Source organism: Manis pentadactyla, chromosome 1 (assembly GCF_030020395.1).
Source record: "Manis pentadactyla isolate mManPen7 chromosome 1, mManPen7.hap1, whole genome shotgun sequence".
Classification (NCBI taxonomy): domain Eukaryota; kingdom Metazoa; phylum Chordata; class Mammalia; order Pholidota; family Manidae; genus Manis; species Manis pentadactyla.
The window spans coordinates 112,906,573-113,194,930 of NC_080019.1; the positions used below are offsets into that span (position 1 = coordinate 112,906,573).

General features: G+C 36.2%; 2 protein-coding genes across 9 annotated transcripts; one reads left to right on the top strand and one right to left on the bottom strand.

The window, feature by feature from the left end:
* Positions 1-71,236: 71,236 nt before the first annotated feature.
* On the top strand, positions 71,237-236,173 carry ATP11B (ATPase phospholipid transporting 11B (putative)). 7 transcript variants are annotated; one of them, XM_057500354.1, is made up of 31 exons: positions 71,237-71,520; positions 104,453-104,569; positions 115,372-115,461; positions 117,025-117,105; positions 120,587-120,694; positions 120,883-121,011; positions 121,616-121,719; positions 127,697-127,744; positions 129,803-129,867; positions 141,601-141,682; positions 143,700-143,850; positions 144,951-145,148; positions 150,504-150,746; positions 151,325-151,500; positions 151,918-151,986; positions 153,274-153,347; positions 153,423-153,526; positions 155,729-155,910; positions 157,110-157,313; positions 170,056-170,209; positions 171,444-171,546; positions 174,520-174,665; positions 176,000-176,059; positions 186,834-186,961; positions 187,958-188,096; positions 197,452-197,517; positions 198,045-198,148; positions 199,426-199,591; positions 202,201-202,286; positions 211,432-211,565; positions 235,946-235,963. In XM_057500354.1, the coding sequence occupies exons 1-30, from the start codon at positions 71,494-71,496 to the stop codon at positions 211,532-211,534; spliced, it is 3,507 nt and encodes a 1,168-aa protein (XP_057356337.1). In that variant the 5' UTR covers positions 71,237-71,493; the 3' UTR covers positions 211,535-211,565; positions 235,946-235,963. The 7 variants fall into 7 exon arrangements, with proteins under 7 accessions (XP_057356337.1, XP_036782583.2, XP_036782584.2 ...); XM_036926688.2 differs by lacking the exon at positions 235,946-235,963 and adding an exon at positions 215,703-219,281; XM_036926689.2 differs by lacking the exon at positions 235,946-235,963 and adding an exon at positions 205,065-205,190 and having other exon boundaries at positions 211,432-211,568.
* Positions 236,174-251,491: 15,318 nt separating this feature from the next.
* On the bottom strand, positions 251,492-279,162 carry DCUN1D1 (defective in cullin neddylation 1 domain containing 1). Of its 2 annotated transcripts, XM_036926723.2 has the most exons (8): positions 279,020-279,162; positions 267,648-267,864; positions 266,268-266,436; positions 263,742-263,872; positions 257,955-258,035; positions 254,942-255,024; positions 254,600-254,696; positions 251,492-253,283 (listed from the first exon to the last, which is right to left on the bottom strand). In XM_036926723.2, the coding sequence occupies exons 1-8, from the start codon at positions 279,020-279,022 to the stop codon at positions 253,204-253,206; spliced, it is 861 nt and encodes a 286-aa protein (XP_036782618.2). In that variant the 5' UTR covers positions 279,023-279,162; the 3' UTR covers positions 251,492-253,203. The 2 variants fall into 2 exon arrangements, with proteins under 2 accessions (XP_036782618.2, XP_036782619.2); XM_036926724.2 differs by lacking the exon at positions 257,955-258,035 and having other exon boundaries at positions 279,020-279,157.
* Positions 279,163-288,358: the final 9,196 nt, after the last annotated feature.

Below are 288,358 nucleotides of genomic sequence, written 5' to 3' on the forward strand. Positions count from 1 at the left end.
TCTGAATAATATTCCATTCTGTATATGTACCACTTTTCTTTATCCATCTACTGATGGACACTAGGTTGCTTCCATATCTTGGCTATTACAAGTACTGCAGCAATAAACATAGAGCTGCATATGTCTTTTTAAATCAGGGACTTTGTTTTATTTGGATAAATTCTTAGGAGTGGAATTACTGAGTCAAATAGTATTTCTAATTTTAGTATTTTGAGGAACCTCCATATTGCTTTCCACAGTGGTTGCACCAATTTACATTCCCACCAACAGTGTAGGAGGGTTCCCATTTCTCCACATCCTCACCAACATTTGTTATTTCTTGTCTTTTGGATGTTCGCCATCCTAACTACTGTGAGGTGATATCTCACTGTGGTTTTAATTTGCATTTCCCTGATGGCTAGCAATGTGGAGCATCTTTTCATGTGCCTATTGGTCATTTGTACTTCTTCTTTAGAGAAGTGTCTGCTCAGGTCCTCCGCCCATTTTTTAATCAGGTTCTTTTTTGGGTGTTGAAGCACATGAGTTATTTATATATTTTGGATATTAACCCCTTATCAGTTGAGTCATTTATGAATACATTCTCCCATAGTGTAGGATCCTTTTTGTTTTTATGGTTTTATGACTTATGTTCAGGTCTTTGATCCATTTCGAGTTTACTTTTGTATATGGGGTTAAACAATAATCCAGTTTCATTCTCTTACATGTAGTTGTCCAGTTTAGCCAACACCAGTTATTGAAGAGACTATCATTTCCCCATTGTATGTCCATAGCTCCTTTATCATATCTTAATTGACCATATATGCTTGGGTTTATATCTGGGCTCTCTAGTCTGTTCTATTGATCTATAGGTCTGTTCTTGCACCAGTACCAAATGGTTTTGATTACTGTGGCTTTGTAATAGAGCTTTAAGTCAAGGAGCATAATCCCCCAGCTTTGCTCTTTTTCAGGATTGTTTTGGCTATTCAGAGTCTTTTATGGTTCCATGTGAATTTTAGAACTACTTATTTTAGTTCATTAAAAAATGCTGTTGGTATTTTGACAGGGGTTGCATTGAATTTGTAAATTGCTTTGCACAGGGTGGCCATTTTGACAATATTAATTCTTCCTATCCATGAGCATGGGATAGATTCCTATTTTTTGGTGACTTCTTTATTTCTCTCATGAGAGTTTTGTAGTTTTCAGAGTATAGTTCTTTCACATCCTTGGTTAGGTTTATTCCTAGGTATTTTATTCTTTTTGATGTGATTGTAATTGGAGTTGTTCTCCTGATTTCTCTATGCTAGATCATTGTTAGTATACAGGAATGTGACAGACTTCTGTGTATTAATTTTGTATCCTGCAACTTTGCTGAATTCAGTTATTAGTTCTAGTAGTTTTGGGGTGGATTCTTTAGGATTTTCTGTGTATAATATCATGTCATCTGCAAACAGTGAGAGTTTAACTTCTTCCTTACCAATTTGGATGCCTTTTATCTCTTTGTGTTGTCTGATTGTTGTGGCTAGGACCTCCATAGATGGTGGATTTTATCAGATATTTTTCTGAATCAATTGAGATGATTATATGATCTTCTTCATATAATCTGTCAGTATGAATACCTACATTTATTGAACTATCAATGTTAAACTACGTTTTTATTTCCCAGAACAAATCCAATTTGGCCATGATGCGCTCTTTTTTTTAATGTATTGATGGATTTAGTTTGTTAACATCTTACTAGAATATTTGCAACTACATTCATAAGTGCAGTTGGTCTGCATTTTTCTGTGTGTGCAGTCTCTATTGGATAGTAGTATAAGATTATGCTAGACTCTTGAAATTAGCTGAAAAGTGTACCTTTTTATTCTATACCAAGAAACAATCCATAGAATGTTGGACATGTTTTCCCCATTTGGCAGAACACTCCAGTTAAGCCAGTCAGGTCTACAATCTTCTTTGCAAGATGAGCTTTAAATAGAGACTTTATCTCCTTAAAAGCTATAGACATATTTAGGTTTTCTGTTTTCTCATGTCAGTTTTGGTAAATTGGTAAGCTGTGTCTTGGTAAATTTGCTATTTTTCTAGAAAATTGAACATGTTGCCTAAATTTTCAATTTTTTGACAGAAGGTTATTCATATTATTCTCTTATGATCTTTTTATTTATTATTTGTTCCTTTGTTTTTTCTTGATAAGTCCCACCAGAAGGTAATAGATTTTGTTGGTATTTCAAACTACATTTTGGCTTTATTAACTTTTTCTATTGAATGTTTACTTCATTAGTTCATGTTCTTATCTGTTTTATTTCTTGCCTTCTAATTTCTATGAACACTTTTCTGTTATTTTCTAACTGCTTGAGACTGATGTAAAGCTAAGTAGTTGTCAGCCTTTTTTTTCCTTCTTAAAATATACATTTAAAGCAACATATTTCTAATACTGGTCTAACCCTATCTTAAGAGACTTAATTTGTAGCACTTCCACTATTATTCAAACAAAAATATTTTCTAATCTCCATTGTAATTTCTTCTTAGACCACTGAATTGTTTAGACATATAATGATTAAATTTTGAATATATGGTGATTTTTGTCTTTTTGTTATTGATTTCTAGCATGAATATACTGTATTAGAACATATTCTGTATGATTTCAGTTCTTTTAAATTTGTTAAGACTTTCTTTGCTGCTCAGTGTAGTGTCAATGTTTGTAAATATTCTGTATGACTTTGAAAAGTGTGTACTATGCAGCTTTTAGTGCAGTACTCTATATATTTGATCAAATGTGTTAACTATATTGTTCAAATCATTTATATCCCTCCTAATTTTTTTATCTCCTTGCTTTATCAGTGAGTGTAAAAGATGTGTTGAACTCTTTGCTATGAAGGTGAATTTGTTTCTCCTTGTAATTCTATCTTGGTTTTCTCTTTATGTGTCCATGTTGTCATACTAAAAGCATGCAAAGATACACTTGCCATATCTTCCTGGTGAGTTTAACCTTTTATCATTATGAAGTAAAGCCCTTTAACTCTAGTACTGCTCTTTCCCTAAACTCTATTTGTTTGGTATTAACATAACTGCTCCAGTTTTAAAACAAATTGGGCAGAGAGGCTAATATTTTGCTTTCTGTCTTTCTGTATGTTTATCTTTATCACTGAGTTACATTGCTTGAAAAAAAATGTATATATAAATTATATATTTATATATACAACTTTTTAACCAGAGAATTCAGTTGATTTATATTTAATTACTGCTGTCTTTGAAGTTATATTTACCTTCTTACTGTATGCTTTCTACCTGTCTACCAAGTCCATGTCCTGTTTTCTTTCTTTCCTTTCTTGCTTTCTTGGGTCATGATTTTTGTGTGTGCCATTTTCTCTTGAAATATACACACTATTTCTATATTTGTTTTTTTGTGATTGCCCTAGAACTTACAAAACTTTTAACATCTAATGTAAATTGAAAAATTATTTGTAGAAATAATTCAAGCCCAAGAGTAGGATTATAATATTCTAGGTGTATTTTTATTTGCTTCATTCAGGCATCTGGAAGTAGTAACGGTTAGGATCACCATGCTTGGGATTTTCTCATCTGCCCATATGACTGGAAAGTATAGGCCATATAAGATCTGACTTACTTCCATTTCATTTTTATTGCTCTTTTTCCAGTCCAAGGAGTAGGGATAGGATATTATTTATCAGGTCATGCCCTGGATTCCAGTTTTGACACCTCACGCTCAGTGAGGCCTCAGGTCAGCCTCATGACTCCCTCTTCTGAACCAGCAGCAAAAGTAATCAAGTGATATATTAACATTTTGAGCCCCCATTCTTTGCCAGATCTCAGTCTAATAATAGTTCACTATGTTGTTTGCTCTTAGATACTTTTTATTTATATTTCAAGTTAAATGTTTGGGGGCTTTTTAATTTTTTTATATTGAGGTACATATAATAAATGCACAAACTTTAGTGTACAGCTTGATGAATTTTGACACGTGTATACACTCATGTAACCATCACCCAGATCAATATAAACATTCTTACTAGTCATTTCCCCCTGCACCTATTTCACCCACCCCCCATCCCCCACACCTATGGCAGCCACCAGTCTTCTGTTCTCTATGTTTATGAGTCTATTTCATTTTTGTTTGTTTTGTTTTTTAAATTTCACATATAAGTGAAATGTTCTCGTGTTTGTCCTCTGACTTATTTCACTTAGTGTAATACCCTCTAGGTCCTTCCATGTTGTTGCAAATGACAAGATTCCATTCTTTTTTATGGCTGAGTAATATTCCATTGTATATATGTGCCACATCTTTTTTATCCATTCATCTGTCTATGGACATTTAAGTCATTTCCATATTCTGGCTATTGTAAATAATGCTGCAATAAACATAGAAATGCATGTATCTTTTTGGATTGGTGATTTTTTTTCTGTGATGGTTTTTAGAAAAAAAAATCATATAGTTCATTCAGCTTTTTAATTCCAGTTCCTTAGAGATTACCCCTCAGTTTTTGCCACTGAGGTTGCTGGGAATTTCTTATAACCTTGATGCCCATTTAGCCAGTACATATTGAGAGACTATTATGTGCCTGGCCCTGTTCTAGGCTCTGGAAATTCAGCAGTAATGCCGTGCCTGCATACAGTAGACCCTGTAGTTGGGGAATGATATGATAAACAAGTAAACATATCTGAATAGAATGAAGGAGTGAACTATATAAAAGTCTGGGGAAAAGTTTCTTTGGCAGGTGAAACAAGTTCAAAGGCCCTGGGGCAGGAGAGTGCTTGTTGCTTAGACTAACAACAGGGAAGGCAGACTTATATGACCAGACTAAAAGGAGGGTAGCATAGATGGGATCAGGGTAGTCAAAACGAAATCACATAGGACCTGGTAGGGTGTTATTCTAGGTGTAATGAAAAGTTCTTGGTGTATTTTGGGCAAGGCAGAGATTTGCAATGACTTGTATTTGTATTAAGTTTCTCTAGCAGCTTTATGGAAAATAGCCTGTAGATCTTCTTTCTGATTCTGATTTAACACACTCCAATAAATTCCTTTTCCCTCCAAAATTTGTTACAGTCATAACCCCATCCACCCACCCACTCAAAAAAAAATCCAAGTAATTATAAAGGGGACTACAGAGAAATGTGAGATATTTTATTAGACTTGGTAAAAGACAGTGAAAACCCCTATTTTCCTTCCAGGTTGGGAAACTAGCAGCCCTTGATTATGTAGGACTCAAGCCCTGATATCCTGGGTCTGGCGTCCCAAGGTGGCTGCTCCCTGATACAGCCACACCTACAGCAAGAGACTGAGCAAAGTGCTGTAGCCTGGGACCCAGGCTGTTCTAACCAGCCACTCCCCTCAATCAATCAGGTCCTGTTTCCAGCCTAGATCACCAGTACTGATTTCTCTCCCCTTCATCCCCAGAGGGATATTTGGTGTTCTCTGCTTTCAGCTGAGGTGAACCTCTGTCACCTGAGATGTTCTCAAAATGGAAAGAGGTCAGGCAGGGACAGAACAGTCACAGATTGCACAAAACAGGAAACCACTGAGTAGTGGCAGGACACCCCATCAATTTCACTCCTGCAGACATGGAGCATTAATAGATGGGCACAAAATGTCACAGAGCAGTTTTTTGACCATTCTGGAAAAATAAAGTAGGAATAAAGTAGTTAGGGCATAAGAAAGAGAGCAAATCCTCATGGTAAAATCTCTAAAGTAAATGGTTTCCCATGCCTAGATTATGTGTGTGAACAGATGTTAAATATGACATATGCCAAGATGGGCCACGAAGTCAAAATAGCCATTTTAGTCCCATGCACGGTAACATTTCGTCTCTTCAGAATCCAGCCATCTAGCTATTTCAGCTGTCCAGAATGCAGGTAAGAAACTATTAAACAAAAACTAGCTGAAGAACGCAAATAGATGTTACAAAGTTTGTTCACTAAGGCCCATATCTTTTACTCAAAGGGGAACCGTTTTCACACTTTTAGTGTTTCTTTCCTCCTAGTTTATTCACATTTCTCTCAGTTCTCTTTTGTCTTGGCTCTTTTTTCTCTTAGTTATACACAACATATTGATATCAGAGGTGAGAGATGGGCTACCATCTGACATACAGAGGAAGCAACCAGAAATAATAATTCAACATGACGAAGTAACAGTCCACCAGAGTAAAAATTCAAAATTATGATGCACATCTCCAAAAACATTTTTGAGGCTGGTTTCATTTTGTTTATGGGTAAATGGCACCACAGTTTTCAACTACAGCATTATAGCATCACACGACAGCTGAAGCGCACAATGATTTCCCTTAAAGATCAAGAAAAAGTTGATTGTTTTCTTGAAAACGGCGAGAAATGTGTATTGCACTATGAAAAGAGTCCCTCGAAAACAGAGTCAAGATTCATTTTGAATAATGAGTGTATATGGGAGGGTAACTCACCTATTCCAAACTACTCTTTACTACAGTAATTTCTCTCCTCACATGGTGGTTAGGTAACACTCTTAAGAAGCCATGTAATTGTGTGGTTAGGAACTGGGGCTCTAAAATCAGATAGATATGGAGTCAGATATTTAACAGCTGCATAACTTTGGACAATTTCCTTACTTCCCTAAGCCTAGGTTCCTGATTTCTAAAATGAAATCATTAGAAACTCACAGGATTAGTGTGAGGATAAAATTAAACTAAGCACATGAGGCCCTTAGTCCACACAGCAACTGCTCAATAAATGGGAGCTATTACATTTACTATCTCAGTGCTGGAGGCATTATTGCCTAATGCTATGGACGCTACAGCCAAAATGCATAGGTTCAAAGTACAAATCTTGGTTTGACTACTTACTTAACCAAGTGAGCTTGGGTTACTTACTAATCTCTCCATGCCTCCACTTCTTGGTCTTTAAAATAGAAATAGTGATTGTACCTACTTCATAGCGTTGTTGGGAGAATTGAGTTACTGCATAAAAAGTGCTTAGATCAAGGCCGGACACATAGTAAGTAAGCACATGTAAGTGTTGCCTGTCATTGCTATTAATGACTGACCATACCATTATTACAAAGCACTTTCCTCCTTCAATTTAGCCATGACTCCCTAGTTCTGTCCTCTCCTGGCAATCATGTCATATATAAAGTGCTCTTATGTGCATTATCCCAAGCAAGTTTTAGGACATCCTGTGACACAAACAGAAGGAGAACCTTTATACCTATAAATTTCACACAAAATTATTTGTCCAAACAAGTGTTTAAATGAATCATGAACCTAGTATCAAACAATTCAAGTATCACATGACATAAAGGTAAACTTTGACCAAGAAAAGAAATTAACAGTGCCTTGTTACAAAACAGATTTCCTTATCTCTCTAATTCATGGAGAATTATATAGATACTGAGTCTAGTACAGTGAAACACATCTAAATAGGTACAGTTCGTTCAATTCAGCATAAGGTGGCGCCAAAGTATGTTTTGCCACGCACTGGACAAGGCGTTCATCCAGCTTAGTCAGAAAGTCTAGGAAGGCAGCAAGATCTTCCACGCTAACTTGGGCACTCCCGCCTCACCTGTCAGCAACTTCCTTGAATATCCTGTGCCCAAACTTCTGAAGTTGCTTCATCTTGGGTAAGACCAAGAAAGTTCTACAAAAGTGCCTAAAAGTAACCTTCGGTTCTACTGATGTTATTAAACTCGGACAAACATGTTTGACACCGTATCAGGAAGCTGTGTTTTCCCTTTGTTTCTTTAGTTTCATTTCTGATAAACAAAAGTAACATAAACACAGTAGGAAATCCATTAGATTTTACTACAAGATACTACGAGATAATGATGTGTACTACCACAACCCAGAGATAACCATTAACCTCTCCCCAATATTTCAGCCTCCCAAATTCACTATTTCTGTCAAAAGTACCAATATTCTCCCTGACTAAATTCACAGCATTTGAGTTATTTTATTCTTCCCTAACAGAAACTATAATATCCACATAGAACTTTATTGCTGTAACTACTAGAAATCTGTTGCACAGCAATGTGATTGTATTTACTATTGAACTACATACTTAAAAATGGTTAAGATGGCAAATTTTGTGTTGTTTTTTTACCACAATTCAATTTTTTTAACTTGCAAAATGAGAAGAAAAATAAACCAATAAAGTATTTAACCATTAACATTTTGATGCTTTTAGTTCAAATTTATTTAAGCAGTTGTGTCCATAGTACAGAGAGGCAGTGGGAAATGGGCCAATAAGCAAGCTCATGTTAAGAAAATAAATCACCTTGTGACTTTGGGACTCACTGAGCATGTGTTCCAAGGAACACATACCATGCCTAGTGCTATGGGTGACAAGAGGGCAAGATAGACGTGGAGGTCAAAAGCAGACCTTCAGCTTCAATGTCAACTTCTCCAATGGCTTGGCCCTGTGGTCCAAGCTACCTGAGCACTTTAAGGAGGTTAGACGGTGAGCAAAAACTGGAAGAGTCCTGGATTTGACTTTGGCACCCATAAGAATTATTGCATGTTTAAGATACAGGGAAGTAATGAGAGAAAAACTAAACTGGTTGCTTTTTGAGATTCCATCCAGATTTCAGGTTGGGGTGGAGGAAGGAGGTTTTGTATGATCTACTTTAACAGTTAGAAGTCACATTGAAGTGAGATTTTGGAACCTGCAAAGCTCCAGAGGCAGACCAGACTGTACAAGTCCAAACCCTGGTTCTGCCACTCACTCGATGCATGGCTACCTTTGCAAGTTACTTTATCTTTATGTTCCCCTCTGCCCATTTTGTAAAGTAGGCATAACACTGATCATTGTAGTATGTATAGAATCGTTAAGTAAATTAAATGAGTTAATATATACAAAGCTCTTAATATGGCACTTGATATAAAAAACACAACTGATAAATAGTAGTGTTTGTACAGAATTTGGAGGGCCCTAAATCAGTCTGAAAAGTTTGAGTGGTAAGCAGCTACAAGACACACTCAGGAAGGTAGGATGAAGGCAAAAGCACAATAGAAGATCAACATGTTGACCGGGGAAAATGGGAGAAACAGACTCAGTAAATTGGGCTTGAGGTTTCAAGAGCCTGTCCTGAAGTGGTACAGTAGGGAGCAGTGTGTGTGAGAGATTAGTTGGTTATCATGAAGAACACATGTTACAGGGCTTAGAAGTGGAAAGAGCATGCTGCTAAGAGCTTGGTGACTGGTTTCTTTAGCTAAGGGGTCTTAGGTGAGTCACAGTCACCCCTCCCAACCTCCAGTTATTCCTCATTAGTTTGAGGAATATCTTCACTGCCTCCCTTACAGGTTGGATTTTTCACATAAATTTTCGTACTGGTATGAAAATACTTGTAAAACAATGAAAGTAGTTTATGTTTTCTGCACTGGAAGGAACAGCAGTACCATAGTCATGAGGGCAGTTACATACTCAACAGAGACTATGTTTTCTGCTGGTAATAAGTACCCCTGGGTTTGTCTTTGGGATGTCTAAAGCCCTCTTCCCTGAGTGAGGAGGCTCTCTGTGAAGTCTCTGTAAGTTACCCTTTCTCCTGGGCTCTCCTGAGCTGAGGAGAGAAGCTCTCCTGGCAGGGTGGTCCCTCTTTCTCCTGGACCACGGAGGGTCAGATCATGTAACAACCAAGAAAATTACAGACTTGAAAACAAAGCACTCAATTGATAATAAACACTGTTGTAAAACAAAAGATAATGGTGAATTCAATCTAGAAATGTGGATTTACTGATGTGAAGGCTTCATTTCTAGTGCAGTGACCCCCAGTAATGAAGACACACATCAGAACTAAGCCTGGTGTTTGATGAGCATTAAGTAGAAGTTTTCATAGGTTCTAAGGATGAAGAGTAAATGTCCACCCCATGTTTCTGCTCACTGTTGTGCGGATATGATATTAACTGCAATGCCAGTTTCTGTTGGAATTTAGTTTCCTTTCTTTTTTCTTTGTGTTTACAAACATTATGGGGACTATTTAACTGCCCTCATGCTGTGGTTCTGGCGTTCCTTCCGATGCGATATTTTGCTCCTATACTTGATGCTAGTTTTTACTGAAATATTTGTTAGGTTACAGATATTGTCGACTCCCTGTATAAAAATTCATTCAAATATATGTTTGTTGCTGCTTGCTTTGTGGCCATTTTTACTGATATATTTCTGTAGGTTGTACAGAAATGTACTCTCATGTGTTTTCTACTATAACTCACTTTTTAGTGACTCAACATGGAGTGACAGAGCCCCTAAGTGGGCTTTGGGGTGGGGCGCTAGCGCTCCTGAGGCCTTGCCCCTATCTAGTATTTAACAAAATAAAGTTTCAGTATTTGCTTTTACAATATGACATGTAGGACAGAGGACTTAATTTACCAGTCAGTTTGTGATGTTTTATTCTCTTCTAGGCACCAACATTCAATGGTAATCAATATATTTCTTTAGAATTACTATTTTATTTTTTATATTTTATAGTACTTTGTGTTTTTTCAAAGTTAGTAGGATATTGTAAACCATATATTATATGAAAAACTGTATTTTCCACACAAAAGCCAGTTTAAAATCACTTTTAATACAAATTTAGAAATAGATTTATTCATGAACATTTCCTACGTTGCACTCAATTTTTTATGTTGTTTTATTTAATCCTCAGGACAACCCTAAGAGGCAGGTACTACTTTCACCCCTATTTTGGAGATGGTGGAACTAAGACTCAAGATGGAGTGACAGAGGCCCTAAGTGGGCTTTGGGGCGGGGCGCTAGCGCTCCTGAGGCCTTGCCCCTATCTGTGCAGTTTCATCTTTCCTAAAGGGCCCCTCCTGGCTCTGGGGTTTGCTTGGGCCAAGAAGAGGAGAATATGGAAATCTGAGATTTCTGTGCCTTGTGAAGTCAACAGTGAATAGAAGGAGTCACAAATAGGAGTCAGTCCATGTCAGTTCCATTTCCGTCTCCAATCCCACCACTGCTGGCCATGGGCATGCAGACAAGTGACCACTTTCACTGGTCTTGAGTTTTCTCAAAGCACAAAATGGGAACTTGTCTGGGTGATTGAGAGCTTTTCAGTTCTAAGTGCTACAACTGAGTTTCCCTTCCATGTCTGTAAGTGGAGGAAAGGTGTTGGAAGTTAAACTTCTTGTGGGCCTGTACAGTCATATGTCGTTAACATTTTGATGCCTACCTTTATTCAGCACTCACTGTACACCAAACATCAGACATTCTCTCATTTAATCCCCCAAAGAACCTTAAAGGTCAGTGATATAAGTCCCACTTTGACAAGAAAGGAGATTGAGCCTTAGAACAGATAACTAACTTGTCTAAAGAGACAGCCGGTGTTTTTTTTACACAGCAATAGTAGTGATGCCGGGGTTCTTGTTTGCAGAGTTGAAGAATGAACTTAGCAAACACCCAAGGTAGGAGAGCCAGGGAGAGGCTTTCATTGAAAGATACAGTGAGAGGACAGAGCTCCTGGCTCACACCAGGAGGGGACAAGAGAGCCCGTAGTGGTGCATTGTCTAGGGGTTTTATAGGCAGTTGAGGATTTGGGGGAATGTGAAAAAAGTCTTAGGGGTGTGGACTTATTAAGTGGTCCCAGAATATTTAGAATTAACTTAAACTTCCTGCTCTGATTTCTCTCAGAGATACTGGTGACTTGGTCTGGAGCATATCAAACAAGGCAGCCTGCCCAGCCCCCAAGGTGGGCTGAATTGTTGTCTGTTTGCTGAAGAGTAAGTTAAGCATCTTACTTAACTTCCTGGGTGCTAAAATGCAATTTTATCTTTAAGGTGGAATCCTTCCTGCCTTTTACTCTGTTGTTTATGGCTGGGCCTGCATGCTAAATTAGTTGCCCAGTTTGCAAATCACCTCATCAGGTCTGAAGGAGGAAAGATGGCACATAGGCCTGGGCCTTTTAGCATACTGAAGTGAATCTTACACATGACCACAAATTATTAGCATAATAAAACATGTGCTACTCTTCTTTATCTGGGGAATATTAACTGATCTCACTGAAGAATGACTCTAGAGCTTAATGTTTAACACAGAGTTTTGGTAGGGGGTTTCCTTGCATGTAGTTATATTGCTCTGACTGTAAATATCCTGCCTTGCTTTTTCCAGAGGCCCTCACCCTGCTCTGACTACACCCCACGGTCCCGGTCTATACACACAGGAGTGTTAGGTAGAAAGACAGACATAAGCAGTCAGAAAAGGGGAAGATAAGGCTCAGAGAAGAAGCTGCCCAAACTCTGCCCAGATGGGGGGCCCCATGTGGAGACAACAAAGGCTTTGCAGGGAGGTAACTTCCTCGCCAACCACATCACAATCTAACCGAACTAAGAACTGCTCAGATCACACCTCAGCACAGGGAAAGGACATGCTCACTGAGAGGGATAGCTATATACATGGCCCTGTCAATCAAATAGCCCCACCCTGTCAGTCAAAGAGGTGCCCCCTAACCAGAATGCAATATACAGGCCTCCTGCCTAACAGGTCAAGGCTTTGTCTACCTTAACTCTGGCGGCTCCTCCATTGGAGTTTATTCAAACAAACTTTAGGGCTGCTTCACTATTGTGTCTCTGCCTGTCAATTCTTTGTTGCGGCAGGGACAATGACCAAGGAGAATGAACTCAGCCAGTAACAGTAGTTCTAATCCTTTCAGGTTCCTGGACCCACTTTCAATGCATATGGTGGGGGAAGGGGATCTTCCTACACAAAACACCAAGCAATTCTCAAACACCAGCAGGGTTCCAAGAACTCAACTCAATTCTGATGCTATCTGCCCAGACGCAGCTCCAGATTTCCAAGTTAAGGGCTCCATACTACAAGGCTGCCCTCCACCGCCCACTCCAGACACCTGTTGCAAGCCCCCAGCAGTTCCCTGTGCTTCTGACCTATTGTCTACAGATTGGAGGTTCCCACCACCTCCCTCTTAGGTTCAATTAATTTGCTAGAGCAGCTCACAGAACTCAGGAAAACACTTTCAGTTTGCCAGTTTAATAAAGGATACAAGTTAACAGCCAGATGAAGAGACACATAGGGCAAGATCCCAAATAAAGGAGCTTCTATCTTTGTGGAGGAGCTTGGGGCCTGGCTCAGTGGCACTTGGATGCGTTCTGGTTCCCCAAGCATAAAAGTTCTCCCTCAGAAGCAGAATCTGAACAGTGATAAGCAGTTCTCAGGGGTTTTGTGAGGGCTTCATTGCATAGGCATAATTGACTAAATTATTGGCATTGGCTGATCAACCTCCAGCCCCCACCCTTGGGTGGAGATCCAAAAGTCTCATTAACATGACCAGCAGTTCACCTTTAAGGCTCTCAAGTGTTTTCAGGAACTGTGGATGAAGACCAAGCATACATGGGGAATATATATTTATTGGTCATCCAAATGACTAAATATGTATTTCTTACTAACTCATTATATTGCAGCCAGTAAGCAGTAGAATTTGGAGTGGAACCCAGGTTTGTCTCCCTGCTGTGAACCACTGTCCTGCCTCCTCCAGCTTTGTTAGGCATGGGTTCAATATAGAGATGGGAGAGATGGATTATGCTGGCAGGAACCCTCCCACTTTTCAGAGTGTGGCACCAATTTTGTGAATATGAATGTGTATATGATATGACTTGTAATCTCTCCAAGTGTCTACTTCCTTGTTTTTCCATCCTGTAAGATGGTGCAGGTAAAATTGCAGTATTTCCAGAATCTCTTGCCTAGCTTTAATGCATCTCCACACAATGGGTGTTTCCAGCGGGTGGAGAGGAGTAGCCATCTCCATATCAATAAGTAATTACAAGGGCAAGGCTTGTCTGGACCTGAGAGGTTGAGTGGGAGGCCCTTCTTCTGCAGCCTCTGGTTGCGAGAGACACGGGGGAGCACAAGTGGACGACTGCTTGTAAGAAATAAACTATTTCTCCTTTGACTGGTTTCAGTCTCAAAAGTATTTGCCCGACAGTATAGCACAGAGAAGACAAGTAGTGACTCTATAGCATCTTACTATGCTGATGGACAGTAACTGTAATGGGGTAAGTGGTGGGGACTTGATAATGGGGGAAATCTAGTAACCACAATGTTGCTTATGTGATTGTATATTAATGATACCAAAATTAAAAAATTAAAAAAAAACTATTTGCCCAAGATTTCCCTCCCTGAGTTAAAGATGGTTAAGATTTAAGTATTAAAAACAATGCAGCATAGGGGAATTAGGACCTGGGTTCTGCCCTAGCTCCCTGACTTACATACTTTTACAAGTACAGATACTCTGTAAAATAAGATTGAGAATATTTCCTCTACTAGCTCACAGGACTATTATAAAAATCAAATCTATTCATTCATTTATTCATCCATTGAATAAATACTTGTTGAGTGCCTACTATGTAAAAAGTACTGTTCTGGATGCTGGTAAGAAAATGGTGAATGAAATAGGTAAGACTCTACCCTCATGACACTTACATTTTAATAAAGGAAAATAAGCAATAACAACGTGAACAAATAAACAGGATAGTTTCAGACTGAGATAAGTATTGTAACTGCAGGAAGGAGACTGATCAGGCAGAGGGGGCTATTTTAGTTGAGGATGGGGTGGAGGGGAGCACCAGGAAGGTATCTGAAATCAAATACCTGAAGTTTGAGAAAGAGCCAGTCATTTTAAAGAGCCTTCCAGGCAGAGGGAACAGCAAATGCAAAGGTCCCAAGGTAGGAATGAGCTGAGTATGTCTGAGGAAGAGAAGAAAGGCCAGTGTGGCTGGAGCACAGTGAGCAAGGGGCAAGAGGTGGAAAAGAGGAAGGAGATAGGCATGTAAGGAGGTTGGTTTTATTGCAAGTGCAAAGGAGGCAAGTAGTAGACAGTATAAAACTGAGGAGTGACATGATCTGAGTAACTGTTAGAAGAGATCTTTATGGCTGGTGTGTAGTTGGGGTGGAGGGAAGAGGCAGTGAGAACTCAGGAGACAAAGCTGAAGGCTATTGTTGAAGTCCAGCAGAGAGACCTGCATGGCTTGGGCCTGTGTGAGGCTGGACGGTGGTGGAGAGGTACATCACGAGGGAAAGGGACGCGCCAAAGATGACAGAGGTAACACCCAAAGTACCAAGGATTGCTCACGTGGAATGCGCTGTACCAAGCTAAGGAGTTATTAGATTATAGCTTTCTGGAGAGCTGGCAGGGAAGATTCCTCCTGGGAAAGAAGTAGAGGTAAAAAAAAGGCTGATGCTCAGGACCCTCAGTACAAGCTTCTACGCCATAATTTACCTGCATCTGACCCCGCTACAGGGGAATTGTGTTTGAAATTCTAAGGAGCCTGTTCAATTCCCAAGCCATTTATGTCTATTTTTACTTCATTACTTCACTGATGCTCTTTTTTATGGTAAAAAGAATAACATTACATTTACCATCTTAACCATTTTACATGTACAGCTCAGTAGAGGTAAGTATATTCACATTGTTATGCTACAGATCTCTAGAACTCTTTCATCTTGCAAAACTGAAATTCTACACCCATTAAACGCTAATCCCCATCCTTCCTCCCATTTCTATCTTATTTTGAATGTAGATCCAACTATTCATTCTCCACAGACTCAGTGTCCATCCCTGGGTACTTGTCCTTCATATGTGAAAATATCGTTGAAATTAATCAATGTCTAAAACATCCAATTTAATCAGGTTCTGTTTTCAAGGAATTTGACTCAATTTGAATTAAAAGCCATCAAGTCCATCGTCACAAGGGAGCTTTCTGTGGTGTCCATGGCCCCTGTTTCCACGGTGATACAAGCCTGCTCAGTGGTACCGTTCTTCCTTGCGCTGCACCGCCCGTGCGGTCTGTGCCAGACATTCCAGCTTCCTTGGCCCCACCCCAATCACTGTGACAACCGAAACACACCCTCACATTTCCAAACACCTTGGGGGAGTCTTGACCCATCCCAGCAGAGATGCACAAGCTGTATATTATTAGGACCCTTCAACTCTGGGGAATATTGTCTATCATAGTCATATGATCTAGATCAATTATATGATCCCTCATATATGGCACTGACATGGTTCCAGCTACTTATTTTGCAAGAAATAATTATGTTTTCCCACACTCTTTTCCCCTACAAGCATCAGTGTGGACGTTTTGGCCAATTTCCTTCGGCTTACACTTCTTTGAAGTAACTATCATTAAGAAAGTCCTTAATAAAAGACTCCTGCCTGCTCTGCTTCGCTCACCTGCTCTCCCAGTCTGCCACCACTTCTGCTTTTTATTTTCTTACACAGACCCAAGGAGGGTGTGTCCAAGAGCACAGAGAGTGCCAGGAAGGGACACAGTTAGAGGAAATGGGGCAATTGTCTGTCTTGTCAGGACAAGAAGTAGATAATATAATCTTTTAATTTAATTCCTGACATTTAATTCTACATTTTAATTACCTCATAGTATTTCCACTTGGTTTTCCTATCCTTGCATGCCAATGAATGGTTCAAAAAGGGAGAAACTGGGTGGCTATCTCCACCATCACACCATTGGTGTGGCCACTTTTTCTGTGCAAAGGCATTACCTTGAAGAATAGTCTGATTTTGTGAGAGAGAATGGAAGTGAGAGAATGCAGCAACTTTTATCAGACAAGACACAATGACTTGCTCCTTCCCAGCAGGTTCCACCAGTTCTTCTGACATTGGGTAGTTTGATCTGATGGTAAAAACCAAGGATAAAATACTTCCTGGCTCTGCCTCTGATTCATAGCAAGTCTTTATTCTTCTTGTGATGAAATATTACTCACCAAAGTAAGCCACAGCCACCAAACTTGATAATTGGCTTCTCTGGAATCCTCCCAGAGAAAGAAGTACATATTCCAAAGCGCACAGTTATGAAATTACTCCAATTACATCTGTACTTTTACTTCATGTAAGTGATGACAAGTTGTATAAATCATGCCATGACAAGATTGTATTATCTACTTCTTAACAATTGCCCAACTTCCTCTGAGAGCTATAAAGCTAGGGTGTGCAGCAGACTGTATCCTTTTCTTTGTTTTTTTTTCCCAGCTCACACATCAGTTTACAGTAACATAATCTTCTGTGAAGTCTCATGGGAAGAAAAGTAATTTGGACACTCCCCACTGTAACTTGATTCGCAGACTCTTGAATGCAGCAGACACCTCATGTTACTATGTTACCCATCCTAGAAACACATGATTGATGCCTCATTTTCTCTCCATTCTGCCTCCCACCATCTCTCTTTACACCCTTTCTTTCATCCTCCCCACCAGTCTCAGACAGGGGATGTATTGCTTACTTCCATTTGCTCTCTCCAGCACTGTCTGTCTTACCTCCTTCCTTATTCACTTGACTCCTCTTTCGCATCTTCACTCCCTTCTAATTCACTGGCCCTTCCCTTCTGTCTGCCCTCTGAAACAAGCCTCTTCTGTCCTAGTAACAAAACAAAGCAAACAAAAAACCCAAGGCTAAGCCACTCCATTAGTAAACTATCCTGCTCCTCTCCTTCCCTCTCTGCCAAGCTCCTGGTCTCCACCCACTGCTTCTATTCTTGTATGATCCATTCACTTCAATCTATTTCTACCCCGAAAGTTCCAGTGAGTCTACACTCCAGAGATGTTCACCTCATCTCTGCAAGTTTCCCACCATTGACTATCCCCTTGAGAAGTTCTCAGACCCTTTGAATTTCAAGAGAGTTTTTCAGTCAATCCTCCCATCTGTTTTTCTTTGTTCTTCATCATTTTCTTCTCTGCAACCACTTCCTCAGAAATGTCACCCACACTTGGATCTTCAACTGTTCAAATCTAGCCTGTCAGGACACTTTGCAATTTAAGCAGCTGTGCCTACCCAAGCATCATGTCCCCATTTCACAAACTTTGTTTCTCAACTGCAACAGGTGGTGACTAGTGGCTGGCAGGGGGAAAGGCCTGACTTATTCCTAGCCTTGTTCCCCTTGACACTCATTACTCAATCTGCTGTCACAAACTTACTTCTCCCCTCAGATCATCACATTCTCCCATTTGGGGAGCACATTTATTTCATAGATGTTGGATCCTGAATTTTCTCCTGACATTTAATTCTACATTTTAACTACCTCATAAGTACTTCCACTTGATTTTCCTATCATTACCTCAAACGGAAAGCCTAAGAATAAATGTATTTGCCTCTGAGGTAGTGTGGGGAACATGGTATTCTTTATGGCTCACAAATTTCTGTCAATGGTACCATCATTAACCTAATCAGTCAATCTTAAATTACCAACCACTTTGCTTCCTTCCTGTTCTAGTTACTAAGCTATCTTAATTCTTCCCCCATACTTCTCTTTCCTTTCTACTTCCAACACTAGCATCTTGATTTCTCTACCCTGTCTGCTACCAGATTAATCTTTATAACACCCCATTCACAAACATTTGTTACCTATAATCAAAATTCATTCAGTTGCAAGTTAAAAAGCCCAATTCATTTGGCCATTTTTAAAAAGAAATATATTGGCACACAACTAACTGAAAAGGCCAAGGGTCTCTGTCCTTAAGCATGGTTGGATCTAGGTTTCCAAACAGTGTCATCTTTATCCCTCTGTCTCTTGGTTGTGGGTTGGCTTCATTCTCAGGCACACTTCCCAAATGTGACAAAATCACCACCACCACCTGGAGACTTCACTGTACTACTGAAGAAAGGTAGCATCATTAGCTGAAAGAGTACTTTCTCAATTCACTAGCTGAAGTCCTAACACCGACTCCAAACTGCAAGACTAGGGTCATGAACCCATCCCTAGAGCCTGGAGAGGCGTCAACCCACCCAACCTACATAGATTAAGAATGAGAAAAGCATGGTTCCCACAAAAAATAAGGGTGCTATTACAAGATGAGGGGATGGGTTCTGGGTAGGCAAAAGTAACAGATGTCCAATACCCTCTCCCATGATTATATAGTACTACATAGTCAAATTCCTTTTGTCTGACATTCTAGAGCTTTGTTTCTTAATGTGACCTAAAACTTATTTTCCTATCTTCTCACTTCTTATTCAACAGAAGCTTTTCTCTAGAGCCAATTTTTTCCAGTTTTATTGAGATATAATTGAAATATAACTGTGTAAATTTAAGGCATACAATGTAGTGATTTTATATATGTATATATTGTAAAATGATCACCCCAGTAAGGCTAATTAACATACTTATCACATTACATAGTTACAATTGTTTTTGTGCCAATCTTTACTATTTCTTATCCTCTCATCTTGCCATGGTCTTCCTATCTCTACATTTTTGCTAATGCCACTACCTCTCCAAATTCACCCATCCTCCAAATCCAGAATTAGTGCACCCACTTTTTGGTCTACCTAACCATCCAGATAGCAACGATTTAAGCTTTTCTTCACTCAAGTTAGGATTTATTGACTATGAGTGGGACCAAACCGATTATCACTCAAAAATCAGAAGAGGAACAACTGTCACCACAAAAATACAAAGTATCATAAGAGAAACAGGTGAAAGAAAAATGTGTCAAAAAGGTGAAGGAGATTAAGTGGTATAAACTTCCAGTTATACAATAAATAAGTCATGGAATGTGAAGTACAACATAGGGAATATAGTCTATGGTACTGTAATGACTTGGTATGGTGACAGATGGTAACTACTTATGGTGAACATTTCAAAATATACAAATTTTGAATCACTATGTTAAACATCTGAAACTAATATAATATTGTATGTCAACTATACTTCATCTCTTAAAAAGAAGGAAAGAAAAGGAAGTTAAAACCATAAATATTTATATCTACTCCTTAGTAAGCTGATTTATGAAAACCAAGAATTCACCAATTCTGAAATTCCCACTCCCATTATATAGTTACAATGTTCAGACAAGCCCCTTAATAGTTGAAGAAAAATATCTCTTCTACCCAAGAGGAAATTAGTAAACAAACATAGTAAACAAATAACATGGAAAAAAAGTTTATCCTTGACAGTAATCAACTGAATATACATGAAAGCAACCTTAGAATAGCATTTTATATCTACTAAATAGTAAAAAAGTATAGCTTTTAATTATAACAATTGTCAGTTCTGAATGTACTCTTTCTTAATGGCACTTAAATTAATACAATCCTTTTGGAAGGGAATATGGCAATATTAACAATAGACATAAATATAATCAGGTCTTTTGTTACATTATTTCTACTTGGAAGAATTTATCCCAAAAAAATAATTCAAAAAAATGAAAATATGTATATGGATATATTCATTACCTCTTTACCTACAATAATAAGACATTGGTATAAAATAAATAATCAGTAGTCAGGATGTAGATTTAAATTTTGACATTTTTGGAAAATAGGTACCACATTTCTTTATCAACCTTCATTGAAAATTAGCATCTATTTTATGATATAAATGTGTAGTAAAGAGACTACAGACACAATCCAGCAGCTGACAGTAGTGAGAAATCATTGATTCTGCAATATAATGTAAAACTTATAAAATTTAATTACTAAACTTTTAATAAAAATATACTTTCAGGAGCCAAGATGGCGGCGTGAGTAGAGCAGTGGAAATCTCCTCCCAAAATCACATATATCTATGAAAATATAACAAAGACAACTCTTCCTAGAATAAAGACCAGAGGATGCAGGACAACATCCAGACCACATCCACACCTGAGAGAACCCAGCGCCTCGCGAAGGGAGTAAGATACAAGCCGCGGCCCGGCGGGAGCCGAGCGCCCCTCCCCCCAGCTCCCGGCAGGAGAAGAATAGGCAGAGCAGGAGGGAGACGGAGCACAGGACTGCTGAACACCCAGCTCCAGCCATTCGGACCAGAGCGCAGACACACTGCATGCGCGAGGCCCTGGATTCTAGGGAAACAGGGCAGCAAGAACGGTGAGCGGGTACCGGAGGCCTGGCGCCGGAAGACATAAGAAAAGCGAGCGGCCTTTTTTGTTTTGTTTTGTTTTGGCGAGTGCGTTTTGGAAGTCTTAAAGGGATAGGGACCCCAATACTAGGGAAACAGGGCAGCAAGACCGGTGAGCAGATGCCTGAGGCCGGCGCCGGAGAATAAAGAAAAACGAGCAGACATTTTTTATTTATTTTATTACTTTTTTTTAAATTTTTTTTTTTTTTTTCTGGTCATTGTTTTGTTTTGGCGAGTACTTTTTGGAAGTCTTAAAGGGGCAGGGCGGGACACTTAATCCAGAGGTAGGGAATCCGGGGATCTCTGGGCAACCTAATCCCCTGGGCTGCAGGGAGCACGGAGACCCCTTACAGAGCTAAATAGCCTCCCGGCCGCTCCCCCCCCAATGCAACTCCACCACGTTGGAGCAGCAGCCCGAGCCAGGCCACACCCACAGCAACAGCGGAGATAAACTCCATAGCAGCCGGGCACGAAGCAGAAGCCCTGTCTGCACACAGCTGCCCAGCACAAGCCACTAGAGGTCGCTGTTCTCCAAGGAGAGTAGGGCCACAAACCAACAAGAAGGGAATTTCTTCCAGCCGTCACTTGTCCCAGCTCTGCAAACTATTCCTCTCACCATGGAAAGACAAAATTACAGGCAAACCAAGATAACAGAGACTCCAGAGAAGGAGACAGACCTAACCAGTCTTCCTGACAAAGAATTCAAAATAAAAATCATAAACATGCAGACAGAGATAAAGAGAAATACGCAAGAGATATGGGATGAAGTCCAGAGGGAGATCACAGATGCCAGAAAGGAGAATACAGAAATGAAACAAACTCTGGAAGGGTTTATAAGCAGAATGGATAAGATGCAAGAGGCCATTGATGGAACTGAAACCAGAGAACAGGAACGCATAGAAGCTGACATAGAGAGAGATAAAAGGATCTCCAGGAATGAAACAATATTAAGAGAACTATGTGACCAATCCAAAAGGAACAATATCCATATTATAGGGGTACCAGAAGAAGAAGAGAGGAATGGGGATGGAAAGTATCTTGGAAGAAATAATTGCTGAAAACTTCCCCAAACTGGTGGAGGAAATAATCAAACAGATCACGGAAATACACAGAACCCCCAACAGAAAGGATCCAAGGAGGACAACACCAAGGCACATAATAATTAAAATGGCAAAGATCAAGGACAAGGAAAGAGTTTTAAAGGCAGCTAGAGAGAAAAAGGTCACCTATAAAGGAAAACCCATCAGGCTAACATCAGATTTCTCGACAGAAACCCTACAGGCCAGAAGAGAATGGCATGATATATTTAATGCAATGAAACAGAAGGGCCTTGAACCAAGGATACTGTATCCAGCACGACTATCATTTAAATATGATGGCGGGATTAAACAATTCCCAGACAAGCAAAAGCTGAGGGAATTTGCTTCCCACAAACCACCTCTACAGAACATCTTACAGGGACTGCTCTAGATGGGAGCACTCCTAGAAAGAGCACAGCACAAAACACCCAACATATGAAGAATGGAGGAGGAGGAATAAGAAGGGAGAGAAGAAAAGAATCTCCAAACAGTGTATATAGCAGCTCAATGAGCGAGCTAAGTTAGGCAGTAAGATACTAAAGAGGCTAACCTTGAACCTTTGGTAAAAACGAATTTAAAGCCTGCAATGGCAATAAGTACATATCTTTCAATAGTCACCCTAAATGTTAATGGTCTGAAAGCACCAATCAAAAGACACAGAGTAATAGAATGGATAAAAAAGCAAGACCCATCTATATGCTGCTTACAAGACACTCACCTCAAACCCAAAGACATGTACAGACTAAAAGTCAAGGGGCGGAAAAAGATATTTCAGGCAAACAACAGTGAGAAGAAAGCAGGGGTTGCAGTACTAATATCAGACAAAATAGACTTCAAAGAAAGTAACAAGAGATAAAGAAGGACACTACATAATGATAAAGGGCTTAGTCCAACAAGAGGATATAACCATTCTAAATATATATGCACCCAACACAGGAGCCCCAGCATATGTGAAACAAATACTAACAGAACTAAAGGGGGATATAGACTGCAATGCATTCATTCTAGGAGACTTCAACACATCACTCACCCCAAAGGATAGATCCACTGGGCAGAAAATAAGTAAGGACACAGAAGCACTGAACAACACAGTAGAGCAGATGGACCTAATAGACATCTATAGAACTCTACATCCAAAAGCAACAGGATATACATTCTTCTCAAGTGCACATGGAACATTCTCCAGAATAGACCACATACTAGCCCACAAAAAGAGCCTCAGAAAAATCCAAAATACTGAAATTCTACCAACCAACTTTTCAGACCACAAAGGTATAAAACTAGAAATAAATTCTACAAAGAAAACAAAAAGGCTCACAAACACATGGAGGCTTAACAACATGCTCCTAAATAATCAATGGATCAATGAACAAATTAAAATAGAGATCAGGGAATATATAGAAATAAATGACAACAATAACACAAAGCCCCAACTTCTGTGGGACGCAGCGAAAGCAGTCTTAAGAGGAAAGTATATAGCGATCCAGGCACACTTGAAGAAGCAAGAACAATCCCAAATGAATAGTCTAACATCACAATTATCGAAATTGGAAAAAGAACAAATGAGGCCTAAAGTCAGCAGAAGGAGGGACATAATAAAGATCAGAGAAGAAATAAATAAAATTGAAAAGAATAAAACAATAGCAAAAATCAATGAAACCAAGAGCTGGTTCTTCGAGAAAATAAACAAGGCTATATAAGCCTCTAGCCAAACTTATTAAGAGAAAAAGAGAATCAACACAAATCAACAGAATCACAAATGAGAACGGAAAAATCACGACAGACTCCACAGAAATACAAAGAATTATTAAAGACTACTATGAAAACCTATATGCCAACAAGCTGGAAAACCTAGAAGAAATGGACAACTTCCTAGAAAAATACAACCTTCCAAGACTGACCAAGGAAGAAACACTTAAGTGAAACAAACCAATTACGAGCAAAGAAGTTGAAACGGTAATCAAAAAACTACCCAAGAACAAAACCCCCGGGCCAGATGGATTTACCTCAAAATTTTATCAGACACACAGAGAAGGCATAATACCCATTCACCTTAAAGTTTTCCAAAAAATAGAAGAGGAGAGAATACTCCCAAACTCATTCTATGAAGCCAACATCACCCTAATACCAAAACCAGGCAAAGACCCCACCAAAAAAGAAAACTACAGACCAATATCCCTGATGAATGTAGATGCAAAAATACTTAATAAAATATAAGCAAACCGAATGCAAAAGTATATCAAAAGGATCATACACCATGACCAAGTGGGATTCATCCCAGGGATGCAAGGATGGTACAACATTCGAAAATCCATCAACATCATCCACCACATCAACAAAAAGAAAGACAAAAACCACATGATTATCTCCATAGATGCTGAAAAAGCATTTGACAAAATTCAACATCCATTCATGATAAAAACTCTCAGCAAAATGGGAATAGAGGGCAAGTACCTCAACATAATAAAGGCCATATATCATAAACCCACAGCCAACATTATACTGAACAGTGAGAAGCTGAAAGCTTTTCCTCTGAGATCGGGAACTAGACAGGGATGCCCACTCTCCCCACTGCTATTTAACATAGTACTGGAGGTCCTAGCCACAGCAATCAGACAAAACAAAAAAATACAAGGAATCCAGATTGTTAAAGAAGAAGTTAAACTGTCACTATTTGCAGATGACATGATATTGTACATAAAAAACCCTAAAGACTCCACCCCAAAACTACTAGAACTGATATTGGAATACAGCAAAGTTGCAGGATACAAAATTAACATACAGAAATCTGTAGCTTTCCTATACACTAACAATGAACCAACAGAAAGAGAAATCAGGAAAACAATTCCATTCACAATTGCATCAAAAAGAATAAAATACCTAGGAATAAATCTAACCAAAGAAGTGAATGACCTATACTCTGAAAACTACAAGTCACTCTTAAGAGAAATTAAAGGGGACACTAACAAATGGAAACTCATCCCTTGCTCATGGCTAGGAAGAATTAATATTGTCAAAATGGCCATCCTACCCAAAGCAATATACAGATTTGATGCAATCCCTATCAAATTACCAGCAACATTCTTCAATGAACAGGAACAAATAATTCAAAAATTCATATGGAAACACCAAAGACCCCCAAATAGCCAAAGCAATCCTGAGAAAGAAGAATAAAGTAGGGGGGATCTCACTCCCCAATTTCAAGCTCTACTATAAAGCCATAGTAATCAAGACAGTTTGTTACTGGCACAAGAACAGAGCCACAGACCAGTGGAACAGACTAGAGACTCCAGACATTAACCCAGACATATATGGTCAATTAATATTTGATAAAGGAGCCATGGACATACAATGGCAAAATGAGAGTCTCTTCAACAGATGGTGCTGGCAAAACTGGACAGCTACATGTAGGAGAATGAAACTGGACCATTGTCTAACCCCATATACAAAAGTAAATTCAAAATGGATCAAAGACCTGAATGTAAGCCATGAAACCATTAAACTTGTGGAAAAAAACATAGGCGAAAACCTCCTAGACATAAACATGAGCGACCTCTTCTTGAACATATCTCCCCGGGCAAGGAAAACAACAGCAAAAATGAACAAGTGGGACTATATTAAGCTGAAAAGCTTCTGTACAGCAAAAGACACCATCAATAGAACAAAAAGGAACCCTACAGTATGGGAGAATATATTTGAAAATGACAGATCCGATAAAGGCTTGACGTCCAAAATATATAAAGAGCTCACACGCCTCAACAAACAAAAGTCAAATAATCCAATTAAAAAATGGGCAGAGGAACTGAACAGACAGTTCTCCAAAAAAGAAATACAGATGGCCAACAGACACATGAAAAGATGCTCCACATCGCTAATCATCAGAGAAATGCAAATTAAAACTACAATGAGGTATCACCTCACACCAGTAAGGATGGCTGCCATCCAAAAGACAAACAACAACAAATGTTGGCGAGGCTGTGAAGAAAGGGGAACCCTCCTTCACTGCTGGTGGGAATGTAAACTAGTTCAACCACTGTGGAAAGCAGTATGGAGGTTCATCAAAATGCTCAAAACAGACTTACCATTTGACCCAGGAATTGCACTCCTAGGAATTTACCCTAAGAACGCAGCAATCAAGTTTGAGAAAGACCAATGTACCCCTATGTTTATCACAGCACTATTTACAATAGCGAAGAATTGGAAACAACCTAAATGTCCATCGGTAGATGAATGGATAAAGAAGATGTGGTACATATACACAATGGAATACTACTCAGCCATAAGAAGAGGGCAAATCCTACCATTTGCAGCAATATGGATGGAGCTGGAGGGTATTATGCTTAGTGAAATAATCCAAGCAGAGAAAGAGAAATACCAAATGATTTCACTCATCTGTGGAGTATAAGAACAAAGGGAAAACTGAAGGAACAAAACAGCAGCGGAATCACAGAACCCAAGAATGGACTAACAGGTACCAAAGGGAAAGGGACCGGGGAGGATGGATGGGTAGGGAGGGATAAGGGGGGGTAGGAATAAGGGGGGTATTAAGATCAGCATGCATAGGGGGGTGGGAGAAAGGGGAGGGCTGTACAACACAGAGAGGACAAGTACTGATTCTACAGCATTTAGCTATGCTGATGGACAGTGACTCTAAAGGGGTTTATAGCAGGGACTTGGTATAGGGGAGAGCCTAGTACACATAATATTCTTCATGTAAGTGTAGATTAAAGATAACAAAAAAAAAAGAAAGAAAGAAAGAAAAGGGGGATTACTCCATGATAGGATAAAAGTAACTGTAAATCAACGATTAATGCATGCTTTAAATATCTTTAACTTTGATCACTTAAAGGGTGTCAGATGATCGGCTATGGAGGTACACTTTTATGATAATATTTCTTTCTCTTAAAAAAAAAATCAGTTACTGTGTGGTGACCTCCAATGATTTCTACACAATGGTATAAAGGGCAGATCAAAGTGTGGGCAAAGGGTCTGTTTGTGTTTATACAGAGGATAAAAGCCTAATTTGGCTACCCAGAAAATGAACTAAGATGTGATATGAAGAAGAACTTCCAACATCAACATTCTCTGGAAGAGTTATACCAGAAGATGATCATCAAAAAACCTCAACAAAGATCCAGGCGATGCTGCAGTTGTAGCCGCATTCATTCCCACCAGTTCCTGGACTTGCCATTGGAATGAAGAAGGAGATATCTAAGCTGGCCTGTGCATACAGTAAAACAACAAATTTGACTGGATCTACACTGTTGGAACTCAACCAAGAATTAGGAGAAGTGCAAGTTGTAGCGCTCCAAAATCTTACAACTACAGACTATCTACTGCTAAAAGAACATATGGGATGTGAACAGTTCCCAGGAATGGGCTGTTTTAATTTGTCTGATTTCTCTCAGATTGTTCAAGTACATTTGGACAATATCCATCATATCACAGACAAATTTTCATAAATGCCTAGGGTGCCTAACTGGTTTTCTTGGCCTCACTGGAGATGGCTGGTAATTATAGATCTGCTTTGGTTATGTAACTGTATTCCTATTATGTTAATGTGTGTGTGCAATTTAATTAGTAGTTTAAAACCTATACATGCTTAAATTACTCTACAAGAAGATACATCAAAGAAATAATCAATCTTCCCATGTTTTCTTCCATCTGCTACCTCTATAGCTTTTCTTCTTCCTTCCTAATTACAACCCTTAAGTAGAATTCGTGCCTCATATCGAATTTACTGAGTATCATAAGTCCTCCAAGTGCTAAAGATACCTCAAGACAAATGCTGGGCATAGAAGCCACAGGGCATAAATATGCAAAGAAGTAAAAAGCTAACCATTTCAAACAATATGGCTTCTCTCTCACTTACCAACTTTACATCTCCCTGTATGGCCCCGGAAGATGACTGGTTAGCCAGAGACGGGTAAGATTCCTCAAGGGAGGAACAACCTAAGACAGGCACAGTCGCAGGGGGGCCATCAGGTGAGAAATTGGGGATCAACAGAGGTGAGGGTTAGAACCTCACCCCCCTGTTCTGAGAGAAATCTTCTGCATCCGTGGATGTTTTATTGCCCTTGTCTAGCTTGGATTAACACATAGTCTACAGGCACACACCTGATCATCTACATTTGCTCTCTTACAACACTAAACTAAGTTTTCTACCTTTATCTTTCATATACCTACCACTTCAGCATTTTATTAAAAATAATAATAATAATAAAGGTAGAAATGTGGGTTCCACATATAAATCAAGTATAAAAATCAAACGAATATTCATATTTGACCTGATTGTTTATAGTTCATAATGCGTGATCAAAACCGAAAGTTTCTGTGATGACTGCCCTTGTACTGTTCACCATGTAAGAACTTATTCACTATGTAAGAATTTGTTCACCATGTAAGAACTTGTTCGTTATACTTTAGAAGATTGGAGACTGTTGAGAATTAGGCTTGGGGTTGATTAATGATTGTGCATTGAGTCCCCTATACAGAATTTTATTGTTGTTAACAACCATTTGATCAATAAATATAAGATATGCCCTCTCAAAAAAAAAAAACAAAAAAAACCCCACAAAAAAAATATATATATACTTTTCAGTAGTTGATGGTCCTACTATAAGGGCCTGTACCTCAGACTAACCTAATAGTGATGAGGGAAAGTTTCTTTTTTAGAGTAATACAGCCAGTAAATGAGGAAGAAATAATGGAATTAGAAAATCACTATATAGGTATTACCCAATAATGGCTGCTTGCACCCCAAAGAGACAACTAGACATGCACCTTCTAATACAAGTATATAATCACCTATGAGGTAGTTTTATCCTCCACCAAAAAAAGTCTAAAAATTTAAATATTACCAGGCCTCAGGTTTCAGTGTAAAGAAAATACCCAGGCTAGAGGAATACGTTTGATGAGACCATAGATACTCAGCAAAATCTAAACAGTGAGCACTTCTGCAGGACTATGACTTTTTTTTTCGCTATAATATTGCAAGAAAAAAAAAAGGAGATCCAGAGGGAAAGTTTAAAGAAAAAAAGTCCTCAAGATACAGATCATCGATAACAACTACATGGACCTTGTTTGTATCTAATTTTGAACAAATGTTTTTAAAAATGGTTTTATAATTATGGTAAAGAAAATGGGAGCCCTGGGTATTAAGGCAACTTTTCCTGAATTTTGGGGAAGTGATAGTACTGTGGCTATTTGAAAAGGGAAGTCCTTTTCATTTTAAAGATGCATATTGAAATATATGGAAAAAATGATACAATATCTTGGATTTGCTTCACAATAATCTGGAGTTTCTTCAAATAGAATTCACATCAATCTTGTTATGCAGCTGAAGCCTGTAGAATGTTGCACATGTGCTCCAGACCTTTACATTTATAAATGTATTTATTCCTTTGAAGGACCTTATCTTTTCTCACCAGAGCCTATTTAAAGCTTACTTCTGCTTCAAGGATTTTGTCTAGCTTCTCTTACTACTTCAGTAGCATATGAACTATTTCCCACATTTGCTTCTTTAAAAAACATGAACACAAATTCTGATATTAAAATATAATGCCCCTGGCATTCTCATCATATAACTAAAGCCACAGAATCTGAGACAAATTAAACCCATTTTATTACATTTGTTAATGTAATTTTATTTGAAAGTGGTCTTTCCTTCAGATGTGCAAGATGGATTAAGCATGGAATGTGACTGAAAGGTTAAAAATAAATTCTTTCTTAAGGAATTGCTCATTCACCTAGGGGAGAAGACCATGGGGAAAAAATTAACTTCTTACTGTGTGTCGAATATGAACAAAGTACTTTATATGAATTTAATTTCAATCCTCATAATGACTCCTTGAGGTAGGTTGTTGTCCCTCATCACTATTAGGTTAGTCTGAGGTACAGGTCCTTATAGTAGGACCATCAACTACTGAAAGTATATTGTTACTACTTCTAAAATACCAATGAAGAAACTGAAGTGTGCAAACTTGAAATAGCTTGCTCAGTGTTTCACAAATCGTAGATCAGCATGAAATAGCCTGGAACCCAGGTTTCTTGAAGCAAAAGCCTATGCTATGCACAGTTGCGCCAAACTAGCAGTTGTCTATTCAATCAAGATTTGCTCTGAACCTTCACTATGAATATCAATATACAGTGAACAGTGCCTATACAGACGCCATATGAATGTTCTGGTGGTTCATGTTATGTGTCAACTTGACTGGGCCACAGATGACCAAATATTTGGTCAAACATTATTCTGGCTGTTTCTGTGAGGGAGTTTTGGGATGAGATTAATATTTTAATTGGCAAAGCAGATTGCTTTCCATAATTGGGGGGGCCTTATTTTGTCAGTTGAAGGCCAGAACAGAGCAAAAAGACCAATGTTCCCCACAATAGGAGGAATTCTCGAGCAGACCACTTTGGGACTTCATCTGCATAATCAGCTTTTCTGTGTCTCCACCTGCCAGCCCACACTGCAGATTTGGATTTGCCAGTCCCCATAATCCCATTAGCCAATTCCTTATAATACATTCTCTCACTATATATGCACACACACACATACATACTATGTATACACACACACACAGTTATATATACATATGACTGAGGCATATATTGTGGCGTAATTATATATTTATTTAACTCGAGAGGTTAGGTAAGGTATTTCTCATTATCACAAAAAGTTTTCTGCCCCTTGTTCACAAAATGACATTTTTTGAACAATAACACTAAGAAAGGAGGAAACATTTTGAGCAGAGACAGAATTTGTGACTTACTGGCTAGTGACGTACTGACTGAGATGTACCTGTGGGGTCATGTAAACCCAATCTATATGTATATATAGCAAGTTAGTTAGTTACTTAGTTCTGTTTCTCTGGAGAAGCCTGACCAATACAAATGTATTTCAAGAAACCCAAATATAAAGAAACAGTGTTTAAATTACCACTATGTTTTGTAACACTGCTGCTGTAATTTTATATGAAAGTGGTCTTTCCTTACATATGCACCCCTATGTTTATCGCAGCACTATTTACAATAGCCAAGATATGGAAGCAACCTAAGTGTCCATCAGTAGATGAATGGATAAAGAAGATGTGGTGTATATATACAATGGAATACTATTCAGCCATAAGAAAGAAACAAATCCTACCATTTGCAACAACATGGATGGAGCTGGAGGATATTATGCTCAGTGAAATAAGCCAGGTGGAGAAAGATAAGTACCAAAAGATTTCCCTCATTTGTGGACTATAACAATGAAGCAAAACAAGGAACAAAATAGCAACAGACTCACAGACTCCAAGAAATGACTAACAGTTACCAAAGGGGAGGGGTCGGGGGGAGCCGGGGGAGAGGGAAGGAGAAGGAGATTGAGGGGTATTATGATTAGTACACATGGTGTGGGGGGATCATGGGGAAGACAGTGTAGCACAGAGAAGGCAAATAGTGACTCTGTGACATCTTACTACACTGATGAACACTGACTGCAATGGGGTATGAGGGGTACTCAATAATATGGGTGAATGTAGTAACCACATTGTTTTTTCATGTGAAACCTTCATAAGAGTGTATATCAATACCACCTTAATAAAAATAACATTTAAATTAAAAAAAGAATTTGGTCTTTCCTTACAATGAATCATATTCCCAAAAAAATGTCTGCTTAAAGTCATGAGCAGAGGATTCCACCTGCTATATTTGGTTTCATTTTAGAGCCTTAGTTCAGTCATCACCAATTGTTTCCCAAATCACTCCATTGGTAGCAACACTGACCTTATAGTGGTCTTATACTACTACTTTATGTAATAAAATTATTAGTTAATTCACTACATACTGGCTGGCCCCATGCCAGGCACATAAATCCACAGAGAAAATAGTCCCTGGCCCCAAGTAGCTTATAATCTTAGTTAGGAGTCAGGGAAGCTAAAATCACTACAATATAATGATACCAGCTATATTGGAGGCGTGTCCCAACTGTAACTGGTAAAGCCGTTGGCAAAGAAGCAGTGCCTAAATCTACTAAGAGTCCGGAAGACATCCCAGAATAAAAGTTTTAATAATTTAAAAAATATGTTCTGTTAGGTGATCAGACTGATCTTCCTTTCAGACCTTCACTTAGGGCAAGCTCCGTATTGCACAACATGGAAGGAATCCTGGTCCACCTTTCTGTCCTGCGGCCTTCTGCATGCAGTTCTGCAGCTAACGAGTCTACCTTGATACCACAGGGAGCTCATTTTTTCCTAGAGAACTCCCTTTTTTCCCTTTCTCTCTTTTAGAGAATCCCGGAAGATGGCTTTCAGAGCAGCAGTATGCTGAATGATGTCATGCATGCCCACAGTGGTGTTGCATCCCCTTTTTCTGTTGTACACTTCAGATCAGTAATGTCAGTCTCTGATGCCAGTTGCAGACCTGCAGAAAGAATGATTTATTTCCCCATTGGTTTTCCACACTCAAATTCAATTAAAGGGTTTGAAATTGTTTAAGACAATTAATAATAAGGTCTCTTACTTTTCTCTCCTTCCTGGATTAGTTTTCCTTGTGAGCCATCCCTGAGAGCTCATATGTAAGAGCTTGATCTTCATTGACATTAATGACCCTAATGTTACCTTACAAGCAGCCCCTTTATGCCTATTTGCTCAATCAAAAATAAATTTAATCACTGTATTGCACGCTGTGACTTAGATAATGCTCTCAAATTAGACTCTTTGCCAACATTCTCCTAGTAACTTTCTTAATCTAATTAGGATCTTTACATTAGAATACTGCTTCATATCTACTGACTAAAGAGTATAAAATAAAGTTCAGATTTTAGGTACACTATATGATTTTAAACTGACCTAATTACATATATTTTTTTAATCAAAAGAGACTAGGTAAGGTACTTTTCATTACTGTAGCAAGTTTCTACCCTTGCTCTCCCTCCTTCCCTCACAAAATGGCATTCTGAACAATAACATTAAGAAGAGAGGAAACTCGGAGCTGAGACAGATTTGCAACTTACTGGCTAGTGATATACTGAGTGGGTGTACCTGTGACATTTGCTCACTGGAAGGTAGAACAGCTTGATACTATCTTATCGAGGGTGGAGAGGTGGCATGTGATAAAGTTCCATTTGTTTCACGCAGGTGTCGGTGGGTATCTGATTGGAAGGGCCAGAGCAGGCAGCATTAGTTCTGGAGACTCTGGGACCTAAGCGTACAAAGCAGAGAGGTGTGTTTGTGGTGAGATGAGGTGTGCCATGGGCCAGCCCTGGAATCCAGCAGCAGCCAAGAGACAGCTAGCACCCCAGCAAGCTTGCTGCGCTCCAGACTAAAAGAGGTGTAACCAGGCACGAAGGACCAGCTGTGAACTCTGGTCAATTTTAATAAAACTAGTTATGAACAGTGGTTCCTTGGTAGTCATGTGGCATCTGGGATTTGCTTTCCATCATGGGGAGCTCAGAGGGGCAGTCAAGCATCATCCCCAGGGGAGGAGCAGGTAGAAATTAAGCTGGGGCTGGGGAAGGGTAAAGGATTCAGGCGATTGTGATGCAGTTCATAGCTAGAGCCCAGTGCTACTGTCCTGTTGAGAGTGACCTGAAAATTAAGAACCAGGGATTCAGAAGGAAGGCCAATGCAGCAGGTTGACCACACACAGGAGAGGTTGCTGTTAGTACTTCCTCAAGTTCAATGTAACATTTCACTTAGACCTCATGTCCAGAATTTAGACACATGGTTGCAGCTAGCTGCAAAAGGCTAGAAAACATGGTCTTTTATTCCAAGTGACTGCACTGCCAGATTTAAGTTGGATTCTGTTAAGGAAGAAGAGAAGAACTGATCTAGGGAGGAAATTACCACTTTCTACCACAATCCCCACATTGCCTTTTTCTTTTTAAACCTTGACTCTGCCTCTTGTCAGTAGTATGACCAAGTGCAAGCTAATGAATTATCTGAATCTCAGTCCTAGCATCTATAAAATGGGCATATCACTACCTAGTCCACAGGTTTGTGTAGATGAAATAAAATTAACATTTGTAGATGGTAATAAACAAATGTTTATTGTCCTAAAGCTGGTTTTGCTTGTCTATTTACCTTTTTCCTTTACCACTTTCCTGATACTGTTTTGATTCCTCGAGCAAGATTGCCCTGGGGTGTCATCTTGGCCAGATATTACCCATGAAGACAAGGAAGGGATTCATCCAGTGAAATTCCTCTCAGGTCAAGGGAGGGAGTTGGTAGTGTAATAAAACACATTGAATGAATTCTTGGCATTTGACAATTACAGGTTTTGAGAAAACTTTTGAAGAAATTTATTAATTTGGGTCCAAACTGTATTCTCCTGAATGACACCTTAAAAAGAGTTAAGTGTGTCATTTTGAAAACAGAAGTAAAGACAGAGTTTATTAAAAATAGTTACATTTTTTGTGACTGCCCTACATGAAGTCCACAGTTTATGGAACCTAAACACTGCAATACTCAGTGCCTGGAGTAAGATATTTATGGCAGTATGTTTTCTTGTCATATGACTGTCACCTGTTAGATTTCATTGTAATTGTGGCCTCATTCCTATGGCTCCAGCTCCTGTTTGCTACGACAATGTTGAACTTAGATTAGATAGGAACTCTTTGCTAAAGTCAGTGGTTGAAAAGTCCCTTCAAGTGTGCAGTACTTGATTGTTCTCCTTTTGACCTTCTCTTTGCATTTTCTTTTGTATCTCGGTAACAATAGAAATAACAAGGAGAGGTACACTTGGTCCAGATCCAGTCCTTCATTGCGTGGAAGGTGACAGCTGCACTAGTGCTTTGACAGAAAAGATGAAAGGTTGAACGTTGAAGAGCAGCTATTTTGGCCTCAGGGAGTATGCTACAAAGAGGGAGGCCATAGGGATTACTACCCTGCAACTCTTATCTCTTGCTGTCACCATTAAATGCACTCCCAGGAGCCCCTGAGTTTTCCCTCTAAGGTCACTGATGCCCACCCTGCTTGCTCTTTCCCACTTACACTCATTTGTCTTTACCTCCCTCTGTTGATCTGACTGTGTGACTTTCTGAAGGTACACAGTGAGTGTGAGCTTTGGAATTACAAAGATCTCCTATGAACTAGTGCACCTGATCCTCAATTTCCTGCTCTGTAAAATGTTAATAAAACCTACTTCTCAGCAACATTGGAAATACCCAATCTCAAGCCCCACCTCATACCTACTGAATCGGAATGAGCATTTTCACAGCATCCCCCACCAGATGTTTCACGTGCATGTTATAGGTTGAAAAGCACTGCTCTAAAACAAAAATTCCTTCTCTTTCCATCCTTTTTCCAGGGGGGACAGAATAATGGGTGCCACTCACCATGTGCCTACTCTGTCAGCTGCCGCTTTCCTAACTGCCTTCTCCTCATCCTCACATCGTGAGGTTTGCACTATCATCTCCCTTTGCCACTGAAGAAATGGAGACAAAAGGCCTTTGTCTACTGGCCTTTGTTGCTGGAGAAGAAGACAGAAGTGAAAGAAATAAGTTAGAAAATGAAAATAAGAAAGAAAAAAAGGAATACATTTAAACATCACAGGTAACCTTGAATTTCGGTGAAATCAGTAGACTCCCACTTCCTTCATGATTGAGTCCAGCTGTCCTCAATTCTTTTTCAAGTTCCTTTTGCTTTATTTAATATGGCCATACGTTTTGGCACCTGATAAGCCAAGACAAACTATTCCACAAACATTAAATGATTATTTAATTTTCAGCCTGTTTAGTAAAATGATGTATCAGCTGATTGTGGGACCTAACCCAGCATGTGAGTGCATGACTTTGTGAGTTTCTTTCAGGTGCATTTTTTCTCTTAACTACATTGCAAGATTGATAGGGGAAAGCAGCTCCTTCCTTCCTCCCTACTTCCCCCTCCCTCCCTTCCTTCCTCCCTCCTTCCCTTCCTTCTTTTCTTCTTTCCTTCCTGACTGCAAGGGAAAAAAAACATCGTAATTTTGTTTCTGGAGTGGGAAATGTAATTTACCATCAGATAACTTAATAATCTTAGTTCATCTGCAATTAACCAATTATGTTTTATTATTAATGCTTCTCCTGATTTGAGCAAGGAATCCACGCCGATCAATTTCGTTTTAGATCAAGAGATAGTATCCTTTCTTGTCTTTTGCACTTATTTGGATGTCTTAAATTTCTGGCTATGTTAACAGCTTCTAACTATGACTTTTGAAATTAAAAAGGCATGAAAACATCATCTGAAATATTTGAGATTTCAATGGGAATTTTAATAATAATAACAATGATTACATATGGATCAAAATAAATATAATCTAAAAATTGGCTCAGGTAGAATATACCCTACATTCCTCTATAATGTTGTTAAGCAAGAAGAGGCATGCCAGAACCACATACTGATTTTTAATCTTTTGGAAGGATCTTTCTTGGAGGCAAACATTTTTCTTTTATAATACTCTTTTTTTTTATAGATAATTATTTTTTTATTGAAGGGTAGTTGACACACAGTATTATATTACATTAGTTTCAGGTGTACAACATAGTGATTCAACATTTATATACATGACAATTCTAGGTACCAGCTATCACCATACCAAGCTGTTACAATATCTTGACTATATTCCTTATCTATACATTACATCCCGGTTACTTATTTATTTTACCATTGGAAGTGTGTACTTTTTTTTTTTTTTTGTGAGGGCATCTCTCATATTTATTGATCAAATGGTTGTTAACAACAATAAAATTCTGTATAGGGGAGTCAATGCTCAATGCACAATCATTAATCTACCCCAAGCCTAATTTTCATCAGTCTCCAATCTTCTGAGGCATAACAAACAAGTTCTTACATGGAGAACAAATTCTTACATAGTGAATAAGTTCTTACATGGTGAACAGTACAAGGGCAGCCATCACAGAAACCTTCGGTTTTGCTCATGCATTATGAACTATAAACAGTCAGTTCAAATATGAATACTCATTTGAATTTTTTTTTTTAATAATTATTTTTTATTGAAGGGTAGTTGACGCACAGTATTACATTGCATTAGTTTCAAGTGTACAACACAGTGGTAGAACATTTATATACATAATTCTAGGTTCCAGCTATCACCCTACCAAGCTGTTACAATATCTTGACTATATTCCTTATGCTATACATTACATCCCGGTTACTTATTTATTTTACCATTGGAAGTCTGTCCTTTTTTTTTTTTTTTTGTGAGGGCATCTCTCATATTTATTGATCAAATGGTTGTTAACGACAATAAAATTCTGTATAGGGGAGTCAATGCTCAATGCACAATCATTAATCCACCCCAAGCCTAATTTTCGTCAGTCTCCAATCTTCTGAGGCATAACAAACAAGTTCTTACATGGAGAACAAATTCTTACATAATGAATAAGTTACATAGTGAACAGTACAAGGGCAGTCATCACAGAAACTTTCGGTTCTGCTCATGCATTATGAACTCTAAACAGTCAGTTCAAATATGAATACTCATTTGGTTTTTATACTTGATTTATATGTGGATACCACATTTCTCTCTTTTTTATTATTATTTTTAATAAAATGCTGAAGTGGTAGGTAGATACAAGATAAAGGTAGAAAACATAGTTTAGTGTTGTAAGAGAGCACATGTAGATGATCAGGTGTGTGCCTGTAGACTATGTGTTAATCCAAGCTAGACCAGGGCAATAAAACATCCACGTATGCAGAAGATTTCTCTCAGAATAGGGGGGGTGAGGTTCTAAGCCTCACCTCTGTTGATCCCCAATTTCTCACCTGATGGCCCCCCTGCAACTGTGCCTGTGTTAGGTTGTTCCTCCCTTGAGGAATCTTACCCGTCTCTGGCTAACCAGTCATCTTCCGGGGCCATACAGGGAAATGTGAAGTTGGTAAGTGAGAGGGAAGCCTTATTGTTTGAAAAGGTTAGCTTTTTACTTCTTTGCATATTTATGCCCTGTGGCTTCTATGCCCAGCATTTGTCTTGAGGTATCTTTACCACTTGGAGGAGTTATGATACTCGGTAAATTTGATATGAGGCACGAATTCTATTTAAGGGTTGTAATTAGGAAGGAAGAAGAAAAGCTATAGAAGTAGCAGGCGGAAGAAAACATGGAAGATTTATTATTTCTTTGACATATCTTCTTGTAGAGTAACTTCAGCATATATAGGTTTTAAGCTACTACTTAAATTGCGCACACACATTAACATAATAGGACTATAGTTACATAACCAAAGCATATCTGTAATTACCAGCCATCTCCAGTGAAACCAAGAAAACCATTAAGGCACCTTAGGCATTTGTGAAAACTTATCTATGATATTGTGGATATTGTCCAACTGAACTTGAACAGTCTGAGATAAATCAGACAAATTAAAACAACCCATTCCTGGGGACTGTTCACATGCCATATGTTCTTTTAACAGTAAATAGTCTGTAGTTGTAAGAGTTTGGAGCGCTACAATTTGCACTTCTCCAAATTCTTGGTTGAGTTCCAACAGTATAGATCCAGTCAAATTTGTTGTTTTACTGTATGCACAGGCCAGCTTAGATATCTCCTTCCTCATTCCCATGGCAAGTCCAGGAACTGGTGGGATGAGCGCATCTACAGCTGTAGCAGTGCGTGGATCTTTGTTGGGGTTTTTTGATGATCATCTTCTGGCATGAGTCTTCCAGAGAGTGCAGATGTTGGAAGTTCTTTTTCATATCGTATCTTAGTTCATTTTCGGGGTAGCCCAATTAGGCTTTGATCCTCTGTATAAACACAAACAGACCCTTTGTCTACACTTTTATATGCCCTTTATACCCTTGTGCCCTTGTGTAGAACTCGTTGGAGGTTACCACACAGGAACTGCCCTTTTTTTTTTTTTGCTTTGTTTTTGGTATCACTAATCTACACTTACATGACGAATATTATGTTTACTAGGCTCTCCCCTATACCAGGTCTCCCCTATAAACCCCTTTACAGTCACTGTCCTTCAGCATAGCAAAATGTTGTAGAATCACTACTTGCCTTCTGTGTTGTACAGCCCTCCCTTTTCTCCTACCCCCCCATGTATGTTAATCTTAATACCCCCCTACTTCTCCCCCCCTTATCCCTCCCTACCCACCCATCCTCCCCAGTCCCTTTCCCTTTGGTACCTGTTAGTCCATTCTTGAGTTCTGTGATTCTGCTGCTGTTTTGTTCCTTCAGTTTTTCCTTTGTTCTTATATTCCACAGATAAGTGAAATCATTTGGTATTTCTCTTTCTCCGCTTGGCTTGTTTCACTGAGCATAATACCCTCCAGCTCCATCCATGTTGCTGCAAATGATTGGATTTGCCCTTTTCTTATGGCTGAGTAGTATTCCATTGTGTATATGTACCACATCTTCTTTATCCATTCATCTATCGATGGACATTTAGGTTGTTTCCAATTCTTGGCTATTGTAAATAGTGCTGCAATAAACATAGGGGTGCATCTGTCTTTCTCAAACTTGATTGCTGCGTTCTTAGGGTAAATTCCTAGGAGTGCAATTCCTGGGTCAAATGGTAAGTCTGTTTTGAGCATTTTGATATACCTCCATACTGCTTTCCACAATGGTTGAACTAGTTTACATTCCCACCAGCAGTGTAGGAGGGTTCCTCTTTCTCCACAGCCTCGCCAACATTTGTTGTTGTTTGTCTTTTGGATGGCAGCCATCCTTACTGGTGTGAGGTGATACCTCATTGTAGTTTTAATTTGCATTTCTCTGATAATTAGCGATGTGGAGCATCTTTTCATGTGTCTGTTGGCCATCTGTATTTCTTTTTTGGAGAACTGTCTGTTCAGTTCCTCTGCCCATTTTTTAATTGGGTTATTTGTTTTTTGTTTGTTGAGGCGTGTGAGCTCCTTATATATTCTGGATGTCAAGCCTTTATCGGATGTGTCATTTTGAAATATATTCTCCCATACTGTAGGGATCCTTCTTGTTCTATTGATGGTGTCTTTTGCTGTACAGAAGCTTTTCAGCTTAATATAGTCCCACTTACTCATTTTTGCTGTTGTTTTCCTTGCCCGGGGAGATATGTTCAAGAAGAGGTCACTCGTGTTTATGTCTAAGAGGTTTTCGCCTATGTTTTCTTCCAAGAGTTTAATGGTTTCATGGCTTACATTCAGGTCTTTGATCCATTTTGAGTTTACTTTTGTATATGAGGTTAGACAATGGTCCAGTTTCATTCTCCTACATGTAGCTGTCCAGTTTTGCCAGCACCACCTGTTGAAGAGACTGTCATTTCGCCATTGTATGTCCATGGCTCCTTTATCAAATATTAATTGACCATATATGTCTGGGTTAATGTCTGGATTCTCTAGTCTGTTCCATTGGTCTGTGGCTCTGCTCTTGTGCCAGTACCAAATTGTCTTGATTACTATGGCTTTATAGTAGAGCTTGAAGTTGGGGAGTGAGATCCCCCCTACTTTATTCTTCTTTCTCAGGATTGCTTTGGCTATTCGGGGTCTTTTGTGTTTCCATATGAATTTTTGACTTATTTGTTCCAGTTCATTGAAGAATGTTGCTGGTAGTTTCATAGGGATTGCATCAAATCTGTATATTGCTTTGGGCAGGATGGCCATTTTGACGATATTAATTCTTCCTAGCCACGAGCATGGGATAAGTTTCCATCTGTTAGTGTCCCCTTTAATTTCTCTTAAGAGTGACTTGTAGTTTTCAGAGTATAAGTCTTTCACTTCTTTGGTTAGGTTTATTCCTAGGTATTTTATTTTTTTTGATGCAATTGTGAATGGAGTTGTTTTCCTGATTTCTCTTTCTGTTGGTTCATTGTTAGTATATAGGAAAGCCACAGATTTCTGTGTGTTGATTTTGTATCCTGCAACTTTGCTGTATTCCGATATCAGTTCTAGTAGTTTTGGGGTGGAGTCTTTAGGGTTTTTTATGTACAGTATCATGTCATCTGCAAATAGTGACAGTTTAACTTCTTCTTTACCAATCTGGATTCCTTGTATTTCTTTGCTTTATCTGATTGCCGTGGCTAGGACCTCCAGTACTATGTTAAATAACAGTGGAGAGAGTGGGCATTCCTGTCTAGTTCCCGATCTCAGAGGAAATGCTTTCAGCTTCTCGCTGTTCAATATAATGTTGGCTGTGGGTTTATCATAGATGGCCTTTATTATGTTGAGGTTCTTGCCCGCTATTCCCATTTTGCTGAGAGTTTTTAACATGAATGGATGTTGAATTTTGTCAAATGCTTTTTCAGCATCTATGGAGATGATCATGTGGTTTTTGTCTTTCTTTTTGTTGATGTGGTGGATGATGTTGATGGACTTTCAAATGTTGTACCATCCTTGTATCCCTGGGATGAATCCCACTTGTTCATGGTGTATGATCCTTTTGATGTATTTTTGAATTCGGTTTGCTAATATTTTGTTGAGTATTTTTGCATCTACGTTCATCAGTGATATTGGTCTGTAGTTTTCTTTTTTGGTGGGGTCTTTGCCTGGTTTTGGTATTAGGGTGATGTTAGCTTCGTAGAATGAGTTTGGGAGTATCCCCTCCTCCTCTATTTTTTGGAAAACTTTAAGGAGAATGGGTATTATGTCTTCCCTGTATGTCCGAGGTAAATCCATCTGGCCCAGGGGTTTTGTTCTTTGGTAGTTTTTTGATTACCGCTTCAATTTCGTTGCTGGTAATTGGTCTGTTTAGATTTTCTGTTTCTTCCTGGGTCAATCTGGGAAGGTTGTATTTTTCTAGGAAGTTGTCCATTTCTCCTAGGTTTCCCAGCTTGTTAGCATATAGGTTTTCATAGTATTCTCCAATAATTCTTTGCATTTCCGTGGGGTCCGTCGTGATTTTTCCTTTCTCGTTTCTGATACTGTTGATTTGTGTTGACTCTCTTTTCTTCTTAATAAGTCTGGCTAGAGGCTTATCTATTTTGTTTATTTTCTCGAAGAACCAGCTCTTGGTTTCATTGATTTTTGCTATTGTTTTATTCTTCTCAATTTTATTTATTTCTTCTCTGATCTTTATTATGTCCCTCCTTCTGCTGACCTTAGGCCTCATCTGTTCTTCTTTTTCCAATTTCGATAATTGTGACATTAGACCATTCATTTGGGATTGCTCTTCCTTTTTTAAATATGCTTGGATTGCTATATACTTTCCTCTTAAGACTGCTTTTGCTGTGTCCCACAGAAGTTGGGGCTTAGTGTTGTTGTTGTCATTTGTTTCCATATATTGCTGGATCTCCATTTTGATTTGGTCATTTATCCATTGATTATTTAAGAGTGTGTTGTTAAGCCTCCATGTGTTTGTGAGCCTCTTTGCTTTCTTTGTACAGTTTATTTCTAGTTTTATGCCTCTGTGGTCTGAAAAGTTGGTTGGTAGGATTTCAATCTTTTGGAATTTTCTGAGGCTCTTTTTGTGGCCTAGTATGTGGTCTATTCTGGAGAATGTTCCATGTGCACTTGAGAAGAATGTATATCCCGCTGCTTTTGGATGTAGAGTTCTATAGATGTCTATTAGGTCCATCTGCTCTACTGTGTTGTTCAGTGCTTCCGTGTCCTTACTTATTTTCTGCCCAGTGGATCTATCCTTTGGGGTGAGTGGTGTGTTGAAGTCTCCTAGAATGAATGCATTGCAGTCTATATCCCCCTTTAGTTCTGTTAGTATTTGTTTCACATATGCTGGTGCTCCTGTGTTGGGTGCATATATATTTAGAATGGTTATATCCTCTTGTTGGACTGAGCCCTTTATCATTATGTAGTGTCCTTCTTTATCCCTTGTTACTTTCTTTGTTTTGAAGTCTATTTTGTCTGATATTATTACTGCAACCCCTGCTTTCTTCTCACTGTTGTTTGCTTGAAATATGTTTTTCCATCCCTTGACTTTTAGTCTGTACATGTCTTTGGGTTTGAGGTGAGTTTCTTGTAAGCAGCATATAGATGGGTCTTGCTTTTTTATCCATTCTGTTACTCTGTGTCTTTTGATTGGTGCATTCAACCCATTAACATTTAGGGTGACTATTGAAAGATATGTACTTATTGTCATTGCAGGCTTTCAATTCGTGGTTACCAAAGGTTCAAGGTTAGCCTCTTTAGTATCTTACTGCCTAACTTAGCTCACTTATTGAGCTGTTATATACACTATCTGGAGATTCTTTTCTTCTCTCCCTTCTTGTTCCTCCTCCTCGATTCTTCATATGTTGGGTGTTTTGTGCTGTGCTCTTTCTAGGAGTGCTCCCATCTAGAGCAGTCCCTGTAAGATGTTCTGTAGAGGTGGTTTGTGGAAAGCAAATTCCCTCAGCTTTTGTTTGTCTGGGAATTGTTTAATCCCACCGTCATATTTGAATGATAGTCGTGCTGGATACAGTATCCTTGGTTCAAGGCCCTTCTGTTTCATTGCATTAAATATATCATGCCATTCTCTTCTGGCCTGTAGGGTTTCTGTTGAGAAATCTGACGTTAGCCTGATGGGTTTCCCTTTATAGGTGACCTTTTTCTCTCTAGCTGCCTTTAACACTCTTTCCTTGTCCTTGATCTTTGCCATTTTAATTATTATGTGTCTTGGTGTTGCCCTTCTTGGATCCTTTCTGTTGGGGGTTCTGTGTATTTCCGTGGTCTGTTCGATTACTTCCTCCCCCAGTGTGGGGAAGTTTTCAGCAATTATTTCTTCTAAGATACTTTCCATCTCTTTTCCTCTCTCTTCTTCTTCTGGGACCCCTATAATACGGATATTGTTCCTTTTGGATTGGTCACACAGTTCTCTTAATATTGTTTCATTCCTGGAGATCCTTTTGTCTCTCTCTATGTCAGCTTCTATGCGTTCCTGTTCTCTGATTTCAATTCCATCAATGGCCTCTTGCATCTTATCCATTCTGCTTATAAACCCTTCCAGAGTTTGTTTCATTTCTGCGATCTCCTTTCTGGCATCTGTGATCTCTTTCCGGACTTCATCCCATTTTTCTTGCGTATTTCTCTGCATCTCTGTCAGCATGTTTATGATTCTTATTTTGAATTCTTTGTCAGGAAGACTGGTTAGGTCTGTCTCCTTCTCTGGTGTTGTCTCTGTGATCTTTGTCTGCCTGTAGCTTTGCCTTTTCATGGTGATAGGAATAGTCTGCAGAACTGGGACGAGTGACGGCTGGAAGGACTTCCTTTCTTGTTGGTTTGTGGCCCTCCTCTCCTGGGAGAACAGCGGCCTCTAGTGGCTTGTGCTGCGCAGCTGCGTGCAGACAGGGTTTCTGCTTCCTGCTGGGCTGCTATGGAGTTAATCTCCGCTGTTGCTGTGGGCGTGGCCTAGCTCGGGCAGCTACTCCAAAATGGTGGAGTCGCGTTGGAGCAGGAGCTGCTGGGAGGCTATTTATCTCCGTAAGGGGCCTCCCTGCTCCCTGCAGCCCAGGGGTTAGGGTGCCCAGAGATCCCGGATTCCCTACCTCTGGATTAGGTGACCCGCCCTGCCCCTTTAAGACTTCCAAAAAGCACTCGCCAAAACAAAACAACGCCCACCAAAAAAAAAAAAGAAAAAAAATTTTTTTTAATTAAAAAAAAAAAAAAAGTTTTTAATTAAAAAAAAAAAAAAAAGGTGGTCGTTCGTTTTTCTTTATTCTGCGGTGCCAGCCTCAGGACTCTGCTCACCAGTCTTTCTGCCCTGTTTCCCTAGTATTGGGGTCCCTATCCCTTTAAGACTTCCAAAAAGCGCTCGCCAAAACAAAACAGCAAAAAAGCAAAAAAAAAAAATGGTCGCGCGCTTTTCTTATGTCCTCTGTCGCCCAGCCTCCAGTGCCTGCTCACTGTTCTTGCTGCCCTGTTTTCCTAGTATCGAGCGCCCTACACTCTGGCCCGGATGGCGGGGGCTGGTTGCTCGGCTGTCCTGGGCTCCGTCTCCCTCCCGCTCTGCCTGCTCTTCTCCCGCCAGGAGCTGGGGGGAGGGGCGCTCGGCTCCCGCGGGGCCGGGGCTTGTATCTTACCCCCTTCGTGAGGCGCTGGGTTCTCTCAGGTGCGGATGTGGTCTGGATATTGTCCTGTGTCCTCTGGTCTTTATTCTAGGAAGGGTTGTCTTTGTTATATTTTCATAGATATATGTTGTTTTGGGAGGAGATTTCCGCTGCTCTACTCACGCCGCCATCTTCTGCCCCTTCCTCATTTGATTTTTATACTTGATTTATATGTGGATAACACATTTCTCTATTTATTATTATTATTTTTAATAAAATGCTTAAGTGGTAGGTAGATACAAGATAAAGGTAGAAAACATAGTTTAGTGTTGTAAGAGAGCAAATGTAGATGATCAGGTGTGTGCCTGTAGACTATGTGTTAATCCAAGCTAGACAAGGGCAATAAAACATCCACCTATGCATAAGATTTCTCTCAGAACAGGGGGGGTGAGGTTCTAAGCCTCACCTCTGTTGATCCCCAATTTCTCACCTGATGGCCCCCCTGCGACTGTGCCTGTCTTAGGTTGTTCCTCCCTTGAGGAATCTTACCCGTCTCTGGCTAACCAGTCATCTTCCGGGGCCATACAGGGAGATGTAAAGTTGGTAAGTGAGAGAGAAGCCTTATTGTTTGAAATGGTTAGCTTTTTATTTCTTTGCATATTTATGCCCTGTAACTTCTATGCCCAGCATATAATACTCTTAAGTAAGTATTTTGAAGAGTCCATGCATATACTATATTCCATATATATCCCAGGTGTATTCTATATTCAAACTATCAAAGTAAATGAACTATACCAATTCACCAATTTGCAAATTTTCCTTTATGACCAATTTTTCCATATTTGAAGTTTAATCACTGGACAACCTTCTCTGACCAGTCAGAAATGAGATAACTACTCCCAATAAGTAACTTTTTAGAACTTCTCCACTCCACTTATTCATTTAAACTTTAAGACATATTTCTTTAAGAGGAAATGATTATCTGAATTTGTCCTGTCTGGACATCAAAACCATAAATGTTAGGTGGTAGTTTCCATGACAGATTCCTATCTGTTGTGGGAAAGAATTTCAGTTCACAAACAGCTGTGCAGGGCATATAACATTTCTTTATTCTCCCTACATCAACTGAAATCTGACTTTGAGCCCTTATACTGCAGAAAAGGCAGATAATTCACTGTCTTGATAGGCTCTGGCCATAGGACTGTGCTAAGATCCTAGGGAGATACTGATCAATCTAGCATATCCTGGTTTCTGCCAGCATCTTTATATCTCATCAGCAGGGTCTGAGGGCTTAGCTGCTTCTGGACCATCCTTGGGGAAGGAAAATCTTAGGGGAAATTTTGGTTCCCTGTACCTAGAGTCTGTCTTCCTCAGGCGCACTGTGAGCCTTCCCCTCAGAGGCCTTGCCTTGTCCAGTGGACACTGCATTGAGCAATGCAGCAGGTCTCTGGAACTCCACAGAACCCACTGACTTCTGTCCCCTGCCCAGTCTCCCACATCTCTCATCTTTCTCTTTTCTGATTTTAAAAATGTCTTCCTCTCTCTTCTTCCCTTCCCTCCCCAGGTTGTCTTCTATAGACTTAGGTTTCTCCAAAACCAGAAGAAGCTATGACTTCATATGTATGTTTTCAGCTCTGTAAAAATTGCTAAGGTAAGAAGTTACAAAAGACTTTCCTTCTTACTTGAGACTAGAGAAGGAGAAAAACAGGAAAACTGGGTAAATTAGAATTTTAAAAATAAAACCAGTCCCTCAAAGAGGTTTTTATCTTGGGTTTTATGAAGACAATAAAGGTAGTTATGTTTAATTAAATCTACTATAGAATGAAAATGGTGTTTTATTTTTTTTCTTTGAAGGTGCTAATCACAGTATTTTTGAAATCTGCGTCGTGCCCTGCAGTATTCTCTAGCACAGGAAACTGAGTTTTATATATATGCATCTCCAAACAGATATTCATACTTTTAGATCTATGCATTTCAGGTTTGTATTTCAGGTATATTAAATATATATCCATATATAGATTGATTTAAAGGCATTTAACTAGATGTCTTGAGGCCTTTGTCTACCTTGACTCTGGCCCCTCCTCCCTTGGAGTGTTTTCAGGTAAAACTTTCACTCTGCTTTGAAAAAAAAATGAAAAACACAAAAAACTAGATGACTTAAAGATGAAAGTCATTTTAAAAGGAGAATAATATGCCACTTTTCCAGAATAAACAAATAAAAAACAATTTTATGCAAATTACGTGCTACTGAGGCATGTGTGATATAGTATATCATATTTTTAAAGTATTAGGATATGCTGAAAAGATGCTTTTTGGAAACCCTTTTTGGAAAGTGAAGAGTTGACCTTGACCAATAATGTATCTCTTTGCAGCATGAAGAGATGGATAATAACGTGGCTTTAGAATTCAGAATGCATGGTTTTAAATGCTGTCTCACAACTTGTGTGATTTTAAACAAATTAATCTCTCAGAACCTCCATAAAATGAGGATAATAATAATTACTTCACAGACTTGTGGGGATAGAATGAAAAAAATACATGTAAACCACTTAGAATTATGCCTGACACACATTTAGGACTTATGTTAACTATTATTAAAAAATTTGTATAGAATGAAGCACCAGTGTAAATGATCATGGTATGTTATCCATCCCATCAATTATTTATGGTAGCTATTACTTATTCTTTTGTTTAAAAGTATTGTATATGATATATCTGACATATTTGCTTCTTATAATAGTGAAGCTTCAGAAAATTCACTATGTTATCAAATGTGAATGCCTTGAAAAGCTATTGAGCGTGCGTGATCAGTCATCAGAGTGGAAAAACCTTACTCTAGAATCACGTGGAATTCCACCTCTAGACTCACTGATACACACCACCCCCTAAACAACACCTACACATTCACAAATAGATAAGAAAGGGTGCCATTTGCCTCAATGTTTGCATGCAAGCACAAATAAGAAATCTATGTCTCCGAAATAAAATGTTAACTTTTCATGCCAATTGTTTGGAGGAAGATCATTTAGCAAACAGGCACTAGAATTTCACAGCTAAGGTACTGTTTTAATTCAGAATCAGTCTATCTTTCTGAAATCTGATGTATTTTCTTCCTTCTTTAATATGTGTGCTAGTAATAATGGTACCTAACATTCATTGACCAATACTACATGCTTGTGCTTTCTTTGTATTAAGTTGCAACAACTCTTTAGGCTGGGTGCTCATTATTTCCATTTCAGAAGTGAGGCACAAAAGTTTGAGTGACTTACATAAGGTTAACAGATAGTGGGCGATGGAACCAGGATTTGAACCAGGCAGTTGGCTCTAGTCCCAACTCACTTTACCACTACACTGTACTGTACACTAAGCTGTGTATTCGTGAGTTAAATGTATAATGTTCCACCAAATGCTTGAGTATGGTTTGCATTTGCCCTAGGGTTGATTTTACATCAAGTGAAAATCAGAATTGTAACTCTTAGACTATGTTACAATAAACATTTATAACATTTTAAAAATATTTTATATAGAAATATACCTTATCCAGTTGACATAGATTTTGTTTTTTAAGCTCTAAGTTGGATCTTTAAAATGAAAAAAAATTTTGCTATAATGAAGCTCACTTTGTCAAGGAATGTATTGAATGAGACTGAAAATAATAAAAATGGCTCCTTCTGTTTGTCTAGTGTTTTATTTTTTAAATGTTTACTGATGTTGAATTCACTACAGAGGAGTAATTCTTTACAAAAATGAGCCAGCATTTTCCAAGAATTTCCTTATCACATTCATTTAACTAATGAAGTCCCTAAAGTTTCACATATATTATCTACTGTCCTCTAGTAGTAGAAAGGAAAAAATCTGTGACTGCTAATCTGGGATGTTCACATTTGGGAAAGGAGGTGCTCTGGAATGAAGAATGCCCAGTTAAATTTAAGGAATATGGGAAGAAGCCCTCAGGAAGAAAACCTCGGATTTGATTCCTGGGTACTACACTCAATCTCAGGTGATGCCAGGAGCTTTCTTGCCCTGAATATGACTGAATCCATTTACCAACTTTTTTTTTTTCTCCTGGCTTCCACCTTATAACTTCAGCCTGACATAGAGAGGGTTACGCTGCCTTCCAAAGTACACAAATTCACAAAACACCAGGGCTGGAAAGTAAAACAGGAAATATATTTAGTGATTTTAGTAAAATACAGTTACATGGTTTACTGTCACTTCCATGGGTAAAGTTATTGCTAGCCATTCCAGTGCAGGAAATGAAATAGCTTCTAAGGATATTACTACCAACCTGAGTACTGGCTTATATACAAATCTGTCCTCCCAAAAGTGCAGAGCCAGATTCTCATCATGAAATGTATGTTCCACAGAGGCCTCTACTAGAGGCAGTGTTTTGTGGAGGAAAATAAGGTTTAAAATATTAGGAGCAAGAAGCTCGTCTGTGAAACCATTTTCCAACTCTTATAGATCATAAATAGAAAAACATGACAGAGCTTTTCCCAAATGCAAATGTAACAGCATCTAAATATTAACATGATATTGCCAAGTATGAGTTATGAAGCTGAAATAAGCTTGGACATATATATCAATAAAAAAAAATCAAAAGCCTCAATGAAGCTAGAGGAAATACTGAATTATATTTCTATTTTTTCTAGGAAATTTTACAAAATAATTGTCAAATGAAGAGCTGATTAGAGAATTTACAGCCAAAAATGTACCGAGCAAGTATTATACAGGCATGCCAGATAGTTCATTAATAAAAATATTGCTGCTTCTTAGATCTTGTGATTTTGTGATATCAACTGTTCAAAATTTTTAATTAGTTGTCATTTAATTCTCATCATAAGTAAATACTTCTTTGCATACCAACTTTTCTGTCTTTACCAATCTTTTGGTTAAATGTCCATAATCTGACAACAGACACAATCTCCTACTTCCAAATTTTTAGAATTGAAGTATAGCATACAATATCCTAATAGTTTCAGGTGCACATCATAGCGATTTATACACTACAAAATGATCCCCACAATAAGTCTACCTACCTTCTGTCACCATACAAAGTTGTTACAACATTATTGACTATATTATCTATTCTGCACATTATATCTCTACGACATTATTTTATAACTGGAAGTTTGTACCTCTTAATCCCTTTCATCTATCTGCTCCTCCCTTCCCCTCTGGCAACAACCAGTTTGCTCTCTGTATTTTTGAGTCTGTTTCTGTTTTGTTGTTTGTTCATTTGTTCTGTTTCTTAGATTCCACATATAAGTTAAATCATATGGTATTTGTCTCTGTCTGACCTATTTCACTTAGCATAATATCTCCTAGGTCCATCTATGTTGTCACAAATGACAAGAATTCATTCCTTTTCATGGCTGAGTAATATTCCATTGTGTATATACATACCACATCTTTATCCATTCATCTATCAAAGGACACTTAGCTTGCTTTCACATCTTAGTTATTGTAAGTATTACAGCTATTAACATAGGAGTGCATATGTATTTCCAAATTAGTGGTTTTGTTTTCTTTGGGTAAATACCCAAAAGTTGAATGGCTGGATCATATGATAGTTCTATTTTAAATTTTTTGAGAAATCACCGTATGTTTCCATAGTGGCTGCACCAATTTACATTCCCATGAATAGTGTCCAAGGGTTCCTTTTTCTCCACATCCTCACCAGCACTTGTTATTTCTTGTCTTTTTTATACTAGGCATTCAGACAGGTGTAATGTGATATCTCATTGTGGTTTTGACTTGCAGTTCTCTAATATTTAGAAATGTGGAGCATCATTTCATATTTTGTTCATCATCTGTATGAATTCTTTGGAAAAATGTTTTTTCAGGTCCATTTTTAGTCAGATTTTTTTTTGTTATTGAGTTTTGTGAGTTCTTTGCATATTTTGGATATTAACCCCTTATCAGATATATCATTTGCAAATATCCTCTCCCATTCATACATTAACTTTTTGTTTTGCTATTGGTTTCCTTCACTGTGCAAAAGCTTTTTAATTTAATGTAGTCTCACTTGTTTATTTTTGTTGCTGTTGCTCTTGTCTGAGGAGAAGAAGTATTTTTAAGACCATTGTCCAAAAGTTTACTGCCTGTGTTTTCTCTTAGGAGCTTTAGGGCTTCAGATCTTACATTTAGGTCTTTATTCCATTCTGAATTTACTTTTATATGGTGGAAAGTGATCCAGTTTCATTCTTTTGCATGTAGCTGTCCAGTTTTCCCAAAACTATCTACTGAAGAGATTGTCTTTTCCCCATTGTATTTTCTTGCTTCCTTTGTAATAGATTAATTGACCACAAAAGTGTGGTTTGAGTTTTTGGCTCTTTATACTGTTCCATTGATCTATGTGCTTATTTTTGTGCCAGTACCATACTGTTTTTATTACTATAGATGTGTAGTATAGTTTGAAATCAGGAAGTGTGATGCCTCCAGTTTTGTTCTTTCTCAAGATTTCTTTAGCTCTTCAGTCTTTTGGATTCCATACAAATTTTGTATTATTTATTCTAGTTATGTGAAAAAAACCATTGAAATTTTGGTAGGGATTGCACTGAATCTATTACTTTCTTTGGGTAGAATGGACAATATTAATTCTTCTAATCCATAAGTATAGTATATCTTTTCATTTATTTGGGTCATCTTCAATTACTTTCATCAGCGTCTTACAGTTTTCAGAGAACAGGTCTTTCACCTCCTTGGTTAAATTTATTCCTAGGTATCTTTTTCTTTTTGATACAATTGTAAATGAGATTGTTTTCTTAACTTCTCTTTCTCGAAGTTCATTATTAGTGTATAGATACACAACATATTTCTGTGTATTCCTTTTGTATTAGATTATTTATTTGAGATATTTGTTTGTTTCTTGAGGTAGACCTGTATGGCTATGAATTTCCCTTTTAGAGCTGCTTTTGCTGCATCCCAAAGATGTTGGAATGTTGTGTTTCCATTTTCATTTGTCAGTAGGCATTTTTTATTTCCTCTTTTATTTCCTCATTGACCCATTAGTTGTTTAGTAATGTATTGTTTAGCCTCCATGTGATTGTGTTTTTTCCAGTTTTTTTCTTGTTATTGATTTCCATTTCCATACCATTGTGATCAGAAAAGATGATTCATTTTCTTAAATTTATTGAGACTTGTTTTGTGGCTTAATATGTGATCTATCCTGGAGAATGTTCCATGGGCACTTAAAAATAATGTGTATTCTGAACCCAAGAATGGACTAACAGGTACCAAAGGGAAAGGGACTGGGGAGGATGGGTGGGTAGGGAAGGATAAGGGGGGGAAGAAAAAAGGGGGTATTATGATTAGCATGCATAATGGGGGCGGTGGGAGAAAGGGGAGGGCTGTACAACACAGAGAAGACAAGTAGTGATTATACAACATTTTGCTATGCTGATGGACAGTGACTGTAAGGGGGTTTGTGAGGGGGGCCTGGTATAGGGGAGAGCCTAGTAAACATAATATTCTTCATGTAATTGTAGATTAATGATAACAAAATAAAATAAAGAAAAGGGGGATTACTCCCTGATAGGATAAAACTAACTGCAAATCACCAATTAATGCATGTTTTAAATATCCTTAATTTTGATCATTTAAAGGGTGTCAGATGATCAGCTATGGAAGTACATTTTTCTGATAATATTCCTTTCTCTTAAAAAAAAAAAAGCAGTTCCTGTGTGGTGATCTCCAATAAGTTCTTCACAATGGTATAAAGGGCATATCAAAGTGTGGGCAAAGAGTTTGTTTGTGTTTTATACAGAGGATCAAAGCCTAATTTGGCTACCCAGAAAATGAATTAAGATACAATATGAAGAAGAACTTCAAACATCAACATTCTCTGGAAGAGTCATTCCAGAAGATGATCATCAAAAAACTTCAACAAAGATCCTGGTGCTGTTGCAGTTGTAGCTGCATTCATCCCACCTGTTCCTGGACTTGCCATTGGAATGAAGAAGGAGATATCTAAGCTGGCCTGTGCATACAGTAAAACAACAAATTTGACTGGATCTATACTGTCAGAACTCAACCAAGAATTAGGAGAAGTGCAAGTTGCAGTGCTCCAAAATCTTGCAACTATAGACTATCTACTGTTAAAAGAACATATGGGATGTGAACAGTTCCCAGGAATGTGTTGTTTTAATTTCTCTGATTTTTCTCAAAATATTCAAATTCAGTTAGACAATATCCATCATATCATTGATAAGTTTTCACAAATGCCTAGGGTGCCTAACTGGTTTTCTTGGTTTCACTGGATATGGCTGGTAATTGTAGGTATGCTTTGGTTATGTAGCTGTATTCCTATTATGTTAATGTGTGCACACAATTTAATTAGTAATTTAAAACCTATACACACTTATGTTACACTACAAGAAGATATGTCAAAGAAATAATAAATCTTCCCATGTTTTCTTCCATCTGCTACTTCTATAGCTTCTCTTCTTTCATAATTACAACCCTTAAATAGAATTCGTGCCTCATATCGAAATTACTGAGTAGCATAATTCCTCCAAGTGGTAAAGATACCTCAAGACAAATGCTGGGCATAGAAGCCACAGGCATAAATCTGCAAAGAAGTAAAAAGCTAACCTTTTCAAACAATACTGCTTCTCTTTCACTTACCAACTTTACATTTCCCTGTATGGCCCCGGAAGATGACTGGTTAGCCAGAGACGGGTAAGATTCCTCAAGGGAGGAACAACCTAAGACAGGCACAGTCGCAGGGGGGCCATCAGGTGAGAAATTGGGGATCAACAGAGGTGAGGCTTAGAACCTCACCCCCCCTGTTTTGAGAGAAATCTTCTGCATCCGTGGATGTTTTGTTGCCCTTGTCTAGCTTGGATTAATACTTAGTCTATAGGCACACACCTGATCATCTACATTTGCCCTCTTACAGCACTAAACTATGTTTTCTACCTTTATCTTGCATCTACCTACCACTTCAGCATTTTATTAAAAATAATAATAATAAGGGAGAAATGTGGGATTCACATATAAATCAAGTATAAAAATCAAACGAATAATCATAATTGACCTGATTGTTTATAGTTCATGATGCGTGATCAAAACCGAAAGTTTCTGTGATGACTGCCCTTGCACTGTTCACCATGTAAGAACTTATTCACTATGTAAGAATTTGTTCACCATGTAAGAACTTATTCGCTATGTAAGAACTTGTTCACCATGTAAAAACTTGTTCGTTATGCTTCATAAGATTGGAGACTGTTGAGAATTAGGCTTGAGGTTGATTAATGATTGTGCATTGAGTCCCCTATACAGAATTTTATTGTTGTTAATGACCATATGATCAATAAATATGAGAGATGCCCTCTCAAAAAAAAAAATAATGTGTGTTCTGCTTGTTTTGGATATGATTTCTAGGTACATCTGTTAAGCGCACCTGATCTAATGTGTCATCCAAAGTCACTGTTCCCTTATTGATTTTTTATTTGGATAATCTATCCTTTGATGTAAGTAGAGTGTTACAGTCCCCTACTATTATTGTATTACTGTCAGTTTCTCCCTTTATGTCTGTTAATGTTTGCTTGATATATTTAGGTTTTCCTATGTTATTCCACAAATATTTACAATTATTATATCCCCTTGACATTATGTAATGTCCTTCTTTGTCTCTTGTTACAGTCTTTGTTTTAAGGTCTATTTTGTCTAATATAAGTATCACTACCCCTCCTTGTTTTTTTCATTTGCATGTTATAGGTTTTTCCATCCCTTATGTCTTTATCTGAAGTGAGTCTCTTGTAGGCAGCATATGGGTCTTATTTCTTATCCATTCAGTCACTTGATGTCTTTTGATTGGAGCATTTAGTCCATTTACATTTAAAGTAGTTAATCCACTATCAATATAGGGATGTATTATTATATATATATATATGTATATATGCCATTTTGTTCGTATTTTCTGGTTGCTTTTGTAGTTCTTAGTTCCTCTCTTCTCTTGCTCTCTTCCCTTGTGATTTGATGACTCTTTAATGTTATGTTTAAATTCCTTTCTCTTTACTTCTTGTGTGGATATATTATAGGTTTTTGATTCGTGGTTATCATGAAGTTCATATATAACATCCCATTTATATAGCAGTCTATTTTAAGTTGATGGTCACTTAAGTTCAAACACCTTCTCAAAGCACTACATTTTTATTCTCCTTCCCCTCATCTTATGTATGTGATGTCATATTTTATATCCTTTTCTTTTGTTTATCCCTTAACAAATTATTATAAATAGAGTTTATTTGACTATTTTTGTCTTTTAACCTACATATTAGCTTCTAAGTGTTGAATCACTACCTTTACTATACACTCATTTTTTTACCAATGACATTTTTTTCTTTCATAATTTTCTTACTTCTAGTAATGGCTTATTTCTTTTCTGTTTAAAAAGTCATTTTTAACATATCTTGCAAGGCCAAGGTAGTGGCAGTGGACTCCTTTATATTTCTTTTCTGTTTAAAAAGTCCTTTTTAACATTTCTTCTAAGGCCAGGGTAGTGGCAATGGACTCCTTTAACTTTTGTCTGGAAAACTCTTTTATTTCTCCTTCAATTCTCAATAACATGGCAGGACAGAGTATCCTTGTTGTAGGCTTTTTCCTTTCAGCACTTTGAAGACATCACACCACTCCTTTCTGGACTGAAAAATTTCTGTTGAAAAATCATTTGATTTTTTTATGAGTTTTCCCATCTATGTGACTAGTTGCTTTTAATAGTCCCTCTTTCTTTAAGTTTTGACATTTTAATTATTATGTCTATGCATGAACCTCTTTGGGTTCATTTTGTTTGGATCGATTTGTGATTCCTAGACCTGGATGTCTGCTTCCTTCCCAGGTTAGGGAAGTTTTCAGCTACCATTTCTTCAAATAAATTTTCTGCCTCTTTCTCTCTTCTTCTAGGACTCCTATAATGTGAATGTTAGTATGTTGATTCTATCTAGTGTGGTTTTTTAAAATATATTTTCTACCCATTTGTTGAAGTTCTCACTGTGTTCACCCATTCTCCCAAATTTAGTGAGCATCTTTATGACCATTACTTTAGACTCCTCATCAGGTAAATTGCTTATCGCTGTTTCATTTAGCTCTTTTTGTGAGGTTTTGTCTTTTTCTTTCTTTTGGAACATATTCTTCTACTTCTTCATTTTGCCTAATTGTCTGTGTTTGTTTGTATGTATGCAGTAGGTCAGTTAAGTCTCCTGGTCCTAAAAGTAGTGGCCTTATGTAGAAGCATCCTGTGCGATCCAGAAGTATGACTTTAAAATATGAGCTTAGCATTGCAAAAAAAATGTTTTAATTCAAGATTAGCCCTGAATCTCCTTGCATTCAATTATATCCCTGAACTTGGGATTAGGAATTTACTTTGAACAACCAAACCATTTGCCTCTCTACAGTCTTACTTAATAAAAAAAATGTGAAGTAGACATCAAGTAAAAAGTTTTTTTTTAAGTTGTTCTAAGAAAATGCAATATATTTAGTAAATATTCATTTGGATGGATACAGAAGGTATTGTTTTGAGAGGGAAAACTTTTTTTGTTTCCATTTGGAAAACTTGGTGAATTTACCAACCAATCCTGTGGCCATCCAGATACAAGTCAGTGTACTACCTGCTCCCTTTGGAAGGTGACTTTTCAAGCCAGACCATGGCTCTGCCCCAACCCAGAAAAGCAAGAAAGAAGAGGAGTAGGGCCTGAAGAAAGCATTCACAGAATAGCTAGTGGACTTGGCTGTAGCTTATATGTTGTGTACAAGCCAGGAGTCTCAGGGTCGAGTAATCAAATTGACTTAAGCTGATTTAAAACTGACAGGATTTTTACTTATGTTTTGAAGTTTACCAGCTTAGCAATTTTCTTGACCCATAGAGACATAACTGCAATGAGAAAATGCTCAGATAACAATGATTTTACAGAACATTTTATGTCTTGCATGGATTTTACTTCTAGGAAATTTAATCAATTGTTTTCTTTGTGTATAATAGACTTTTTCTTGTTTTAATTGGCACCCAATTAAATAATAAGCATGGTAATTAAAATAGCAATAACAGCATATAATTAACTTTTGAAACTAGTGAATTCATAAAAGGGTTAGTTAGACATTAGGAAACCCCAATTTTAAACCTAGCTCATTAATTTTGCACTCTATTTTCATGCTATTTCTTCCATTTCTGAAATTAATGTAAAACTAGAAATGATGTCAAAATAATTAATAGCTAAGAGTTCAGTAATCACTCATAAGTAGAGTATGGGATAAGGATATACTCTCAAATAATGGAAAATAAGATTGCCTTCTGAGTTTTAAACCCAAAATCAACACTGAAATTCACCTAAAGGACAGAAATTAGCCTGCCAGCTAATTAACATAGTGAATGAAGGTAAGAATGGTAGTGAGACCTGGTCTGACACAAAAGTATAGGAATAGGAGACTCACAGTGTAAACATTGGCAGAGCCCAGTTATACTCTGTCTTGATGAAAGGGAATTTCCTTAGAGGAAGGTAATTTTTTAGAGGAGAAATGCAAGCATTGGGCTCTCATAACATAATGCCATTAAATATAAGCCTCTCATAAACACCTCCTCTTCTAAGCCTGAGCTCCACAAAGTATCTGTTAATAGTTTGGCTTCTTATGGGGTTTCAGTTGAGAACATGAGAGGAAGAAATATTGAAGAATGAGATCTGCAATCCCTGAAGGTTTTATTTCTCATTGTGAATTAATAAAATGCCTTTATGGTTTCATATGTCAGTCTTAGGGGAGGTTTACTAAATTGAGTATCTCTAGTCTGTTCAGCTACAAAATACTGATGAAATATTTTCTAATCTGCAATGTTTGGAGTAGACACTATGGAACAGTGAGTTCTCCAGTTCTTGTTCAGGTGATTCCTTCTGCTTTGATGAGTGTCAGGCAAACCTTTTCCATTCCAAAATGTCTACACCCTTACTAATGAGTGTGGTGTGCTCCATCTCACACTCCAGCTGCAGAATGTAAACATAATGGCAGATGCACAGGGATGACATCCGGAAGTTATTTTCTTCCTCTGTTCCTTTCAGGTGAAGCTGACCTCACTTGCTCCATCTCCCTTGAACTATATAGTAGCAAATACAGCTCAGTAATACATGTTGAAATGATGGCTGCTCTTGGGCATGTTTGATGGCATCTCACAGAAGTAAGGTAGCAGCTAATCATTCTGGGAGTATTTTCATAACCACGTTTAACTAGACCATTTTGTCTCAGAGTCTCAGAGTGTGGCCCTAAAGACCACAGAATTTCCCACGATTTGGGAAACTTTCTAAAACAGATACTCCTCCGGTTCCCAGGGGGAAAAAACAATGCAAAGAAATGAGGCTAACATAATCATCACCAGCTCAGGCCCTCTCCAGGGTACTCACTAGAGATTCACCCTCCCCTTCCAGGTCCCTCTGGCTTCCATCAGGGCCCCAGGGGATACCCACACGTGCGGCCGCTCCAGTCCTCAGCAACCACAAGAGCTCCTATCTTGGCTGCTCCCCACCAGTTCTGATCTTGCTGGGTGGAATGATGAGGAACTTCAGCTTCAGGTATGTTCTACGAGTCTCTGAGCTCTGATACCACCTGCAGCCACCTTGAACCTGTGGGTAGGTGACTCTAGAGCAGGTTGAATCCTTTCCTAAACGCAACTGAAAGCCCAGCATGAGCCATCACTAGATTCCTGTGTGGCCTCAGCCTTAGAGCCTCAGGTGTTGCTGCGGACCCAGGAGATTTCACAGGCAAGGATGTCATCCTTGCCGCTTTGGGGTGAGATCACTTGGTGCTGTTACAGGCTAACCCCTCCACTGATCCCAGGGATTTCAGATTGAGCCAAAAGGCCCACTGTGAACTTGAATGGGTCAGCGAGAAATAGGCACAGGGTGCTATCCCAGAAAAAGGGCCAGACGGGGCCTCCAGCAAGAAACCTTGCTGGCCCTGCCCCTGATGCCAAACATATCTTCCAAAGTTCTTCCAGCTTATTATTTCCCCACATGCTACATATGGATAAAATGCTCTCTCGACACTTCCAGAATATTTTTGCCTTTCCCCTAATCAGATTTCCCTGCTGTGGGGCACGGGTGTGGCATATCCAGTTCAGGGAGGCTATTATCTAACTGCATTTCGTTAAATAAATGTGAACTTTCTAGTTGGCAGATTTGTTGATTCACATGTCCATGCTAAGTAACTGCCTTTAAAAGATACACAGCATGTAATAGTAGCATTTGAATTTCCTTTACTACTAAGGATGGGTTGTATAAGTGACCTGGATGTTTATGTATGCTAAATTGGAGGCTAGCTTTTTATCAGGAATGGAGAGAAAGACATGATAGATGAGCCACATAAATAGAGAAGCAATATATAATGCCAAGGGTTTTCAGCCTTTGATATTTGGATTTTGGACATTAAAATCACACACAGTTTGAAAGTATACAAAAATGTACTTTTGTAACTTACAATTCTTGGTAGGCTGAATACCAAAATTGCTATATTGGGGGCCCAGTCATAAAATGAATAAGGTAATTTCTACCTATATAGAGATTATCACAAAATACAATATTGGCTAAATCAGTGAATATAGGCTTGTTGGCAGAATAGTACAAAGTAATACCCATCATCTTAGTACTTACATGCTCATTAGTATGGTTGAGAACTAGTTAGAGAACAATACTCTCACAGCTTTATAGTATATTAAAAACAATATATAATTTAAAATTTATTGTATGAGTAATCAGACGCAGTGAAAGTATTTGTGTTGAACCTGGGAAATTAACATCAAAATTAATCTGGCTTTCTCCATTTTTTGGTACATGGTAGTAATTAAGAACAGGAATTTTAACCTGAGAGGTACCTGGGTTTGAATCCTGACTCTGATACTTCCTAGGTGGGTAATCTTGGGCAAATTGTTTAACTTTTATGGATTTATGTGAATTTCCCCACCTGTGAATGGGAATGATGATACCTACATGACTGCTACCAGTCAAAATACTGATCAACTGGTACGGCTCAGGCAGCAATCATTCAGAGAAGATAGGCCTTGCCCTGGGGTGGGGTCCTGGAGGGCTCCTACAACGCCAACTCTTACTGCTTTAGTTCCTAGATTTGAGGAAGACAAGGGTAAGGGGTTCTGCAGGAGAAGAGCTTGGCAACCAGAGAAACAAAGGTGGGGAGGGCACTTGAGGAATTTAGGACAGAACTCTTCATTGCCCACTATGGAGTATTTCAGTGTTTTAACAATCAGTTTGGCTATATGGCTGTGTAACCACATTATGCAGAGTTGATGTGAGGATTAAATGATACAATATAGGTAAAGCACTCAGCACATTTTAAGCTCAATAAATGGTAGCTATAATAATAATAATAATAGTGTCATGATAGGAATAAAATAATGCCAACCTCAGGACTCCAGTAAGGAGTAAGAAAATATGTTATTCGGTTCAGGCTTTGGCTCCCCATAAATGCTGAATGCACAATAGGCATTGTTATTGATGTGATTGTTGTCATTGCTGTCATCATCATTATTATTATTGTTATATAATGCCTGACATGTGCATTAAATTGTATGCAGTGGATTAAAAAACCAATCAGGGCCAAGTAAATATTGCATTTTCTAGCTACTTTCTAACTACTAAATGATTACTGCAGTCATGTTTTTTGGGAAATAATAGGAAAAACTAGGAAATAATTTTGAGAAAAATAAAGAATAAGTTCTACAAAACATCTCATAATCTGGGAATATACCTAGGTTGTCAAACAGTGCAAAGGAAATTTAAATTCATAAATATAATTGCATCTGGCAAACCCAGAGATGGCAGTAATATAAGGGAAGTGACAAAATGATCAAATCAATTCTAAAATCCTTGAAGCAACATGAATCCTGATTGTTATTGAGAATTTAAAATTCAATGGCATATTTTTTTTCATTCCTGGGAGTCTATATGAGAGATAAATCATATTTTTGGCTAAATCAGCAAGCAAGTAATGATTTTTTTCTTAATGAAACACATCAGCACAAATCTTGAGAGTCTTCTGAAAGCTTTTTCAGACTCCACAATTTAACAGTTTTTCAGACTGTGGTTCTGCAAACTGAAGTAGCTATTTTAAGGTCTTCTGCTTATTTTTCTTAAAGTAGACATTCAAAACACAATAATTTAATGGATTTGGGGGTTGTGGGTTTTCAGCCTCAATTGTGTCAATATAAAATTAATGAATTACCAAATTGTTATCTCATTTCACTAAGACCTTAAAGTCTCCAGTGAACAGGTAATGGTCTAGTATTTGGAGAGAACATGGGTGAGATGAAATGAAACTCTATTGCACTTACTTACAAATAAAATTAACAGCATTTTCTTCTTGCAGGATTTATTTCAGGTATGATAGCAAAAGTCATCAGATTATTTTTTTACACTATGTGTGAGGGCATCGATCACTTAAGGAAGCCCAGAGCCAGAACTGAGGGTCTTACATTCAATTTCAATTCATTTTTTTCCACATTTTGATAAGTTCAAAGCTAATTTGCATTACCCCAATTAATCAGTATTATACTACAAGTTCTTTTATAGCCTTAAAGGTATATTTTTTCCACTCAAGTAATCCTGAGAGAATGGAGATTGCTATCACATAAACTCTGCTTAAACAGAAAAATGTTTTAATTTTACTTACTGTAATAGGATTATTAAACATACAATGTGTATATATAATTTTCTGTCATCTGTTGATTCACTAGCTTTCAAAAGTCCCACTCGATCTGAATGATGAAATAAAGACAACTGCTTGCAGAGAAGAAAGCTGAAACCAATTGGGGATATAGAGAAGACAGATAGTAAGAACAAGATGTTGAAGTTCCACTGTTATCTACAGAGATGATATTGATGCAGAGAGAAATACAAACAGGTAACACAGACTTTTGAGTCCCCCAGTACTGTATATTCACAAAAAATGTCTTTCATTCCACAATTATTCTAAGCAGCATAGTGTGGAGATTTATTAATTTACTAATAATTAAATTTGTTATGAAGTAAACTTCTGTATTAGTTACAGGAATGTATAGTATTTGATAGTTACATCACCAGATTCACCTCACTATAAGTAGCCAAATTTAGTTTAATTAAGCAGACTTTTACTCTCAGTCTAACATTTAATCAATAGAAATTTGGGCCACATAAATAAAGAGGAATTAAAGAGCAGGCTGTATTTGCTCATCCCTGCTAATTACTATTAATTATTAATAATGTAAATAAGCTATTATTAGTATTGAAGTTAATAAAGCACCAAAGTTACATTAAAACAGGTGTTCAATAGTAGCAAATGCCCCACTTTGAACAATGCAAGTACTTTCTGTCATTTTCCCAGATTGGATTCAGTGATGCACCACCTCAGACTCTGACTCAAGGATCAAGGAGAGGCTGGGAACCAGGATTCTGAGGAAAGGCAGAGGGGGCAAAAGGAAGAAGGGAAATCGAGGGAGGAGACACTGTCAGGTTTTAACTGGAGAAAAATTCCATCTGTACATGATACAAAGAGGCCCAATGAGAACTTTAAGACCCTCGTGTGTCCATGGTCTGGCCTCAAATAAGAATAGGTCCTTTCTGGTACTGGGCTAGCATACCCACCCTAATGCTGAGGAGTGTAAGAGCATGTTTAGGAGTTAGTAACAGAAGCTAATGGGGACAATATGCAAAGTACAAACGATATGCTGTTTTGGAGTTTAAATAGCACTTGATGAAACACAGCAGATGGAGCTAAAACTGATGGATGCAACCTAAAAACTGGCATCACTCCCAATACACTGTTCAATTAATTAACACAGGAAAAAAGTTGCATTTTCTTGTCTGACATATCAAAACAACTCAATAAAGTAAAAACAAGATGCCATTCAGAATTCTAATGCAACCTTGTGGAGCTCTCACATTCACTGTCATTATTAAGTTGGACTGAGGTCTATTAATTAGAATTCACACACGTTTTTATATTATTCAAAGTTAAATTATATTTATATCTTTCTGTACAGGTACCTAAATTAAAACAACAGATATAAAATAATATAGAGGAAATGCACACATGCATGTGTTTGAAAAGTTGTTTAGCTTTCCTATTGTGATTATAAGGATTTTTTTCCCTCTTTTCCACAGCACCGTGGAAAGCCACAGAGTGATACATCTAACAGCAATCACCACCCCAGTTATTTACTATGGATAATATTGATCCACCATTATATGATCAAATTATTTTTCTGGTTATGCTGGTGGTTCTACTGAGTTACCTGCTCTCTCTCATTCTATTTTGGGACTGGTAGTACAAGCTATGGTCATGTAACACAGTTTTCCTCTGTGTAAAGGTAACAACCACTTCTGAGGGTTGAGCCTACTATTTTATGCTCATTAATAACTGTGGATATAAATCTAGTGAGCTAAGAAAACATGCATATATCACCTCCCCATATCTTCCCCTCTTAGCACATGCATACTCATATACATGCATAAACACAAACCCCCTGACAACACTGTCACCCATGCTTTGTGTAAATGAAGTGCAGTCTCCTTTTCTGAAGACAGGATGTTTCTTCATGCAAGGTCACTGAGTGTGTATATGCTGATTGGCAACAAACATTGCCCCATCTAGAAAAGCTACCGTGTCTCGGTTGAAACATTGAAGATCTGGTGAGTGAACAGCAGGCCTTAATTTGGAGATGACAGAACTAAGAAATTCTAAACTTTATCTTCTAATGGATTTTCTTTACTCTATGTACGTATAATTTCCTACATAGCTACAGTTTATACATTTCTGAATACTTCCACATATTACACTTTTAATATATTCAAGATGACTGACATAACACTGTGCTGCTGTTAATTAACTTAATTCCATGTCTAAAACAATGAACTCCTTGAGGGCAAGATCTGTGCAACTGCTAGCCCAGACTGTTACCCCAGGCTGAACGCTCAAATAAAGGAAAGAGGTGAGGGTGAAAGAAGAAAGCTATAATCCAGTATCTGGACCAGAATGGGAAAGCCCTTAGAATAACTTTATAAATAGGTCTTAGAAAACTGTCAAACAACAGAAACTGATTGTAATGACAGATTTTAATGTATTTGACTAGGAATTATCTAAAGGAAATCAATTTCCTCAGCAAGAGGCAACATTAAGAACTCTGTGAAGTCTTATTAAGTCACTAGTATGTAGGACAATGCCTCTGAATTCTTTTGTCCTTCTCATTTAGCAAGTCACCTTCTTTTATCCCCTTTTTATTCATATAAATCCAATTAACCACTCTAGTAGATTCCCTGATTTCTTCACTGGCTGCTTAAAAGTTGTTTGCACTTTACAGAACAGCTGGTCAAGCAAACAAATAGTTGAGCTCTTGAATTCACAAACTGAATCCGACCCTACAGAAGAATACAGTGTCAGAGGGAAAACAGACAATAAGCAAATTGCAGCAAACAATTCCACAATTGCCAGTGTGCCAAGTACTTGGAGAGGTATGGGACACTGTGGGAATGCCTAACGGGGAGAGTGCAGAACTGCCTGCACAGCGGACTCCGAACTTGCTGGGGTGCCAGTAGAGGCTCCAGAAAAAAAGAGAGAGAGTGCTTAAGGCAGCATGTGTGAGAGACAAAGAGAGACAGAAGGAGATCATTTGAAACTGAAAACAATCTAGAAAGAAGTTATTCAGGATATATATACATTTTGTTGTGTCATTTCAAAATAAAAGTAAACATTTGTTTTACACTTTTGTGTTTGAATCCGTATTTAGGTGGGAGAGGGAACCAACAGAACCTTTTAAATGCTTAGGGTTTATAAATGTCTTAACCCAGTTCTGCAAGAGGACCTAATCTTCTTTGACGGGTAATTTGTAAGCTGAAATTTAAGTGATGAAGCAGAATTAGCCAAGTAAGAAAAAGGTGAGGGATATCAGAAGATATTTCCAAACAGAGGGTAGATGCAGCATGTGAGAAGATCCAAAGGTAGCTGGGCCCACGGTCTTGGTACCATCTATCTACTTCCTCTTCTCTGTAGGGAGTCATTTCCGAAGGCCGACTCATCCAGGTCCTGTCGTGCATGCACGGGAAAGGCTGTTTTGCCGTGAGAGCCATGTTAGGACATGAACCACAGGCAAGTGGACAATCCCAATAAGATAGATACAGAGTTTAATTTAGTCCAGCTTTATTTACACAGCAACAAAATTTTGACCATATATTATATGCCAGGCCTTAGATCAAGTGCTGGAGATGCCCACGTATTTCTCATATTCTGGGTTCTTATAGATCATCACCAGATCTCAGCTCTCCCCAGCTGAGGTCTTCCTCTTGCCTTACTCTCCGAGAAGCGTGGCTTCTCTTCCTAGTTCCATTCTGTCTCTGCCCACCATGCTATCTCCCCTAATCCCAAACCAACCCAGCCACTGTCTTCAGTCCATCCCAGAGCCCCTCTACTCAGCCAACCTGAGCGCTGAGAAAGCAACTGCCACTCAGCCAGGATTACACAGGATTCTGCCTGACCACACCTCCCTTGCTCTCTGATATCCCCTTGTTATTACTGTGACTCTCCCACACCCTTCTTGAGTGGTAAACTATTACAAAATCAGATGCTCAGGCTAATCCCTTGAACAAGTAGCCACTTTCTTCATGTTTCCCATACAGAAGCTTCTCTGAGCTAGTATTTCTCAGTACTCAACTTTCAACCCATTCTACATCTTGCGGTCTTAACAATCTTGATTTCATTCCTCCGGCTCAGCATGTTTTCTTCTTGCTCAAATTTCCTCCTTTCACATACTCCCTTACCTGGCTTCAGCCTTTATTCATTGTTTTGTTTCCTTTCAATCAATCTCTTACTCATACAAATTAACATTTATAGTCATTGTAAAGTAGTGAAGATACATAAGTGATTTTGGTGGAGGTAGAAGAAATCCCATCATCTTCAGATTAGATTATTTGGGGTTCACTGTTATCTCATCTTTAAACTAATCTTTATGACCTATAATAATGAATGGTTATGTCATATTTTCATTTCTTCTATTCAAAAAAGATTGAAGGTGGCTTACAAAATACATAGAGCTTAATAAGATGTTAACTGGAGTAACCAACCAACCAAAGGGAAACTAAGAGTAGACAAAATAGGAAGTTAGGGTAAAAGTGACTCACAAAATATACACTGCAGTGCTGGGCACTTGCTGTAAGCAGTCTCTGCATTTTTAAACTACTACACACAGCAGGAGGAAGCACATCCAATTACATGCTTCAAAATGCTCAGAAGATTATAAAACGAACTAGTTGCTCAAGAGCAGCACAGTCCCTTGTGGGAAGTGAATTTCTGCATGCTCTTGTTAAGAGAGAAGTGTGAAGTGTGAGCAGTGTTCTCAGCGGCACCTCCATAGTAAGAGTAGTCGTGGGGTTCCTGAGACTGCTTCTCCTATCATCCCTACACTCCAGCTCTTCATATGATCCTAAATTGCAGTTCAGTAAAAGTAATCATAGGAGCCAAAACAGGACCATCCAAGACAGATTTCTGATCATTTTTCTTTGAAGATAAAATGTAGATCACCCACAGTGCATAGTCTTGAGGTAAATCCTCCATTAACATTATTTCTCATGGCTGAGCATTTCTGACAGCTGCAAAATAGACAGGCATGTTGGCAATTTAGGATGTATTCATTCCTATTAATACTCACCAAAATTGGGGATAGGGTTAATTTTGTTTCATAAAAGTAAAGAAACAGAGGGGCTTGAGGAAATGTTTGTGGACTAAGCCTAAATTTTCCTCAGAAAACAATTTTGGATCCATTCTAATACAGATAAAAGGACAAATGCCAAGATTTTGCCAGTGAACACACTGATGGTTTAGCCTAGAAAATACATGAAGTGGCTGTTAGCAAACACCTACCTAGCCAGTCATTTTTCCCCATTTTCTTACTGCAGTAAAATATACATATAAAGTATACCATCTTAACCATTTTAAGTGTACAGTTCAGTAGTATTAAATACACTTGTAATGTTGTGCAACCATCACCAACATCCACCTCCATAGCTCTTTTCATCTTGTAAAACTGAAACTCTATAACCATTAAACAAAAACTCCCAATTCCCACCTTTTCCCAGCCCCTGGAAACCACCATTCTACTTTCTGTCCATGATTGTGACCTAATGCAGTCATTTTAACCAGAAAAAAAAAAACCTCATAAAATATCTAACCTCAAGCAATGAAACTTCCTCATCATGCCCATCAGATAAAGCATTACAGAACTGACACATCCAAATGGCTAAGTAATTTGACCTATTGTGTAACACAAATAACCAAAAATTGGTCAAGTATTTGACACTGTCTATGAACAAGTGCAGCTTTGGTTTTACTGCAGCTGATCTGAGGCCATCAGTCTTTCTGTCAGTCTGAGGTGTTTGTCCTTTTAAACTCCTCCTCTCTTGTGACAAGTAAAACTTGAGTCAAAAATGTATACAGAAAGTTCATTTTCTGTTTCTTACAGTAGAAGTGATAGAACACCACATCTGGTTCATGCAAAAGTAGTATTGAGTTATTAAAGAGCAACTTAAAAATAAGGAAGGAGGAAGGCGCAGAACATATTTCTGCTTTGTATACTTTGACTTTTCGGGAGATTATTATTATGGATCCTAACTCTCACAGTGGTTTTGAGTTTCAGTTCTGTGTAAGCATAAACAGCCAAAACCTAAAACTGCATTCATATAACTTAGTACACAACTGGCATCTGTTTGAGAAAATTTCAAAAAAAGTTGTGAATATATAATGTGGTATTGTTCCTAATGAATTTCTTCACAAGATGATAAGTCTATAATCCTGGTCAGTACTGGAAAAGCTTGCCTGATGTCTGTGTTTTTTCTTTCCCTGAAGTCTGGTCTGGAAATTCCGGAATGACAAACAGAAAGAAAACTACTTTTTAAGTGTAAAAATTTGTAATCTACTAGATCTGTGATCTTGAGAAAGTGGAAAGTTGCCCTTTTAAAAACTGAGATAGAGCAGATTCTAGATCCCATCTCATGACTTTTACCACTATAGAAATAATTAAGGCAACAGACTGGCAAGGATTAGTGTCCTCCAGTCAAACCAACCCTTGAAGAGTTCAGAGAGACACTGAACAGAGTGTGCCCAGAGTCTAAATGATGGCGACCGCTGGTCTTACTGCATAGCTTTGGATCTATTGAAATCATCCAGTATGCTTTGCTTTATACTATTTTGATATTCCTAAACTAGATATTTCCCCACTAACTACTCAGATATTGACATTAACTTATTCATTTAACAAACACTTACTGAGTGCCCTTTAACCATTATGGGCACCAAAATGAGCAAGCCAGGAATCTTGACCTTAACAAGCTCACAGTCTGTGCTTTCTTTTGATGGCCAAGAGGTTGTAATCAAGAAAAATATCCCTCTTTTTTAGTCTTTGTTATAACTGAGAATCTCTATTACATAAAACCAGGAGATTTTTTTCCCCCCAGGGAATGAACACACCTCACAAGTATAACTAGCACAGAGTTATATTAATGAGCTCACTCAAGAACAAGAACCATATTTACCATTAATGCATGGCTGTTACTTGATGATGGTAAACTTACTCTCTTGAGAGGTCTGTCACCTCACGTGGAATGACTAAAGTTTCAGGTTTCCCTATCTGTAACCAGAGCATGACTTCCTGTATCATGCTTTACTCTGGCTCTTTGCCAGTCCAGCACTTTGAACTCAGTGCTTCAGTCTAGCAATAATTTCCTATCTGACCTTTCTTCTCACTCCACCCTGTTATATATAATGTCTATAGAATAACACTCTGATTCCATTCTGTTATTTCTGTGTTCAGAAAATTCCAGGGATTGATCATTTCCTGTAAACTTTTATTTTAGCAAGGAACTTACCACTAGTATGCCTCCCTTTACGCATCCAACCCTTCTTCTTATTACTGTGTATTACTCTTATTAGTTGTACCTCTAACATCTTGAGGTTTCCTCACTCTTAAGTATTTGCTCCTGTAGTTCTTCCTGCTGGAAAGTCTTTTCCTTCCACCATTACTCCCCCCATTTCAAGTTCAGTTTAAATTCAGCTCCTTTCTTCTGAAGACTCCCCAGTTACTACTGCCCACATCAATTTTCTGAAATTGGTGCATATTATCAGTATAGTTCTTCAGGACTTAATACCATACTGACTTGGATTGTTATTTAACTGATTTCTCTCTGTAGCTTGTCTTTCCAACTGCAAGCTCCTCCCAGAAAAAGGCCTCACTTTAAAAGTTGCATTGTGTTTCCAAGTTTTAGGAGGTTGTTAGGCATACATTTGGTGCTCAATACATTTAAGAGATAGCTGTGGAATGAATGAATTGCCCCTGACTCCAAATACACTTTCTTTTCTTTTCTTCCTGTCTGCCTTAAGTCTTGTGTACTTCCATGTCAATACTTTTTCAAATCTCTCCAACCACAACCAATAGGAAGAGATTCTTTTTTAAATTGTGATCTGATGTACACGCATGTGTGAAATAAAAGATTCACAAAATAATACATATTACTTACACTGTGCAATATATTCTCATGTTTTCTATTCTATTGTTTAAAATACTGATCATGACATACTAAATTGATTTCATCACCACTGAAGGGTTATAATCTACAGTATAATAATATTCTATTTTATGCTCTTTAATGTAAGGTGCATATTGCTCTTAAAAAATGCATCGTACAAAACACTGTTCTGAGTGCTCAATCTGTGTCTGACGGCCTGAGCTACAATTATAAACTTTACACAGTTATCTTGAGAGCACATCTTACCCTATTCCACCATAGCATTTAGAATCAAATCCTCCTCCTCCCAGCTCTACCTTTTGAAATTCAGGACACAGTTAAATGATAATGCACAAAGTGTCCTCTAGATTTCTATTTCTAATGGTGTCTTGACAAATTATAGTGGCATATAAATAAAAATTTCTAGGCCTTATTTTAATCAGACCCTTTGCAGATGAATAAAAGTACATTTGGTCGTATTTTTGTTTCTTTATATATCTTAACAACATGAGCTTTGTTGCCTGACCATCCAGAATTTGAGTTCCAGCTTTGCCAAGTTACTTGACCTGAGCAAGTTACTTAACCTGAGCCTCCATTTCTGCATCCATTCAATGGGAATAATATCAAAGGATTGGTAGGGGTTAAATTAGACCATAGAGGGCCTGCTCTATAAATGGTATTAATGTTTTATCACTGTAACAAATAAATAGATGTATCTCAAACATCCTTTTCGGGTCATAAAGCAGCGTTTTCATAAGAACAAAAGAATACTTTCTCTCTTTAAATACCTCGCTAATTTTTGTAGTCAGATTATTTATAATACAAAATTCCCCTGCTGGTTTTATAGATCATAAATATCCCTAAGGACAGTTTTTATTTGTGGTGCTGGATCATCATCATATAGTAAGAAATGTCTACTGAAACTAAGACTGTATGTATATAAATACACATGTATATACACATATGTAAATAAAAATATTTATGTATATACATATATATGTATGCAGTAGCTTGCCTGGTCACTTAGTCTAATTTAGATTTGTCTTTGTTTAAAAAAAGTTTTTTTTAAAACCACAAACTTCTGTGTGTTGAATAGTGAAATGTGCTCTAATCCAGCAAAAATTTTTGCACGCAATACACATATATAATAATCAAAATATATATGCGGCTGCTTTTGAACCAAGTCAAGCCTTGCTCCAGTTGCTTTCATACTCCGTTTACCTCTATCCACACTCTTCTCTCAACTAGGTCTCCCTACCTCTAGGTGTTTCTGATTGCAAGAGTTTGGCAGTTAACAATAACAACGATCTTTCATTTACAGTATTCCTCCGCTCACCTGTTTAGTTTAGCACGGCAAGACAGAGTATCTCATCCATTGTCCCAGAAACACTAGTCCAGAGTGGACCGAGTCCAAAGGGAGTTGCAACCTCTTTTAAAATTACTTAAAGGGAGTGATCAAGATTCCCTTATCCCTAGCCCAGTCTTTTGCTAAAGTGAAGGGCTGCGTTGTGTTGAGATGAAGACTTTGATAATTTAATAGAACTGGAAACTCAAACTGGAGACCTCTGGAGATTAACCTTCCGTCACTGCGTGCGTATGCATGTTAGGGGACTGGGGGACCAAAGAAGGCAGAGAGCCAGAGACCGACCTGCAACAGGAGGTAAAAACAGGAGTCTACCAGACGGTGCAGGCTCCGGAGGCGGACAAACACATAGTCGATTTTGCCCTCTGGCTGACAAACGCGGGGCCTGGAGTGGGGAGTGGGACGTGCTAGGGTAGAAACCGTGTTCGAGAACCCCGCCCCTTTCCACGGCCGCAGTCGGGCCAGCCCACGTGGGTCATCCGGCCCCGGACAGCGGCTTGGCGCGCCGGGCTCCTCGGTCCGCGCAGCCCCTTTCGTCACGTCCGGGGACGGGCCGGGGCGCCGGGGGCGGGCCCGGGTGGGGCCGGGGAGCCGGGGTTGGGGTTGTGCTAGTGCTTTGGGTGACAACGGTCAGTAATGAAGGTGGCTGCGGCGCGGCAGCAGTCTCAGCCACGCCGGGCGGGGGCGGCGCCGGGGCCGCGCCTGTAGGACCGCGGGGCCGGTGCGGCGAGATGGGGACCTGGCGCGGGGAGTGAGGTGGCGGCGGCGGCGAGCGCTTCCCTCCTCTGGCTCGTCGGCCTCCGCCTGCAGCCCCTCGGCCCCCGCGTCCCGCGGGACCGGGACGGCGACGGCGGGGGCATGTGGCGCTGGGTCCGGCAGCAGCTGGTAGGTGCCTCCGTCCCTCCACTTCTAGGACGTTCGGCCCCGCGCGGCCTCCGGGGCCCGGGAGGCGGGCTAGGCCTCACGGAGGCGGACACGGGGCCCGGGGTCGGCGAAGCCTGGCGCAGCCCCGGCGCGCGTCTCGCCTCCGAGCCTGGGCCACCCCCCGCCTGCGCTCGTCGGTTCCCTCCCGCCTCCTCGCCGCCCCTGGGTGGCTGCGGTCAGAGGCGGAGATCCAGAGCCGGGTCGGCGTCCTGTCTGTGGAAATAGGACGAGGGAACGGAAAGAGAGTAGGTCTTAGGAAGAGAAAAGAGGCTTCTGTTTCTTGCGTCTAACAATTCGGGACACATTTGAGTGAATGGGAGGGAGAGGACTTGTCTTCAGCCCCCTCGTCGCTGTTCTCTGGGTGGTAATTCGGTGTTGCGTTGATTGTCAAGGAGGAGGGGTACATTATCTGGTCTAACCTTTCTCAGCGAAAGAAATTTTATCTCAGGCCTGGGCGAGGGAAAGAAAATATTCTAACACCCTGTTTAGTTTTGGAAAAGCTACGTACGAAAGTTAGGAAGGACTATGTTTGCCTTCCTACCTTGTCCTCACTCCATCCCACGTGAAACTTTTGGAATGTGAACCTTACTTGTTTTCATTCTCCTCAAGTCACTTTAACAAGATGGAACCAATGGTTAACTTTTCAGTTTTACTGAAACATCTGGAGAAAAAAGAAATAAAAAAGGGTGACTTAAGAAATATGAAGAGCGCCACTTTTCTCAGAATTAATTCAAAGAGAAAAATCTTTCCTGCCTCCTGGCAGCCACAGCCGAAATACAGCACTAACGCAACGGTGACAATGAGGACAGAAAGGGCTCCTGGGTGAAACCTAACTTTATCTCTTTGATAGTTTAATTTCTAAAACGCATTAATGAAATGCTTCTACAGTGCAGTGTTGCCATTTACTAATTCAAAAGGTAGTGAAATAGTGAAACAAACGATTTTTGTGGGACTGTAGAGGTTTTGTGGAACTAAAGTATTGATACATCTTTTCCACTGCTCTAGAACAGCATTTTAATGTTAAGATTAAGAAGTATGCCGTTTCAGAGCCAGCCTTCTGTTAATTCATTTTGCAGTGGGCATCGTTCTCAAAAAAAAGTCTTTTAAATAAAACTAGAACTGCCTGCCACTCTCGCAAACAAGTGTTGGCGCTCTATTTTTAGCTAATTGGAGATTCAGCTACCCCAGATATATGCCTTATTAAGAAACCAAGCTGATGATGTCATTGTAGTGCCATATTGCTGTAATACTTTAGCTTTGTTGCAGTAAGCCGTAGCTCGGTAACTTGACTTTGGTAGTTAATTATTACAGGTCTGGTCTCATTTGATTTCCCAATGTTTTCGTAGGAAGATCATTCTAAAGTGGTTCTCAGAAAGCTTTTCTTAGTAGTCGAAGACAAAATGCTTCAGTGTTAGATATTTTTGTTAACCTGAGTAAAATCCTGGTTGTATAATCACTCTCATCTTCAAGACAGATAACCTGGTAATGTTTTTTAAAATGGCTTCAAATGAACACAACTGAAAGGAAGGGCAGGAAGTTGTGTGGTTAATTTACAAGACAACTACCTTGGGGTGGTTAACAAGTTGAACAAGTTGCAGTGCATAAAAAATGCTCTTTGACATTTAGTTGTTCACCCACTGTTTTAATTTTAAGTTAGATCTGATCTTACAAATATGTGATCAGACCTGTGCCAATGTAGGAATTTGTATCTCTGATTAAGTTTGTACAGTCACTTAAATTGTACATTAAGGAGAGTGGATACTTTCAGGGTAATGAAAGTATATTTTACTATCCAAGTCATAAACAGCTATTCTAGTTAGTATACCAGGAATTATTCAACTCAAATGCTAGGTTAGGTTATACTTCATTTGCTCAGTGGATTGAGTCACCATGTCTTTTAGCAATAGGGTCATTTTTAAAATTCAGATAATAGGAAAGTTCTGAGGAAATTAATAACCAAATCACAAAGACAGACGTTTTGGAGTTTTTAAGCACACTTTATTCATTATACGAATCCTGATTTTCAACTATTTGTTTTGTCTCCCAAAAAAGTGTGCCATTCTTTTTAGAGAAACAGCTCCTATATCCTAGTAATTTCTCTCTAATTAAAAAACTGACTCCTTATCTCCACCAAGTATTGTCACTGCTTGACAGAAAAATCAGGAGATTTTCAGGTTGATGTTTTCCCTTGAAGTAGAGTGAAAAGAAAAGATTGGAATATCCTTTCCTTTTCCTTTTTCCTTTTTCCTTTCTCTTTCTTTTTTGACTCACGGTGCTAAAGTTATTTTACACTAAGAAAATTGTAAGAAAATTTTCTTATGATGTCTTTCTCATACAGTTAGTATTATTCATAGTGTACTCATTTCTAGCAGCATGTTACATGTATTTAACTCATTAGAGATGACAGCATCTTGATTTATTGGTGGAAATGCCATTAGCTAGTTACTGTATTCTAATATTTATATTTGTATGATAGTCATTAACCACATTAGCTATTGAAATTAAAAATCCCAGTTAATTAAATTAAAAATTAATGTGACTGTTACCTACCATGTTGGACAATTCAGAGAAGAACGTTTTCATCGTCAGAGAGAATTCTATTGGACAGCATTGCTTACAGGCTCTTAGATGAAAGTCTTTGTCAGTATATATTTTAGTTGACATGTAACATTTATTTACAGGGCAATGTAATGCAATTTTTTAAGAGCACTTACTGTGTGCATACATTATATAGTGTGTTAAATACTGTGGATACAAATATAGGTCAGTGAGAGTCTTATTCATCTGTATGCTCAGTGTCTCACACAGTTGTTAACAGAGAGAGATATAGGGTACATGTTTGCTGAATAAATAAGTAAGTGAGGAAAGGAAGAACGAATCTGTACAATTGCTTCTGTGTTTAGAGATAAAGTGACAAAACTCAAGATTGACCAATTCAGAAGAAAGCTAGAAAATTACCATAGTTTTACAAAAATACCACTTAATATTGCCACACTAGGATAGTGTTTCTTAAATTGTTCCATAAATGTAGTCCCTTCAGATTTGTATTGGCAATGACAGTAAGATTATGTTCTGATTTCTAAAAAATAAACTATCTCAGTTTTTTTATATTGGTTACATATTGAAATAATATTTTGGACATATTGGATAAAGTAAAATATTATAGATAATTTTTGTGTTTCTTTTTTAAAAATGTGGTTCCTAGAAATTCTAAAATTATGTTTGTGGCTCATGTCATATTTCTGTTAGTGCTGCTGTGTAACATTACAAGTGAGCTCATGTTTCTATATCTAAATCTGGATGCCTCACCCATTAGACTAGACCATGAATGTCTTAGGGCAGGGGGCATATTTTGTCTTTATAGTCCTTGCACTCGAGATAGCAACTGGCCCATTGTACTTATTCACTCACCAATTGTTGAGTAAGTGAATATCAGATTTATTTCAGCATCAGTTGAGGAAGTACCTGCGTTTTTGCCTTTCTCTTGAGAAATGAATGAGGAGTAGGAAAGAAACACAGGCCTTTGGTGGTATCATTTTGGTGTGGCTGAGTAACTTTTAACTTAGGAATTAATGTTTAAGAACCTAGATCTTTCATCTATATGTTCAGACATCCATTCTCATATAGCTGGTTTTTCATTTAGTTAGAGGGAGGGTCAGCCATTAGAGGAATTAGAGCCATTAGAGGAATCCCAATATCCCAGCAACCCTGAAGTAGGGACCTTGCCCTGATCCTCCAAAGAATCTTATGGTTGCCATTGTCATTAAATATCCCTTCTGTCTATCCCTGCAGTCTGTTTTCAACAGCAGCCAGAGTGATTGCGTTAAAACACAAGTTATGTCTTACAATTCCTCTGTTTAAAACCTTCTAAGGACTTGCCTTCTTGCTCAGGGTAAAAGCCAAGTTTATACTTAAGCTGTATTCCCCTCTTTCCCAAACCACTTCTCATCTCCCCTCACGCTTCATTCGCTTTGTTTTATCCACACTGGCTCTCTTGCAGTTTATCAGAAGTGTCCAGTGTCATACATACTTCAGTCTCAGAATCTTTGCCCTGGCTGTTACCTCTTGCCTGGAATGTTCTTCCCATAGTTACCTGCTGGCTCCTTCACTCCCTTCAAGTTTTCATCCATTTCTTAGGGTGAGGCCTTTTCTGGACATTAAATAAAACTATAACCTTCCCTAATATTTGCCTATCCCCGTTCCCTGCTTTTTATTTCTCTTAACACTTAATCACTAACATACTCTATAATTTACTTATTTGTCTCATTTATCTCATGAGGGCAGGAGTTTTTGTCTATTATGCTTTAGTTCTCCATGTAACAAAAGCTCTTTCTCAACTTTGCATCTGCTTTTAGGTAACACCATTTCTTATTTATTTATTCAAACAATTTCTAAACACCTAATCTGAGGTAGCATGTTGTTCTGCTATGTACCCAGTGAATCAACTCCTGCCCTAGCTAGTCTTCTAGGAGTCTGTTCCCTGATGGATTGCTGTCATTTTTTTCCTATTATAAAAAATGTTGCAGTAACTATTCTTATTTATGTTTATATTGTTTTTTTTAATTGTCATACTTAGAAGTGGAATCGCTAGATCATGGAGTATGCACATTATGACTATTAACTAGATGTTGCCAAATTATCTTCCAAAATGTGAGAGTTCCTCTTCTCCTACATCTTGGTTAACACTTTGTGCTGTCACACTTGAAAAAATTTACCAATCTAGGGTGTGAATTGTCTCTCATTTTGCTCTAATTTGCATATTCCTGCTTGCTAGTGAGATTGAGGTGTCCTGTATTTGGTTTATATGAATAAATTACCCACTTTTCTACTGGGTAGTGTGTTTATCCCTTCAAATTTCCTCCTGTAGCCTGGATGTTAATTCTTTGTTGCATATATTGTAAATATATTTTTCCACTCTGTGTTTTGTATTTAACTTTGCTGATGGTATCTTTTTTGAAAAAATTTTCAAAGTAAATTTACTAGGCAAATGATTTCTGCTTTATGTTGCTTTTTTAGAAATTCCTTTCCTGTACCAGATCATAAAGCAATTTTTCCAATGTTTTCTACAAATTATCTTAAAATTTAGCTTTTCAACATTTAGATCTTTAATGTACCTGGAACTGATTTTTGTGTGTAGAATAAAAAACTAAGGAATTTATTCTTTCCGTATGGAACAGTGTTTGTCCAAATGCTGTTTATTGAATGAGCCATTTTTTCCTCTCTTCTGTGGTGTTTGCCTTTTCTGACATATACCAACATTCTCTTTCCCATTTCTAGTTCTCTTATTAGGCTCTTCCTTCTTTCTTACTCATCTGTTGATCTACTGGTGCATCAATAATGCACTGTCTTAATTATAGCATTATAGTATTTTTATGGTAAGTTTTAATATCTGATAGCTGGGTAGAACCCCCAATCCTTTTTCCTTCTTTTTCAGAACTTCATTGGATCTTTTTATTCTTCCATGTGCTATTTATGATGTTTGTCTAATTCTGTGGAAAATCTTTCTATGATTTTGATTGGTATTGCATTGAATTTGTTAAGCTTCTTCTATTCACATTTTTCCCTTTGATGATGTGGAAGCTAAGGATTGTATTTTCATTCTATCTTCTGTAGCTTTGCCTGTATATTGAGTATCTTTATCTGCCAAAATACAGGGATTTAGAAGTTTTAACTACAATATTTTCTCTCTCACCTTCCACATTAGTATTACATAATAGTTTAGTTTTCCTTTTGTTTCTTTTACTAGCTTTATTGAGATAAAACTCACATACCATACAATTAACCAATTTAAAGTATACAATTCTAATAGTATATATATGGAGCTCTGCAACCATTACCATACTCTGATTGTTTTTGTTTCTTTTTTTTTTGGTGTCATTAATATACACTTACATGGACAACATTGTGATTACTAGATTCCCCCCATTATCAAGTCCCCACCACATACGCCATTACAGTCACTGTCCATCAGAGTAGTAAGATGCTATAGAATCACTACTTGTCTTTTCTGTGCCATACTGCTTTCCCCAGCCCCACCCCTACATTATGTGTGCTAATTGTAATGCCCCTATTTCCCCTTATCCCTCCCTTCCCACCCATCCTCCCCAGTTCCTTTCCCTTTGGTAACTGTTAGTCCATTCTTGGGTTCTGTGAGTCTGCTGCTGTTTTGTTCCTTCAGTTTTTTCTTTGTTCTTATACTCCACAAATGAGTGAAATCATTTGATACTTGTCTTTCTCCGCCTGGCTTATTTCACTGAGCATAATACCCTCTAGCTCCATCCATGTTGTAAATGGTAGGATTTGTTTTCTTCTTATGGCTGAATAATATTCCATTGTGTATATGTACCCCATCTTCTTTACCCATTCATCTACTGATGGACACTTAGGTTGCTTCCATTTCTTGTCTATTGTAAATAGTGCTGCGATAAACATAGGGGTGCATGTGTCTTTTTCAAACTGGGCTCCTGCATTCCTAAGAGTGGAATTCCTGGGACAAATGGTATTTATATTTTGAGTTTTTTGAGGAACCTCCATACTGCTTTCCAAAAGGTTGACCTAATTTACATTCCCACCAGCAGTGTAGGAAGATTACCCTTTCTCCACATCCTCGCCAATAGTTGTTGTTTGTATTTTGGATGGTGGCCTTCCTAACTGGTGTGAGGTGATATCTCATTATGGTCTTAATTTTCATTTCTCTGATGATTAGCAATGTGGAGCATATTTTCATGTGCCTGTTGGCCATCTGAATTTCTTCTTTGGAGAAGTGTCAGTTCAGGTCCTCTGCCCCTTATCGGATATATCATTTATGAATATATTCTCCCATACTGGAGGATGCCTTTTTGTTCTACTGATGGGGTCCTATGCTGTACAGAAGCTTCTGAGTTTGATCTAGTCCCACTTGTTCATTTTTGCTTTTGTTTCTCTTGCCCATGGAGATATGTTCAGGAAGAATTGCTCATGTTTATATTCAAGAGTTTTCTCTTTATTTCCTTTAAGAGTTTTATGGTTTCATGGCTTACATTCAGGTCTTTGATCCATTTTGAGTTTACTTTTGTATATGGAGTTAGACAGTAATCCAGTTTCATTCTCTTACTTGTAGCTGTCCAGTTTTGCCACACCAGCTGTTGAAGAGACTCTCATTTCCCCTCTGTGTATCCATGGATCCTTTATCATATATTAATTGACCATATATGCTTGGGTAAATATCTAGACTCTCTATATTCTGTTCTGCCGCTCTATGGGTCTGTTCTTGTGCCAGTACTGAATTGTCTTGATTACTGTGGCTTTGTACTAGATCTTGAAGTTGGGAAGCGAGATTCCCTCTGCTTTATTCTTCCTTCTCAGGATTGCTTTGACTATTCAGGGTCTTTTGTGGTTCCATATGAATTTTAGAACTATTTGTTCCAGTTTGTTGAAGAATGCTGTTGGTATTTTGATAGGGATTGCATTGAATCTGTAGATTGCTTTAGGCCTGATGGCCATTTCAACAATATTAATTCTTCCTACTCAAGAGCATGGGATGAATTTCCATTTATTAGCGTCCTCTTTAATTTCTCTTAAGAGTGTCTTGTAGTTTTCAGGGTATAGGTCTTTCACTTCCTTGGTTATGTTTATTCCTAGGTATTTAATTCTTTTTGATGCAATTGTGAATGGAATTGTTTTCCTAATTTCTCTTCCTGTTAGGTCATCATTAGTGTATAGGAATGCAACAGATTTCTGTGTATTAATTTTGTATCCCACAACTTTGTTGAATTCAGGTATTAGTTCTGGTAGTTTTGGAGTGGATTCTTTAGGGTTTTTTATGTACTATATCATGTCATCTGCAAACAGTGACAGTTTAACTTCTTCCATACCAATCTGGAGGCCTTTTATTTCTTTGTGTTGTCTGAGTGCCATGGCTAGGACCTCCAGTACTATGTTGAATAAAAGCAGGGAGAGTGGGCATCCTTGTCTTGTTCCCAATCTTAGAGGAAAAGCTTTCAGCTTCTCACTGTTAAGTATAATGTTGGCTGTGGGTTTGTCATATATGCCCTTTGTTATGTTGAGGTACTTGCTCTCTATACCCATTTTGCTGAGTGTTTTTTATCATGAATGGATGTTGAATTTCTCAAATGCTTTTTCTGCATCTATGGAGATGATCATGTGCTTTTTGTCCTTCTTTTTGTTGATGTGGTGGATGATGATGATGGATTTTTGAATGTTGTACCATCCTTGCATCCGTGGGATGAATTCCACTTGGTTATGGTGTATGATCCTTCTGATGTATTTTTTAATTCTGTTTGCTAATATTTTGTTGAGTATTTTTGTATCTGTGTTTATCAGGGATATTGGTCTGTAATTTTCTTTTTTTGTGGTCTTTGCCTGGTTTGGATATATTTTTTAATTCTGTTTGCTAATATTTTGTTGAGTATTTTTGTATCTGTGTTTATCAGGGATATTGGTCTGTAATTTTCCTTTTTTGTGGTCTTTGCCTGGTTTTGGTATTAGAGTGATGCTGACTTGATAGAATGAGTTTGGAAGTATAACCTCCTTTTCTATTTTTTGGAAAACTTTAAGGAGACTGGGTCTTATGTCTTCTATAAATGTCTGATAAAATTCAGCGGTGAATCCATCTGGTTTGGGGATTTTGTTCATGGGTAGGTTTTTGATTATCGATTCAATTTCATTGCTGGTAATTGGTCTGTTTAGATTTTCTGTTTCTTCCTGGGCCAGCCTTGGAAGGCTGTATTTTTCTAGGAAGTTGTCCATTTCTTCTAGGTTATCCAGTTTGTTAGCAAAAAGATTTTCATAGTATTCTCTAATAATTCTTTGTATTTCTGTGGGGTCTGTTGTGATTTTTCCTTCTCATTTCTGATTCTCTTTATGAGTGTAGATTCTCTTTGTTTCTTAATAAGTCTGGCTAGGGGTTTATCTATTTTGTTTATTTTCTCAAAGAACCAGCTCTCTTGGTTCCATTAATTTTTTCTGTTGTTCTATTCTCAATTTTATTTATTTATTCTCTGATCTTTATTATGTCCCTCCTTCAGCTGACTTTGGGCTTCATTTGTTCTTCTTTTTCCATTTTCAATAATTGTGACTTTAGACTATTCATTTGGGATTGTTCTTCCCTCTTTAAATAGGCCTAGATTGGTCTATACTTTCCTCTTAGAACTACCTTCGCTGTGTCCTGCAGATGTTCGGGCATCGTGCTGTTTTCATTTGTCTCCATATATTGCTTGATCTCTGTTTTAATTTGGTCATTGATCCATTGACTACTTAGGAGCATGTTGTTAAGACTCCATGTGTTTATGAGCCTTTTTGTACAGTTTATTCCTACTTTTATACCTCTGTGATCTGAGAAGCTGGTTGGCAGAATTTCAGTTTGTTTGAATTTACTGAGGCTCTTTTTGTGGCCTAGTATGTGGTCTATTCTGGAAAATGTTCCATGTGCACTTCAGAAGAATGTGTATCCTGCTGCTTTTGGGTGTTGAGTTCTATAGATGTCTATTAAGTCCATTTGTTCTGTGTTGTTCAGTGTGTCTGTCTCCTTACTTATTTTCTGTCTTGTTTATCTGTCTTTTGGAGTGAGTGGTGTGTTGAATTCTCCTAGAATGAATTCATTACATTCTATTTCCCCTTTTAGTTCTGTTAGTTTGTGTTTCACATATGCAGGTGCTCCTGTGTTGGGTGCATAGATATTTATAATGTTTATATCCTCTTATTGGATTAACCCCTTTATCATATGTAATGTCTTTCTTTGTCGCTTGTGAAATTCTTTGTTTTGAACACTATTTTGTCTGATACAAGTACTGCAACACCTGCTTTTTTCTCCCTATTGGTTGTATGAAGTACGTTTTTCCATCCCTTCACTTTTAGTCTGTGTATGTCTTTGGGTTTGAAGTGAGTCTATTGTAGGCAGCATATAGTTGGGTCTTGTTTTTTTATCCATTCAGTGACTCTATGACTTTTGATTGGTGCATTCAGACCATTTACATTCAGGGTGATTATCAATAGCTATGTACTTATTGCCACTGCAGGCTTTAGATTAGTGGTTACCAAAGGTTCAAGGGTAACTTCCTTACTATCTAAGAGTGTAACTGAACTCACTTTGTATGCTATTACAAACACAATCTAAAGGTTCTTTTTTTTCCCCTTCCTTTTCTTCCTCCTCCTTTCTGTGTATATTAGGTATCATATTCTGTACTCTTTGTCTATCCCTTTTCATTATCTCAGGTGACAGCTATTTAACCTTAGGAACACTTCCATCTATAGCAGTCCCTCCAAAATAGACTGTAGAGATGGTTTGTGGGAGGTAAATTCTCTCAGCTTTTGCTTATCTGGAAATTGTTTAATCCCACCTTCAAATTTAAATGATAATCTTTCTGGATAAAGTATTCTTGGTTTGAGGCCCTTCTGCTTCATTGCATTAAATATATTATGCCACTCTCTTCTGGCCTGTAAGGTTTCTGCTGAGAAGTCTGATGATAGCCTGATGGGTTTTCCTTTGTATGTGATCTTATTTCTCTCTCTGGCTGCTTTTAGTAGTCTGTCCTTATTCTTGATCTTTGCCATTTTAATTATTATACGTTTTGGTGTTATCCTCCTTGGGTTTCTTGTGTTGGGAGATCTGTGCACCTCCATGACCTGAGAGACTATCTCCTTCCCCAGATGGGGGAAGTTTTCAGCAGTTACTTCCTCAAAGACACTTTCTATCACTTCTTCTCTGTCTTCTTCTTCTGGTACCCCTATCATATCATTCCGTTTGGATTGGTCACCCAGTTCTCTCAGTATTCTTTCATTCTTAGAGATCCCTTTTTCTCTCTGTGCATCAGCTTCTTTGTATTCCTCTTTCCTAATTTCTATTTCATTTATTGTCTCCTCCACCATATCTAACCTGCTTTTAATACCCTCCATTGTGCTCTTCAATGATTGGATCTCCGTCCTTAATTCATTCCTGAGTTCTTGAATGTTTTTCTGTACCTCCATGAGGATGTTTATGATTTTTATTTTGAAATTTCTTCCAGAAAGATTTATTCATTCAGTCTCACTTGATCCTTTCTCTGGTGTTGAGATTTTGTTCTGAACCAGGTTCAAGTTTCATATTGGTATGTGGCACCCTCTAGCACTCAAAAGCTCTACTCTCTGGAGTTTCTCAGACCCTGGAGTGATGTTGGGGGTCTCAGGGGAGTGGTGCTGGTGCCTGGGAGGAGGAAAGAGCTGTTTCCTGCTTCCTGGCTGGTATGCCTGTTTCCACTGCTAGAACCAGTGGGCCAAATATACAGGTGTAAGCCACTATGCTTTGTGTTTGTATCTCTGTAGGCGGGGCTTCCCTCTGGCTTGGCCTGATGCCACGGCATGGGTTGCTGGTTTACCAGCCTGAGCCAGGTACAGGCTTGCCAGGAGAAAGACACAGCAGACTGCATATCACAGTGAGGGTCCTTGGAGCTGCATAGCCAGCCAGTGGGATGGAGCACCTGAAGATCGTTTAAGCTCTCAACCAGCTGGGCAGAGTGCACCTGGACAATTTTGTCTACCTGTCCTTTCTCCTGAGCAGTAAGCTCTGTGCAATCCTTGCCCCTTTAGCAGCCCTCTCGCTTTAAGGAAGTCTCTCAGACTGCCCACCCAGATCAGCTGGATATGAATCCCTGTTTTCCACAAGGAGGTGGAATCTCCATCTCTCCAGGTATTCTTGGCTTTCCAATCCTACCACATCATCAGAGCACCATGCAATATATGTTCATGCTCCCAGAGCAGATCTCCAGGGCTATGCATTCAGCATCCCAGGCCTCCACTCCCTCCCTGCTCTGTTTCTTCTCGTCCTGCCAGTGAACTGGGGTGGGGGAAGGGCTTGGGCCCCACTGTATCACAGCTTTGGTACGTTACCCTGTTCCTTGAGGTCTGCTCTTTTCTTCAGGTGTATGTAATCTGGTGCAGCCTTATTTCCTGTTGCTCTTTCAGGATTAGTTGTATTAATTGTATTTTCATATTATATGTGGTTTTAGGAGGCGGTCTCTGTCTCACCTCTCACTCCGCCATCTTTAATCCCTGCCATACTCTGATTTTAGAACATTTTTGTACCCCCTGAGAGACTCCACATTAACTGTCACTCTCCATTCCCTGAAACTTCTAGCACTTAGACAAGTTAATCACTAATCTACTTTCCTTCTCTATAGATTTGCCTACTCTGGACATTTCATATAAATCGCATTGTACAATATGTGGTATTTTGTGACTACCTTTTTTCACTTAACATAATATTTTCAAGGTTCATCATGTTCTAGCATATATTGGTACTTTATTTTTTATTGCCAAATAATGTTCCATTGTATGGATAAACCATATTTTGTTTATCCATTCATCAATTAGTAGACATTTAGTTTTTTTCCACCTTTTGGCTTTAGAAATAATGTTGCTTTGACCATTCATGTGCAAGTTTTTGTGTGGTTGTCTTTTTTCATTTCTCTTGGGTTATATACCTAAAGAGTGGGATTACTGTGTTATACGGTAACTCTGTTTTTAACTGTGCAGAGTTACTAAACTGTTTTCCAAAGTGGCTGCACTGTTGTACATTCTCATAAGCAATGTTAGGAGCATTCCAGTATCTTCATGTCCTTGCCAACACGTGTTTTTGCCTGTCTTTTGGACTATAGCCATCGTAGTGGGAATGAATGGTATCTCGTTGTGGTTTGGATTTGTATTTCCCTAGTGACTACTGATTTCAAACATCTTTTCATGCCCTAAATAGCTGTTTGTATATCTTTTTTTAAAGAAATACTTATTCAGATCTTTTTGTCCATTTTTAAAATTTTGAGTTGTAAGAGTTCTTTGTATCTTCCAGATACAAGACCCTTATCATATGATTTGCAAATATTCTCTCCCATAATGTGTATTGTAGTTCTAGTTTTTAAACTAAAATAATATCTTCTGTCTTTTTAAGAAACTCATTTTGATTTAGTACAACAATTTACTGATTTCTTTTACTCACCCTCACCATTGTTTCTTGCATATCCTCTCTTCCCTCTGGATTTACTTTTATTCTTGCTAAAATACATCGTTTCGTTATTTCTAAGCAAAGTTTTATGGGTAGTAAACTCTTTTAGTTCTTATGTCTTAAAATGTGTTTATTTCATAGTTACCATTGAATACTAATTTAGGTAGCTACAGAATTCTAGAACAGTTACTTCTGCTCAACATATTAAAGATACTGTTACATCATTTTCCAATATTGCTGATGTAAAATATGCTTTTAATCTAATTGTCATTACTTTGTTGGTAATCTTTCACATTGTTTTTAAGATTATCTCTTGTCCTTGATATTTTGCAGTTTTACTGTGCTGTATCCATCATATTTTTCATAATATTTTTTTTCCAGCTCTGCACTTGTTTGTGCTTTCAATCTGAAGGCTCTTGTTTCTAGTTTAGAAAACTTTTCAGCCATTTTTTTCTTTAAATATTGCTTCTCAGCCTTTACTTCTCTTATTCTTATAGAAGTTTTGCTTGATATTAATCTGTCCTCTCAAAGAGATGAGCTAAGTGGTGCTCAACTTCATGTTTTCATCTGTGCTTTCAGTATGTGAGTTCCTTAGTTCTAGCTCAGGTTGCTTATTTTCTCACCTGTGTCCAATGTAGAGTTTCTCATGACCTCAGAATTTTTTAATGACAGATTTGCATTTCCAGAATTTATTTTTAGTCCTCTTATTTCCATCTGTTCTTGATGCATGTCTTCCTAATTTGTCTCATAATATTTTGTCCCATATATATGGGGCAAAAATACATATATAATTATATTTATTATTCTGTTATATCTTTGGAGGTTTTATATGTATTTAAAGGTATACATCTTTTTCAGCCTCCTTTCAATAGAACCTGACTCCAGGACCCAGGTCTGAAAGGGAGGGGTGCAAGTAATCCTTATGGTACCATAGGAGTTGAACTTCAGACTGCCTGTTTCTATACCCAGAGTCCCAAGGACTCAGCCCCCTGATTACAGAAATGATTATCTTATTTTAAGTCTAGCTAAGTTATCTTAACTAAAAGAAAAAAAGATTTTATCCATCTTTGCTTTTGTGACATATAGGGAAGTGTTCAAAGTATGGACTTTTCCAAGGTCAATAACTAATTAATGTCTGAGGCAGGACTTGAACCCAGAGAATGTTTCCAGGGAATTTATTAGCAGTGTTATTATTAATAGAAGAGAATTAGTTGCAGCAGTTTTCCCTGTATCGCTCTTTCCCAATCCTGCCATCTTAAATCTGCCCTGGGCAGAATGGGTTGGGAGAAGAAATTTCTAGGCACTTTGGAAATGGGTGTGACAGGTTTGTAGAAAATGAAAGAAGTGATTGAGTGTTCCTGTAATTAACTCAGCCATTGGCCATTCTGAAGTTGACATATTTTAGGTACCATAAGAGATTAGGCCTTGCTATAACTTAACTTATCTGTCCTCTTGAAAATGTTATGTAATATAAAACACAATACATTTAGATTGATTTTGAACAGCATGCAAAATTTTTGAGTTTTTCAGTTTTTAATTTATTTTTTCATCTTAAACCTTAGGAGCCCAAAAATGATTTTGAAGTTTGAACTTTGTGGTGGTAAAATAGAAGTTGAAAATGCTAAAAAGAGATAGGATAGTTTGCATTTTTATAGTCTTTTTATTAAAAGTGTAGTTGTGTGTAGTTTCTGTTTTAATAACTTTTATTACATCTCTAATGAAATTATGCCATACTTTTAACTCTTTAATCAGAAAAATGTATTTGGTAATTTCTAGGAAATAAAGTCATGTATTTTCACTCAAAATTTTATTCATTCTATATGATACTTATTTCACTTTTTGTGCCTGTTAAGAGGCTTTATTTTTTTTTAATGAAATTTTATTCAGAGCAGGGGCCATGAATTCCTTCTCATTTTGATATTTCCACACCACCAATCGTATTACCCAGCCAATAGTCAATGCTCATCCTATTTATAAATGGAATTTTTAAAAATTAAATTATAGGATAATTTAACAACAAATGATCATACCAAGAGCATACCAAGTGGCTTGACATTTCAGAATGGTCAAATATTTTTACTTAAATCTGGTACAGTACCTATCATAATGTCAAGCAAATTTTTCTCAATAAATATGTTACATATTGGTGTTCTAAAATTTTGCTTTGAAAGGTCCTTTGCAATGAATGCAATTGGAAGACAAACCTCAAGTAGTCAGTTCATGTCTTAATCAGGTTACCTAGGAAACTATTTTTTCACTCTTTCATCTCCTGAACTGCAACAGGAATATAGATACTCTTGTCTCAGCTCTCCACTATACTCTTTAATATACAAGTTCTGAAAACTAAGATGTGAGGGTGTACTTGATTCTTTACTGTTGAAAGAAAGGGAAGTAGTTCTCTAACTTTGTCTTTTCCTGTTGAAATTTGTATGTTGTAAGGGAACTGATCTCTAGCTTACATATGCAAGAGACCCAGAGATGCTCCAACTCTGTGCGACACTAAAGATTTAGTGCTTGCCTGCCAATGTTGATAAACTTTTTTTCCAGCATATATTTGCAGAATTAAAAAAAAAAACTTAAGAATTTATTATGAGACAATGAAAGTCAAAATTCTTAGTCAGAGATGCTTTTAATAATTATAGTTTGCTAGACCATGGATTTTCAAATGATAATGTTTCCTGTAGACTGAGATGAATTTTTTTTAGGATAATAGATATGTATTTTATTTTACATGTTTCTTTGGGGTTCATTGTTTTTTTTTCTCTTTATTTTTGTTTTGTTATTTTGTTATTTTGTTATCATTAATCTACAATTACATGAAGAACATTATGTTTACTAGGCTCTCCCCTACACCAAGTCCCCCCAACAAACCCCATTAGAGTCACTGTCCATCAGCATAGTAAGATGTTGTAGAATCACTACTTGTCTTCTCTGTGTTGCAAAGCCCTCCCCTTTCCCCCACCCCCCACATTATACGTGCTAATCATAATACCCCCTTTCTTCTTCCCCACCCTTATCCCTCCCTACCCTCCCATTCTCCCTAGTCTCTTTCCCTTTGGTAACTGTTAGTCCATTCTTGGGTTCTGTGATTCTGCTGCTCATTTGTTCCTTCAGTTTTCCTTTGTTCTTATACTCCACACATGAGTGAAATCATTTGGTATTTGTCTTTCTCTGCTTGGCTTATTTCACTGAGCATAATACCCTCTAGCTCCATCCATGTTGTTGCAAATGGTAGGATTTGTTTTCTTCTTATGGCTGAATAATATTCCATTGTGTATATGTACCACATCTTCTTTATCCACTCATCTACTGATGGACACTTAGGCTGCTTCCATTTCTTGGCTGTTGTAAATACTGCTGCGATAAACATAGTGGTGCATCTATCTTTTTCAAACTGGAGTGCTGCATCCTTAGGGTAAATTCCTAGAAGTGGAATTCCTGGGTCAAATGGTAAGTCTATTTTGAGCATTTTGAGGAACCTCCATACTGCTTTCCACAATGGTTGAACTAATTTACATTCCCACCAGCAGTGTAGGAGGGTTCCCCTTTCTCCACAACCTCGCCAACATTTGTTGTTGTTTGTCTTTTGGATGGTAGCCATCCTTACTGGTGTGAGGTGTTATCTCATTGTGGTTTTAATTTGCATTTCTCTGATAAGTAGCGATGTGGAGCATCTTTCATGTGTCTGTTGGCCATCTGAATTTCTTTTTTGGAGAACTGTTTGTTCAGCTCCTCTGCCCATTTTTTAATTGGATTATTTGCTTTTTGTTTGTTGCGGTGTGTGAGCTCTTTATATATTTTGGATGTCAAGCCTTTATCGGATCTGTCATTTACGAATATATTCTCCCATACTGTAGGGTACCTTTTTGTTCTATTGATGATGTCCTTTGCTGTACAGAAGCTTTTCAGCTTGATATAGTCCCAACTTGTTCATTTTTGCTTTTGTTTTCCTTGCCTGGGGAGATATGTTCATGAAGAAGTCGCTAATGTTTATGTCCAAGAGATTTTTGCCTATGTTTCTTTCTAAGAGTTTTATGGTTTCATGACTTACATTCAGGTCTTTGATCCATTTCGAATTTACTTTTGTGTATGTGGTTAGACAGTGACCCAGTTTCATTCTCTTACATGTAGCTGTCCAGTTTTGCCAGCACCATCTGTTGAAGAGACTGTCATTTCCCCATTGTATGTCCATGGCTCCTTTATCGAACATTAATTGACCATATATGTTTGGGTTAATGTCTGGAGTCTCTAATCTGTTCCACTCGTCTGTGGCTCTGTTCTTGTGCCAGTACCAAATTGTCTTGATTACTATGGCTTTGTAGTAGAGCTTGAAGTTGGGGAGTGAGATCCCCGCCACTTTATTCTTCTTTCTCAGGATTGCTTTGGCTATTTGGGGTCTTTGGTGTTTCCATATGAATTTTTGAACTATTTGTTCCAGTTCGTTGAAGAGTGTTGTTGGTAATTTGATAGGGATTACATCAAATCTGTATATTGCTTTGGGCACGATGGCCATTTTGACGATATTAATTCTTCCTAGCCAAGAGCATGGAATGAGTTTCCATTTGTTAGTGTCCTCTTTAATTTCTCTTAAGAGTGTCTTGTAGTTTTCAGGGTATAGGTCTTTCACTTCTTTGGTTAGGTTTATTCCTAGGTATTTTATTCTTTTTGATGCAGTTGTGAATGGAATTGTTTTCCTGATTTCTCTTTCTGTTGGTTCATTGTTAGTGTATAGGAAAGCCACAGATTTCTGTGTGTTGATTTTGTATCCTGCAACTTTGCTGTATTCTGATATCAGTTCTAGTAGTTTTGGAGTGGAGTCTTTAGGGTTTTTTATGTACAATATCATGTCATCTGCAAATAGTGACAGTTTAACTTCTTCTTTACCAATCTGGGTTCCTTGTATTTCTTTGTTTTGTCTAATTGCCATGGCTAGGACCTCCAGTACTATGTTGAATAACAGTGGGGAGAGTGGGCATCCCTGTCTTGTTCCCGAGCTCAGAGGGAAAGCTTTCAGCTTCTCGCTGTTCAGTATGATGTTGGCTGTGGTTTTACCATATATGGCCTTTATTATGTTGAGGTACTTGCCCTCTATACCCATTTTGCTGAGAGTTTTTATCATGAATGGATGTTGAATTTTGTCAAATGCTTTTTCAGCATCTATGGAGATGATCATATGGTTTTTGTCCTTTTTGTTGATGTGGTGGATGATGTTGATAGATTTTTGAATGTTGTACCATCCTTGGATCCCTGGGATGAATCCCACTTGGTCGTGGTGTATGATCCTTTTGATGTATTTTTGAATTCGGTTTGCTAATATTTTATTGAGTATTTTTGCATCTACGTTCATCAGGGATATTGGTCTGTAATTTTCTTTTTTGGTGGGGTACTTGCCTGGTTTTGGTATTAGGGTGATGTTGGCTTCATAGAAAGAGTTTGGGAGTATTCCATTCTCTTCTATTTTTTGGAAAACTTTAAGAAGAATGGGTATTATGTCTTCCCTGTATGTCTGATAAAATTCCAAGGTAAATCCATCTGGCCCGGGGGTTTTGTTCTTTGGTAGTTTTTTGATTACCACTTCAATTTCTTTGCTAGTAATTGGTTTGTTTAGACTTTGTGTTTCTTCCTTGTTCAGTCTTGGAAGGTTATATTTTTCTAGGAAGTTGTCCATTTCTTCTAGGTTTTCCAGCTTGTTAACATATAGGTTTTCACAGTAGTCTTTAATAATTCTTTGTTTTCCTGTGGAGTCTGTCGTGATTTTTCCATTCTTGTTTCTGATTCTGTTGATGCGTGTTGATTCTCTTTTTCTCTTAATAAGTTTGGCTAGAGGCTTATCTATTTTGTTTATTTTCTCAAAGAACCAGCTCTTGGTTTCATTGATTTTTTTCTATTGTTTTATTCTTCTCAATTTTATTTATTTCTTCTCTGATCTTTGTTATGTCCCTCCTTCAGCTGACTTCAGGCCTCGTTTGTTCTTCTTTTTCCAGTTTCCATAATTGTGATGTTAGACTATTCATTTGGGATTGTTCTTCCTTCTTTAAGTATGCCTGGATTGCTATATACTTTCCTCTTAAGACTGCTTTTGCTGCCTTCCACAGAAGTTGGGGCTTTGTGTTCTTGTCATTAGTTTCCATATATTCCTTAATCTCTATTTTAATTTGTTCGTTAATCCATTGATTATTTAGAAGCATGTTGTTAAGCCTCCATGTGTTTGTGAGCCTTTTTATTTTCTTTGTACAATTTATTTCTAGTTTTATACCTTTGTGGTCTGAAAAGTTGGTTGATAGAATTTCAATCTTTTGCAATTTACTGAGGCTGTTTTTGTGGTCTAGTGTGTTGTCTATTCTGGAGAATATTCCATGTGCACTTGAGAAGAATGTGTATCCTGTTGCTTTTGGATGTAGAGTTCTATAGATATCTATTAGGTCCATCTGTTCTAGTGTGTTGTTCAGTGCCTCCGTGTCCTTACTTATTTTCTGTCCGGTAGATCTATCCTTTGGGGTGAGTGGCGTGCTGAAGTCTCCTAAAATGAATGCATTGCATTCTTTTTTCTCCTTTAGTTCTGTTAGTATTTGTTTCACATATGCTGGTGCTCCTGTGTTGGGTGCATATATATTTATAATGGTTATATCCTCTTGTTGGACTGAGCCCTTTATCATTATGTAATGTCCTTCTTTATCTCTTGTTACTTTCTTTGTTTTGAAGTCTATTTTGTCTGATACTAGTACTGCAACACCTGCTTTCTTTTCCCTGTTGTTTGCATGAAATACCTTTTGCCATCCCTTGACTTTTAGTCTGTGCATGTCTTTGGGTTTGAGGTGAGTGTCTTGTAAGCAGCATATAGATGGGTCTTGCTTTTTTATCCATTCTATTACTCTGTGTCTTTTGATTGGTGCATTCAGTCCATTTACATTTAGGGTGACTATTGGAAGATATGTACTTATTGCCATTGCAGGCTTTAGATTCATGGTTACCAAAGGTTCAAGGTTAGCTTCTTTAGTATCTTACTGTCTAACTTAACTTGCTTATTGAGCTGTTATAAACACTATCTGGTGATTCTTTACATCTCTCCCTTCTTATTCCTCCTCCTCCATTCTTTATATGTTGGTTGTTTTATTCTGTGCTCTTTTGTGTTCTCTTTAACTGCTTTTGTAGGTAGTTGATTTTATTTTTTGTCTTTAGTTAGTATTTGGTTAGTCTGCTTTCTTTGCTGTGATTTTATTTTCTCTGGTGACATCTGTTTACTCTTAGGAGTGCTCCCATCTAGAACAGTCCCTCTAAAATACCCTGTAGAGGTGGTTTGTGGGAGGCAAATTCCCTCAACTTTTGCTTGTCTGGGAATTGTTTAATCCCTCCTTCATTTTTAAATGATAATTGCGCTGGATACAGTATTCTTTGTTCAAGGTCCTTCTTTTTCATTACATTAAATATATCATGCCATTCTCTTCTGGCTTGTAAGGTTTCTGTTGCGAAGTCTGATGATAGCCTGATGGGTTTTCCTTTGTAGGTGACCTTTTCCCTCTCTCTAGCTGCCTTTAAAACTCTGTCCTTGTCCTTGATCTTTGCCATTTTAATTATTATGTGTCTTGGTGTTGTCCTCCTTGGGTCCCTTCTGTTGGGAGTTCTGTGTGCTTCCGTAATCTGAGCAACTATTTCCTCCCCCAGTTTGGGGAAGTTCTCAGCAATTAGTTCTTCAAAGACACTTTCTATCCCTTTTTCTCTCTCTTCTTCTTCTGGTACCCCTATAATGCGTATATTGTTCCTTTTGGATTGGTCACACAGTTCTCTTAATATTGTTTCATTCCTGGAGATCCTTTTATCTCTCTCTGCATCAGCTTCTATGCGTTCCTGTTCTCCGGTTTCTATTCCATCAATGGCCTCTTGCATCTTATCCATTCTGCTTATAAATCCTTCCAGAGATTGTTTCATTTCTGTAGTCTCCCTCCGGACGTCATCCCTTAGCTCTTGTATATTTCTCTGCAGCTCCGTCAGCATGGTTATGACCTTATTTTGAATTCTTTTTCAGGAAGACTGGTGAGGTCTATCTCCTTCTCAGGGGTTGACTCTGTGATTTTGGTCTGTCTCAAATTCTGCCTTTTAGTGGCGATAGAGATAGTTTGCAGAGCTGGCGCAAGTGATGACTGGGAGAACGTCCCTTCTTGTTGGTTTGTGGCCTTCCTATCCTGGGAGAACAGCGACCTCCAGCGGCTTGTGCTAGGCAGCTGCGTGCAGACGGGGCTTCTGATTCTTTCACAGCTGCTGTGGAGTTTAGCTCTGTGGTTGCTGTAGGCGTGGCCTGCCTCAGGCTGCCGCTCCGATATGGCGAAGCCACGTTGGAGGGGAAACGGCCAGGAGGCTGTTTGTCTCCGTTACGGGCCTCTGAGGTGTGCTGCTGCCCAGGGGGTTAGGGTGCCCGGAGTTCCCCAGGATTCCCAGCTGCTGGGCTAAATGTCCTGGGACGCTTCTGTCCAGCTGTGAGGTCCCTGTCCCTTTAAGACTTTCAAAAAGCACTTGCTTTTCTTTTTCCCCAGGGTGCCAGCTGTGGGGACCCGCTCACAGGTCTTACTGTCCTGTTTCCCTAGTTTCCAGCACCCCACACATGCATTGTGTCTGCGCTCTGGTGCGGATGGCTAGGGCTGGGTGTTTAGCAGTCCCGGGCTCCCTCTCCCTCCCTGCTCTGACTCCTCTGGTCCCGCTGGGAGCTGGGGTGTGGGGCGCTTATGTCCCGCTGGGCCGCAGCTTGTATCTTGCCTTCTTCGCGAGGCGCTGGGTTCTCACAGGTGTGGATGTAGTCTGGCTGTTGTCCTGTGTCTTCTGGTCTCTCTTTTAGGAAGTGTTGTATTTGTTGTATTTTCAAAAATATATGTGGTTTTGGGAGGAGATTTTCACTGCTCTACTCACGCTGCCATCTTGGCTCTGTCCCCCCCATTGTTTTTTTTTAATAATGTTTTTTATTAAGGTATTGATACACACTCTTATGAAGGTTTCACATGAAGAACAATGTGGTTACTACTATCCCCCATATTATTGAGTCCCCCTCCCATACCCCATTGCAGTCATTGTCTATCAGTGTAGTAAGCTGCAGTAGAGTCACTACTTGCCTTCTCTGTGCCACACTGTCTTCCCCGTGACCCCCCCACACCATGTGTACTAATCATAACACCCCTCAATCCCCTTCTCCCTCCCTCCCTACCTCCCCCACCCATCCCCTTTGGTAACCGCTAGTCCGTTCTTGGAGTTTGTGAGTCTGCTGCTGTTTTGTTCCTTCAATTTTGCTGAGTGAGATAAATTTTTAAATAGTCTATGGCAAAATAAGAAAAACTAGGTCAGTGTAAACCATAAGTGTGTATTTGCCTTTACTTAAAATTTATACATGTCCTTGTTTTTAAGGACTGTGTTTTTTTAACTTTTAAAAAGTAAATTTTTAAAAATAGTTTTAGACTTACATCAGTGTTGCAAAGATAATACAGAGAATTCCTGTACATTCCCCTCACCTGGTTTCTCTTAACATCTTACAGACATCTTAAATTACTGTGCTGCATTTGCTACACTAAAGAACTAATGTTAATGTGTTTTTATTAAACTCCATACTTTATTAGGATGTTAGTTTTTCACTAATAACCTTTCTCTGGTTCAAAATCCCATCTGGGATAGCACATTACATTTAATCATCTGTTCTTGGTCTCCTCTGGGCTGTGACAGCTTCTCAGGCTTTCTAAAAGAGCTGTCTTTTAAATCTTAGATAGTTTTCCTTCCTCTCTTTTTGGTTAATATTCTTGCTTGGAAAAAATTAAAAGTTGGCAATTCTGTTTTTCCCAATTGAATTTTTTTTACTGCTTGGTGAAATCCAGAACTTTGAGAACCAGTGCCTTTGGTCATCAGAAGTCAGTGTGATGACTATTAATACTTAGAGTCTACAAGCTTCCTAATTACAAGAAATACATACTAGTAATAAAAAAAAGTACCTGTAAAATTCAGGGTTAATTGAATCTTAAAGAAATAACTGGTGATCTGATTTGTGACTACAGTCTGAACTTCCATTAGAGATTTGAGTATATGCAGAAAGCCATGGGAAAATGCAGTCAGTATACACAGACTTCATGGGGCTTGATGAGTATATCAACTCATCACAAAGGTATTTCTTAGAATTACCAAAATAGACAATGTGTTAGCATATGATTTCAACTTTATTTTTCATTCAAATGGAAAAATTCACTCCATTTGAAATAAGGAGGGATCCTTTCCTCTTCTAAAGTTAATGTATTACACCTTGGCTCTTGATCATTTTCTTTTTCTTCCTTGATTCAGTAATTTTTTTGTTTCCCATAACTTTTCTTCCTCTTTACCATATCCTTCATTTAAAACCTAAAAATATGCTTATGATTCACTTAAATTAAAAATCTTCACTTGATCCAGCTTTTCAGGAATTAACCACTGCCCCTAGTTTTCTACCCTACTCTCTATACCCATTTAATCAATCCATTGCATGTCTTCTAACTTTATTCAAACTGTATTGGTACAAGCCACCAATGGTTTCTTAATTAGTAAATTCAGTAGTCTTTTTTTCAGTTCTCATCTTTCCTTGCAGCACAAGAAATAATTCCCTTTTGCAACTTCTTCCCGTGTTTCTGCTACATTACTCGTTTTCCTTCCTCCCTGATAATCTTTCTGCTTTGCTTATTTCTTTTCTCCCACATGTATCTTAAATGATAGTCCTGAGAATTCTAACTCTTACCCTTATTCTCTTCTTCCTCTGTACATTCTTAATAGGCAGTCTCATACATATCTTTGACTTTAACCATCATCATTATGCTTGCTGGGTTCCAAACTCAAGTCCAGCCCTCTTTCCTAACCTCTCAACAAATATACCAGTTGTTTAATAGTTACCAGTGCTGGGTTTCCTATATTGAAACTAGAAAATAACTCCAAGATCTTAAAAATGGAGAGGAAATAGGAAATTAGATGATCTCTAAGATAAATAAACCCTCCCTAAAGTTTCATCAGTTCCAAGTGGGCAGGGACTAAGTCATATATTTCTTTTTATTGTCAGTGGTCCTTAGCACACTACAAAGCATAAATAAAGTACTTAGTAAATACTCTTTGATTGGCTGCTAAAGTAAATTCTTTTCATTACATTCAAGAAGATACCAGAAAGCAAGAATTGCAGACCAGCAGTACAATTTTAATAGTCATTATGCAGGGTAAATGAACTAACTGCTTTGCTGGAAGAACAGAAAATAGGCTGAAAAAAAATCTTTTTTTTTTTTTTTAAAGAATTATGTCAGTTTAAACCAGTGTTGTTAAATAATCATTCTTCTGCCTAAAGTTTAGTTTTCATATTTTCTTAGCAATTGTTTAGGATTTTTTTAGTCCTTTTTATTTTAACCTTGTACACCTTTTATTTCTTCTGAAGCATGCTTTTCAGCATATAAAATTACTGAAACAGTTCTGTATCTTACTCCACCCTACTTTATTCTACCTTTTATTTCACTTCTAGTCTGAACTAAATGGGATCCACTCAGCATCTCTGTTCTTTGTCTTCAGTATGTTTTAATGTTGTTATTGCTTAGAATTGTTTTTCCTAATAAATTAGCCTGTTTAAATCTGTATGTGGAAATATTTGTTGTTTCCTGGTTTGAATGCTGACTACACTGCTTATGGTATAAGCAGCAGCTTCTAATGTAGGGGATTCTGTTATAGACCCAAGATAGTGAATACCTGTAATATAATTTAAACTTTGGCCATCTAAGTACGTAGTTGCTCTTCAGCTCTGTCAGACCCAGTGCCCCCTATTTCCAAAAAGTATTTTAACATTTCTTACTTCTTATCCTGAAATAAAATGTAAATATATAACCTCCCTACAGAAAATAACTTATTTTAAAAGATCAGCATTAAAACCTTAGTTGTCATACGAAGGAAAAAGTAATCATTTATAATAAATAGTACACAAATTTCAGTATTTAAATTTTCACCCATACCTACATTAGAGTAGTGAATAATTATGGTATAATCATGAATGCATGGCTACTAGTGCAGACTGAAAGCATAGTATATTGGTGACTCAAATTCAGGTGATATTTCCATTGGTGATACAATTTTCTGAAATAGTGACTGGCTCTTTATAAAGTTGTGATAAATCAAAGTATTATCTTCTTCCAGTTTACATTAGTTGCATGCCTGAAAAACTCGTAAGTCCATAAAAAATATTTTGTGTTTGTATTTAAATAGGGACTTCATATCATTCTGAAGATATTTTTACCAACATGAATATCAGGCAGGACATTTGAAAGTTGTCTGGTTCACAGGACATTTCTTCATTGGCAGGGCTTTTACAATGTGTTGCAGAATGTCAATCATCTCTGCCCCACTGACCCATCTATCCACCCACTAAATGCCAGTAGGCCCCTTAAGTCATTACGAGAATCAATACCAACCTTATTTCTGAAACAGTTCCTAGAAGTCTTCCTTCCTTCCCTTAGGCTCATTCACCAAAAGGAGTTTTGATTTAGTGGCATAGGATATCTTGGCTGTTATAGAGAACTATTACATAATAGTTCTCTCAATAAGAATAGGAAATCACACTTAAGCAACCAATCAGAAAATGGTAGGTGAGTAGGAAAGCCCGTGGAGCAAAGTATATGGTCAGTTAGAAACATTATTTCAGTGAGAGTAGTATTTTGGTTGAATTGCTAGATGTAAATGCTTGGTATTGTACTTATAACAAGAACAGCATACAGTTTATATATAAGAGCAAGAGTGTTACAGATTTTTAGAAACATTACAATTATATATAATTACGGCAAGATGAAAGGTTAGGGTATCTAGATTGTGGGAAATGGGGCTGGTAGGAAGTGAGGGGAAATGGAGAAGGCCCAGAAATCTTTGAGAAACCTTGGTGGAAACTTTTTCCCCATCTATCTCTACTTTGGATACTACAGTTTAAATATTTTCTGATTTCATTCCTTATCCAGCCAGTGTTCAACTGGATAGGCAGATCAAAAAAATCAAAGTTAGGGTTCTTGGTTATATAAACTTTAAATTCTCCCTTACTAAGACCTATTTTTTTTTTTTTTATCATTTATTTTTATCATAAATACCTCTGATTCCATACATGGAAATTACTAGTCTTAACAAAGGCATATTTATTATCATGGTTAAATTACAGTCAAATAGGTCTCTTCTAATCCAGAAAATCCATGGTAAATTCCCAAATGGCAGAAATTGGTGTTTTTAATTTCAGAAAATATATGTAATGTAAAATAGACCATTTTAACCATTTTTAAGTGTTATTAAATTCTGTTCTGTGGCATTAACACTCACATTGTTGTGAAACCATTGTCTCCATCCATTTCCTGCTTTTTCATCTTCCCAAACTGAAACTCTGTACCCATTAAACACTAACTCTCTATTCCCACATTCACTAAACACCTGGCAAACTATGAATTTGGCTACTCTTATTACTTATATAAGAAGAATCATACAATATTTGTCTTTTTGTGACAGGTTTATTTCACTTAGCATAATATCTTCAAGCTTTATTCATGTTGTAGCATATGTCAAAATTTATTTCCATTTTAACTGTATGTGTACACCACATTTTGTTTATCCATTCATTTGTCAATGAACGCTTGGGTTGCTTCCATCTTTTGGCTGTTGTGAATAATACTGCAATGAACATAGGTGTACAAATATCTGTTTGAGTCTCTGCTTTCACTTAACTTTTGAGTATATCCCCAAAAGTGGAATTGCTGGGTAATATATTCTATTTTTATTTATTTATTTATTTATTTTTTATTTTTTATTTTGGTATCATTAATCTACAATTACATGAGGAACATTGTTTACTAGACTCCCACCATCACCAAGTCCCCCCCACATACCCCATTACAGTCTCTGTCCATCAGCATAGTAAGATGCTACAGAGTCACTATTTGTCTTCTCTGTGTTGTACAGCCCTCCCTGTGCCCCCTGCTCGTTATACATGCTAATCATAATGCCCCCTTTCTTTTTTATTCTCCGCCTTATCCCTCCCTTCCCAGCCATCCTCCCCAGTCCCTTTCTGTTTGGTATCTGTTAGTCCATTCTTGGGTTCTGTGACTCTGCTGCTGTTTTGCTCCTTCAGTTTTTTCTTTGTTCTTATACTCCACAGATGAGTGTAATCATTTGATACTTGTCTTTCTCTTCCTGGCTTAATTCACTGAGCATAATACCCTCTAGCTTCATCCATGTTGTTGCAAATGGTAGGATTTATTTTCCTCTTATGGCTGAATAATATTCCATTGTGTATATGTACCACATCTTCTTTATCCATTCATCTACTGATGGACACTTAGGTTGCTTCCAATTCTTGGCTATTGTAAATAGTGCTGCGATAAACATAGGGGGGCATATGTCTTTTTCAAACTGGGCTGCTGCATTCTTAGGGTAAATTCCTAGGAGTGGAATTCCTGGGTCAATATATTCTGTTTTATTTTTATGAGGAATTGCCATATTATTTCCACAGTGGCTGCATTTTACTTTACATTCCCACCAGCAGTGCACAAGGATCCAATTGCTCCATATCCTTAACAATACTTACTGTTTTCTGTTTTTGTTTTTGTTTTAATAATAACCAGCTAACATGTGTGAAGTGGTATCTCATTGTGCTTTTGATTTGCATTCCCCTAATAGAAGTTTATTTCTTTGACATTTGCAAATGAATCCCTACCAACTCTAAAGCTGTAATAAATGGCTTAGATAAAAATCAGAGAAATCAATACTGTTTTGAAATTTTATTTACTAGTTATTGCTGTATCCAGATTTTACCTCATTAAGAGATGTTAGATGCTCTCTCTTCCTTTTAAAAATACCAAAACCTTTTTCTTTGACAAAAAAAAACAAAAAACAAAATAAACAAACAAAAAAATTAGATAAATCTGGGAACACCAGAATAAAAAGGTTTGTATTAGCCTCTTTTTCACTAGTAATGCTAGATTTCACTTTACAGAATCACTTTTAAAGTTTTTCTTTTCCTCTTAAATATCATTGAATTTACATTCAATTTGGTAGAAAATTTATTTTTAAAGATATACTAAAACCAAACTCAGGACCTGAAAACAAGAGAATTTAACCTAATTCAGTAAAAATTCTTTAAGTAGCACGTGCTGTTGCATTTAAGAATCTTAGTCTGAAAGGAAAAATGGCTGTACAAACTGGCAATCACAATTTAGCCTAACAGAACCTCTAATGGGAATGTGTAAAAGGTTAGGTGATTGTAGATAACAAATTTTTGTTTCTGGGGAGTGTGGTGTACCAGGTAAAGCTCCACAAGAATGAAATTCTTAAACTGAAGTTTGAAGGAGAGTAGGCCTTTGCTGGAGGTATAATGTGGGGGTGGAGTAGGGAATCAAGTTTGGGAAGTAATGCGGACCTGTGAGAGATGAGTTCCTATAGTAGTACAGCACTGACAGAAGAGTTAAGAATTTGGGGAGTCAAAGATCACTCTAAAGTTTATATCCAGCTGTTAGACAGTCCCAAACCACCCCTGCATTAAGCCAAAGTTCTTGGAAACCCAAACTGGTCTGATAGATGGCAAACTATCTTGAATACCAAAATGAAAATTATGTAACATGAAACAAAAAAGTTTAAATTATTGCATTTGTTTATGTCATGAGCATTTTAAGTTATTCTCTATCAAACCTTGCTTTGGTCTGTTAACAGTGTAAGATCATCTTGACCTTACAGTACCATATAGGTATATTTTATTTAAAGGTATATTTTATTTAAAGTCAATGTCCAAGAAACAGTAATTCACCATTAAGTTTATAGATTTGGTAAAATATATTAAATCATTCTTTCCCAGAAGCATTGTATTTTTGCTAGATCATTTTCACGTTCTTGTATATGTAGAACATATAGCCAACAAAAATCACTTCCTGTCATATAAAGCATATGAACTAAATAAAGCTTCTGTTCATTTAATAGTAATGTTATTGCAGTTTTTATTCTGAAGCTTTTTTTGTTGTTTTGGGGTTTTGTTTTGAAGGTTTTGGGGTTTTGTTTCTTTCTGTTATGGAGGAAACACATCACATGTAAGAATGATAAGAGGCACAAATTTACTTTGATCACTGAGAACTCTAAAAATGTTTTCTTAGTTATGTAAAGAAGTGTGACAATAATTATAGGACTATAATTTTAGTCTCAACTCTCTTATTTGTAGTGCTTGTATTTCTCATAAAATCTTTGAGATTTTAAGATAGTGCAGAGCCTGGTATATTTGGTATTAAGATGTAAAATGTTGTGATTTATTTCCAAGTACTGTTTTTGTGCCAAAGACAAGTTTCTAAAATTATAAAGCTATTTGCTGATTTGATTTCCCTACGTCTCATCAGTTTGTGGCCGCGAAAGGAGTCTCTTTGAGATTAATCCTGTGTGTTGTCAGTTCTTCTCCTAAGTGCCACCATGTGATTTTTCCACCTTAAACTTTTTTTTTGGTACCTTTGGCTTTAACATGTTCTCACAAAATCAGATAGAAAAGAGGTTTTGAATTTAATGCTTTTTTTAGAGCATGAGTTTTTATTTTAAAATAGTTTAAATTTTTTGTGCTTCCAAAGCCTATACTTTGTGGCAGACACTAAAATAAAATCATAGTGGCTAGACTCTCAGTAATCTATCTCATTTGCTTTGCCCAGGACAAGATGAAATCAGAGAAGAAAAGAGCAGACAAACCTTAAGGGGTTGATGGTGTGAATGGGTAGTCTGGGATGACAACAAAAATGTGATATATGCCAAAGGCTTCTGAACCCTGACTTGTAGCCTTGACTTGGTAACTAGGGAGTTCATATTGTATTTCTTTCTCAGAGCCACAGAATTGCCAATAATGGTTGCTAGAAATATTATGAAACTATACTTAAACTTCACACTAACAGGTAGTTATACGATTAATTTTGATAACAGATGTTTGTTTTGACTCAATTTTAACTTTAAAGTAGAGAAAGTAGAGGCATTACTGAAACAAAGATTCTCTTGTGTTGCTTTTAAAATACAGAGTATTAGATGAACTAATTATAAAAGCAGGACTTGAGGTAAGTGGCTTTGAGTTTCTTTACATCAGGAATATCTGATGAAAACTATGCCCACTCTCATTTAAAAAATGAACATATATGCAAATTTGTGTACACTATCAGAGAGTCTCAGACCTGAAATCCATTTATGGACCCTGTTCTCTTTCCTCATTTCTGGACAGTTTTATTCTTTTATTTTTATTTAGTTCATGGCTGGTTATAATTTGTTGTAGAGGTGATGCTAATGAACTGAAGTTACAGGTTTAATTTCCGTAAGAACGTTTAGCTGTATTTATACTACAGTCACAAATATAAATTTAACTTTTTGCATGTGAAAAAATACACCCACATGTATATGCATACCACTGTTTATAACATGATTGGATGAAATTGTATGAATTAATCACAACTGAAAATACAACTTAAAATGCACTACTGGATGTTATAGCATCTTTGGAAATAAAAAATTATTCTTTTGGAATTGCCATCTTATTTTAAATTATGGTATCTTGGTGATGGTGAGTTTAAAACTCAGTTTAACTGAAAGTTGATTTTATTTTTGGAGCATTTCAATATAACCCCTTGAAATAACTGTAGAAATTCCCAAACTTTAGTATGTGATCACTGGTACATCCAGTATAGGTGAATGGAAAATGATGAGCATTTACTTCCTGAAAAGTGCCTGCATTTCTATGTATATTAATTTTAGTCATGAAGGAGATATTGCAATAGTACATATAAAACATATGTATATTGGGGGGGGCTTTGTTTTCTATTTCTTAACTTTAAATGTACATAGTAATAAATTCCAGTGTTGGTGGAATTTAGCAAAAAATAAAATTCTGTATAAGTCATTCTCAGTGTTGTCTTGACATCTTAAAGATTTATATATTCTTTCAGACCCTCAAATTTACTTTCTTTTTCTTTAATTTGTCCCAGAAGCTTAAGGCGTGTTATGTTAACCTTGTTGGATGCTGAGTAAATATACTTCACACAATCTGATGAACGTTCCAGTTAACTGTGCCCCTCTTGTAATTTTATGAACCTTATGGGGAAACTTCCTATGAACCTCCTTTGAGAAATACAGCTATAGACTATAGCAGTTAATTCAAACTGTTCATTGGAGCATGTTAGGATTTGCTTAAGTATATATAATAAATCATCTAATCCTTCGTGGCTTAACATAGTACTTAAACTCAGTAAATATATGTTGAATGAATAAATGGCATATATCTTTAAGACGATAGTGATATTTTTAGATCGAGCAAAGAGTTCCAACTCTGATTTTGAGCCTGGCTTTTCCACACATGAATTATTACAGGGCACAGTTGTGAATTGTGTAAAGGAAAATAAATATGCATGCCACATTTTATCCTTGAAGAAACTGATTTTCAAATCAGACACATAATCGCACATTCACATCCATAAAATGTGGTTATCACTATAAATAGCAAAAGTGAATAAAATTAACCTTCATGTTTTTTTAATGAGCATACAAAATTTGCACAGTCCTATACTAGACTAGCTGTTTCTAGGATCACAAACTAAAGTTTTTAAAACCAGTAATAATAACAGCAATTGAAAACCATACATACCACTGTTAGTATTCTGGTGTACTAAACAAGAAATCCCTCTAAGTAATATGGGGATATTTAATGTATGTCTGTGCTTAATGAAATTTTACAGAGATGCTAAGCATTGAATGGTAGCCCATTACTTACTTGTTAGTAAGTTAATAAATTAGTGTCCTTTATATCTAAAAATGGATCATTGTAGTTTATGAATATCAAGTTTTGTTGACCTTTTAATAACTTAGTAGTACTCGTAAGTAGCCCTGGACGCCCATGGGAAAAAAGAAAGAAAATTTAAGAAATTTCTAATCTTTGCCTGTTAGGACAAAACAAAGTTCTTGCTTTTGGTTGTTGCTTTCAGTCTGTAAAGGCATTGCTGAGATATAACAAAGGACTGTTGAAGATTCACTGGCCACTCCAGGAAAAGAGAACAATACTATATGAAGATATACCAGTATTCTTGTGACCAGTGAAAACTTTTCCACTAGAGGTTGTTATTAAATGTATCTTGAGAGTTGGTCTTCTAAATTTGAGGCTAGGTATAATATATATCCATATTTCAGTGAGTCAATTGAAGTATAACTAGCACAAAGAGATGATTATATGGAAAAAATCTGGGCAAACTCTGCCCTGTGCATTGGAAGTCCTCTGAGAACAAAACTCTTTGGAACTGAGTTGATCTGGGTGTGGAAGAAACAAGATATAAATTTTTGTCATCAGATGTAGTAGGTGCTGCCTAGGCCATAGCTACACAGGCCTTCCATATCACTGAGTAGGAATCCGTGCTGTGAAAAACGCAAGGAGCTCCCAGGAATGAAGGGAGAAAAATAAGTTTTGTCCCCAGATACTTCTGCAGGTCTTCTGTGTGATTTTTTTTCCTATGGTAGCAGTTCTGACAGAGTACAGACAATTTTTCATTAGCAGAGATTTTACCTAGTTAGTTTATATATGAAGCTAATGTACCTGTTTACCTGTGAAAGAAAAAAGTATATGGCTTAACTTTGATAATAATTAAATAGATTGACTCTGTATGCAATTCAGGACCAGTAATAATATGTGTAATCTGCTCAATTGAAACCAACAGGGAATAAAATTTATAATACAGGAAATGTATGTATGTTTATTATATAAATCATGCTATATTCACACACTGAAATATATAGTGATTAAAAAGAATGCAGCATTCAGACACATACTACAACATGGATGAATCTTGGAGACAATGAAATGAAATAAGCACAGGAGAAAAACCTCAACAGTAAAGAATCATAACTAACTTGTTGACCATTACTTTTTCTTTCATTTGGTCTTAGGGTTTTGACCCACCACATCAAAGTGACACAAGAACTATTTATATAGCCAACAGGTTTCCTCAGAATGGCCTTTACACACCTCAGAAATTTATAGATAACCGGATAATTTCATCTAAGGTAAGAAATAACACTTCTGTTATTAAAACTGTGACATGTACCATTTTCTTTTGAAAAGTGATTTGTATTGTTCTAGTATACATTTATATCCTTAAATTCAAGGAAATGGTGGTGATAGATTTATTTTAACCAAAACTATAAACTGTAAAATAAAAGGAGTTGTGGATTAAAGATGGCAGCATGAGAGGGGAGACAGAGACCTCTTCCTAAAACCACATATAATACGAAAATAAAATATAATTACTACAACTAATCTTGAAAGGGCAACAGGAAATAAGGCTGCATCAGACTGCATACACCTGAAGAACAGAGCAGACCTCACAGAACAGGGTAACGTACCAAAGCTGTGGCCCAGTGGGGCCCAAGCCCTTCCCCCACCCCAGCTCATTGGTAGGAGGAAGAGAAATGGAGCAGGGAGGGAGTGGAGGCCTGGGACTGCTGAACACATAGCCCTGGAGATCTGCTCTGGGAGCAAAACCTACATTGCATGGTACTCTGCTGATTACTGGGTTGGAAAGTTAAGACAGGCAGAATACCTGGAGAGATGGAGATACCAGCTGCTTGTGGAAAACATGGATTTATATCCGGCTGATCTGGGCAGGAAGTCTGAAAGATTTCCTAAAAATGAGAGGACTGCTAAAGGGGCAAGGATTGCACAGAGCTTACTGCTCAGGAGAAAGGACAGGTAGACAAAATTGTCCAGGTGCACTCTGCCCAGCTGGTTGAGAACTTAAACAATCTTCAGGTGCCCCATCCCCCTGGCTGGCTATGCAGTTCCAAGGACCCCCACTGTGATATGCAGTCTGCTGTGTCTTCCTCCTGGCTATCCTGCACCTGGCTCAGGCTGATAAACCAGCAACCCATGCCATGGCATCAGGCCAGCAAGAGGGAAGCCCCAAATATGGCAGCTACAAACACAAAGCATAGAGGCTTACACCTGTGTGTTCGGCCCACTGGTTCTGGCAGTGGAAACAGGCATACCAGCCAGGAAGCAGGAAACAGCTCTTTCCTCCTCCCAGGCACCAGCACCACTCCCCTGAGACCCCCAACATCACTCCAGGGTCTGAGAAACTCCAGAGAGTAGAGCTTTTGAGTGCTAGAGGGTGCCACATACCAATATGAAACTTGAACCTGGTTCAGAACAAAATCTCAACACCAGAGAAAGGATCAAGTGAGACTGAATGAATAAATCTTTCTGGAAGAAATTTCAAAATAAAAATCATAAACATCCTCATGGAGGTACAGAAAAACATTCAAGAACTCAGGAATGAATTAAGGACGGAGATCCAATCATTGAAGAGCACAATGGAGGGTATTAAAAGCAGGTTAGATATGGTGGAGGAGACAATAAATGAAATAGAAATTAGGAAAGAGGAATACAAAGAAGCTGATGCACAGAGAGAAAAAGGGATCTCTAAGAATGAAAGAATACTGAGAGAACTGGGTGACCAATCCAAACGGAATGATATGATAGGGGTACCAGAAGAAGAAGACAGAGAAGAAGTGATAGAAAGTGTCTTTGAGGAAGTAACTGCTGAAAACTTCCCCCATCTGGGGAATGATATGAGAGGGGTACCAGAAGAAGAAGACAGAGAAGAAGTGATAGAAAGTGTCTTTGAGGAAGTAACTGCTGAAAACTTCCCCCATCTGGGGAAGGAGATAGTCTCTCAGGTCATGGAGGTGCACAGATCTCCCAACACAAGAAACCCAAGGAGGATAACACCAAAACGTATAATAATTAAAATGGCAAAGATCAAGAATAAGGACAGACTACTAAAAGCAGCCAGAGAGAGAAATAAGATCACATACAAAGGAAAACCCATCAGGCTATCATCAGACTTCTCAGCAGAAACCTTACAGGCCAGAAGAGAGTGGCATAATATATTTAATGCAATGAAGCAGAAGGGCCTCAAACCAAGAATACTTTATCCAGAAAGATTATCATTTAAATTTGAAGGTGGGATTAAACAATTTCCAGATAAGCAAAAGCTGAGAGAATTTACCTCCCACAAACCATCTCTACAGTCTATTTTGGAGGGACTGCTATAGATGGAAGTGTTCCTAAGGTTAAATAGCTGTCACCTGAGATAATGAAAAGGGATAGACAAAGAGTACAGAATATGATACCTAATATACACAGAAAGGAGGAGGAAGAAAAGGAAGGGGAAAAAAAAGAACCTTTAGATTGTGTTTGTAATAGCATACAAAGTGAGTTCAGTTACACTCTTAGATAGTAAGGAAGTTACCCTTGAACCTTTGGTAACCACTAATCTAAAGCCTGCAATAGCAATAAGTACATACCTATCAATAATCACCCTAAATATTAGTGGTCTGAATGCACCAAAGTCATAGAGTCATTGAATGGATAAAAGAGCAATATCCAACTATATGCTGCCTAAATAATTCACTTCAAACCCGAAGTGACAAGAGACAAAGGACATTACGTAATGATAAAGGGATCAATCCAACAAGAGGATATAACCATTATAAATATCTATGCACCCAACACAGGAGCACCTATATATGTGAAACAAATGCTAACAGAATTAAAGGGGGATATAGAATGCAACGCATTCATTTTAGGAGACTTCAACACACCACTCACTCCAAAGGACAGAACCAGCAGACAGAAAATAAGGACATAGAGGCATTGAACAACACATTACAATAGGTGGACTTAACAGACATCTACACGACTCTCCACCCAAAAGTAACAGGATACACATTCTTCTCAAGTGCACATCGAACATTTTCCAGAATAGACCACATACTAGGCCACAAAAAAGAGCCTCAGTAAATTCAAAAAGATTGAAATTCTACCAACCAACTTCTCACATCAGGGGTATAAAACTAGAAATAAGTTATACAAAGAAAACAAAAAGGCTCACAAACACATGGAGTCTTAACAACATGCTCCCAAATAATCAATGGATCAATGACCAAATTAAAACAGATCAAGCAATATATGGAGGCAATTGAAAACAACAGCACAACACCCCAACTTCTGTGGGACACAGCAAAGTTTTCAGTTAACTTTATAGCAATGCAGGCCCACTTAAAGAAGGAAGAACAATTCCAAATGAATAGTCTAAATTCACAATGATTGAAACTGGAAAAAGAAGAATAAATGAAGCCCAAAGTCAGCTGAAGGAAGGACATAGTAAAGATCAGAGAAGAAATAAATACAATTGAGAAGAATAGAGCAATAGAAAAAAATTAATATAACCAAGAGCTGGTTCTTTGAGTAAATAAACAAAATAGATAAACCCCTGGCCAGACTTACTAAGATAAAAAGAGAATCTACACTCATAAACAGAATCAGAAATGAGAAAAGAAAAAACACAATGGACACCACAGAAATACAAAGAATTATTAGAGAATACTATGAAAATCTATATGCTAACAAACTGGATAACCTAGAAGAAATGGACAACTTCCTAGAAAAATACAGCCTTCCAAGACTGACCAAGGAAGAAACAGAAAATCTAAACAGACCAATTACCAGCAATGAAATTAAATCAGTAATCAAGAACCTACCCATGAAAAAATTCCTGGTCCAGATGGATTCACTGCTGAATTTCATCAGACATTTAAGAGAAGGCATAATACCCATTCTCCTTAAAGTTTTCCAAAAAGTGGAGGGGGTGGGGGAATACTCCCAAACTCATTCAACGAAGCCAGCATCACTATAATACCAAAACCAGGCAAAGACACCACAAAGAAGAAAATTACAGATCAATATCCCTAATGAACCTAATAGATGCAAAAATACTCAACAAAGTATTAGCAAACCGAATTCAAAAATACATCAAGGGGATCATACACCATGACCAAGTGGGATTCATCTCACGGATGCAAGGATGGTACAACATTCGAAAATTCATGAACATCATCTACCATATCAACAAAAAGAAGGTCAAAAAACAAATGATTATTTCCATAGATGCTGAAAAACCATTTGACAAAATTCAACATCCACTCATGATAAAAACTCTCAAATGGGTATAGAGGGCAAATACCTCAACATAACAAAGGCCATATATGACAGACCCACAGCCAACATCATACTTAACAGTGAGAAGGTGAGAGCTTTTCCTCTTAAGATCGGGAACAAGACAAGGATGCCCACTCTCCCTGCTTTTATTCAACATAGTACTGGAGGTCCTAGCCATGGCACTCAGACAACACAAAGAAATAAAAGGCCTCCAGATGGCTAAGGAAGAAGTCAAACTGTCACTGTTTGCAGATGACATGATATTGTACATAAAAAACCCTAAAAAATACACTCCAAAACTACTAGAACTAATACCTGAACTCAACAAAGTTGCAGGATACAAAATTATTACACAGAAGTCTATTGCATTCCTATACACTAACAACGACCTTACAGAAAGAGAAATCAGGAAAACAATTCCATTCACAATTGCATCAAAAAGAATAAAATACCTAGGAATAAACCTGACCTAGGAAGTGAAAGACCTATACCCTGAAAACTAGAAGACACTCTTAAGAGAAATTAAAGAGGACACTAATAAGTAGAAATTCATCCCATGCTCTTGGATTGGAAGAAAATATTGTCAAAATGGCCCACCTGCCTAAAGCAATCTACAGATTCAGTGCAATCACTGTCAAAATACTGACAGCATTCTTCAACAAACTGGAACAAGTAGTTTTAAAATTCATATGGAACCACAAAAGACCCCAAATAGCCAAAGCAATCCTGAGAGGGAAGAATAAAGCAGGGGGAGTTACGCTCCCTGACTTCCAAACTCTAGTACAAAGCCACAGTAATCCAGACAATTTGGTACTGGCACAAGAACAGATCCATAGACCAGTGGAACAGAATAGAGAGTCCAGATATTTACCCAAGCATATATGGTCAATTAATATAAAGGAGCCATGGATATACAATGGGGAAATAACAGCCTCTTCAACAGCTGGTGTTGGCAAAACTGGACAGCTGCATGTAAGGGAATGAAACTGGAATACTGTCTAACTCCATATACAAAAGTAAACTCAAAATGGATCAAAGACCTGAATGTAAGTCATGAAACCATAAAACTCTTAGAAGAAAATATAGGGAAAACTCTTGAATATAGACATGAGCCACTTCTTCCTGAACATATCTCCATGGGCAAGGGAAACAAAAGCAAAAATGAACAAGTGGGACTATATCAAACTAAAAAGCTTCTGTACAGCAAACGACCCCATCAGTAGAACAAAAAGGCATCCTACAGTATGGGAGAATATATTCATAAATGACAGATCCGATAAGGGGTTAAGATCCAAAATATATAAAGAGCTCATGCACCTCAACAAACAAAAGCAAATAACCCATTTAAAAAATGGGCAGAGGATCTGAACAGACACTTCTCCAAAGAAGAAATTCAGATGGCCAACAGGCACACAAAAAGATGCTCCACATCGCTAATCATCAGAGAAATGCAAATTAAAACCACAATGAGATGTGACCTCACACCAGTTAGGATGGCCACCATCCAAAAGACAAACAAAACTTTTGGCGAGGATGTGTAGAAAGGGGAACCCTCCTACACTGCTTGTGGGAATGTAAATTAGTTCAACCTTTATGGAAAGCAGTATGGAGGTTCCTCAAAGAACTCAAAATAGAAATACCATTTGTCCCAGGAATTCCACTCCTAGGAATTTACCCTAAGAATGCAGGAGCCCAGTTTGAAAAAGACATATGCACCCCTATATTTATCGCAGCACTATTTACAATAGCCAAGAAGTGGAAGAAACCTAAGTGTCCATCAGTAGATGAATGGGTAAAGAAGATGGGGTACATATACACAATGGAATATTATTCAGCTATAAGAAGAAAATAAATCCTACCATTCGCAACAACAGGTATGAGCTAGAGGGTATTTTGCTCACTGAAATAAGCCAGGCAGAGAAAGACAAGTATCAAATGATTTCACTCATCTGTGGGGTATAAGAACAAAGAAAAAACTGAAGGAACAAAACAGCAGCAGACTCACAGAACCCAAGAATGGACTAACAGTTACCAAAGGGAAAGGAACTGGGGAGGATGAGTGGGAAGGGAGGGATAAGAGGAAAAAGGGGCATTACAATTAGCACACATACTATTGGGGGGGTCGCACAGAGAAGGCAGTTTAGCACAGAGAAGACTAGTAGTGATTCTATAGCATCTTACTACGCTGATGGACAGTGACTGTAATGGGGTATGTGGTGGGGCCTTGATAATGGGGTAAATCTAGTAACCACAATTTTGCTCATATAAGTGTATATCAATGATACCATAATAAAAACAAAAGAAAGAAAGACAAGGAAAATAAGAGGAGTTGCCAGTTATTAATATCAGGTAGCTTACTTGCCAAAAATTATCCTTAGTTGCAATTAAACTAAAGAACTAACATATATATATACTATTTGCCATGCACTATGTTAGATACTTCTTACATCATTTAATCGTTACAACCATCAATCCTTACAATCCAAATAGCTTTTACAAAGTTTTATACTCATCTTATATCCATTTTTTCAGTTGAAATCCTGGAAAATAATTTACCCAGGTTGCACACAAGTAAATGATGAAAGGGGACTTTAACTCGGTGGTGTGACTTTAAAGCCTGACTTCCTCCAACTTTATTACTCTTCTGTAAACGTCTTACAGTACCAATGTACTGCTTCACTTATATATTCTTCAGTTTTTCTTTTTTATGGCATTTTTAAGATGTCTTAGTTTGTTTTAGAACAAAATTGTATAGTATTGTTGTCCAGTAGACTTGTCTCTCTTGATAACAAAGTTTTCCATGCTGTCGGATAGCCATTAGCCATATTTTGAATGGTGGTTCTAAAGCAGAGGGCAGGAAGGGAAAATACCAGAATCTAGGGAAATACAGGATCTCTAGATTAAATAATACAGTTCTTAATTATGCAACAAATCAGAGTCCTTGAAAACTTTAATTAAAAAAAACTTTGGGTATAATTTATACAATAAAATTGACTATTAAGTGTACAGTTTAATGAATTTTGACAAGTGTATAGCATCATATGATTACCACCACAGTACATACCCATCACTCCAAAAAGGAGGCAACCAATTTCCCTCTTCCTCACCTCTAGCATTACCAACCACCAATCTACTTTCTGTAACTATAGTTTTGTCTTTTCTAGAATTTCATATAAATACAGTCATATAGTATGAGTCTTTTGTGTCTGACTTCTTTTCATTTACCATAATAGTCTTAAAGTTCATCTTTGTTGTTACAATTATGAGTATCAGTAGTTCATTCTGTATAGTATGTAATTTAACTTTCAGCCTGGGTTTAGATAGTTTATATTCTGAATTTGGGTCATTTTCTGTGTATGATTCTTTCACTACCAGTATTTTACCCTTAAATTTTCAGCACCTTTTCCAACCCTGAACTCTAATCTCTGTCATATTTTGTTGATAAGGGTATAGTTTATTCCCTATTGTTTTGCTGCCGTGACTGTGAGAATTGGATAATGTCTCCATGCTAAGAAGCCATAGCTCATAACTCTTAATCCTTCCATTTGCTTTTTTTATTCTTATTATTAAACTCTCTTCCAGTTTCTGTATATTGGACACTGTCCCGAATTTTTAAGTTTTTTCATATCTATTCTTCATAATGCTTTTGGCTTTCAGAAGTGTTCCTGTTCTTCTTCCTCTGACAATACTAGAAGCTGAATATCCTGGAAAACTTTAGGAATTAAATATCTTTATATGATTGTCTTCATATGCAGCAGTAGTAGGTTTAATGTTTTTGACCACAGTTTCAAAAATGTAAAAATTTAATATTGCCTTTTTTTAAAGCATACATGAGGACTCTCTCTCTCATTACTCCTTTTTTACTTTTTTACTCCACTACTGCTTTCTTAAGCTCCTTCTAAACCAGATTACCAGCTACTCCATAAACTCGTGTTGAACTTTCCTACCACTGTGCCTTTGCTATGATTTTGTGTTGATAACCACAATTTTAAAAATACACCAGTTTTTGCAGTGATTATAGACTTTATGTTTTTGCAGAAATGTAGAATGTATGTTTTTGACCATAATTTCAAGAATGTAGATATTTATATAGGTATGTCCATTTTTTTCCTGACCATAAATGAAGCTGATTTCTTATTCCCTTTTTTACTACCTTTCTGTCCCTTCTTATTCCCTTAAACCCCTTCCAGATTGTGTTATTTTCCATCCCATAAAGTCTTGATGAACTTTTCTCCTCTCTGATGTGGTCCATCTTTCGTGAAATGTTCTCCTTCTGTTTGCCCCTTAATTTAGTCTGTTGAATGTTCCTCTCGTAAAGTCCAGTCATCTATGACCTCCTTCATTAGACTTTTCTTTCTCACTGACTGCTTTTCCTTTAAATTCTGTGTATATTCCTTCATTTACTTTATCTTTGAATATAGCTCTTGGTGTTTTGTTCTTAATCTCTTCAGTAGTAAACTTTGGATCTTTGTTCCTTTTAAAATGCAAATGTCTTGTAGTTGTAGATCCATATGTCTTAAATTATAATAACTACCTTACCTTAAATTTAAGCTTCTTTTCAAAAGATTTAGTTTCATGACTATGTTTTGGTTTTCTTTCTAATGTCAGACCTTAAGAGGAAAAAAGGTCAATTATACAGTCATATATACATGACTGTAGAAAAGTTATAATTCATTTTTTCTGACCATTTTTACATAATAAGTAAAATAATTTTACAGCATAGTAAATCATTGTTTTTCTTAGAATATTTTCATATTAAGTAGTATTCTGCTAGAGTCCCTCCTCTCTCTGCGACAGAACAAGCAAGAATTTAGATTCTTACTGCGTTTGCATTTCAGAAAGCCTGGAAACTATAGTCACTAATATTTATAAGCCAAGTTTCATAAGAAATTTATTAATTCTGAGTCTTCCCATTGTATTATTGAACTAGCCAAAGAAAATATCCTGAAACCAATTACCTTACTGCCAATTTATGTAGTTGCTCTTTTCAAGATTCTAGAAGACAAAATATATTGCCATTTTAATGATTTGAATAGATAGGTGTAAACTTAGAACATTGCCAACTTAAGTCTTACAAAGTTTCATGTATTTGATTTGGTAACTGTGGAAATTACATAGACTACTCTGACCCCTGTAGGGACAACTGTATTTTTATTGCAGTTAAGATTACCTAGAGATGATTTGACCCATAGTTCCCATCTCAGTGTACACATTGAGCAGTGACTAATTTTGGTTCCAGAAAGTATCTGCTTCACTTCTCTCTAGAGCCCTGAATGTAATTCTCAATCTCAGATTTGGGAGCCACTGGTGCTACCACTGCCACAGAAAAATATGTTTCACATATGTCCGATTTGAACTGAAAATACAACTTCACCTAAGAAAAACAGGTTGCTAGGTATTGTACAACTCTTTATATACCCCTTGGTCAGATAGGCTTTTATGGGTTCTGGGAACTAATCCTATTTATAAATTGTTCACATAGGAAAGGATGTTTCAGATCTTAAGAAGTAAGTTTTTGACATATGAAAATTCGGAAATCAGAACCATCTTACAATGCACCAGAGAAAATTAGGTTAATTGCTTTTTTAAAAGTCTTGAATTGGTCAGTGACCATTATTTAATTGGTCAGGCTACATTGCCTGATATCAGGAGAGGTATCTGAGGAAAAAATAAATAAACACATTTCAACCATATTTATTTATTTATTCATCTACTCTGCTAAAATCTTGATCTCCAACTATATGCCAAATAGTAGTTTAAGTGCTGGAGATAGAGCTATAAATAAAACAGGGATCTTAATTCTACTGGAAGAATATGCATAGGGTAAAGTAACAGTGCTATGAAGTATCTCCATGTTTCATATATGAAGTTGTGTTGTGATTGTGATTACTGAGTGACACAAGTAAAATTTCTACCGTATTACCCTGCCTCTATAGCATAGCATTATAGGCTTATAAACTAGTTAATAATATAATGGACACTTACAGAGCAATTAGTATGAGCCAGGTTCTGTCCTAAGTGCTTCATAAATATATTAGCTCATTTAATCTTTATAACAACCCTGTAAAATATGATTCTTATACTGCCCTTATTTTAGAGCAGCACAAAGTAGGATGCAGAAGATTAGTGACCTGGGATTAGGATTTAGGCCACAGCAATTTAACTCACTACCATCTATGTTCTTAACTATTATATTCTACTTAGTTTAAAAATTGACATGACAGATTTTCATGTCCTTTATGAGATTTTCTTGGTGGTTATACCAGTGATCACTTATGTAAAGTTCTTTTTAATCTTTTTCACATTCTAGGTTATTTTCCCATAAGTCATACTTAACAAAGAATAATTGAATAATTATACCGTCTCCAGTCTTTCTGATACTGAGCTAAATAAATAAAACATAAATTGTATCTAGGGTCAGCAGTTCTATCAACTTTTGTTTATCTTCAGCATTAGGTTTAGTTTTTTGTAACTAACCTAAGTCCAAAATCAATTACTAAAATGCTGTTTTAGACCTGCCATCTCCAACTTCTAAAAAAGTCAAGAATTTAATATAAAATTGATGGGTTCTAATTTATCTAATTTTTAAAAATTATATCAAATTGCCAGTAAATAAAGAAAGAAAAAAAGTGGAATAAAGCTCCTGAAACTCTAAAAACTAAATACATAGTTTCTGTAGCATTAATTACATGAATTTGTCTAAGTGCTTATTAGTAAACCTGTTTCTGCTTTTCTTATTATTACATCTATATAGTATATATTATTTTTATATATTAATTTATAAATCTCTTCTCTTTTCCTTTTTTAGTACACTGTGTGGAATTTTGTTCCAAAAAATTTATTCGAACAATTCAGAAGAGTGGCAAACTTCTATTTTCTTATTATATTTTTGGTTCAGGTAAGCTTTATTACTCAATAGATTAAGTATGTAGACCTGATTTCTAAAAATATATCTTCAGGGAAAACTTACATTTGCATTCTAAATCATTTGACTGTGGGACCATTTTTTTTTCTGAAGAGCTCCCCCATTGTATACAGTTTATACAATCATTTAAACCACATACGGATTTCTAAAAAACAGTATATGCATTTGAAGATAAAATGTTTTTTGCTTCATCACTGCTGCTCAGTGGTGCTGATAACAATAATCAAAACCAAGAAAAGAACATCATCTTTCAGATTATGTGCCTCAAAACATAAATATTGTGGCTTTTAACGTATAATACATGTTTTTGGCACATGTCTGTGCATGGAACCATCTTTGTACAAAACAAAATTTTCTTTGGCTTTTCTTTTCTTTATTTAAATTTTACTTAAATTTAAATTAAAAGTTTTTTTATTAATCCCCCATTAGTATAGATTTCTACTAAGGAGACCATTTTCTTAACTTAAATCTGAATTCATTTTAAACTCTTTGACGGTTTCTTAATTTTCACATTGTGCTTTTTTTCTATCATCAAAATATCAAGAGAACTGCTTGTGAGACTTGACTATAAGTCAAGATTTTTAAATACTGATAGTCATTTTCTTTTAAAGAGGTTATTTTCTGATAATACCTTAACAGTTTCTTTCAATGTGGCATTGCATTTTTGTATAAATTCTGAAATTTTTTTTTCATTAAAACCTGGGATTTCAGAAGAAAGATACTTGTCAGTGATTACTTGAAAGTTTGAGGAAATATTTACTTTTCTTAAAAAAGAAAAGGAACTTCTGTTTTCTATCAGTATGTCATCAGCTTGGTTTTTGAGGAAAAATAAGAAATTTATAATAACCATGTCCACATATTGCATGCATCTGTGAAATTACTATCTGAGGTCAGGAAATTACTATTCAACTTGTTTCTGGAATAGAAACTTCATTTAGATGACCCATCTAGAGTAAAGGCACATTAATACATCATTAGATCCATGTTATAACTAACCAAACATAATTACTGCAAAAATTGCTTCTCCAGCAATTTATTGAAACCTTGGCTATATGATTTAGATCATAATTAGAGCATCATTTTCTGAGCTGTGCTAGATACAACAAAATCACTTTAGAAAAAAAACCCTTACACTAGTCCCATTCCTTGTTCTCTTTCAAGTCTCAAGGTTATTCTGAACCCTGGGTAAAAATTGCTGACAGACTTCAGCATTTATCAGGGTGGGCAAAGAATGTGAAATGAGGGTCTGAGCAGCTGTATCTCCACTCCTAGGTAAATACTGAGGAAGACCTTAAATATTCTGTGTTAAGAAGGCATGAGTTCACTCCAGCAATATTTGTGGGTATGCAATGGACTTAGTCTACTAAGTGAACTCGTGAAACTGAACTAAACTATATGAATGTTACCTCTCCTGGACTATGATATACATTTTGTATAGTGTTCTCAGAATTCCCAGTATGTATGAGATTTTAGATGTTAATAGTATGACCTGTACCATATAAAAATATAATACTGTGCATTCTTTTTTAAATCTAGCTTATGATTGATACACCTACCAGTCCAATTACCAGTGGACTTCCATTATTCTTTGTGATAACAGTAACTGCCATAAAGCAGGTATGAAATGCTTTCTATTGGTTTTCCCCCTAAGTCATTCAGAAGTTGCTAAATATTTCTGCTTCAAAGTATCATTTATTGTGAAAATAATTTCCATATGAAAGCAGCAAATTTGCTTGATATTACATATGATAAAATTAAATTGAGATAAGCCATTCTATTCTATTTCAGGTACCTGGGGGCTCAAGGAATGATTACCATTGTTAAAATATGTTATTCCATTGACATACCTAGGAACCACCCAAAAACAATTATTTTATATGTATAAATCAATTTATGAAATAGGTTAATTATCATAATCATCTTTGTAGATTTTGGCAATAAGGAAATATAGTTCAAAAGGGATACATTTATTGGGGTGGAGCCTGTATTTTTGGCATGAATGTTGAATTAAAATTATGTAGTGCTTTCCTACTTTTTTACGACTTTCTCTGATGAAGTTAATTTTTATGTAAAGTAGTACCCTACAGAAAATAGCTTCAACTAAATCTTGAATTTATCCTAAAATCTAGGTATAGAAAAACAGGATTATTGGATAAACATGCCAAATAAGAAATAAAGAAATTTGTAGAAATGTCGTGTCTGTATAGCTACTACACTCCTCAAAAAATCTTATCAGGAGCACAATTGTACAGAGATGATCTCTTCTACCTGAAATAGAGTTAACTGGATTTTTTTGTGTAAATATTACAAGTTTCCATTTTATAAGATTTAGGGACAAGGTTTAAATTGACATGGAAATAAAATTGACAAACATTTTATGATTCTTATAATATAGGAATGTGGTATATTCTTTATTACATAGGAAGGATAGGAGTCTACAGATTAATTTATGTATCTTCTGTGTCAGAATATCATGCTACTGCTCTCACTAAATTTGATTTCCCTTCACTGTTCTGTTGAAAGGGTAATTTGTGTAAGTCAATAACTTCCAGATCATTTCATACAATTACATATTTGCTTGGTTCTGCATATTGCCATTTATTTTATCAAAGTAACACATATTTGTTCCCTACTTCTTTTCTACACATAGTTCCCTCTTGGGTGATTTCATGCAGTCTGGTGTCTTAAAGTACCATTTATAGGTTGATGGTTCTCAATTTATATGTATTTTGAAACTATCCCCTGAACTTCAGACACATATATACAACTATTTGTGCAGCATTTCCACTTAGATATCTTAGGCTTTTCCTGACCACCATTATCATTCTTTCTGGTCTTTTTGTCTTCATGTCATTTATCACTACCTGCTGTTCTATTGAATAAATATTTGGAACTTTGTTGCTTTCATTTGAATGGTTAACTCTGTGAGAGTAGAGACTTTGTTTTATATACTAGTTTATTCCCAGTGACCAGAACAAAGTCAAGCATATATTGGACCTTAAATAAATACTTGTTTAATAGATGAATAAATGAATGAATGAACTGACTCTTTTTTTAAAGTAATGTAAAATAAATATAATACTTCTTGACCTGCTTTCCCAGTGTGTATTTGGCCTGATGCAGACTGGGTCTGGTTGGAATGTGACACTATTAACTGAATTGGAAAAATGCTGGTGAATTTGTATCTGCAGAAATGAGAGAGTCTAATATAATAATAATAGTAATTCACAACCTATCACCTTCCAAAATGGGTTAAGTAAAAACACAAAAAATCTGAAAGTAGGAAGATTATACTTCAAACCTGTGTTAGTATGGTTATGAAGTTAAGTACTAAATTTACTTGAGAGCTTCCTGACAACCAAGGCAAAAGGGAAATATGAAAAGTCATATAATTTTCAAAGAGAAAACTTGATCTGTAGGATTTTTCTCCCCTTCTCAGAAACAATTTCAGGACTCAGTAGTAGTAAACTGCCAGTGAGCCCATAGGGTGTTCAGAGAGGGTGGAACATTGAGTCTGGAAAATTAAAGGCTTCATGGAAGAAACGTTATTAGAGATGAGACCTGGAATATGGGTAAAGTGAAAATTGGTAAAGAAGGTGAGCTAGAAACAATTTGGGCAAAGGCCTAAATGTAAGAAGGCAAGACCTGTTTTGGACATGTCTGACTAATGTATGACCCTGTATAGGAAAGACCTGAAGGTAGGTTGGTACTAAATTAAAGAGGTTGGAAGATTCTTTGCTTTAAGCATTCAGAGTTGTTGATGGTGTTTTGAACAGGATAGTGAATTAAAATGATGTTTTGGAAAGATTAATCTGGTGGTAATATTTAGGATGAGTTAGAATTTGTAAACGCGTGTTAAAAAAGCATTGTTATTGCTCTGCTGTTATATCATCTGACTGTAAAAGGAAATGTGCTTTTTGACAGATTCAGAAAAGATCTTTTGACTCTCAATTAAATTTCTCTAAAATTGACCTGCCATATCTTAAGTGGGGCCAACATAATTTAAGTATCTTTAGAATACTTCTGCAAAAGGTTTCTCCCTGAAAAAAATAGACCTTCAAAGGAATCTTTAATATTTGCTTTATATTTTATAGTATAATATTTAAGGTGATAGATACACATTAAAAAAAAATAGAAACAGTACAAGATAGCATATAGTAAAAGTCTCTTATACTTCTAACCCATAGCCTCCTAGTTCTCCTCCCCTGAGGGAGTCATTATTTTAACACTAGTCCTAATAGCTGCACAGTGTTCACACAGGCAAGCATATATTTTTCACAAGTGGTCGCATAGAACACACACCTTTTTATACCTTATTTTCCCTCACTTACTGCTACTCTTTGATATCATTTCATTATCTGTACTTGTGCTATACCTCTGAGTTCTTGAATTTTCTCTAAAATAGCCCAAGAGGTCTTTTCCATTTTAAAAAAATTGCCACTACTTAACATTTAGTCCAAAGATTGTGAAATGTTTTGTCTGTTTCCCTTTATAATGATGATCCATATAGCCTACCATATTTTTTTTAATGTACAAATTATAATTAGTTATGTTAGTCTGTTAAGAAAGTGAAAGAACTTCAATTTCAGAATCTCTTCATTTTTTTCTATTTATTGTCTGTAATAATACCCTGAATTTATATTTTATGATTAAAATATCATTTGTATATAAAAGCGATAGAACTTTTTCATTGAAATAATGTTAGGAAGAGGTAGGAATCAAGAATGACTCCCAGATTTCTGGTATGAGCCGCTCAGTAGATGATGATGTCATTTGTCAAGATGGGAAGCACTGGAAGTGCAACAGATCTTGAGGGATAACAAAGGAAGGTGATCCAGAAGGAGCCTCCCATAAGGAAATTGACAAAGAGTGACTAGAGAGGTGCTGTGAAAACCAGGAACATGTGTATAATTAAAACCAAGAGAAATGTGTTTTCAGTAGGATTGAATGCCAAATACCTATTAGTACATGCATCAAAATAGCCTAATGTAATTCTGGTGAATGAGATGTTTTGGGGAAATTTTTGTTTTTCTTATTTGATAAAAGTATCTTCTAATTGTACTAAAAAGGGTTTTCTTTATTCTTTTGATATTTACAGGGGTATGAAGATTGGTTACGACATAACTCAGATAATGAAGTAAATGGGGCTCCTGTTTATGTTGTTCGAAGTGGTGGCCTTGTAAAAACTAGATCAAAAAACATTCGGGTATGCATTTAGTAAATAATAGAAATCAATTATACTTTTTATATCACAAATTTTAATCTGATTATATTTTTGTTAAAGGCCTGCTTTTCTATTTTAAAATGTGATAGGCTTTAGTTTAGAACCCAGTAAAAGTAAGTCCTTGCCTTTTAAAATCTATATATTCGCTTTTCTCCCCAAATTCTTTTTAGGTTGGTGATATTGTTCGAATAGCCAAAGATGAAATTTTCCCTGCAGATTTGGTGCTTCTGTCCTCAGATCGACTTGATGGTTCTTGTCATGTTACAACTGCTAGTTTGGATGGAGAAACTAACCTAAAGGTTTGGATATACGTATATGTTTGAGTGTTGGTCTGGTAAACAAAAGGTTATAGTGATATTTTCCTTCATTAAGCTAATAACATTTGATGTGATATGGTATAAATTTTTTAAATTACTGAAACTTAAAAAATCATTAAGTTTTTTAAAAGAAATAATGTTATGTATTTATTTCAAGGATAGCTTCATATGTGGTATAGTCAAGTGAAAGAAAAATGGGAAGTGTTTTTAGGAAAAATGAATTATTTTAATATTTTGTTACTTTTTTAGATAAGGGACACATTTAAATTTTTCTGAATTTTCAGAGTACAATCAAGGATGAAATTAATGTTTTTCCTGTTAAATTACTTTAAATAAACTTTGAGCAGTATTGACTGTTAACACAGGCACCATTTCCTTATATGCAAATGGCCTCTGTAGACAGGTAAAATCACAGCAGCTCCTTTTGCTACTTACTATTTTACATCCTTCTGTCTCCTGTCTAGCTAGTACATACTGAAGTACATATGCTATGATTTCATCTGTAAAAGAGATTTAAAATAGATGATATATAAGGTTCCATTTGGATCTTGAAACTGTGATTTAACACCTTCCCTTTTTTTTTCAGACACACATGGCAGTTCCAGAAACAGCAGTATTACAAACAGTTGCCAGTTTGGACACTCTTATAGCTGAGATAGAATGTCAGCAACCAGAAGCAGACTTGTACAGGTATAGTATGATATTCAACATACTCATTTTTAAGTCCTGTTTACAGATCTCATTTGTATGGTCATGAAGATATAATGAACTCTTTAGCTAATGGAAGCCTTTATTAGTTGGAGATTAAGGGGAGAGATCGATTAAGGGGAAGAAAGCTAAAAGAATTTGTCAGAACTCATAAGCCAAGGTGTAATTTTCAGAAACAGTGCTTTTATTTTCACTTTCTTTCCCATTATCTTCTACTTCAGTATAAACTGGTTTTATAATAGTAAACTTCATAACAGTAGTTACAGGAAAAGATTATTTCATTAAAAGAAAATAATCTCATAGTAGGTGGCTGTATGTGTGTACTCCATGAAGTCAAGGGCTATGTCTTTGTGTTCACTAGGAACTACGTTTAACGTTACAATTTACTAAATACAGTATAAGTCATCTTTCATTGATATGCTAATCATTGTGGGCTATGGAATGAAAACAACTTTTTATTATTTAAAGACTAACATGAGTAACTGAACTTATTTTTACTCAGTAACTGGTGATAGAATATAAATTAGAACCACACTGTAAAAAAATCACTCTCAGCTTCTTGTCATATTATATATCCCCATCTGTTGGTTGAAATGTTTCAAAATCTAACCATTGGCTTTCCCAAATCTCTTATGTATCTTTGTTCTGGATCCATATATTTATTTATAATTGAGTTTTCTCTGAATGATATAAAACTCTTGCGTTTTTCTCAAAGTCAAATGCAGTATGGAATTTTCCAATAAACTGTAAAAATTTGGAGTCCTGTGCTTTAAGAGCATTTAAAATCTATGAAAGAGTTAACTGCAAAGTCTTCAGTAGTTTTAAAATTTCTGTATTGCTACTATTTCCTGGTCTCAGACAATGGTGGGTTGTAAAAAATTTTTTGGAAACTAGAAAATGATGCAGCATTAAGCAAACAAGATTAATCTGAGATCAAGTATGACTACTGCTTTGGTGGATGGGTTTTTACATTCTCTTGGAAAATGGGGAGAAAGTAAAAGAAAATTTTAATAGGAAGTAATTCACTATTAAATATAAGGTGTTCCTCTTTGTCTTCCCCTTCCTTACTGAAAGAATATATTGTGTTTTAAATATAAATGTAATATAACTACTGCAGAAGATTTTCCTAATGAAAGATAATTATACATTACTTAAAAATTTTTATTGGTGTTTTATTTATTCATTTAACAAATTACTAATGAACACCTGTGTAGTCAATATAGGTGATAAGATGAATAAGCATAGTTTTTGTCCTTGAACTCATAGCTGTAAAGATACTACATATATGTGTGTGTGTGTAAATTACATTTTTTCACATTACTATATGCTGTGTATAGGGGAAATAATGAAACCATTTTAAATGTCCAAGTAAGAGAATGCTTCACACAGGTATATGATACAGATACAAGATGAAATATGTAGATAATAAAAGTGTTGTTTTCAAAGAATTTAAAGATATAACATACTGAAATACAGTGTTAAATAAAATGAGATACAGAGTTGTAACTCTCTTATGATCCTAATTATATAAAAAGGAATGTGTCTGTATGTATTAGGTAGTTAAGTAGCAAGATAGAAAAATAGATGGATACAGAGAGAAAGAAAAAACTGGAGGAATTAGATGTCAGAATATTTGTAGTTATTTCTTGGTGGTAGGATTTCAGCTGCTTTTTAATTACCTTTTTTCTCCATATTTTGTGACACTTCTTTAAAGAATATGGATTGCTTTTGTGATTTAAAAAATGTTTTCCATCTTACTGTATGATGTTCTTAGTGATCATTTTTGAAGTCTGCACACTAGTCTAAGTAAACATGTTAGAACCTAGCCATTCCCTAATCTTTCAGTTGTTTTGCTATTACAAATATTGTGTGGCACCTTATTACAAATAAGTTCACCAGTTCAAAATCCTGTGATTGGATAGTTCATCACTCCCTCCTATTTGATAGTTCAGTGGGCTTCTAGAACACTAACGTCTCTTGTTTTTCCTCCTACATCACTAGTGCCTCCTTCTTAGTCTCTTGCTGATTTCTCCTCTTCTTCCTGACTTCTTGATATTAAAATGCCCCAGGACTGTCCTTGGTTCTCTTCTCTTCTCTTCTCTGCCTATACCTTTCCTTATATATGCAGATATAGATATAGATATAGACATATAAATATAGATACCCTCACTCCTTTGGTGATCTCATCCAAGTGAGGGCTTTAAAGACTGACTACATGCAGATGACTCCCAGATTTATATCTCCATCCCAGACTTCTTTCACAAATTCAACTCTTATGTCCAACTTCCTTTTCTACAATTCACTTGGATATTTACTAGAAATCTCAAACTAGTCATGTTGAAAACTGAAGTTTTTTCTGTTTACTGAAACTGAAAATATAAAACATTTTTATGCCAACAACTTTTCCCATCTCAGTTGGTGACAGTCCATCTTTCCAGTTGTTCAGGCTAAAAGTCTTGGAATCAGCCATGACTTCTTATATCCCCTCTCTGCTCACCTCTCTTCACCTCCTTTCCCATATCTCATCTCAATCTATGGGATTGAACCTCTTACTAGTTTATCTTCAAAATTCATCCCAAATCTGACCATCTTTCACCAATTACACTGCTTCTAATTTGGTCCAAACCAGCATCATCTCCTACCGGGATTACTGCTATCAAAGGCATCCTTACTGGTTTTTCTGCTTTTACCCTTCCCTCCCATGCAGTCTGTTCTCACAGAAGCAGCCAAAGTGATTCTTTTTAAATGTTAAGTCGGATCATATCATTCCTCTGTCAGACCCTCTACTGACTTTTCCATTTCATTGAGTCAAAAAAAATATCCTTAAAAAAGACCTTTCTGATTGTCCCTATCCCCAGCCTATCCTTTATGACATTTCTCCCTCTTACTCATCTTTCAGGTATACTGGCCTCCTTATCTTCCCTTGAGCATGCCATGTCCACTCCTACCTTTTCACTAGCTGTTCTTTGTGTTTACTTTCCCACCTTTTATCTAGTCTTTGATTAAGTCACCTCCTCATGAGGCCTACTTTGACTGTTATTGCTTCCTAATCCTTCTTACCCTGTTCTGCTTTTCTTTTTTCATAACACATAATACCTTCTAGTATACTATATACTTATTTATTATGTTTATTGCTTATTATTTCTCTGCAACTAAAATGTAAACTCAAGGGCAGGCATCTTTGGGTGTTTTGTTCACTGATGCATTCAAAGCATGTAGCACAGATCTAGCATATAGGAGGCCTTACTACATATTTGTTGACAGTTGAAAGAATAAACATCTTAATGTGCTTTATTTTATGCACTTAATTTTTCCCTTTTATTAAATTACTTCTCTATGATACAAATGAAGCAATATTTGTGTGTGTATAGTTCACTTAACTGTTGAGTTGATGGACCTAGATCAGTACCAGGTACATAATAAACAATAAACATCTGCTGAAGGGATGGAGGGATGGGTGAATGACAGAGTTCCAAATTATTACTCTATCATTGAGGTTGCATGAACCTTAAACATTAAAGTTGATTAAAGGATGCATGAACATTTTTATTGCCCATTCATTCATCAGATATTCAGTCAGTGCCTGCAGTAACCTCAGTATAGCACTAGACACGACACACAAGAATAGAGTGGTGAAGAAATGATGATAGCTCCTGCCTCCTAGAGTGTACATTCTAGTACTAAATTATTCCATAAGACAGACTTGCAAAAGTAGAATTATTGGAGTAAAGCCCTAATAGAGTTTGGCTTTTAATGAAAATATTGTCACATTACTTCACAAAAGCATTGGGCTGATTTTTATCACTATGAGCAAAATATAAGTTTATGAAGTTTTTTTATTATTTCAAAATTTTATTAATATTATTATAATTTTTAAATGTTGGCTAATTTTGTAGTTTTATCATTTTAAAACTCTAGCTTTGATTCATTTTTTATTTAAAAACCCAACATTTTTCTGTTTGTTTATTAATTTTTCTCCCTTGAACATTGTTGATTCCTTCCCAATTACCTGTTTATTAACAGGGGTTCCATTATTCCTTTTTAAAGACCTTTAATAGTTTACTGAGAGAGGCTAGAGTGTGGTATGAAATGATCTCTGCCAAACCACTGGAAGAAAGAAATAAAAATTAGGAGAGCTATCTAGGAGCAGCTTCTAGCAGGTGCCTATTTTACGGTATTCTCCCTTTTCTCTTTCCTTGGCTCCTTTGTTCCTTTAGTTCTTTTTTCTATTCTTCCCACCTTTTTATTTTTTAGACTCTAACTTAGTACTTCTACTTCTAGGGATTTTTCCTAACAAAATAATAAAACTCTACTTCTAGGTATTTATCTTAATGAAAATGTGAAAAGATATGTACAAAGATTGTTCAGGTCTGTATTGTTTAGCTGCTCCATAAAAAACCTTAACTTCAATCAGTAGTGAATTGTTTAAATAAATTTGCAGTAACCCCAAAAATGTAATAGTATGTGTGGCCATTAAAAATGCTACAGATCTACGTTTTTGACAGATGTTAAGTGGGTGGTGGGAGGAGGACTGTTACCAGTGGGATTTATGGTATGATACTGTTTTTGTTTTTAAGACATATACATATTTATCTGTATGTACATGGATAAAAGCCTGGAAAATATACCCCAAATTATTAACAGTGTTTGTATTTGAGTAGTGGGATTCTCTTTATTTCCCTCTTGGCTGCTTTTTATATTGTCTGAGTCATTTGATAAAATAGATTTGAGTGTATGTAGTCTTTATAACCAAGAGAGAATAATGAAACTATTTCTACTTTGAATCAAATTGAAGTGGAATTTGGAAAAAGGTCTAAGGAAAGTGTAAAATGAGTTAATCCAGCATGGAACTGGTGTCAGTAGATATGAGGAGTGCCTTAGAATCAAGGATCATAGGACAGATAAAATGAAGGAAACATGTCTCTTATTGGAATTAAGTTCAGGAAAATCAAAAAACTGATCACACATCATCTCTGTAAGATGCCCAGCTGGTTCTTTGAACCTAGTTCCAAATTTGAGGCTGGAACCAGGACTATGTAAAATTCCACTAAATGGAAGCTTAGAAAATAAACAAAAACTATGCTTATCCCTGATACAGAGAGCTGAAAGAAGTAAAAGTAAAGAGACTAGCAAGAAACAATGAATCCAGAATGTACAAGCATCTGTGACCTAGAAGCAGGAGGAATAATAGGGGTATTTGGAAGGGAATGCTTACTATTTCTCTGCCTAATTAAATAGTAAACATGAAACTCTGTCTAGAATTTTCTTCAACTCAAAATTTACTTCCCACTGTGGTAGAAAGAGTAATTGCATATTTGAATTGATTTTATGTTACGGAGCTGTTTTGGTAGTAGAAGTTGGAACTGAAAGGCCAGGCTATGAAAATCTGTTAAATAGGCTACTTAGCTCTAGATTTCAGAACAAGCAAAAGATTAAAGAAGCTCTGGAGTGTACTGATAGGTTTTTACTTACTACTCTGTCCCTACCACTTGATTCACACATAGTAGTTGCTCAGTGAATATTTGTTTGATAAATGAATGCATGAGTAAGTAAATGAATGAGTGATTCTAGTCATAGGAGGCTTTATTTAGTAAAGTGTGATGAAATATGTGAGCATTCATTGTTGCCTAAATAATGTATGCATCTTTGTGTAGCAATTATAAATTCCCATGATAACCAGACTAATAATATGTAACATTTGCACTGCCATTTTGGAAGCATTTTTTCATTCATTACCTCATAGCTATAGTGGAGATAGCAAGAATATTAAATTTTTTAAAGCTTAATGATTTATATTTACTTGGGTAATTTCATGAATATTGGACCATTCATATATACAAAAGGTTGGTTTTGTTTAATGTATAAGAATAGTGCCAAATCTGTCTAAAATTTTCTACCCATTGATGTCATAAGTGTCATATGTCTATATTTTTTTATAACATGGTGAATTCTTTGGCAGATTCATGGGACGAATGATAATAACTCAACAAATGGAAGAAATTGTAAGGTAAGAATAAATTTGCATTATCCAATTAATTTTAAGTGTGAATTGTTTGGGGGATAGCCCAAAATCAGGTAAAGAGCAGCATAGGATGGAAAAGGGTTAATTTTAAAGCATTTAGTGTTTCTTCTTCCAATAATTTGTAGCATCAGCAAGGATGAAACACATGCCATGAAAGGATATCAAAATAGTAACATCACTTATGTACTTGTATTTCTTTTTCTAATAATATCAGATAATAACATAAAGGGAAACATAACCATTCTTAAAGGGAAACATAACCATTCTTATTCATATACTTACACATTTAAAGCCCCTCCACCTAAAGTTTAGAATACAAAAAATATTTTATATAATGTTTAGTAAGTATAAATGTTACATTCTTCTTTATTTCAGAATCATTCAACACAAACTTAGAGTATTTAGTGACCAATCCAGAACCTCTTATTTACTCTTCTGTTTGGTTTTTTGTTTGGTTAGTTGTTATGGTTTGTTTTTCCCCAATATTCAGGGTAATTTCTGGCACCCACATGAAAGGCTTTGGAGCATTTCAAAGGTACGCTGATAGGATGAGATTACATTGTTGCTCATGACCAAAGTTGGATTTAGAACAGATTTTGGAATCAGCCCTAGAACTTCTAAATTAGTATTCCACCTCTTTTCTGGAGATAATGTTCACTTTATACTGGCTGCATGAATAAGTCACTGACATAAACAATTGAGCGTTTTTAAAATTAAATCCTTAAAACAAGCCATGAAAAATATAGTTCATCAGCATTGATGCACATTTCCAATAAACACTAACTTAGGAGCACATTCAATAAACTCTGTAACAAGGTCTTTGTAAATGTAGAACCCCTGCTGAATAACTGGCTAGGTTTATTTTGATTTCTGCCGTGACATAGTGGGATACATGTATGGATAGTCTGAACTGTGTTACAGTATTGTGGCTGGTGAAGGAAAAGATCAATTATGGTACCAGTGCCCCTAGAGCGGTTTTTTAAAAAATTGAGCCATGTTCTTTGAGGAAGCAATCAAAAGGATAAATTATCGTTTAATTTTAAACTTTCTATCATTATATTACAATTTTGTATGTTGGTGTGAGCTCAAAGTTTTTTTATTCATTCTTGGAACCACCACCAATTGAAAAAGAGCTATTTTATGACTCCTGAATAATTTATTTTGGAATATCCATGCAGTGTACTCCAGATGTGACTATCTGACAAAATCATGCTTGTTAACCATGTCCCAAGCACCTGAACCTCCTTGGCTCATTGGATTTTTTAGAGTGTTTGGGATGCAGACATCTTTAGGATAGTTTCAGATTCTGTTTGCTTTAATAATTATATGTAAGTTTCAGAAAATCATAAAAAATTAAGGCTTTCATACTTATCCATAATAGAGTCTTATTATTTTGCTATCATTAAGAAAGTACAATTTCCTTTCTAATTATTCCTTCTCGTTTTATATCTCCTTTATGGAGAGAAATTCAAACAGCAAGAAGACACGTTCTCCAAGAAATATGCAATGCAAGTAGTCAAGTTGTAGTGTTCATTCATCTTGCCTACAAAGTACTAACTGTGTTACATTTCATAATCCAGTATAATTTTAATTGTGCAGAATTTATGCATTTGTATACAAATCATACAATTAATGTTTCCATTGCATTTTAATTCTGCATTTCCATTTGAAAACTGCTTATTAATCTTGCTCAAATTTTTAAAATTTCATCTTTTAACATTTTAAAATCATTGTTTAATCTTTGACTTTGTTGTATTTTATGTTTAAAAATTTTTTAACTAGAGGCTTTGTGGGCTTATTTATAGACATAATCTTCTTTCTGAGCCAGTGATCTTAAAAGTGACTGACATACTAAAGCAGGTATTTGTTTATATAGTAACTAACATCATCATTGACTTAGACAACTTTATAGTAGCTGAGATTTTGGTTTTATATAAAAGTACTATTGTAATTATAGTTCAAGTACCTTCTGCTGAAGATGCCATTTTAGAATTTAATTGAATTTTTAATATATTCTGTTCTTACGGGTTTTTTTCTCCCTAGACCTTTGGGGCCAGAGAGTCTCTTGCTACGTGGAGCCAGATTAAAAAACACAAAAGAAATTTTTGGTTTGTATATATATTCAAAGTTATTTATTATAAATTCATGTTGATGCTTTATATGAAATATTTTTAAAAGCACAGGTTGGATCATTACTTAGTTAAATATTTTTTATGGTAATTTTTTTTAATTAAGATATTGTTGATATACACTTATGAAAGTATCACAAGAAAAACAATGTGGTTATTACGTTCACCCTTACTATCAAGTCCCTTCCCATACCCCATCACAGTCACTGTCCATCTGTGTAGTAAGATGCCACAGAGTCCCTATTTGTCTTCTCTGAGCTACACTGTCTTTCCTGTGACCCCACACATACCATGTGCACTAATCATGAAACCCCACAATCCCCTTCTCCCTCCCTCCCCACCCCACCTCCCATACCTTTCCCATTTGGTAACCACTAGTCCCTTCTTGCAGTCTGTGAGGCTGCTGCTATTTTGTTCCTTCAGTTTGCTTCATTGTTACACTCCACAAATGAAGGAAATAATTTGGTATTTGTCTTTCTCTGCCTTACTTATGTCACTGAGCATAATACCCTCTAGCTCCATCCATGTTGTTGCAAATGGTAGGTTTTGTTTCTTTCTTATGGCTGGATAGTATTCCATTGTGTATATATACCACATCTTCTTTGTCCATTCATCTACTGATGGACACTTAGGTTGCTTCCATATCTTGGCTATTGTAAATAGTGCTGTGATAAACATAGGGGGTGCATATGTCTTTGAATCTGAGAAGTTGTTTTCTTTGGGTAAATTCCTAGGAGTGGAATTCCTGGGTAAAATGGTATTTCTATTTTTAGTCTTTTTGAGGAACCTCCATATTGCTTTCCACAATGTTTGAACTAGTTTACATTCCCACCAGCAGTATAGGAGAGTTCCCCTTTCTCTGCATTCTTGCCAACATTTATTGTTCCGAGTCTTTTCTGTGTTGGCCATCCTAACTGGTGTGAGATGATACTTCATTGTGGTTTTTATTTGCATTTCCCTGATAATTAGCAATGTGGAGCATCTTTTCATGTGCCTGTTGGCCATCAGAATTTCTTCTTTGAAGAAGTGTCTGTTCATATCCTCCGCCCATTTTTTAATAGGGTTACTTGCTTTTTGGGTATTGAGGCAGGTGAGTTCTTTATATATTTTGGATGTTAACCCCTTGTCAGATATGTCATTTACAAATATATTCTCCCATACTATAGGGTGTCTTTTTGTTCTCCTGATGATGTCCTTTGCTGTACAGAAGCTTTTTAGCTTGATATAGTCCCATTTGTCCATTTTTTTACTTTGTTTCCCTTGCCTGAAGAGATGAATTCAGGAAAAAGTTGCTCATGTTTATATTCAAGAGATTTTTGCCTATGTTTTCTTCTAAGAGTTTCATGGTTTCATGACTTACATTCCATCCATTTTGAGTTTACTTTTGTGTATGGGGTCAGACAATAATCCAGTTTCATTCTCTTGCATGTAGCTGTCCAGTTTTGCCAACACCAGTTGTTGAAGAGGCTGTCATTTCCCTATTATATATTCATGGCTCATTTATCATATATTAATTGACCATATATTCTTAGGTTTATATCTGGGTTCTCTAGTGTGTTCCATTGGTCTATGGGTCTGTTCTTGTGCCAGTACCAAATTGTCTTGATTACTGTGGCTTTGTAGTAGAGCTTCAACTTGGGGAGCATAATCCCCCCCTCTTTATTCTTTCTTCTCGGGATTGCTTTGACTGTTTGGGGTCTTCTGTGGTTCCATATGAATTTTAGAACTATTTGATCTAATTCGTTGAAGATTGCTGTTGGTATTTTGATAGGGATTGCATTGAATCTGTAGATTGCTTTAGGCAGGATAGCTATTTTGACCATATGAATTCTTTCTACCCATGAGCACGGGATATATTTCCATTTATTGGTATCTTCTTTAATTTCTCTCATGAGTGTCTTGTAGTTTTCAGGGTATAGGTCTCTCACCTCCTTGGTTAGGTTTAGTCCTAGGTATTTTATTCTTTTTGATGCAGTTGTGAATGGAATTGTTTTCCTGATTTCTCTTTCTGCTAGTTCATTGTTAGTGTATAGGAATGCAATAAATTTCTGTGTAATAATTTTATATCCTGCAACTTTGCTGAATTCAAATATTAGATCTATTAGTTTTAGAGTGGATTCTTTAGGGTTTGTTATGTACAATATCATGCCATCTGCAAACAGGGACAGTTTGACTTCTTTCTTGCCAATCTGGATGTCTTTTATTTCTTTGTGTTGTCTGATTGCCATGGCTAGGACCTCCAGTACAATATTGAATAAAAGTGGGGAGAGTGGGCACCCTTGTCTTGTTCCCAATATTAGAGGAAAAGCTTTCAGTTTCTCACTGTTAAGCATGATGTTGGCTGTGGGTTTGTCATATATGGCCTTTGTTATGTTGAGATACTTGCCCTCTATACCCATTTTTTTGAGAATTTTTATCATGAATGGATGTTGAATTTTGTCAAATGCTTTCTCTGCATCTATGGAGATGATCACGTGGTTTTTGTCCTTTTTGTTGGTGTGTTGGATGATGTTGATGGATTTTCGAATGTTGTACCATCCTTGCATCCCTGGAATGAATCCTACTCGATCATGATGGATGGTCTTTTCAATGTATTTTTGAATTGTGTTTGCTAATATTTTGTTGTGTATTTTTACATCTATGTTCATCAGGGATATTGTCTGTAATTTTCTTTTTTTGTGGTGTCTTTGACCAGTTTTGGTATTAGAGTGATGCTGGCCTCTTAGAATAAGTTTGGGAGTATTCTCTCCTCTTCTACTTTTTGGAAAACTTTAAGGAGGATAGGTAATAGGTCTTCACTAAATGTTTGTTAAAATTCAGTGGTGAAGCTATCTGGTCCAGGGGGTTTGTTCTTAGGTAGTTTTTTATTACCAATTCAATTTCATTGCTGATAATTGGTCTTTTCAGATTTTCTGTTTCTTTCTGTGTCAGCCTTGGGAAGTTGTATTGTTCTATAAGGCTGTCCATTTCTTCTAGGTTATCCAGTTTGTTAGCATATAATTTTTCATAGTATTCTCTCATAATTCTTTGTATTTCTGTGGTGTCCGTAATGATTTTTCCTTTCTCATTTCTGATACTGTTTATATGTAGACTCTCTTTTTTTCTTATAACTTTGGCTAGGGGTTTATCTATTTTGTTTATTTTCTCAAAGAACAAGATCCTGCTTTCATTGATTCTTTCTATTTTATTCTTCTCGATTTTATTTATTCATATTCTAATTTTTATTATGTCCCTTCTTCTATTGACTTTGGACCTCATTTGTTCTTCTTTTTCTAGTTTCATTAATTGTGAGTTTAGACTGTTCATATGAGATTGTTCTTCTTTCCTGAGCTAAGCCTGTATTGCAGTATACTTCCCTCTTAGCACGGCCTTCACTGCGTCCCACAGATTTTTGTGGTGTTAAATTATTGTTGTCATTTGTCTCCATATATTGCTTGATCTCTGTTTTTATTTGGTAATTGATCCATTGATTGTTTAGGAGCATGTTATTAAGCCTCCATGTATTTGTGGGCTTTTTCATTTTCTTTGAGTAATTTATTTCTAGTTTCATACCTTTGTGTTCTGAGAAGCTGGTTTGTACAATTTCATCTTTTTGAACTTACTGAGGCTCTTTTTATGATCCATTCTTGAAAATGTTCCATGTGCACTTGAGAAGAATGTGTATCCTGCTGCTTTTGGATGGAGTGTTCTGTAGCTGTCCATTAGGTCCATCTGTTCTAATATGTTGTTTGGTGCCTCTGTCTCCTTACTTATTTTCTGTCTGGTTGTTCTGTCCTTTGGAGTGAGTGGTGTGTTGAAGTCTCCTAAAATGAATGCATTGCATTCTATTTCCCCTTTTAATTCTGCTAGTATTTGTTTCACATATGTATGTGATCCTGTGTTGGGTGCATAGGTATTTATAATAGTTATATCCTCTTGTTGGACTGACCTCTTTGTCATTATGTAATATCCATCTTTGTCTCTTGTGACTTTCTTTGTTTTGAAGTCTATTTTGTCTGATACAAGTACTGCAACTTCTGCTTTTTTCTCCCTATTCTTTGTATGAAATATCTTATTCCATCCCTTCACTTTCAGTCTGTGTATGTCTTTGGGTTTAAAGTGAGTCTCTTGCAGGCAGTATATAGATGGGTCTTCTTTTTTATCCATTCAGTGACTCTATGTCTTCTGATTGGTACATTCAGACCATTTACATTCAGGATGATTATTGATAGATATCTACTTATTGCCATTGCAGGCTTTATATTCGTGGTTACCAAAGGTTCAAGGGTAACTTCCTTGCTATCTAAGAGTCTAATTTAACTCACTTAGTATGCTATTACAAACACAATCTAAGGTTTACTTTTTTTTCCTCCTTTTTCTTCCTCCTCCATTCTTTATGTATTAGGTATCATATTCTGTACTCTTTGTCCATCCCTTGATTTACTTTGGGAGTAGTTGATTTAATTTCACATTTGCTTAGTACTGTTCTACTTTCTTTACTGTGGTTTTATTTCCCCTAGTGACAGCTATTTAGCCTTAGGAACACTTCCATGTATAGCAGTCCCTCAAAAATACACTGTAGAGATTTTTTGTGAGAGGTAAATTCTCTCCACTTTTCTTGGTTGGTAGGATTTCAATCTTTTGGAATTTACTGAGGCTCTTTTTGTGGCCTAGTGTGTGGCATATTCTGGAGAATGTTCCATGTGCACTTGAGAAGAATGTATATCCCGCTGCTTTTGGATGTAGAGTTCTATAGATGTCTATTAGGTCCATCTGCTCTACTGTGTTGTTCAGTGCTTCCGTGTCCTTACTTATTTTCTGCCCAGTGGATCTGTCCTTTGGGGTGAGTGGTGTGTTGAAGTCTCCTAGAATGAATGCATTGCAGTCTATATCCCCCTTTAGTTCTGTTAGTATTTGTTTCACATATGCTGGTGCTCCTGTGTTGGGTGCATATATATTTAGAATGGTTATATCCTCTTGTTGGACTGAGCCCTTTATCATTATGTAGTGTCCTTCTTTATCTCTTGTTACTTTCTTTGTTTTGAAGTCTATTTTGTCTGATATTAGTACTGCAACCCCTGCTTTCTTCTCACTGTTGTTTGCTTGAAATATGTTTTTCCATCCCTTGACTTTTAGTCTGTACATGTCTTTGGGTTTGAGGTGAGTTTCTTGTAAGCAGCATATAGATGGGTCTTGCTTTTTTATCCATTCTGTTACTCTGTGTCTTTTGATTGGTGCATTCAACCCATTAACATTTAGGGTGACTATTGAAAGATATGTACTTATTGCCATTGCAGGCTTTAAATTCTTGGTTACCAAAGGTTCAAGGTTAGCCTCTTTAGTATCTTACTGCCTAACTTAGCTCGCTTATTGAGCTGTTATATACACTGTCTGGAGATTCTTTTCTTCTCTCCCTTCTTGTTCCTCCTCCTCGATTCTTCATATGTTGGGTGTTTTGTGCTGTGCTCTTTCTAGGAGTGCTCCCATCTAGAGCAGTCCCTGTAAGATGTTCTGTAGAGGTGGTTTGTGGAAAGCAAATTCCCTCAGCTTTTGTTTGTCTGGGAATTGTTTAATCCCACCGTCATGTTTGAATGATAGTCGTGCTGGATACAGTATCCTTGGTTCAAGGCCCTTCTGTTTCATTGTATTAAATATATCATGCCATTCTCTTCTGGCCTGTAGGGTTTCTGTTGAGAAATCTGACGTTAGCCTGATGGGTTTCCCTTTATAGGTGACCTTTTTCTCTCTAGCTGCCTTTAACACTCTTTCCTTGTCCTTGATCTTTGCCATTTTAATTATTATGTGTCTTGGTGTTGCCCTTCTTGGATCCTTTCTGTTGGGGGTTCTGTGTATTTCCGTGGTCTGTTCGATTACTTCCTCCCTCAGTGTGGGGAAGTTTTCAGCAATTATTTCTTCTAAGATACTTTCCATCTCTTTTCCTCTCTCTTCTTCTTCTGGGACCCCTATAATACGGATGTTGTTCCTTTTGGATTGGTCACACAGTTCTCTTAATATTGTTTCATTCCTGGAGATCCTTTTGTCTCTCTCTATGTCAGCTTCTATGCGTTCCTGTTCTCTGATTTCAGTTCCATCAATGGCCTCTTGCATTCTATCCATTCTGCTTATAAACCCTTCCAGAGTTTGTTTCATTTCTGCGATCTCCTTTCTGGCATCTGTGATCTCCTTCTGGACTTCATCCCATTTCTCTTGCGTATTTCTCTGCATCTCTGTCAGCATGTTTATGATTCTTATTTTGAATTCTTTTTCAGGAAGACTGGTTAGGTCTGTCTCCTTCTCTGGTGTTGTCTCTGTGATCTTTGTCTGCCTGTAGCTTTGCCTTTTCATGGTGATAGGAATAGTCTGCAGAACTGGGACGAGTGATGGCTGGAAGGACTTCCTTTCTTGGTTTGTGGCCCTCCTCTCCTGGGAGAACAGCGGCCTCTAGTGGCTTGTGCTGCGCAGCTGCGCACAGACAGGGTTTCTGCTTCCTGCCCGGCTGCTATGGAGTTTATCTCCGCTGTTGCTGTGGGTGTGGCCTGGCTCGGGCAGCTACTCCAAAATGGTGGAGTCGCGTTGGAGCAGGAGCTGCTGGGAGGCTATTTATCTCCGTAAGGGGCCTCCCTGCTCCCTGCAGCCCAGGGGTTAGGGTGCCCAGAGATCCCGGATTCCCTACCTCTGGATTAAGTGACCCGCCCTGCCCCTTTAAGACTTCCAAAAAGCACCCGCCAAAACAAAACAACGACCACCAAAAAAAAAAAAAAGAAAAAAAAATTTTTTAATTAAAAAAAAAAAAGTTTTTAATTAAAAAAAAAAAGTTTTTAATTAAAAAAAAAAAAAATGGTGGCTGTTCGTTTTTCTTTATTCTCCGGTGCCAGCCTCAGGCCTCTGCTCACCGGTCTTTCTGCCCTGTTTCCCTAGTATTGGGGTCCCTATCCCTTTAAGACTTCCAAAAAGCGCTCGCCAAAACAGAACAGCAAAAAAGCAAAAAAAAAATGGTCGCGCACTTTTCTTATGTCCTCTGGCGCCCTGCCTCCAGTGCCTGCTCACTGTTCTTGCTGCCCTGTTTTCCTAGTATCGAGCGCCCTGCACTCTGGCCCGGATGGCTGGGGCTGGGTGTTTGGCAGTCCTGGGCTCCGTCTCCCTCCCGCTCTGCCTGCTCTTCTCCCGCCGGGAGCTGGGGGGAGGGGCGCTCGGCTCCAGCTGGGCCGGGGCTTGTGTCTTACCCCCTTCGCGAGGCGCTGGGTTCTCTCGGGTGCGGATGTGGTCTGGATGTTGTCCTGTGTCCTCTGGTCTTTATTCTAGGAAGGGTTGTCTTTGTTATATTTTCATAGATATATGTTGTTTTGGGAGGAGATTTCCGCTGCTCTACTCACGCCGCCATCTTCCGCCCCTGTCTCTCCACTTTTCTTATCTGAAAATTATTTAATCCCTCCTTCGAATTTAAATGATAATCTTGCCGGGTAGAGTATTCTTAGTTGAAGGCCCTTCTGTTTCATTGCATTAAATCTATCATGCCACTCCCTTCTGTCCTGTAAGGTTTCTGCTGAGAAGTCTGATGATAGCCTGATGGGCTTTCCTTTGTATATGGTCTTATTTCTCTCTGGCTTCTTTTAATAGTCTGTCCTTATCCTTGATCTTTGCCATTTTAATTATTATATGTCTTCGTGTTGTTCTCTTTGTGTCCCTTGTGTTTGGAGATCTGTGTACCTCCATGGCCTGAGAGACTATCTCCTTCCCCACACTGGGGAAGTTTTCACCAATTACTTCCTCAAAGACACTTTCTATCTCTTTTTCTTCTTCTTCTGGTACCCCTATAATGTGAATATTGTTCCATTTGGATTAGTCACAGAGTTCTCTCAATATTTTTTCATTCCTAGAGGTCCTTTTTTTCTCTCTGTGCCTCAGCTTCTTTGTATTCCTCTTCTCTAATTTCTGTTCCATTTACTGTGTCTTCTACTCCATCTAATCTGCTTTTAAATTTCGCCGTTTTATGTTTCATTTCAGATATGGAATTTCTTACTGATTATATCTCTGTCTTAAATTCATCCCTGAGTTCTTGAATATTGTTGGTACCTCCATGAGCATGTTTATGATTTTTATTTTGAACTCTCTTTCAGGAAGATTGGTGATTTCAGTTTCAGTTGGCCCTTTTTCTGATGTTTATGAGATTTTGGTTTGACCCAGGTTCCTTTGATGTTTCATAGTTGTATGTGACATCCTCTAGTGCCCAGAAGCTCTACTCTCTGGAGCTGCTCAGCTCTGGAGTGATGTTGGTGGTTGTAGGGGGGCCATGCTGGTGCCTGTGGTGAGGAAAGCTGTTTCCTGCTTCCAACTGCAGCGCCTGTCTTCACTGTGAGAACCAGTGGGCTGAGCCTCTGTGCTTTGTGTTAGTTGCTGCCATAGGTGGGGCCTCCCTCTGGGTGGCCTGATGGGAGGGCAGGGACTGCCAATTTGCAAGCTGGTGCCAGCAGGCCAGGAAGAACGTGCAGCAGGCCTCATATCACAGTGGAGGGCCTCAGAGCTGAGTAGCCAGCCATGGGGATTGAGCACCTGAAGCTCCTGAAAGTTCCCAACATACTGGGAAGTGCACCCAGATAGCCTTATCTACCTATCCCTTCTCCAGAGCAGCATGCTCCATGCAATCCCTGCCCCTTCAGCCACCCTCTTGCTGCTAGGAAGCCTTTCAGACTGCTTGCCTTTCCTTTGTCCCAGAGCAGCCAGATGTGGATTTCTGTCCTCCACAAATGGCTGGAACCTCAGTCTCTCCAGGTATTCCACCTGTCTTAGTTTTCCAACCTCACTAATCTCCAGAGCCCCATGCAGTGTAGGTGTGTGCTCTCAAAGCAGATCCCAAGGCCTGGGTGTTCAGCAGTCCTAGGCTTCCACCCCCTCCCCGCTCCGTTTCTCTTCATTCCCCCGGTGAGCTGGGGTGGGGGAAGGGCTTTGGTCCTGCCGAATCAAGGCTTTGGTATGTTACCCTGTTTCGTGAGGATTGCTCTGTTCTCCACGTGTATGTAGTCTGGCTCAGCCTTCTTTCCTATTGCTTTTTTAGGATTAGTTGTATTAACTATATTTTTGTATTATGCGTGGTTTTTGGAGGAGTCCTCTGTCTGACCTCTCATGCCGTAATTCCCAATTCCTTCTATGGTATTTTTCTTACAGAGATTATGTTGATGTAATCTTGTGTTATATTTTTCATTGTTAATCCCTATTTTTGAATAACAGACTAGGATCCTACTCTTATATTTTCTTTATGGATACTTGCGAAACTGAGTGCTAGGAAGATAATTCTTGCACTACTATTAATGATAGATGAAGACCAGTACAATCTGACATGGTGCAGTAAACCTCTGTGTAATGCCATTATGATTATTCTTAGATTGGATTAATAAAACTGCTGACCCATTCATTTATTCGGCAAATTCTTATTGACCAATGACTACATACCAGGTACTGTTGGAACATATACTGACTAGATCAAAAGGATGAATAAGTAGTGTTCTTGAATTAGAGATCTAAATTAGTTCACGATGCTCTTAGTGAACTCTAGGCAAATTGTGAAGTTGATAATAGACTTTATCTGTCAACTAGCTCCTCCCATTTCAGGATGGCCTTTTTTATACTAGCCATCTTATGTTACTCACTGCATGTGTACAGATTTTGAGATCATCTTCCTCATTCTCTTCTTTCCTACTTATTGTATCTTATCTCTCAGTAGTAGACTCTCTGATAAAGAAATCCACATACTTTAAAAAATGGAAAATGATGAGTTTTGGCAAGCATCTGGAGAAATTGGAACCCTTATGTAGTGCTGGTTGGGGTGTAATATGTTGCAGTTGCTGTAGAAAACAGTTTGGCAGCTGCTCAGTAAATTAAACATAGAACTACCATGTGACCCAGCAGTTCTACTCCTACATGTGTACCCAAAGGAATTGAAATTATATGTTCAAACAAAGGCTTGTACAAGAATGTTTGTAGCAGCACTATTCATAATAGTCAAAGAGTAGAAACTGCCCGAATGTCCATCAACTAATGAATGGATAAGTAAAATCTAGGATATCCATATAATGCAATACTATTCACCTATAAGAAAACAAAGTACTGAAAACATTCCAAGTGAAAAGAAGCCAGATACAAAAGGCCATATATTGTATGCTTCCATTTACTTGAAATACCCAGAATAGGCAAATTCATAGAGACAGAAAGTAGGTTAGTTTTTCCCAGGGTATGGGGAGTGATTGCTTAATAGACAAAAGGTTTTCTTTGAAGGTAATGAAAAGGTTTTCAAGTTAGATAGTGAGGGTTGTTGCACAACATTGTGGATGTACTGAGTGCCACTAAGTTGTATGCTTTAAAATGATTAAAATGATAAACTGTATGTTATGTATATTTTACCACAATTTAAAAAAAGAAAACCATAATAACGTTCTGATGACGGAAACAAGAGAAAACCTCCAGAGCTTTTTAGACCCTCTCACGTAATGCTGTATTTTAACACCTCTTTCTAGCAGTAACACCTTTCATGCTCTTAAAAGAATGTGTACTTGAATGCCTTTAGATCAGTCTGCTATTGTTTGCCTCAGTGCTGCCTCTCTATTATATCATTCTCGCAGATTTCTCATATTTCTGTAATTCTGGTGCCCTTTGTCATTTGAGGTATAATCCCTGCCTTTAAAGAATAATTCTACAGATGAAAACTCCAGGGCAAATTTTCCTGGAATGGGTGTGAACATTTATTGATCATCTGTCTGTTCCTAGGCATTTTGCTAATTTGTCATACAAACCTTAAAATTCTATGAGGTATTTTTTCCCATTTAAAGATGGAGAAGTTGAGACTCAGAGTGATTAAATAACTTGCCCAGGGATGCAGAATAAGTGGCAGAATAAGTGGCATTCAAACCAAAATCCAACTCCAAAGTTTTTTTTATAAGGCCAATTATTATATGTTATGTTAGAAATGTTATAATATAAATGTTATTTATAATGGCATTAATACTGTCATTCTTACTCATCCCACTGTGATTCTCATAGACACATATTTAAAAAATAGCATTTTCCTTGTGTTTGCTTCATACGCCAACAGATTTCCATATTATCTCTCCAAAGCATATGAAATTATGTCTAGACCCCACAGATTCTGGCATTCAGGGCATTTCCTATTATGTCCCTAATGCATTGTTATAACCTAACAGGAAGTGCTTTTCCATTTCTGTCTTTGTTAACACTGGTTGCTTTATCTATAATGGCCTTCCCTGCTATGTTATCATTTCAGATCCTTTTCTTCCATCAATTCTAACTCAAATATTTCTTTCATTCAGACATCTCAGTTGTAACTCAGGAAAGAACCCCCATGCCTTCCCCATTCAATAGGTTGAGTGACTGTACTTTCCTAAAATTAGATTTGGAAAGGCTCAAAAACTCCAAAAAGACTTGAAGAAAAGCCAAATTGTAAATCAGACAATACATGTTCTTAGATGGTTTCATGCCAGTGAGTACATTTCTCTTCTAAAATATGGTATAGAATTATTATTTTTTTAATTGGAGTATGTATAGTTGATATATAATCTTACATTGGTTTCAAGTATATATAACACAGTTGCTCACCAGTTACCTACAATATTAAGTCCTTACCCCAACTAGTGCAGTTACTGTCCATTAACATAGAAAGATGTTACAGAATCATTGGCTATATTCTCCAGAGAATTCTTTTAAAAGACAGTTTTTATTTTGCAGGTGTTGCTGTATACACTGGAATGGAAACTAAGATGGCATTAAATTACAAGAGCAAGTCCCAGAAACGGTCTGCAGTAGAAAAGTAAGAAAACTATTTTCATTTATTTACATGTAGCTATGTCTGTGAGTATGTACATTATTCACATTCATATAAAAACATACTAAGTCAACAAAAGATGATATCCTTGAGGATAGGGATGGTTTCTTGTATGTTGTACATTCATGTAGCATTTTGTACAATGTTTGACATACAGTAGGTACTAACCTATGACTTTAAAACAAATATTATTGGGTAATAATGAAGTCTATTGATCAGACTAACCCTCCTGCAGATAATTTTAATGTCTGGACAAAATATCTTTTTGAGACTATTTGAAAATATTGTAGTGACCAAAAAAACAGATGAAATTGGTAGGTTCTACTCTCAAGAGATGGCAGCGGCAAGCAGAAAGATTTAAGAGTACCTTTTTTGCCTGAGGGTACTCCCCAATTCATGTGCTATATAGGGCATCAGAAAGCCTGAGCTTTACAGTGTTTAGGTATCAGAGGACAAGGTTTAAAGCTGAAAGAGCAGTTACAGTGTTTAGGTGTCAGAGGACAAGGTTTAAAGCTGAAAGAGCAGTTACATAGGGGTAAATCACATAAGCGAGGGAGTCACAGAAGGGAATGAACTCCAAAATCTGCACATAAATTATGCCCAGATCATTGGCTGACTTAGAACTATATATGTGCAGGGGAGACCCTATTGTACTTGATAAAAAAGCAGTATCAGAAGGCTAAAAGAACTGAACAGAGAATTTTGCTGTTGATTGTTGCAGTGGACACAGTTTGGTGTTTGAGCCTATCCAAGTTAACTTCCTAATAAAAAGAAAATCACTCTTCTGAGGAACATAGAAGAATACAGAGTCTCTACAACCTATTATTTAAAAAATCTAATATCCAATCAAAAATAAGCAGACATGTGAAAAAAGTGTAACTCATAATCAGGAGAAAAAGTACCCAGTAGAAACTAACTGTAATGATCTAGATCTTGCAATTAGCAGACAAGGACTTTAAACCGGATACTGTAAATATTTTCAGCAGCCTAAAGGAAGATGTGAATGAACACATGTGAAATTTTAGTGAAGAAATGGAAGTTACCGGAAATTATAAAAAAAGAACTCAATTGAAAGTCTTGAGTTGAACATGTAATTATTGAAATGTAAACATCACTAGATGGATTCAACACCAGATTGAGGAAAGCAGAAATTATTACTGAACTTGAAAGAGCAATAGAAATTATCAATCTAAAGATCAGAGAGAAAAAGACTGAAGAAAAATGAACTGTTTCAGGGCCATGTGGGATAATATTAAGCTTTCTGGAATAGGTCTAAGCAAGTCACCCAAAAAAGAGGAGAAAGCAAAAGGGTCAGAATAAAAATATTTGCAAAAAATATAACTGTAAATTTATAAAATTTGAGGAAAAATGTTAATTTCAGTCCAACATACCAAAATTTGTTGATATGTATGCTGAAAATTATAAAATGCTGATCAAAGAAATCAATGATCTAATATAAAGATTGCCTAGCAAAATATTGTTTGCCCAGTGAAAAGAAGAGGATTCTTGACTTGGGTGATTTTGATGAATTTACAGAATGATTTTGGGCTTTGGTCTTCATCATTTGAAAGGTTGTAATAATCTCTTCCTCACAGGATTTTTATAAAGATTAGACAAGTTAGTGGATGTGACAAAAGCATTATAAAATGTTAATGTTACATAAATGTTAGTTATGTTTACACTTAAAATTAGATAGGTCCTGAAAATGTAAAAAATCTTAGAATAATTATTTATGGTAAAAATAACTGACCAATACTGTCATTTACTCTAAACAGTTTAAACACTTAATATAACTGTAGTAAATAGGCTTGTAATCTTAGGTATTGGTTATTTTTTTGCTAGCAAATACATTGTATTAAATAGTCATTTCTTGAAAACAAAGACTGTGTTCTTTAAATAGCTACCATATCATATATTTTTATATCTTACTTAATAACTATTTCTAAGCAGATGACTATAGTAATACATAATTGTTATGCTTTTATTCTTTTTCTCATTTCAGATCAATGAATACATTTTTGATAATTTATCTAATAATCCTTATTTCTGAAGCCATCATTAGTACTATCTTGAAATATACATGGCAAGCTGAAGAAAAATGGGATGAACCTTGGTATAACCAAAAAACAGAACATCAAAGAAATAGTAGTAAGGTATTTTAAGGTGTTCTTGACTCTGCTATAAAAGAAATGTTATTCTTTGGCACAGTAATACTTTGTTAGTAACTTCTGGTAGGAGTGACCACTGTGATCTCCTAAAACCATTGCAACTGAAGGGTGTTAAAAGGACATTGCAAATGAAGAGTAGCCAGCATGTTAGTACTGGTATGTTTTTGTATTTTAGGGAGCAATATGACTTTAATAGTTAAGAAAAGATCACAAAAATTTAAATTAACTATATTTGCATTACACTTCAGTACTACAAATTCAATGTCTTATTCCATTTACTGTATGTTATAAATGAATTAAAGATTAAGTTGATTTATTTTCAATTCTGTCGGAATAATTCAAGGAGTCTTGCTGTTACTATTGATGGCATGAAGTAATAACACAAATTACATCATATAAAGTTTTAAACCAATTAAGTATAGAAACCAACAATTAACATGTCATTTTGATAAATAATTGTTCTCCAGATTTCACTTTAGATTAAAATACAAATATTAGAAGACAGATTTGAATCTCAAGAGACCACAAAGCATATAATCATAAGAACATATTTTCCATTTCATTCACAATGAGGTATTTTACCTTTCACAGAATGATGTCAAATGTGGTACTGCTATGCCATTGAGGTAGACTATTCCTATATAATCTGTAATTAAAGGTTTTAATTTCTAGCAGTTCTACTCTGCCAATAACTTAATACTTTTTAAAAATTACAGTCAATTTTTACTTATCTCTGATTTTGAAAATGGGAGTTAGAATGGTAAGTATACTCCAGAGGCTGTAATTTTGCCAAAGACAGTTTTGGTCATACTGGCTTTTTGGTAGCTTCTGAAAAGTAAAAAATTAAGTAATTTGAATTTAACTTGTTCTTTTATTTGTTCACGTTTCTATGAGCAATAAAAAAAAAACCAAAGGAAAAGTGTTTAAAAAACAATTGAATAAATTAATTTTAATTAATAAGACTGTTTTGCTTCAGAATATAGTTAGTCTGTTTAGACATGGAACTTTCAGATAATTTTCTTCAATAATACTGAAGAAATTCTCATGTTTTCTCTTATCAAGTAATCATTTTTTTCCCCCCCTAGATTCTGACATTTATTTCAGACTTCCTTGCTTTTTTGGTACTCTACAATTTCATCATTCCAATTTCATTATATGTGACAGTTGAAATGCAGAAGTTTCTTGGATCATTTTTCATTGGCTGGGATCTTGATATCTATCATGAAGAATCAGATGAGAAAGCTCAGGTTAATACTTCTGATCTGAATGAAGAGCTTGGACAGGTAAAAATCCTATTTTCCTAATTTGTTATTTTTATTTTGTTGTTTATTTTATGTTTATTTTATTTTCTCATTTGTTATTTTATTGAAATAATACATGTACAAAGACTAATACAAGAGAAAATATTATGAGGCTTAAACCAAAATATAGTACTACTTTTCCCCACACCTAATTCTTGTTTAAGAATGTTTTAATCTTAAACCATTTCTTCCATTATTTATTATCATATTTCTGTATAATAGTCTTTCTTGATTTTTAATTTTAAACATTATTTACTATGGAATACAAAGCTATAAGTCTTAATTACTCCTACACACATGCCTAGATCATATCCACTTTGCCTCCCATAGCCCCCCAAGTATTGTTATATTGTAATTTGGGATCTAATAAATAATTTATTTGACATTATTGTGATTATTATCTATTTTAGTATCGCTTACTAATTGCTAGTTTTTATGTGTACCATGTGACACTATAATTACATTTTCTTTCTTAATATATTTTATTTTCCCTAGAGTTAATTGTTCTGTTTTTTCACTTGCTTAATATCCATATAGCACAAATGAGTCTCTGACAAATATATGAAACATCTCTTTACATATTCAAACATGTCAGGTAATCTAGGATTTCTTTTCTCTCTCTCTCTTTCTTTTTCTGGTGGCAGCCTTTTTGGAGCCTCTTATCTTTCTGCTTCAATTTGGACTTCTTTCTGGGCCTGCTTCTCAGCTATCACCCTGGACTTCCCTTTACCATCGCCCTGGAAATTACTTTGCCTCTCTCCAGTTTGGTATATCCTGTCTCCTGAGTCCTGTGTCTTCCCACCTGTGGCTTAACTTCTCATTTTGGTGGAGCACATCTAATATTTCCTAAAAAATGATGCATGAGAGGAAAATATTTTGAGGCTTTACATGTCTGAAAATATCTTTATTTCCTTTTTATTCTTGAATAGTAATTTGGCTATGTAATACAACCCAGGTTGAAAATTGTTTTTCCTTAAAATTTCAAAAACATTTCTCCATTTATTTCTAGCTTCCAGTATTGCTGTTAAGAAGTCCAGTGCCATTTTGATTCCCATTTCCTCATGTGTGACCTGTTTTATCTCTGCAAATGTTTAGAATCTTCTTTTTATGCTATAATTATGAAATTCCATGATGTATCTGGTGTGGATCTTCTCTTTCTTTCATTGGACAATGAATTCTGTGAGCTGTTTCAGCTGAAAACACGTCTTTCAATTTCTAGACATTTTTCTTGTATTATTTCTTTGGTTGCATGCCTTTTTATATTTTGGGGCTTTTTTCAAATTTATTATTTGGATGTCAAGTCAAACCCTTTATCTTGATTCTCTAATTCTCTTTGGCTTTCAATTTTTATTTACTTCGTTGTGTTTATAATATACTTTCTGAGAGAATTTATTAACTTCATTTTTACCTAACTTGATATTTTTGCATTTCTATTGTAATATATTAATTTCTAATATTTCAGTGTATCTGAATTGTCATCTTTTAATTGCATCTTTTTCCTGTTTCTAATCTATTCTTTTACTTCTCTGAGGATAGTAATAGCAGTTTATTTTAAATCTCCTGTTCCCTGCACTTGTTCTCTTTCAGTATAGTCAATTCTGTTATAATGTGATATGTAGATTCCTAAAAATCACTGTGCTATGCAAATTGCTTAGTAAAAACCACAGAGCTTTTGGGAAAGTGGGATTAGGTATACAGTAAGAACTGTCAGTAACACATCTAAAATAAAAGGATAGGAACCTAATAAAAACAGCATTTGATAAATTGTTAAGAAATACATAAATATGGCAGTAAATATGGCACTTTATCTTAAAAAAGATCTGATGTTTACTTGTGGAAGTAGTCATCAGAAGTATTACAACTTCGATGGCATATTGGAAGGAAGATTATCTGAAAAGAAAAGGGAAGTCGTCGCACCAGATAGGGATGAGTGTGGCTCATCACACACAAGATGACCTAGTAGTTGTTTGAAGTTGGTACATTTCGTGTATTCCTGTGTGGCTTGGATGCAGTTTTCTGTATTCATCTAGTGTTTCTCACAGACAAAGTTGTGTATAATCAAAAGCAAAATCCACATTATGCTCAAATTGTTCCTTTATATATCAATAACATTGTAATTATGTTTTCAAGTCAATGTTGTAACAGAACTGACCATAATTTGTTGTAGACTACATTTCATGTAAAGCCAATCTTTCATTTTCTTTACAAGTTTAAAAGTTTTCCCTAGTAAGGGTAGACAGCCTAGCTGTTTTTTGGTGTATCCCCAAATATCAGTATTGTTCTTTTCCTCAGTTTCGCAAGAGAGAATTACTGCAGTGTTACTATTTCTGCTGCTTGTGATTGTTGGAAACATCTAGTAGAAGTCTCCCTCCCAGTTTTTAGTGCACTGCCTCACACCTATTTTCAGATTGTCCTGTTTCAACCTCCTTAGGGAAAAAACCTTCCGGCTGTATGAGGGGCAGTCTCAAGTTTAAAAGTTATAAAGGCATTTCAGGTGTCCAACTGCCCCTGATACTTCCATTTTCAACCTCCTCCTGTCCTCTCACATTCAATGGTAGCTGGTATACCTACTTCCTGAAACTTCCTGGAAATGGTTTCTTCCATCGCTTAGGTTTCATATTCTGAGTTCTAATAAGTCTCTCACCACTCACTCATCTCCTTTCCATTTCCCAAATCTGTCAAATAACCCTTGTAATGTTGTGTCATCTACTGTTATATTTGTTCATTTTTTTTATTCCTTTACTCTTATTTTGGTGATGTTTCAAGAGAAACAGAGATAACTGCATTTGTTCAACCTGCCATTTTTTAACCAAAAATCGATCAATTTATTTTTAATAGCATTTAGGAGACATTGATAATTTATACCAAATATTAATTCATGTCACATTTCTTTAATTAGGTGTCACATATTCAAGACCTGAAAACATAACCTGTTTTTACTGTTCCTCTGAACACATTTTTCCCATTTTTTTCCTTTCCTTTTACCTCTTCTATCCCAATTTCTCTTCCTCCTCTTCATGATAGAATATTGTTTTTCTGGATCCTCACCATGTATAAACATACTCCCATCTGCTTTCTGTTTAAGAAACTTTTAAGTGATAAGTTTCTTCAGTTTCTAATTAATCTCAGCCTCTGTTTTTACTTTTAAGCCTGTCAATATTTCATGTTTATTGCCTCTATTCCTACTCTGTTTTTGTATTAATTAAATCTATATTTCACACTCTTCTATGTCCTTTCATTTCCTTACTATCCAAGAAATTACTCTTATGAAGATGTACCAGGTGACCTCTTTATCACCAAACTTAAAAGATGAAAATTCTTGAGGGTATATAGTTTTTTTTAAGTCAAAAGTTAATTTATTTTATCCATCCCTACTACCTAATCTTAATTCTAAAGAATCCTCCATGACTGATAGGTCTGTTTCTATTCCGATCATGTTTTGAGTGTTATTTCTATGTGACTTCTGATGTATTTTGTATCATATTTTTTCTATACCTCATTTCCATTATTCTTCCTGACCTAAAAGTTTTTTATTAAGTTGTATAGGTAAGTGACATCTCTATATCCACTTTATAATTACAATTCAACATTTGCTATAGATAAGTCACAGAGCAAAGATAATGTCACATAGCAAAGATAAAGTGTTTTATCTCTTATTTTCAGTTTCACCATTTGCTAGCTCTATGACTGGGTAAGTTATTTAACCTTACTCTTCCTTAGTTTTCTCTTCTCTAAAATATACATAGTAATAGTGTCTACCTCTTGGAATTGTTGAGAGGATTAAAAAGTTAGGACATTTGGCAGTGCTTGGAATGTAGTGCATGCTTTACAATTATTGGCTTTTATTATTATTTCACATAGTAGAATTATTACATCTAAGGTTGTGTTTATCTTTACTGTTCCCAAAAATATGAACTTGAAGGTATAGTTTCTCACTTTTCTTTATTTCTTGGTCAAATAATTTTTTTCCAAATTTAACACCAGCTTCCTTTTTGTATATTGATCTTTTTATTCTGCAATCTTGCTGAACTCATTTATTACTTATTAACTTTAGTAGTTTTTAGTGATTAGTTAGATTTTCCACATACAAGGTTATATTATCTCCAAATGAAGATAGTTTTACCTTTTCCAATCTGAATACCTTTTATTCCTTTTTTTGTTACCTGATTATCCTGTCTAGAATCTTCTGTGTACCATTGAATAAACATGGCAACAGCAGACATTTTTCTTTTATTCCTGAACTTAGTTTAGGGGGAAAGCATTCAGTCTTTCTCCATTAAGTATAATGCTAGTTAAAGATTTTTTGTAGATGCATTTTATCAGGTTGAGGAACTGTCTTCCTATCCCTAATTTATTGAGTATTTTTATCATTAAACCCTGTTGGGTTTTGTCATTTACTTTTTCCGCATCTATGGAGATAATCATTTTATTAATAAAATAATGGACAAGTACCATTTTTTTTTATTATGGTGGGTTTTCATTGATTTTTATACAAACAAATCTTGCATTCCAGGGATAGATCTAACATGTTTGTGGTATACAATCCTTTTTATATATTTCTGGATTTGGTTTATGTCTATTTTCATAATGGATGTTCATCTATAGTTGTTTTCTTACAATACCTACCTCCCTTTTTAAATGGCTTACTTCTCTAATCATCATTACAATAATCAAATCCTCACCATAACCCTAGTTGTGTCAGTACTTGACTATTTCATTCTTCTGTTTGTGGACCTACCTGCAGTTAGGGTTTATTTTCCAGAATTAGTCCTGAAGAGTAATAAAATTGTTTGTCTGACTTCTTAAAATATTTTCTCTTCTAATCATTTTTCTCTTTCACTGAGTTTGTTTCTTGCCTTCAGTTTGTTTCCTCTGCTTTAGAAGCTTCTCACCTCTGACTACTTCTGTTGCTGTCATTTTGTTTTCCTGTTCCCAGTTCTGTACCAATTCTCCTCAGCCAGATACTCTTTCACATTCTAGATGAGTAAGCATCCCTTCCACCCTTGCTGAAAGATCATTCTTGAGTCATACTACTTAAAAACCCCGTATTTGGGATATAGAAAAGAAATACTGATACACATTTTCAGTCAACTGTACAGATGAAATGTACCTAAAGGTGCCACAAATTTCAAAGTGTATATACATCTGAAATATTTTGTGCTACCCTGCTTTGTTTCCATGGCATGTTTAATTATTCCAGTGTGCTTTGTATTGTAAGAATCTCAGCATCAGTATATCAGTTAATAAGTAAACTTGACCTCAAGAGACAGAGGACAAGGTTTTTTTGTTCAACAAAGGACCATGAACATAAAGGTTTGTTTTGTTTTTTATCTCTAGGTGGAGTATGTGTTTACAGATAAAACTGGTACACTGACAGAAAATGAGATGCAGTTTCGGGAATGTTCAATTAATGGCATAAAATACCAAGAAATCAATGGTAGACTTGTATCTGAAGGACCAACACCAGACTCTTCAGAAGGAAACTTATCTTATCTTAATAGTTTATATCATCTTAACAACTTATCCCATCTTACAACCAGTTCCTCTTTTAGAACAAGTCCTGAAAATGAAACTGAACTAGTAAGCAACTTTTAAATTAATAAATAGGTATTTCATTTGAAACAGTTCTTTTTGTTAGTTGATAGGCTGTAGGAGAAAAAGTTAGGTGTTAGTGAGGCAAGGAATATGTATTTGGCATGTATATCCTTTGATTCAACACTGAGAATTTGTAGACCATAAACTAGTCTAACTTGTCACTTAATATGTGTCTGCTTTAGTTCTCTGGGTATTTAAATAGGACTAAGTTAAGGAAAGCTCTTAACTGCCTTTAAGCAGACAAGTCTTTGCTGATAAATAGAGCTTAAATTTACTTAATACTTTTTAAGACCTCCCTTCTACAAAAGAGTTTTCACTTTTACTTGCAATTTGATTATGCCTCCTATAAAAATGATGAAGGGTCATAAGCCAATATGACATTTTATTCTTCGGAGTTAGAAGCAGCAAGCTGTTTCTCAGGCAGTTCAAAATTGCAGCACTCTTCTAGATCTGAGATTACTAAACTGTTAACTGTACTTGGCGTTTTTAGAATTCTGTTTCTGATTTCCTAAATATTCTTTGGGGAATAGTATTTTTATTGACCATTAATTGTGTTTCTACAGATTAAAGAACACGATCTCTTCTTTAAAGCAGTCAGTCTCTGTCACACTGTACAGATTAGCAATGTACAAACTGACGGCCTTGGTGATGGTCCCTGGCAATCCAATCTTGCGCCCTCCCAGTTGGAATACTATGCATCTTCACCAGATGAAAAGGCTCTAGTGGAAGCTGCTGCAAGGTAGTTTTAGTCTAATTTCCAAATCTTCAGAAAAATACTTTTCTTTTAAATAAAAATAAGAAAATACTACAGAATTATTGTGAATTGTCAGACAAATTCAAAAACACATAGAGGTAGAAGTAGACTTTATATTTTAAATAAGAATTTGAAAATGTAAATTTTGTGGTCAAGCTTGAATTGAGTCATATTTTAAGAACTATCTTTAAAAATCCTGTTACTATGAAATATAAATAATACATCTTGTGAGAAATACTTGTGTATGTATTGTTTTGGACCTGCCTGATCCTTTAAGTTCTCAAAAATAATGCTATATTCAAAGGAAATATTTTTAAATACATCAAGTTAAGTTATAATAACATTGTGAAATATGAAATATCATCCCTTAAATTTACATTTCTTTCTCCTTTTAATCCCTAGAATTGGCATTGTTTTTATTGGCAGTTCTGAAGAAACTATGGAAGTTAAAATACTTGGAAAACTGGAACGGTATTTTTTTTCTGTATTTTAATTTTCTATATATTAATTATTTAGTATAGAACAGGAGTTGATAAAAATCTATGGCCCACAGGTATAAAAGGCCTACAGCAAACTACATTGCATTTTTAAATGGTCATTTTTTTAAAAAGAAGAAAAGTATGCAACAGAGATCATACATGGCCTACAAAGCCTAAATATTTACTCTCTGGCCCATTACAGAAATAGTTTCTTGACCCCTGCTCTAGAATGATGTCAGAATTACACTGTATCTCATCACAGTAATAACAATATTCTGCTCTGAATCTTTCCATTGTATTTTGGTTTAGTGGTTCTTGAATTTACTTATGTGTTTATTTTTATATAGTCCTGAGGTAATGAGTTTTATAAATTTCTACTTATTAAATAAAGAAAAACTTATATTTCCTATAATTTTATCTTTCATACTTTGAGAAAGCTGTCTTATTTCCAGTGTTTTCCATTTTATAAATTAGTCTATTGCTATTATATTTATACCTTTCATGGTTTTTATCAATTCTGATCATATCTCAACTCCAGCTGTGCTTTTCCAAACTAAAGAGCTTATTCTTTGACTCCTTTCACATGGGAGCTGATCTAGCTTATTTCTTCAACTTATAAACCATCATTCCACTCAGTATTTTTCTTTGAGATGTACAAAGCATTCCATATGTACATTTCAATATAAATTCACCTTTAAGACTTTTCCAGCCACACCTGAACCACCCATACAAATTGTTTTATAGCTCCCTGTGGAAGCGTTTGTTCCCCTACCTGCACATACATACACTGTCCCAGGTTCAGAATCACTGCTTTCATGACCTTGTGTTACTAATGTGAGTGTATTTCTCAGGTATATCTTGGCAGAAAAAAGTTAGAGTCAATCACCTTTTTTAACAATGAAAAACATGGATCTGGATTCAAATCATTGCTCTGCCACTCAAAGACTTACTTGACTTTAGGCAAGTTACTTAATCTTGTTTCAGTTTAATAGTCCTCAAATGTAAAATGAGTAAGACCTACTTCCTTTGGGTATTAGATAACATAAGGTATGTAAAGTACATGGCATTTGGTAAGTATTCAATAAATGTCAGTTCCTTCTATTTCTGTCTTGTGTTGTTATTAATGACTCATACATAACCCATCATCTTGAAAATGTAGTTAAGAATAATTTTTTTTCCAAACTAACCATTTTATCTTTCATAGTATTCTTTCCAGATATTCACATAACATTATTCAAGTACTAAAGTTTTTGTCTTTCTTATTTCCTCTCTTCCTTAGGTACAAACTGCTTCATGTTCTTGAATTTGATTCAGATCGTAGGAGAATGAGTGTAATTGTTCAGGCACCCTCAGGTAACCAATCTAAACTTTTATGAGTTTTTATTTATCAAATATTAAGATAACTTGATAACTCATTTTTCTTTTTAGGTGAGAAGTTTTTGTTTGTTAAAGGAGCTGAATCATCAGTTCTTCCGAAATGTATAGGTGGAGAAATAGAAAAAACCAGAGTTCATGTAGATGAATTTGCTTTGGTGAGTGTAAATTTCAGTGATACATCTGTACTTTTTCTACACACACACACACACACACACACACACGTGAAAGATTTGGGGCCTCATTTTTCCATTAATAATCCATCAAAAAATACAGAAATTGAGCAGTTCTGTTACACTGTATGTTGGCTCCACATGCTCTAGTTATAAATTGGCATTGAACATTGTAATATATGTCTTCTCTTTGAACCTATTACAGTCAGGGCATTTCTGGCTAAAAGGACCATTCAAATTACTATTTTTAAAAGGGAGTTTACTAAAAGAATATAGGGGAATCCCAAGGATGTGAAGAAACTGGAACTCTCACACATTGCTGGTAGGAATAAAGATAGTACAAACACTTTAGAAAATCGTTCAGTAGTTCCTCATACAACACAGAGTAATAATAGGTTTACTTTATGGCCTCACAGTTCCACCCCCAGGTATAAACCCAAGAGAATTGAAAACCTATGTCCACACAATGTGTACAAAATTGTTCTTAGCAGCATTATCCCTAATAGCCAGAAAATAGAAACACCCAGAAGTCCATCAACTGATGAATGGATTAAACAGTGTGTCATATCCATATAATAGAATGTTATTTAGCCATTAAAATAAATGAAATTCTTATATATGGTACATGAATGAACCTTAAAAGATTATGCCTAGTGAAAGAAGCTAGTCACAAAAGGTCACATATTCCACTTACATGAAATATCCAGAATAAGCAGATTCATAAAAATGGAAAGCAGATTAGTGGTTGCCAGGGTCTACAGGAAGGAGGGAAAAGAACTGACAGCTAATGGATATGGGATTCCTTTTGGGGGTGATGAAATTATTCTGGAATTAGATAGTAGTAATGATTGCACAATTCTGTGAATGCACTAAAAACCACTGAATTGTACTCTTTAAAGGCATGAATTTTATGATAATATAAATTACGTCTCAATAAAAGAATGTAGGAGGATCTTAGAAAAGCAAGTGCTACAATTCATGTGAACAGGAAATTTATTAAGCAGGTCTCTCTCAGTCTTTGGACCTAATAATTTCTCATTTCTGTATTTTTGTAAATGTATACTCCATACTTATCTCCACTCACCTGCCTCCTTTACTTAGAGTTTCTTTTCTCCCATTACTTTTTCCTATTTGTTTATGACCTAGTTAATCTACCACACTGTAACATCCATGAGAACAAAGACATTGTTTACTTCACTATCATTTTAATATCCAGAACAACTCCGGCACATAGTTGGCACTCGATAAATATTTGTTGTAGAATGAATGAATGAATTTGATATGTTAATAACTCTCATGGTCCCTTAACAGTTTTAATGAGAAAGTTATTTACAAGTGACAGTCATTTGTAAATCAAGGAATTCCATTTAGAAATCTGCTAAATAGTGTCATTTGGTATTTTAAAATATACCCTTTGCAAGTTCTGCTATTAGAACATTTATTTGGGGTTTTTCTGAGGAAAATATATAGTGAAAAAATTAACTTTTATAAGCTTTAGACTTAGATTACCAACTTTGAAATGTTAATACCAAAGGAAAATTTGAACCCCATAGAATAACATATCACATATATATTCCTAGTTTTTATGTAATTCCAATTCACCAGCGGAGATATGATGTAATCTAAAATCATCCCTTCATTGACTCTATAAAGTATTATTTGTTTGATAATGGTCACCTTACAGACTTCTTTATTTGAAATATGAATTTGTCATACTATGATTTATGGTTCCTTTTCCTTAAAAAAAAATTGTTACAAAGTAGATAAAAATGGATTTGTAATGGTTAAAACAGGAGACTAGAACCTGGAGCTGCCTCTGTCTTGACAATCCTGAAGGTAGCATTATAGCTAACCCTAACTTTCTGGCTTTCCGGAAGAATAATTTTATAACCATAGATAAGCGAGTCTTTATGATCCTATCTAGGTTCTACAATTCAATAACTTTTATTATTTTGAGCAACTTTTTAAGAATTCATCAGAAAATCAAAGAGCAATGAAAATATGTGTCCCATAACTCGGATCCTTAGGTCTTTGTGGCACTTCATTTATTTCCTACCACTAAATGGTAGTACTTTTTAAATTATTTATAATTGATTTTTGGTAAGGGATTCTCAGTCAACTTCATGACTTCTTGATTCCACATGAACTGTTTGTGTTAAATTTTTGTCTTTTATTTTTTTGTTTTAGAAAGGGCTAAGAACTCTGTGTATGGCCTATAGACAATTAACATCTAAAGAGTATGAGGAAATAGATAAACGCTTATTTGAAGCTAGGACTGCCTTGCAGCAACGGGAAGAGAAATTGGCAGATGTCTTCCAGTTCACAGAGAAAGAACTAATGTTACTTGGAGCTACAGCAGTAGAGGACAGGTAAGTATCAGATAAATAAGTAATGTGATTTTTCTCTTGTAAGAATTTTTCTGGCCTAGTATTTCTTAATTTATGGCAAAAATTCCACTTACTAACATTCTGTAATAATACATTTAAGACCAAAATAGAATTAAAGCCTTAATTTTTTGTTCTACCAAGATATCTGAAATAGTTGAAAGAATTCAGCTATGTGTAGTTTTGCTTATAGGCTTAAATTTTTTAAATACTCCTCAGTGTGCCATACAAAGACTTTAAGCACTTGCTTAATTTTCTAGTCTCAACCTCCCACCACTGCCTGCTTCAAAAGTACCAAACTATCTGTAGTTCTCTGAATAACAACTATAGTTAAAACTGTTTTATTTTGTGCTTTTTTTCCCTTGACAAAGCTGTGCCTTCTGTCTGGGTCATTCTTCCCTTGTGATTTGTGAATATCTATTCATAAAGTATAGTTCACATATTACCCCCATTCCAGTAAGTCCTTTCCTGACTCCTAACAGGATTAAAATTCTTTTTGTGAAGTCTGCTTGTTTTCTAGTTAGTTCTTTATTGTCCGTATTATAGTATATTATAATTATTTGTTTAGAGACTTTCTTTTCTGTTAGCTGTGAATTTCTAAGGTCCACTTACTCTTTGTTCCCCAACATCTATCTCAATGTGTATTTCAGTTTCTCAAATAAATTGAATTATAATTAAGCCTGTTATGTTTTATTCTGCTGCTAGATCTAAGGCTGTTTACATTTTTCTAAATATGGGTTTTCTTTACTTCTCAGTTGTCCTCATGAGATTTTTGAGGATCACCTGAGGTTGTGTAGTACCTTATTATCCACAGTCTGATTTTTGACCTATTGTATGAGAGATTTACTTATCAAAAAAAATTTAAAAATCTAATTTGAAATTTAAGTCTTTCTAATAAAATAGGAGTTTATGAAGACCATATTCTTAATTTGGTTCTATAAAAATAAAGTTTGAAGATACACTCTTAAAATATGCAGTTGTAGTTTTATGTTAACCAGATGATCACTAATTTGATTATTCCTGTTTCTTTCCTTATGGGAAAAAAAATCTTCAGTTGTATTACTACACTGTAATATTCCTGTGTCAAGGAGTCCAGAATTTACCTAACTTGTATTATGTGGTTTATACTTAAAATAGTCAAAAGAATATTCTCTACTACTAAATTTTGTTTCTTTTATTTTCAGACTACAAGATAAAGTTCGAGAAACTATTGAAGCATTGAGGATGGCTGGTATCAAAGTATGGGTTCTTACTGGAGATAAACATGAAACAGCTGTTAGTGTGAGTTTATCATGTGGACATTTTCACAGAACTATGAATATCCTTGAACTTACAAACCAGAAATCAGACAGTGAATGTGCTGAGAAATTGAGGCAACTTGCCAGAAGGTAAGAATATACTTATCTGGATCATGGAGTTCAGAGGTCAGCAAACTGCCCCATGTGCCAAATATAGCTCACTCCCTTCCTGTAGCATCATTTCGAAAAGGCCATGATGTCAAAATAATTTTTTCATTTTTTTGATAGGTAAAAGGAATCCAAAAAGACTATTTCATGATACACAAATTATATGAAATTCAAATTTTGAATTCTGTAAATAAAGTTTTATGTGAACACAGCCACATTCATTCGTTTAAATATCAGTAAAGGCCTTTGCATTACAGTACAGTTGAGTAGTTGCAACACAGACCTTATGAAGCACTTTTGTCATTTTTCACTGATGCTTGATACACGCAACACCAATCACAGTAACAGCTATAACTTGGTAGTGCTATATATATATATATGTGTGTGTGTGTGAGTGTATATCTATATAGTCATGACATTTTACTGCATTTTTCAGTATTTACCTATCACATCCAAACAAGAAAAGAAAGGGAATTTTAATCACACTTTAAAATAAGAATGGAGAGGGCAGAGCCAACATGGCGCCGTGAGTAGGACAGTGGGAATCTCCTCCCAAAAACATATATACTTTTGAAAATACAACAAACACAACTAGCCCTAAAAGAGAGACCAGAAGACGCAGGACAGTGGCCAGACTGCAGCTACACCAGCGAGAACCCAGCGCCTGGTGAAAGGGGTAAGATACAAGCCCCGGCCCGGCGGGACCCGAGCACCCATCCCCCCAGTTCCCGGCGGGAGAAGAATAGGCAGAGCGGGAGGGAGACGGAGCCCAGGACTGCCGAACACCCAGCCCCCGCCATCCGGGCCAGAGCGTAGACACAGTACGTGCCCAGGGGGCCCTGGATACTGGGGGAACAGGGAGTAAGACCTCTGAGCGGGTGCTGAAGCTGATGCCCCTGTGACAAAGAAAAACGGGGGCTTTTTGAAAGTCTTAAAGGGACAGGGACTTAACAGCTTGACGGAAACAACCCAGGTCACAGTACAGCAGCTGGAAATTACAGGGAAAACCGGGTGCACTAACCCCCTGGGCAACAGCTCTGAGACCCCTCACGGAGGCAAACAGTCAAGCAGCCCCCCCATCCATTACCCCACCCGGCGCTGCGAAAGCAGAGAAGCAGCCTGAGACAAATTCCGCCCACAGAAAGGGAAATTTCTCCCTTCCGGCCAGGCAAGACACAAAGACCCACTCTACACGCAATTACCCAACACAAGCCACTAGGGGTCGCAGTTGTCCCAGTAAAGAAAGGCCAGTAGCAAGTGAAAATTTTGGCCCTCCCAGCTGACAGTCAATAGCACATGTCAACATGAAAAGGCAAAAAAATATGATCCAGACAAGACTAACCCAGACAGCTTCGGCATCTGCTACATCGTCCCCTGAGAAGGAATCTGGGGAGATAGATTTAGCCAGTCTTCCTGAAAAAGAATTCAAAACAAAAGTCATAACCATGCTGATGGACTTGCAGAGAAATATGCAAGAACTAAGGAAGGAGAATTCAGAAATAAAACAAGCTCTGGAAGGACTTCAAAACAGAATGGACGAGATGCAAGAGACCATTAATGGACGAGAAAACAGAGAACAGGAACGCAGAGAAGCTGATGCAGAGAGAGATAAAAGGATCTCCAGGAATGAAAGAATTTTAAGAGAGCTGAGTGACCAATTGAAAAGGAACAATATAAGAATTATAGGTATTCCAGAAGAAGTAGAGAGAGAAAAGGGGATAGAAAATGTCTTTGAAGAAATAATTGCTGAAAATTTCCCCAAACTAGGGGAAGAAATGGCCTCTCAGACCACAGAGGTACACAGAACTCCCATGACAAGGGATCCAAGGAGGGCAACACCAAGACACATAATAATTAAAATGGCAAAGATCAAAGACAAGGACAAAGTATTAAAGGCAGCCAGAGAGAGAAAAAAGGTCACCTACAAAGGAAAACCCATCAGGCTATCATCAGACTTCTCAACAGAAACCCTACAGGCCAGAAGAGAATGGCATGATATACTTAATGCAATGAAACAGAAGGGCCTCGAACCAAGACTACTGTATCCAGCACGAATATCATTTAAATATGAAGGAGGGATTAAACAATTCCCAGACAAGCAAAAGTTGAGGGAATTTGCCTCCCACAAACCACCTCTGCAGGGCATCCTACAGGGACTGCTCTAGATGGGAGCACTCCTAAAAAGAGCACACAACAAAACACCCAACATATGAAAAAGGGAGGAGGAGGAATAAGAAGGGAGAGAAATAAAGAATCATCAGACTGTGTTTATAATAGCTCAACAAGCGAGTTAAGTTAGACAGTAAGATAGTAAAGAAGCTAACCCTAAACCTTTGGTAACCACAAACTTAAAGCCTGCAATGGCAATAAATTCATACCTTACAATAATCACCCTAAATATAAATGGACTGAATGCACCAATCAAAAGACACAGAGTAATAGAATGGATAAAAAAGCAAGATCCATCCATATGCTGCTTACAAGAGACTCACCTCAAACCCAAAGACGCGCACAGACTTAAAGTCAAGGGATGGAAAAAGATATTTCAAGCAAACAACAGAGAGAAGAAAGCAGGTGTTGCAATTCTGGTATCAGACAAAACAGACTTCAAAATAAAGAAAGTAACAAAAGACAAAGAAGGACATTACATAATGATAAAGGGCTCAGTCCATCAAGAGGATATAACCATTATAAATATATATGCACCCAATACAGGAGCACCAACATACCTGAAACAAATTTTAATAGAACTAAAGGAGGAAATAGAATGCAATGCATTCATTCTAGGAGACTTCAACACACCACTCACTCCAAAGGACAGATCCACCAGACAGAAAATAAGTAAGGACACAGAGGCACTGAACAACACACTAGAACAGATGGACCTAATAGACATCTACAGAACTCTACATCCAAAAGCAACAGGATACACATTCTTCTCAAGTGCACATGGAACATTCTCCAGAATAGACCACATACTAGGACACAAAAAGAGCCTCAGTAAATTCCAAAAGATTGAAATCCTACCAACCAACTTTTCAGACCACAAAGGCATTAAACTAGAAATAAACTGTTCAAAGAAAGCAAAAAGGCTCACAAACACATGGAGGCTAAACAACACGCTCCTAAATAATCAATGGATCAATGACCAAATCAAAATGGAGATCCAGCAATATATGGAAACAAATGACAACAACAACACTAAGCCCCAACTTCTGTGGGACACAGCAAAAGCAGTCTTAAGAGGAAAGTATATAGCAATCCAAGCATATTTAAAAAAGGAAGAGCAATCCCAAATGAACGGTCTAATGTCACAACTATCGAAATTGGAAAAAGAAGAACAAATGAGGCCTAAGGTCAGCAGAAGGAGGGACATAATAAAGATCAGAGAAGAAATAAATAAAATTGAGAAGAATAAAACAATAGCAAAAATCAATGAAACCAAGAGCTGGTGCTTCGAGAAAATAAACAAAATAGATAAGCCTCTAGCCAGACTTATTAAGAGGAAAAGAGAGTCAACACAAATCAACAGTATCAGAAACGAGAAAGGAAAAATCACGCTGGACCCCGCAAAAATACAAAGAATTATTAGAGACTACTATGAAAACCTATATGCTAACAAGCTGGGAAACCTAGGAGAAATGGACAACTTCCTAGAAAAATACAACCTTCCAAGACTGACCCAGAAAGAAACAGAAAATCTAAACAGACCAATTACCAGCAACGAAATTAAAGCGGTAATCAAAAACCTACCAAAGAACAAAACCCCCGGGCCAGATGGATTTACCTTGGAATTTTATCAGACATACAGGGAAGATATAATACCCATTCTCCTTAAAGTTTTCCAAGAAATAGAAGAGGAGGGGATACTCCCAAACTCATTCTATGAAGCTAACATCACCCTAATACCAAAACCAGGCAAAGACACCACCAAAAAAGAAAACTACAGACCAATATCCCTGATGAACGTAGACGCAAAAATACTCAACAAAATTTTAGCAAACCGAATTCAAAAATACATCAAAACCATCGTACACCATGACCAAGTGGGATTCATCCCAGGGATGCAAGGATGGCACAACATTCGAAAGTCCATCAATATCATCCACCACTTCAACAAAAAGAAAGACAAAAACCACATGATCATCTCCATAGATGCTGAAAAACCATTTGACAAAGTTCAACATCCATTCATGATAAAAACTCTCAGCAAAATGGGAATAGAGGGCAAGTACCTCAACATAATAAAGGCCATCTATGAAAAACCCACAGCCAACATTATATTGAATAGCGAGAAACTGAAAGCATTTCCTCTGAGATCGGGAACTAGACAGGGATGCCCACTCTCCCCACTATTATTTAACATAGTACTGGAGGTCCTAGCCACGGCAATCAGACAAAACAAAAAAATACAAGGAATCCAGATTGGCAAAGAAGAAGTCAAACTGTCACTATTTGCAGATGACATGATACTGTACATAAAAAACCCTAAAGACTCCACCCCAGAACTACTAGAACTGATATCGGAATACAGCAAAGTTGCAGGATACAAAATCAACACACAGAAATCTGTGGCTTTCCTATATACCAACAATGAACCAACAGAAAGAGAAATCAGGAAAACAACTCCATTCACAATTGCATCAAAAAAAATAAAATACCTAGGAATAAACCTAACCAAAGAAGTGAAAGACTTATATTCTGAAAACTACAAGTCACTCTTAAATTAAAGGGGACACTAACAGATGGAAACGCATCCCATGCTCATGGCTAGGAAGAATTGATATCGTCAAAATGGCCATCCTGCCCAAAGCAATATACAGATTTGATGCAATCCCTATGAAACTACCAGCAACATTCTTCAATGAACTGGAACAAATAATTCAAAAATTCATATGGAACCACCAAAGACCCCGAATAGCCAAAGCAATCCTGAGAAAGAAGAATAAAGTAGGGGGGATCTCACTCCCCAACTTCAAGCTCTATTATAAAGCCATAGTAATCAAGACAATTTGGTACTGGCACAAGAACAGAGCCACAGACGAATGGAACAGACTAGACAATCCAGACATTAACCCAGACATATGTGGTCAATTAATATTTGATAAAGGAGCCATGGACATACAATGGCGAAATGACAGTCTCTTCAACAGATGGTGCTGGCAAAACTGGACAGCTACATGTAGGAGAATGAAACTGGACCATTGTTTAACCCCATATACCAAAGTAAACTCAAAATGGATCAAAGACCTGAATGTAAGTCACGAAACCATTAAACTCTTGGAAGAAAACATAGGCACAAACCTCTTAGACATAAATATGAGTGACCTCTTCTTGAACATATCTCCCCGGGCAAGGAAAACAACAGCAAAAATGAACAAGTGGGACTATATTAAGCTGAAAAGCTTCTGTACAGCAAAAGACACCATCAATAAAACAAAAAGGAACCCTACAGTATGGGCGAATATATTTGAAAATGACACATCCGATAAAGGCTTGACGTCCAGAATATATAAAGAGCTCACACACCTCAACAAACAAAAAACAAATAACCCAATTAAAAAATGGGCAGAGGAACTGAACAGACGGTTCTCCAAAAAAGAAATACAGATGGCCAACAGACACATGAAAAGATGCTCCACATCACTAATTATCAGAGAAATGCAAATTAAAACTACAATGAGGTATCACCTCACACCAGTAAGGATGGCTGCCATCCAAAAGACAAACAACAACAAATGTTGGCGAGGCTGTGGAGAAAGGGGAACCCTCCTACACTGCTGGTGGGAATGTAAACTTGTTCAACCATTGTGGAAAGCAGTATGGAGGTACATCAAAATGCTCAAAACAGACATACCATTTGACCCAGGAATTGCACTCCTAGGAATTTACCCTAAGAATGCAGCAATCAAGTATGAGAAAGACCAATGTACCCCTATGTTTATCGCAGCACTATTTACAATAGCCAAGAATTGGAAGCAACCTAAATGTCCATCGATAGATGAATGGATAAAGAAGATGTGGTACATATACACAATGGAATACTACTCAGCCATAAGAAAAGGACAAATCCAACCATTTGCAGCAACATGGATGGAGCTGGAGGGTATTATGCTCAGTGAAACAAGCCAAGCAGAGAAAGAGAAATACCAAATGATTTCACTCATCTGTGGAATGTAAGAACAAAGGAAAAACTGAAGGAACAAAACAGCAACAGAATCACAGAACTCAAGAATGGACTAACAGGTACCAAAGGGAAAGGGACTGGGGAGGATGGGTGGGTAGGGAGGGATAAGGGGGGGAGAAGTAGGGGGGTATTAAGATTAGCATCCATAGCGGGGTGGGAGAAAGGGGAGGGCTGTACAACACAGAGAAGACAAGTAGTGATTCTACAACAGGTTGCTACGCTGATGGACAGTGACTGTAAAGGAGTATATAGGGGGGACCTGGTATAGGGGAGAGCCTAGTAAACAAAGTATTCGTCATGTAAGTGTAGATTAATGATTAAAAAAAAAAAAAAAGCAGTTCCTATGTGGTGACCTCTAATGAGTTCTACACAATGATATAAAGGGCATATAAAAGTGTAGGCAAAGGGTCCGTTTGTGTTTATACAGAGGATCAAAGCCTAATTTGGCTACCCCGAAAATGAACTAAGATACGATATGAAAAAGAACTTCCAACATCTGCACTCTCTGGAAGACTCATGACAGAAGCTGATCAGCAAAAAAAAAAAACTCCAGCAAAGATCCACGCACTGTCACAGGTGTAGATGCACTCATCCCACCAGTTCCTGGACTTGCCATGGGAATGATGAAGGAGATATCTAAGCTGGCCTGTGCATACAGTAAAACAAAAAATTGGACTGGATCTATACTGTTGGAACTCAACCAAGAATTAGGAGAAGTGCAAATTGTAGCACTCCAAAATCTTACAACCACAGACTATTTATCGTTAAAAGAACATATGGGATATGAACAGTCCCCAGGAATGGGTTGTTCTAGTTTATCTGAATTCTCTCAGACTGTTTAAGTTCAGTCGGACAATATCCACCATATCATAGATAAGTTTTCACAAATGCCTAAGGTGCCTAACTGGTTTTCTTGGTTTCACTGGAGATGGCTGGTAATTACAGGTATGCTTTGGTTAGGAAACTATATTCCTATTATGTTAATGTGTGTGCACAATTTAATTAGTAGTTTAAAACCTATCCATGCTGAAGTTACTCTACAAGAAGATATGTCAAAGAAATAATCAATCTTCCCAGGTTTTCTTCCACCTGCTACTTCTATAGCTTTTCTTCTTCCTACCTAATCACAACTTTTAAATAGAACTCGTGCCACATGTCGAATTTACCGAGTATCATAATTCTTCCAAGTGGTAAAGACACCTCAAGACAAATGCTGGGCATAGAAGCCACAGGGCATAAATATGCAAAGAAATAAAAAGCTAACCTTTTCAAACAATAAGGCTTCTCTCTCACTTACCAACTTAACATTTCCCTGTATGGCCCCGGAAGATGACTGGTTAGCCAGAGACGGGTAAGATTCCTCAAGGGAGGAACAACCTAAGACAGGCACAGTCACAGGGGGCCATCTGGTGAGAAAATGGGGAGCAGCAGAGGTGAGGCTTAGAACCTCCCCCCTCATGTTCTGAGAGAAATCTTCTGCATACATGGATGTTTATTGCCCTCATCTAGCTCAGATTAACACATAGTCTACAGGCACACACCTGATCATCTACATTTGCTCTCTTACAACACTAAACTCTGTTTTCTACCTTTATCTTGTATCTACCTACCACTTCAGCATTTTATTAAAAATAATAATAATAGAGAAATGTGGTATCCACATATAAATCAAGTTTAAAAATCAAATGAATATTCATATTTGAACTGACTGTTTATAGTTCATAATGCATGAACAAAACCGAAAGCTTCTGTGATGACTGCCCTTGCACTGTTCACCATGTAACTTATTCACTATGTAAGAATTTGTACTCCATGTAAGAATTTGTTCGTTATGCATCAGAAGATTGGAGACTGACGAAAATTAGGCTTGGGGTGGATTAATGATTGCGCATTGAGTATTGACCCCCCTATACAGAAATTTATTGTGGTTAACAACTATTTGATCAATAAATATGAGAGATGCCCTCACAAAAGATATATATATATATATAAACACACTTCCAATTGTAAAATAAATAAGTAACCGGGATGTAATGTATAGCATAAGGAATATAGTCAAAATATTGTAACAACTTGGTATGGTGATAGCTGGTACCTAGAATTATCATGTATATAAATGTTGAATCACTGTGTTGTACACCTGAAACTAATGTAATGTAATACTGTTGTCAATTACCCTTCAATAAAAAAAAAAAAAAAATCACACTTGAATTAAAATTAAGGTTAAAATAAAAAAAAAAAAAAAGAAATAAAATAAGAATGGAGTGCTATTTTACTATCAACTTAGATGGCAAAGCACTGTTTATTATTCAGTGACTCTGACATACTACCTGTTTGAAAAGACATTCAAAAATGAAATACAGAATCTCATTACAAATCATTCTATTGTATTAAATTATAAAATGTCTTTACAGATCAGCATTGAACGGTGGACATTTGCAATTGATTTTGATGATAAAGAACATTAACTTTGAACCCTTATTAGGCAAATGTTATCCCCCCCCTCCAAAAAAATTTCTATTCTTATTAGTTCTATTCTCATTCAATTTTATTTTTAAAATTGCATACAATTATTATTACATTTTTACTTAATAAAAATTTTGTCAAAATTTGTTTCCTCTTTTGTAATATAAGTGCCTGCATTATTTATGTAGTTTAGCCTCTTGGCCCACAAAACCTAAAATTGAAGTATTTACTTCTGGCCCTTTACAGAAAACTTTTGCCAATCCCTGAACTAGTTCCTATGATCAATATGGAAAATTAATCTGCATTTTACTATTCAAAGATAATTTCACAAGTATTTATACTCTAAATCCATTCTCTTTTTTTCTAAATCTATGTGTTATAGGCAGATATCTTTATTTAGGAGCCCCCATTTTAAATAAATTAAGGAGTGCTTCTTTGCAAGCATGAGGATTGCTTGTCTGTAGGCATCTTAGGTATCCTATAGGAAATTACTATTTGCAGTCTTGTAATGCTAAGGCAGAAAAAACATGCAAAAAGGCAGTGCCAGAGCTGTCAGTGTACATTTAGTACTTTATATTTATTATACAGGCACTGATGTGATAATAAACTCTATTTCATTAAACAAAAAATTATTTAAGGGGTGTTTTTAAAAAGTACAACTCACAGAAGGTTCTTTGCTTGAGTTCAAAAAGGTGATTGATCTAGGGAATCAAAGAACAGTTTGAGAGCAGAGCTAACACCATTGTGGTTACTTAAACATTTAAGTACTATTTTGTTAAGGAAAACTCCCTAAAACCTGGAAATTAATTGCCTAGAATCATTTACTTTATTTTTATTTTTATTTTTTTTATCAATTGTACATCACAGAGGTTCAACAGTTTCCCCCCTCCACCCCGCCCTTGCCTACTCCTCTCTGCCTTGGTAACCACTATAACCTCTCAGTGTCTGTGAGTCTAACGCTGTTTTGTTCCATCTGTTTTGCTTTGTTTTTATAGTCCACAAATAAGTGAAATCATATGGTTTTTGTCTTTCTCCACCTGGCTTATTACACTGAGCATAATACACTCTAGATTCATCCATGTTTTTGCAAATGGTAGGATTTCTTTTCTTTTTATGGCTGAATAATATTCTACTGTGTATATGTAGCACATCTTTATCTATTCATCTAATGATAGACACTTAGGTTGCTTCCATGTCTTGGTTATTGCAAATAGTGCAGCAGTAAACATTAGGGGTGCATATGTCTTTGAATCAGGGATCTTGTTTTCTTCAGGTAAATTCTTAGGAGTGGAATTACTGGGTCAAGTGGTATTTCTATTTTTAGTTTTTTGAGCAACCTCCACACTGCTTTCCAAGCAGTTGCACCAATTTGCAGTACCACCAACAGAGTAGGAGGGCTCCCATTTCCCTGCACCCTCGCCAGCATTTGTTATTTCTTGTCTTTTGGATAGTGGTGATCCTAACAGGTGTGAGGTGATATCTCATTGTGGTTTTAATTTTCATTTTGCTGGTGATTAGCCATGTGGAGCATCTTTTCATGTGCCTGTTAGCCATTTGTAATTCTTCTTTGCAGAAGTGTCTGTTCAGATCCCCTGCCCATTTTTGGATCAAGTTATTTCTTTTTTGGGTGTTGAAGCATATGAGTTCTTTCTGTATTTTGGATTTTACCCCTTATCAGATGAGACATTTACAAATATATTCTCCCATACTGTAGGATGCCTTTTTGTTCGGTTGATGATGTCCTTTGCTGTACAGAAGCTTTTTAGTTTGGTGTACTCCCACTTCTTCATTTTTGCTTTTGTTTCCCTTGCCTGAGGGGATGTGTTCAGGAAAAGAATCATTTACTTTTATATGTTTTCTAAAATATTATTCCCAAATATAAAAGTAATAAATGTCCTTTTAAAAAATGCTTGAAATGGTAGGGAAGATATGGTAGTTAATAACATAACCATCCAAAGATAATGATATTTTCATTTTAGAATATTTTCTTTAAGTCTTCTATATGTGTGCTTTCAGTGAATCTGTTAAGATCATGGATATTGTTCATTTCCCTTTTTGTACAAAAGCTGTATTATAAAGTAAAGACTATACCTTAAAATAAATTTTAGACTTGTTATGTGAAATTTATGTTTTAGAGATACCATATTTTTGGTGAGATGTTTTTTCTGTGATAACCATATAAGTCAATAGGATTTTGATTTACAGACTTTTTGGAGTTAGCTATCCAAAAATCTTGGGTGGAGCAAAGAATTCCATACCTTTGAAAGCGTGAGTTTATACTTCCTTCACAAACATATTGTTGTCTCCTATCTGGGCATTTGGAAAACAGTCAAAGAAAGTGTTTTGGTTACCCTCAGAATACTTGGTATATATGAAAAACAGAAGTAAATATATTGTCATATACCTGTCACAACTGAATTGTAACAGAGGTAAGAACAGAGAGCTGTGGGTAGACAGAAAAGGGAAGCTTAGCTTCGGCAAAGAGCTCTGTAGAAGAATGCACAATATGTTGTCTCCAGAGATGAAATGTTGACTGGTGAGAGAGTAACACCAAGAAGCAAAGGAAGCAGTGTGTGTAAATCCCAGAGCTGAGAAAGAGGCTCATTCAGAGAACTATGATAATAGTTATGTGTGGCCAGAGAATGGAATAGATGGGAGGGGATATGGGGAATAACTGACATGAGGCTACAGAGATGAGCAGGTGCTACCTACTGTGTGCCAGCACTGTGAGGTGCTTTTCCATATTTCATAAATATTATCCCATGGATTGTGAAATAGCATGGTGATTTATGAAGTCTGTCCAGAGAAAACCACTTTAGTGTGACTTGAGAAGTTCCCCTAGGAAAATTGATCTGCTATGTCCCATTCCTGGCTGCTAACCCTTCTTCTGAGGCATGCACTCAGGCAGTGCTTCAGCTGAACACTTGGGAAGCAGCACAGGTTGCTAAGTAAAGTTTAACCAGTAGGCAGGAAAAATAATCAATATAGATCCTGATTTCACTTACTGAAGAATTAATGAAGAAAAAAATACATTTTTTTTTAGTGTTGTGAAGTGAATTGTTTACCACGTATTAGTTATAGCACAACACAATGGTGATTAGGCATACTACGAAAGACTTCATTTTGACTTGTAAAAGATTTTTCTTAATATTACAAGACTAAAATCTATAAAAATATGTTTAGTTTTTATAGTTTGCTGCTCATTTAATAGACTTCCCACTTTTCATTTTAAAAATGAGAGTACAGCCACTATGGAAAACAGTACGGAGGTTCCTCAGAAAATTAAATATAAAACTACCATATGATCCAGCAATCCCACTTCTGCCATATATCCAAAGGAAATGAAATCACTATCTGGAAGAGATACCTGCACTCTCATGTTCATTGCAGCAGCATTCACCATAGCCAAGAAGGAAAATAATCTAATTGTCTATTGATGGATGAATGGATAAAGAAAATGTGATGTGTATATTATACACAAAGGAATATTATTTAGCCTTTAAATATCTTACAGCATAAACCCACAAGGGAGGTGATACATATGTTCCACCATATTAATATCTGTCATAAGAGTCCAAAATAGGAGTTAATATCAAGAGACAGTCATGGTATCTTCATTCCTTTCCTTCCTACTTTCATATTAATGTATGAACTTTCCTGAACTCCCCTGAACACTCTTGATTTCATTTAATTTTTTAAAATTAGGATTCACTAAATGTATAATTAATACGTTTATTTTTTAAGGCCTTCCTACTCACAATTTAGGAAAATATCCTCAGATTATGTGTTATAATCCACATTTTAGAACATGTAGTTACTATATCTATACATCAATTCCTTGTAAAATTGAATATCATGTTTTACTCATCATATCAGTCACTCTCAGTTCTGCTTAATTTTAACTTCTCAGGTAATACTATTCAGTTTGTTCCCCAACATACCAGTTTTGGCAGCAGACAAGTCTGTGGGTGAATGGTCCATCTTGCAGTAAGAATCTTCTGTTAACTAAATGAGTATAAATAATATGGCTTCAAAGTACCTTACAGAAAACACAATTATTTTCTCTTTCAGAATTACAGAGGATCATGTGATTCAGCATGGGTTGGTGGTTGATGGGACCAGCCTCTCTCTCGCACTCAGGGAGCATGAAAAACTATTTATGGAAGTTTGCAGAAATTGTTCAGCTGTTTTGTGCTGTCGTATGGCACCACTGCAGAAAGCAAAAGTATGTTTGTGTGATAAAAAGTTCCATAAAGATATCTAGATCCAAAAGTATTTCTTAAGGTTAATGTCTTAATCTAGTTCCATTTGATGGTGTGCAGTATAGGAATCTTACTAGGCATCAGTCATTTCTTATATTACCAATTTTGACCATGTACATTAAACCTTTGGAGTTTTCAGAATGAATATTAAAGTTCCAACTATTCATAATGACCTAGAAAGTCTGAGGTAGGTAGTAGTTTGTGATATTCCTGAGACACAAATTTGAACTGTGGTAAGTAAAGTTTCACAAGGTAGTCAACTAGCGAAGGAGCTTATAAAATTTAAATTCATCCTCTGATCTCTGCTCATTCTTATATTCTCATGAAGTGACAATTCTGTTAAGAATGGCTGGTAAATGATACAAGAGACTTCAGTAAAAAGTTGAAAAGCCACTTAAAGTGATATGAAAATACATATAGGAAATATTTGAATTTCCACTATGATTTAAGTGAAAGCTGACACAAATATTTTTTATAATTCCAGATTGTAATTTGAGCTCCTAGACTGTATCCTTCACAAATATCCTTTGAAATGCACATCTAAACATTGATTATTTCTCATACAGATCTAAAATATTAGGCATCCAGTTTTTTTTGGCTTCATGGAATTTTTTTACAATGCCTATATTTAACTATAGTTAAATATTTAACTATAGTTAACTATAGTTAGTTTGTGAAGACTAAAACTGGAGACCAAAGTTAATGCCTAGATTCTTTATAAATATACATACAGTAATTCCAAAGAAACCTTCTTTTGATTTTATTGAATTTAATTTTTATTGTATTTTTAATTTCTTAAATTTTATTAAAAGAGAAAGTAATCTTTCCTCTATATTAAATGAAAAGAATGATTTCTTGTAAAAATTTTGCCTGAGTTCAAATAACTGTAGTTATTTTTTTATACAATTATTATTAAGCTTTTTCAAACTTAAGCTATATTTAAAAGATTCTTGTTTCCCGTCATAAAATTTAAAGATAAACACTTTTGCTATCTTTTCTGAAAGACATTCTTAACATCTTAATGGAGACATCCCTCAAAAAATGAACCCCTGTGCATATTATTGTCTAATATAAAATGATTATTTTTCATTAGTCTGCTTTTCTTACAACAGAGTCATTTCAAATAAGTAACTTTATATAAATACAGGAAAAATTGAAATTTTACCATAAATAACTAATTAGTTGTCTATCTTTCAGGTAATAAGACTGATAAAAATCTCACCAGAGAAACCTATAACATTGGCTGTTGGTGATGGTGCTAATGATGTAAGCATGATACAAGAAGCACATGTTGGCATAGGTGATTAATTTTTTTCCTGAACTTTTAAAGTTGGTATAACTACTTGATGATTTTGAATTTTCCTTTTGTAGACTAAAGTGTAATATAAAATATGTGAATGAAAACTAAATGCAATAGAATAATACCACATTAGTCAATCTTAGTAGTAACTTTTTACATGCCAGTTTGTACCTTTTCAATTACTCTCATAAATTATTTTATAATTTTTAAACTGTTAATTTATGGTTTACATAATTGCTCTCATAGTTTTAAATTCTTGTTTTAGAATGTTGTTATTATATACTCCATTTGTCCAACTGAAGATTGATTCTCCAAACCATTTTAAAGACAATTTTAGAGACAGGAAATTACACCAATTTATTTTATATATATATCTATATATACACACACACACACACACATACATATATATGTATAATTTCAAATAGTTTTATGATTTAATAACCTTTATTCCAACTTCTTTTCTGTTTTTGCCTCAAATTTTTATTGGATTCAAAATACTGATAACGTTTCATTATTTTTAAATTATCAATCATTTCCTTCTTAAGCCATATTCTAAACTTTCTTCCTCCATTATTTTATTTATTAATTTATTATATAATGATTTATTATTAGACAAAAGCAAAAAAGAAAAGTATGTGTTCTTTATTGAGGGATAAAATTTTAGAGTTAGAAAAGAAGCCAGTCCCTGTTGTGGAATTGCCTCTATAAATGTCCTGTTACAAATTTCCTGCATATCTCTCAAATCAAGTCCTTCCTCTTTTGGCTAATTAGCTCTTCATTTTGAAAACTTAATTTTCTTTCTAGTTTGTATACCTTTGTTTCCCTAAAATCTCCATAACAATTTGATAATTTCCTCTGCCATATGTAAAAAGCCACATCATTTTTTTTTTTTTTGTAGATAATTATTTTTTATTGGAGGGTAGTTGACACACAGTATTACATTACATTAGTTTCAGGTGTACAACACAGTGATTCAACATTTACATACATGATAATTCTAGGTACCAGCTATCACCATACCAAGTTGTTACAATATTTTGACTATATTCCTTATGCTATACATTACATCCCGGTTACTTATTTATTTTACAATTGGAAGTGTGTACTTTTGTTGTTGTTGTTGTTGTGAGGGCATCTCTCATATTTATTGATCAAATGGTTGTTAACAACAATAAAATTCTGTATAGGGGAGTCAATGCTCAATGCACAATCATTAATCCACCCCAAGCCTAATTTTCGTCAGTCTCCAATCTTCTGAAGCATAACGAACAAGTTCTTACATGGAGAACAAATTCTTACATAGTGAATAAGTTACATGGTGAACAGTACAAGGGCAGTCATCACAGAAACTTTCGGTTTTGCTCATGCATTATGAACTATAAACAGTCAGTTCAAATATGAATACTCATTTGATTTTTATACTTGACTTATATGTGGATACCACATTTCTCTCTTTATTATTATTATTTTTAATAAAATGCTGAAGTGGTAGGTAGATACAAGATAAAGGTAGAAAACATAGTTTAGTGTTGTAAGAGAGCAAATGTAGATGATCAGGTGTGTGCCTGTAGACTATGTGTTAATCGAAGCTAGACAAGGGCAATGAAACATCCACGGATGCAGAAGATTTCTCTCAGAACAGGGGGGGTGAGGTTCTAAGCCTCACCTCTGTTGATCCCCAATTTCTCACCTGATGGCCCCCCTGTGACTGTGCCTGTCTTAGGTTGTTCCTCCCTTGAGGAATCTTACCCGTCTCTAAAGCCACATCATTTATAACAGTTTCATTCTAGTATGGAATAGAATAGATTTAAACATCTGGAAATTTAGTACTAACAAAGGAGATGTTTCAGATAAGTAGGAAAACTAATTTGGTGAAAGAAACTGATAGAACTGGTTAGTGAGTTGAAAAAAAAAAAGAGAAGTTGGAGCCCTTTCCATTGCTTACAACAAAAAAGAAAAAAAAAAAACTTCCAGATGGATTAAGGATCTGAATAATGTTTAAAGACTGTAAAAAGTAATAGAAGAAAAATTTGATGAATAAGCCCATAATTAGATGTATGAAAGGATATTTTAAGTACAGAATCAAAGCAAAAAATTATGAAGGAAAAGATCAATATGTGTGACAGAAGTAAGTACTCCCCTAAAACAAATTTTAAAGATAAACTATTAAAGAATGTTTGCAAAATAGATGACAAAGTCTTAATATTCCTAACATGGGAAGTCTTAACAAATTAAGGAGAATAATAAAAACACTGTAGTAGAAATATGTGGAAGGATATGAACCATCAATTGTCACAAAAGGAGAAATCTAGAATGAATACTAAGTGCATGAAAAAGTGTTTAGTTTCACTAAAAATTACAAGTTAAAACTGCTTATCTGATTGGCAAAAATTACAAAGATTGATAAAACCTGGAATTGGCAAAGGTATGAAATCAACACATGCTCTTATACAATGTTAGTGGGTAGTGTAAATTGGTACACCCTGCATTATTATGTATAACAAAATTTTAAATGTGTGTTTTTGACTTAGCAATTATGCTTAATTTCTTTTAAGAAAATAAATGAATATGCTGACAAAGATACACATTATCAACTGTGTCCATAATGTATTAAGTGACAAAAGCAGATTAGAAGACAAGTAATCCCATTTTGTACACTTGTTTTTATATATATCAAATATACATATATGCAAAATATATAGAAGGAAATATTCTAAAAGGATATAGACCAGAAATAATGGTTTTCTCTAGGTGTTATGAATATAGGTGATTATCTTTATCTGTACAATTTGAAACATTTTGATCCTTCTATAACAAAAATTAAAATTTTTAATTTTGAAAAATAATTTCTCAGATCTACCTCCAGATTGAAAACAAACTTATAAATAACTCTTGAAACCTGAAGTATTATTGTAACCTAAAAAAAATTACACTCATTTATCAATGAACTTTTTGTCCCCTTTATTACAGGAATCATGGGTAAAGAAGGAAGACAAGCTGCAAGAAACAGTGACTATGCAATAGCTAGATTTAAATTCCTCTCCAAGTTGCTTTTTGTTCATGGTCATTTTTATTATATTAGAATAGCTACCCTTGTACAGTATTTTTTTTATAAGGTGAGTTTTTGGAGATACTTTATAATCAATTACTTGTATAATAATTTGAGGTCTCAATTTAAGGAATGCTGTTACCATACAAACTATTCTTTTATTTATTTATTTATTTATTTATTTTTTAGGAGAGCAAGTGAGAAGCTTTTATTTAGAGATATAGTGAAAGGGCAGAGCTCCTGGCTCACACCAGGAGGGGACAAGGGTCCTCATACAAACTATTCTTAAAAATTGTTTCTATAAGTAAAAATAACAGTTTATGAACTATAGTTTGATTATTTTGTCATAAATCTAGTGAGTACTAACAGAAAACAAATAAGTGGTTGCCTGAGGCCAAGGGTACAGGTGATAGAATTGGCCGGAAAGGGGTAAATAAAAGAACTTGGCATGATAAGTTGTCTGATTTGATTGTGGTAGTGGTTACACAGATACATAAATTTTACACACATTAAAATTTACACTTAAAAGTGATAGATAAAAAATCTTTGCAAATTAGAGCACAATTTGATTCCTTCAATGTTATTTTATCCTGTATCAGTAATAAGTTTTAACTTTCATATGATGGCTTTTAAGCAGAGGTTCTTAATTTTTTTGTGTGTGCAATAAATAACCATTTGGTAGTCAATAAGATGAATAAACTACTAGGATGAGGGTTTTAAATCATAAAATAAACTACATAGGATTATAACTAAACTATATTGAAATACAATTCTTATCTTTTGACCCTTTGGGGGAAGGTGGGGCTCTATAGAACGCTTGTTAAGATCCTGTAAGAACCAAGACATTTAATTGTCCAAAGTGTCTTATATGCATACATTACTATAATTAAGTAATAGCTGCAAGCCAATGAAAGAACACAGACTGCAAATTGATAATAGACGATGGTGGCAGTTTTTTTCTTGCTTATTATTATAGCTTCTGCTGTGACATAGAGTATTGAAATTGAAAGATGTTTTTATAGTCCCATTTATGTATTCTAAAAATTTTTGCTAAGCTATTACTGCCCTAAGTTTAAATAAACCTTACTTATTGTACTATATATGAAAAGTATTAAATAATAGTTGGGAGGTTGTAAATTCAAAATTATGTTATTGCTTGGCAGTAATAGTCCAAGGCTATTTTCATTTGACATTTGCAGGGCTGCTTAGAGTACTTTTAGACACTTTTAATTTAATGGGAATCCTATTTTCCCATTTTATTTGGGAAGTTCTTACGGGCAATCTTTTACTTACCTTATCAACTGAAATTGTGCTTTTGGGCTCTTTAATAGCCATTTTTAGAAATAGTTTCTCTTTTAGACCCAAATATTTTAATTATTTCCATTTAATCTTGTTTTTCAGAATGTGTGCTTTATCACACCCCAATTTTTATATCAGTTCTACTGTTTGTTTTCTCAGCAAGTAAGTAAATAAAAGCTTTTGTTTTATTCTTTTAAAATGAAGTGTGTTCAGTTTTTGGATACCTGGAGAGAGTTTCTTCACTTTCCCAGTCCAGCAGATAATTAGATAAAACTTTCCTAATTACTGTTATTTAAATCAGTATAACATTCATAATTATTCTGATTTTCAGTTTGAAGTGTGTGTTAAGATCATGATGTCTTTTAAAAATAGATATTAACTCTTAACAGCTTATGAGAGAATTTTGGCTACTTTTTCAGTTTAGGTATAATATTTCTGTAAATTCCTTATCAAGCCAGACCAGATAACTACTATTGGGGATTTCTCTCAATATTTATTTTTGTCTCATAGAATTTTTTTTAGACTGGGAAGGAACCTTAGTGACTGAATCCAGAGATAAACATACAGACTTTATCTCAGAAGCTAACTCTAAATAATTGTAGAGACCACCAGGAATGCTATATTGAAAAGAGTTCTGAAGCTGTAAGCTCAGAGGGAAAGCTCTGTAATTAGTTAGCAATAGCTATAATGAGCACATGTGGGTCTTGGTTGTACTCATGTCACATATTTGCCATTCCAGATCTACTCTTGTCTTATTTTACAGAAAAGGAAATTGAAATCCACAGAGATTAACTTGACCAAGATCACATAGCTAAGTTAGTAACTAAGCTGTACTTGAACCTATTGCTTCTGACTAATTAAAAACCCTTCACATGTCACACTATACATCTCTAGTTAAGATATTTATCCAAATTTCTTGAAATAGCAAGAGCTTAATTATCTTAGGTTTTACATGAGTTATTTCTATCCTTGATCACTTTTTTTTCCCTGTTTATAGCATGTAAGTCTAGATTCCAAATGCTTGGATATTCATTGCCAGTACCAATATTTGCCAACCTGAATGAAATAAAAATGTTGAAAGAGTATATTACAAGGAGACCTAACTATTTTGATTAGGTTTTCAGAAAATTTACAGTGTAATTTGAAAGACAGTATTAATAAAACAATACTAATAAAATAATATATGAAGCATAGCAAAGTGGTGAGCAGTTAGTGCTAATGGTAGCACATGTGACTGTTTAGAAGAGGAATCTGTCACGAAGGACTTGAACAAGTGTTTAAAGCTTCATGGATCATGCCACAAAGGAAGTATATATGAAAGCAAACCTACATCTGTAACATACCAAAAAATAGGAAGAGCCCCGCCTTACGGAGGTTATTGGCGGAGAGTGGTCGGGAGAGAATGTGACAAGTGCTGCCTCTGGCGGCCATGTCCCTGCACATCTCGCGCCTCCCGCGGTCGCTCGGATGCGCGCACAGCCACCTCCTGCTGCCCGCACCGCACATGCACCAAGACCATGACTTCTGCCTTCAAGCTGGATTTCCTCCTGGACATGATGATTAAGGGCCACCTGCTAGTTTCCGAAAGAATGTGTGTTGTGAACAGAAAACCTAAAAGGATTGCCACAGTGGGTCTGAAAAGTCTCTACCCATTTTAGACCTGGAATGTATAAAACTCCCTCTTTTCAGGAAAGAAATTTGATAGTGTCTCTAGGCTGCAATTAATCTAGTGTAAAAAGGACCGCTATCCCTGTATAGACGAAGCATCCTATAAAAACGTTTTATCAGAGAAATGCAAATTAAAACCACAATGAGATTATCACCTCACACCAGTAAGGATCCCCACCATCCAAAAGACAAACAAAAACAAATGTTGGTGAAGTTGCGGAGAAAGGGGAACCCTCCTACACTGCTGGTGGGAATGTAAATTAGTTCAACCATTGTGGAAAGCAGTATGGAGGTTCTTCAGAATGCTCAAAATAGAAATACCATTTGACCCAGGAATTCCACTTCTAGGAATTTACCCTAAGAATGCAGCAACCCAGTTTGAAAAAGAGATGCACCCTTATGTTTATCGCAGCACTATTTACAATAGCCAAAAAAATGGAAGCAACCTAAGTGTCCGTCAGTAGATGAATGGATAAAGAAGATGTGGTACATATACACAATGGAATATTATTCAGCCATAAGAAGAAAACAAATCCTACCATTTGCAGCAACATGGATGGAGCTAGAGGGTATTATGCTCAGTGAAATAAGCCAAGCAGAGAAAGACAAGTAGCAAATGATTTCACTCATATGTGGAGTATAAGAACAAAGAAAACCTGAAGGAACAAAACAGTAGCAGAATCACAGAACCCAAAAAGGGACTAACAGTTACCAAAGGGAAAGGGACTGGGGAGGATGGGTGGGAAGGGAGGGATAAGGGCAGGGAAAAAGAAAGGGGGCATTACGATTAGCATGTATAATGTGGGGGGGGGGCATGGGGCGGGCTGTACAACACAAAGACAAGTAGTGATTCTACAGCATCTTATTACGCTGATGGACAGTGACTGTAATGGGGATTGTGGGGGGGACTTGGCGAAGGGGGGAGCCTAGTAAACATAATGTTCTGCATGTAATTGTAGATTAATGATAACAAAATAAATAAATAAAATGTTTTGAGGGATAGAGATGAAAGATGGCAGCATAAGAGGTGACACAGAGGCTTCCTCCTAAAACCGCATATAATACAAGAACAAAATTAATATAACTAATCCTGAAAGGGCAACAGGAAAGAGGGCTGCACCAGACTGCATACACCTGGAGAAAAGAAAGACCTCATGGAACAGGGTAACATACCATAGCCATGGCCTGGCGGTACCCAGGCCCATCCCCCACCCCAGCTCACTGGAGGGAGGAAAAGAAACAGAGTGGCTTGGGAGTAGAGGCCTGGGACTGCTGAACACCTTAGCTCTGGAGATCTGCTCTGTGAGCACAAACCTACATTATATGGTGTTCTCGTGATTAGGGGAGTTGGAAAGCTAAGACAAGCAGAATACCTGGAGAGACAGAGATTCCAGCCACTTGTGGAAAACAGGGATCCATATCCGGCTGCTCTGGGACAAAAGAAAGGCAGGTAGTCTAAGAGACTTCCTAACAGTGAGAGGGCTGCTAAAGGGGCAAGGATTGCACTGAGATTACTGCTCAGGAGAAAGGACAGGTAGACAAAATTGTCTGGGTGCACACTGCCCAGTAGGTTGGGAACTTTCATGATCTTCAGGCGCTCCAGACCCCTGGCTGACTACATGGCTCCAAGGCTCCCCTCCATGATAAACAGCCTGCTGCGCCTTCCTCCTGGCCAGCCCGTGCCTGACTCGCAAACCGGCAAACCCTGCCCTGGCATTAGGCCAGCCAGAAGGAAGCCCTGCCTACAGCAGCTACACATTCAAACCATGGAGGCTTATACCTGTGTGCTCAGCCCACTGGTTCTGGCAGTGGAGACAGGCATGGAAGCTAGGAAGCAGGAAACAGCTCTTTCCTCCCCCCAGGCACCAACACCACTCCCCTGCGACCGCCAACATTGCTCCAGGGGCTGAGCAGCTCCAGAGAGTAGAGCTTCTGTGCATTAGATGGCACCACATACAAATATGAAATGTCAAAGGAACCTGCTTCAGAGAAAAGTCATAAATACACCAGAGAAAGAGTCAAATAAAATTGACCTCATGAATCTTCCTGAAAGAGATTTCAAAATAAAAATCATAAACCTGCTCATGGAGGTACAGAAAAATATTCAAGAACTCAGGAATGAGTTCCGGTCAGATATCCAATCATTATGGAACACAGTATCAGAAATGGAACATACACTGGAAGGTTTTAAAAGCAGGTTAGATACAGTGGAGGAGATGATAAATGAAATCTAGAGAAGAGGAATACAAAAAAGCTGATGCACAGAGAGAAAAAAGGATCTCTAAGAATGAAAGAATATTGAGAGAACTGTGTGACCAATCCAAATGGAGTAATATTTATATTATACAGGTACCAGAAAAAGAAGAAAGAGAAAAAGGGATAGAAAGTGTCTTTGAGGAAGTAATTGGTGAAAACTTCCCCAATGTGGGGAAGGAGATAGTCTCTCAGGCCATGGAGGTACACAGATCTCCCAACACAAGGGACCCAAAGAGGACAACACCAAGATACATAATAATTAAAATGGCAAAGATCAAGGATAAGGACAGACTATTAAAAGCAGCCAGAGAGAGAAATAAGATCATATACAAAGGAAAGCCCATCAGGCTATCTTCAGACTTCTCAGCAGAAACCTTACAGGCCAGAAGGGAGTGGCATGATGTATTTAATGCAATGAATCAGAAGGGCCTTGAACCCAGAATACTTTATCTGGCAAGATTATCATTTAAATTTGAAGGAGGGATTAAACAATTTCCAGATAAGCAAAAGCTGAGAGAATTTACCTCCCACAAACTGTCTCTACAGTGTATTTTGGAGGGACTGCTATAGATGGAAGTGTTCCTAATATTTAATAGCTCTCACCAGAGGTAATAGAATCACTGTAAAGAAAGTAGAACAGTTAATTAGTAAGCAAATGCAAAATTAACTACCCCAAAGTCAATCACGGATTACACAAAGGCTGCAGAATATGATACCTAATAAATAAAGAATGGAGGAGGAAGGAAAAGGAGGAGAAACAGAAAAGAACCTTTAGATTGTGTTTGTAACAGCATACTAAGTGAGTTAAGTTAGACTCTCAGAAAGTAAGTTACCTTGAACCTTTGGTAACCACGAATTTAAAGCATGAAGTGGCAATAAGTACATACCTATCGATAATCACCCTAAATGTAAATGGCCAGAATGCACCAATCAAAAGACACAGTCACTGAATGGATAAAAAAACAAGACTCATCTTTATGCTGCCTGCAAGAGACTCGCTTTAAACCCAAAGACATACACAGACTAAAAATGAAGGGATGGAAAAAGAGATTTCATTCAGCTAATACGAAGAAAAAAGCAGGCGTTGCAGTACTTGTATCAGACAAAATAGACTTCAAAACAAAGAAAGTCGCAAGAGACAAAGGACATTACATAATGATAAAGAGGTCAATCCAACAAGAGGATATAACCATTATAAATATCTATGCACCCAACACAGGAGGACCGACATACGTGAAACAAATACTAATAGAATTAAAAGGGGAAATAGAATGCCGTGCATTCATTCTAAGACACTCCAAAGGACAGATAAGCCAGACAGAAAATAAGTAAGGAGACAGATGCACTAAACAACACATTAGAACAGATGGACTTAACAGACATCTACAGAACTCTACACCCAAAGGCATCAGAATACACATTCTTCTCAAGTGCACATGGAACATTTTCAAGAGCAGATCAAATACTAGGCCACAAAAAGAGCCTTGGGAAATTAAAAAAGATTGAAGTTCTACCAACCAGTTTCTCAGACCACAAAGGTATGAAACTAGAAATAAACTACACAAAGATAATGAAAAATCCCACAAATACATGGAGGCTTCATAACATTCTCCTAAATAACCAATGGATCAATGACCAAAAACAGATCAAACAGTTTATGGAGACAAATGACAACAATAATTCAACACTGCAAAGGTTGTGCTAAGAGGAAAGAATATTGCAATACAGGCCTACCTCAGGAAAGAAGAACAATCCCGTATGAACAGTCTAAACTCACAATTCACGAAACTAGAAAAAGAACAAATGATGCCCAAAGTCAGTAGAAGGAGGGACATAATAAGATTAGAGCAGAAATAAATAAAATCAAGAAGAATAAAGCAATAGAATTAGTGAAAGCAAGAGCTGGTTCTTTGAGAAAATAAACAAAATAGATAAACACCTAGCCAGACTTACCAAGAAAAAAAGAGTCTACACACATAAACAGAATCAGAAATGAGAAAGGAAAAATCACTATGGACACCATAGAAATACAAAGAATTGTTAGAGAATACTATGAAAAATTATATGCTAACAAACTGAATAACCTAGAAGAAATGGACAACTTTATAGAAAAATACAACCTCCCAAGACCCAGGAAGAAACAGAAAATCTAAACAGACCAATTACCAGCAATGAAATTGAAGCGGTGATCAAAAAACTACACAAGAACAAAAGCCCTAGACCAAGTGGGTTCACTGCTGAATTTTATCAGACATTTAGAGAAGACATAATACCCATTCTCCTTAAAGTTTTCCAAAAATTAGAAGAGGAGGAAATACTCCCAAACTCATTCTTTGAAGCCAGCATCAATCTAATACCAAAACTAGACAAAGACACCATGAACAAAGAAAACTACAGACCAATATCCCTGATGAACATACATGCAAAAATACTCAACAAAATATTAGCAAACTGAATTCAAAAATACATCAAGAGGATCATACACCATGACCAAGTGGGATTCATCCCAGGGATGCACCGATGGTAGAGCATTCGAAAATCCATCATCATCATCCACCACATCAACAAAAAGAAGAACAAAAACCACATGATCATTTCCATAGATGGTGAAAAAGCATTTGACAAAATTCAACATCCATTCATGATAAAAATTCTCAACAAAATGGGTATAGAAGGCATGTACCTCAACATAATAAAAGCCATATATGACAAACCCACAGCCAACATTATACTTAACGGTGAGGAGCTGAAAACTTTTCCCCTTAAGATCGGGAACAAGACAAAAATGCCCACTTTCCCCACTTTTATTCAACATTTTACTGGAGGTCCTAGCCACAGCCATCAGACAACACAAAGAAATAAAAGGCATCCAGATTGGTTAGGAAGAAGTTAAACCGTCGCTGTTTGCAGATAACATGATATTGTACATAAAAAACCCTGAAGAATCCATTCCAATACTACTAGAACTAATGTTTGAATTCAGCAAAGTTGCAGGATTCAAAATTAATACACAGAAATCTGTTGCATTTCTATACACTACTGATGAACTAGCGGAAAGAAACATCAGGAAAACTATTCCATTCACAATTGCATCAAAAAGAATAAAATACCTAGGAATAAACCTAACCAAGGAAGTGAAAGACCTATACCAGGAGAACTACAAGACACTCTTAAGAGAAATTAAAGAGGACACTAATAAATGGAAATTCATCCCATGCTCTTGGGTAGGAAGAATTAATATTGTCAAAATGGCCCTCCTGCCTATAGAAATCTACAGATTCCAAGCAATTCCTATCAAAATGCCAACAGAATCTTTAACGAACTGGAACAAATAGTTCTAAAATTCATATGGAACCACAAAAGGCCCCGAATAGCCAAAGCAATCCTGAGAAGGAAGAATAAAGCAGGAGGGATCATGCTTCCCAACTTCAAGCTCTACTACAAAGCGACAGTTTTTTACTGACACAAGTACAGATCCATAGACCAGTGGAACAGAATAGAGAGTCCAGAGATTAACCCAAGCATATATGGTCAATTAATATATGATAAAGGAGCCATGGATATACAATGGGGAAATGATAGCCTCTTCAAAAGCTGGTGTTGGCAAAACTGGACAGCTACCTGTAAGAGAATGAAACTGGATTACTGTCTAACTCCATATGCAAAAGTAAGCTTGAAATGGATCAAAGACCTGAATATAAGTCATGAAACCATAAATCTCTTAGAAGAAAACATAGGTAAAACTCTCTTCTTCGTCAACATTATCTCCATGGGCAAGGGAAATAAAAGCAGAAATGAACAAGTGGGACTATATCAAACTAAAAAGCTTCTGTACAGCAAAGGACACCATCAGTAGAACAAAAAGGCATCCTACAGTATGGGAGAATATATTCATAAATGACATATCTGATAAGGGGTTGACATCCAAAATATACAAAGAGCTCATGTACCTCAACAAACAGAAAGCAAATAATCCAATTAAAAAATGGGCAGATGATCTAAACAGACACTTCTCCAAAGAAGAGATTCAGATGGCCAACAGGCACATGAAAGATACTGCAGATAGCTAATCATCAGAGAAATGCAAATTAAAACCACAATGAGATATCACCTCACACAAGTTAGGATGGCCACCATCCAAAAGACAAACAACAAATGTTGGCAAGGATGTGGAGAAAGGGGAACCCTCCTACACTGCTGGTCAGAATGTAAACTAGTTCAACCATTGTGGAAGGCAGTATGGAGGTTCCTCAAAAAACTCAAAATAGAAATACCATTTGACCCAGGAATTCCACTCCTAGGAATTTACCCTAAGAATGCAGCAGCCCAGTTTGAAAAAGACAGATGCACCCCTATGTTTATCACAGCACTATTTACAATAGCCAAGAAATGGAATCAACTGTGTCCATCAGTAGGTGAATGGATAAAGATGGGGTACATATACACAATGAAATATTATTCAGCCATAAGAAAACTAATGCTACGATTTGCAACAACATTGATGGAGCTAGAGGATATTATGCTCATTGAAATAAGCTAGGTGGAGAAGGGCAAGTATCAAATGATTTCACTCATCTGTGAAGTATAATACCAAAGAGAAAACTGTAGGAACAAAACAGCAGCAGACTCATAGAACCAGGAATGGACTAAAAGTTACCAAAGGAAAAGGGACTGGGGAGGATGGGTGGGAAGGGAGGGATAAGGGGGAGAAAGGAACATTGCGATTAGCACACATAATGTAGGGGTGAGGGGCACGGGGAAGGCTGTAAGCACAGAGCAGACAAGTAGTGATTCTATAGCGTCTTACTATGCTGATGGACAGTGACTATAATGGGGTATGTGGTTGGGACTTGATAATGGGGGGAATCTAGCAACCACAGTGTTGCTCATGTAATTTTATATTAATGATACCAAAATAAAAATAAACTGGCCATCCTGCCTCAAGCAATCTACAGATTCAAAGCAATTCCTTTCACATTCCAACAGCATTCTTCAATAAACTAAAGCAAATCTTTCTAAAATTCATATGGAACCACAAATGACCCCGAATAGCCAAAGCAATCCTGAGAAGGAAGACTAAAGCTAGGAGGACTATGCTCCCCAACTTCAAGCTCTAATACAAAGCCACAGTAATCAAGACAATTTGGTACTAGCACAAGAATAGAACAATAGACCAATGGAAGAGACTAGAGAGCCCAAATATAAACCGAAGCATATATGGTCAATTAATATACAATAAAGGAACTATGGATATACAATGGGGAAATCAAAGCCTCTTCAACAACTGGTGTTGGCAAAACTGGACAGCTACATGCAAGAGAATAAAACTGGATTATTGCCTAACCCCATACACAAAAGTAAACTCGAAGTGGATCAAAGACCTGAATGTAAGTCATGAAACCATAAAACTCTTAGAAGACAACATAGGCAAAAATCTCCTGAATATAAACATGAGCAACTTCTTCCTGAATGCATCTCCTCGAGGAAGGGAAACAAAAACAAAAATGAGTACATGGGACTACATCAAACTAAAAAGCTTCTGTAAGGCAAAGGACACCATCAACAGAGCCAAAAAGCATCCTGCAGTATGGGAGAATATATTTGTAAACGACATATCCATCAACTGGTTAACATCCAAAATATGTAAAGAACTCACACACTTCAACACCCAAAAAACAAATAACCCTATTAAAAAATGGGCAGAGGATATGAAGAAACAATTCTCCAAAGAAGAAGTTCAGATGGCTAACAGGCACATGAAAAGATGCTCCACATCTCTAATCATCAGGGAAATGCAAATAAAAACTACAATGAGATATCACTTCACACCAGTTAAGGATGGCCAGCTTTCAAAAGACTAAAGAACAAAAAATGCTGGCGAGTATGTGGAGAAAGGAGAACCCTCCTACACTACTGGTGGGAATGTAAGCTAGTTCAACCATTGTGGAAAGCAATATGGAGGTACCTCAAAAAACTAAAAATAGAAATACCGTTTGACCTGGGAATCCCACTCCTTGTAATTTACCCAAAGTATACAAGTTCTCAGATTCAAAAAGACATATGCACCCCTATGTTTATCACAGCACTATTTACAATAACCAAGATACGGAAGCAACCTAAGTCTCCATCAGTAGATGAATGGATAAAGAAGATATGTTACATATACACAATGGAACACTATTCAGCCATAAGGAAGAAACAAATCGTGCCATTTGCAAGAACATGGATGGAGCTGGAGGATATTATGCTCAGTGAAATAATCCAGGCAGAGAAAGAGAAGTGCCAAATGATTTCCCTCATTTGTGGGGTATAACAACAAAGCAAAAGTGAAGGAACGAAACAGCAGCAAACTCAGACTCCAAGAAGGGACTAGCGGTTACTAAAGGGGTGTGGGAGAGCGGGAGAATAGGATTGAGGGGTATTATATGTAATACACATTGTGTGGGAGGGTCACAGGGAAGACAGTGTAGCACAGAGAAAGCAAATAATGAATCTGTGGCATTTTACTACACTGATGGACAGTGACTGCATTGGGGTATGGGTGGGGCTTGATAATATGGGTAAATGTAGTAACCACATTGTTTTTTTCATGTGAAACATTCATAAGAGTGTATATCAATAATACCTTAATAAAAATAAATAAATTAAAATGTTTTTGAGAAAAACAACAAAAAAAGAATAGAAATAAGCCTAGAGTGCATGTAGGAGAATTGTATGAAATTACATCCCAGTGACCAAATTGTGGAGAATCTTGAAATTTAGATTGATTTCACCATAATTCCAGAGACACTTGACATGACAAAGTGTTCCAGTTCCCACCAAAAATATAAATCTAGGATCATTATGTGTTTATGTCTAAATAAGAAACAAACTGGAATTATTAAAGTGGATTTTTGTATCAATTTAAACAGCTCTATAGTTTTTGTGCTTTTAATATACTTCATTGTGATTATATACATCATAGTAACACGTAGTTTAGAATCTCTAAATTCCTACCAATTTCTCCTTCTAGACACTCTATGACGGCGTGTACCTGACTTTATACAATATATGTTTTACTTCCCTACCTATTCTGATATACAGTCTGTTGGAACAGCATATAGACCCTCATGTATTACAGAACAAGCCCACCCTCTATCGGTAAGTATTTTCCAGTATTGAATGGCCCTAACTTTCCTGATGGCAAATTGTGTATTACACAGTTACCAATTTTTTTAAGTATCTTAAAAATAAGCAAGTATATTAGGGTGTGTCTTGGTGATTAATTTACTAAGGAAAATACTTTAATTGTATGTTTATAATTGTTGAACATGAAAGAGAAAATAAGAATAATGAATAATTTTTCTGATGTTTTTAGGAATGAACACTTTCATCCTAGGAATGCTTTGGGCAGTTGTGTAATTTGCACTTACTGTTGCAAACCAGTAATATTCCAGTTCATGTGCACAAAAAAAGTAATTCACTACTTGTTTGTCCTAGAGTTCAGTGTTCTGGTATTGCCAAACTTGTGAGTAGTGATCAGTGCAAAATGCAGGTTGGCAATGTTAATCCCCATCCCAGATCTGCTAGGTTATTCCTGCTTCCCCAAACCACGTGATTATAGTTCCCACATTAACCTGACCACTTAAGTAGAGGGATTCAGTTATCTAGAAATGACTATAACTTACCTTTTTTGCCCAGGATTCTTAGGACTGGGCTTATCCAAAATTCGTGGACTGTTCTTCCTGTAATAGCTGTTGATGGACATAAAGCCAATTAGGAGTTTAATACCGAACCAGACTTATAAATGACTCCACTAAAAACACAATCATGACAGAGTGATTAAATGTTTACAACAGAATATAATATAAATAAATCAACTTTTCACCGTTAAACTTAAGTATTATGCCTGTATCGTATTTATCAAATGAGAAAATGTATTTGAATATATATGTGAACTGTAAGCTGTTACCCAGATGTATATTATAGGCAGTGATTTGTAAATTCAGGTTCATTCTTTCTGTTAATATTTTCAAGGAACTTTTAAGTTAAAAATCCATCTTGTTCTTTAATTATCAAACTGTAATAATCATTTAGTAGGTAGACAATAAATATGAGTCTAAATCTGTTCCTTTTTCTCTTTTTTTTAATTTACAGAGACATTAGTAAAAACCATCAGCTAAGCATTAAAACATTTGTTTATTGGACTATCCTGGGTTTCAGTCATGCTTTTATTTTCTTTTTTGGATCCTATTTTCTAATAGGGAAAGATACATCTCTGCTTGGAAATGGCCAGGTAAAATACATAGCTTTTTAAAGAGTGTTTGTTAATAATTTGATTTAGTTTGGTTTTTGATAACTTTGCCAAAAAAATAAAAGTCAAATTCAACTAAAACAGCAGGTATTAAAATGCAGTTATGGAAAGGTTTTAAGCTTTTTTACTTAATAAGTTTCATACAAATGAAAATTAAAACAGAAAGGCAATACAATGTAATCTTAATATGAACTCAAATTACTAGGCAGTTTTGCTATTAATTTACCCAAGACGGTATGTTCACGCCCCTGCATGCTGTTCACTACTTCAGGATTGCATTTTTAATAATAGCTACTGTTTATTTGTGCTTACTGTTAAGTGCTTTTCCTACCTCATCTCCATTAATCCTCACAATAATCCTCGCCATCACCCGCCTTTTTCAGATGAGAAATGAGGACTTAATGTTTATTTAGTTTTTTTCTTTTTATTCTATGAATTTTTTTTGTGGTATGCTTAGGAAGTGCTCCCTGTGACTTCAGTGCACTCTAGCAATTCTGAGGATGTTGTAGTTAGTGTTTAGAATTGCCACTTTTTAAAAATGTGAAGTTGGGAAAGAGTGCCACAAAGTAGCGTTGTTACTTGTTATTGGAGTGCTCATGGTAAGAGACTGTTGTCAGAACAAGGCCTCTCTCTCTAGTTGGCTAGATGGGTTAGGAGGAAAGGAATGACAGTGCTACTGTGGTAGATGGGAAATGCTTATCACCTTTACTTTCCCTTTTCCATTGGCAGTACTTACGTATTGCAAAATATATTTGGAGACACAAATATAAGGTTTGCAAATGTGAGAATATACAGTTTGATTAGTTCAACAAACATTATTAGGGACCGACCATTCCCAAGTACTATACTAGTCTCTGGATATATGAGAGTAATTATAACACACTTAGTCATGGAGCTTAGAGTCTGTGAAGGATACAGAAAAGAAACAAATAAAATAATAACAAAATATGCAAGTGCAATGAAGGAAATGGATTTCAGTTGTAGAAAGGTTTTAACCATGCAGATGTCTTTAGGGAGTAGAGTAGGAACGTACATATTACTGCCAATTCACTTTTGGGGTTGTTTTTAGCCTGGTTTGGGCAAAACTATGAATCTAGTTTGTGTAGCATAATGGTTAAAATACTTCCCAAATGAAAACTACCCATTTTTTAGTTTTTTCTCTGTGCCAAGTATATTATATGTATTAGCTTATTAAATCATAATGACCCTTTTTGAGGAAAATATCATGTAGTACTTTTTACATATTAGGAAATTAATTCAGAAAGGTTCAGAAACTTGCTTGAGGTTGCACAGTAGATAAATTACAAGAGTAGAATTGAAAGTGAGACATGTATCACTTAAAAGCCTGTGTGCTTAGCCATGATCCTAAATTCCTTTGAGAAACATGTATTAGCCATTGCTCTTCTGCATAGAATTGTCACCTGTGCAAGGACCATTAAACACAGGTATATAAGTGAGTGAAAACTGGAGAGAATGAAAAGGGGAAAAAAGTTAAGAAGACATGCCATTGGATAAAAAGGAAATTAAAAAGATCCTCTGTTGCTAGTTTACTACTTTTTTTTTATTTTAAAAGTAGTACGTGCCCATTATGGTGAATTTGAAAAATATAGGAAAAAATAAGTCACTTGTTTTCCTGCTACCCACATATAATTACATCTATTATTTTAACATTGTTTCCTTCCCTTTTTTTTTTTCTATTTTTCATCAGCCTCAATTTATATCCACTTATTTCTCAATTACATCCTTATAATTCCCCCTAATTGTAGCCTGCATTTTCCATATTAGTAAAAAAGTGTCAAAAATATTTCCTGTGGCTACAAGAACTGTATTACATGTTATAACTTAAATTTAAGTATTCCTTTAATTTGAGAATTTAAATTTGTTTCTAGTTTTTAGTGATTCTTTTTAAAGTCAAATCTTGAGCATGCTTTATACCAAACATAAAATCTGAATGAAGAGTAAATTGTTCAGCCTTTACTACAGAAGTTGGGTTTTTTCCCCTCTTTACACCTGTTAATTATTGTTCTTTTTTTTAACTCAAATTGTAAATCATTAACTTCTTTCCCCTTTTAGCCTACCAGCCTTACCACTCATATATATACCACTAGAAATTACTCTGCCACTCCCTGCCCTCAATACTAGGTATAGTGAAAAAGAAGCACACATTGGAATCAGTTAGATTGGCTTCCCATCCTGACACCTGAAGTTACCATCTGAGGGATTTGGGTGAGTTAGTTAACCTCTCTAAAACTCAGTTTCCTCACCTGCCAAATTAGGAGCATAATCCCTACCTTATAGATTTCCTATAAGGATTAAATGACATGTTTTATATAGAGAGAATTAGGCATTGTGGCTAGTTCCAGAAGTACTCAGTAAATCTTATTATTAGTTGTTATTTTTACTATAAAATCATTATATTGCAAACCTTGTCCCACCCAGTACCACCTGATCTACTTCTCCCAAAAGCTCTCCTTTTTAACTGTGTAAATTAAACTGCCCTTGCTGGATCTCTCAGAACATCACAGCATGCTGTGCTCATTTCTAGTTCCAAGCCATTGCTAAGTTTCCTCTAGAGTGCTCTTGCCTCTTTTTCCCAAAGTTTCTCTTATGACCATCTATTCTTCAGGGTTGAACCCATAGACTCCTGTCCTTTAGCTCCAGCAGCCTTTTACATCTCCCTGTACTGAAAATCTTTGTAGACATCTAGTCTGTGAGCTTGTGGATGTGTTGAATGCTTTCTGTTTTCCAATAATTATTCTTGTATTCCCGAGAAATCTACAAACAGTTGAAGGGCCTGAAGTAGAAAACATTATTGGGGAAAGTACTGGGAAATAGAGTATCTGGATGTAAAGATGAAGTTGATGCAAACAAGTGATCCTGAGAAAAGCAGGAGAAGGAATTGCATTAGTTTGGTGTCTTAGGCAGGGAAGGATAGTTGAGAGGAAGTAAAGATTCAACCCCTGTTTTTTGTCTATTAGTATCATGAATATTTATTGACATTAGTAATTTTCAACAAATGTATTTACTCATTCTTAATTTCTCTTTAAGTTAGGAAAAAACTTTTCATTCTTCATATATTTATCTCATATCTTTTTAATGAGTCTTCCTTTTCCTTAGTAAAAAATAAGAATCCTGATTCATTTTCTCTGAGATTTGGAAAGGCTGGAAGAATATGTATGACATGTCTGTGCACCTGTTTGTGTGTGGGTCTAAGTCTGCTTTCCTGCACGCAGGTCTCTGCCTCCAGCACCAGTTAAAGAGCACTCCTTTACTGTTGCTGTTTGCCTACCAAGTTGCCTGAGAACAAAAATACATTAAGAGGACTGAACTAGTAACTAATTTTTAATTGTTTTTCTTCAAAGTAGTAGAAGAGTTAAATTTAAATTTGCCTATTCTTATGCAGGCTTAAAATACAGTATTTGGAGTATGAGTTAAAAATGGGCTTGTCATACAATACAGCAGTACCATGACAAACATTTGTCAGAAGGTCACGGATTAGTAATTTGATGAATACATTGTTTGGGTAATCTTTTTCATTTTATTTTTCAAAGTTAAATATTGACTTAACATAAAACTTTTATTTCTGTAATCCAACAGTATCAACCTTTTTTGAATTGGTGTTTTAAACAGTCTTTATAGAAAAGTACAGTCACCATTTCTTTTTTATTAATAGAATTTTGACAAAAGGTAAAATTGTTATAAAATACTTGTTAAAATTTTTGTTAGAACTTTAGATAAATTTGAAGTCCTCTAGGAGTAATAGAAAAACTAACTTCCATGTACTCTTTTTTTAGAAAAATTTGAGGTAGAATTGATATATAATAAACAGTACATATCTAAAATATACAATTTGATACCTTTTTTTTACCATGTTAAATTTTTAAGAGTACAGCTCAGTAGAGATAGGTACATTCACATTGTTGTGCAACAGATCTGAGCTTTTTCATCTTGCAAAACTGAAATTCTATACCCATTAAAGAACTACCTATTTCCCCCTTTTCCCAGCCCTTGGCAATTACCATTCTACTTTATGCAAATTTGAATATCTATGAAATCTTTTTTTTGAAGTTAAATAATGGGAAGCTAAATACCAATGAAGAATGTTTATTAAGTATACTGTAAATTAGAGAGGTACTGAAAATAAATGACTGTTTTTTACAAAAGACTTTGTCTCATCTGTTGCTGTCTAGAATAAGTCTTCTCATCTTAGGACATACTAGTTCTAACAATGTTGCTGTTGTCCAGAATATTTTGGGGAATAGCTTATGTTATCTTTCTGTGATCTCAGCGAGGAAGTATTTTTTCTTCCCAGGAAGCTATTTAATTAATTAGGTAAAGGAAAATGCTATTTAAGATTATAGATAATAAAGGTGATAGGAACAATTCAGATTAAAAGAGTTCACCTCTAGTTAGAGCAGACGTCCATAGAACACAGCGGCAAAGACCTCCTGGCTTGGGTAAGAGTGCATTAGAAGAGTGAGAACATGATAGTGAAGGAAACAGAAAGGAGGGAGCCATAGTCAAATGATGAGAGTGGAGAGCTAAGGTGATGCAAGGAGGAGGATAGCCAGAGAATACTTTCAGAGGTAGCTGGGTTCCCATTCCAGCACTCCATGACATTCTGCATCAGTAGTGGTTTCAACCAAATACTTCAGAAGAAAGAAGATAAAGAAAAAAAGAATCCTTTCCTAACTAGGAACTCAAGCACTAAAATCTATTGTACTTTTTCTCAGTGGTCCGATAAGAAATTTATAAACTAAGTAACTACTGTTTAAAATGAGATCCCACCCAAATAAGGCTTAATATGTTTGTTCATTTTGTTTTTGCTTTTTGAGGTATACAAGAACCCAGAGGAAAATATCTACCTTTAGTGATTTCTTTCCTCTTTATGGAGTTAATGCCCAGTTTGAAAAACTAAAATAATTGAGATTCAAAAAATAAAGGCTTGGAAGAAAAAGGGAAAAGCCATCAGTGTATTCTAATTCAGTTAAACTTCTCTGTTGGAGATGTTAGAAATGTCAGACCCTCAGTACCTTTCTAAAATATATATTATACATTATTCCACCACATTAAAAATTAATTGAGAAAGAAAGGATTAAGGAAGAAAAACTATTTTCCTTTTCATCAAGCCTATGTCTATCTGGACCTTTTGTCAAATGAGGGGGAAATAATTAGCAACACCAAATAGACTGCAGGTATGAAATTTCAGGTTGTAATTGTGAGAGAAAGAGGAAAATAGACCTTTTTGTAGTACCTACTACAGTTTTTTTCTTGAGATTTTAATAATTCCTCCCCTTATTTCCTGTCCTTAACTACTCTTTCATACTATACATGTCATCAGTTGTTGAAAACTAACCAACAAATAGTAAGAACTCTATATTAAGACTACAAATATACTATTTTGTACCTGTATTCCACAGATAATACAGAATCTTTTATTTCAATTAAAATTATTAAACCATTGTAATTACTAATCAGGTCATTCAAGAACACACATGCAGTTTAATCCTGTAAGTAGATAAAGATTTAATAAAAGGTTATATGATTAAAATAGCTTTATCTAGTTCATTATAGAATTCCCTATATGTTCATTTATTCATGAGACAAATATTTAAAACGCTAATAATATTCCAGGAAATTAATAGAAAATGAGATATAGTATACATTAGAGGGGAACAGAAAAATATTCCTTGCTTCTTGAGGTGTCACCCAGCAATTGGTCAAATGTTTAAAATCTATAACAGAGTTTGTACAGGACAACTGAACAACTGGGGAAGTAATTCTTTTATAGATAGTTGTATAGTTAAGTTAAACCTGATACAGAAAAAGGTTTTATCTTTTGTTTATTCTTAAACCCCTTCTTGCCTAACCTTGGACTTCACTGCTATAGTTATCTTCTCTTTCATTCATCATCAGTCATCCTCTATTGGATCAAACAAATCACCATATAAAAATGGTCCAGTATCTCCCATTTTCTAATAAAAATTACAGTTCCTTGACCCACAAACTGCTCTGGCTACATTTTTCTGTGTGTCTGTAAAGCTAATTTAATTATCTTTTTTTTTTTTTTGCTGTATCTACTTGCTGGCATCCTCTTTTCCCTGGAATGTACTCCTTATGGGGACTTTACCCCCAGCACTCCCATCAAAACCATGTTCTATGGTCACCAGCCTCCTCTGCCTAGCTAAATCCAGGAGCATGTCTCAGCTTTTAAGAGCTAGACCATCAGGCACAATTCATGAAGCCTCCCTGCCTGTCACATCATCTTCCCTCAACTTCTTTTCCTTTGGCTTCCTTTTCAGCCTTTTCTTCCCACCCCCAGAATCAGGGTTCTCAGCCTCTGCACTAAAGACATTTCAAGCCAGGTAATTTTTTGTTATGGGTTTTCATCCAGTGAATTGTAGGGTACGTAGCAGTGTACCTCTCTTCTGCCCACTGGATACCAGTAGCACAGGCTTGCACACACCCCCAAATGAAGGCAACCCCAAATGTCTCTAGATCCAACCAGATGTTCCCTGGGAAGCAAAATCATCCCTGCTTAAGAACCACAGCTCTAAATGGAGCAGTGGCCTAGGGCTCAGTGCTACACCATCTTTTTTCTTTATATGTACACAGGGTGAACTCTTCCTTACCATGAATTAAGCACTGCTTCTTTGCTGAAAACTCCAAAGTTACACCTCTACCAGTCTCTTCCCAGGTTCAAAGAACTACATTCCCCACTTACAAGTACTTACAAGTCTCAGGGAGTTCTCAAGCTTAATGTAACTAAACAATTTTTTTGTGTCTTTTCTAAACCCATTTCTCTCCCAATTTTCCTTATGTTAATACATGGAACCATCTTTTACCCAACTGCTCAGGCAAAAGTCTATGAGTCATCCTTGATTTCACTTCTCTCACAACCTCTCTGAAGTCACATTTGTTCTAATGACACACATATCCTGAATGTTTCCATGTTTCTCCTCCTCCACACAATCCAGATTTCACCATCTCTTTCCTGGATGGTATTAACTGCCTTCTTCCTACTCCTGCTTCTTGTCACTGTCAGTTCTCCACACAGAAGCCCAGGTGATCTTTTAAAAATTAAGATTTGGTCATACATTCAATGATCTGCTCAAAATCATCCAGTGACTTCTTATCACAGTATAAAAAAATCCCACTGTTACCTGACTCTATCTACCTCTTGGACTCTATTTCCTGCCACGCTTGTGTTCTTGTTGCTTGCGAAGACCAATTTGTTCCTGCTTTAGGACCTTTGCACTTGCTGTTTCTCTACTTGGATGCTTTTCTCTTCCATGGTCATATGACTGACTCTCTTATTGATTTAGGTCTGCTGAAATATCACTGTCATCATAGGCCTTTATAGCCCACTCCAGTAAAATGGTATCTCACTCACCCTCCATCACTTCCTGACCACTCACTCTCCTTTCAGTTTTCTTCAAAGCACTAATCTCTACCTGAAAATATATATTTTTTAGGTTGACTTGTTTATTTTCTGTCTCCTCCACTATGTGTAAGTTCCAATAGGTCAAGGAACTTTATCTTGCCACTGCTTTATCCCCAAGGTCTGGAATGATATTTGGCATATAATAGATACTCCATTACTATTTGTTGAGTATACAGATGAAAAATGAGCAATCTATTTAGAGTACAAGTTTGGCTTTATTAAATAACTAGGTAACAAATTCAGTAGAAGTAGTGATCCAGAAAACAGGCAGATTGTGATAGAAGGTGTTTTGAGCATCTCTCTTTGGAGCAGGCAAAGCCAGGTTTAGTAGAATTTAAAGTTTACACATTTTGGCAGGCCTGCTTAAAGGGAACAAAATGCACAACTAAAGTACAAACTTACATATACGTGAAAGTGACTGTGATGACATAAATAAGTCCCACTTAACCCAAGCCAGTGTAGTAAGTCCAACTCAATTTCTCTTTAGCCAGATCCCCAAAATGAAAAGTATACTGCCGTTTATTTCCTCACCAGCTAGTCAAAAGGAAGTCAGAATGGAAAAAGACAGCAGTCAACTGATTGATTGCTGTTGAAATACATTACTTTTGCTAATTTTACACACAAAAAAAGAAAATGAATATGTGAATGTGTTTCTACAGCTCCCTCTAAGGCCATGAATGCAAGAGGGGTCCTTAAATCCTACTCTGCTTCTAAGAAAGGTACCACATTATTAGTCCCAATCTGAACCCAGTAAAAGTGCTGAGGGATAGATGTATAGTTGTTAGCACTTCCAGCCACAGATTCCCTGGCTGCATAAAATATTTGTCCCCATAGTCCTGAAAGAAGAGACTGGCACTCCTCCAAGAACTGGGTTGAATGAGATCCTCAGTATTTCCAGGTCATTTCTAGAGATAAGAGCAGGAACATAGGGAGGAGTTCAATAAGCCTTTTCCATTCTTTTCCTCTTGACAAACTCCCAAAATACTCTCAAGTAAAGGAATGTTAATTGATGTTTCATTTTTTAATGATAAAAACTATTATTTATTGAGTGTTTATTACATACCAGGCACCTATCCTTTTTGCATACCCTGATTCTTATAGAAACCTGTAAAGTTTTTTCCTATTTTACAAATGAAAAAAATGAAATACAGAGAGGTTCAGTAATTTATCAAGTAAGTGGTAATTGTTAGAAGTCTCTAATTTTAAAAAAGCCTTTTTAATGGTTATTTAAACCAACAGTAAAGACTGAATACTTTCTAAACTAAATTAACATAAGCTTCTGGTTGTATTATTTGTGGAAATTAAATCCTGACATTCTTTAAGGATTCTGCATTTTTAATAAACCTTAGTAAGTTTTGGCCATAAAGCCCAGGGGAATGCTTTATGACTGGAGTTAACTGCATTTTTACATAGAATCCTTTGAGGAGTAATTCCGCAAGCCTTTATCTTGTCAGGTATTGGTTTTGTGTTTAAATTTATTCTCTCCTGCTGTGCCTGAGCTGTGTCCAGAAATACAGTGGTACATGATCTTGTAACTTCTGGTTGGAGTGGTTTCAGAAAATAACTGTGATTGAACAGAGTTTTGTTATTTTTACCGTGTAACAGGAATAAAGCACTCACTAACAACTGTGTTTATTATTCTAACTAAAAGCAGTCACTGCCACATAATTTCAAAACCCATCTTTGTATTTCCAGTCTGATAATGTTATTCAAAGGACCATTTAAAAAAAAATTTTTTTAGGACCATTTTGCATAACAATAAACATAATATGTTTTATGGTGCTTCTTCTCATTCTCTTTTAACTTTACTAATCTAGTCACAAATTTCAAATGTAATCTGATTGAGCATCATGTTAACACATAATACAATAATAGTTTATTCTTTCTATTTAGATGTTTGGAAACTGGACATTTGGCACCCTGGTTTTCACAGTCATGGTGATTACAGTCACAGTAAAGGTATGGTACAGAAATTAGAAACATGGATAAGTTTCATGTCTGTATAATTCATAGTTAATTTTATTTCATTAGTCATCGATAACTATTTCCCCTTTTTCCCTTTATAGTCAGGAATAATTCACTGATTGCAATTTTAATAATTCATGTAAATTTTTGTCAAAAAATCCTTTTTTAAGTTCATTAATTTGGAAAGCCTCAGGTGATTTTTATGGTTAAATAAAGGTTAATCCCACAGTACTCATCTCTGAAATTTTGCTTCTCTATATATAATGCTAGACAATAAAAGTTGTTTTAGAGTTGAGAATAAAATACTTAGGAAATTTAGTGCTGCTTCCTCACAGAAGAAAACTATTATAAACTTGAAATTGTCCAGTTTCATACCAGGACCCTTTCATTAATATTTATCTTCTGACGGACTTTACTGTAGGAACATTAATCACTTACTATTAGTACATTTTATTCTTGAGTTTTATCTGAGAGGTTAAGGTAAGTATTATTTATATTAAGGATTTTTTTTTTTTTTTAAGATGGCTTTGGAAACTCGTTTTTGGACCTGGATCAACCATCTTGTTACCTGGGGATCTATTATATTCTATTTTGTATTTTCTTTGTTTTATGGAGGGATTCTCTGGTGAGTGACTATATTGTATTTTTATTATATTGACTCAACTCTAATATTTATTGTGATAGATTATATTATGTACCAACTCTGCTCAGAACAATTTTGAGACCCTATCCTAATAATAAATTGACTTCTTTCAGTTGGTCTTTGATATGGAGAAAAAAGAAACTAACAATTACTAAATATCTACTACATTCTAGGTGTTTTACCTAGGATACTAGATTGATTGATCACAATAATCTTATCTTCCCCATTTTTTCTATAGGAAACTGAGCCCCAGGATCACAAAAGTTAAAAAGTAGCAATGCTAGAATTTAAACCCCAATTGTTTTACTCCATAATAAATGTTCATTATACTTACCATATTAACTCTAAATTATTTATTAATGTCAATAATTAAAAAAATCACATAGAACCATTACATTTTCATGAGTGAGTTAACTTTTCGTCCAAAAATGCTTCATCTTCATTGCAGCTTCAGTGCAGCTCTAATAGATTAAAAATTAATGCCTTTCCTAAGATTCTTTGATAAGTGATGGACAACTAAAGTCTCTCATTTGGAGAATTTATATTTGGCTGTTGTGTCTTTGATCCCTGTATCAAGCAAAAGATTACCAAAGTTAGGCAAAAAAAACCTTGAATTAGTTAACTAACTTCCACTTAGGATCATAAAAGGATACTCTTAGGAATATCATTTGCTTATGACTTGTATTTGTTTTTAATCCTCTTTATTTCTCCATTTCTTTCTGTATTTCCCCATATTCTTTTGAGGTAATATATACAAAAACCCAAAAAAGAGTATCTTGACAGTACCTGCAAACTGTGTAGAATAAGCATCTGTGGATTCATTTATTTTAAAATATGTTTATAGAGGAGAACCTCTAAGTAGAGCTTTTCAACCTAAAATTTGGGTCATTAATATTTAGTTGTTTAGTAGAAAATACTTTGTTACATACTTTTTCTTAGTCTCTGAAGTCTCTATAATGACAATTTTTGTGATATCCTACCACTAAGATAGAGTTATCTAGTCAACTACTTGCCACTTACCTAATATTAAAAACTGTAGTTGTCATTAAAAGTAATTGGATTTTATTTTTAACAATTAAAGTCTATCTTGTTTTATTAGTTATTCAATTAATTAAATTATACTGATTCCAAATTTTGGCCATTTTTCTGCAATATTCTTAAAATTATAACCTTTAACTATATTATTTACATAATGTCTTAATTTAAGAAACTGTCTTGTCAGCTTCTACTTTTACAAAGCCCATTTTCTTTCTTTGCAGGCCATTTTTGGGCTCCCAGAATATGTACTTTGTATTTATTCAGCTCCTGTCAAGTGGTTCTGTTTGGTTTGCCATAATACTCATGGTTTTTACATGTCTATTGCTTGATATTGTGAAGAAAGTATTTGACCGACAGCTCCATCCTACAAATACTGAAAAGGCCCAGGTACAACTTTTTATATACAATACTGTTTTAGTTAAGGGTCTTTAACAATGAATAGCTGTCGTTACAATTTGCTTATGTCAGAAAATAGGAGACTGTCCATTCCTGTATCAACTTTTGCAATATAAATACTGTTAAATCTGATATTCTTAAAGTTATTTCTGTTTGTTAATTTTATGACTCCTATCAAGTTATAATTTTTTTAAATTACATTTTGTTACTAATAGAATTCTAGGTTTTCAAATATAAAACTTGTTATGTCCAGATAATAATAGTATCTTTTAAATAATACTGTCACAGTATGCTATCAGGGGTATATAATTGAGATACATATCCATGTCTTTAGAAACATCAGAATTCAAGTAATACTTTTTTGGCTTATATTGTTTTCAGCAAAAGAATATGAAATAAGTTCTTTAACCTAAGTAATTTTTGAAATAAGTTCTTTAACCTAAGTAATTTTTACAGAATGGATTTTTATAAAATATATTCTCACTAAAACTCATTTATAAATATTAAAAGCACAGTAGATATTAACAGTATCAAACATAGTATTAAAGAATATGGTCTTTCATGCCTGATAATTCTCAGTTCAAAATCTAGTTCTACCACTTGGTAGCTCTGCAACTTTAAGTCTCAGTTTTCTCATGGGTAAACTGATGGTAGAAAATCTATTTCATTACCTTTGTAATAAGGATTAAATGAAATAATGTTCAAACATGTAGTAGATGCCCAAGAAATGGCAGTATTTAGTTGAATGTTCCTTTTTTACATATCTGCTTATGCGTGAGTTAGAAATCTATCTTAATTTGTCCTATTAACTGTGCCATAGCACTTGATATGTATCCTCAACTACTAATTAGCTTTCATACCCTGTAAACACTTAGGTTTATTAACCATTTTATTCTGCCTCAGTTGAGTTTTTTTCTGTATGTGTGTGATATGCCAAACAAATTTTGTTTAAATTTGGAAATTCAATTGCATATTCTGCAAATAGAATAACTGTTCCCTAAGTATTTAGTGATTTGAATTAAGCTTCCTAAGATCATATCAGCAGTTCTTTAGCATTCATTTGCTTCAGTAACTGAATCTTAGCCAACACATATTTTAACACCATTGAGCAGCATAGGCCTCTGAAGACTGATAAACTTAATTCAAATACTGTTTTAGCCATTTACAAAGCATATGTCCTTAGTTAAGTCACTTGCCTAAGCCTCAGTTTCCTCCTCTGTAAAATCACAATAATAGTTACTGCCTTACAGAAATTTATCATCAAATTTATGTTCAGCAATAGTGAACATAAAAAGACCTAATGCTGGGCCTGTATGTAATAAGTTCTCAGTAAAAATAATTATAGGGATGATGAGGATGTTGCTCTGTGATACTGATCTCCAAGTGGGACTAAAAAAAAAACATGTGTAATTGATTACTCTCTCTACATATGCATGTATTTATATCAGTATGGACAAATTTTTTCCATTCTGCAATATATTACTTAAATATGTATCAGAAACTTTTGCCTATCTTTTTTCTAATCTTCAAAGATAAATATTTAGAGTAAGAGGGAGCTATTTTTAATACATTGTCTATTATACTTTTTCTAGACCTTTTTGGAGAACATATTTGTCCCCCCCCTCTTGCCTAAAGTTATATTTCATGAAAATATATTAATGATGTCACTTTAAGAACTTCTTTATAAAAATAGTCAGATTTGTTTACATTTATCCTTAGAAATTATATATGAGGCAAAGCATTTGCAAACTTATGATGTGTTTCTGTGGATATTTCTTAAAAATAATAAGAGATGATAATAATTGTTCTTATTACATTTACTGTAGCCTCTTTTTAAAGGATTACATAGGAAATATTTGGTACCTCAAGGTGGACCCTTAAACAAGAAGAAGTAAAAAGTACTTTATGTGTATTTGGTTTTTTACCATAGGTTAAAGTTGATTAAAAATGGAATCATTTTATCATTTTAATAATGATTGATTTAAAAAATCAATCATTTTATCTGTGTGAAAACCAATACAATCTGCCTTTTTGCCCCACTAAATTCACTTTGAAATGAATTCATCAAATGTTCCACTATGGTCTAATCCAAAGAGAAAATCTCTACTTCTCCTCAAGGATCTTCAAGCTGCTGGATTTTGTTTTGTTTTGTTTTGTTTCTTTTTGGCTAAAACAAGCAGTGTGTAGTCATTCATATGCCATGTGTAGCATTATTCCTTTGCCATTGGCAGTAATCTTTATTCAGCCTTACCATCACCTCTGATTTCAAATGATGATGAAATGATTAAAAAGTTATTAGCTACTTCATTGTTTACCATAAGTAGCAAAAAAAATCATATCAAAAGAACAGCTGTCAGCATTTATTTTGAGTTTTGTTTTTCTCCAGCATAACAATGTGGTATTAATAGTGAAGAATAAATTATTTTGATGGCAAAGCCAACGGCCCTACAAATGTCAGTCATATATGTGTACCATGTATGATATTTCCTACTCTTGTAGGAGCAGATGTCTTTACAAAGCTTGTCCTGTGTCTGTCTCTTAGGTGATAAATACAGCTCACTGACTTGTTGTATGTCCATCCCTTTTCTGTCCACTTATAGATGTACTCCAACACAGTTGCTTTAAGTGACGAGTTCATCGCACTGCAGCCATTGTCGAGGGCAAGGAATCAGCTGAGCAAACTTAGGTAGAGTAGGAGGAGTAGAACCTTGTTTAATTCTTCTGCATGCAAAAGGTCAATTAAACAATATTCAAAAGATGGGCAGAGGCATGAATTAAGATTGGGGCATTGTTGTTAACAGAGCTCTGTCTCTAATTTGACCTTTATTAATGCATATATTAAAACTAAAAAATACATCCATTTCTTCTTTGAGAAGAAAATACAGATGAAAATTCAGCATAACAGGACAGAGGTCTGTACCTTGCTATATATTTTACATCCTAGCTATCTTTTATAGCACAATTCCAATGCTTCTGCTTGTCATATTATTCATATTTAAGAATGCTCCTGCATGTTGAGTTATTTTAAGCTACAGAAATTTATCATCAAATTTAAAGTTTTAAGTTTCAGTTACTTGAAAGTAAGAGCTGCCCATTTTTATCTTGCCTTAATCTGTGTTGTAAATACATGTGTGTGTTTGTCTTCGTACACTGTAATGGCTGCTGAAGCATTTCACATCCTTACTACTGTTTCGTGCATCTATAAATTGAACAGTGTGTTTTGTATCTCTTACATACACCTTTATCTTCACGGATGTCCATTCTGACAGTTTCCACCAAAAAATAACCAGTAGTCTGTAAAGATGTTTTTTAATGGGAGAGAATGAAAGCTTAAATTCTAGAACTTTTGATATTAACATACCAAAACTATATATTAACTTTGACTCCAGTCTGAAGAGAAAAAGTGATATAACTAAAATATTTGTTTTTAGTTTAGGCACTCTTGAGTTTCTCACCCTGTCAGTATCTTGTATATTCGTAATCATATATATTTTCTAAACTCTTTCTTATTTTCAAAGTTTCTAATCTGCCTACATTCACTTGATCAAATGGCTTTGGCAAATTATTGCTTAAGTAACCTATTAATGTAACTCAGTGGGTTCATAATTTTGAGCTGCTTTAAAGTTTTGTCAAACCTTTCTATTTTATTCTTACTAGCCTCAAGATTTTTTTTAATATTCTACTTTGAATTAAAAAGGTATAATATTTGTGGGTGAATGTACAAATGGATATTTAATTGGGAGTCAGCTAAACTTCATGTTTTAAAAAAAACTAAAATCAAAACACATTTGAAAATTTGCGATCACCTTTGGTTGAGCTGAGTATGTGTATCACATTTTATCCATATGTGCCTTTTTGGAAACAATATCACATTTTTGAACATCTTATTATGTAATTCTAAGGCAATAAGAATGCTCAGTATTTAAAAAGAACACTGGCAAACCCTTTTGTCAAGTGAAGATAACTTTTGCAGTGTGAATAATCTTAATATTCCCATGAAATCATATTTTCACATATGTTGGCTTAGATAAAGCCGCATTTTTTGAGCAATAATAGACTAAAATAGAATGAGGTAAAAAGATCATAAGTTAAAGAGATCCCAGTCTCTGTAATAATGTAATAAAGTAGTATGCTTGACATTCATGTGTAAAGGAACTCTGAGAGTAGGTTATACTGGTCAGAAATAATGACTGGCCTTTGTGCAAACCCTTCTACAATCAGGTGGCATAACAAAAAAAAAGAGCCCTGCGGGGTAGACAGCAGGCCTCCGTGCTATTGCTACCCTTGGTTCTATTCCCTGTACCACCTGACCAAGTGAGTCCACTTCTCTGAGCATCAGGGCTCTTCACCTGTCAGATGATCATTTTACATACTGTGGTCTTTTTACTTAATGTCAGCATCAGAAAAAAACAAAAAAAGAAATACTTTGCTCAACCAAAGAGCAGGCAGAAATAACAGTTGTTTAAATGAGCAGTGAGTGACCACTGGGTTGGCATTTACTCATAGCTGAATGAAGACCAAATGCCCACTTATATCTGTTTGCCGATGCGTCCTGCTTGCTTTCAAACCTGAAATCAGGTTAGTACTCGTTAAGAACTGTAATGCAAAACTTTTAATTTTCTTTTGAATAAAAGCTCATACTCATCTTGAGTATTTTTCCCTCCCCTGTATTATAGGTAAAGCTATAATAATCTATGTTTGCATAAACTTAGTGTACCTTGAAACCAAGGAAATCTACTACTTTTTTTTGTATATATATATAAGAAATTCACTCTAGCATTTTTTTCATAGAAATAATTATTGGTCAGTCCTAAGACTGAGAAAATGCATATTAAGGAGGAAAAATATGGTTTTTATTCACTGAGGGCATTTTCTTATAATTTAAGAAACGTTAAAATTAACATGGCCATGGGCACATAACTCCTTAGGAGAATATAGAAAAAAGCAAAGAACAGAAATTTGTATAAATTAGTTGATACTAAAAAATATATTTCAAATTAGGAGTTAAATAATTTTGTTAAATAAATCAAGCCAATCCCATACACACACGTCTAACATTTGAAAGACCCATGTGTGGCACCCTTCTACTCTGCTAAAGTACATTTAGAGAAGCCTTCTGAGACAGGAGCATGAGAAGTGTGAATGGGACAAACCTTTGCAATAAGAATCCTAAATCTTGGTGGCAAGGCTTTAAGAGAAGAAACTGAATTTTATTGAGGGAAACCTGCTTTTTATTAAATTTTGTGCACTGGAAAATCGTGGCTTTATTTTGTGTGCTTTGTCGTATACCCCTTAAGAAGCTGCTATTAGCTCTCTTTTGTGACAGTGAATGAATGTGGTGGTGTGTGAACATTCATTTGTGCTTCACAGCTTGTGGACCCCAACTTGCTGTTTGATTCTAAACCTATATACAGTAAGAGTATTGTTCTGTAATATGAGACTTGTTGCTTTTCTGTCCTTCCAGATGGAAGAAGATAAGGGTTCAGTCAGCTCAGCATATGACTTTGCTGAAAGCAAGCACAGAGGGGAGGACAGTAGGCACCTGCTAGCTGAGGCTTGCAGCCAGCAGGACAGTTCTTGCGTGCACTAGGTAGTACTGCGCTGCGCTGGACCTTCCTGGGGAGCATCCGCTAAGTTCTCATGCTCGGGGCATGCTATGGGAGAACTGGCCCCACATTTCAATTTTTACTTTACGAATTCCTTCACTGTTGCTCATACGTTGTTTTGGTTTACTTGTTTTCATTTTTTGTGATCTTCACATTTTTTTCTATGTCCACCCCCCAGTATGTTATTAATCTTCCTCTGGAATTGGTGTTAAATCATATCTCACCACAAATTGTAACCTAGTAAGATACCCTCATGACTATTGTCCTGAATTCAAGAAATTATTCCTTTTCACTTCTTCTTTTTAAAATACATCATGCTATTTCTATTATTTCTGAAACTAGTTTTCCCACTTGAAGTCATAGTTGTGTATCATTTTATACATCTTAAACCTAAGTCTACCTCTGAGCTGGTCAAATGGATGAGTGCTTAGATGTGGCACTGAACAATTTTCTATGAACGGATATTCACCAAACTCTCAGTTCTTACCTTTCATAAAATGTCATTGTTCTACCTTTGTAATAAAAAAGCACAAATTGATTAGGACTTGATTCACTCCCACCTTTAGGAATAAACCCTAACAACCACTTATAGACTGAATTGGAATATGCAGAATATTTTTTGAACAGTGATAATTATGGAGGAAAAAAACTCTTACCAGCAATAATTTTATTCTTTCTTAGACTGTTTGCCACTTTGTGTATCATAATTACTGGTCAAGAAGGTGCTATTGCCTCATCTAGGATAAACTTTTGTAAATAGTGAAACTTTAAAACAAATCTACTTGAAGATTGTAAATCTTTACTATAATCAGACTCAGAGAAAAGGTATAATAATTTGAAAAATCATAATTTTCCTGGAAGACATATTCAAAAGAATTCTGAATTTTTGTTTTAGGATGCTTTATATGAATATAATACAGTTATTTTGATAAATATGGAAGGATTTTGGGTTTTTAAAATATGCCCTGATTGAGCTGCAGAGAAAATTCAGATGAAGAGCTCTCTGGGTAGAAAGGGAGCTAGCTAGGATTTATATTATACCCTGGTTACCCATGAAGCAGATAATCCACTTGGGACCTGACTATACTAAAACTGTAAAATTATGTCCTCTGTGATAAAAGTTCCCCAAAGGTTCAAGGTCAAGCCAGTATTTCATAAGACATGGGTCTGGTGCTGCTTTAAGTGTATTCAAATATGTGATACAGTTGAAAACAGGCTCTTAGAATGTTCCTATTAAATAATAGGGGCCCTTTTGTAGCTACTTTTGCAAAGGAATGATAAGTGAATTTTCTCATCATGCTGTGACATTTGATCTCTTCCTATAAACAGGAAGTCAGATGAACCCTCAAACCATGAATGTGATTTTAGTAATATTACTGGGGACATTACCCTCATCTGCAGTTTTTTTCTATTCATCATTGAATTTTAATTAGTTAAATGAAATGTATCTTGAATATTTTTCTTCTCATATATTTATGCCTTTGGCATATATTTTGAGATAAAAATCACTCTTAAAAAAGAAAGTGTTGTATAATATCCCTCTTCTATTTTTTTCTGTCTTGAAGTGGGAGTTGTTTCTCCAATCAAAATTTGGTCAACATTGCCAAATCAGGCAAAGGGTTATGCTGAGCCCTGAGTATTGCCGTGGATAGGGTGTTCTGATCATCTCCTTTTACTGTCACCTGTCTTTTAAGCCTCTAGTGTTTTGTCATTTCCTTGTCTCTGGCTCTGCTCTGGATGCCCTCTTTCCAGCTGTACGTAGCAACCATGGGGATGTCAGTAGGATGCTAGGGCTTCTGGACCAGGGTGCTTAAGCCTCAGACCTGCCTCCTGCCACCACCAACAACCAAAAACATTTTAAATAGTTTCAACCAACTGCAAGTCCCCTTCCTCTCCTTCTGTGACAAAATGCTTGCAGCTGCTGCCTCATTTAACAAAGCAGTGAACTACAAAAGGAACAGAAAACCTTGCTGGCCTGTGTAAGTTGTTTGCCACTAAAAGCTACTTTTCTGAATGACTAAAATTCTGTAAATAGAATTCAACAATTCAAAGAACAATAATAAGGCCGCCACTGGTGGCAAGACCTGGATGCATACTGGATAAATATGAGTATGCTTTCAGCACCTTATAAAACTAATGTGATTTTCAAATCTGTGCTGACTTACTGAACAGCTTTTTCATCAGGAGGTTAAAATGAAGAAAAATATTAACACTGACATTATTTCTACCAAACAGTTACCTGTATCATGCCATGAGTGATCTAGAAAATTGAACTTTTTTTTTAAGAAAACTGAATTCTTAAATCAGCTGGACCATGGCTTAGTTCACTAATTAGTGCTATTCTAATTTATCCTCTCATCATTACCATCACTGATATGAAAGTAGTGGAAATAAGAGCAGTGAACCCAAATTTATTTCAAAAGGCAAGTTCTGAAAAGATGACCATTTCTATTAGCCATACATAGTCATGTTAAATCTCCATAGTTGTTTGCTTGGCAACCCTTCCAGCTCTAGTTATGTGGTAGAGAGTAAGTCTTACCAGTAAATCAGAATTTCTGGTAAATTAAAAGCTACTTCTTGGTACTACCAGGTAGGGTCTCACTCCCATTACTTGGCTTTTTTTCTTTACTAGTATTTATAAATAGTACAAAAAGATAAACTAATAATTCCTTCCTTATTGAGTGAAATGAGATCTGAATGTTCCAGCCCATTCCCACCCCCAGTTATACAAGCAGTTGTGGCTACATGTTGTCCAGCTGGGCCCCAGGCCCTGAAAATGAGATCACAGATGTGTGTATATGTGGGAAAGTGGTAGAGCAAAGTTTGCTAGAGGGCAGTGTACGGTTTTCCATAGGTAGCTTTAGGGAAACATAATTAACATTATGCATTTTCAAAGGCTTTATTCTGTTTAGGGGAGAAAGGAAATATTTTTTGTTTAGTTCAGAAGGTGAACTGAAGAAGTCATTTATAATATTTTTGACATTTCAAGATATTTAGTCTTTCTGTTGGGTTGCCCATATATTAATACCTGTTCCTAGGTGTTAAAGTGAAAGGTGATAAATGCAAAGCAGATCCAGACCTAAGCAATGTTCTGCACGTATGTGGCCACTCAGATGCTGCTGACCTTATGGATATCTTTAGTGAATCCTGTCAGTTGGTTGAGCACCAACTACGTAGGCAAAGCACATGTTGTTAAACTAAGTACCAGACTTCTTGCTCTCTTAAGTTTCTAATCTACTTCAATGCACCCCAGGTAAATACGGTGAAGAACTAATTTATTGTTTTGTTGTTTTGTTTTTTGTTCATAATTTCCAGTCCATCATTGACCAATACTTTTATAAAATAAAATAAAATTTAATTATTAGGAAATGAAATTTTTAAAATATATAAAATAAGCTCTAATTTTTAAACTATTATCAGACTCAACAATCATAAAAGTATTCTGTCAAAGTGCCATAAAATTTTCTAATCTCTTACTCTCACAAAGCAGAAACACTTATCTCCTCATGGGTCAGTAAACAGTGTTTTCAGACCAGCCCTGATCCCTGAATCACACTTGGACTCACACCGGTCTTCTTACAAGGGGGCATGAGTAACACCTCGTGCTCATACAGCTTGCTCATACTTGGGCTAAACATGTTCTGGATACACATCATACTTTTCTACTCACACATAATTACTCATTCTTCTCACTTAGCCTGGAATGGTCTTTCTACCCCATCTCCAGCTACTAAAAATTCTATTTGGTCTTCAGGATGTATTGCAGATGCTATCTTTCTCATCAAATTTTTCATGCCCTCTCACCAATACCAACAGCAACTGGGTTTGAGCTTTCCCTCCTCTTTTTTGATATGTAGTCCCCCTCATACTATAATTTAAAAAGGTAATGTAGTGGCATTGTAAAGAGACTTGGGCTTTGAATCAAAGACTCAGTCCCCAGCTGGTTGACCTTGAACAAATTCTTAACTTCTCTGTTTCTTTATCTGAGAATATGTATGAGTATGGTACCTATCCCCAAAATCCCAAAATTTTTTTATAAGTTTTAAGTGAGAATAATCCATGGGAAGCACCTTGCGTAGTAACTGGCACATACGTAATAGCATGCCATTAATATATCTGCCATTATTATTTGTTCCTGATTGATCTCTCCCCACCCCCACCCCTTACCCTTAACTTACTAGATTAAGGGCAGGGTTGCTATCCCCTGTAGAAACCAGCGCAGTGCCTTGCTCAGAAAATAAGTTAAATGTTTGTGCCATTTAAGTGATGCAAACAAGCAGTGGAATAGAATCCAGAGAGCAAGAGATTACTGATAGTTGGAGAGCCAAGGGAGGTTGTATGGAAATGGTGGTATTTAAACTATACTTGGTGTAGGGGTCAGTATTCTGACCCTAACTGGTCCCTTACACGTGCCCACAGGTAGGGAACACTGACTGGTTGGCTGAGAGGAGATGTCACAGTGCACTGGAAAGTAGAGGAAGAAAGGCACCTGAGGTCAGGTTATAAAGGGCTTTAAAGGCCTCCTTGAGGTGTTGTACTTTCTCTTTTGGGCCTGCGCGAGCTCTGGAGTCCTGCTCCCTAAGGAGGGTGATTTTGAGGTGGCGAAAACTGGAGCCCAAAGACCTAAAGAGAAAACTAGGAAACTGACGAAATCCTGTTACCTAAAGCAGCATTTCCTAAACTATTCCTCTGAATATTGATGTTCCTCCTGGTGTTGATTAATGTTCTCCTCAGGCAGGGAGTTGTTTACTGGAAAAACAAGTTTGAGAATTGTGCTATGTCTGGCTCTTCCCTGGAGAATGACCATGCATCCTAACTATGATAATCCAGTACTCAAAAAGTCTTTTTAGACCTTTGTTGAATTAGTGTTTCCAAAACTAAACTGGCCATAGAAATTTTTTCATGAAATGATTATACACATCTCGCAAAACACAGTTTAAGAAACAGTGCAATCAGTAGTACCAAACCAAGGGTATTATAATGGAAGAACAAGTAAAATTTGGCTATTTCTCAGTGCATAACAGATCCTAGGACATTGGTGCAAAATCCTTGAGTGGGGATTTTGCAGGACCTCACCAGTTGCTTAGGTTCAGAATGCCCGGTTGTTGACATTCCCTCACATCTGTCTCTTCTGCCCATTGTGAGCATCTCCACAAATGTCCCCTGTTGCCATGCCTGCACTGGACACTTGGTGATTCCCAACCTCTGTGAATTACAACACTCTAATGGATATTTTTGTTGTTGTTCTTCCTCTATATTTTCTAAAGATTTGTTAATGCATTATGTTATATATGTAAATGAAAGTGAATGAAAATATGTTTGTTTAAATGACAACCCCTGAGAAATTTAGGATAACCCTTGACTGTGTCACAACCAGGGTTGGGATTCATTGGGTGCTCTGTCATACCATTTTTTTCCCTTCATTTTAACAGGATTAAAATTAGTAGTAGTATGGCTTTAAGTTTTCTTGCTGGATTATTTATGACTAAATCGACATAAATCTTTCATACTTTCAGAAATTAATTAAATTTCAAATCTTTATGGTACTACTTAGTCACTGTTTAACAGATTTTACTACATGTGCCATCAGTTAATTTTTAAAATGCAAGATGAGCTGATTATGTGCATGTTTGGCTCTTAATAGCTACTTAGCAATTTGAGGTAAATGATACCCATGTTCAGGAATAATTATGGAGTGCCGTACGTGGAGTGCTTAGAACCTGGCACGTCATCAATACTGGATAAAGTGATTGCTACTATTGTCATCGTCAGTGTTGAAGATTGGGGTTAGGTCCTGCCTGATTGTTACTTCCCAGTCTTCAAAATAGTTCGTACTCCACAACTGAAATCACAGGAGCATTTCGCCTAAACAAAAACTCAAGGAAGAATGACAATGTGTTAAGTTTCTGAGTGGTTGATGTAAATCATTTGACCACAATAAATTACATAAAAAGGTATTAAAATTCAAAATCTTTGCAGATTTAAATAATATACAACTACTTGTTTATATAATTATTTTATTCAACTTCTAGTTTAAGACACAGTGCCTTTTAAATGTTTTTGTATGATTACTCTTAAAACCTTCCATACAGTTCCATATTATAGAAAACATATATATTTATATACATTACTTTCGGTTTTAAAGTGCTTTTCGTAATTTTTTTTAATGCTTTTTAGAAGTCCAAATCTATAAATAACTCTTTTTTTGTGCTTCAACTCCTCCAGCTTACTGAAACAAATTCACGTATCAAGTGCTTGGACTCCATGTGCTGTTTCTCAGAAGGAGAAACAGCGTGTGCATCTGTTGGAAGAATGCTGGAACGAGTAATAGGAAGATGTAGTCCCACCCATGTCAGCAGGTGTGAAATTTCTCTGAGTAGCCTTTGCTGCAGATGAGTATCCTATAAACTGGAACTGCATCTCTAGATACTTAATCAATCAGCAGCTGGTTTTACCAACTGAAACAGAAAGTATGCTATTTATTGGCACTGTTTGATCATAGATTTTGCTGTGTGGCTTTGGGGTAGGGAGTTCTTTCACTAACAGAAAAAGAAAGCACTTTTGAAGAGACTTTTCATCTAATGAACAAAAAAAATGTTGCTTTACAGTCTTTCTAAAATATGAATAGGAGTGTGTACATGGTACTCTTACTTGGTCTTTATAACTTTCTTTTCTTAATTATACCTATACTACTTGTCTTGTTTCCTGTATTTTTGTTTGTTTGTTTTTTGTATTTACAAAATAATCTACACATAATAGTAAAATCAAAAGATTTTGCTGTTATTACTCTTCATGTATATTTTCTTGTCAGTCATTTGAGACTTGGAGGTACTTGTAAACACAAAAGGCTGTATTTCTGTTCTCCTTCCCCTTTTCTCTCTAATGAGGTTTTTAAATGAGTTTGATATTTAAGTCTTTACTTGGCATATGTGGTCTAATTAAAAATTTGTAAGTTAGAAAAGGCTATTTAAGTTATAGTTTAGAAGAACTTAGCATTTTTGTCCCTCCCTAAATCTGTTTCTTGAACTAGATTTATCACCTTTTGCTTTTGTAGATCATAACAAAAACATACCATTTTTGTAAACAGCACTTAAGTTTTTTTTAAAGTGATTCATTTATTCATACATTTCCCCAAGTGACATACTATTTAGGGGATATTAAGGAAAAGAAATCACTTTTTTCACACTTTGGTGTTCTTTAGATATATTCCCCAAATCAGAGCAACAATGCATTGGTGTACGTAAAGGGCCACAGGTGAGCAGGGATGGAGGGTGATTTCAGTGGTCACAGTGTGTCACATGAGTAGTAGTCACTTTCTACATGTGCCAAAAAACATTGGAAAGTACTCCAAGAGCAGGAGGGGAAGGGTGGAGGCACTACTCTTACCTGTTGACAAAAGAATTTTTCATGTTTGATTAGCTTTGTGTTTTATAAATGATAAGTATGATATCATTCATGTATCATAAAATTCAGGTAACTTTTACCAACAAACTTGTTAGTTCCCACTTTTCCTTTAGTTATGGCCAAGCTTTATGGTACAGTTGCATCAATAGCATTCTTATGTTAATATAACTTCTGGTTTCAATCCCCATTTATTGATTATAACATCATCAAAAATATTTCCATAGTGCTGTGATACCATTTTTGTAGAATTTTATTCCACATAAAAGAATTACCAGGATCATTTAAATGTATTGGGACTTATATGTTACGACTTACACAACTGTATTTTAAAACACATTATAAGAAAGGAGCTCTGTTATGCACCCAGGCTGAGTTTCCCAAAGGAAGTTCCATGAAGGACTTACTTTATGTAATTTTATTATTAAGACAGCTTTACTGCACAGACATAAGGTGGGAGTTAGACTAAGAGACTACTATAGAACTTATACAGAATTTTTAAAAGGTCTACTTAAGCAGAAAGTTCTCTTTAATGAGAGTCTACATCTTCACTATTAAAAAAAACTAGAATTAATTTTAAATGAACCAAAAAATACTTTTCTGCTTTATATATATTCCCATTTTCTTGATATCGGTTATTTAGGCATATAATTAGTATGCCCCCATTATTCTTTACATAGCCATTTTCATATGGCATTATATCCCTTTTGAACCTGCTCCAAGAATTACAGAATTATTTCATCATGTTCTCTTAAAGGTGGCTGTTAATCATCTGTACATCTTTTCACTTAAAATTGTACCTACCATATTCTTTTCTAAGACTTTATATTTTTATTTCCTAATAAAATGTTTAACAATAATAAATATCTTATTTGATAGACTATAAATACCTTCCTAGTTTTGCCCGACATGTCAAGTTATTATCAGTTGCTGGTGTCATTATCTTTTATCTTCAAATGAATAGCCTAAAAAGTCTTTTCAAATCTGTTCATTTTTTCTTAATGGATAGAAATCATATAATATGCAGAACCACTTGGTGCTTTTCAAAGGGCTATATGAAAATTGCCATAGATAATGAACATTTAAATTTTGAAATTCATTTTGATACATATGATCAAAATGAGTTTTTGTTCTTTATACATAATTATTATTAGTGAGATATGTTTTCAATTTGGAACAACCTCTATTCTATATTTCTATTTCATGTCTAATTTAAACAGTAGGACATGGCTAATTACTTCTATACAAGATGTAAAAGCCCTTGGATATTTGTTCCATTAACATATTAAACATAAGAAGTAATGGACATCACTTGAGAAATACAGCTAGTTCTCACATATGACAGGTTTCTCTGCTGATTAAACTTTTACCAACTAGGCACAGAATTCTACTTATTTTATTAATTGATGCTGTTATGCCATATTGCAAGCTCAGTTTCAAAAGTAGCATTGTGGTGCTATATAAAGGATATGCCATGCTGTACCGTAAAGGGAAGTTTTTCGGCAGTAAGTGATATTCTGTATTTTACCAACAGTTACTTTGTCCTAAATAAAACTATTTTCTAAATAGAAAGGAGTTTATCCTAAATAAAATGATTTTGTAGATAGAAAGGAGCTAATATGTAGTTCAGGTATCCAATGGTCTGTTAAATAAGATATTTACCGTGAATACCCATATGTGCTTTGAAAAGATAAAAAATGAAGGACACCCTATCTAATAAGGCTCTTCTTTGTAAGCAATGTTTGGAAAGAGGAAAAAATAATATAAAGTATTGGCAATTTGGGAGTAGGAATTTGACTCCAGTAATCGGGCTGTTGACAAAAAAGTGTTTTGTCAAGGTATCTGAGCATATTTTTTCTTGCACAATATTTTTACATATGTTCATAGTCTCATTTCATTCATTTTACAAATATTGAGTGCCTGCTGTGAATCAGGAACAGTTCTAGGTGCTAGAGAGACGGTAGTGAACAAGCCCTTCCTTTCAAACTAAAGAAGATAATTGGGTAAGGTTTTCTGGAAACTAGTAGAATTAGAGAATCTGTAAACTACTGGTATGGTTGTTACTTGTTTGTCTTCCTCTTTGCTAACTTTGTAAATTTTCTAGGTTCCAAACTTCATTATGACTCTGCTCACTTAATTGATTTAAACTTGAACTGCATACAGGGTCTCTAGGAAACAGCAGATATTTGACAAAAGTGAATTTGGGCTGTTTTAAATTCTAGTCTCTTCCTCTAATAGCTTTGTCTCAGGAAACTGGGAACCCTGGTAAAAATTACATAAAAATGTATTTACTAAGTGCTTTTAGTCATCTAAGAAAAACCGTCTTTGACTTGGTAATCCTAATACTGTCCTTGAAATAGGTTAGACTTTTTTAAGCATGGTAAGCTATTTTTGGTCTTGAGTTACTTTAAATTAATACAGCTTCAAATAAATTATGTAATAAATTGCTTATGGATCATATCATTCAGACAGTAGTGGACTTTTCCAGACCTCTAGAGAATTATTTGTTCCTAGTTAAGTGAAAACCCTAGTGATTTACCAGGTGTCTTTAATACCTATTGAATAAACCGTTTCCACATTCAAGCTACTTAATGCTAAAATCTTAAAAAAGAACTTATAACTTGAAAAGAGATACTAATAATATAATATGGACACACTACTATTTCATTCCAAAGCTTTTGGTAAGTGGGATTTTTGTTTTTTGCTTCTGTAATGTCAAAATACAGCCTACTTGCTTTTCAGTAAAATTGAATCTGCATAACTCTTAATAACATTTCTTATTGTTAAGATTTTAAGAGCCTCCCCTCATGCTTTATTTTACCTGTAGAAACTGTTTTAATACAAATGAATGTCTGAATTTTGGATAATATTTTTAGATGATGACTAGAGAGCATCATTTTTCCCAAGCTTTTGTATAATATAAATAGAATGTTCATTCAGTCCTAATGTGAAGAACTTTAGCATTTAAAAATGAGTCAATTGGTGATCATTTTAGTACTCAAATTGAATTTTGGTCCTAACATGTAGAGTAAATTTTTTTCTCACTTGAAACATAGGTCCTGGTGAGCCAAACTTTTCTTTTATTGTTACTTTAGATCATGGAGTGCATCGGATCCTTTCTATACCAACGACAGGAGCATCTTGACTCTCTCCACAATGGACTCATCTACTTGCTAAAGTGGCAGTAGTACTTTGTGGGAGCCATTTCAACTCCTTTTCTAAAACTCAGTGTGACCATCCTGGGAATGAGCACACTAGCTCTCCAGAATTACTTTCTGAAATCTCTGGAGTAGGTCTTAACTACTCAGAATTATAATCGCAAATAGAAAAAAAAAAACATTAACATGAATCTCTCTTTTAAATCTGAACATTTGAAATATGTGAGAATGTGTAAAGAAACATTTTCCATCTCTTCTATCTGGGTTGTCCCTTGTGCTTGTGGGACTCCTAATGGCATTTCGGCCTCTTGCTAAGGTCGCTATATTTTAACAGCAAGGTAGAAAAGGAAGAAAATTCCTAGTTAATTGTACTTTTTAGTATTAGCTTAGTTATTGAGTCTTCTATTTAAATCTGCTTCTGTAAATTATGCTGAAAAGTTTGCCTTGAAAACTCTATTTTTTTATTAGAGTTTTATTTGAAGCTTTTCATGGGAAAAGTTAATGTGAATAGTAAGAAATTTTGGTCCATCAGTGACCCATGTTATTAATTCATTAGTGCTTTCTAAATTCACAGAGCATATTAGGAGAATGCATTTCTAACCATTTTTTTACTGCACTATGTGGGTAGTAAATGTATACTAATACCAAACTTGCTCTAAATGTGCTGTAACACCACCAGTAAAATTAACCATATACATGCAAAGGGTATATCATATCTTATATATAAATCAGGAATCAAGTCCATTCACCAAATTTCAAATTGATATTTACTCTTGTGATGGAATATGAAGTGGGTAAATTAGATACCATTAGCATATTGTTATTTAATGTGTTTATCATTGGATCTTTTGCATGCTTTAATCTGGTTAATATATTTAAATTTGCTTTTTTCCCCCACTCTCTCCCTATGTGAAAGCTCTATTTATAGCATTTTATGACACTGTTGTAAAGTTCAGCTATATGAATAAAAAAGAAATTTGAATAGTATTTAAATACTGCAAATACTTTTAATTATACAGACCAAAATATTAGGGTAGTTAAACCAATAAAAAGAGAAGAACCTTTTTCTTTGGCTTAGAATTGCTCTACCTTTCAGTAAGCTAGATTTTAGAATAAAAAATTTCAGATAAGAATCCTGTTATTTTAGGTTAGTATATGTTATCTAAGTTACTTTAGACTACCACAGTAAACTGAAATTTGCCCAGTGCCCCCATTATTAGGCATATTTTCAGGCATGGCTGTGAAATGTAAGTTAAGGTCTAAAATGCTAGGTTTTAAGGGATAATGGCAGCAGTAAGTTAAGATGCTAGAATGATTAATCAGGTATGTATTGTATTACTCTAACTCACTGCACTTCAATACTTAATTTCTGTTATGAATTTATCATAGATTCAGTGTTGTCATTTGTTTTAACAAAAAGTAATGTTTTAAAATTTGGAAATAATTACTGGTTTAATAACTATTAGCCAGCTCTAAGCATATAATAATTATGTACCTATACATTTAAAATTGTGTGGATACAGTTAAATAAGGTTTGCCAAAATTTTCCCCTGGGAAGGTAATAATTCCTTTTCATAGATTTATTGTGCAACCTTCCACCCCTTTCCCATTTCATGAATATAAGACTTCTGGAATTGGGTCAGTAGGGAAAGAATGGTAGAGTCAAGAATTAAGACTTCACCTTGGTTCACTATTTTCTTGCTAATACAATGTTTGTGTGTTACAATAATGCAAGGACTTTAGGTTATAATTTCAGCCTAAATACTAACTTTCAAAAATAGCCCCTCTTTAACTCAGATATTCCAAATTGGGTTTAGGAATATACTGTTATTCTGAAGATACATTAAAAGGATAATAAAAGGTACCAGTGAACACTTATCATTTCATGTTCCAAAACTGGAAATACTGCAGAAAATATTTAGTGAGTAGTTCAGCAGAGGATAATTTGGATTTGCGTCTTCTTAGAATGTCTTATAAAATGTTCATATAGCAAAATAATGTTCAGTAGGCCATCATTACATCTACCCTACAGTGTTGATTTGCCATCAGTTAAACTGACTACTGACACTAGAGAAGGACTACAAACCCATCAAGCCGCCTCTGACCACCTGCAGCAGGCAGGTCAGCTGGCCTCTATGGTGCTTAAGGTGTGACTGATGTAATTTCCTGCATTCACTATTTGAAGTTATTTAAGATATTTATAATTTTAAAAAGTAAATGTCAGCCACTGCTAGGCTCATCCAATTCTGTTGTTCAAAACCTATTCCATGTAAGGAAAATTATCTTATAAGGAAAGAGTTTACTTCTATTTATTTAAGAAAGTAAGTGTCAACTACAAGCTTTCCATGGTTTTCTAATGCAAATATTCATATTGTAAAATTATTAGTGCATAACTGGTAATCATAGAAAGTTCCCTCTTGGCACATTTTTTTAAAGCTTTTTGGAAGGTACGATGTTGATAATTAACTTATCTGCCAAAACCAGAGTAAGATGCTACACATGTTATTGCTAGTTAATTAAAGGCCTCAAATCTGCCTCACTTGCCTGCGTTTGCCTAGCCTGAAGGCTGTAGCCCTAAAGATAGTAGCAAGCACCAAGTCAGTTCCCAGAATTGCCCATCAGCTGCTGTAGGTGACTCAGCACCGTGCCTCAGCTTTAGCAAGCATCAGGCCCAACCCAGGAGTAAAGTGTGGGTCAGGAAAACTACAGTGGACTAGGCTTGCTGTGGGTGAGGCAAAGGGAGAGAATAAAACAGATTGAATTTCTTTTAACTTGAGGCTTAATTTCCATAATGTCCAAAGGCTTCCCAGACCTGATCCAAACTCTGGCACTGTCCTGAACAGGAGATTAAACAGGCAAATCACCCTCTTAGGAAATACTTTGACTCAGACCACAGTTACTTCTACTGCATAAGATTGTGAAATTGGGCTTGTGCGATAAGCTTGAGACTCCTGACAGGCAAGGCCATTAAAAAGTTGGCAATTAATACCTAAAGTTCTTTAAAGATGCTGCTCTCTGAACAGTTATTGTGAGCTGAGGAAAAAGGGGAAATCACCTATGTTTATGTTTCTCTTGTAAAGGTCAATTTGGCGGTATGATATACGCAGGTATTAATTTAAAAACACACCAAAGAGTTATGTAAAACATGTTTTATTAATTTTGGTCCCCCTTTAGAGACATTTTTATTTCTATCTAGAAATGAGTCATCTATTTTCATAAAGGTAGAACATTATTAAAGTGCTGCTTATGTTCAAGATAACTTGAATGGTTTTCTTATAAAAATAGAGCATTACTAATGATATGTTTGTAATAGTGGTGATGGATTTTTGTGAGGAATTAATAGCTGAAAATAATGGTAGCAACACTTACTTTAAACTTTTGGACCTCAGACACTGTGGCTGTCTAATTCTTTAAAAATTCTCTGCATTGTCAGTAAGTGTAGTATACTTATTGTACAGCTCTCAGTAATTTTTTAAAGTTTATGAAATTATATTAAATAAAATTTTTCCTATATAATTACAGGTGTTTTTCCATTATTTAAGCATTTTAAACCTCTCTCTGCTCATCACAACCAGCACTGCCAAATTTGTTTTAAGTTAAATATTACTACATTTACACTCCTTTATAGCACAGGAATGCCATTATGCCTTCTACTTACTGCAGTTTTCAAAAATCTAGAAGTTCTTTCGTTACCCAGGTTTTATAGATAGCAGTGTAGCTCCTGAAAAGTGTCAAATAGAAATCTACCATCTATAATGACCAACACACTTCAACCAGAAATGGCATCATTCACAAAAAGCTAGTCAGTATGAATTTGGAAATGTCTTGGTCCGTAGAAAACATGTACTTTCTTTAAAATATAACTGATGTGATGTATACTCATATACTCTAACCTCCTAGTGACAATCATTATCCTAATGCTTTATCAGTTGCCAGTTAAAACACACACAGTTGTTTAGGTTTATTAAAAAGGTAAGCTGGTTGTCTGTGCCCAAGTGTTCATATTTGCAAAGGATCACAATGTGTGATACATGTAACGTATTTTTATTTCTGAAGTGAAATAGGAATATAATCCTGGACAGGTTAATTTAGACATCTGTTTTTATTTAAAAAGGAGTTTAAGGTTTGGACTAATTTTAGGGTAACTTCAGTCTTTTAATTGTAGAACATGATGAATCATGTTCTTAATGAATTACAAATTTAGAACAAAAAAATAAAACTTTATGAACAGCATTTTACTAGAAAATTCAGTGAGTTCAAAATCAGTTTTATTTTGAATAGCTGACTTAAAAGATAAAGCTATTATAAATGGAGGTAAGTGCACATGCCTCTGTGAGACACTCTTTATGGTTGGAAATGGCAGGGGACCCTTTGGTAATTCAGATTTTTTTAATACTTTATTTTTAAAGGTAAAATGGTTTGTGTTCAACTAAAATTTGTAGACAGTGAAGTGCTTAAGTTTTACGATTACATGCTATCACTTTGGACAAATCAATACATTTGTGTAATTCTTACCACAATCCAAATAAACTTTCCATCATCCCAGAAAGTTCCCTTGTGTACTTTCCAGGGAATTGCTTTCTTCCTTTTTGCCTTTGGCAACCATTTTACTGTTTTCTATTGTCATAGATTAGTTTCACCTGTTCATGAATTTTGTGTAAATGTAATTACACAGTGTATTCACTTTTGTGTCTGGCTTTGTTTTGCTCAAATGTCTGAATGTCTGAAATTCATCCATGTTGTTGAATGTATCCAGTTTCTTTTTCCTACTCAGTAGTGTTCCATTTCATGAAAATCCCACAATTTATCCTTTCTCTTGGTTATGGACATTTGAGTTATTTACTGTTTGGGGTTATTATAAAGTTATTATGAACATTCATAGTTACTGTGCACATTGTAGACATGTTTCCATTTCTCTTAGAAAATAACTAGTAGAATTGCTGGGTCATGAAGTAGATTTATACTCCTAAAAAGTTTTCCAGGGATTGTATGTGCCATTTTATGTGCATTTGTGTGCAATTATGAGAGTTCCAGTTCTATTATATCTCATCATGATTTTAATTTGCATAATGACTAATAATGGTTAACTCCTTTTCATATGCTTATTGGCAGTTTATCTATCTTTCCTATTTTTCTGATAATGTCTGTCAAGTCTCTGGCCATTTTTTCATTAGGCTGCTTGTCTCATTACAAAATGCTTAGAATCCTTTATATAAGGATGTCAGTCCTTTGTCAGATTTATGTATTGTAGCATTTTCCCCCCGTTTGTGGCTGGCCTGTGTATTTTCTTAGTAGTGACTTTAGGGAGCAGAAGTGCTTTATTTTGAAGTCCAATATTTTTTCTTTATGGTTATATGCATTTTGTGTCTTGTCAACCCCAATGTCATGAATGTTTTCTTCTGAAAGCATTTGCAGTCTTTTATGTTTAAGTCTATGATCCTTCTCAATCTCATTTATATGTATGGTGTAAGGCAAGGATTGAGGATCATCCTCCTACCCCCATAAAGATATCTGGTCTAGCTCCATTTGTTTAAAATAGTCTCTATATCCACCAAATTTATTGGGTGTCCTTGTTTAAAATTAATTGACCATATAAATATGGGTATATTTCTGGACTCTATTGTATCCATTTATCCTTACACCAGGAGCACACTGTCCTGATTACTACAGCTTTATACATAGCCTTGAAATCAGGTAGTATAAGTCTTCCAACTGTTGTCAAGATTGTTTTGGCTATCCAGGGTCGTTTGCATTTCCATATAAATTTTTGAATCAGCTGATCAATTGACTGAAAAAAAAAAAGTCCTGATATGATTTTGGTTTGGATTGCTCTGAATATGTAGATCAGAAATTTAGAAATTTGGAAACAACTGAAATCTTAACAATATCGGGTCTTCTAATCCATGAGCATGATATATCTCTCCATCTATTTTAGGTCTGCTTTAATTTCTCTGATAGGAATGTTTTATAGTCTTCAGTGTAAACATCTGGCAAACCTTTGTTAAAACCATTAAAATTTTTACAGTTTTTAATGCTATGGTAAGTGCAATTGTTTATTAACTTACTTTTCAATTACTCATCACTAACCTACAGAAATGGAATTTTGTACTTTTAATTTAGTGACCTTTATAACCTGTGACCTTGATAAATTCATTCAGTTCTTTTTTTTTCACCTTTATGTAGAAGCTTTTCACTTTTTACCTACACAATCATGTCATCTGAGAATGAGAACAGCTTCAGTATTTTTATCCAATCTTCATGCCTTTTATCTCTTGTTTTGCCTTACTGCCCTGGCTAGAACTTCCTGTACAATGGTAAATAGGCATGTTGAGAACCATGAATTAAGGTATTGAATTTTGTAAATGCTTTTTCTCCATTTATCAAATCAAGAAGATAAGATTTTTTTATGTTTTAGTTTGGTCGTATGGTTAATTATCTTCATTAATTCTCAAATATTAAATCAACTTTACATACCTGAAAGAAATCTCACATTGTAATTATGTGTTATCCTTTTATATATTGCTATTTGATATGCTAATACTGTGTCAGGGACTTTTGTATCTGTGCTTCTGAAGGATATAGGTCTGTAATTTCATTTTCTTAAAATGTCCTTGTCAGGTTTTGTTGTTAAAGTTATGCTGGCCTCATAAAATATTTGGAAAATGTTCCCTCCTCTCATCTTTTTTGGAAAAGTTTGTGCAAGGTTGGTATTACTTCTTTTAATATTTTGAAGAATTCACCATTGCATCTTTGAGCCTAGAGTTTTTTTTTATTTGTGGGGATATATAGTATCAGAAATTCAATTTCTGAAGCAGATGAAGCATTTTCAAATTTTCTGTTTCTTCTGTCAAACTTGGTAAATTGTGTCTTTTAAGGAATTTGTCCATTTCATGTAATTGCCAATATTTTCTACATAGAGTTGTTAAGAATATTCTGATTATCTTTATAATAACTATGGGATCTGCAATTAAGTTCCTGCTTCCCTTTTTTATATTGGTAGCTTTTTTCTTCACTTTTAACTTGATCAGTAATGCTAGGGGTTTAATCAATTTCATTAATCTTTTCAAAGAACCAGCTTTTGGCTTTGTTTCATGTATTTGTTTTGTATTTTACTGCCATATGCTCTCATTGTTATTCCTTCTATTTTGGTTTTAATTTGCTCTTTTATGGTTTTGAGGCTTAGATAATTAAAGCTATACATTTCCTTTAGTGCGCTGCTTTAGATACATCCCACAGATTTTGTCTTATTTTTATTGTCATTCAAATCAGAATATTTTCCTTTATGATTTCTTCTTTGATCCCTAGATTATTTAGAGTGTTTCATTTGATTTCTAAATATTTGGAGGATATACTTTTTTTCCCTTTACCTTCCCTTCACTTTTTTCTCATAGTGTCACTCAGGATTTCCAATACTTAATGTTAAACATTTGCGTTGACAATGGATATCCTGATCTTGTTTCTTATCTTAAAGGCTGTATCTAAGGTTTATCCATTTAGTGTGATGTATACTGTACTATTGGTGTATACATACCAAATTAAGAATATTCCCTTCTACTCCTAATTTGCTAAGTTAATTATAGATATTGTAAAATGATTGTTCTGCTTTAACTAAAATTATATAATTTTTTATCCTTTATTAATGTGGAGAAGTATATTGATGGAGTCTTCTGGTGTTGAACCATCCTTGCATTACTGGCACAAATCCTGCTTTTTCATAATGCATTATTGTTAGTGCTATGTTGGATTTATTTAACTATTCTTTTATTTAGGATTTTGCATCTATGTTCATAAACAAAATGGGCCTGTACTTTTCTTATATTCTCTTGGTTTTTTTTCTTCTTTTGGAGTCGGTATTACACTAGTCTCATAAAATGAGCTAGGAAAGCTTCCCACTTCCCTGTTTTCTGGTTTATGGAAAAACTTGCATAAAACAGAATTAGCTATTTTGAAAGTTTGGTAGAATTTACCTTAAAGCCATTTGGGCCTGCAGCTTCTTGAGAGGAGGAAGTCTTTTGTTACCATTTCTAATTTTTTTTTACACAGTTTATTAGTCTATTCTACTTACTCCTGTACATTTTATATGTTTCTAGGAATTTATCCACTTTATCAAAATTTTCCACTTTAATCCATTAGTCTTTTATTATATTATCTCCATGCCTGGAATTTCTCCTTTCTTAATTTTGCCATGCATTCTTTTTGTTTTTTCTTTATTGAGGTATAATTTGACATATAACAGTATATTAATTTTAAGTATACAACATGATTCAATATTTGTATGTATTGCAAAAGAGTTAATAATATAGTTAACATTCATCACCATAGTTAGAAAATTTTTTCCTTGTGATAGCAATTTTTAAGATCTACTTTCAACTTTTAAATATGCAGTACAGTATTAACTGTAATCAACATGCTACACATTATATCCCCATGACTTACTTATTCTATAACTGAACTTTTGTACCTTTAGATTCTCCCTTCATCTGTTTAACCCACTCTTCACCCTGTCTTTGTCAGCCACCAATCTGTTCTTTAATCTTAGGAGTTGGCTATTTAAATTTTTTTTCTTTAGATTTCACATATAAGTTAGATCGTATGGTATTTGTCTTTATGTCTCTCTTATTTCATTTATCATAGTACCCTCAAAGTCCATCCTTGTTGTTCCAAATGGCAGGGTTTCCCTTTTAATGGCTGAATAATATTCCTTTGTATGTATGATATATTTATATACCACATTTTCTTCATTTGTCCATTAATGAGCATTTAAGTTATTTCATATCTTGGATTTTACAAATAATGCTGCAGTGAACATAAGGACACATATCCTTTTGAGTCAGCATTTTCATTTTCTTCAGGAAAATACCCAAACAGAATTGCTGAGTCATTTGGTACTTTAATTTTTTGAGGAACCTCCATACTGTTTTCCATATACCAATTTACTACACCAATTTACATTCCCACCAACAGTGCACAAAGGTTCCCATTTCTCCACATTCTCCCCAACACTTTTTTTTTTAATGATGACCATAATAACAGATACTAGGTGACATTTCTTTGTAGTTTTGATTGGCATTTTCCTTATAATTAGTGAGGTTGAGCACCTTCTTATGTACTTATTGGCCATCTGGTCATCTTAATTGGAAAAATGTCTGTGCTGATCCTCTGTCCATTTTTTATTCAGATGGTTTGGGTTTTTATTTTTTTGGATGCTTTTTTTATTATTAAGGTATCTTTGATAGACAATCTTATGAAGGTTTCACATGAACAACATTGTAGTTACTACATTCACCCCTATTATCAATTCCCCCCCACCACATACCCTGTTACAGTCACTGTCCATGCTATAGAGTCACTACGTGTCTTCTCCGTGCTATATTGCCTTCTCCATGCACCCCCCTACATTATGTGTGCTAATCATAATGCCCCTTATTCCCCTTCTAGCTCCCTTCCTGCCCACCCTCCCCCACCCCCTTTCCCTTTGGTAACCACTAGTCCCTTCTTGGAGTCTGAGTCTGCTGCTGTTTTGTTCCTTCAGTTTTTGCTTTCTTGTTATACTCCACAAATGAGTGAAATCCTTTGGTACTTTCTCCACCTGGCTTATTTCACTGAACATAATACCCTCTAGCTCCATCCATGTTGTTGAAAATGGTAGGATTTGTTTTCTTCTTATGGCTGAATAATATTCCATTGTGTGTATGTACCACATCTTCTTTATCCATTCATCTACTGATGGACACTTAGGTTGTGTCTATATCTTAGCTATTGTAAATAGTGCTGTGATATACAGGGGTACATGTGTCTTTTTGAATCTGTGATCTTGTTTTCTTTGGGTAAATTCCTAGGAGTGGAATTTCAGAGTCAAATGGTGGGTCTTTTATTTTTGCTATTGAGTTGTATGTTCTTTATGTATTTTTGGATATCAATCTTTGATGAGAAATGTGATTTCCAAATATGCTGCTTTTTCATTTTGTTGGTGTCTGTGGAGAAGCTAAGTTTGATGTAGTCCCACTTGTTTCTTTTTGCTTTTGTTGTCCTTGATTTTTATGTCAAATCCAAGGGAAAAAAATTAATGACAAAACTATATCACTGGGCTGTCTGTTTCTTCTATGAGTTTTATGGCTTCAGGTCTTAATATTCAAGTCTTTATCCCATTTTGAGTTAGCTTTTGTATATGGTATAAGATAGTAGTACAATTTCCCCCAAGCCACTGATTAAGCATCTGTCCTTTCCTATGGTATATCCTTAGTTGTTTAGTCATAAATTATTGATTAGATAAGCATGGGCTTATTTCTATACTCTGTTCCATTTCATTGATTCCATGCCATTTTGATTACTATAGCTTTACAATACACAGTTGACCCTTGAACAACACAGGGATGAGAAGTACACACCCCCCACAGTCAAAAATACAAATTAACTTTAGATTCCTCAAAATTTTAATTATTAGTAGCCTACTGTTCACCAGTAGCATCACTGATTAGAGTTGATTAACACATACTTTTTATATTATATATTGTTTACATACTGTGAATGGTAACATGTACAACTCTGAGTTTTAACTTCTTACAATAGATTTGTATATATTTGATCATAGTAAATGATAAAACAGACTAGTATTTACATATATTTTGGACACTAATGACTACCTTTTTCTTAGTTTTTTTTATATTTCTAGGCTACACAGTTACATGTTTTTCAAATTGTCACAAATCTACAAAATTTTTAAATATACTTAGTGAAAATAATCTGCATATAAATGTACCCACACCAGGTCAACTGTAGTTTGAGGTCAGGAAACATAATGCCTCTATCTTTGTTGTACTTTTTCAAGATTGCGTTAGCTTTTTTTTTTTTTTGGTAGTTGCACAAAAATTTTAGGATTATTTATTCTTTTTCTGTGAAAAGTTCCATTAGAATTTTAATGGTGATTACGTTTAATCTGCATACTGCTTTGGGTAATATGGACATTTTAACTATTAATTGTTCCATTCATGAGCATGGAATATCTTTCCATATATTTGTGTCTTCAGTTTCTTTCATCAGTATCTTAGTTTTCAGTCTTTCACCCTCTCAATTAAATTTATTCCTAGATATTTTATTTTTTTAATGCAATTATAAATTGTATAGTTTTCTCAATTTCTCCATCCAATAGGTCATTATTAGTATAGCAACATGCAAGATTTTGTCTATAACTTAGTTTTTTCTTTTTTGGTATCAATATACACTTATATGAACAACATTGAAGTACTAGATTCTCCCCATTATCAAGTCCCCACCAGATACTCCATTACAGTCACTGTCCATCAGCCAAGTAAGATGCTATAGAATCACTACTTGTCTTCTCTATGCTATACTGCCTTCCCATGCCCCACTCCAAATTATGTGTGCTAATCATAATGCCCCTTTTTCCCCTTATCCCTCCCTTCCCACCCATCCTCCCCAGTCCCATTTCGTTTGGTAACTGTTAGTCCATTCTTGGTTTCTTTGATTCTGCTGCTGTTTTGTTCCTTCAGTTTTTGCTTTGTTCTTATACTCCACAGATGAGTGAAATCATATATTTGTCTTTCTCCGCCTGGCTTATTTCACTGAGCATAATACCCTCTAGCTCCATCCATGTTGTTACAAATGGTAGGATTTGTTTTCTTCTTATGGCTGAATAATATTCCATTGTGTATATGTACCACCTCTTCTTTATTCATTCATCTAGTGATGAACACTTAGCTTCCATTTCTTGGCTATTGTAAATACTGCTGTGATAAACATAGGGGTACATATGTTTTTTTCAAACTGGGCTGCTGCATTCTTAGGGTAAATTCCTAGGAGTGGAATTCCTGAGTCAAATGGTATTTCTATTTTTAGTTTTTTGAGGAACCTCCATACTGCTTTCCACAAAAGTTGAACTAATTTATATTCCCACCAGCAGTGTAGAAGGGTTCCCCTTTCTCCACACCCTCACCAGCATTTCTTGTTCTTTGTGTTTTGGATGTTGGCCATCCTAATTTGTGTGAGGTAATATCTCACTGTGGTTTTAATTTGCATTTCTCTGATGATTAGCGATGTGGAGCACCTTTTCATGTGCTTGTTGGCCATCTGAATTTCTACTTTGGAGAACTGTCTGTCCAAATCTTCTGCCCATTTTTTAACTGCATTATTTGCTTTTTGTTTCCTGAGCTGCATGAGCTCTTTGTATATTTTGAATGTCAAACCCTTATCAAATATATCATTTATGAATATATTCTCCCATACTGTTGGATGCCTTTTTGTTCTACTGATGGTGTCCTTTGCTGTACAGAAGCTTTTTAGTTTGGTATAGTCCCACTTGTTCATTTTTGCTTTTGTTTCCCTTGCCCAAGGAGATATGTTTATGAAGAAGTTGCTCATGTTTATATTCGAGAGTTTTGCGTGTATTTTCTTCTAAGAGTTTTATGGTTTCATGACTTACATTCAGGTCTTTGATCCATTTCAAGTTTACTTTTGTGGAAGGAGTTAGACAGTAATCCAGTTTCATTCTCTTAAAGGTAGATGTCCAGTTTTGCCAAGACCAGCTGTTGAAGAGGCTGTCATTTCCCCATTGTATATCCATGGCTCCTTTATCGTATATTAATTGACCATATATGCTTGGGTTAATCTCCGAACTCTCTATTTTGTTCCTCTGGTCTATGGGTCTGTTCTTGTGCCAGTAAAAAACTGTCTTCATTACTGTAGCTTTGTAGTAGAGCTTGAAGTTGGGAAGCGAGATCCCCCCTGCTTTATTCTTCCTTCTCAGGATTGCTTTGGCTATTCGGGGTCTTTTGTGGTTCCATATGAATTTTAGAACTATTTGTTCCAGTTCGTTGAAGAATGCTGTCAGTATTTTGATAGGGATTCCATTGAATCTGTAGATTGCTTTATGGAGAATGGCCATTTTTACAATATTAATTCTTCCTACCCAAGAGCATGGGATGAATTTCCATTTACTAGTATCCTCTTTAATTTCTCTTATGGGTGTCTTGTAGTTTTCATGGTATAGTCTTTCACTTCCTTGGTTAGGTTTATTCCTAGGTATTAAATTCTTTTTGATGCAATTGTGAATGGAATTGTTTTCCTGATATCTGCTAGTTCATCATTCATGTATAGAAATGCAACAGATTTCTGTATATTAATTTTGTATCCTTCAACTTTGCTGAATTCAGATATTAGTTCTAGTAGTATTGGAGTAGACTCTTTAGGGTTTTTTATGTACAATATCATGTTATCTGCAATCAGTGACAGTTTAACTTCTTCCTAACCAGTTTGGATGCCTTTTATTTCTTTGTATTGTCTGATTGCCATGGCCAGGACCTCCAGTACTATGTTGAATAAAAGTGGGGAGAGTGGGCATTCTTGTCTTTTTCCCAATTTTAGAGGAAAAGCTTTCAGCTTCTCACTGTTAAGTATGATTTTGGCTGTGGGTTTGTCATGTATGGCCTTTATTACGTTGAGGTACTTGCCCTCTGTACCCATTTTGTTGAGAGTTTTTATCATGAATGGATGTGAATTTTGTCAAATGCTTTTTCAGCATCTATCAAAATGTTCATATGGCTTCTGTCCTTCTTTTTGTTGATGTAGTGATGTTAATGGATTTTCAAATGTTGTACCATCCTTCCATCTCTGGGATGAGTCCCACTTGATCATGGTGTATGATCCTCTTGATGTATTTTTTAGTTCAGTTTGCTTATATTTTGTTGAGTATTTTTGCATGTATGTTCATCAGGGATGTTGGTCTGTAATTTTCTTTTTTGTGGTGTCTTTGTCTGGTTTTGTTATTAGAGTGATGCTGGCTTCATAGAATGAGTTTGGAAGTATTTTCTCCTCCTCTATTTTTTGGAAAACTTTTAGGAGAATGGGTATTATGTCTTCTCTAAATGTCTGATAAAATTCTGCAGTGAATCCATCTGGTCCAGGGATTTCTTCTTGGGTAGTTTTTTTATTACTGACTCAATTTCATTGCTGGTCATTGGTCTATTTAGATTTTCTGTTTCTTCCTGGGTCAGTCTTGGAAGATTGTATTTTTCTATAAAGTTGTCCATTTCTTCTAGGTTATCCAGTTTGTTAGCATATAGATTTTCATAGTATTCTCTGGTAATTCTTTGTATTTCTGTGCTGTCCATCGTGATTTTTCCTTTCTCGTTTCTGATTCTGTTTATGTGTGTAGATTCTCTTTTTCTCTTAATAAGTCCAGCTAGGGGTTTATCTATTTTGTTTATTTTCTCAAAGAACCAGCTCATGGTTTCATTAATTTTTTCTATTATTCTATTATTCTCAATTTTATTTATTTCTTCTCTGATCTTTATCATGTCCCTCCTTCTGCTGACTTGGGGCTTCATTTGTTCTTCTTTTTCCAGTTTCAATAACTGTGAATTTAGACTATTTATTTGGGATTGTTCTTCCTTCTTTAAATAGGCCTGGATTGGACCTGCCTTCCCTGCATCCCACAGAAGTTGGGGCATTGTGCTGTTGTTTTCATTTGTCTCCATATATTGCTTGATCTCTGTTTTAATTTGGTCATTGATCCACTGATTATTAGGAGCATGTTGTTAAGCCTCCATGTGTTTGTGAGCCTTTCTGTTTTCTTTGTACAATTTATTCCTAGTTTTATACCCTTATGATCTGAGAAGTTGATTGGTAGAATTTCAGTCTTTTTGAATTTACTGAGGCTCTTTTTGTGGCCTAGAATGTGGTCTATTCTGGAAAATGTTCCATGTGCACTTAAAAACAGTGTGTATCCTGCTGCTTTTGGGTGTAGAGTTCTGTAGATGTCTATTAGGTTCATCTTTTCTAATGTGTTGTTCAGTGCCTCTGATACTTATTTTCTGTCTTTTTGATCTCTCCTTTGGAGTGAGTGGAGTGTTGAAGTCTCCTAAAATGAATGCATTGCATTCTATTTCCCCTTTTAATTCTGTTAGTATGTGTTTCACATATGTCGGTGCTCCTGTGTTGGGTTCCTAGATATTTATAATGGTTATATCCTCTTGTTGGATTGACCTCTTTATTATAAGTAATGTCCTTTGTCTCTTGTTACTTTCTGTGTTTTGAAGTCTATTTTGTCTGATACAAGTACTGCAACTTCTGCTTTTTTCTCTCTAGTAGTTGCATGAAATATCTTTTTCCATCCCTTCACTTTTAGTCTGTATATGTCTTTGGGTTTGAAGTGAGTCTCTTGTAGGCAGCATATAGATGGGTCTTGTTTTTTCATCTATTCAGTGACTCTGTGTCTTTTGATTGGTGCATTCAGACCATTTACATTTAGGGTGATTATCGATAGGTATTGCCATTGCAGACTTTAGATTCATGGTTACTAACGGTTCAAAGGTATCTTTCTTACTATCTAAGAGTCTAACAACTCACTTAGTATGCTATTACAAACACAATCTAAAAGTTCTTTTTTTTTTCTCCCCTCCTTTTTTTCCTCCTCCATTCTTTATGTATTATCATTTTTGATACTTTTTGTCTCTCTTTTTATTACCTCTGGTGACAGCTATTTAACCTTAGGAACACTTCCATCTACAGCAGCCCCTCCAAAATACAGTGTAGATAGAGATGGTTTGTGGGAGCTAAATTCTCTCAACTTTTCCTTATCTGTAAATTGTTTAATCCCTCCTTCAAATTTAAATGATAATCTTTCTGGATAAAGTATTCTTGATTTGAGGCCCTTCTGCTACATGGCATTAAATATATCATGCCCCTCCTGTAAGGTTTCTGCTGAGAAGTCTGAAGATAGCGTGATCCATTTTTGTTTGTATGTGATCTTATTTCTCTCTCTGGCTGCTTTTAATAGCCTGTCCTTATTCTTGATCTTTGCCATTTTAATTATAATATGTCATGTTGTTGTCCTCCTTGGGTCCTTTGTGTTGGGAGATCTGTGCATTCCATGGCCTGAGAGACTATCTCCCTTCCCAGACTGGGGAAGTTTTCAGCAATTACTTCCTCAAAGACACTTTCTATCTCTTTTTCTCTCTCTTCTTCTTTTGGTACCCCTATCATATGAATATTGTTCCATTTGGATTGGTCACAGAGTTCTCTCAATATTCTTTCATTCTTACAGATCCTTTTTTCTCTCTGTGCCTCAGCTTCTTTGTATTCCTCTTCTCTAATTTCTGTTTCATTTATCTTCTCCTCCACCATATCTAATCTGCTTTTAATATCCTCCATTGTGTTCTTCAGTGATTGGATCTCCACCCTGAATTCGTTCCTGAATTCTTGAATATTTTTCTGTACCTCCATGAGCATGTTAATAATTTTTATTTTGAAATCTCAAGAAGATTCATGAGGTCAATTTCATCTGAATCTTTCTCAGGTGTATTCATAATTTTGCTTTGAACCAGGTTTCTTTGACATTTTATAATTTGTCATGCCCTGTAGTGCCCAGCAGCTCTACTCTGGAGTTGCTCAGCCCCTGAGGCAATATTGGGGGTCACAGGGGAGCAGTGTTGGTGCTTTGGGGGAGTAAAGCGCTGTTTCCTGCTTCCCGGCTTGTATGCCTGTCTCTACTGCCAGAACTAGTGGGCGGAACACACAGGTGTAAACCTCTGTGCTTTGTGTTTGTAGCTTCCGTAGGTGAGGCTTCCCTCTGGCTGGCCTGACGCCACAGCAGAGCTTGCCAGTTTGCGAGCCTGAGCCAGGTACAGGCTAGCCAGGAGGAAGACACAGTAGGCTGTGTATCACAGTGGGAGGCCTTGGAGCTGCGTAGCCAGCCAGGGATATCGAGTACCTGAAGATCATTAAGCTCCCATCCTGCTGGGTAGAGTGCAACTGGACAATTTTGTCTACCTGTCCTTTCTCCTGAGCAGTTAGCTCTGTGCAATCCTTGCCCCTTAACAGCCCTCTCACTTTTAGGAAGTCTCCAACTGACCACCCAGATAAGCTGGTTATGAATCCCTGTTTTCCACAGGCAGCTGGAATCTCTGTCTCTCCAGGTGTTCTACCTGTCTTGACTTTCCAACTGCACTAAATCACCACAGCACCATGCAATGTAGGTTCATGCTCCCAGAGCAGATCTCTGGGCCTAGGTGTTCTGTAGTCCCAGGCCTCCACTCCCTCCCTGCTCTGTTTCTCTTCCTCCCTCCGGTGAGCTGTGGTGAGGGAACAGCTTGGGCCCCACCGGGTGACAGCTTTGGTACATTACCCTGTTCCATAAGGTCTGCTCTTTTCTCCAGGTGTATGCAGTCTGCTGCAGCCTTCTTTCCTTTTCTCTTTCAGGATTGGTTTTATTAAGTTATATTTTCATATTATATGTGGTTTTAGGAGGAGGACTCTGTCTCGCCTCTCGCACCGCCATCTTTAATCCCTTCCTGTCTATAACTTTGTATCCTGCAACTTTACTGAATTTATTAGGTTTGACAATTTTTGGGTAGAGTCTTTAGGGTTTTGATACATAATATGTTGTCTGCAAATAGCAAGTTTTACTTCTGTTCTGATTTGGATGTGTTAACTTTATGTTGCCTAATTGGTCTGGCTAAGACTTCCAGTACTATTTTGAATAAAGTGCCCTAAGTGGGCATCCTTGTCTTGTTCTTGATCTTCAAGGAAAAAGCTTTCCAAATTTCAGTGTTGCATATGTTAACTGTGGGATAGTAATATATGGTCTGTATTATGGTTACGTATGTCAGTATGTTCTCTCTGTACCCACTTTGTTGAGACTTTTTATCATAAATGGATGCTGAATTTTGTCAAATGCTTTTTCTGCATCTGTTGAGATCATATAATTTTTACCCTTCATTTTGATAATGTTGGTGTATCACCTTGATTGATTTGTGGATGTTGAACCATCCTTGCATCCCTGGAATAAATCCTACTTGATCTTGGTATATGATCCTCTTAATGTTTTCTTGAATTCAGTTTGCTAATGTTTTGTTGAGGATTTTTGCATCTATGTTCATCAGAGATATTGGCCTGTTGTTTTCTTGCAGTGTCCTTGTCTGACTTTGGTATCAGTGTACTGCTGGCCTTCTAAAAAGACTTGGGAAGTGTTTCCTCCTCTTCTGTTTTTTTAACAGAAGGGTTGATACTCATTCTTCTTTAAATGTTTGGTAGAATTTACCAATGAAACCATCTAATCCTAGAATTTTTATCTGTTGGGAGGTTTTTTAATTACTGATTCAGTCTCCCTACTAGTAATCACTGTATTAATGTTCTGTTTTTTCCTGATCCAGTCTCAGTAGGTTGTGTCTCTAGGAGTTTACTCATTTCTTCTAAATTATCCAGTTTGTTGTTGCATTCTCTATAGTCTCTTGTGATCCTTTATATTTTTGTGGTATCAGTTGTGATGTCTCTTCCATTTCTGATTTTAAGTCCTCTCTTTCTTGGTCAATCTAGCCAAAGGTTTGTCAATTTTGATTGCATTTACCTTTTGTGTTGTCCTTCTAGTCTCTATTTCATTTATGACTGCGCAGATCTTTCTTCCTTCTGTCTCCTAACTGGGGATTCATTTCTTTCTTCCTATTTCCTTGAGGTGTAAAGTTAGGGTATTTGAGATTTTTCTTGTTAATGTAGGCAGTTATCACTATGAACTGTCCTATTAGAACTGACTTCCCATGAATTTTGGTAAGTTGTATTTCCATTTTCATTTGTCTCCAGGTACTTTTTTGACATTTACTTGACCCTTTTGTTGTTCAGTACCATGTTGTTTAATCTCCACATGTTTGTGAATTTTCCAGTTTTCTTATTGATTTCTAATTTGATACCATTGTGGTTGGAAATGAAGCTTGATATGATGTCTTACTAAATTTATTAAGACATTTTATGGCCTAACATACGGTGTATCCTGAAGGATGTTTCATGGGCACTTGAGAAGAATGGGTATTCTGTTCCTCTTGGATGAAATATCCAGTATATATCTGTTAAGTCCATCTTGTCTGATGTGTAGCTTAAGATCAATGCTGCTTTCTTGCTTTTCTGTCTGGATGATCTATCCACTGATGAAAGTAGAATATTAAAATCCCCAGTATTATACTTCTGGCTATTTCTCCCATTAGGTCTCTTAATATTTTTTATATAGTTAGGTGCTCCTACACTATGTGCTTATTTACAAATACATCCTTTTATTGGATTGACCTCCCTCCCCTCCTTTATCATTATGTAATGCCCTTCTCTGTCTCTTATTACAATATTTATCTTAAGGTCTATTTTGTTTGATATAAATGCAGCTATCCCCAGCTTTCATTTGGTTTCCATTGAGTATTTATTTTACCATTTTTCACTTTCAGTCTGTTTTTATATTTGAAGTGAGTTTCTTGGGAGCATATGGATGGGTCTTGTTTTGTCTTTTGATTGGGGGATTTAGTCCATTTATATGTTAATTATTGATAGGTATGTACTTATAGCCTTTTTGTGAATTGTTTATATCCCTCTGTGTATCTATAATAGGTTTTTGCTTTACGGGTAACGAGACTTTTATATAACAAGTTATAGCAGTCTAAGTTGATAAGTGAGTGCTTCTAAAGTGTACATTTTTACTTTGTTTTTTTATATTTTACATATTTTATATCTTGATCCCTTAACCAATTGTTATAATTATTTTACTACTTTTGTCTTTAAACCTTCATAGTAGCTTTATAAGTGATTAGTCTTTAGGGTAATTAAGCTTTCATTAATTTAAATAATTAAGCTTCATCAGTATAAAGTTCACAGTCTGTTGGCATAGGCTTACTAGAAAACAGAACTAATCATAGGATGTAAATTTCCCCTCCACATCTTACCACCACATTACCAAAAAAATGCTGGAGATTTTTTAAAAATTAACAAATGTTAGTTTGATGCAGAATGCCTTTGGTTGGTAGGCTTATTAGGATAAAAAAGGATCCCCAAGCTAAAGGATATATCAATAGAATCCTCAAAAAGCAAAGAGAACAAGAAAGAAATATATGATATCCTAAGTCTGTGGGACAACTAAAAAAGTATGACGTTACAGGTAATGGGTATACCAAAGAAAAGAAAGGACGAGAATAAATATTTGAAACAATGACAGATTTCCCCCAAATTAATGACGTCTCATATCCAGAAGCTGAGAACACCAAACAAAATAAATGCTAGAAAAACTACACCTCAGCATATCATTTTCAAACTACAGAAAACCAAAGATAAAAAAAAATCCTGAAAGTAGCCAAATGTACGTAAACACCTTAACTATAGAGGAACAAAGATAAGAATCTTATCCAAATTCTCAGGAACCATACAAGCAAGAAGAAAGTGGAGTCAACTGAAGTGTTGAGTGGGAAAAAAAATCAACCTAGAATTCTGTACTCTGCGAAACTATCCTTCAAACATGAAGAAATAGACTTTCACAGGAAAAAAAAATCAATAATCTTGCCAGGAGATTTGCTATGCAAGAAATGGAAATGTTAAAAGGACTACTTTAAGCAGAGCTGAGTGTCTGACCTATATTTTTCTTCTTTCTAAAGTAAGGAAGAGCAATGAAGAAGGAATAAATGAATGTGAAATAAAAACTTGTTTTTGTTATTCTTAATTGATATAATAGATAAGTTTGTTCAAAATACTAATAATGCGTTCAATTACATATGCTTATATGCTTTTGTATGTTTATATGTAAGTGATATGAATGACAGCAATGATATAAGGAATGGGAGGGAGGAATTAGGATTATTTTGTTACAAGGTTCTCACACCGTCGAGTGCTATTTGAACTTGGATTAGCTGTAAATGTATGCAAACTTTAAGGCCCCCACTGACAAACTTTAAGTATAAACAATATCCTAAGGAGAGAAAATGGAGTCACAGAAAATGCTCAATTAAAACCACAAAAGCCAGAAAAAGACAAAAATAAGAGAACAAGACAATATGAAACAGTTACAAACATGAGATATTAACACAACTATTATCAGTATCACCTGGAATGTCATTGGTCTAAATACCAATTATTAGAAGAGATTATCAGAGCAGATCTAAAAACAAGACCCAACTATATATACATATATATATATATATATATATATATATGTTGTCTACAGAAACCTACTTTAACTATAATATAAAATTAAAATGTACATATTAAAAGTGGCTGGAAAAAATATATACCATGCTAATGTTAATCAAAAGAAAGCAAGAGCAGCTATATGTTTCAAAAAATGTAGACTTCAAAGCAAGGATAGTCATCAGTAATAAAAGTACTACATAATGATAGAGGGACCATTTCTCCAAGAAGATATAACCATCTTTAACATGTAAGCCATTAGCAACACAGCATCAAACTATGTGAAGTAAAAACTAATAGAATTGCAAAGAGAAATAAATGAATCCCATATCATAGTTGGAGACTTTACCCCATTCAGAAATTGACAGATCCAGCAGGCTGTAAATCAGTAAGGATATAGTTAAACTAAACACCATCAGTCAACTTAGATATAATGGACACCTGTGGACTGCTTTATCCAACAACAGCAGAATACAACTTCTCGAGCTCACATGGGACATTCACTAAGGTAGATCACCTTCAGAGGTAGATCACATTCAGGGCTATAAAACACACCTTAACAAATTTTTAAAATATAGAAAACATTCAGTATCTCAGACCACAGTAGAATTAAAAAATCAATACAAGAAAATGGGGAAATCCTAAAATACAGGGAGATTAAACAATGCTTCTAAATAACACATGGGTCAAATGAGAAATCCTGAGAAATTTAAAATTATTTTGAGGTAAATGAAATGCAAATTATCAAAATGTGTGGGATGCAGCAAAGCAGTGCTTAGAAGAAAATTTATAGCATTTGTAATGTATTTTTTATCTAAAAACAGTAAGTTTTCTCCTTTGAAAGTTAGAGAAAGTAGTGTAAGCTGAACCCAAAGTAAACAAAACAAATAAGAATTAGAGCAGAAATCAATAAAATTGAAAACAGGACATTAATAGAGAAAATTAATAAAGCCAAAACCTGTTTTTTTTTAAAAAGACTGATGAAATTGATAAGCCTCTAGCTAGGCTAAGAAAGAGGACACAATATCAGAAATGAAAGAGGAGACATCACTACAGAATCCACGGACTTTAAAAGGATAATAAAATAATATTATGAACTCTATGCCCATGAATTTGAAAACCTACATGAAATGGACTAATTCCTTGAAAGACACAATCTGCCAAATCTCACACAAAAGCACAATCTTGAGTGGACCTATCTATACCTACTAAAGAAATCAAATCAATCATTAATAATGTTCCAAAACAGCAGCAGGCCCAGATGGGTTCATTGGTGAATTCTAACACATTTAAAGAAGAAATTCTCTACAATCCTCCCATAAAACAGCATAGAAAGTACTTTCTGTGAGCCCAGCATTATCCTAATATCAACACCAAGGATATAGACACAGGTAAAAAAGGAAACTAGAGTAGTATCTCAGGAATATAGATGTAAAAATCCTCAATAAAATTTTAGCAAATCAGTAGGAGTGGTATTAGTTTCATGGCAGCATAAGTCATTTTTTTGTCTTTCCATTTAAAATAACAAACAAAAAAAAAAAGAACCCACCTCTGCCAAGCACACCAGGACACCCAAGAGATCCACCACCTTTGTACCTGAAAAAGTGTAGTTGGGACTTGAACAAGACCGAGGACCCAGGGCAGTGAGAGTAGTGGTAGGTGCGGCAGTGGGTTAGCACATCCTAGTAATGAAGGTAGAAGGTGAAGGTGGTGAGTGGGTTCCTGCATGGCCACACATGCTGCAACTGGTGGGACTCACTCCTCTAAGGAGAGAGTGCAATGGCCAGAAGGGAAAGGACAAGTAAGAAGGCAGAGAATAAACACATTCCTGCCATCTGCCCCAGCATTCTAGCAAGATGCCTGCCCATGGATCTCTGAGACCCATACCTTGCCCTTAAGGATGCCCCTACTAGTCTGTGGGCACACACAAAGCCCCAAGTACCAAGCACTTAACTCCCCTGATTCTGCCACCACCCTTTTATGTGCATGTTCCTAACCTTAACAGCAAGTCATCTCTGGTATGAGTAACTAAAAATGTGCTATCAGTGCACCTTCTGGTAAATGAAAGGAAGCTTCCTGTTACCAATCCGTTGAGCTTTTAGAATTAGTGTAAAACATACCTAAATGAATAAGAAAGGTTTTTGCTACTTCAGATGTGGCAACAGAGGCACTTTTCTTCAAACACTATGAAAAATCACAACAGTAAGGTATGACAAAAAGAAAATGACAATTGTCCAGCAACCAAAAACAGAATATTGCATTGTAACTGATAAAGAACTAAAAATAAATGTTATGAAGAAATTCAACAAGCTACAAGAAAACAGCCAATACCATAATCTCACAAATAATATTAACAAACCGATAAACAGAATGAGCATTTACCAAAGAGACTGAAACTCTAACAAAGAACCAGACAAATTCTGGAGCTGATGAACTTAGTAAATGAGATGAGGAATGAATTAGAAAGCACTGGAAATACTGCAGATAAGACAGAAAAGAAAATAACTGAGCTCAAGGATAGTAATATGGAAATGTTTCTGGTGGAAGAGGAGATTTTTAAAAAGTGAAGAAACACTTAATGACAACTTTCAGACTTCATTAGAAGAGCCAAAATAAGATTAATGGGTGTATCAGAAGGCAGAGAGAGAGAGAAGGCAACAGGGCATATTTAAAGAAAAAAAACAGCTGGGAACTTAACCAAACTAGGGGAAGAAACTGGATATACAAGTCCACAAACCTAATTGGACACCTTATTATTTCAATGTAAAAAGACCTTCTCCAAGACATTAAAACTGTCAAAAGTCAATGATACAGAATTTTAGGGGGAGGTCCACAATGGCAGCATAGATAAAGCCTGAACCCATCTCCCCCCACATACACATGGGATCTATATCTGCATACAGAGTAGTTTCTCCTGAGGAAGAACAGGGATGTGTGAACACCTTCTGTTCAGTGAGGGACAGAAAGACATCAAAAAGAAAAAAAAAACAGTAGTAGACACAGACACAGTAACAGTGGGAACCCCACTCCCAACGCAGGAACTGTAGTAGGGAAGAGAGATCACTGAGGGACCCAGGCACCGATTAACCTGCCCTGAAGCACAGGGAAAAAAAAAAAGTGGTTTAAAAAGCAAGTAGACCATAAGTGAAGAGGTCAATTTTCAGAAATAAAGTACCCAATAAACGGCAGGGGAACTGCTGGAACTCTCCAGATTGGAGGTGCTGTCAAGTGCCATTGCTGTTGTTCCACCTACACACTCATAATGCAGATGTGACTAACACACCAGCTCCAGTTGAAACTCTGGCAGCCTCCCAGTCCCTACATGCACCCAAACACACCCACCAGAGATCCAACAGTCCCACCAATAAATGGATAAATTTCTATGAACATGCATTCTTCCAATACTGAGCCAGGAAGAAACAGAAAATATGAACAGACAAAAGACCAATTACTCATAATGAAGTTGAATCAGTAATCAGAAAAACTCCCAAGAAATGAAAGTCCAGGACTAGATGGCTTCTTAGGAGAATTCTACCAAACATTTAAAGAAGGGTTAATATCTCTCCTTCCCCAACTCTTTCAAAAATTGAAGAGGAAAGAAAGCTTCCAAATTCCTTATGCACAGCTGGCATTACCCTGATATCAAAACCAAAGACTCTACAAAAAAAAATTAAAGACCAATATGAACACAGATGCAAAAATCCTCAACAAAACATAGCAAACTGATTTCAAAACTACAAGAATCATTTACCACAACCAAGTGGGATTTATCCAGAGATACAATGGTGGTTCATATCCACAAGTCAATCAATGTGATACACATTTTTAAAAGAAGAAGAAAGATGACCATGTCAATAAATGCTAAAGAAGCATTTTACAAAATTCGTTCATGATAAAAACTCAAAGTAGGTATAGAGGGAATATATCTCACCATAATAAAGATCATATATTATAAACCCACAGCTAACATCATAAACGTGACAAGCTCAAAGCTTTTCCTCTAAGATCAGAAAAAAGACAAAAATGCCCACTCTCACCACTTTTGTTCAACATACTACTAGAAGTCCAAGCCACAGCAATCAGACAAGAAATAGAAGGCATCCAGATTGGTAATGAAGAAGTAAAATTTTCACTTTGCAGATAACATACTATATACAGAAAACCCTAAAGACACCACCAAAAAACTATTAGAATGAATTCAGTAAAGTCAAAAGACAGAGTCAATAAACAAATCTGTTTCATTTCTATATGAAAATAATGAGCTGGCAAAACAAATTAAGAAAACAGCCCCACTTACAACTGCATCAAAAAGAATTTAACCAAGAAGGTGAAAGACCTGTACTCTGAAAATTGTAAGATATTAATGAAAGTAATAACAAGACACAAAAAAATGGATATTCCATGCTCATGGATAGAAAGAATATTGTTAAAATAGCCAAGCTACCCAAAGCAGTCCCTGTCAAAATATCAGTAGCACTTTACACAGAACTGGAGCAAATAATTCTAAATCTGTGTGGAACCACAAGAGACCCTGAATAGCCAAAGAAATCTTAGAAAGAACAAAGCTTGAAGGCATCATGCTTCCTGATTTCTAACTATACTAAAGAGCTACAGCAATCAAAACAGTATGGTGCTATCACAAAAATAGACACAGATCAATGGGGCAGAATAGAGAGCCCAGTAATAAACCCATACTTATATGGTCAATGAATATATGACAAAGGAGGCAAGAATATACAGTGGTGGAAAAGACAGTCTCTTTAATAAATGTTGCTGGGAAAACTGGACAGCTATATGCAGAATGAAACTAGATCACTGCCACCATTAAAAATAAACTCAAAATGGATTAAAGATATAAATATAAGAGTTGAAACCTTAAAACTCCTAGAGGAAAACAGGCATAAGCTTTTGAACATCAGCATTAGTAACTTTTTTCTGGATATGTCTTCCCAGGCAAGAGAAACAAAAGCATAAATAAGCAAGTGGAACTATATCAAACTAAAAAGCTTCTTAACAGCAAAGGAAACCATCAACAAAACAATAAGGCAACCTACTGTATGGGAGAATGCATTTGCAAGTGATATAACCAATAAAGGGCTAATATCCTAAAATATAAAGAATTCATACAACTCAACACCAAAAAACAAACAATTAAGAAATGGGCAGAGGACCCGAATAGACAGACATTTTTCCAAGGAAGACATGCAGATGGCCAACAGACATGAAAAGATGCTTGACATTACTAATCATCAGGGAAATGCAAATCAAAACCACCATGAGGTATCACCCCACACCAGTCAGAATGGTTAATATCCAAAAGACAAGAAATAACAAGTACTGGAGAGGACATGGAGAAACGGGAACCCTCAGACACTTGACAGTGGGAATGTATATTGGTAGTCAGATAATCTGGTTAGATGTACCTTTAAAATATATCAGAGTTGAACTATTTTTTTGTCAGCTTCATTGTTATCAGCCTGGTCTAAGTCATCATCATCTATCATCAGGATAATTGCATTAACTTATTAGTTGACATAGCATTTGTTGCTGTGTAACAAATTATCACCCAACAACAGACTGTATCCCACAGTATGTGTGGATCCAAAATTCAAATGCAGGTTATCTGGGTACCTTACATCCAAGGTCCATTAGACCATAGCCAAGCTGTTAGAACTGCAATTTCATCTGAAGGCTCAATAATCAGCTTCCAAGTTCGCTGACATGGTGGTTGGCAGGATTTAGTTCCTCATAGATTGTCAGACCAAGAACCTGTTCTTCACTGGTTACTGGCTGGGGGCCACCTTCAATTTCTTGCCACATGGGCCTCTCTTAAAAGTAGCTCACAAAATGACAGCTATCTTTCAACAGTGAGCAAGTGAAAGAGCAAGAGAGAGCATGGAAAATGGGAGCTATCATCTTTATAACCTCATCTCAGAAGTGATAACGCATCACTTCTGCCATATTCTATTCATTAGAAGCAAATCACTAGACCCAGGCCACACACAGGGTAAGGGATTACACATGGGTGTGCAGGGATCACTGGGGTTATGTTAGAGGCTACCTGCCACAACTGGGCTATTCACCTTACCCTACCCCAATACACACACAGTGTTTACTCAACACATCAACTAAAGCAATTTTGTTAGAACTCAAGTAAGGGCCTATTCTCTTCTCAAACCCTCCAGTGGCTTCCCACCTCACCATCATAGGTACAGCACTAACAGTGACCACAAGGCTATACACAATTTGCTATCTTTGACCTCATCTCCTATTACTCTCCTCACTCCCCACTCTCCAGTCCACTAGTCTTGATGTTCCTGAAATGCTGCCAGCTCAGAACCTTGATAGTTACTGTTTGCTCTGCCTGCAAGCTTTCCTCAGATATCTGCGTGGCTTATTACCTCATTGCTTTGGGTATTTATCTCTATGGATCCTTCCTGATCACCCTATTTAAAAAGGCATGTTCCCCATCCCCTTCCCTGTTTTTTTTTCTCTCCATAGCGCTTCTCACTATATATTGCAGTATATATTTTATTTTACTACATCTCCCCATCCTAGAATGTAAGCTCCATGAGGGCAGTTATTTTGAATGCTTTGTTCACTGCTGTATTCCCAGGATAATGCCTGACACATTAAGGAATCAGAGACATTTGAATATAAATTCTGAAGGCTCTGGGGTTACCAAAGGATTTTAATTAAGCCTTTTAGATAAGTCATCCTATAATAGAATAAGTGGTTGGAAGAAAAATAAAGGCAGAGAGAACGTATAGAAAGCCACAGCAGGCACTCAAGACAATACATGATGAAAACTTACATGAAGGCAGTGACACTAGGCATTAAGAATGTCATGGGGAAACATGGAGAAGTAAGGCAAAATTTACGAGCGCTTCTAAAACTGATCTACAAGTTCAAAACAACCATCAAAGTCCCAGCTGAATTTTTTTGCAGAAACTGACAAGCTGATCTTAATATTCATATGGAAGTGCAAGGCACCCAGAGTAGCCAAAACAATTTTGAAAAAGAACAAATTAGAGAACTTACACTTCCTGATTTCAAAATTTAACTCCACAAAGTTACAGCAATCAAGACTATGTGGTTCTAACAAAAGAAAGGACATATAGATTAACAGGAATTAAGCATCAAAATAAACCCATACATTTTGGGGTAACTGATTTTCAGCAACAGTAGCAAGGTGATTTAATAAAGAAAGAGTGGTCTTTTTAACAAGCAGTATGGTAAAATTGTAATAAAAAACCTCCCAACAAAGATATTCACAGGCAAAAGAATTAATTTGGACTCCTACCTGACACAGTATACAAAAATTATGTTACGGACATAACAGTAAGAGCTAAAACTATAAAACTCATAGAAGAAAGCATAACTGTAAATTTTCTGACACTGGGCTGGGCATCTGATTTTTTAGATTTAATAACTTAAAGTGCAATCAAAGGAAAAAAGACACAAATTGGACTTTATCAGAATTAAACTTTTGAGCCACAGAAGACACTCAAGAAAATGAAAATACAATCAATAGAAAATACTTGTAAAAAATATATTTGATAAAGATATGGTATCTAGAATATATAAAGAACTCTTACAAGTCAACAATACATAGACAAATAATTCAATTAAAAAATGGGCACACAACCTACCAAAACTGTATAATGAAGAAATAGAAACACTGAACAGACCAGTAACTAGTAAGGAAATTCAATCCATAATCAAAACCTCCTAACAAAGAAAAATCTAAAACCAGATGACTTCATTGGAAAATTCTTCCAAACATACAATCCTCAAACTTCCAAAAAAATTGAAGAAAAGGGAATGCTTCCAAACTCACTCTGTGAGGCCAGCATTACTTTGATATTAAAGCCAGAAAAGGAAATACCACAAAAAAACTACAGACCGGTACCACTGATGAAAAAATCCTCAATAAAATACCAGCAAACTAAATTCAACAGCACATTAACTATACACCACAACCAAGTGGGAGTTATTCCTATAATGTAAGGATAGTTCAACATGAAAATCGATCATTCTAATACATATTAACAGAATGAAGGACAGAAGCCACATGATCATCCTAACTGATGCAGAAAAGCATTTTGACAAGACTCAACACTTTCCTGATAAAAACATTCAACAAACTAGATGTAGAAGGAAATACCTCAACATAATAAAGACTATATATTAAAAACTCACAGCTAACAATATGCAATGGTGCAAATGCAAAACTTTTCCTCTGTAATCAGGAACAAGACAAGGATGCCCACTCTTTAACACTTCGGTTCAACAAGTCTTGGAAGTCCTAGCCTGACCAATTAGGCAAGAAAAATGAAAGGCATCTGAATTGAAAAGGAAGAAGTAATGTTTGCAGATAACAATCTTTTATGTAGAAAGCCCGAAAGATCCCACACCAAAAAAACCCACTTTATATAAAGCAAGTATTAACAGAACTAAAGGGGAAAATAGAGAGCAATACACTAACAGTAGGGGACTTCAGTACTCCACTTTCATCCATGGATACATCAGCCAGACAAAATCTGCAGAGAAACAATGGACTTAATGAAGTTAGACCAGATGGCTAATATCTAGAATACCAAAAGAACTCCTACAACTCAACAAAAAAAGTCAAATAACACAATTCAAAAATGGGCAAAGGACTTAGACATTTCTCCAAAGAGGATATACAAATGGCCAAAAAAGCATATGAAAAGATGCTCAACATCACTTATCAGAAAAATGCACATAAAAACCACAGTGAGATTATCACTTCACACCATTAGGTGGCTAGTATGAAAATATATATAGAAAATAGTGTTGGTGAGGATATGGAGAAATTGGAGCCTTGTGCACTGCTGGATTATAAAATGGTGCAACTGCTATGGAAAACAGAATGGAGGTTCCCAAAAAAATTAAGAACAGAATTACCACATGATCCAGCAATCACACTTCTGGGAACATATCCTGAACAATTGAAAAGTAGGCTCTCAGAGAGATAGCTGCACATTGATATGCACAGCAACACTATGAACACAACACCCAAATGTCCACTGATAAACAAAACGTGGTATATACACACAATGGACTACTATTCAACCTTTAAAAGGAATTCCTGTCACATGCCACAACATAGATAAAGCTTGAGGATATTGTGCTAAGTGAAATAAACCAATCACAAAAAGACAAATACTGCATAATTTCACTTAATATGAAGTATCTAAAATCATCAAATTCACAAAGTAGAATGGTGGTTACCAAGGGCTAGAGTATGACTGTGTATTTTAAATTCTCTTATATTCTTAGAACAGCTGAGTCACATGCTAATTCTATGTCAACTTTTTGAGGAACAGCCAAACTGAAAGCAGCTGCAACACTTTACATTCCCACCAATGTACAGTTTCCAATGTGTTCACATCCTCATCTACTTGTCTTTTTGATTAAAGTAATACTAGTGGGTGTGAAGTTCTATCTCATTGTTTTTGATGAGCATTTCCCTAATGACTAGTAATGTTGAGCGTCATGTGCTTATTGGCTGGCTATTTTTGTGTATATATATATATATATATTTTTTTTTTTTTTTGGAGAAATGTCTATTCAAATCCTTTGCTCATTTGCAAATTGGGCTGTTTTTTTATTGTTAGGTTGTAAGGGTTCTTTATATATTCTGGACACAAATCTCAATATATTTTTAAATTAAGGAACATTTTTTGATACAATTATTATAGTTTTTTTATACCACACATTAACTTTCAAAATAGTTTCAAGTTAGAATACATTTTTGATTAAGTACATCCAATGTCACCTTAAATATAAATTGAATAGAAATACAAAATTTAAAGCAACCATATTGCTTTTTCAAACAAACAAATTCCAAACCAAGGAGTGGGGAACATGGGGACTCATAGGATACAAGAGATTTACATATACATGCAATGTATGGAGACTGAATACTGACTTGAACTAGAAAAAAAATAGAGAATTTAAAATGCTGACTAAATAATGTCTTAACCTTTAAGTAATAATAATATTATGGTTATATTTAAGAGTCCTTATCTTTTAGACATACATATTGAAATATTTACAAATGAAATTATTTGCTATCTGGGACTTCAAAATAGATCAGGATTGGGAAGATGGGTGACAGAGATAAACCAAGATTGGCCATGAATTGATCATGTTGAAATAGGTTCATTATACTATTCTACTTTTGTGTATGTCTAAAATTTTCTAACAAAAATAAAAAACACTACTTTAATGTCCACTAGGTGTAAGAGCACAGGTAGCTGACAGCAACTAAATAACAACTAAATTTTTCATAAATTTAGGAAATTCCGTTACCTCGAAGCAAAGGAGCTCTGGGAAACTTAATGAGACTGTGACATATCCATGCAGTTATTTACACAATGTTTAAAGATTGCCACTAGTAACAGGCTAAATGAATAGGTATATCAACCACGGCTACACCCAACAGCACACAGCACCTGCCATCAAGCACCACTCTTCACCTACACAGTTCATCTCCTCACTGGAGTTCACTAAGGTACCACGACTCCCATTGGAAAGTTATAACTACCTTACTGGTCACAGAGAGTACTTCAAGTACATGTCGATAGTAACTAATTTTACAGCAACCCTTCAGACCACTTATATTCACCCATATTGAACAGCCAATAGACATAAGTTAGGATTGCTAACTTAAAATGTACATGCACCAGAATGACTAGTAGAAAAAAGACAAGGATATGGAGAGTCTGTACCCTTATGCATTGTGGCAGGGATATTTTTAAATGGTACTACTTTGGAACACTTTGGCAGTTTTTCAGAGAAGTCAAAACAAAAATTTTCCAACCAACCCAACAATTACACTCGTAGAAATCTACCTAAAAGAAATGAAAACGTAAGTTCACACAGACATAAATGTGAATGTCCATAGTATCATTCTTCATAACCACCAATAAATGTGAACAATCCAAATGTCCATCAACAAATATGTGAATAAACAAAATATAGTGTATCCATACAGGGAAATAACTATACAGCAACTGAAGGAACCAAGTACAGGTATAGGCTACATGGATGAACCCAAAAAACATTATGAAAGTATAAGAAGCCAGATACAAGACTTCAAATTGTATGATTCTATTGATGTGATTTCCAGACAGAAAAATTCATAGGTACAGATCAGTGTGGATGTCTAGGGCTGGGGGTAGGGGGGGGAAGTAACTGCCAAGAAGCACGAGGGGAAGCTTTATGGGCTGATGGAAATGTTCTAAAACTGGACTGTGATGGTGGCCACACAACTCTAAATTTACTGAAACCATTTAATTTTACACTTCAGTGAGTTTTATGATGTGTGAACTATAATAAAGTTACTTAAGTACCATTACAACAGAATCTTAGGAATAACTATTTTAAAGCTCTGGTTGACAGCCTATTCATTTCATGTAATTTCAATACAATGCATTCTATCAGAATTGAGAATATTAGCATTTGCTTAAAAACTAAACATGCTATTTTTAAAGGGTTCCAATTACATTTCTAAACCTTACTGATAAAATATTATTCTTTTAGCTATGTGTCATGTAACTATGTGACAAAATAATGGTCTACAGCTTATATTATTAGCATTTTCTCTTAGCCATTTTGTTTTCCCCTACACTTATGCCCTAGTGTTCCTTTTCATAAAAATCTCTTGCTTGGTATTGCCCAATTTTTCCATTAGATACAAAGTTTTCTTAGAGTATTTCATAACCTGAAATAAAATTGGAAGTATTTATATTGAACATGCATCTATATGCATACATTCTAAACATAAAATGAGTATTATCCCTTGTTTTGTTTGGTCATTAAGCCACTAACATGTTGCCTCTGATAAATTTCAAAGTCTTCGTTGTCTCAGATCAAGCTTTGCTTTCACTATTTTGTCAAAATTCTTCTTTCCAAAGTAGTGCTGCCTTCTATGACCTCCTTTTATTTCAGTCTGACTGCATCTCCTTCCATTTCACTGAAAGATCTGCCATGGTAATGTTCCCTCTGAGGCAGCCATTTAAAAAAAAGTTTAACCTAACATTTTTCCCAAAACCAAATCTCACGTGAAATGCCAATAACCTACACAAGTTAAGTAAAAAGCTTTAGAGGGAATGGAAGGAAAGACCTGCCGGCCATGGCCCAATCTCATGGAATACAGGAGCCTCAAAGTATGGCTTGAAATCTAATGCTCTACGTTACAAGCTACACTGATTTCTGCACAGCACAAATACAAAAAAATTAAACTGAAAATACCTCAGCAATACTTGCAAGAAAAACTTGGTATAAATAAAAACTCTTTTTAGAATCTCAATTTTTAAAGTGGGTAATTATAAAATGATTCTCAAAATAATGTCTTAAAACTCTGTAAATTAAGACTACTTTTTAGGAATTCTGTCTACTACAAAGGTTATGCACCTTTTTATCATAATTTCCTTATTTAACAGTTTAAAAAGGATCAAAGCCAAAAGCCATAATTACACAAAACACTGGGTATAATGAAGTTGTCAAATGAATGAGTTGGTCCATAGGATATGCCAATTGCCCAACAGGCAGTAAAGAAGGTAAGATGTCTAGAATGTTCTGGTAAAACCATTATGTAACTGTATTAGGAGTTCTAAAAATCAGCACTATCTGCCTCTAAAATCAGGTACAAACCAAGCAAATATTCAACCAAAATGGCAACAAATAATGATAACCCTGGAAAAGGGGATTTGTACTATTAGAAAATTTCAAATTTATCTGAACTATAAAATACAAACCCCTTGCCCTCAGAAATCAAAGATAAAGATATCAAGATATATAACTTCACCACACTTCTATAAAGTAAAAATAATTATTGATATGATTGTAAAAATGGAGGCAAATAAAGAGTTGAGAAATATACTCGTTTATAATCAAATGAGCCATAATTTGAACCCTAATTATCACATTATGTAGAAATCACAAATTCACGTGTTGTCCTCAATTATTAAGATATGTTAAATAGTTCACATTTTAAAAACATTTTCATTACATTATCAAATTTGATAAAATCTTATCAAAACATCTATGTATTCAATATAAATCAATATTGTTAAAAGTATAAAGTAACATTTAAAACTGCTGAGCTGCCAAGTTATTTTCTATTAAATATACACAATTTAACATTTAGAACTACATAAATTAATTCTTGCTAAAAGTTGACTCAGATTTACAAAGGCATACTTTGTGAACTATAGTAAGTCTCCCCAGCACCACTTTCCTTTTTTACGCCAAATTTTTTTCATTAGATTTAACTTCTCCTGTCATTCATATGCAGAAGTTACAGACAGTTTACAATATGTAATCTTAATGGTAACCTGTTAAAAAAAAAAAAATCTAAGCAAAGTGCATGTTAAACTAGCTATAACTACTCAAACTTCTTGATTATCATCAAATAAGAAATAGAAGAACACTTCATTCACTTAAATCTTTCTGAGGAAAAAAAAAATAGTATACCTTGCTTAAATAAGAATTCCCCAGTAAGGATATTATATAAAAGATTTTCCATGTTATTTTATTGTTTACTTTGTCTCATTAAAACTTTTTAAAAGTCTAATGAAGAACACAATACTTACAATTCCATATTACACAACTACAGTACTGTTAATTAGGTAAAGCAGCCCAGTATAGTTGTAAACATTTAAAGGTAGTAAACAAGACTTGGCATGTCTTTTCTCCCCAGAACTTGCCATTACAATGCTCTTTCTATGAATAATTACTCTTCCTGGAAAAGTTTTCAGTATATTTTAGTCTTTAAAAATATTACACTGAAATAATATGTGAAAAGATTTAGTCATGGCAATTTCACTGAAGCTTTTATTGCCTCGGTTGGTAGTATGACAGGGATTGTAAGAAACACAGTTGAACTTACAGAGATATGCAGATGATAGTCACTAAAGATAATCTTGACCTCAAGTATTTTTATATGTGGGTACTTCTAATTTTATACACTTTCTATTTTAAAAGCATTACATTTTAAAATGTGTACCTGTTGTGACATTTGGCAAAAAAGGAAACTGTACCTGCGGTTCAGTTTAAAACAAAATAATAATCAGCATGGGGAATTTACCAGAATGAAGACTGAGAAAACAGTAAATGAATTAAAGCAATTAAAATTATGTGTGCGAGCATGTGTCTCTTTCAACCTGTCAATCTCTCTCACAGACACACACTTACACATACTCACACACCCAGCCATATGTGAAAAGCATTTTTCAGTACAAAATATTCCCTGTAACCAGACATTTATCCTCAGAATAATCACACCACATTGAACCAGTCTTCTCTTTTCAGCCCTAGTAATAGTATTGTTTAATTCTAAGATGCCATCATAGAGTGAACAACCTTAACTTTTATGCTACATAATTATATTCAAAGCTTTATGTATTTTTGTTTATAATTACACAGTAATTATAAATGTTTAGTACCAAACTGATGACAAACACTATTTTGTTGAAAAGGTCTTGCACTTAAAAGGAAAAGTCTGTAAAACGAAGGCATTAGGCCATGAACCAATATCAGACTTTCTTTAACAATTTATACTGGAAAAGAAAAGCTAATGGGATCTCATTTCAAAACAGCATACTCAAATTAATCTGAAAACAATACTATAACTCAAGATCTTCAAGACAAGAAACAATAGCACATATATATCTTTTTAAATTTTTCATAATTGAAATTCCTCTTCATATTTACAAATATGAAATCAGGAAATACTGAAAGCAGCAGAATTTAATAACCAATTCCAGTAACCTGAATAGAAATTTTCCTTTTGGTAGAACTGTATTCTTGAATTTAAGTTACAATTGGAATATTAATATAATACCTATGGGGAAAACTTTCTAGTCAGTTTCAGAATCACGTAAATAAAAAGTCATTTTAATATGTCATTGTTTCTTAAAATCACTTCCACACCTAAATAAAATGTACTGCTATTGTGAAGTACATTCCTTTGATAATGTCAACATCAGACCTTTGAAAATGCCTGGATACACCACGCAAAATCTATTCCCACTAAAGACCATACTCAGCAGTAAAGTTTTACATTTTTTAACCTGCCGTTCAGAAATGTTTAAGAAAGCAATAAACCCTTCTTTGCCTGTTGAAGAAGTGAAGAGAGACATGAGCATTTTCATCATGAAAGCAGTTTATGGGTCTTGTAACAACAAAAAAGTACAAGATACAATTCTGCTTTTATGTGAAAACTGAGCTAAATAGGAGTGAAACAAAAACAGTAAAGAGACAAAATAATTTATGAAAATAAAAGCCAAATTGATACTTGCATCAAGTGCATGCTTGCTTGAAAATGTTTGCTCCTGAAATATTTGGCAACCACAGTGATTAGCAGTTAAAGCAGTTTCAACAAAATAAGAAGTCATCAAAAATGGACTATATGTCTGAAAGCAGTACCTATAGGATTGAACATCATGGCTCATCACGACCATTTTCAAAATTTAATTCCTAACTATCTTCTTATAAATTAAGAGAATTTCATTTGTGTTCCATAGTGCGCTGACAAAAAAACAAAAAAAATAAAATAACCCTCATGCCTAAATTTATATACTGTATTGTGTAGCAGTCTAAAACATAAAACAAATTAAATAGTTTAACTTATTCAACAGGCATATAAGCATTTCAAAATCATAATGAAATCCAATTATGTAGTGCATAATGTAGATGGGTAGAATCTACCATTATGCAGACATTTTCTAAATAAAAGCTCCCTGTAGGACTACACATAAACATGGTGAGATAAGTGCAGAACTAGTTCTGTGGAACCTTTTGAAATTGAGGGTCTGAAACAATAAATTTCCAGGTAAGCACACCAAGTTATCCTAAAAATTTTTCACCTTGGTTATTTTGACATTTTTTTCATCAGATTCTCTACTCATATCAACAATACATGTGATTTGCCAGAAAAAAAATCCCCCAAACCAAGACATCATTGCAGATCCAGTACACTTAAATATATCACTCTCATTGGAAGTGCTATTAGCATAGTCTTTGCAACTAGCCCAAAGCATATATTTAAGAAGTTTTTATAAATTGTTTGTGATGTTCATACATTTAATTCTTATGCCAAACTGTTTCCTGATGAAGACAGCATTGTGCTTTATGCAAGAATGGAAACCTCAAAATAATCACCATAAAGCTTCTAAGACTTATGGGAGGATAAACTAGGATGGTCCACAGATAGATGAAATCCACAATGTTGGAATTATAAATGTTTAGAGTGGCCCAGACTAGAAGACAAGCCCAAACCACCATTAGAAGAATGAAATACGATATGGTCCAAGATGTATCCTTAAAGTTTTGTCTCAACCCTCAGTCTTGAATTGTGAGGATTGATCTTCAGTTCAGTCCAGCCAGCAGAAATTGACTGTGCAATTTTCTGTTGTATTTATTGTACAGACTATGTACATTCTAGAAGGTTCCTTTAGTGCTACACTGTTGTACTTTTTGTCCCAACAATTTGAGGGCGTGCAAATTCCACAAAGTCATCAATAAGAACAGGCCACGCTCCTGGAAAAAAAAAAAAAGAGTAGAAAGGAAAGAAAAAATAGCAGATATAAGACTAACATTTTAATATAATCTTAAATTTTTCAAAATACCTTTTCCATAATAAAGTATATCATAAATATTTCCCCTAATAAAATTTCCAAAATTCGGACTTTTTAGAGTTTCTACCTAAAATATTCTTTGTATTCTCTCTGCTGTATTATTGAACACTTGGTCATTGCTTGAATGATAAAAAAATAACTCTTCTTGTAATCAATCAATAATAGTATCGTTTCCTGGATGCCACTTAAGTAATTAGGTCAAAATTAGCAGTGCAGGAATAGCCATGATATGATGGTGTGATGAAAACAGAGTAGGGAGGAAACCAGCTTCCAGGCATTTTTGTAGCAATTGTACAAAGGAAATTAATAGCAAGTAGCAAACTATCCTATTTCATGAAAATAAATTACTTAAAAGATTTAAAATTGCATATATGCATTTTCAGTTTACTTTAGGAACCAACTGTATATATCCACATATCAACCTCCAGATAAGGAAGTTCTCCAGTTTTGTGTAAGGCCAAACAAAGCACAGATTATCAGTAATATATAGGATTAGACACTTCTCACCTTCTAGTGAAGATTATAAATGACAATGAAAACAAAGAGAAGAAAATAACATTTTCCCTGGTTAAACGGTCCAAGGACACTTTTAAGAAGGCCAAAGTCACTGAAGACTTTTCGAAGAATAACTGTTGTCTACTCAACAACCTCAAAAAATGCATCTTGCTAATTCTCAAGGGGAACTAGGTAAATAAGTATGAAGAAATCAATGCAAATTACTTCCAATTCCAGAAAAACAAAAAGCACACATATATATGTGTAGTGGCTGGGAGCACCACCTTTACTCACACATGAAGAAACATCAGAAAGGAATTCAATTAGTGAATATTTATTGCATGCCAATAATACTACAGGTTAGGGAGCTGAGGTACATTTCAAATTAGACAAAGTCACTAAACTTAAGGAGTTTATAATCAAGTTCACAGACAAGACAGATAACATAAAAAAATAGAAGTATAAAAGTATATTAAGAAGACAGTTGGTTCCTAAAGTAAACAAAATGTTAAACATGGATGAAAATTACTTATGCCTTTCTGGAAGACATGAATACTGAGTTGGTATTTAACGAAAGAGGACAGTATAAGGAAGTAAAAAGAACAAAGGCATTTTATAAGAAGGAAACCCAACTCCAAGAAAAAAAGGAGTAGACCAGTTCAAGAGTGTGTAATAAAAGAAAGAGGCAGGTAAAAAAAATGGTAGGGCAAAAATTTTCATTACCTTCTTCATCATAATTAGACATGTCATCTGCAATCATTGTACTGAAGTCTAAAAGAAGATTCCAAGTATCTTTTGGTATTGATCGTTTATGATGTTCCTATTATTTAAAAAAAATAAGGAAAACACATCCAAATCACTAAAGAGTTTCAAGAAAACAGTCTGGATGATGCTAAATAGAAGAATGCAAAACAACTTGTGTAATTACATTCTGGTAACCAAATTTCTCATTCTGTGTCTACTACATGCTCTGAGATAAGTCAGTCATGCTTTAAGATGTTAATTTTCCTTTCAACCAAGCCATATTTTAGAGAAAACACAGTGCTGCAAAAAACATGGACTTACCAACAAAAATGTATTCCATAAGTCTAAGAATTTAAATCTTCCATTAAGCACTAAATTCCAGTATGCAATGGCCATTTCTAGATCTGTAATATCAAAAATAAGTTATGTATTTCAAATGCCATGAATATATGTCCCCGAAAAAAAAAATGGTAAAACCAAAGATAGCCTTAAAAAAAAAAAAAGTTTGCATCCTGAACACTTACGTATTAAAATTTTCCTACAATTTTGTCTAAGTTCTAAGGCTTGTATCTGCTTCCATCACCAATGAACAGCACCCTCAGGGCAAGAAGGATACCACTTACCTCAAAGGTGGTTTCTGAAGTTTAAATCATGCTTAACTAAGCTCATAAGTATTCGAACGTGAGCTAACAGTTCATGTACACCAGTGTTTCTCAATATCAGCACTTTGGAAATTCGGAGCCAGATGATTGTTAGTTGTGGCGGCTGTGCTGCACGCTGGGGCTCCAGCAGCAGCTTGCCTCTGCCCACGGGATTCCAGCAACAGCTGTATCCAGCACCCATGGTGACAACCGAAAACATCCACAGACAGGGCCCATGGTCGCCTGGGAAGCAGGGTTGCCCCCAGTGAGAACCACTGATGTACACCTCTGGGCTGTAATGCAAAGGACTGCTGCCCACAATCCTAACCAATTTTAAACTCTAAGAGGTTGGCCAACTGATCCTGCCCTCAAGACAGTTAAGAATATTGATTTTAAAATTAGAATTAATAATACTAAGATTTTTAAGTTTGATATAAATGGTTGTTTAATTGGGTTAGAGGCAGAGAGGGGTAAAGAAGCAACATTGCCACATGACAAAGTACTATACCTATCACATGACAGAGAAGAAAGAACTGTGATCTCTTCCAAGGAGCTAAAGTAGTTAAGAAAGTTTCACGCTTTTATGCGTAAATTTACATCTCCAGGAAAAATTACACCCAAAGTAACTTAAAAATCCTTTTAGATATGCTCTCCAAAGCACTCTTGACAATCTGAAGAATCATTAGAGACTAGGAAAGACTACATAAAAGCTCACATATTACCTCAAAGGAAAATGTATCAGCCACAGAGCAAAAAAAATCCTCTTCACTGGCCCTTAACCTCTATAAGTATTAGGACCACACATCCCCAAACTCGCAGACTAAAACACAGAGTAAACATGGAAAACTGCCAAAAGAACACACTTCCTATGGATCTACGTGCAAATGTACTTTTTAAAAATCCATTATTATAGCTTCCTTCAAACTCGGTGAAAGGTACTTTTTTTCTCCTATCCAAGGATAAACCCCTAACACTGTTCTGGATCCAGTACCATCCTGCCTCCTCCAGGAACAGGCAGGTTTTCTTCTCCCTCTGTATCTTCAACTTTGCCCTGTCTTCCAGCTATTCCCCCTCCACAAAAAGAGTCTTAGGTTATTGCTTAGCTTTAAAAAAAATCTTTCTTGGGTCTCTCATCCCCTTACTAGCTACCCTCTTACCTAGTCCCTTCATAGATGATATTGAAACAATACATGGAGTCTTCTACTTTTATACATAATGTGCTCCTGTAAACAAATCTGAAGTCAAATTCAGATCCCCGTGTTTTAAGAGACCTAGAAATATGACACCAACTCCTAATCACAATACCTTTTTCATTTTGCAGTCTTTAAGACTCTATACCCAACATCCCTACCAAGCTCTTAAATTTTGTTCTTTTCTTTAACACCTAAGCATAATATTGTCTACCTCCAATATAAGGTAAAATTGCTGTTCAGAGCATGTGCTGTTATTAACATGCTTTTTTTTCCACTTCAAATGCATTGAATTTTTTAGAATTAAGCTTATTACTACTGTTAGCGTTTTTTCTTTTCATTTTTACAAAATAAGGATGAGAAACAATAAACAGTATCCAAAAAACTGCAAACCATGAGACACCTATAAACACCCATTTGTCATCTGACACACTAAGAATCTGACAAGAGTAAGAGTGAAAATGTATGATACCTGAAAGTTCAGGTGATGAAAGAGAACCTTTTGCAATCTAAGTGTGTTGCCACATTTCCTTACCTCCCACACTCTCTTAATTCTATAATCAGTACCCACTCCCATGGACTCACCCCACCAAAAGTGATCCCTGCAGGGCCACTCGATGGACCCTTCTGGTTGCCAAATACACACTTTTATGGCCTTTATTACTTGGCTCACTGCCGTATTTGAGAGAACTGAGCACACCACACCTGGATGGAATGGGCACTTCTCACGGTTTTAGCAATAGCACTCCATTCCTTTTCCTGTCCTCTCTGGCCTTCTTATTCTCTTTTACTGGTTCCTCTTCCTCCACTCACCCGTTAAATGTTGGTGTTCTGTAACACTGTATGTCAGCATTAACCACTACTACTCCCGTCAGATTTTCAAACCTTAAACCTTTTTTCATGTTTTATACTACCATCTCTTAACAACTAAATTTGAAACTCTCCTATTTTCTAGATTCATATATCTACAGGTATCTTCAACAGGGCTCAGAGTCAGCTCATTATCTTACCTTTATATTCCATCTTTCTCAAGGAATTCTCAAGGAATGCATCACCTTACAGTGTTTCTCAATGAAACACAATTTCTCACTGTGAGGAACTGTCCTATGCATCACAGGACATTTAGCACTCCCCCATTCCAGTAGAAACCCTCAGTCATGACAACCAAAAAACACGCCCACGTTTTCCCCAACGGTGTTCAGAATCACCAGGGAAACTCCTTTCTTCCTCATCACACACATCCAATTGAAGCTCTCTCATTTTGGCTTTTAAGTACCTTATAAATCTTTCTTCTCCATCCCCACCGGCAGGGCCTATGTATAATAGGGGCCTCTCATTTCTGGCTAAATCACAGTGATGGCTTCATAACCAATCTCTAGTTCTGTCTCCACTGCTTTTACACAACTACAATGTTTTCAGATGGACCTTTCAGGAATAGAAATTTGGTGTCACTTCCATGTTACAATTCTTCAATGATTAAAACAACAAGATACCACTACACACCTTTTGCAATGGCCCAAATCCAAACACTGACAACACCAAATGCTGGCGAAGATGTGAAGCAACAGGAACTCTCATTCATTGCTGGTGGAAATGCAAAATAGTACAGCCACTTTGGAAGACAGTTCAGCAGTTTCTTACAAAAGTAAACATACTCTTACCATACAATCCAGCAATCACACTCCTTGGTATTTACCCAAATGAACTAAAAACTTATGTTCACACAGGAGTCTGCACACAGATGTTTACAGCAGCTTTATTCTTAATTGTCAAAACTTGGTAGCAACCAAAATGTCCTTAAGCAGGTGAACAGATATATAAACTGTGGTACATCCAGATGAAGGAATATTATTCAGTGCTAAAATGAAATGAGCTATATCAACCCATGAAAAGACATGGAAGAAAACAAATGCATATGAATATTACTAAGAGAATGAAGCCAATCTGAAAAGGCTACATACTGTATGATTCCAACTATACAACAGTCTGGAAAAGGCAAAATTATGGAGACAGTGAAAAGATCAGAGGTTGCCAGGGGTTAGGAGGGAGGAAAGGATGAATGGGCAGAGCACAAAGGGTTTTTAGGGCAGCAAAACTTCTCCATATGCTGCTATAATGATGGGTACATGTCACTATACATTTGTCCAAATCCACAGAAATGACAACACCAAGAGTGAAGCCTAATGGAAACTTGAACTCTCAGTGATAATGATGTATCAGTGTAGGTACAACTGTAACAAACGTGCCACTCTGGTGGGGGATGTCAGCATGGGAGAAGCTATGCATGTGTGTGGGCAGAGGGTATATATATGGGAAATTTCTGTGCCTTATGCTCAATTTTGTTATGGACCCAAAACAGCTCAAAATACAAAGTCTACTAAGAAAATTTTTAACTCTGCCAATGATTTCCTATCGCTTTCAGATAAAATCTGCACTTGTAGTCAATGAACTAACCTGCAGTTCCTCAAAGGTGCCATGTCTCTCACATCTGAGCAAATGAACTTGCTAATCTCTCCACATTAGAAATAGCTTTTTCTTCTTCTTTTGGCCTTGGAAAAGTATATTCATTCTTCAAGGCTCAGAAATTATACACTTTTGTAAAGACTTTGCAAACTTCCTCAGACAGACTTAAGAGGCTTCCATTCCAAACTCTCAGAATAAAGGGTCAATAAATGTTTTTGAATAAAAAAGGAATACTCAAATAGATAAGTTATCATTAAGAGCTGAAATGCATCAAAATTAAGCTGTACAGAGATAAAATGACAATTGCCACAAGCATAGGAAAAACTGCCCTTTAGACAGAAATGTCTGAGTGACAGAAAACAGCATGAGAAGTGGTTTAATAGAGTAGTTGAGCCTCTTAAATCCCAATTCTACCACCAGTTAAGTGATGTTGAGCAACTGAGTACACCTATGTAATTCAGTAGAAAATACCAATACCTATTCTCACAGGGTTGTTGTACAGAATAAACAAGTTAATACATATAAAACATTTAGAACAGTGCCTGGTAAATAATATGAGTCCTTACTATTACCATGATTTATTTTTAATAATTTTTAAGATTATTATTACTAATAAGATTCTGAAGCAGCACTGGAAAGAGCAAATTCAATGGTGTACAAGAGGCAACATCAGCAATTAGAATAAACAGAAGGAAAATAGAGAGAAAAAGAAAAAAGCAAGCCCTAATTAACAGTACTTCCTAAAACTGAGATAGTTGCAGAATGAATTTCTTGAACCCTTCTGAGTAAAATTTAAAATGCAAACAGAGGTAAGCCCAGTGTCATTCTTTCCAATAGAATCAACAAGGGCAATGTGGGATTTCATAAAAGGTGGACCGAGTGCCAACTGACCAAGGAAATGGACTCAGAAAGGATCTGGACACTGTCCCGAAGGGAAACAAAATGTTGCCAACTCACTAGGGAGGAGAGAATGGTGATTAAAAATTCTACTCATAGTGTCTTAATTTGCTTAGAAATATCTAAGAGTTAGCACAACATAACTTAATACAAATAAAAGGAATGTGGAGTCAGAAGATCTGAGGCTGAGTTCCAGTTCTACCAACTCTATTTATATGGCCTTATAAGAAGTCAGCCTCTCCAAACATGAGCTTCCTTATCCTTATGATGAAGAGGACAATAGGTTTTTTACTTAGCTCAAAGGGTTGTTACAAGAACCAAATGGGATAATATAGATGAAAGTATGCTTTAAGAACACTCTATAAAATTATTTCTGAGTTTTAAATCCTTAACTTTAATTTTTAAATCAACTGCATAGGTGTAAGATTCTAGCTAAATCACAGTTCACAATAAAATAACCTACCGACTCTAGTCAAATAAAAGTTCAAGATGGTCCTGAAAATGATATGGCTGCTAAAGAACAACTGTAATTTTCAACCAAATTAATAGAATGAATGGTCTCACTAAAAGCAAGAGGCCTATGGTGTTTGTTCTACATTAAACAGCCTCCTTCTGGTGTATTATGTTCAGTTTTAAGAGTTCTATTTTGAAAGAAACTGAGAAACTGGAAATGTGCCTTGGGGGGACAGTAACAGCAATAACAAAAGGTTTCCTCAGATGAAGAACAGTTAAAATAACTGGAATGCTGACCTGGAAAAAAAGGAGGACTAAGTGATAGTGATCTTTAAATGGTTAGACTTCTCTGTGCTGCAACAGAAGACAAATGAGAGCAACAGTAGAAGTTACAAAGACAAAGATGTTAACTTAATAAGGATGGACTGTGTGATAACATGAATAAGTATTCTATGATGGAAATGGACTACTTCCTAAAAAATGTGTGTTCAATCCTTGCATGTTCAAAAGTAGAAACTAAATGAGCACCCAGCATGGATGTTACTTTGGATAGGTTAGATTGACAGATGGATTACGAAATCCTTTTCAAAATTGAGATTGAGAAGACTATCAGAAATGGCAGGTAACTAAACCAGATGGTGACAGAGGAAGTATAGTATCCTGGTGTCACAAGAAATAACATTATAGAACATGAGAAAATATGGAAAATGCCAGCTCCATTATGACTCACACAGCTATTTATAAACCACAGTGCTGTCACTGTCACTCTGCCAATTTGCTTTGGGTCTCACCTCCTCTCCTATGATCTTCTAATTCCTCTCTGCCAAATATTGTAATTTAAGAGCCCTGTGAACCCTTAGGAAGGCTGTCAAGAAAACTGCTTTCTTTTTAATTAAGTTCTTTAACTAAGCAAAGCATTAAAATTCCAGACACCCAACACCAATGCAAAACAAAAAGAGAAACTATGATTTGTCTTTTATTAAATAACTTTTTAAATTAAGACTTTTTTAGTTTTATAGAAAAATTAAACAGAAAGTACAATGAATTCCCATATACCCACTCCCTGTTCCCATTTCCACTATTTTTAACATCTTGCTTTAGTGTGGTATATTTCCTACAACTGATGAGCCACAATATAGATATATTATTCACTAAAGCCCATATTTGCAATATAGCTCACTCCATGTTGTACATTCTGTGGTTTTGGGTAGTTTTCTAAAACAATTTTTAAATTGTGGTTAAATGCACATAACATAAAATTTATCATCTTAATTACTTTTAAAGTACAGTTCAGCAGTGTTAGGTACATTCACATTGTTGTGCAACTAATCTCTAGAACTTTTTCATCTTGCAAATGGGAACTTCAAACCCACTAAGCAATGTTACATTTTTTCTTAAGCTCAATACATAATAGAAAAATAATAACATTTAAATCTAATTCTTCAGCATAATCTTTTTCTCAATTTTTCCTGTAATCTAAAAACTCTAATTTATCATATTAATACATCCAATAGCTATAAAAATTTAATTTTGCTTTAATTTCACAAAGTATAATAAAAACTAAGATTCAGTATCAAAACTACATATTCACCCAAAAATACCATTTATTTTGTGCTCCAGTAAGGGGCAGGGATATAAGTATGGAACAGGTTGGTTCAGCCCCTTTAAATCAATGTTTGATAATCACACTTTGTTTAATCTTATCAGAATATTGAGCTACATTTCTAAACACAACAAAAACAATTCATTTAGTATATACATATAAATTCAAATACTTTAATGGGTTTTTATTTGTGTGAAGAAAAGAGAAAACCAGAAAAAATAGCCCAGTTAACTGGTGACCACAGATAGAAAATAGAGAACCTAACCTTGGGTGTCAGCTTATTTTGCCTGCAAATTGAGTAATTTTCCTATAGGAAAAAAACACAATCTAAATTAAAGAATCAGTTGGAAAGGAGGCTTCATTATTTATAATTTGGTTTTACAGCTATTTTTTAAATCTAATCAGTTCAGTCATGTTTAGTCACTCTTTAGGCCAATTCTCTACTACAAGTGTACATGTGTACATTGACCCCTTCCTCTCTAGCTTTCAATCACTTTCTCGGTCTAATCCCTATTCACATAATCCTTTTCTCAATGCTTTTTTCCCTTCTAATCTAACATGTAAAGGAGGATTAGTACAAGAGGCCCATATTAGTCTGTCCAACTACTGTATCTTCAAAATAAAAAACAAACTCACTTCCATCATTGGTTAAGTTATTTAACCTTCCTGTGCCCCAATTTCCTCACTACGAAACAGGGATAAAAAAAGGACTAGCACTCTATTACTATGTATCTGGCACATGGCAGATGGTGAATTACCAAATGAAAGAATGAATAACTCATAAAGCTTTTAAACATTAAATGAGACAATGTATGTTCTTAGTACATTGCCAGGCACACACTGAAAGCTCACATTAAATGGAGGTTACCGTTGTTATTAAAATCTTCTTTATGTCACCACTGCCCACAAATTTCCACTTGAACATTCCTGTCCTGTTTTCAAAAAGCAGCCTGTGGTTATTGAGCATTATTGTGTCTCACCAATTTAATCTCCAAACAAGCATTCTCACTAAAATCAAATCAACATTCTCTCACTTCCACAGCGAAGTCAAGCTTATTTCTGAAGTTCCAGACCATCATTCAAAACTATCAGCTTACTGGGCACCTTTTATCTTCCCTTGACCAGCGAAATACCCAGTCCTTTATTTTACATCTCATACAAGACATTTTATGAGAATGTCTTAGAATAGCCCAAGAAGCATTTCCAAGCCATTCCTGCTTTTACTCATTTCTGCTTTTATCTAAAAACCTCACATATTTACTACTTTGCATTATCTGCCATCTAATCTTTCTAAATAAGCTGTAAATTACACTCTACCTTTTACTTCCATACCTCCTAGATTCCCCAAAGCAAATGTATGGATATTACATACAGTATAAACTGACTGATCTAAACTGTTGACAGTGGTTATTTCTGGATAAGATTATTAATGATAACCACCTTTCTATTCTTATAGCTTCCAAATAAATCATAACCCAAAATAGATTTATTTGGCATTCTGTGACTCAGAAATCTTACAAGGCTATTTCAGCAGATCCATATAAAATAACTTAAGATCCTAATATCCTACAAAACCTTCTAGAAAATAAACAAGTAAATAAACATGTATATGTATGTCAGTGGAATTTTAACAATTTTTTTTTTCTGTATTGCAATCAATGGTTCACATACAGTATCCAGGATAACTCTACTATTGAATGTCCACAGTATTTTCTGATTAATTAGAAATTGTTTTCCATTTTTTTTCAGTAATTGGTATTTTCATGAACACTTTATGCTCAAAACACGTAATTTCTATTACAAAACAAAAGTGGCACTTGTCAATGTATTTGAATATATTTGAAACACCAAATGTAATTTTTAAAAATTCTTACCTAATCCTTTTTGTCCTGGATTCTTTGCAAAATTAAAAGTAAACTGGTAAAAATCCTTAAATCGTCCTGGTTCTTTCAATTCTTGCTCCATCTTGGGTATCTGGGCCTTTAGTTTTTCTATGCTGTCACATCTACATTAAAAAATTAAGTTCATAAAAGATAAGCTTTTTCACTATAAATTAAGGACTTTATTCCTATGACAGTTTACATTTATTTCATAGAACTTTTTTGAGATTAGATAGTTGAAAAATTTCATCTTTTTACATTACTAAACAAGTATGGGGTTAACTGGAGGAAGTTCTGGAGTAACTAAATGTTAGAAGTAATTACTGTTTTTAAGAGAAATGGGCTATTACTTTAAATTACATAATTCACTAGATTATCAATACATCCAAATTGTAGAAGTTAGCCATAGTGAATAGAGAATGTAATCAGCACAACATAAATCATTTTAAACTGCAGTAGATACTCCTTATACGGTAACAAATCACTTGTCTAGCTTCCAAACTAACCAAATAGTCTCTTGCCTAGGTGAGGAGGTATTTCTCTCAAAAACGTACTACTTATTATATACAAAGTATAATAATAAATATCAGCTGAGCCCCTGACCATCTCCAACTGGAGTTATCTCAAATCAATATTAAACATTTTCTGTATCTGCAAAGCACTCAATTTCCAAGGAGTTGAAAGGGTCCAAGTACCAAGTACCAACTTACTTTCCATGCTATTACTTTCTATAATAAATAGACTTAAGGTGGAAATATTCTATTTAGTACAGATTCCACAAACCAATCATCATACCTTTTTTCCTTCTAAACATTTTTGCTTTTATTCTCCTTCTAAGTTCTTTATAATACCTTCCAGGTCATTAGTTTGTAAATTAAAATTTTTATTTGGAAGTTCATTACATTTTACATGAATTCAGTTTCAAATGAAAAAAAAAGGAGTTCTTACGCTACTTGATGTGAGCATTTAATAACGTAGATTACAGTCAAATCACTTTGTTTTACACTTGGAACCAATATAATATTGTCTATCAACTATACTTCAATAAATTTTTTTTGAGTTCTAATGAAACCTGTCTTAGCATAGAAAATTCCAGCAAGTTCAGAACAGGGCTGGCTTTAGATGTAGAGCATAGTGTCTAGGCCAGTTATTAATTTATTGCATTTAACCCCACTCTTCTTTTTAACTATTTGTAGTGGACTACAGATTACGAGACTTGCTTGTTCTTGCCAGCTGGCTCACTGTTAAAGGTTCCACCAATAGAGGGCGATGAAGGCTGAAAGAGGAAGAGGGAACTTTTCATATTCCAGCTTGTTTTCCACAGAGAGCGAGGGTTTCAGTGCGCTGGGAATTCCCAGCAGTGCTCACCAATGGTGGCAGCTCACAATGCTCTGCATCAAGTAGCCTCTAGCCAGTTTCTTCTCGACCGCAGTGGCAGGGAAGGCAGGCTCGCTGGTGTGCTCCTGCAGCAGCCTCACCCTCTCCTCTGACGTCTCAATCTCAGCCTTGTGGGGTATCTTTTAAGTATCTATATTCCTTCCTTGTTCATGTCTTTCAGCCTCAGAAGTGGTGGCAGCTTCTTGCAACTGCCGCCTTTGTTATACCTTACAGTATTCTTTTACCCCTTCTACACAATAAAACAATTTTTTAAAAACTTTCCCTGTTCAAATTACTGGTATGGTTTTTGTGTCTTGACAGAACCCTGACTGATTATCATGTCCCTCAGGCTCAAGAATAAGAACACCTGGGTTCAAATTTTGGCTCTAATGGAACCTAACTACAATTTCTCTGTACCTCAAGTTTCCTCACCTCTTGAATGAGTGATATAAACACTACTCCTCTCACAAAGTTGTTTTGAAGAGGTCAGTAAAAGTACTTACCCAGCACAGTTCCTAAAATACAATCAATGTTCAACAAATGTTAGCTATTATTATTCAATAGTCACCCACTAAAAACAGAAAGAGCAGCCAGTTACCTATCCATAGACTGAATACTTTTACAGCCTCATTAAATATAGACAACCAGAGGCCTTAGTTATAAAACCTCTACCCATGACTTTTCAATCTATTTAGTCCAAGACATGTAGCTAATTAGCTGTCAAGGTATAAACAGAACAAAAAAGTGATTAGTAACTTTTAGTAGATTTTAAATTCTACACATTTCTTTATCAATTCAGAGTTCATAGCCTCACATTAGAAGTAACTTAAAATTTGTTCATTTCACTTATCCATGTTAAATATTAAAGCATAGTAATTTATTTTACTACTTCTGAACTTTCCTTAGAAGCAAATGATAGAAGTATAACACAAAAGGAATAGGCCACACTAACTACACAGATAACTTGACGAAGCCAGAAAACTGTATAACATGGGAAGGAACTAGCATATTAGCCCATTTCCATCTTTACAGAAGGTTTGAGGGCTGGTAAAATTTTAAATTTACACTTAAAAATTCGTAATTCAGCTCTACAGTAATTTTCATAGTAACATCCCTAATTTCCTGTGGTAATTATATACTCACCCTAATTCTGTCATGCCGTCCATGAACTCCTGTTTGGAGAACTCACACTGTGTTGCTGCTCTGAATTTCCATGCAATGATCAATACACTGATGCTGGCTGGGTCGAGTGCCAGGTCATCACAGAACTGCTGTATACCATCTATCCCAATTTTATTTTCATCTTGAGGATCTTTGAAAATAACAATGCAATATTAAATTAGTTCCATGCATTATATGCTATTCCTAAAACTAGAAAAGGTAATGCTTAATTACTTTACTCAAATATCTAACAGATATTTTCCCTTTATAATATGTAAAGCCACTTTGCCCCCAAAATAACATTCTTAAGATGAACAGGATATACATATATATATATATATACACAGATAGGCATCTGATTTTTAAGTCTCATTTATTTATGTGAAAAATGTCCCATACTCAAACACATTCAGAAAACCAGGCATTCCTATACAGGCATAAATGATTTTTACTGAACATATCCATATTGTAAGTAGACATTCTAAATTAACAGTATTACAGAAATTCTTTTTTTCTTAAAACAAAGTTCATTTTACCAAAGCAATCACTCCTTAAAGAGAGTATCAGCTATAAACTCTGCAATTCAATCCTAATCTCAACAATACAAACATCTGTTGTTCAAATCAAAGAAAAAAATAGATAAATATTTACTTGTCAGATAGCAAAAATTTAAAGTAATGACAAACACAAGAAAGAAAGAGGCACTCACACACTGCTGTCGAATGTCATTTGCTAACATCTCTAGGAATAAAAAAACATGCACATCCTTTGGCTTTTGGGCATGAGTTATACATAAAATATAATCCCATTTTTGGAAAAATTTTGAAATAAACGCTGTATATATATTTCTGCATAAACACAGAAGACAAAGAAGGATCCACACCAGGTTTATTAAATATTGGTTCCATCAGGATAATAAACAAGGAAAAGAGGGAGAAGCCATTAACTGTTTCTTATCCATCTATTATATACTGTTTAGCTTTTAAAAAGCACATGTTACTTTATAGTTATTTGAAGGTTATTAAAATTATTATGCAGGTTTCCTTAAAATCAGTTCAGCTGAGTTTTATGAAAATGAGGAGGAAAACCCAGCCTCCCACCTCTCCAGCCCCCAAAATGGATCATAGGGAAGGAAAAGAGGCATGGTGGAAAGTGGGAGCAAATAAAGAGGCTAAGAAAACATTTTAGTGAGAAGAGGAAAATAATTTTTCTCAGATCTCTTAAAGTAATTCTAAGATTTACAGAGCTCAGTTGGACACATCCACCTAATCTGTGTTCTACGTATTATCTAAGTTCTCACAAGAAGCATGTAACTTTGGAAAACCTGGCTCAAAATATTTAAAGTCACAATTAAACACTCACCTTTGTATCTATTGTATAGTTGTTCTAACTTCTTTCTGTCCAATGATCCTTTAACACTCTCTCGTATATAAAGTTCAGGATTTTGGAAAAAATTGTCTGTTGCAACATCTAACTTCCAGTCATTTTGAGACAGACAACTTACTGCTGTTTTTTCACTAGATTGTGTGAAGATCATAAACTGACGAACTTTATCCTTCTGCGATGATTTCAACTTGTTCTATTGAAACCAGAAAATAAACTGAAACTCTATGTAAAATCACAGAAGAATAAGTATTTCTATATGGCTGACTACTGATTCTTAGCAATATTTTTTCCTCATAAAAATAGTAAGATATTTTGCTTATGACTTATTTTTGATCTATTAATTAGAAAGACATTTTTTTTTAATCTCAAACAAAATTTGGTACCATTTTGTAAAAGAAACTAAGAAGCAAAGAAGTTCAACCACCCTGCATTTCTCCTCAAAGTGGACCCTGAGAGCATGTATAAAGGGTCTAGAAGGGAAGCACAACTACTTTCAAAACTTTGGCCAAGCACAAAGCCCAAAAGGGATGCATGAGGATTGGTGGCAAAGGGGACATTATCTAGGCAGCCAGAACAGTCAAATGACCCTGGGAACAATGACGTTAACAGGTGTTTGCTGCAGTGCTAAAACCCACTACAAAGGATACAGGGCACAATTCTCCCTATTACCCACTCCCTTGTTTTTTTGCTATTTTTACCAAATGTGAAAAAGCAATAAAATATGAACATTTATAGATGTTCAACAGACTGGAACACTTTTCCTGGTGGTGGGTGTTCAGGAACCGAGACAATTTTCAACAGAATTTCCTCATGATTTCACTCAAATAGGAAGCAGTGAAATATGAACAAGCACCCTGAGTCCTTCCAATCAAGGTGATTTTTAATAGGATTCTCCCTTTTTTCCCCTGAAAGAATTACCTCTTTCCCTTAGCCTGAACCTAGTAAAGGCTCTCTCCAAACGGCCTCGCTATAATTTCTTCTCACTTGCCTTTTGTTGACACAGATGCATTTCTCATCTGATCTGAACCCTAACCAAAATGAAGCAGAGCAATGAGGCACTCCACTGTCTCCCTGTAAGGACCATCTTCTCCTTTTCCTGCCACCCAACCTGGTCTCCTGTGCAATATCAGCCTCCCAGTATTCTTATTTACCCCCCATCCCAAGTCCTAATATCATCTCCCAGCAAAATACTTGGGTTCTTCCTAAACTACTTTTGCAAATGAAGGGGGAAAAGCATGTAAGTAGGGCACACATTAACAGATTTTGTGTTCTGCGGTTTAGGCAACATACCTGAGAACCCTAGCACCTTTGATTTGGCCCAAACTGATAGAACACAAACCTCAACCCTATGGCTGTACAAATAAGAAAACAGACCCACAAGGTTAAGGAATTTAACCAAAAATCACCCAGGTTATTATTAATAGAAATGGAACAAGAATGGACAGGTCTCATGAATCCAAGTGTCATGTTTCTGTTTACTGTAACATATTTATAAGCCTTCGGAGATTTTTCAGGAAAAAGACTACCTAAGATATAAATATTTCCACCTATTACTGAGCAAAAATAAGACGATACAAAATCAAATATGACAAACCAACCCTATCTCTTGCAATATGAAAAATGTTTATGCCCTGGAGTCTGATCTGTCAGCCATACTCCTTTCTCTGTAAATAAGTAACTGTTTAGGATTACAGATCAAAATCTCAACCTCTATTCTCCACTAAAATTGAGAAACTAAAATTCACCAACTTCCTGTTATCTTACTAGTAACTCAACCACCTCTGGACACCAGGAAACTCATATCCCATTATGCAACATACCTCTCAAATATCAAGACTGTTCCCTTTTGAAAAATATCTCAAGACTTATTATTCAATTGCAGCAAACCCTCAATGAAATCAAATACCAACGAAGATAACTGCCTGATTTTAATATATTATTTAACTGAAAGGAAACCACTTTGATTTCAACTTTTGTTATTAAAAACTATTTTTAAAATTAGTATACTTTTCTCCCTTGAGAGACATACTGACATCTTTTCAGCCTTCTCTGAAGAACAGTGAAGTACCCAAGGGCCACTATGATCATCCATTGCACAAAGTCTTGGAGGTTAATCTGGAAGTATACCTACTACAGGCCACATCCTGGAAATCACTTTTTAATTAAACCTGACAACTTTTTTAAGTTCTCTGTATAGCTTTTTCCCATTCTCCTACAAGTTGAAGGCAGCAAACTAATCAGAATTATTTGGGGTTTTATCATACTGTATTAAAGTCAATACTCTGTTCCCTGACACCTGAATCATCTCTGTTAAAGAAGGAAAAACATACCTGAAGTCACTTCTGCAGCCAAAAAGGGCTGTTCACTCTACTACTCACTTCCTGTCAGAGTGCAAGATATTAGAAAATTGGGGGAAAATAAAAAACCATCTTACCTACGTAAACTAATTATAACATTATACAAATGAATTTTTTAACTCCTTGTCCTATTTTATTTGGGAAAAAAGGTATATGTAATAATGTCTATGTAAATATAAACTATTTTAACAGGTTTATTTTTCCAGTATATGGGGAAATAGCAATACATTTTAAGAAAAAGGGCTGCAGCTACCCATTATTAACACCATAAAGGCTAATGAATGATACCTAGTAGAGAACTGATAGTATGGCTTCCTGCTAGGCCAAGGAGTAATAAGCAATCCCACTCCTGCAAAGTACCCTCCCCTTCGTGTACTAAAGCACTCCCTTACCATTTTCTCTCAGCTCTCCGCACCTAGAATAAATCTTAACACTTGTTCCCCTACTAAGGAGGACATACTCAAATCCTATAGTCTAAAAGGCTATCTTAGAGTAAAGCTGGAGTGGACTACATGGACCTGTCCTTTTCCCAAGCATATTTAGGAGAGCTCCAACAGTCTCACCCACTTTTCCTAAGCCATTTGGTAAAAACAAGATATTTTGATTTTGGGAGTATGGCACCTAAGGTTTAAATTTCTATCAACTTAAGGAAGAGAAAAAGGGTATCTAGCCAGCAAAGAATTATTTTATAGGGGAGGAGAGGGTGGATAGAAAACTGAGGTAGAGGAAAATACAGTTAGATTTTTCTCTATTTCTACTACAAACCCAGTGGGGATCTTCCTAAGAACAAAAACAGTTGACAACTACAATGACTCAGCACTCAAACGTAGTATTTGCCATTTGCTTTAAGACTTATTTAATATGAACAAACTACAGTGGTCATTAAATAAGGTAAGGCAATACAATCTTCAGTACTCAAGTGTAAAAATTAGTATCCAATTTCAAGGGAATTCAGTATTGGCAAGTATGTATGATATATGAAATACAGGATATATTCTGATTACTTCTAATTTTTAAACTTTTTTATTGAAGTATAGTTGATATACAATATTATATTGGTTTCAAGTATACAACAGTGACTCAACAGTTACATACATTAAATCCTCACCCCAACTAATATAGTTACTGTCAACATAGAAAGATGTTACAGAACTATTTGACTATATTCTCTATGCTGTACTCTTATCCTCATGACTAATTTACATTATGATTGAGATTTTTGTGCCTCTTTATCCCCATCACCTATTTCACCCACCCACCCCAACCCCTACCGCATGATAACCACCAGTCACTTCTCAGTGTCTATGAGTCTACTGGGGTTTTGTTCATTTTGCTTTGTTTTTAGATGCCACAGGTGAAATCATATGATTAATTTTAGCTAAAAAAAGGAGAGAGAAAAGGAAGGGGTGAAGGGAAAGAAGAGAGGAAGAGTGAGAAAAAGGGAAACACTGTTTCCTGTAACAGAGAGCTAATTACAACTGTATCAAAGACTACAGAAGTTAGAAACACTATCATTATCTGGACAATAAAAACACTTGCTCATCTTTCCAACACAAAACATCTGGTTATTAATACATACTGTTTAATACTTAAATCTTGCACATTTGCAATTTTTTTCACTCAAGAAATTTAAAAATCACATTTAAAACAGTTTATCCGAAAAAATATCAAACAAATACTTTGGGTGTAGCCACGTATCACATAGGCGAATATATTTTCTCACTGACCCTCCAAAGCCTATTGTGATGAAACAATGGCAACCAAAAAGGCTCTATAATAAAAAATAATGATCATAAATTTAAGAATTCTTCTTGTATTTCCCTCAAGAAAAATAATGGATATGGAAAATGGTTTTCTCGGTAATTAAGTCCTACCAATTTCAAAATAGAAATAATTTTAATGGGTAATATTTTTTAAAGCAGAAGGTTAAAATCCATTTTATTATTTGTTCTTAGTTTTTTTCATTTTCTTACCCTTAAATTTCAAATTCAGTCTGAGCTTCAGAAAGAAGGACTCCAAGGCCTTTATATTTTTAAAGGAATTAATTTTCTAACTCAATGCTAGTTATCTTAGGACTTGATTAAATCATCTAGCTCACAAAAGGCAATGTTTTAAAAATCAAAACACTGTAATCATCACCCATAATTTTCACATTTACCATATGATTACAGTAACTTCAAAGAAATTTAGAAGAGCTAGTTTAAGTCCAGAAAATCATGCTTTCTGTTTATGATACATAGTATTCAGCAGATAAAGCCAAACATCACCATTAGCCCAAACCACTCACCTATAAAAGACCTTCCCATAGATTTTAGGTCTTAAATTAAAAGTGCAGGAAAAAATCAATTCAATTAATGAGAGACTACCTACTCCTAGAAGACTTACGCCTAGGGGTAAAGTTCTGCAGGAAAGCCAGGCTAAGAATCTGTGTGAGCATAGCTAGAAATCCTCTTCTCTTCTACCTGCACAGACAAGGTATATTAGTAAAGAGTGTAGACTCTCAAGCCAGAGTGGCAGATTTTAATCCCACCTGTACCTCTTAACTGCTGTGTGACTTTGGGAAAACTATTTAATTTCTGTGTGCTTCAATTTCTCATTTGTAAATAAGGTGTGAAGGTTACAGGAATTAGTTCAGGTTAAATAAACTCTTAGAACTATAGCTAACACATAGTAAGGACTCCTTACAAGTCCATGAAGCAAAGAAAACTTCAGAGAAAAGGGTAATTTTATGTAAATGGTAAAGAAAGAAAAATAACCAGAACCAGAACACTAGCACTAACATTTATTTGAGCTCCTACTGTATGCCAACACTGTGCTAGGTATTTAATTATTAACAATTCTGCAAGGTAGTTATTGTTGATTCCATTTTATCAATGAAGAAACCAAGCCTCAGAGCTCAATTTATCTAAAGACAGACATCCAAAAAATAGCAGTGCCAGGAATAAAACGCTGGTGCCTGGCTTCAAGGCATGCAGTCTTTCCATTTATTCCATATTGTTGTCAAGTGAGAGAGAAAACAAAAGGGCACAAGTGCAACCACTGACTAATTATGTGTACACTGCAGGAGGAGGGGAACTGTGAGCAGTATTTCTTTACCCATTTTTATGGAAAAACTAAATGAATAATCAATTGACCTTTCCCCTTTCCAATGTAAACTATTTGCATTCTGAGTAAAAACTGTCAATTAAGAGTGTATATCAATGATACCTTCATAAAAAGTAAAAAAAAAACTGTCAATTAAGCTTTCCCTTACAACCTAACTAAAAGGCTAATTTAAGGATAGACCTTCTTGTTAGGGTGTTTTGGGAAGGAGAGGAGGGGAGAAAAGGGGGATAGGTTATTTTTAAGACAAGAAATTCACCAAAAGAAAAATGTGTTTATAGTCCTGTCATAGTCTGTTTTTTTTTTAAAAAAGGCCACAATCTATAGCTTTAAATATAGAGGTGGAAAATCAGGGAACACTGAAAGTCAGGGTTTCCTTTTCCAATGAGAAGGCCTGAAAAAAACACATACACAGGTTAAGGCCAGAGAATATATCAAATGTGTACAATTTCAAGTATTAAGCCAAACAAACCCCTCCGTATTCTTTTAAATTATAATCTGCAGTTTAGGATAATTACTTATGGCTAGGCCTGTGCCTCCTATCATTCATCTGTAAACATCCTGCACTTTGAATGACAGTTAAATGAACTCTTCTTGGAGAGGCACTGTACTTTGCTACTACGTAGTCAAAGTGGAATATACTATACTATGTAATTACTGTACTCAATGACGTTTAATGTAATGGCAATTCACCTTGAAAAATACATATCAGAAGTGTACTTGTAGGTGCCAAACTGATATTGTATGTTTTTAAAGGATTTTCCTCAAAGGTTTTAAAAAAAAGAAGTGCTAATGGATATTTAGAGGATTTTATCCCCCCCAATCTCAGAATTATTAATTATTCAAAAGACGACTTACAGTATAAATGGAACGTTTTGATTTTGGTTTAAAGAAGACTATTTTGACTATTCAAAAGTTATTTTTGCTAAATCTGGTTATTTGTATCAGGATAGAAATAACCTCCTTAAAGTACTTGTGCTAGCCATCATACTTCAATTGATTCAGCCAACCTTGTGCTTAAACTTCTAACAGCCAGGGTAACTAATTTAAACTTGCTTCTCCTTTTCAAAAACAATCTTTTCTAAAGAAATCTCGAATTAACAAGATTACTGAGGAAAAACAAAACAAAAGACAAATAAATGAGATTTTAAAGGTTTCAAAAAGAACTTAAAATAATGACTAGCATTCAACAGTCATGCAGTATTTGTCTCATAAAAAGAATAAATGATTCTTACAAAGTGAAATTTAATTCTAAGATTTGATATCTACTCAAACCCAAAACCCAGGAATATCAGAATCCTATGAATAACTACTAAGTAAGTACTCTAAATATTTCCTGAAATGAAAATATCCTAACAAAGGAAAGGGCCACGTACTTCAGCAACTTATCTCTGTTGCAGAACATCATTATGTTCAGTGCTGAGTCAAAAGTGTAATGCAACAGAATTCTTTAGAACTCTTTAAATCTCTCTTTAAATTTTACAATGCGAAACAGCCTAATCACTCTTAGTACTAATCATATAAAATGGGTTCCAGAAAGTGATGAAAAATGCAATTTTTCTCTCTTGTTTTTGCTTTTTCTTAGGTAGAGGGTATACACCTTAAGTGACTAGGTAAACTAGATAGTCAGCAGGTTATTCAAGAGCTTGTTTGTGTTCACAAAGCAACTGAATCCTATTTGGAACTATTTCTCTTCATCAAATGTCATGGCTAATACTACCACAACCTGAACACATACTGAAATTTACAAGGGGACCTTCTCGGATTTTCATCATGCTTGACCAAACTATGACGCCATCATCAAAACAGCCACGTGACTCAAATGAGTTCGGCTCTTTCAAACTCTAAAAACAAAAACAAAAAAAACGACTACCATGAGTTTAATTTTACCTTTAATTTTTTTTTACTATATCTACCATAAGTTTTAATTTTTCAATTACTTAAACGTTTATATCAGATTTTTTTATTTGACATGGTAACAACTAGGTCACTATTCAATATTATGAAGTAGAAATAAGAGTGAAACTAATAAAAAATTCCACAGCTATACTGAAAAGGTGCTTGCTGGGTTAAAAAAATTGCAGGGTAGAGCGAGTGTGTTAACCAGAAACCAGGCTTCTAATCCCTGCTCTGCGGGATACTAGCTCTTTACCTTGGTCAAATCATTTAGAACTGCTAAACCTCTAGTTCCAGATATGTTGAAAGGAGATAGCAAGACCTATTTCACAAACTGGAGTGGCAATAAAATAAAATAACAGGTGTATATTGACTAGCAGACAGTATATTCCCAACAAATGTTAATATCCTTCTTTCCCCTCAAAATCCCAGTTTGCCACATATAGCCATTAAACTACAAATTACTAGAACATATTCAAAAGTAATCTATGAAAGAGGTTGTGTTTTTATTAACTATGGTGATCAGATAAACTCAATGGTCAACTAGTTTTCATTGAATATTGGACAGTCACCTTAAACAGAATTCAAAACTCTGAACATAGGAGGTACATGGTAAAGACAACTGTAAGGGTTTTGTTGTCTTTAAAAACTGCTTTTAAAAACAATAATAATATTGTAACAGGATGCCACAGGACAGCAGAAACAAGATCTGTTATACCACTCAGAATCCTTTAGTGGCTTCCCATTTGTCTTGAAAGTAAAAACCCCAATATCCTTACAATGCCCACCCATGCCCATATCCACTCCTTACCACTCAGACCCCATCTGCTTCAGTGCTCAACATACCCCTCTGGGTACAGACACACTGCTTCAGCCACACTGGTCTCACTGTTTCTCAAACTCTCTCCCCACTAACGTCTGTGTGGCTTATTCCCTTCATCTCCTAGTCTGCTCGTAATTCACCTCATCAGTGATGCAGAACACCCTACTTCCACTGTGCCCCAGAACTCCCAATTCTCCTCCCTAACACTGCTTTTCTCTCACAGCACTTAAAACTTTCTAACATAGTAGAAGAAAAATATATATAAATTATTATTTGTCTCTCCCTACTAAAATGTAACCCTCACCAGAGCAAGGGGTGTGCCGGGGGGAAGGGTGTATATGTTTACATATATTTATTTAGATACACATTTATATACACACAGACACAGAGTACCTGGCACACTGCAACTGTTTAATAAATACAGAAGTAAATTAAGATCCTTTAATTTACTTGAAGACATGCAAAAGAATGTGAAACAAGTTCCAAAGACACAAGCTCAAAAAGGCCTACATTCATTTGGACTTATAAACTCTGCTGTTTTTTGAAAATACAATCTTAAACTTCAAAGTTCACACTTTTTTTAAAAAGCCATTAAAAACAGTACTTAACATCATTAGTCATCTATTAATTTGAATTTTCTTATTTAACATATTAACACATGGGTTTTCTGTTTAAATGAGTAATATAATTTAATTTCAAATCCAATTTTCAATCATTTCTCTAGATTTCATGTAAGTTAAAAAAACTATAGGTACCACAAATACTGGGGGAAGATAGTAAACCAGGAGAAAATGGATTCAAATCTGTAACAATTTTGTAAACCTGAACCTCAAAATCTCCTTGATCTTCAATTTCTTCTATAAAAGAGAAGAGGAATAAATTAGATGGTCTCTGGAGCCATTTCAGGTCTAAAAATTCTATGATGCTGTGAATCTATAAAAATCTAGTGGGTTACAAACACTTCTACACACTTCTCACACATCTAATAAAAATCACTGGAATCAAAATTTTTAGCTAATGGAACTTTAGAATTCATCAAATCCAATCCTGTCATTTTACAAATAAGAAAACCCAAAAACTTTGAACACTTTTAAAAAGATTTTCAAGGGTAATGGAATATTGTCTAGTTTTGGAGTTACTTTTGACATTTCTATGGATGTATCAGGTAGATTAACTGAACAATTTTTCTTACACAGAATATTTCCAATTTCCCATCATTTAAGCTTGCCCTAGAATTAACAAAGTGCTCTAGAAATGGGCTGTGCTACACAAACTAAAAAACTAACATTAGCCAAAAAAACGGTATCAAGAAACACAATTTGTAATGAAAATCTTAACTAAAAAATGTTTATGGCCTAACTTTTTAGGAAGCAGAATGATTTCGTTTCTAAACTAACAAGTGCATACATACCAAGACAATTCTATTGACATGATCAGAGTTCAGCCACAGGAAGTGTTTTAAACTTAGTGATATCTTGTCACTACTGGTCTAATTAGGTGTTAGGGCTAAGTTCCAAAACTAGCTAGCTAATTTAATATTAACAAAAGGACAAATCCAATCCAAGCTCCTCTAATCCAAGCTGAACTCTCATATGAACCATAGGAAGCCTCGATTCCTAAACAGGTGATGAACATTATCAAGAGCTTGGATTCCACAGGATGCTGCTGACTTGGAGACTATGCTCTCACTGAGTATTTAACCAGGGAATTACATTTCATTACTTCAAAGTTAATACTCATCCGCACGCCAAGAGTCTGGAAACCTTAGCAGTAGTGTCTATGACGATCAAAATATTTAAGTAATTAGAAACTGTTTAGAAGCCCTGGTGAATCTTTGAACACTGCAGTATTAATCCAAACATTAACCTGTACTTTATGGCAAAGTTTCCTTACAAATACAAATGTTATATTTTTATACAACTTACCGCAGAACATAAATCTTGAATAAATGGCAAACTAAGCCACATGCCCATACATGACACCAAAATTCTTCCAAGTTGGAGGCTGAGGCTAGTAAGTGTCATTCAGCAGAAATAAGATCAACTAAAAATAAAGACACTGGGGCATTCCCTTAACACAGACACACACATACACCCTACTCAGAGGCATTTATATTCCCCACGAGCAAAAGGACAACAATATCATTTTTACTGTCAATTCATACAGTAACCTGAATGGAACTTAACTCATGCTCAGACTATAAAGCCAAACATCGCTTCTGAAAAACAAAGTCCAAAAGAGTCAGATAGAACTGCCAAAATGTAGAGAACACTTGACTACCACGGCTTCAAGCTTGTAAGGCAATTTTTTTTTCCAAACAAAAAAGATAAGGGGAATAACTTGACAAACTGTTTTTTAAAAATCACAAATGGTCTTTAACTGGCTTAATAAAGCAGTAACTCCTCCCATCCCAAACAAATAAAATATGTGTTCAAAAGGTAGCAAGTTTCTCCTTATTCTATGAAATGAGAACAGGTTGCACTTCCGTACTCCACCCCCACCCCCCACCACGTCCCCCAAGCTCAGCGGTTTCCCATGTTCTCAACAGAGAGGTAAATATAACCTCCAACTAGCCAGTGAAACTCTCATTTTCCAAAAGCATGGGACGCACTGAGAAGTGACGGAGAAAGGGAAAGGGGCTGATACCCCGCCCCGAGCAAACTGCCTGGAGACCCGAGGGCTGTTGGAGCCGGGAGCGGAGGAGGGCGAGGAGCGCCGGCAAAGTCTCTGCTTCACCCAGGCCGGGCGGGGACAGGCTCCTCACCCGGAACCCCGGACCCCGGTCCCGGCCAGACACAATGGAGCCGGGGAGGGGACCGGGCAGGGGCAGGGCCGTGGCCCCCTGCCCTCGCCGCGCCCCAACGCCTCCCCGACCAGCGCCCGCCCGGGGAGGGGCGCCGGGGGCCGCTCCCGCGTCCCGAACTCCCCGGGGCTCCCGACTAGGCCCAGATCCGCTCCGCCTCCTCGGCTCTCGCGTAGCGGCGGCGCCCGGGCGGGAAGCTGCGAAGGAGGAAGGGAGAGGCGGGGAGGAGAGCCCCGCCGGGGAGCAGGACGGAGGCCGCGGGCCGGGGATCGGGCGGCAGGGTCGCCGCAGGGCGACGGGCGGCGGGCCGGGGGTGCACGGCCCCAGCCGGCGGGCGGGCGGGCGGCGGGCCGCCGCAGTGCCTCACCATGTTGGTGTCCTCCAGGCCTCTCCCCTCCTCCTCCGGCTCCGCAGCGAATGGACGGCGGCGGCGGCGGCGGCTCCTCTCACGGGCTCGCCGGGCTCCCGCTCATGCGCAGTGCGGGGCGGCCCCGGCGCGGCCCGAGGAGGCCGCCCCGGGCCTCGGGAGGCGGAGGGGCCCGGGCCGGCTGTCGGCGCCCTGCGCGGGGCTTCCCCGGGCGCGGGGGGGTGCCCCGGGTCGGGGGCCACGCGGCGGTGGGGAGTGCCGCGGGCCCTCCGCGCGCCGACATCCTCCCGCTGCGCCTGGCGGTCTCCGGCGGGGTGGGGGGCCGGGGACACCCGCTCCGCTCCCTACGCGCTCGTTCCGCTGTCGGACGGCGCCGGTCGTGTCTACACAGGCTCGAGGAGGGGATGAGCGGTGGCCAGTAAAGAGCAGCTGAGGGTGACTGGAAGGGATAGGACTGAGGCGCTAGAACCGTCCCAAATCACCCCTCCCCATCAATCCAAAAAAAAAAGAAGAAAATAGTGAAAACACTTCCACCTTCGTATTTTGTTTTTTTCCCTCCTGTTGCACTGTCGGGACTGCATCAGGTCCCCGATGTCCGACGTGGACATGCCAGAGGAGACTTTAGCCATGTGGGAGCCGTTGATGCCCCTCAGCGTGGCACAAGCTCTTCCCAGACCTAAGTGTCCGCGTGGAGACCAGTGGGATAGCCCTAGAGTTCTCGGGAGGAGGACTGAGCATTCAAGGCCCCACGCTGGCACACCGTGGGTGGGTGAAGTTGCAGTGTCAGCGCCTCCTGCTTGCTCTAAATACTCACTCAGTTCAGCCTTCCTACGGTAAGTTTCAGTAAGTAACTATGCAACATTTTTTTCGCTAAGGGTAGATATCAGGTGGGGTGGACAGTCCAGGCTTGACCTATTTTTTGTTCTATGTCTGGTGAGCCTGAGGGCACCAGGATTCTGATTTGGGTGTCAAGTGGACAAGAATGTGCTTCAGGAAGTACAAAAACACCCTTTGGAATGGTCCCTGCCCTTAAATGGACCACCCATTTGGAGAGATGAGACACTTGCACACATGAAGGAAATAAGAAAATAGATGATAAACTAATTAGAAAATCACATCTAAGACTGAGCCAAGAGTTTGCTTCAGAGCAGAACCAACCCGAAGCCAACCTGTTACCACCATCATCACCAACACCCATTTGCCTCCAATACAGGCACAAGCTACCAGATCAATTCTGTGACTTCACTTATCAAGGCCACAAACCTTCTTTGGCAACTCCTGAGACTTCTCAACACTTCCTGGAGCCAGCCATACATCAGGAGCTCCAGGACTCTACCAAGACAGATGTCTGGTCACCACAGACCAGCCTTTAGTGTGCACATACCACTGTGCCAAGCTCCTTGCTGGACTCTGGGAAAACAGCTCTGTGAGGAAAGGCCAGATCTGCCTCATGGAGCAGGCCTGAGGCTGAACCACCATCCATGGGTGTTCTCCAGCAGCTCACCTAGCATTTGACCTGAAATAGTAACTAACATCTAAGGTCTTTAGAGGATCTTTGTACCTGTTTCCCCACACTGTTGGGCTTCACTGAGGTAGAATCTCATGGGTTTCCTTAACCCTTTTTCCTAATCACCATCTCCAGTAGGCAGTTCTTAGTTCTCATTTTACTTGACCTCTCTCCTACATTTAAACACTTCCTCCTTGAATTTCCTTTCCATCATTTTCCATGATTTCACTTTCTTCTACTTTTCCTCCCTCCTCTGTGATCACTCTCCTTTGCTGGTTCAGCTCTCTTTGGCTCTTAAATGCTGGGCTTTCCAGAATCATCCCTGAATCTCCTCCTATGTACAGCCTGTGTCATGCCGTCACTCACATTTCCACCATGTCAACTGCTACCCATACCCTGAGGATTTCCAGCTACTGAGTGGTAGACCTAAACACTAATTTCGGTCATGTACAGGCCTGGCCCATCAATCTTGACAAATCCAAAACCTTATCCCTAAGCCCACTTTTCCTCCTGTCTTTTTACCAAATCACCCAAACTAGAGTAAGAGTCATCCATAACTCCTTTTACCTCATCCTCCTTAATCTAATTGGGTACCAAGTCTCATCAATTTTACCTCTTACATAACTTCTGAATCTGCACTCAATCCTCCATCCTTCAGCCAGGACTTTATCTCTTCTCATCAGTAACCTCTTAAATCATCTCACCTCTCCTCCTTCTCCACAGCTCCAGAGTTGTCTTTCTGTAATATAAATCTGAATTTGTTCCTTAAAATTGTCCAGGAGCTCCACAAACACGAACTTCTTGGATGTGTCTTATAAGGTTCTCTCTCTATAATCTGTCCACTCAGCCTGTCATTTTCTACCACCTTCCACACAAATATTCCTCATATTTCAGTTTTAACAAGCCAAACCAGCTATACTCCTTTATGTCTCCTTGCTTGCTTTCATTCTGCTCTCCCTGGCCGACAAGCTAACACTGACTGAGTCTGTGTCCCATGCTCTGTTCTAAACCCATGGCACATACTAACTCACATAAACTTCACTCCAACCCTATGAGCTATGCCCAGTGATTATGCCCTCCTACAGGGAGGAAGCAAGCACAGAGAAGTTAAATAGCATGTAGTGGAGCTGGGATTTAAACCCGACAGTCTGGCTACAGAGTCTATCCTCTCAATCCCCACACTATATTGCCTACCAAGACCTCATCAACTCAAATACCATCTTGTCTATGATTGTCTCCTGAACTCATCCCTGGATTCCAATAGTTAAGCATGTTTCTCCTTCTGTACTTCTGTAACACCTTGCATACATTTCTGTTATACTTAGGACATCATATGATAATCAGTTGCCTACATGACCAACCTCCCTGCCAGACTGTGCTCTGCTCCAGGCCAGAGATCCAGGTGCACACATCTTTTAGTTTTCAGTGTCAAAGTGAGTGCCTGACATATGTGACATAGACAGGTGCCACACAATAATAGTTGTATAAATTAAAACAAAGAAAGATGTCTAACTCATGTCTGTCAATCTGCCTTAGGACTGTGACTCTATTGTTTGTAATTGTAATGGAATGTTTGTCCTGCTTAGCAGATGCATGTTATATTACATAATCAGATGGCAAATGTAAGAGCAACTGTACCCATTACTGTACTTCCAAACTACAGTATTGAATGTGAAATGCAGAATTATTACTCTCTTCATCACCATTATTGAGAGGAACATTTGTTAAAATTGTCCTGATTTTTTCAAAATGGAAAAGTCCTGTAGATAAAACATAAATATTTGACTAAAGAATATCATATATTCATATATTTTTTGTTGCGAGATTTCAAATATTTAAGTTTAGGCTCTAAATTTTTTTAGACTTGGAGGTTTTTTTTTTTAAAGTATAGACTTTGTAAAGATTGTTTTTCTACAGTGAGTCTTCGATACCTTAAGAAACAAGATGGAAAAATGTAGCTGAAATGCACCATCCTTTCTCATTCTGTGTGTGTGTGTATGCACATAGAAAGCTCGTACACACATATTCACTGTGTACCTGCAGCTACATAGACAACTTAGTGTATTTGTAGATAGTGTATTTTTTCAAAGTGAAACATGCAACTATTTGAAAATAACTGTTGCCTCAGATGCTTAAACATTCATGTTGAGATATATTTGCTGATAAATTGTTACAGTTGTTTACAGAAACATGTAAAACCAAGGATTCCATACATTTAAAATCTTTCAGCAAGAAGAAAGGGCAAAAGTAATCTGAGAAGACAGATTGCTAACATTTCTGCGTAGTTCATCTAGCTAAAATTAATCCTTCAGGGTAACTATGTATACATAATTACAGTTCAAAGGCACTAGTCTGGGATGCACTGCCACCACCCTCCCACACTTAACTTGGGTGGACTCAATTTTACTCAACATTTACATAAATGTGCTTATTGAATTCAAGCTTGCCTATTTATAAATATACATGAGTAAATGAGAGTGACCAATGCAACCTTTTTTAGAGTAAAACATCATATTTAGATCTTATCAATCCAGAATTATAATTTTTTAAAGGCTGAAGCAGAGAAGATCAGGCCTCAGGGGCAGGGTTGGGCCCTAGTGTAGCTGCAGGAAGGCTAACCTAAGAGCCATAGTCCCCAATTAATGCCAAAAATCATTTAAATCAGCAAAGAAGTGGAAGCCTTTTGGCTCTCCCCTCCCTGATAAACACTACCCACTGAAGTCTAAGAAACAATAACTGCCTGGGACTCTTTCCCTCACATCCTGAACCATTTGAAAATGAACCCTTAATCATGACAAACAGATAAACCTCAAGGACCAGAAAATGGGCACCATTGCCCTCTTTATGCCAAAAAGCCACAAAAGCAGTATTCCAGTGGGCCACCTTCTAAATGGGAAAATGGGAATATTCACCAGAGCCAGTGTGTCACCTCAAGGGACATGTGGATCTGTTGATTTTAGCTGCTCCACACTCATGGTAGAGGTATGGACTTGCAGTAACAGCTGAGACTGGAGGGCCAGCAGTGGGAAACCATGCTGGGAACCATCACTGATGATGTCACAGTGGCCCATTGTCCAAAGGGGTCCATCCTGGACTTTCTTGCTCAGCCCAGTGTGGTCTCTCCTATGTGAAACTGTGGTCAGCCCAGGTGTCTATCTTGGTCAGTTCTGGTCAGTTGCAAAGAGCTAACTCATTGAAATCATACTGGCTGAAACAGCTCTACAGGTAGTACAGTAGATGATCCTCTAGAATATGGGGTATTTGTGCCTGGATATTTTTGGTGTCCTCACCACGTCCTTTTCCAGTGTTAATGACAGAAGAAATGCTGGTATTAAATCAACACCTTGCTCTCCAGTCTCTATTCAGTAAGTACCACATAAAGCATTCAAACTTCTCTGGTACTCAAAAAGACTACAAAATGAGAAGATTGGCTTGAAATGTAAGAAGTTTCTTTCATACCCTAAGTTTGTTTGATTCCGTCCTCAAAGTTCAGGAAAGTATACAGTTTGTCACATTCATTCACTCATTCATTCATTTCTAAGGGAACGAAGGACCTAATCTAGACACTGTCTGACAAACACTACAGTGCAAAAAGCCACAAAATGAGGCACATGCAAAATTTTTTAATTTCTCACAATGACATTTAAGAAAGTAGAAGGAAACAGGCTTTGCCTATTTTTGTTGTTGTTGTTATCATCAATCTACAATTACATGAAGGACATTATGTTTCCTAGGCTCCCCCCTTCACCAAGTCCCCCACACACACCCCATTACAGTCACTGTCCATCAGCATAGTAATATGCTGTAGAATCACTACTTGTCTTCACTGTGTTGCACAGCCCTCCCCATGCCACCCACCTACATTATACATGCTAATTGTAATGCCCCCTTTCTTTTACCCCGCCCTTATCCCTCCCTTCCCACCCATCCTTCCCAGTCCCTTTCCCTTTGGTAACTGTTAGTCCATTCTTGGGTTCTGTGAGTCTGCTGCTGTTTTGTTCCTTCAGTTTTTGCTTTGTTCTTATACTCCACATATGAGTGAAATCATTTGATACTTGTCTTTCTCCACCTGGCTTATTTCACTGAGCATAATACCCTCTAGCTCCATCCATGTTGTTGCAAATGGTAGGGTTTGTTTTCTTCTTATGGCTGAATAACATTCCATTGTGTATATGTACCACATCTTCTTTATCCAGTCACCTACTGATGGACACTTAGGTTGCTTCCATTTCCTGGCTATTGTAAATAGTGCTGCGATAAACATAGGGGTGCATCTGTCTTTTTCAAACTGGAGTGCTGCATTCTTAGGGTGAATTCCTAGGAGTGGAATTCCTGGGTCAAATGGTATGTCTATTTTGAACTTTTTGAGGAACCTCCATACTGCTTTCCACAATGGTTGAACTAATTTGCATTCCCACCAGCAGTGTAGGAGGGTTCCCCTTTCTCCACAACCTTGCCAACATTTGTTGTTGTTTGTCTTTTGGATGGTGGCGACCCTAACTGGCGTGAGGTGATATCTCATTGTGGTTTTAATTTGCATTTCTCTGATGACTAGCGATGTGGAGCATCTTTTCATGTGTCTGTTGGCCATCTGAATTTCTTCTTTGGAGAAGTGTCTGTTCAGATCTTCTGCCCATTTTTTAATTGGATTATTTGCTTTTTATTTGTTGAAGTGCATGAGCTCTTTATATATTTTGGATGTCAACCCTTTATCAGATCTGCCATTTATGAAATATTCTCCCATACTGCAGGGAACCTTTTTGTTTTATTGATGGTGTCCTTTGCTGTACAGAAGCTCTTCAGCTTTATATTGTCCCACTTGTTCATTTTTGCTTTTGTTTCCCTTGCCTGGGAAGATATGTTCATGAAGAAGTTGCTCATGTTTATGTCCATGAGATTTTTGCCTATGTTTTTTTCTAAGAGTTTTATGGTTTCATGACTTACATTCAGGTCTTTGATCCATTTCAAATTTACTTTTGTGTATGGACTTAGACAGTGATCCAGTTTCATTCTGTTACATGTAGCTGTCCAGTTTTGCCTGCACCATCTGTTGAAGAGATTGTCATTTCCCCATTGTATGTCCATGGCTCCTTTATCATATATTAATTGACCACATATGTTTAGGTTAATGTCTGGAGTCTCTATTCTGTTCCACTGGTCTGTGCTTTGTTCTTGTGCCAGTACCAAATTGTCTTGATTATTGTGGCTTTGTGGTAGAGCTTGAAGTTGGGGAGCAAGATCCCCCCCACTTTATTCTTCCTTCTCAGGATTGCTTTGGCTATTTGGGGTCTTTGGTGTTTCCATATGAATTTTGAACAGTTCATTGAAGAATGTTGTTGGTAATTTGATAGGGATTGCATCAAATCTGTATATTGCTTTGGGCAGGATGGCCATTTTAACGATATTAATTCTTCGTAGCCAAGAGCATGAGATGAATTTCCAATTGCTAGTGTCCTCTTTAATTTCTCTTAAGAGTGTCTTGTAGTTTTCAGGGTATAGGTCTTTCACTTCCTTGGTTAGGTTTATTCCTAGGTATTTTATTCTTTTTGATGCAGTTGTGAATGGAATTGTTTTCCTGATTTCTCTTAGTTCATTGTTAGTGTATAGGGAAGCCACAGATTTCTGTGTGTTAATTTTGTATCCTGCAACTTTGCTGTATTCCGATATCAGTTCTAGTAGTTTTGGAGTGGAGTCTTTAGGGTTTTTCATGTAGAATATCATGTCATCTGCAAATAGTGACAGTTTAACTTCTTCTTTACCGATCTGGATTCCTTGTATTTCTTTATTTTGTCTAATTGCCATGGCTAGGACCTCCAGTACTATGTTGAATAACAGTGGGGAGAGTGGGCATCCCTGTCTTGTTCCCAGTCTCAGAGGAAAAGCTTTCAGCTTCCAGCTGTTCAGTATCATGTTGGCTGTGGGCTTATCATATATGGCCTTTATTATGTTGAGGTACTTGCCCTGTATACCCATTTTGCTGAGAGTTTTTATCATGAATGGATGTTGAATTTTGTCGAATGCTTTTTCAGCATCTATGGAGATGATCATGTGGTTTTTGTCCTTCTTTTTGTTTATGTGGTGGATGATGTTGATGGATTTTCGAATGTTGTACCATCCTTGCGTCCCTGGGATGAATCCCACTTGGTTATGGTGTATGATCCTTCTGATGTATTTTTGAATTTGGTTTGCTAATATTTTGTTGAGTAATTTTGCATCTACGTTCATCAGGGATATTGGTCTGTAATTTTCTTTTTTGTGGGGTCTTTTCCTGGTTTTGGTATTAGGGTGATGTTGGCTTCATAGAATGAGTTTGGGAGTATTCCCTTCTCTTCTATTTTTTGGAAAACTTTAAGGAGAATGGGTATTATGTCTTCTCTGTATGTCTGATAAAATTCTGAGGTAAATCCATCTGGCCCGGGGATTTTGTTCTTGGGTAGTTTTTTGATTACCGTTTCAATTTCTTTGCTGATAATTGGTTTGTTTAGATTTTGTGTTTATTCCTTGGTCAGTTTTGGAAGGTTGTAGTTTTCTAAGAAGTGGTCCATTTCTTCTAGGTTTTCCAGCTTGTTAGCATATAGGTTTTCATAGTATTCTCTAATAATTCTTTGTATTTCTATGGGGTCCATAAGATTTTTCCTTTCTCGTTTCTGATTCTGTTGATGGGTGTTGATTCTCTTTTCCTCTTAATAAGTCTGACTAGAGGCTAATCTAGTTTGTTTATTTTCTCAAAGAACCAGCTCTTGGTTTCATTGATTTTTTCTATTGTTTTATTATTCTTAATTTTATTTATTTCTTCTCTGATCTTTATTATGTCCCTCCTTCTGCTGACTTTAGGCCTCATTTGTTCTTCTTTTTCCAACTTCGATAATTGTGACATTAGACTATTCATTTGGGATTGTTATTCCTTCTTTAAATATGCCTGGATTGCTATATACTTTCCTCTTAAGACTGCTTTTGCTGCATCCCACAGAAGTTGGAGCTTTGTGTTGTTGTTGTCATTTGTTTCCATATATTGCTTGATTTCTATTTTAATTTGTTCATTGATCCATTGATTATTTAGGAGCATGTTGTTAAGCCTCCATGTGTTTGTGGTCCTTTTTGCTTTCTTTGTACAATTTAGTTCTAGTTTTATATCTGTGTGGTCTGAAAAGTTAGTTGGTAGGATTTCAATCTTTTTTAATTTACTGAGGCTCTTTTTGTGGCCTAGTATGTGATCTATTCTGGAGAATGTTCCATGTGTACGTGAGAAGAATGTGTATCCTGTTGCTTTTGGATGTAGAGTTCTATGGATGTCTATTAGGTCCATCTGTTCTAGTGTGTTGTTCAGAGCCTCTGTGTCCTTACTTATTTTCTGTCTGTTGGATCTGTCCTTTGGAGTGAGTGGTGTGTTGAAGTCTCCTAAAATGAATGCATTGCATTGTATTTCCTTCTTTAGTTTCATTAGTATTTGTTTCACATATGCTGGTACTCCTGTGTTGGGTGAATATATATTTATGATTGTTACTTTCTTTGTTTTGAAGTCTATTTTGTCTGATACTAGTACTGCAACATCTCCTTTTTTCCCCTGCTGTTTGCATGAAATATCTTTTTCCATCCCTTGACTTTTAGTCTGTGCATGTCTTTGGGTTTGAGGTGAGTCTCTTGTAAGCAGCATATAGATAGGTCTTGCTTTTTTATCCATTCTATTACTCTGTCTTTTGATTGGTACATTCCATCCCTTTACATTTAGGGTGATTATTGAAAGATATATACTTATTGCCATTGCAGGCTTTAGATTCATGGTTACCAAAGGTTCAAGGTTAACTTCTTTAGTATCTTACTGTCTAACTTAA

Bases quoted from the DNA above. Each gene is read 5' to 3' on its own strand.
- ATP11B (XM_057500371.1), top strand. From the start codon at position 71,494: ATGTGGCGCTGGGTCCGGCAGCAGCTG. The intron at 143,851-144,950 runs GTATTTTAAGGT...TTCCCCCCCTAG, and splicing joins ATCAAAGAAATAGTAGTAAG to ATTCTGACATTTATTTCAGA. The intron at 199,592-211,431 runs GTACAACTTTTT...CAACTCCTCCAG, and splicing joins CAAATACTGAAAAGGCCCAG to CTTACTGAAACAAATTCACG.
- DCUN1D1 (XM_036926723.2), bottom strand. The intron at 266,437-267,647 runs GTGAGTGTTTAA...TTATTTTCAAAG, and splicing joins ACTATACAATAGATACAAAG to ATCCTCAAGATGAAAATAAA. The intron at 258,036-263,741 runs GTAAGAATTTTT...CATTTCCACCAG, and splicing joins TCCAGGACAAAAAGGATTAG to CAATGAATGAGAGTTCCTGT.